This window comes from Panthera uncia, chromosome A2 (genome assembly GCF_023721935.1).
Source record: "Panthera uncia isolate 11264 chromosome A2, Puncia_PCG_1.0, whole genome shotgun sequence".
Lineage (NCBI taxonomy): Eukaryota > Metazoa > Chordata > Mammalia > Carnivora > Felidae > Panthera > Panthera uncia.
In genome coordinates, this window is record NC_064816.1 from 48972100 (window position 1) to 49236301 (window position 264202).

General features: G+C 40.9%; 3 protein-coding genes and 2 long non-coding RNA genes across 27 annotated transcripts; 2 read left to right on the forward strand and 3 right to left on the reverse strand.

Annotated features, from left to right (window-relative positions):
• Window positions 1-1954: 1954 nt before the first annotated feature.
• On the reverse strand, window positions 1955-56287 carry LOC125929603 (uncharacterized). 3 transcript variants are annotated; one of them, XR_007459917.1, is made up of 9 exons: window positions 56189-56283; window positions 53107-53159; window positions 48198-48340; window positions 47057-47190; window positions 32771-33637; window positions 31829-32026; window positions 27466-27519; window positions 26513-26587; window positions 1955-3299 (listed from the first exon to the last, which is right to left on the reverse strand). It is a non-coding gene; the product is annotated as an uncharacterized LOC125929603 (long non-coding RNA). The 3 variants fall into 3 exon arrangements; XR_007459918.1 differs by lacking the exon at window positions 32771-33637 and having other exon boundaries at window positions 56189-56271; XR_007459919.1 differs by lacking the exons at window positions 48198-48340; window positions 53107-53159 and having other exon boundaries at window positions 56189-56287.
• A 31-nt stretch (window positions 56288-56318) lies between these two features.
• On the forward strand, window positions 56319-80210 carry THUMPD3 (THUMP domain containing 3). 3 transcript variants are annotated; one of them, XM_049640929.1, is made up of 10 exons: window positions 56319-56392; window positions 57669-57957; window positions 59532-59609; window positions 67800-68273; window positions 71090-71220; window positions 72047-72116; window positions 74634-74749; window positions 78017-78127; window positions 78703-78826; window positions 79011-80210. In XM_049640929.1, the coding sequence occupies exons 2-10, from the start codon at window positions 57703-57705 to the stop codon at window positions 79158-79160; spliced, it is 1509 nt and encodes a 502-aa protein (XP_049496886.1). In that variant the 5' UTR covers window positions 56319-56392; window positions 57669-57702; the 3' UTR covers window positions 79161-80210. The 3 variants fall into 3 exon arrangements, with proteins under 3 accessions (XP_049496886.1, XP_049496888.1, XP_049496887.1); XM_049640930.1 differs by having other exon boundaries at window positions 56335-56375; XM_049640931.1 differs by lacking the exon at window positions 78017-78127 and having other exon boundaries at window positions 56320-56392; window positions 79011-80209.
• Window positions 80211-81899: 1689 nt separating this feature from the next.
• Window positions 81900-88925, reverse strand: LOC125929604 (uncharacterized). The gene is made up of 2 exons (XR_007459920.1): window positions 85781-88925; window positions 81900-83928 (listed from the first exon to the last, which is right to left on the reverse strand). It is a non-coding gene; the product is annotated as an uncharacterized LOC125929604 (long non-coding RNA).
• A 1835-nt stretch (window positions 88926-90760) lies between these two features.
• On the forward strand, window positions 90761-170845 carry SETD5 (SET domain containing 5). 19 transcript variants are annotated; one of them, XM_049640910.1, is made up of 29 exons: window positions 90761-91123; window positions 122283-122564; window positions 123138-123176; window positions 125361-126060; window positions 126626-126723; window positions 126881-127105; window positions 130474-130666; window positions 130947-131052; window positions 131379-131587; window positions 131926-131984; window positions 132497-132675; window positions 133609-133647; window positions 136794-137036; window positions 137601-137749; window positions 138173-138290; window positions 138975-139084; window positions 140018-140267; window positions 140666-140749; window positions 142015-142272; window positions 142953-143273; window positions 143683-143925; window positions 149129-149258; window positions 159007-159251; window positions 162443-162499; window positions 164402-164872; window positions 167554-167852; window positions 168711-168844; window positions 169380-169468; window positions 169850-170845. In XM_049640910.1, exons 7-29 carry the CDS (start codon window positions 130575-130577, stop codon window positions 170453-170455), a joined length of 4491 nt encoding a protein of 1496 aa, XP_049496867.1. In that variant the 5' UTR covers window positions 90761-91123; window positions 122283-122564; window positions 123138-123176; window positions 125361-126060; window positions 126626-126723; window positions 126881-127105; window positions 130474-130574; the 3' UTR covers window positions 170456-170845. The 19 variants fall into 19 exon arrangements, with proteins under 19 accessions (XP_049496867.1, XP_049496865.1, XP_049496880.1 ...); XM_049640908.1 differs by having other exon boundaries at window positions 126881-130666; XM_049640923.1 differs by having other exon boundaries at window positions 126881-130666; window positions 131436-131587.
• Window positions 170846-193522: 22677 nt separating this feature from the next.
• LHFPL4 (LHFPL tetraspan subfamily member 4) lies at window positions 193523-224209 on the reverse strand. Its single transcript, XM_049640936.1, has 3 exons — window positions 223796-224209; window positions 198590-198826; window positions 193523-196065 (listed from the first exon to the last, which is right to left on the reverse strand). The coding sequence occupies exons 1-3, from the start codon at window positions 224199-224201 to the stop codon at window positions 195965-195967; spliced, it is 744 nt and encodes a 247-aa protein (XP_049496893.1). The 5' UTR covers window positions 224202-224209; the 3' UTR covers window positions 193523-195964.
• Between the last annotated feature and the right edge of the window lie 39993 nt (window positions 224210-264202).

The window sequence follows — 264202 nt, forward strand, 5'->3', positions numbered from 1 at the left end:
ATAAAAAGGAATAAAATATTGCCATTTGCAACAACATGGGTAGACCTAAAGGGTGTTATGCTAAGTGAAATTAGACAAAGATAAATACTATATGATTTCACTTATATGTAGAATCTAAAACAAACAAACAAGACAGAAACACACTCATAAATACAGAGAACAAACTGCTGGATGCCAGAGGGGAGATGGAGAGAGGTACGGGCATAATAGGTGGAGTTTAGGAGGTACAAACTTCCAGTTATGGGATAAGTCATAGCAATACAAAATACAGCATAGTGGGGTGCCTGGCTGGTTCAGTCAGTAGCACATGCAACTCTTGATCTCCGAGTTGTAGGTTCCAGTGCCACATTTAGTATAGAGATTACTTAAAAATAAAATCTTTAGGAGCACCTGCTTGGCTCAGTTGGAAGACCATGCGACTCTTGATCCTGGGGTCACGAGTTCGAGCCCCATGATAGGTGTAGAGATTACTTACTTATTTACTTACAAAGATATATACATACATACATACATACATACATAAGAAAAATTGAAAAATAAATAAAACTGAGGAGCCTGGGTGGCTCAGTCGGTTAACCATCTGATCTTAGGTTCAAGTCATGATCTTAGGTTCATGACATCGAGTCCTGCTTGGGGCTCCACACTTGGAGCCTGCTTGAGATTCTATTTCCTCCTCTCTCTCTGTCCCTCCTCCACTTGCTCACGTGCACATGCTCTCTCATAAATAAATAAATGTGTAAGAAGGAGAACCAAGTTATTACATTCAAATTCCAACATCTGCCAAGGCTCTGAACCGGAATGAAACCTGTTCTCTTATTCTGAAAAGAGACTTCAGTGTTTCTTTTTAAAGACCTACTGGGGGGGGGGGTGCCTGGTTCGTTTGGTACAGCATGCAACTCTTGATCTCAAAGTCATGAGCTCAAGCCCCACACTGGGCATAGAGCTTACTTAAAAAAAAAAATTAAAGACCTACTAGGATCAGAATGAATATTTTTCTGTGATGTTATCAAAAGGCACAAGAGATTAGAAATAGTGATTTCCAATAGTGATTCATTTTGTTTTAAGGCTGAATACGTATCTCTTAGAATCATCTTCTATTCTAGGGGTGCCTGGGTGGCTCAGTCGGTTAAGCGTCTGACTTTGGTTCAGGTCATGATCTCACAGTTTGTGGGTTCGAGCCCCACATCGGGCTCTGTGCTGATAACTTGGAGCCTGGAGACTGCTTCGGATTCTCTGTGTGTGTGTGTCTCTCTCTGCTCCTCCCCCACTTGTACTCTGTCTCTCTCTCTCTCTCAAAAATAAATAAACATTAAAAATTAAAAAAAAAAGTTTTAATAAAAAAAAATTAAAAAGAATCATCTCCTACTCCACTGATCCTTTAACTTTGGGAAAGGATGTTATAGATCTGTGGTTCTCAAACTGCAGCATATGTCAGAATCATCTGAAGGACCTGTGAGACCAGATGACTGGGACTCATCCCCAGTTTCTGAGTCAGCAGGTGAAGCCCAAGAAGTTTCCAGGTGGTGCTGATGCTGTGAGTGCAGACCAACTTTGGGAGCCACTATGCAGACGAATCCTACAATCTTCTACAGCCCTGTTCAAGTGACCCTCCTTTCCTGCCCTCTCTATCCACATTAAACTTCCCCTAGTCACTTCTTGTCTATCTCACCAATTCTCAGTCTTTTCACCCAAAGCAAACATTTATCCTCCCTTCACAAGTCCTATGCTTTGAAATACTTTTTGTCTATCAATCAGAACACACTTACCAAATAATAATTTGTTTTCTCGTGTTTTGTTAAAGCAAGTTAACTGTCAGTCAGAGCTTCCAGTCAGCATGGGGTAACTGGTGTTTCTATACTGAGTTGATACAATTCTAGCCCAGAGCAAAGAAACCTGATGTTTTAGTTTAATTAGCCTTTGCATCTAATCTCTGGTAAATATGAGCTTTTTTGGTTAGTCTTTTTGAAGTACTGAAAATAGCTCACAGACACCCCTCCCTCATTGTCCCCACATTGTCCCCACAAATGTCCCCCTCATTACTTTGTGGGGCTGAGAAGCTCAGGTTAGGACCACCTGGTATCTATCACTCATTTGGTAATTAATCACTGATTGTCTTCTGTCATTTCTCCTATTGTTGTCCCTTAAGAGCATGAAGGGGCTACATTTGGCCCTTCTTGTAAACCATACAGTACCTTGCTCAGAGATTTAGAATGGGCCAACTGCCCTCCTTCCCACCCAAAACAAAACAAAACAAAACAAAACAAAAACAGAAAAAAGCTATTTATTTCATTTACATGTTTGACTATACCACAATTACAATTGTATCCAGGGCAGAACAACACAATGAAAGAATATTTGCAGAGTCAACAAAACAATTGATTTCCAGCATTGGTAAAAAGTCTTGAAAATAACTTGCCTGAGTAAGTTCACTAGGATATGATTCCAATGGATTGCTCTCTCTGGTGCCTCCTGGAAGGCTGGTAAGGGGGAAATGTTTGAAATGAGTCTGACTGAATCACAAGCAGACAAACTGAGTATTTGCAGTGATGGTAAGATCTTAATGAATCAGAAAGTCCTCGAGAGTGATTCTTTTCCCGGGGCACCTGGGTGGCTTAGTTGGTTAAGCGTCCGACTTTGGCTCAGGTCACCATCTCTCGGTATGTGAGTCCGAGCCCCGCGTCGGGCTCTGTGCTGACTGCTCAGAGCCTGGAGCCTGTCTCAGATTCTGTGTCTCCCTCTCTCTCTGACCCTCCCCCGTTCATGCTCTGTCTCTCTCTGTCTCAAAAATAAAATAAACGTTAAAAAAATTTTTTTTGAAAAAAAGAGTGATTCTTTTTCCAAAACTCTACTTAAAGCTTTTGTCCTCCTGGAGTCCATTCGTGGTAGTAATTACCACCACTCCACCCCTACCTGATTCTGATCACATTTTATTCTGAATTCTCTTAGCAATATGGACTCACTACTTGTTGCACTGAAATTGCTATTGAAGCTTTTCCAAGTGTGTGTGCTGTGTGTGTGTGTAAGAATGTGCCCTTCTTCCCTCCAAGAAATAGCTCCCTATTCACCTGTGACAAAGACCTAAAACTTGACTATTATAATTTCTTTATTTTTATGGCCTTGCTTATGTCAGGCTTCTTCTTTCAAAATGCCAGTAACAGTAAGCTGCTACCCATCATTAATCTTTTGGGGTCCTTTCCTGCCATTTGCTGATGAATGAGATGCTCAAATATTATTGCTAGCAATGCTTTGGATAATTCCACCAAAGAAATTCCAAGGACATCTTTTGACTACTGATGACTCTAGAAAAGACGCAAAAAGCAAGGTTTTAGGTTGTTGTTTTACTTGTTCCAAAGACTTATTAGATTTAGCTAATTATGCACCTTATCAAAGTAAAAGATCTTATGGGTGCCATGTGATGGTCTACCTCATCATTCATGCCTGATTGAATAACATGGTTAAAATCCAAGGAGTTCCTCCTCTAATGAAGTTCCTGCTCTGGTCTGTTGCTATGGCAACTTAGGGCTATAGTCCAAAATGACAGCAAATATATTAAATATTGCTGCAAATCCATTTTCTTCCTCCTCTAGTGACCTCAGAGCCCAAACTGTATTTGATAGCATACAAGTCTAAAAGGAGTATTGTGCCAGCTACTTTTTCCTTTTTTGACATGGAAACCAATCATTTATACTCTCTAGCACAGTGTTATCCATATACCAAACTGAAAAAAATACTTGAGGGAAATTAGTTATACATGGTGGATTGACCACCCACATTTATTGTCTCTTTTTCCTGAGACTCCACTAAAATGACAGTAAAGAAATTGAAAAAGAGGGGCTCCTGGGTAGCTCAGTTGGTTAAGAGTCCAACTCTCGGTTTTGGCTCAGGTCATGGTCTCACGGTTTTGTGGATTCAAGCCCCATGTGAGGCTCTGCACGAAGAGTCTTAGTGCACTCTTAGTGCAGAGCCTGCTTAGGGTTCTCTCTCTCTCTCTCTCTCTCTCTCTCTCTCTCTGCCCCTCCCCTACTCACGCTGTCTCTGTCTCTGTCAAAATAAATAAATAAATAAAGTTTAAAAAAGAAATTAAAAAGGAATATATCCTGTTAAACAACAAAAATTCAACTGAGTAATTAAAAAGATCAAATCGGCTTTCTTGAATGATTCATGAATCAGGCAGCAGCCCATCTAGCAAACAGAAAGAAACTCTACTGAGCTACAGAAAAGGAAAGGAAAAGGAAAGGTTTTTTTTTTTTAAGGCATAGAGGGAGAAGAAAAAAATTATTAGCAAAGAATGTATTGTTTTAGGCAAGGTCATCCTCCTAAGGGGAATGGAAGGAGCTTATCAGTAAATCTTCTAGTGCTGATCAGGAGATTCCACGTTGACTCGTTAAAGGCAACATTTCTGGAGGGGTTTAAATTGCAGTTAGGTTAGGTATTAAGTCTGGTTTGCTGACATGGGAAGTTAACATAAGTGACTCCATTTTGGGCCTGTTGTTTTCTTTTAAACAGTTCACACAGACCAAAAAAAAAAGGAAATGAAACCAAAGTAGGCAAGTGATTTCCATTTTTTTTTTATTATGGTAAAATATATATAACATAAAACTTACCATTTTAATCATATTTAAACATAAAGTTCAATGACGGTAAGTACATTCACTTTGTTATGCAACCATCCCCACTATCTATCTCCAGAACATTTTCATCTTCTCAAACCGAAACTCTGTACCAATTAAACAACTCGCTATTCCCTCCTCCCCTCTGCCATGGTTAACACTATTCTATTTTTTGTCTCTTATGAATCTGACTAGTCTAGATACATAATATAAATGAAACCAATATTTGTCTTGTTGTGTCTGAATTATTGTACTTAACATAATGTCTTTAAGGTTCATCCATGTTGTAGCATGAATCAGAATTTTATTCCCTTCCCCCCACACTAACTCAGATTATATTTTATTTTCAGCTTTATTGAGGTATAATTGACAGAATTTCATTCTTTTTTGAGGCTGACTAATACTCTGTCATATGGATATACCACACTTTGTTTATCCATTCGTCAGTAGATGATTTGATTGTTTCCACCTTTTGGCTGTTGTGAACGACATTGCCATGAATATTGGCATATAAATATTTATTTGAGTCCCTGCTTCCAAAACTTTTGTGTATATACCCAGAAGTGGGATCGCTGAACCAAATGTTGATTCTATGTTTAACTTTTCGAGGAACCGTTGGACTGTTTTCTATAGCAGCTGCACCATTGTACATCCAGCAGTGTGGAAGTGTTCCAACTTCTCCACATCCACCCCAAACTTGTTGTTTTTGTTTTTGTTTTGTTTTGATAAATAGCCATCCTTCTTGGTGTGAAGTGGTATCTCATTGTGGTTTTTATTTGCATTTCCCTAATGATTAGTGATGTGGAGCAGCTTCGCATGTGCTTATTGGCGTGTGTTCTATTCATTTTTAAAAGATGGAAAGCAGATGGAAGGATGGTAACTGTCTTAGTGGGGGGGGGGGGGGGGGGGTCACAGATGAAAAGGAAACTGATTTGCCCCACAAAAGCTCTGAACAATTCAGGCTGAGATGGAGGGATGGGCCGGGGTAGAGATGAGGGCTGGAAACCTCCCCTGTCCCAACAGCCAAGCAGCGACCCCTCACCCAGGCAGAAAAAGGGAAGCTTAATCCCTGGGAAATCTGCCCTGGGGAGGTGCTAGCTTCCTGTACAAGTGGCAGAGTAGCTAGCAGGAGTGAGGTAGGGTCTGAAAATGGGGAGACTCAGTAAGAGTGCATCCTGAGCAATGGGACCCCCAATCTTGTTCCTTGACTGCTCCCAAAATACAGGCAAAGCATGTAACCCCTAGGCAGAAGATGAAGGATTCTTCTCATAAAAAAAAACTGAACTGTGTCAGGAAAAGACAACCATAGGTAGTGACATCTGGGACGCCCCTAACAAAACAGAAAGATTCCCACCAAAAACCCAACAATGATAAGCTCTACCTGTGTACACAGGGCTAGGTTTTTTGCCTTACCCTAAAATATCAAGTGATAACTAAGCATTACCAAACATTTGAGGAAAGCCTCCATCATGAAATACAGAGAACAAGACAAATGAAGAAAAAAAATTGAACCAGGAAGAAATAGATGATGCCAGGAACAGAAGAAAGGTTCATATAAAAATTATAATACACCAAGAAAGATAAGTGAAGATATTGCATTCATCAATTTAAAAAAAAAAAGGTATTACGAAAAACAAAAAGAGCCCTTGAAAACAGAAATGATGGTTAATATTAAAAAGGTAATAGGTTAGAAGTAGTAAAAAGGCAAAATTATGAAAAATAATTGGGATAATGTAAGGATAAAAGACTCAGAGACTCAAGTGAATTCAATGCCCAAATAAGAAAGCAGAGGAAGAAAAGATTATAGAAGAAATAATTTAAGAAGAATTTCCTGGAACTGAAGGACATGAGTCTCCAGTTGAAAGCACAATGAATGAAAAAAGACCAATGCCATGTTTTAGCATACCAGGGACACACAGAAGAACTAGGAGTGTCCAGATACATAAGTCACATACAAAGGAACAGGATTTTAAATGGTATTGGACTTCTCAAAAATGACCTTGGAAGCTAAGAACACAGTGGAGTATGCCTTCGAGGGAAAATGATTTGCAACCTAAGTTCTATATAGCCAAGCTGCAAATCCAGAGTAAGATTAGGAAAAAAGATATTTTCAGATTAGCAAGGACTTTAAAAAAATGTATCTCCATGTACCCTCTCTTAGAACGCAACAGAAACCAGGGGTGCCTGGGTGGCTCAGTCATTTGAGCATCCGACTCTTGATTTTGGCTCAGGTCATGATCCCAGAGTTATAGGATAGAGCCCCCATGTCAGGCTCTGCACTGGGCATGAAGCCTGCTTAAGAGTCTCTCTCTCAGGACACCTGGGTGGCTCAGCTGGTAAGCATCTGACTCTTGGTTTCAGATCAGGTCATCATCTCATGGTTCATGGGATTGAGCCCCGTGTCAGGCTCTGTGCTGACAAGCTCTGTGCTTGGGACTCTCTCTCTCTCTGCCCCTCCCCTGCTTGTTCTCTCTCTCAAAATAAATAAATAAACTTAAAAAAAATATTCTCTCTCTCTCTCCCTCTGCCCTTCTATCCCACTCATACATGTGCTCTCTCACTCTCTCTCTCTTTCTCTCTCTCTCAAATAAAAATAAAAGAAGAAGTTGGGGCGCCTGGGTGGCGCAGTCGGTTAAGCGTCCGACTTCAGCCAGGTCACGATCTCGCGGTCTGTGAGTTCGAGCCCCGCGTCAGGCTCTGGGCTGATGGCTCGGAGCCTGGAGCCTGTTTCCGATTCTGTGTCTCCCTCTCTCTCTGCCCCTCCCCCGTTCATGCTCTGTCTCTCTCTGTCCCAAAAATAAATAAAAAACGTTGAAAAAAAAAATTTAAAAAAAATAAAAAATAAATAAAATAAAAGAAGAAGAAAGCAACAGAAACTAGAACAAGGAAGTAAAATAAGATATGAAAGCCAGGAAACAGAGTTTCCAATATAAAAAAGAAGCAAAAAGGGGCACCTGGGTGGCTCAGTCAGTTAAGCATCCAACTTTGGCTCAGGTCATGATCTCAGAGTTCGCAGGTTCGAGCCCTACACTGGGCTCTGTGCTAACAGCTCAGAGCCTGGAGCCTGCTTTGGATTCTGTGTCTCCCTTACTCTCAACAACTCCTCCACTCATGCACTGTCTGTCTCTCTCTCAAAAATAAACATTAAAAAAAAGAAGAAGAAGAAGCAAAGGGAATTCCCAGAATAACAACTAGGTGTAAGGCCTAATGAAAAACTTGTCTATACTAGAGGTATAGACAAAAATCCTACATTTCAGGAGGTCTCCAGAAAGCTCTAGAAAGTATATCCATTTGAGTATGAAAAACTACTCATAGGCCATGAATGCTCTGACAGCAAAGAAAAGGACAGATACATTGGAAATAATGCAAATAAAATGAACAAAAAAACATCAACTCCAGGAAAAACAAAAAGTTATACAAAGAAGGAAATATAATCACAACACACGTTTTGGCTTTGCAGTGGACAACAATTATATAACATAATAATCAATAAATATTGTTTTAACAAAAATTATCCTTTGACTATAGAAGTTTATAGGAAAGGATACGGAGGAAGTAACAGACATTTTTATCTCATCACAGCAACTTACAAGGTGATTTCTAAAATTAATAAATCAAGAAGCAGTAGTATCAGTATTTTATTTTGATACATAGCAATAAGTATCTTGATAGTTGCAACTGAAAACTTTTAGAAAAATTATGGCCTAAGGAGTCTTCTCTGACTTAGATTATTTTTGTGGGAATGGTTTAGATTTATTCTTCACCAGGTTCTCAGAGTCAATATGGAAACATAATAGCTAAAAGTGCAGGTTCTAGATTCAGATTTCCTGAGTGCTCAGCCTGACCTGTCACTTTCTATTAGTAGGGTAGATTTAGACAGGTTAACTCACTACTCTCCTAACTTCCCCATATGGAAAATAGGAAACATAACAATAGTACCTTTCTAATAGGATCGCTGTGAGAATTAAATAATGAATGTAAAGCACTTAGCATTCTATCTGGCACACATTCATCAAGTATTAGTGATCACTATTATCACTCTCATTTATGATTCTGTCAGGATATGTCACCCTTCAATGTCCTTCCAAAAAGATCACTATGATAGAGCTATAGGTGAAGGAAACAGAACACGTAACTGGAATTCAATGTCTGCTCACGTTACAAACAGATAGATCCTAAATGCAAAGCTAAGCAGGTTTGGTATCTTCCTCCACCTTGCTGTTTTTCTCTTGAGACAAGAACTGAACACAGTTGTGGGTAACAGTATAAGGAGTAGTTAATAAAGAAGCACAAAATCAGACTCAGGTCAAACTCGGCTTTCCACCTATTAACTACATGAGTATATGCTAATTTATTGATTCTATGGGCTAAATTGTGTTCTCTCAAAATGTGTACCTCAGAATGTGACTGTATTTTGAGATGGGGTTCTTTAAAGAGGTAATTAAGGTAAAAGGTCATAAGGGTGGGCCCTAATCCAATATGACTGATGTTCTTATAAGAACAGGAGATTAGGACACAGGTACCCACAGAAGAAAGACCTTGCGAGGACAAAGGAAGAAGATGGTCATCTGCAAGCCAAAGAGGGAGGCCTTAAAAGAAAACAACCCTGTCAACACCTTATCTTAGACTTCCAGCCTCCAGAACTATAAGAAAATAAATTGTTTATGCTATCCAGTATAGGAATAGGTAGGGATATATATACCTCATGAGATCATTGTGAGGATTAAATCATCTAGAAAGGTACTATCATAGTGCTTGGCATATAGTAGGTACTCAATAAATGTATGCTGGCATGATTATTATATTATTATTATTAAAGACAATCGGGGCACCTGGGTGGCTCAGTTGGTTAAGCGTGACTTTGGCTCAGGTCATGATCCCATGGCTTGTGAGTTTGAGCCTCGCGTCGGGCTCTGTGCTGACAGCTCGGAGTCTGGAGCCTGCTTTGGATTCTGTGTCTCCCTCTCTCTCTGCCCCTCCCCTGTTCATATTCTGTCTCTCTCACTCTCAAAAAATATATAAACATAAAAAAAAAAAGACAATTACTCTGGTCTTTCCACAGTACAGAAGCAAAGACAGATGCTAAGTGACCGACTAAACCAAAATTATCAAAGCTATTATAATGACTTAATAATTCATCTTCAAATCTTTAGTTTTGCCCTCTTCAATTCATGTCCACAATGCTACCAGAATATCCCTTCTGGAATAAAAATGTGGCTGTGATATCTAGTATCCAAAAATGGCCTCACAACCCTCCCTATACACACAGGCCGATCATCCCACCAGAGATGAACCCCCTGTTCCCTCCCCATGAATCTGGGCTGTGCCTGTGATGAGTTTGACCAGTTCAATACAAAGGAAGTGACATCCTGAGTACAGACATTAAGAGGGCTTGACAGCTCCTGAGCCACCAAGAACAGGCTACTCTGTTGGAGAGAGGTCACGAGGAAAGGCCCACAAGGACAAAGAGTAATAGAGAAGCCACATGAAGAAATACCAATGTGCCAGACATCCAGTCCCAAACTTCAGCCCCGGCCACTGTCTCACTGCTACTGATGAGAGACCCAGAGCCAGATCCATAGAAGAACCACCCACGTGAACCCCAACCAGCTCACAGGATCATGAGATGTAATAAAATGGTGTTGGTTAAACCAGAAAGTTTGGAGTGGTTTGTTATGAAGCAAAAGGTAACTGAGACACGGACAACGATATTGCTCTACTTAAAACCCTTGGTATAAGCATAACCAAACTTCCATAACCTTCCCAAGCTGTGTGACTTGCGCAAATTACCTAATCTCTCTGTGCATCATTTTCCCCATCTGTACAAGTAATAATAGTAGCTTCTTAAAGGATTGTTGTGAAGATTAAGACACAATACATGTAAGACACTTGGAGCAGTATCTGGCATATAGTAAGTGCTTAATATGTGTGAACTGTCGTCATTATCATCATCCCTACTGCCTCTCTCCAGCCTCCTCCCCCACTACTTCCCAGATGCACTCTAGAGGACAGTCACACTAAAATACTTTTTCCCGCAGCATGTCACACCTCACAACTCTTTACCTTCGTACATTCCATTCTTTCTGCCTGGAATGTCCCTCACTTGCTCTGTCTGCCTAGAAAATCCCCACGTCCTTACCTGAAGCTTTCTTGGATCTCCCCAGTCAGTGTGGTCTGCCCCTGTGCTCCTCAGAGTACCTACTTCTTGTCTCTGTGGAGGGGCTTCCCAAACTTTGCCACCTGTGCGGCCTTGTCTTCACAGCTAGTCTCTACGTTCTTTAAGGACAGAGCCCCTGCTTGAATCATGTGCCAGCACAGCATAGCTCACAGCAGGCTCTTGATACATCTTTCTGGAAGGGAAGAGCTGGCTTTTAGAGCACTGGTTTTCAACAGGAGTGGAGAGCAGGAAGGGGAACAATTTTGGTCCTCAGGGGACATTTGGCAATGCCTGGAGACATTTTTGGTTGTCACAAAATGGGGGTCTGCTACTGGCATCTAGTGGGTAGAGACTGAAGATGCTGCTAAACATCGGACAATGCACAGAACAGCTCCCACAACAAGGAATTAGCCAGCCCTAAATGCCAATAGTGCTGGGGCTTAGAAACTTATAGAGGATCATCACATACGCTCTCAAGAGAAAGTCAACTGGCTGAATGCACATATGCTCAGTAGACGGAATGCACATTGCCACCACCCTCATCCCAACTCAGGCCTCTTCTCAGTATTCCTGGATGCTGAGGGTCATGGGAAGGGTACTAAAGGACAAGTAAAAGCTTAAATCTGGCCACTGCCCTTCCTGCTTGATGTGATCCAAAGCAAAACCCCTCCCTCCTCAGGATCCTTATTTCCACATCCAATGGTCCCTTCCAGCCCTGACATTCTATGATTCTGCAATTGTAGGTTGGTGCCTGCTGTTTCTTTCTTGGCTAAAAGATGTCAACACTGTACAGACTCTCTCACATGCCAAGAGAGGAAAAATCCCAGATAGGTTGGCCTGAGTCACTGAGAGCTTGTGTTACATCCTGGACCGCCTAGAACTCAAGTGAACTCAGGTGCCTGAGACTAAGGCTCCCCACCTGCCCAAGTAAGAGCCAAGCCTGCAAGCTTCAGAATAAACAGGATGGGGGAAGATGGCCCTTGAAGGCTGCGTGGCTAACTCACCTCTAATCTAAAGAGGCCTCTTTGTCAGTCAAAGCATGTTGTGTCTTTGCAGGGGAGTAGGGAGGCATCTATGAAATCTGCCCCTTTGTCTCCCAGGATAAGAGTGATAAGAAACCTCACCCCAGAGAAGGATGACTTCTGCACTGTGAGCATAGCTGATGCCTGGGGCTCCTCTGGGGGCTAGTTTTGGTGTTTGTAAATGACTTGAATAGAAGGTACAATGGTGTAGTGGTAAAAAGCTTCATCAGACAGGTCTGAGCTTGAGTCCCAGGTCTGTTGCTTTCTGTGTGATCCTAGGTAAACGACTTAGTCCTATCAAAGCCTCAACCCTGCGCTGGGAATAGTAACATAGGGTTGTTCTGTGGATTAACTGAGATATTGAAATCCTAGGTTTAGCCTACTGCACAGCATAACTGCAAGTAGATGGCAGTCATTATTATGAAAAGCATATTATAGGATGACTGAATAGGTGAGGAGTATGATGACATTTATTGGCATTCTTGCGTAAACTCTTAAATCCCTGTAGGATGCTAGTGAATTATAATACTGAGACCAAACACTTCTATAGCTCTTACCACATGCTTATAGCTATTTTAAGTGCTTTCCATATATTAACTCAATCCTCACAAAGACCCTATATGATAGGTATTCTATTATTCCCATTTTATAGATGGGAAAATGAGACAGAGAGATTCACCAGTTGCCCAAGGCACACAGCTGGTAAAAGGAGGATGAGGATGAGAGTTTGGACAAAGGGTGATATGGTTCCAGGGTCTCTGCCCTGAGCAGTACACATACTGCCCCTGAAGGACTCTAGAAAAGGATAAGAAATGGCCAGGGGGCGGGGTCCACCAGCCTGCCTCAAACCCCTGCCCAGTTTCTAAATACCTTCTCCACACCCAGATAGCAGAGCATAGCAACTGCCCAACAGGGAAGCACCTAGCTCTGTAAGAAAGGGTCCAGAAGCAGCTATAGGGATGTGGGCAAGGGATGCCACATGGGAAACAAAGGAGATTTGGAATTGAGCCAACTAGGACACTGCCCCAGTACCACCCTGTGACCGTGGATGACTCTGGGCACAGAGACATACTTTCAGACCTTTATTCCTCTGTCTCTCTAAATCCCTGTTTGCTCTAGAGTGCTAGGTTCTAATGAGAAAAGGCTAGTCTATGGCTGGGGCCTTGGTCAGTTCCTCTCCCGGGGGAAGAGCGCCACCTAGTGAGCCACTCTGAGAATGTCCCAGAGCAGTAGGCTGGAACTCCAGAGACGTGGTTGCTAGTAACTAAGACGCCCATACTCAGCTGTGTGATCCCAGGCAAGGGGCTTCACCTTTCAGAACCTCAGAATTCTGGTCGGTAAAAGACAGTAAACAACAATCAAGGATGGTAACCTTTATAATAGCTGAGGGGCGCCTGGTTGGCTCAGTCAGTGTATCTTCTGACTTCGGCTCAGGTCATGATCTCACAGTTCATGGGTTCAAGCACATCGGGCTCCCTGCTGTCAGCACAGAGGCTGCTTCGGATCCTCTGTTCCCCCCCCTCTCTCTCTGCCCCTCCCCTGCTTGTGCTCTCCCTCTTTCAAAAATAAATAAATAAACTTTCAAAAAATATATTTGCAATAGCTGACACTTTCTTTCTCCCACAGTTTTTCACTTTGAAATGCAGTGAATAGTACATGATAAATTTTAGAAGTCATATATTTGTTCTGGGCACTCATGAGCTGTAGCATATCCTCTATTTTTTCCTTCACTTTTTTTTTGTTTTGATTTGGTTTGGTTTGGTTTTGTTTTTAATGTAACAACACTTAAAATAAGATCTATTCTCTTGGGGCACCTGGGTGGCTCAGTTGGTTAAACATCTGACTCAATTTCGGCTCAGGTCATGATCCCTGGGTCCTGGGATCGAGCCCTGCAACCGGGGAGCCTGCTTAGGATTCTCTCTCTCATCCTCTGTCCCTCTCCCCAGCTTGTGCACTCTCTCTCTCCCTCTCTCAAACTTAAAAAAAAAAAATCTACTCTCTTAACAGATGTTTAAGTGCACAATACAGTGCCATATTGTCAACTATAAGCATTATGTTGTAGGGCAGACCTCTAGAACTTACTCATAGTGCATAATTGAAGCTTTATGCCCATTAATTTAACACTTTTTGAGGATTTTTTTACATGATAGGCCCTGTTCTAATATTATGCATATTAATTAAGAGTGAATACCAACAGTATGCCTGTACGCTATAAAAAAATCTAGGAGCCATGGAAGTGTCACCCACTCTGGGAGGGGAGAAATGTCAAAAACAGTTATACCCATGGTCACATGCTCCCAAACTCTGTGTGTCTGCCTTGTCATGGGACCCAGTGCACTATTTACATACCCGTTTGTCTGCTTCCAAGTTGGTATCTGAACTCCTTAGGAATGGTGTCTGGGTCCTAATCACCTTCATAAACCCAGCACCCAGGAGAGGGGCCGGCACATGGTGCCCCCTCAATAAATACTAGTCCAGGGAAAAAGCCCTATTCCTCTTCCGTGCCCAAAGGCCCTCCCTCCTTTCTTTTGTGAGACTTTCCTCTTCTTCCCAATAATCCACAGAGAATCAGGACAGGGACTCAGCCCAGGCACCAGCCATAATTTGCCAACCCAAACAAGTTACACTCACATTAACTATTCCAAGGATAATGGAATGAAAACGTTGTGGGAGAAAGGAAGGAGACTAACTGTGTTCAGACACTTTATGCTGACCATTCTATCTTTATTACCTTAAATTACATAACAAGCATGGGAGATAGGGAGTAAGTGGCAGGTCTGGGATTTGAATCTGGGCAGCCTGACTCCATACTCTTATCCTCATGTTCACCATGTTCTGCCCCATGGCTCTCCCTCCAAGCTTCAGTGAGTGGCAACTGCTACTGTAAGTGAGGAACAGAGCTCAAAGCCTACTGTTTAGGCTTCTCTCCCTCCACACACGGACCTTCCTAGAATCAGAAGATTCTTCTGGAATCTCCATGCTCAGTCCTTGAAGGCTGCAAAGCATCTTTCTGGGGCTTGCCATTTCTATTTGTAGCCTCTTATTCCTGAAGAAACTCTGAAGAATTCCCTGGGGTCAGGTGCAGTCCACTGGGTTAAACCAACTCACGAAACTGATACCTGAAAGATACCATTTTCCACCTGCTCACCTCGGCAACAAAATCAATGAAGATAACAATAACAGCAACAACAATGCACATCTTTGAGCTCTTATTGGGTGCCGGCCTATTGCTAAGCCATTCTCAAACATCATCTCCTTCATCCTCACAACAACATTCAGAGATATGTTTTATTTGACTTCTGTTGGGTAAGGTTCTTGAGAACAAAGCTATTGGTTTGGGCCTTCCAGGTAGCAGATGCCAAAACAGAATTAGACATGCAGGGGAATTCTTGGGAGAAACATATGAGAAGGATAAAGGGGGAAGGAGCAGGAATAGGCAGGTGTGCCTCCAACCCTGATGCAGGTGTGACACCTATGGAGAGACAGAGGGAAGGAAGGATTGGTTGAGAAAAGCCCGGCTGCAGTGCCCTACGACCCTCACCACAGCCTCAGCATGAACACAGTGGAGCAGGGGAGGGAGGCTGAAGCTAACTACACCCCTCACAGGTGCTAACTGCACCCCTTTCTTAAAGTTGCTCCGAGCAGCGTGATTCTATGGCTGCCACAAAAGACTGTGCTCCCTGCTGGTTCCCCAACACCTAGAATAGTGTCTAGCACATTGTACTCAATAAATATTTATTGAATCAATCTGTTACTTGAAATAATCCTTTTATAATATATAAGGAAAGTTAAGTGCAGAAAAGTTGAGTGACCTGCCCAAGGTTATACAACTGGTAGGTAGCCCGGCCCAGATTTGAGCCCTGGCTTTCTCACTCCAAAGCCCACATACTTAAGGCTGTGTTCCTCCATGCCTTGACCTTCCCCACCTCCCTCTTCTTTCCCCATACTGAGCACCCAAAAATGGTCTGGCTGTAATATCAGGATTTGTCTTGCATTTTTTTCACTCACTCACTCAGACAATCACTCAATTTGTTCATTCATTTAACAAATATTTCCCAGGTACTGCACAGGATACTTGGGTGACACACACCAATAGGAAAGGTCTCTCTCCTTGGGAAGCTCGTAGCCACAGGCAGGGAGGCAGTCACATAACAAAAGATTAGTACGCAATGTGACAAGTGTTACAATGGTAGTGCACTGCTCACAATTAAGTCTCAGGGGTGAAGAGGGCCAAGAAGTGGGGCAGAAGCCCACACAGTCCCAGCTAGCTTCTATCACTGCCCACCTCACTCTTCCCACACACATACCCTCACCACCCACAGCCAGGGCACCAAACTTCTGGAGGTAGTTTAACCTCTGAACACACAGGCAAGCCAGGGGTCACGGGGGCTGGAAAAGCACTTTAAGGACGTAATGGTAGCAAGCTTGGTAACCATGGTTACACACAATTCAACTCAACAGTGTGGAAGGAGATGGCCAGCCCAGGAACCCTCCACACAACTATTCAGGAGGTGTTTTAGTTAGCCAAATATAGGCTACATGTAAGGAAAAGATGGAAAAAGGCCTTTATTATGTTTTTAAGTAGGCTCTACACCCAACATGGGCTTGAACTCACAACCCCAAGACCAAGGGTTGCATGCTCTACTAAATGAAACAGCCAGATGCCCCAAAGGAGGCCTTTAAAACTTATCATACATTACCTGAAAACCATTCAGAAGCTCCTATTTGAGGTCCTCAACAAAATGTTCATCAATGATCAAAACTGCCAAGACACACACACACACACACACACACACACACACACACAAACACAGCCTACATAGACGGTATCTTTGGCAAAGTAGAAGTATCTTCCAAACAAAGAAAACAGAAAAACTGCAGGGGCAGGTGTGAAGTCAGAGAATCAAAAAAATTACTAATCTTAGTTGCAAAACTGGAAAACTTAAATATCCTTCAATGTGGGATTGAACAAATTTGCACGTTCACAAAATGGGATTTTTAAAAACTCAGGTTACAGCATGATCCTATTTATTGCATCATGCATGTGTATTCACTGAAGGATGCCTGAAGGCAGATCACAAAAATGTTAACAGTAGTGTCTTCTGAATAGAATTTCAAAAAAAAATTTATCTTTTCTTTCACTTGTCTATGTGTTTGGATATTTTTCAACAAGCTTATATCATTTATAAAATCAAGAAAAAAGTTTATAAAGTAATTTTTAATTTGAAAAACAAAATGGGGCACCTGGGTGGCTCAGACAGTTAAGCGTCCGACTTTGGCTCAGGTCATGATCTCACAGCTCATGAGTTCAAGCCCCACGTCGGGCTCTGTGCTGACAGCTCAGAGCCTGGAACCTGCTTCGGATTCTTTGTCTCCCTCTCTCTCTGCCCCTCCCCTGCTCACATTCTGTTTGTCTCTCTCTCTGTCTCTCAAAAATAAATAAACTTAAAAAAAATTTTTTAAAGAAAAAAACAATCAGGGGCGCTTGGGTGGCTCAGCCGGTTAAGCATCTGACTCTTGATTTTGGCTCAGATCATGATCTGACGGTTGGTGGGTTCCAGCCCATGATGGAACCCTGTGCTGAGAGTGCGAAGCCTGCTTAGAATTCTCTCTCTGCCCCTCCCCTACTTGCTCTCTCTCTCCCAAAATAAATAAATTTTTTAAAACTTAAAAAAATAATAATAATCAAAAAAAGCACTGAAATGATTCCAAAGGCTATGGACAGTAAGGAGATAAAAGGAAACTACAATTCAGGGAAGACTGTCTAAAAGATTTTTCATGGGGGCGCCTGGGAGGCTCAGTCGCTTAAGCGTCTGACTTCAGCTCAGGTCATGATCTCACAGTTCAGTTCATGAGTTCAAGCCCCATGTAGGGCCCACTACTGTCAGCGCAGAGCCCACTTCTGATCCTCTGTCCCTCCCTCTGCCCCTCCCCTGTTCATGCTCCCTCTCTCAAAAATAAACATTTAAAAAAATTAAAAAATAAAAGATTTTCTATGAATACCTGACAAAGGTATCACTGAGAGCCAATTATTAAATGAGACTCAAGGCATAGATTTCAGGGTCCCCTCTACAAGTCCTCTCTGCAGTCTTTTTTAAATGATGGTAACAGCATATGCCTAACACACAGTAGGTACTCTCCAAATATTTGCTGTATGAATCAGTAAACAATCATGTTGGCAAACTACCATTTCCTTGTAGTTTCATCTCTCTTCCTTTCAAATTCAGGTGAATGGCATTTGTTCACCTGATGCATTCACCAGTTCTCATTTCCTTTTATTTATAGGGTCAGTTAGACCCAAAATTCCTACCTAGGTGCAGCTTAAAGGCAGCAGTCTAGTTGGAAATCGAGTTTGGGGACTTGATATGAAACTGTGTTTGCAAAGTACCTTAAATACAACTGAGATGATACCAATTGTTTATATCAATGGAAGTGGAGGCTGATGGAAACAGTGGGGAACTACAGTCTTCTCCAGTGATTCCCTGGCTCTACCAAAGGACAAAGCTAGTCAACTAGATCACAGGAATGTGGTCAACATTCTTGACCTGGGCTCTGTCCTCTATTCAAGTCCAACCTCAGAGCCCATCAATCATGTACACCCTTGTCCCACTCTTCCAACAGATTTAGAAACAAGGATCCCTGAACCTCCATGGGTGGCCCCACTGAATCTTGCACCCTGGTATTCATGTGGTCCCTTTCTAAACTGACTCTGGTCTTGGCTATATGGGTCCTCTGGCCAATACTAGATGAGCAAATGTGATGAAAGTGGGGCTAGATAAGCACTTGCACACCGGGGCTTGTCCCCTTGGAATGCTCCCTTTTGGTACCCTGTTGCCACATAAGAAGGTTCAGCAAGACACATGAATGATGAGGAACCACATCAGGAGAGAGGCCCAGCCATCCTAGCATTCTGCCTAGCAGGCACAAAAGGGCCCTCAGATGAGACCAAGAGAATAATTACCTAATCAAACCACAAAATCATGAGAAATAATAAATTATGTTAAACCACTAAGGTTTTTTTTTAATTTTTTTAATTTTTTAAATTTTTTTTAATGTTTATTTATTTTTGAGAGAGAGACAGAGCATAAGCAGGGTAGGGGCAGAGAGAGAGACAAAGAATCTGAAGCAGGCTCCAGGCTCTGTCAACACAGAGCCTGACGTGGGGTTCAAACTCATGGACCATGAGATCATGACCTGAGCTGAAGTCCGACGCTTAACCAACTGAGCCACCCAGGCACCCCTAAATCACTAAGTTTTAAAGTGGTTCCTTATGCAGCAGTAAAGAACTGAAATAGCTCTGATCCTTATTTTCCTGCAATTCCATGCTGACCTCAACTGCTATTCCTCTCCTTGGTGCTTACTCCACTCCACCCACAATGGCTGCCTTGCTGTTCCTCAGTCACACCAAGCCCCCACCTCAGGGCCTTTGCACTTGCTGTTCCATTCACCTGGAAAGTATTTCCCCCAGATATCCACATGGCTTGTTCACTCAACTCCTTCAATTCTACTTAAATGCCACCTTCCCATGAAGACTTCCCTCATCAGTCCATTAAAAATTGTCACCACTGGGGCAACTGTCATCACTGAGCCTGGGTGGCTCAGTTGGTTACGCAGGCAGCTCTTGGTCATGATCTCATGGTCATGGGATCAAGCCCCACACTGAGTGTAGTAAAGCCTGCTTGGGATTCTCTCTCTTCTCTCTCTGTCCCTCCCCACACTCATGCTCACTCGCTTTCATTCTCTCTCTCTCAAAACAGATAAACAAAAATTGTCACCTGGGTGCCTGGGTGGCTCAGTCAGTTAAGTATCCGACTTCAGCTCAGGTCATGATCTCACAGTTCATGAGTTCAAGCCCCACATTGGGCTTTGTGCTGACAACTAAGAGCCTGGAGCCTGCTCCAGATTCTATGTCCCCCTCTCTCTGCCCCTCCCCTGCTCGCACTCTGTCTCTCTTTATCTCAAAAATAAATAAACATTAAAAAATAAAAAATAAAAAAATAAAAGCCATACCTCCAAATATGGTCACATTTCTAAAAAATACAGGATGATAAATGTGATGCCCATTACATAAAAGAGCCTACAAGAACACTGAGGGGAGTTGTCTAACCCAGTTGTAGAAGTTCAGCAGACCACAAGAGGGTGGGAAGATGTTTGCGGCAGAGATCCAAAGTAAAGACACATTCCCTGGAGAGAATAAAGGGTCCATGAAATGAAGAGATGTAACACAGCATGAAGTTTCTGTTTTACTATAGCCTTTGACAATATGTGCCCAACCTCCCTCTTCTCTCAAAACAACTGAAGGGTTGTGGTCTGCCACCTCCAAGTCCAGTCCTGCTCCTAGTTCCCAGGACAGACTTGACCTGAGACGGCAAGGACATAGCCTCCCTCTACAGAAACCAACACTGAGTCACCCCTCCCCCTCCACCAGGCGGGGTGGGGTTGGGAAGGGGGCCTGGCATTGGGGCCCAGTTCTGATGACCAAATTCAAGCCTCATCCTCAACACCTGGAGCTGTGTCTTGGCAAATTCCTAGCACCTTTGGACTCCAGACCTGTCTGGGAAAAACCACTAAAAAAACAACTAAAAACCACTAAAAAAGCAACCAATAGAAAATCCGTCCTGATCTGCTTAAGCAACTAAGGAGGTTTGTTGAAGAACTAAACATTCTAATGGTAGGGGGCTGGACTCAGGCACAGGACTCAAATTATGTCACTGGGACTGAATTTTTCTCCATTGCTTAGCTCTATCTTCAGCTGGGTTGGTTTCATTCATCCTTGGGCTCTTCAAAGGTCCCCAGCCTCTGCCCCAGCTTCAGGCTTTCCCTTCAGGGTATCAAACTGGCTGCTGCACCTCCAGTCCCACCTTTTCCCAGATGTAAGAACCAATGGAAGGAGGGCACCTGCCTCTCTCCAGCCAATCCCAGAAAAGCCTTGGCTGTATTTCATTGGTTATGACTGCATTATGTGGCCCATCCCTAAAGAAATCACTGTGGTTTTCACCTAACCTCATGCTGGGGGGTGGGACAAAGGATTTGATAATTTGATTGGCCAGATGGAGATCAAGAGTTGGGAGTGGTGCTCACAGACAACACCTGCTGAGAGGAGAAAACACAAATATGGGCTAGAACCTGAAGAAAGGAAAATGGCTGTTGGAGGGGCAGATAATAACCTCTTACTCCAAGTTTAGCTCCAGAGCCTGGCCTCCAGTACCCCAGCCAAAGAGATAAATAATAGTCCTTGATTAAAGAATATCAAACCTCCTGCCACATTCCATAAAATTCAAAAACATAAATGGTGAAATCATATCTTTTATAATAAAATGAAAATCAAAGATGTTCAAATATACTTAAACCACTGAAACACATGTGGGTCTAAATGATGGTAATGATTTTTCAACATAATTTGTTTTCAGGATAAAAAAAAAAGGATGGAATGCTATTATTAACATACACCTTTGAAACAGAAGGATAAAATTAGTGAAAGGAAAACAGTGTCACCAGCTAGACCCCGAGACCTGACCTTTGCTGCCCACCTGCTTGTACTCGTCGACCTTTGTCCCACATTTTTTCCTTAAGCTCTTCTTTCTAGCTTATCTCTTAACTCAGGCAAATGGAACCCAAAACCACCCCTCAAATAATAGTGGCAATCCTGACAAGACCTCCAGCTGGCCCAGACCACCCAGACCCGTTTCAGAGTAACCCTAGACTCTTGCCTATGCAGACGGACCACCAAGTGACCTCTAGAATGACTGACAACTACCTTTACCTCATTGTAATACTAAAATCTCCATCCAAGAAGGACCACAGCTTTATTTACATAACACAATGTATGTATGTATAGGCATGTTTCCTGAAGGCGCAGGTGCCTCCTTATGACTGCATCTACATACCATGACAAGTCTCCCTTATGTAAATATTCATCTTAAGCCTAAATAAGGAACCCATTCACCCTTGCTCAAGGAGTCACTGCTTTGGAAGTCATTCGCCAACCCCCCCACCCCCCACCGTGATCTCCTTATTTGATGCAAATAAAGTTTACTTTGGGTGACAATTCCACCTAGTGTATCTGTGACTCACCAAGGAGCAAACTCACGTTGGTTCATTGGCTCAGTTATAAGATGGAATGATCTGAATCATGCCTAGGCTGGTAGGAGGAAGGCAGGAGAACGGGGACAAAAAAATTAAAAATTAAAAATTTGGGAATGCAAACTGGTGCAGCCACTCTGGAAAACAGGGTGGAGGTTCCTCAAAAAATTAAAAATAGTTCTACCCTATGACCCAGCAATAGCACTGCTAGGAATTTACCTAAGGGATACAGGAGTACTGATGCACAGGGGCACTTGTACCCCAATGTTTATAGCAGCACTCTCAACAATAGCCAAAGTATGGAAAGAGCCTAAATGTCCATCAACTGATGAATGGATAAAGAAATTGTGGTTTATATACACAATGGAATACTACATGGCAATGAGAAAGAATGAAATATGGCCTTTTGTAGTAACGCGGATGGAACTAGAGAGTGTTATGCTAAGTGAAATAAGTCATACAGAGAAAGACAGATACCAAATGTTTTCACTCTTATGTGGATTCTGAGAAACTTAATAGAAGACCATGGGGGAGGGGAAGGAAAAAAAAAAGAGAGAGAGAGGGAGGGAGCCAAACCATAAGAGACTCTTAAAAACTGAGAATAGGGGCGCCTGGGTGGCGCAGTCGGTTAAGCGTCCCACTTCAGCCAGGTCACGATCTCACGGTCCGTGAGTTCGAGCCCCGCGTCAGGCTCTGGGCTGATGGCTCGGAGCCTGGAGCCTGTTTCTGATTCTGTGTCTCCCTCTCTCTCTGCCTCTCCCCCGTTCATGCTCTGTCTCTCTCTGTCCCAAAAATAAATAAAAAACGTTGAAAAAAAAAATTAAAAAAAAAAAAAAAAACTGAGAATAAACTGAGGGTTGATGGGGGGTGGGAGGGAGGGGAAAGTGGGTGATGGGCATTGAGGAGGGCACCTGTTGGGATGAGCACTGGGTGTTGTATGGAAACCAATTTGACAATAAATTTCATATTTAAAAAATAATAAAAAAATAAAAATTAAAAAATAAAAATTAAAAATTAAAATAAGTCACGCCTATTATCAAAAACCCATTTCAACAGACTCCAAAGGCTGTCTGAATTCCTCTCTGGTAATACAATTTTGCTTTGTCAAATATTTCATAAAAGTGGGTCACTGGCTAGAGCCAAAAATACTTTTTCGGGCTTTTTTTTTTTAATGTAGAGATTTGTTTCATATGATTTTTTTTAAGCTGGATTTTTAAGTTGAGCCAATATTTTTGTCCATCTGAAGGAACGCACAGAATATATTTGTTTAGAAATCAGCTATCCTAACAATTTCTAAAACTATTAAAGAAACATTTGATTTAATAACTGTTCTGCCCCTTAACTACTCCCTGCTAAGCATCTTAAGGCAGGAGAAGAGGTTTTAGGAAGGTTTGCTTTTTTTTTTTAAAGCCTGAGAAACTGGGACTTCCCTACATTTCAAAGCACAAAGGCCTATTATTCAAGGAAAGGGGCCAGGGAGGCAGAGCAATTCAATTTTGTAGGCCACCGTGTACTTCTTCCTTTCTCCTGCCAAATCAAGGCTCACCCCAGTCCCAAGTGGACCACAAGCGGGGCAGTCCTCTGTGAAAAAGTGAAAGCAATCGAGGAAAAAGAAAAAGCAGTCAGCCAGGAGAGCCTGGGGAGCACTCATTATATTTGAATAGAGCCAGTAAAAGGGGCCTTTGCTGGGCTGCCTGGGTGGGGCCACTCCATTCACACTCCCATTGTAAATTCCATCCGTGTGCTATCATTTCCTGACCCAGAAATGGGGAAATGTTTCTGCCATAAATTTCCCTAGGACCTTGCCTGGCCACAAAATCATTCCCTATGAAGTTCACCGGCTCCTTGGAGATTTGGTAAAGGTTTAAGATCATGTTTGCCTGTGAGCCCCTCTCCCCATTTAAAGGGTCTCTTTCCAGCCTCCCTTGTTTTCCTCTCAGGAGCTGGATCCTCAATGAAGTGAAATAAAAGGGGTATGGTTATGAGGAAAGCTTTGGGGGAAATCAGAAGCTCTCCTGTCCTCATGTGGAACATTTAACATATCTGGCTAGCCTAAAGCCGACGCTAGTCAAGTATCAAATTGTAAACTGAGTGTTTGAGTCTGAGAAACTTGGCTCTTAAACTCTAGCATGCATCAGAATGTCCTCAAAGAGTTTCTGATTCAGTAGTTCTGGGGGAAAGGGGGACAGAGAATGTGCATTTCTCACAAATGCCCAGTGGTGCTGATGCTGCTGGTCCTGGGACCAGACCCTGAGAACCCCTGATGTAGGGAATGGCTGCACCAGACCCCAAACATCAAGCAGGATGTTACATACATTCTGAGGCTCAATAACATCTGAATTCATACTTGGTAAACACTCTGGTGCCTACCTACAGACAAAGGCTAAGTGCTTTCTGTGGTAGTGGGTATGGGTCTCAATCTACCACACAGATAGAAAATATTTTTAAACTCAACTTCATGTTTAGCCCCTATTCGACCAGAGTGGCAGAACATAACCTCAGTTAATCTGAAGACTTCCTCCCACCTTCAGGGAATGCCTCTAGGTTCTAGGTGCTTATGGAGAATCATGGTACAGGGAGGGGGTAGGACAGAAGTGCCCTCTGGTCCTTGCTGTCATCTATCTGTGTGGCTGTCAAGTGAAATCACCATCACCTTTGTCAGGCCTACAGGCTTCAATCCTCAGTGATCAGCACTGATGTGTCCTTCATCCCCAGGATGCATGACCCCTTCCAACCCAGAACTATTTGTGGGTCACCTTGGGAACCCAGAATCTGCCAGCTATGTCCTTTCTGCTCCCCAGGGCTCTATCAAGAAAGGAGGGCACGGGCCCCTCTCATTCTGCTGCACCTGTGCTTTCATTACACCCCCCTGCGCCTGCCTTGGTCTCTCCTCCTTCCACCCACCCCGCACCTCTGCCCAAACAGTGGACTTTTACCAGTCTGAAGAAGCTCTCGCCCTCTCTTCAAATCCCTTGCTTCCACTCATTTTGACCAGTCCAGGGCTTTCAATGTTCTCCTGAGGGCATTAGGCTTTTGAAAGCCAAAGCCAGAGAGATTCCTATTTGTTTTTTTCTGCTCTGACATTTCCTTTCCTGAGTTAATGAGCACAGAATAGCCTAGCTGCTTGAATGGAGAAAATGCATAAAAGAAAGATGCTTAGAAGGGAGAAAACATAGGGGCACCTGGACGGCTCAGTCAGTTGAGCATCCGACTTCAGCTCAGGTCATGAACCTACCAGTCGTGGCCTCGAGCTCCATGTCAGGCTCTGTGCTGACAGCGCCGAGTCTGCTTCAGATTTTCTGTCTCCCTCTCTCTGCCCTTCCCCTGCTGGCATCCTCCCTCCCTCTTCCTCTCTCTCAAAAATAAATAAACATTAAAAATAAATAAATAAATATATACAAAAGAAGGGAGAAAAAATAAACTTGCTTTAAACATACACATATAAACATTAGCATTTTACAATTTTTACCCACTATTATCGCAATATCTACATTCTCCTGTTTAATCTTCAAGGCACTGCTGTGAGGTAGATAGTATTCTTCCATTTTATAGATGAGAAAATTAGGGCTTAGAAAGATTAAGAAGCCTTCCCTAAAGCCACATATATCAGGTTTTGAACTCAGGGCTTCTGCTTCCTAATCAAAGGCTAAATATACCATACCTCAGCTTAACCTCAAAATGAAGAAAGGGAGAGAGAGAGAAGCCTGCTGATGGAAGGCAAAGGCCAGCAAACCGGTCAGCAGATGTCTGTTAGGAAATAATTTGACCCAAGGGATACTATGAAACCAAGAGGTAGATGGTAACAAGGGACAGTGAAAAAATAAAGCAAAATGCAAGGGGTTAAGGGGTTTATAGACAGCACAGACTAAGGAGTCAAGAGGCCCAGAGTCAAGACCACAGATTAGGGAGTAACCATTTCCTAATTATGAGAGACAGGTTAGGTGTCCAGAAAATGAAGACTCAAGCCAAAGTGCTCTGTGATCTTCAAATCCTGAGCAGACTAGGAATCAGGAATACAGGGAGTCATGGAAGTAAATCAAGGTATCAGGAATCAAGAACTAGACCTTCAACTATGAAAGGGTACATCTGCCTTTAAATGGTCCTCCAGGGAAACTAAAAGCCTACAAGTAGAGTAGGAACATGAGCGTGACAGGACGCAGCTGAGTGAAAAGCCATGACAGGAACAGGGGAGCAGAGATGAGAAAATGTCCTCAGGGTCAAAAGGTACCTCGCTGTGCACAGGGAACATCTACTGTCATTGCCTAGCATGCCCTCTTCTGATAACAAAGCCCATCTCATCCGTTTGAGGAACAAATTTCCCCAACACGGCTCATGGGTTCAAGAGGGATTGGCTGCCTACTGGCCAGGCCTGGATTCCATGTCACAGTGACTGGCTCAGAGGTGAGTCTGTGACCAAAGGTAGGCCAGTCAGCATTGCTATGGTCTGAATATTTGTGTCCTCAGGCCCCACCAAGTTTATATGTTGAAATCTTAACCCTTAAAGATGGTATTTGCACGTAGGGCATTTGGGAGGTGCTTAGGTCATGAATGTAACTAGGGTTCCTATAAAAGAGATTCACATCTCACCCCCCAGAGATCCCTTACCCCTTCTACCAGGTGAATATACACCAAAAAAGTACCTTCTACCAATCAGGAAGTGGGTCCTCACCAGCCACACCAAATCTGCTGGCATCATGATCTTGGACTTCCAGCCTCTAGAATGGTAATAAATAAATTTCATTTGTTTATAAACTACCCAGTCTGTGGTATTTTGTTAAAACAGCTGAAAAGGACTAAGACAAGTGTCAACCTTGTAACTATTCTGGAGCCATAGGCAAAGAGATAATTGGTCTATTGAGCTTGCTAAGCCAGTAGAAGATAAGCTTGGAGCTGATACTGTCCACCTAGACTGTCTTTAGGGAAAGCATGCCTGAGAATAAAGCCAACAGCACAGAAGGTAGGGCCAAAATCAGAGGCAGACCAGAAGAGAAAGAAAATTTACCCTGAGAACATACTCTGGGGCCCTGCATCCAATCACTACATATTCATCCCCATGAATTTCTCAGGTGAACTGATAAATTCCCATTTTTGGTTAAATGTCACTTTCTCAAAGAGTCCTTGCTAATTCACTGTGCCCCCAGCCATAGCAGGATAGGGACAGCCATTCTGAAGTGCCCTATCTGATTTCTTGACCCATAGATATTATGAGAGATCATAAATGATATTGACTATTTTTAAGCCACAATGTTTTGAGATTGTTTCACAGCAATAGATAACTAATACAAAGTCCAAGAACAAAACAGCAAATGGTTATTAGCTCAAGGGCTAACTAACTCCAATCAACAGACAGTGGTCTAGAGAAAGTTGCATCAGCGCTGAGCAAGAAAGAGGTGAAATTAAATTAGTGGTGTCTGTCATGAAATGGGAAGTGATAGCGACTGTGTTTTTTATTTGCCAACCCTGGTCTAAGACAATTGATTATAGACCCTGATAACAATGTCCAAAGAGGGAAAGGAAGAAAAAGACAGGTACAGGGGGTAGCAAAAGAAGCACTTGACTTTAAGACACAAAGATTCCAATCTCAGCTACTTACCAGCCATGGGAGCTAGGGGAGGTTGTGAGCTTCTTTGGGGCTCAGTTTCCTCGCCTGCAAAATCATGAGAGGGTTAAATTAAATGAGATTGTAACACAGATGTCTGGCGGTAGGTCCTCAATAAGTGAGAGTGTGGTGGGAGTCCTGGCTGAGCCTAAACAAACTTTGGGTGTGTGGAATGGATGTGAGGTTCATTTGACTTTCAAAAACAGCAACAAGTCACAGCATTCAAGGCCTTCCTAAAGCTCTTCTCCCCAAAGTGCATCCTATGAAATGCATTCTGTCAAATACTAGTCATGTTGGATCTTAATAGGTATTACACAAATGAAGAGAGTTTGCTTACATATATTTATCAAATGACCCAGAAATCCCATTCCTGGTATTCACCTTGGAGACGTGAAAATTTATGCTTACACAAAAACCTGTACATGAATGTTTATGGCAGATCTATTCATAATTACCAAAAGACAGGAAACAACCCAGATATATTTCAACAGTATAAATAAACATCCATACCATGGAATATTATTCAACAACAACAAAGACCTAAACACACACACACACATACAGACCTAATAATTGATATATGAAACAACATGGGTGAGTCTCAAAAGGCATTACCTGAATAAAAAAAGCCAGTCTCAAAGGCTACATAGTATATAATTCCATCTATATGACATTCTTATAAAAGAGAAATGTCAAAAAGAAAACTATATTGGTAGAGAAAAGTCAGTGGTTGCCAGGGGTTAGAGAAGTAGGGGATGTGATTATAAAAGGGTAACACAAGGGAGTTTGGGGGTGTAATAACACTATTCTCTGAATGTGGTCATGGTTACACAAATCCACATATGTGTAAAATTTCGAAGAAGTATACACCAAAAAAAATGTTAATTTTACTGTATATTATTTTTCAAAATGAAATTAAAGGAAAAATACATGTAAATGTGGAAATTTGGGGACAGAAAACAGGATGCTTTACAATAGGAGTTCTCAGAGCCTTTAACATGCTTTACTCACATATTTAATAGGTATTAATTAACTGTATATTTATTAAATCACAAATGAGTATCTAATGGGGATGCCCGGCTGGCTCAGTTGGTGCATCATGTGACTCTTGATCTCAGGGTTGTGAAGTTTGGGCCCAACATTGGGTGTAGAGATTACTAAAAAATAAAAAATAAATCTTTTAAAAGAATGAGCATCTATGATGCTCAAAAACTAGAAGAGAAAATATGTAGCATTTCCCTATTTGACCACAGAATTTTTTTTCTCACAGCATCTGAGGATTCTGGTGTTTCCTGGATTCACTCTGGGAAATTCACATTTGGTAACAGGTATGAGCTCTTGCCTTGATATCTGGGATCCAGAGAAGACTAAAATGATAGGTTGTGAGTCAGGTACTATTTAACACCGAGTAACGGAGGGGCGCCTGGTTGGCTATATTAGTGGAATATGCAACTTTTTAAATCAGTTTTTATTTATTTATCTTGAGAGACAGAACGCGTGAGCACATGGCAGAGGGCCAGAGAGAAAGGGAGAGAGAGAGAATCCCAAGCATGTGGGGCTCGAACTGACGAACTGTAAGATCATGACCTGAACTGAAATCAAGAGTCAGATGCTTAAATGACGGAGACACCCAGGCACCCCTTGCATACAACTCTTGATCTTGAGGTTGTGAGTTCAAGCCCTACACTGGGTGTAGAGATTACTTTAAAAATAAAATCTTAAAAAAAAAACAACAACAAAAAACACTGGGTAATTGAGACTGCCCTATACAAATGCCAGGGTGAGGAGGTTACAAGTAATAAAAAGTAATAAATACTCTTCTGGTTTTTAAAACTTTTATGTATACATCTAAAAATACACACCAATATTTCTCTGTGTGTATGTGTGTGTGTCTCTCTCTGTTTCTCTACCACTCATTCATATGTGTGTGTGCACTGAAAAAAAGTCTAGAATCTAAAGGAATTCACCAAAAGACTGTTAGTGGCTAAATCTGTGGTAAAATATTGGGTAATCTGAAATATATTTTCTCTTCTTGCTTTTCTATTTTTCATGATTTTTCATGCTAGAAATGTGAATTACTTGTAAAACAAACAAACAAAAATAGCTAAGGATTTTTTAAAAAGAAAATTTAAAAGTAAAATTAGCTACAATTTATTTGAGCACCTACCATGTGCTGGGAACTATACAAATCACTTTCTATACATTATCTCTCATTTAGTCCTCACAATTTTTGTGAGAGGCATTACTACTATTCCCATTTTAAAGATGAAGAAATGAGACTCGAAGCAATTTGCCCAATTACTATGATGTGGATTGAATTTGGAATACAATTATAGAGGCGTACACATACACACCAGCTGTTTTCATATGCACTACACTTTTTTTTTTTTAATGTTTATTTTTGAGAGAGAGAGAAAGACAGAGCATGAGCAAGGGAGGGGCAGAGAGAGAGGGAGACACAGAATCTGAAGCAGGTTCCAGGCTGTGAACTGTCAGCACAGAGCCCGACACAGGGCTCAAACTCACAATCCTTGAGATCATGACCTGAGCCAAAGTTGGAAGCCCAACCAACTGAGCCACCCAGGTGCCCCATCATACGCACTACGCTTTAGAGAGAGCTGGCTCAGTTGTCTGAGACTCAAAACCCAGATACGACCACCTTTCCAACCCCAAATATCCCATAAATTCTCTCCTAGATAACTAGCCATGTGGTAGAGTAAAAAACTTGGCCACAATATTTTGAGGCTCCTCAAAATATTGCAAGAGGAGAGGTAGATTCCCCATTCCTCAAAATTGAGCTGATCTTGAGACTTGCAAATTTGTATCTGTATTTATAATTCAGAATTTCTGAATTCTGAATTGACAGAATATGGTAGAAGTGATGCTGTGTAAGTTCCAAAGGTGTTGCAGCTTCCACCTTCATACTCTTGGAACCCCAAAACCACCGTGGTATGAAGCCAAAAATGAAATACCACACAATGAGGCCCAGCCATTCCTGCTATTCCAAATGAGCCCATCCCCCAGCTAACCTTACAAATGAATATAGCCATATAAGTGAGCCCAGGCAAACCAACAGCAGAAAATAGTTCAGAGTAATATATTATTGTTGGTTTAAACCATTAAGTTGTGGGGTGATTTGTTATGCAGCAATAGCTAACTGATACAACTTGAATTGCTCTCTCTCAAGTTGTTGAGGAGCCTGTGCTGGGTCACTACTACAGAAAAATACTAATCTAACACAGTATGGTAAAAGCCCTTTTAGTGAGGTTCTCTTGCACCTCTTTCCTAATACAGAGATCAAGCCCACACTCCATGCCCAAGAAGTGACTACAGACAGGTCTCAGACTCCCTTTCATATAGACCAAAGGTTTATTCTTCTCAAAACAGAACTATACAACTGAACAGATACTGGTAAGAAAGTGAGGAAGATTACATAATAAAGAATATCAAAAGAGCTCCTTTTGAAAAACAACAGAATATAATCATAGAAGCATACATGCCCACAGCCAGCTACTCATATGCACTCTACTTTAGAGACAGCTGGCTCCATCGCATAGGAAAAATGTGTGCTGAAATCAATTAATTTTGTTTCCTTTGCTTTTATAGCACATTAGGTTTTCCTTCCAAGATTTAGTGAGTAATGAAACATATTAACTGTAGCAGGCTGAGTTTCAATTAAAGACAGAAGGCAAGGGTCATTTACCTACAACTAAATGCTTCTTCAATAATAACAGGCTCATGAGCAAAAGGAACTTGCTGCAAAGAGAGTATGACAAATTGTTACTACAACCATCATTTTCAGACACAAATGGCTCTAGACCAGAAGACCATACTAGCTCAAAACATGATATGAACCCACTGCTAACACCAAGGAATATTCCTTGCACGTTGGGTAACTCCCTGTCAAAATCGGCAACCATGATGATACGGAAAAAAATACCCTAGCTTCTTGAAGGTTATCCTCTCTCTTGACAGGATGACTCGGCATATTTTCATTTTACAAAATACTGGAATGTTGTCGCAGATTAATTGAACTCTTAAAATAACATCATAGTCTACATTTTAAAAGCAACATCACCAACAAAATAGTGCAGCGCTGTTCGGGGCTTGAGGATGACAATTCTTTTCAGAAGAGAGGGTCTCACAGGGAAAAGAACACAGATGGTATCTTGTAGCTCCCTCACAGCGGGTCACTTTACATTCCTTACTCTCTTTTAAATGCTATTGACAGAACGCCCTCTCAGTCTTTCCTTCCTCTTCGTTTCTCATATTTCTTGGCCGTCCTTTTGATTTCAATCACTTGGCCGCTTCTAATTCTCCCTTTCCTTGAACCTTAGTCTTCTCTTTTCTGCCTTACCTGATACACAAAGAGTAAGACTGCTCCTCATATGACAGCCCCGCATTTCTCCACTGTTAGCACAAAGAAAGAATTCTCTCTCAGACAGGGTCTGGTTACCCTGCAATTTTCTGTGTCCTTCTTTTCTCAAAGATACAAGTCAGTCAGTCTCTGTGTATGTCTTCTGTCTGTCTCGGTCTCTCTCTCCAGGCATCCAATCTGTGATAAAAGAGCGAGACTATGTTTGGTTAATGTTCTGACAAGTGAAAGTAGGACTTAATCATAAGCAAATTTTAAATAGCTCTTTCAAACATTTCCTTACAGTGGTACTGATGTGGTTTGAAGTGTTGGGGTTTGGAGCTGGGGGCCAAGAAAGAATTCTTGAGATATCTTCAGTGCAAAAGGTGATTTTATTAAAGCACGGGGGCAGGACCTGTGGGCAGAAAGAGCTGCACTGGGGTTGTGAAGAGTGACTCTTCAGGTTGGGAGGGGGTTAAGGATAGCATAAGTCTCTAAGGTACTTTGGAAACAAGGTTTCCTTCCAGGACCTTGAAGGGCTAGCTGCTGTTAGGAAAAGGTCATTTATTTCTGTTCAGTAAAAGCTCAGTCATGAGACCCTTCAGATGTGTATCAGTGGGCCATATGCTTGGAGTACCAGTGCCAACATATATCTTGGGGGTAGAGATAAAGGAAGTTTCCAAAGGAATTTTTATATGTTAAAGTACGTACAGGATCCTGGGGAGTTGGGATAACATTAAGCTAAGATTCCCTTTTTGCCTTCAGCAAAGTGTCATCACGGAGGCAGCTGAGCTCCTAGAGAAATATCACTGCCTGTTTCAAGGACTTGTCAATGGGCTGTAGGCAGTAAGGGAATTTAATTTTTCATTTGCCTTTGTTTCCCACATCAGTAACCAGACATAGCTTCTAACACAGAAGTGGAATTAAATTCAAGTCAACACTTACTTAGTGTCTACCACTTGCCACACCTCATGCTGGGCATAGAGATCTAAGTAAGGCTTAGGGTCCGCCATCAAGGAGAAAACTTATAAAGAAAAATTATAAAGAAAAGCAAAGAATAACAGTCAACTACTTGATGGAAAGCCTAACAAATATCACCTAAGTATCACCAATTGGAAAGAAGTTCTTAGTAGAGTGAGGTTCTGTTTTATTTTATGAATATAATTTATTGTCAAATTGGCTTACATACAACACCCAGTGCTCATCCCAACAAGTGCCCTCCTCAATGCCCATCACCCATTTTTCCTCTCCCCCATCACCCCATCCACCCTTAGTTTGTTCTCTGTATTTAATAGTCTCTCGTGGTTTGCCTCCCTCCCTCTGTGTATCTATTTTCTTTCCCCTTCCCTTCCCCCATGGTCTTCTGTCCACTTTCTCAAGATCCACATATGAGTGAAAACATATGATATCTGTCCTTCTGTTTTCTTTATTTAAAAAAAATATATTTATTTATTTTGAGAGACAGAGCATGCGCATGGGCGGGCACACACATGTGTGTGGAGGTGAGGGACAGAGACAGAGGGAGGGAGAGAATACCCAGAAGGCTCTGTGCTAACAACTAGCTCAATATGAGATCATGAGATCATGTCCTGAGCTGAAATCAAGAGCCAGACACTTAACTGACTGAGTCACCCAAGCACCCCTCTGTTTCTTTATTTTTAATATGGGTAAATGATATAACAAAACTTGCTTTTGCAGGATGATTATTATAGGAGTCAAACTAGACTATGACTGAATGTATCTTGCAACTCTGCAATTCAATTTCATTTCCATTTGATCATCACTGATTCAGCATCCATTTTGGTCCAGGTCCTGTGGAAATAAAAAGGAAATCTATAACCCCTAAAATGAAAGCACCCAGCATCTGAGGGAGTAGAGGGATACATCAAAAATATAATAAAGGGGGTGCCTGGCTAGCTCAGTCAGTAGAGCATGCTACTCTTGATCTCAGGGTTGTGAGTTCAAGCCCCATGGTGGGCGTGAAGCCCACTTAAAGAAAAAAAAATCTGAACATCTAAGGGTGCCTAGATGGCTCAGTTGGTACAGCATGCAATTCTTGATCTTGGAGCTGTGAGTTTGAACCCTACATTGGATGTAGAGATTACTTGAAAATAAAAACATTTTTAATAAAAATAAAAACTTATTAAATATATAATACAGTATAATTATGTGCTGTAATAGAGATACAGAAAATGTACCAGATCTTAGAAGACAGATGAAATTCTCCAGGTGGCAGTCTGGTGAGTAGGGAAAGACAGAAGAGGATATCAAAGGATGTTATAGAAGGGGGAGTATATAATAACAAGTAGCTCTCATTAAGGCCCTTCTATGTAGTGGTCACTATATTAAGGCCCTTCACAGTCAGTATTCTCAATAAATAAAGACTAGGGCTGCTTTGGTGGCTCAGTCAGTCAAGCATCTGACTTCAGCTCAAGTCATGATCTCATGGTCCATGGGTTAGAGCCCCACATCAGGCTCTGTGCTGATAGCTCAGAGCCTGGAGCCTGCTTCAGATTCTGTGTCTCCTTCTCTCTCTGCCCCTCCCCCACTCCCTCTCTCTCTCTCTCTCTCTCTCTCTCTCTCTCTCTCTCTCTCTCCCCCCTTCCCCCCTCTCCCCCCCCAAAAAATAAACATTTAAAAAATTAATAAATAAAGACTAGCTAGAGGGCTCCCCTTCTTGAAAACATCATACCCTGTTACCTTACACAGTTTGGTTTTAGTGGCTGTCAAGTCTATTGGCCTTGAGAGACTAACAGCTGATTGCCCAGGAGGGAAGGGGGCAAGCACTGAAACAGAAGCGCAAAGTGATGGATTCTCACCCTGTTGTTCCTATGTCGCTCTAGGGATATCCTTTAGCTTGCTAGTCCTCAGTTTCCTCATCAGCAAAATGGATTTATTACCAGCTGACCTTGTGAGGTTGTTGGGATAATGGATGTGGAAAAGGTTTTCAAGTCTATCTTAGTGCTCTGTAGGGAAAGGCCCAGGCTGGAAACTCACTTGCCTACAGGGGCCTGGAAGGTAACCTAATTGAGTGAAGCAGGCCTGTGGGAATTCTGCCAATTGTTATATCAGTTAGCTATTGCTATGTAACAAATCATCCTACAACTTAGTGGCTTAAGCCAACAATAGTATATTACTTTTCACTATTTTATGGCTTTGCTCTGTAGTTTTTCTGCTTCTATTTTGCCTGGGCTCACTCATATGGTATATTCATTTGTAAGGCTGGCTGGGGGCTGGGTTGATTTGGAGAGCAAAGCAGCTACTCCTTGTTGATTAAAGTTGAATGCACATACAAAATTGGGCCCCTTGCTGCCAACCTATTGTTCTTAAAATTTTTAAATATTTGTGTGTGTGTGTGTGTGTATGTGTGTGTGTGTGTGTGTGTGTGTGTGTAAATCCCTGATTTTTAAGTATGAACTATTTTCATTAACAGAAAACATTGTGTGACCCTACAAAACCCATCTATGGACTGGATTTAGGGTTTGGGCCACCAATTGGTAACCTCCATGTTAAGTAGTATTTTTAGCCAGCCTTTACTTTTGTGTGCAATCTCTTAGGCTTTCCTCAGGCACAAGCGGCCATATTAGGCCCACTTGGGCTCCCTCTCCTCGTCCTTTTGGCCAATGGTTCTCAAGATGTGGTCCACAGATCAAGAGAGTCAGCATCACCAGCATCATTCGAAATGCAGATTCTTGGAGCGCTTGGGTAGCTCAGTTGGTTAAGTGTTCGTCTTCGGCTCAGTTCATGACCTCACGGTTTGTGGGTTCAAGCCCTGTGTCGGGCTCTGCACTCACAACTTGGAGCCTGGAACCTACTTCAGATTCTGTGTCTCCCTCTCTCTGCCCCTCCCTTGCTCACTCACTCTCTCTCTCAAAAATAAGTAAATATTAAAAAAAAAAAATTTTTTAAAGAAATGCAAATTCTTGCCCCCACCACACCTATTGATTCAGACACTCTAGGAGTAGGGACTCTAGGTGAATCTCATGCTTGCCAGAGAGAACCACTGCTCTCCATACCTGAGAGGAAAATGGGTGGGAGGGATATTCAAACTGACTTTCAGAACTAGAGAAATTCTCTTCCTTGAGCACCACCAGGTAAGCCACAGGCTCCCATTTTTAATAAGATGAGATCACCACAAGCCAGACTGTATGGCACATACCAAAAGGGCCATGGACTCAGTACCTTCTGATCAAGACTTCACACTAGTTCTCAGTCCTTGCTATGCACTGGAATCAAATGGAGAACTTTACAAAATACTGATGCCTGGGTTTCCCCCGCCCTGAGAATCTGATGTACATGGTCTAAGGTTGCAGCCTGGCCCTCAAGAATCTTAACTGCTCTGCAAGTGACTCTAATTTTCAATCATGAGAATTAACTTGGATCTTGAAACAAGAGAAAAAAGAAATCGGTAACTGTAGATGTCTCTGGGGGAAAGCACTAAGGAATTAGAAGACTGAAAAAGAGTCTCACTTTTTTAATCTATTCTTATAATGGGAACTTCCTCTAGGTTTTTCTTCCTTGAATTTCTAGTGGATTAGCATTCTAGCCACTTCCCACAGAGCACAGTGCTTAGCAATGAATGCAAGTCAATGCTGTGCACGACTTGTCTTTGGGAAATTTATTTTCTTAAAAGAAAATGTTAGAAAGAAAGGGAAGAAAGGAGGGGGAGAGAGAAAGAGAGAGAGATGGGTAGAATGTGAACAAACAGGAAAAGGAAGAGCCATAGATAAGCAAAAGAAACAGTTTGGACAAAGTTTGGAGGTGAATTCTGCAAAGAGCGTGTAGAAATAATGAGACCAGCTTACCTAGAGCAGAGGTATGTGCTGGGAAAGAGATAAATAGGTATTACAGGAGTCTGATCTTAAACTGCCTGGGAGAAAAAGATGGGAGTGTATTAGGGTTCTCCAGAGAATTAGAACAAATAGTGTGTGTGTGTGCGTGCGTGCGTGTGTGGAGATATACAGAATTGGCTCATGTGATTTGGAAGCTGAGAATTCCCAAGATCTGCAGGATAAGTTAGAACCTGGAAACCCAGGAGAATTGACAGTGTAGTTCCTGTCTGAAGGCTGGCAGGCTTCAGACCCAAGAAAAACTAATATTCCAGTTTGAGTCTGAAGAGAGGAAAAAGTTGATGTCCCAGTTTGAAGGCAGTTCAGGCAGGAGAAATTCTCTCTTACTCATAGAAGGATGTGAATTTTTGGTCTATTTAGACCTTCAACTGATTGAATGATGCCCATCCGCATTAAGGAGGGCAATCTGCTTTACTCAATCTATGGACTTAAATGTTAAACTCATCTAAAAACACCCTCACAGGGGTGCCTGGGTGGCTCAGTCCATTAAGCATCCGACTCTTGATTTCAGCTCAAGTCATGATCTCACGGTTCGTGAGTTTGAGCCCTGCATGGAGCTCTGTGCTGACAGTGCAGAGCCTGCTCAGGACTCTCTCTCTCTCCCTCTCTCTCTGCCCCTCCCCTCCTTGCTCTCTCAAAATAAATAAATAAACTTAAAAAAAAATAGGGGTGCCTGGGTGGCTCAGTCGGATAAGTGCCCAACTTTGGCTCAGGTCATGATCTCATGGCTCGTGAGTTCGAACCCTGAGTCGGGCTCTGTGCTGACAGCTCAGAGCCTGGAGCCTGCTTCACATTCTGTGTCTCCCTCTCTCTCTGCCCCCCGCCCCCCCCCCCCCGCTTGCACTCTGACTCTGTCTCTCTCTCAAGAATAAACATTAAAAAAAATGAAAATAAAAAAATAAAAATAAAAACAACCTCAAAGAAACATAGTTAATGGATAGTGTACCAAATATCTGGGCATCTTGTGAAATTTAATAAAGGGAAATCTCACTAGAATGGAATAGAAGGCCAGCAGGGGGAGCTCTCATGCCCTACCACTCCTCATCAGTTGCAGATACCAACAGGGAGAGGGACCTTGCAGATGGACACTACTTTACCATCCCAGAAGGGGGGAAAAAAGGGTTTCCTCCTCCTGCTGCCCCCCAACAACAGCCCAGCCAATGAGAGACAGTCATAACTCAGAGCTCCCAACTTCCCGGATTTCCTGAACAAAAGAGGCTTTCTCTCCTTTGTTCAGCAGAACAAAGCCTATGACGCTGCTGTAGTTTGCTTGTCCCTGATTGCAATTCTCTGCTATTTATTTGTTGGTAAAATAATTGGCCGTTTGATTTTTAGGGTTAACAATTCCATGGCCCAGTCAAATTAACACATAAAATTAACCATCACAGGGAGTATGGATTTGAATCTGTGGACCAATGTTTCCAAAGTGTGGTGCATGAAGACCTAGACCAATGAAATACTCTGCCAAAAAAGGTTCTGTGAAAATATCAATCTCAGAAAACACTGTATACTAACACATATTGACATATGAAAGCTATGAGTTATCCTGCAGGAAAGAAATGGTTCATAACTTTGTCAACCTAGCATTTCCCTGACATTTGATCACAGAATCTGTTTTTTACTTAAAGCCTATTAATTTCTGATGGAATGAAATCTTCACAGAACAACTGGAAAAGCCAGTCCAAGCCATAAGAATATAGATTTGGAACCTGAAAAGGGACATGAAAACCGGATTTTAGTAAGATAAATTTGGCTGTAGTATGCAGGGATATAAAAGGAAAGTGAGCCTGAAAGCAGAGAGAAGCTACTTCAGCAAGGAAGCTACTTTAGCATTCAAGATCTGAGGATAGATAGAGGCTTGCACTTGGGAAAGGGGGAGGGGGAGGAGGAAGGAAATTTATGGAAAAGTGTCAGCATATATGAATTATAAGAGTATAAGAAAACTCCAGTTTGGAGCTTAGTAAGTGAAAGAATAAAGAGCCACTGATGGAGAAAGCCAGAAGGAAAGACTGGTTCATGGGCACAAATGTGGTGTGTTCTGTTTTCAATATGTTAGGTTTAGCGTCATGGTAGACAGAGGTCTGTGGGAAATATCTAGCAGTTTTTGGAATGATGAGACTTGTGTGAGAGATATAAAAATTATAAATCAATTTGGAAAAAATTATAAATCAATTTGGAAATCATAAACACAGAGCTAGAACCTAAGCCACAAGAGTGGCTCTTACTCACTTCCCCATTTCCCTCAGCCAGGCCAACCCATTCTCTTTGTAAAGGGCTTCGTTTTGAACAGTATGCTTCCTAAACCAGTTTCAGGTCCTCCTAATAATAGCCTCACAAAGGAGCATTGAATTATATTCATTTCTGAGAACAGCTCTGGGCTCTACGGTGGTAACCAAGCACCATCAGCAGGTAGTTTAAGGAAATAAGCCCAGAGGAAGCTCTTTAGATGTGTAAGGAGGATTAGCTTTGGAAATTCACATTTAAGTAGCACAAGTCAACTGTGAACAGAAACATTCTGTCCTCCTTGCTACATGTCAATAGTACCCTCTACTACAAGGCCTCACTATTAAGAAATCCCAAAGCTCAATCCCAGGCACCAGTAGATTTTTTAAATTTTTTTAATGTTTATTTACTTTTGAGAGAGAGAGAGAGAAAGAAAGAAAGAGAGAGGGTGGGGGAAGGGCAAAGAGAGAAGGAAACACAGAATCTGAAGCAGGCTCCAGGCTCCGAGCTGTCAGCACACAGCCCGATATGGGGCTCGGATTTACAAACAACGAGATTATGACCTGACCCGAAGTCAGATGCTTAACCAACTGAGCCACCCAGGCACCCCAGGACACCAGTAGATTTTAAACAAATTTCATAAACTAAAACCACGCTTGTAATCTTCTGGTTGCTTGTACTCATGAAAATACATTTAAACATTATCAACCAATTCAGTAAGTGCTTACAACATGCCTACTGTGCACTTGGCCCTGAAATGACCCCATGGCCTTTACCCTTTTCCTTCACACTGGACTTCTGGAGTCCCATAGTTTCATATGTGAATCCCAACTGTAACCTCTACTGGTTATATGATTCTGAGCAAGTTACTTAAATGCCCAGGGCCTTGATTTTCTCATCTACAAAAAAATGGGATAAAAATAACTCATTCATTTATTTATGTGTTCATGTGTACATTCGTTCATCCAATAAATGCTTTTGAGTTCCTACCTTAGCTTTGACTATACTAAATGCTGGGACTGGCACAGTAGTAAAAGAAATAGGTGTAGGAGAGGAAAATATTTTTCTTGACTCTTTTATGTTACCTGGCTGGGTCTGAAAATTAAACTGACAAAAATGTATTAATGGGGAAAAAAAGGCATACAAATTTATGTAATATAAGTTTTACACGACACAGGAGCCTCCATAGGGAAATGCAGATGCAGTGGAACAGAACTGAGTGTTTACGTTAGGTCTGATGAAGAGTGGACAGAGGTGGAAGAATATGATATATTCAAGAGTGTGAGAAGAAAGGGAGACGATTCATTTAAGTTCCAAATAAAAGCTGTGTTGTCTAATTAACAATAGGTTTACAACCTATTGGAAAATGTATGAAACCCCCCCACCCCCCCAAATGGATTCCCAAACCCTTAGACGCTTCACTTCACTGGCTTTACAATGAGCATGCACCCAAGAACTTTAGTCTCTATGCCACCTCAAGGAATGTACATTTGTTCCAATCAGACTACTTTTTTACCTTACATGGGCATAGGTGACTTCCAGGTAAGACTGTAACCTCTGTAAGTATCAGCCAGTGAGGAATCAGGGGAGTGACTTGCGTGCTAGCAGATAAATTGTCTAATGTAAGTGACCCAAGGGTGCCTGTCCATCACACACTGCTCTTGCAAGAATGTTCTTGCAAGAATGTTGATTAAAGCCTGGCTTCACTGTGCTCGGAGTCTCTGTGTCACTCCTTTGATTGCGTCAGTGGGCTTATTTCTCACAAGAAACTTAGAAATGCTTGTTGGTTAGCATTCTTCTCAGGCCCCTTTTGTCTTTAGAGATAAGGATGCTCCTTTCCTCCCAGAATAGGGAGGGTACCTCTCACACAAAGATTTTATGACTTATTTTAGAGAAGAAGGGTAGGCAGAAGGTCAGCGTGACCTTCCTCCTTCTGCTGTGTTCTGAAACTCCTTCATTTTAAAATATTCAATATGCCAGGGATGCCTGGCTGGCTCAGTGGGAGGAGCATGTGACTCTTGATCTCAGGGTCATGGGTTTGAGCCCCACATTGGGTATAGCAATTACTAAAAAATAAATTTAAAGACACACATTTAAAAAAATAATTTAGGGGCACCTGGGTGGCTCAGTCAGTTGAGCATCCGACTCTTCAGGTCATGATCTCACAGTTTGTGGGATTGAGCCCATGTCGGGCTCTGCACTGATAGCATGGGACCTGCTTGGGATTCTCTATCCCCTCCCTCTCTGCCTCTCTCTTGCATGCACTTTCTCTGTCTTTCTCTCTCTCTCTTTCTCTGCCTCTCAAAATAAATAAATACACCTTAAAAAAATAATAATTTAACAAATAAAATACTGAATATACCAAAATGCCATATTTGGGGTGGCATGTCACAGGCATGGTCCCTGTAGCACTGGAGCCCAAAACCTTACTGATTTTGAGGATAATCAAATGAAATCATATGTGGAAATTACAAGATACAGTGGTTCATACAAAAAGGTAACTCAATAAATGCTAGTTTCCTTCTCAAGGGTACCAGGATACATCATCCCAAAATACACCTCTTTGGCATAAGGATTATTTTGAGCTAAAGGCACTTGAGAACCAGCAGTGGCAGGAAAGGCTCTTTACCTCCAACTGCTTAAAAATAGAGTATAAATTTCCCCTTTTGTAATGGAAATTTACGTTTAGAAAGGAAACTTCCATTTGTAAAGTTATCTCTGTGCCAGGAAGAAAGACAACTTTTATCACCTGAGAGACTTTTATCTACATAACAAGACAACCCATCTTTATCTTATGCTTCCTCCCCTTGCTTTCCCAGAACTTGCCTCCCCACCCAGAAGCCCCCAAACCTCTTTTTGTTTGTCTAACCTAAGACGGTATATATAAGCCTCTATTACGTGGCTGCCTCCTTGAATCTCTGTTCTTTGTGAAACTCCCTTGTGTAACTGTGTAATTAAAACTGGTTTTTTGGGGACACCTGGGTGGCTCAGTCAGTTAAGCGTCTGACTTCGGCCCAGGTCATGATCTCACAGTTCGTGGGTTTGAGCCCCTCTTTGGGCTCTGTGCTGACAGCTTAGAGCCTGGAGCCTGCTTCGGATTCTGTGTCTCCCTCTCTCTCTGCCCCTCCCCACCAGCTCATGCTCTCACACTCTGTCTCTGTCAAAAATAAGTAAACTTAATTAAAAAAAAAAAAAAAAAACTGGTTTTTTGTTGTTGTTAATCTGTCTATGATCAGTTTGATTCCTGGGCCCGAACAGTGACCCTAGGGGAGAAAAAAGGGTTTTTCTCCCCTATACATCGTTCCTATGTGGATGGATATACATGGAATACAAACTTAAGTGCCTATGGTGGCCAATATAAATGTGTGCAGCAGTGGAGACTATGGAAATCTAAAGCTCTCCTGTCCCCACTAAAGGGCAGTGTTCCACTCTGCATTAACCAATGATTTTCAGGAGGGGATACAGGTCCAACATTCTAGATCTTCCTGTTAAAGAGGAATGGGAAACCTGGCTATGAAATATGCCTATTTTTAAATGTTGGCAACTGACTCCAAATCCTGGGTGGACCAAATAAAATACATCTGACCCAGGGGCTGCCCACATTTGCAACTTCCATTACAGCCTAACTCTGAGAAGGCAGAGCCCTCAGATAACTCTGAGTTCCAAGTACTCTCTGAGCATATTGTACAGGAAGACTAAGGGATCCTCCAGTCAAATCTTCACTCCAGCTTGGTCCCTATCAATCAGCACAACTCTCTTCACACTCCAGTGAAACAGGAACCTGGTGTGACAGGATCATTATCACCAGAGGAAAGGACAATCTCACCATGGGTCATCAGCTTGTATTACATAAATGAATTTAAGGGCTTGAAATGAGGAAACAATGAAAATGCACGCAATAGGGCAGTGAGGCACACGCAGTTCAGGAACCAAATTGTGCTGATCGGACTTAAAGGGCCAATCACAAATATGCCAGGAACATTCGGTCAGCACTTTCAGGTGACATTTTCCCAGTGTGATATTGCTTTCATGCTTCCTTCATCTCTGACTCATTCTCTCCGGTTCAATCTATTTTGTTTATAGATTTAATATCTGGCACTATTCCTCTAAAGAGCTCACGATTTCCCTCTGCCATCTCTTCCCCCTCCTACTTCAGAGCAGGGCAGATGGAAAACCAAATAAGAAATGACAGACGTAAAAAGATATGGATATTTATATTGCTTTGGTTTGGGGGACCAAATGAAGCTAGCCCAACAGACACAAGTTTGAAGCTGCTTCATCCCTTCCAGAAGAGTCTAAGTGTTGAGTCCCAACATACACCTTGCTCTAGAAAACCCAAATATTAGAATTCTGTGCTAAAGACCAATACTCCCCCAGCCGGCAGTTAAAGTGTTTCTTTAATTCTGCCACTTACGGGTATCTGAGCATTCCATGAATCAGCAATGACCCTGATAGACCTCAGTCATCTAGAAGTCCATCACATGCTTTGGGCAGACCAACATCTAATAATCTTCTCACCTATTGGGAAGGTCTGGGGACAATGAAACTGGTACCCAGCCACATTCCTTGATGTGCCTGGGACATAAGAGGCTTATGTAAGAGACACTGAACACAGCCCACAATGTGATGGACAGGGAGTTCCTTAAAAAGGGATGGAATGTTAGAAACAACAATAGTGCCACTAAGAATAAATCACCATGAATGAAGGAGTCTGGCAGAGTGAACGTCTTAGCTCAGGTTGCCATAACAAAATACCACGACTAAAATAAATACCTTTTTAAAAAAATGTTTATTTCTTTATTTTGAGAGAGAAAGAGAAAGAATGTGAGTGGGGTAGTGGCAGAAACAGAAGGAGAGAGAGATTTCCAAGCAGGCTCCACACTATCAGCACAGAGCCCAACATGGGGCTGTATCTCACAAACCCTGAGATCATTACCTGAGCCGAAATCAAGAGTAGGGTGCTTAACTGACTAAGCCACCCAGGTGCTCCTAAAATAAGTATCTTGATTATATTTTGTGAGAATGGAAATGACTTTCGTGGGAATCTGAGCTTGGTGGTGCCTTATGTCTATGGTTACAAATAGCCTTTGAATCGCCAAATGGGAACCCTTCAACACTTATGTTACCTGAACTCTGGCATCTGATATTGCTGACAACTCCTCCCTAAACTTGAAATTCTCTCCTCCCTAAACTTCCTTTCCCCTCCGAACCCCTCTGGCTACTGTGGGTATTCCATGGCCAAGCCTGGTGCAGGTGAGGAGGCACTGAGAAGAAAAGAACATACAAGGACATGCCTATGGCACAGCAAGGAATTGCCTGACGTGGAAGTACCTAGACCCTTGAGGGTTGGCAGGCCCTTTCCCCAGCCTACAGAGCAAGGAGTGGCAGATCAGACTTGAGAGGGGCCGTGCTGACCCCTAAATTCTGGTCACAACTCCATGAAAGCAGAAGAAACCCCAGAGTCTCCTCACTCACTTTCAGTCTCATTTCCTTTGCCTGTTGCAATGCTTGCTTGCAGACTTGGTAGTAAACTGAAATGAAAGCAACCCTGAACTTGTGTAACTGGTCATTCTTGCCTAGCTTTGAATCTGGATTAGCCTATTATGGGCTGGCCTACCTCATCACTCCTCAGTCTTCTCAGTGAATTCCTCTCCTTCATCCTGCCCCGAACTGTGGAGGTTCCACAGGGATCCCTGCTCAGCCCTTTTCTCACTCTCCAGGCAAGCTTAACAACCACCCAGTATTAACAATCACATGTATACTGATGATCTCTAATTCTGCATCAACTGATCAGACGTGAGCTTCTGACTCAGGTACCAGAGTTTAGTACACATTTCACAAACCCCTCAAATTCTGCAAGTCCAAAATTGAATTTATTCTCTCCCTCCACTATCTAGTCCTCCTCTTACACTCTCTTTCTTTGTCTGTCAACTAGATCCTCATTAACTTAGCTGAACAAGCCAGGAAACTAAATCAGAGTTGGTTCTGAGTTTCTTTAGATGCATGTGTAAAGGTACTAAAGGCGATGGATGAATCATGTTGGCTCTTTTAAAAGATCAATTTGGGGGCACCTGGGTGGCTCAGTCTTGGTTAAGCATCTGACTCTTGATCTTGGCTCAGGTCATCATCTCATGGTTTGTGAGATTCAGCCCTGCGTTGGGCTCTGCACTGACAATGTGGAGCCTGAACCCTGTAATAACCTCTCATCCAGTCATCCCCATTCATGTTCTTCTAACCAGTGCTGCCAAAAACATCTATTCTTTCAGGCATATTTAAATACCTTTATACCTTTTCTTCTTATTACAGAAGTACTACAGGTTTACTGTAGACATTTGAGAAAAGTCAGTAATAATACAAAAAGATCATCACTATTAACATTGTATTATATACACTTCCAGCCATTTTCTATGAATAGACCTACATCTTTAGGAGAAAAGGATTATATCATACACAGTTATATGCCCTACTTTTAAAAATTAGCGTTGTGAACAATTTCCTAATATAAAAGATAGTTTAAAATATACCATAGTAATTACCCTCATACATCCCTCTTTGCTCATATTCATAATTATTTCTTTAGGAGTGGAATTGCTGGGTGAATAGGTAATGCATACTTTTAAGACTTTGAACCTATTGCCAAATACTCCCTGGAAAAGTTTTATGCATTTATTATATTTCTGCCAGTAGAGTGATCATCTTAATGTAGAAATCAGATTCTTACTCAAAGATGTGGAAGAACTTCTAGGCTCAAGTGCACTATACGAGGGAAGGCCCAGAAATAAGGCTGTCACAGGCATTTAAGCCAGCATGTTTCCAAGACTCCGTGGCCCCCATGGAGTCTTTCTGATGAACCATGAAAGGAGATCAAAGTATACAAGTTCTTTCCACAGCTCTTAGAGTAAATGCCATGCAAGGACAGGGACTTTCATTTTTACATATGACTAAGTACCTAATAGCTTCCTTTGTTAATTATTAAAAGTGATTAAATTTTTATATTCACCAAAAGAAAAAAAACCTGCAAAAAACCATGTGGTACTGCCAATTGTTGAAAACTTTTGCTGCCACAGAAAAGCTGGCAATGATATAAATTTCCTGCTGTACATGTAACAACCTAGATTGCTGGGAATGCTTGTTGTTGGTGAGGAGGGCTTCTTAGTGTCTTGAGTTTCCAATACAGCCCTTCTTGTTTTGTTTTGTTTTGTTTATGATGCTTATTTATTTATTTTGAGAGAGAGAGAGAGAAAGAGAGAGCATGAGGAGGGGAGAAGCAGAGAGAGAGAAGGAGACAGAGGTTCCAAAGTGGGCTCCGCACTGACAGCAGAGAGCCCAATGAGGGGCTCGAACCCACGAACCCTGAGATCACAACCTGAGGCGAAGTCAGATGCCCAACCAACTGAGCCACCCAGGCGCCCCATAAATACAGCCCTTCTTGTATGTGTTATTTCACATTTCAAATGTTGTTTTTCTGTTTTTGATCGTTTTGTTCATGCATACACATTATGATGCTGCTGTTTTGGGTTGCCATTTTGCTCCTCTCTAATTCTTTATCATCAAATTCGTTTCCCACCAGAAGTGGAATGGATGGGTTAGGTGTATTGTGGGGTCTTGTGTGCCAATTAAGTTAGCATGTTTGAGAACTGATGGTCTGAATGCCTCAAAATCTCTCTACCCTAACTCTAGATTGGCTTACTAGGCTGGTTCACTAGTAAAGAGGCCTGGTAAGTTATTGTCTATATAATGATCAAATGTTTGAAGGAAGGAAAGAAAAACAGAGTAGTTTAAGGTAGTTTTGAGAGGTGACAGGAGGCTCGCAGACTCATCCATTCTCCTCCCAACTCTCAGTTTTCAAACATTAGCAGGGCTAAGAAGTCTGAGCTGCCTATTAGCATAGTTGAAACATAAACAAGGCTGTGTTAAGAACAGCATCAATACTGTTTTGTACTTGGCCCAAGCTACCCAGCCCACTGGACTGCACATCTGTGAAACTCCTGATTTGAATCTAAAAGACCAGCAGGAAAGATGAGAGAGCTCTTCCTACAAGAGTGACCATCCGAGGTAATGGAGACATCTGCATAATCAGTTCTGGTTACAGGCCCAAAGCTTTTTATTTTCCCATCTAGCCCTGGGAAGTCAGGGTTTTAATATGTATGGGATTTACCTTGACAAACAGCCTTTGAGAAGATATGGGAAATCTGATTTCCGCCAGTCCAGCTTGCACTTCAACAGGGATTCCGTAATGTTACGAGCCTGAGAAAGAATCGACACACTATGTGCTGGTTCATTTCCATTCCCCTGTGGGGAAAAAGGGAAAGAAAAAAAATAGCAAAACCAGTTCTATTTGATTCTCCTCACATTTCTATTGCCAAGAGCAGCACAGTTACTCACCATCAGGCACCAGAAACACCCACACGCTCAGAGACATGTACAGTCAGGTATTTGTTAGCCTACTACTTAATAAGCTTGCTCTTTTCCATAAGCTAGGCCCCTGGTTAAAATATTAACACCAAAATTAGGCTCACCTCAATAGCAGAATCTTATGTGTAATCCTAGGTCAGCTATGAATCACAAATTTTTCTATTTCACCCAAGACAAATTTCCAAAACCTTTTCTTGCACATCCTCTGAGTTAAGATATAACATCTATGAGGGTCTCAGGCCACAAGTAAGGGTTGCACAGAAGATGCAGTGATGGAAAAAGAAAGAAAAGAAAGGGACAAAGTAGAAAGAAAAGAGACGAAGACTAAAAGTAATAAAACATTTTTTAGTTTACTTTTAAGTTTATTTAAGTTTTAAGGGAGACAGAACACGAGTTGGGGGGGGGGGGAGGCAGAACAAGAAAGAAAGAAAGAGAGAGAGACAGAGAGAGAGAGAGAGAGAGAAAAAGGGATCCCAAGCAGGCTCCACACTGCTAGCATGGAGCCCAACATGGGGCTCGAGCCTACAAACCATGAGATCATGACCTGGGTGGAAGTCAGATGCTTAACCAACTGAGCCACAAAGGCGCCCCAAAGTAATAAAACATTCTTAAAAATGAATGTGAATGATCACATTTATAACAGTACTGACCTGGGGCGCCTGGGTGGCTCAGTCGGTTAAGCGTCCGACTTCGGCTCAGGTCATGATCTCACGGTTCGTGGGTTCGAGCCCCGCGTCGGGCTCTGTGCTGACAGCTCAGAGCCTGGAGCCTGTTTCAGATTCTGTGTCTCCTTCTCTCTGTGACCCTCCCCCGTTCATGCTCTGTCTCTCTCTGTCTCAAAAATAAATAAACATTAAAAAAAAAAAAAATTTAACAGTACTGACCTGTCAAAGTTGTATTTATTGAGCATCATCGACTCTATGCCAGACACTGTTCTCAATGCTTTCACGTGAATTATTTAATTCATTCAAAACATAGTCATTGCACACCTTCTGTGTGCCAGGCATTGTTCTAAGTAAAGAATATTCTGTAGAGAGAAAAAGGATAAAAATCTCCTCCATATCAGAGCCTACATTTTGGTAGAGAATGTCTCATTTAATTGTCACAATAAGGAAAAGAGACAAGAAAGGCATGTTAAGAAGGCAAAGGACATGTACGGACAGAAAAAGAGGACTTTAGAGAAGGAAATATAAAGGAGATGAAAGTTAAAGAATCATTGTCAGGGCTCTGAGATGCTGGATTAAAGGGATAAGTCTCTGTTCATGCTGTTCATGCCTCAAATCCTCCAACACAAAAGCTTTGGGAGGTTCCACCATAACCAATTTAGTGAATAGTCTGGATTGTAAATGTGTGAAAAAATATGCTTCTATATTATCTCAAATGTATATAGCAATTTGAAATGCTAACAGTCTTTCTGAGTAGATATCTAGCAATATTGTTTTAATAAAAAGATAAGACATATTTATAATAAGCAGTGTTCATCTGCACATATACCTCTCATTTCTCCCAGCCTATAACAGAGAAAGGGGAGAAAAGTCAGTGATCTAAAAAAAAGATGGATCAGATATTTGTTTGAATCCCTCATCAGCACCAATTATAATACTAATAGATGTTATTTATTGAGGACTTTCTATTTGCTGCTGTGAGAAGTAAGAGAGAAGATTCATTTTCAGAAGTACCAAATAAAAGCTGTGCTGTCTAATTAACAATAGGTTTACAACCTATTGGAAACTGTACCAGCCACCCAGCCCCACCCCTGCCCCCACCCTTAGTGGGGGAGTCCCAAACCCTTACACACTTCACTTCCTCGTTCTTCCCCTCTCTATTTCACGGGCTTATTTTTACAGGCTTTGCAATGAGCATGTGCCAAAGAACTGAAGTCTCTGCATCACTTCAAGGAATGTACATTTGTTCCAATCAGACTACTTTTTGCCTTATATGAGCATAGGCAACATGGGGGTAAGGCTGTAACCTCTGTAGTATCAGCTAATGAGGAATCAGGGGAGGGACTTGCGTGCTAGGAGATAAATTGTCTGCTGTAACTGCCCTGAGTATGCTTGTCCATTAGACACCCACTCTTGTAAGAATGTTGATTAAAGCCTCACTTCACTGTGCTCTGAGTCTCCAAGTCCCTCCTTTGATTGGGTCAGTGGGCTTATTTCTCACAGCTGCATAACAAACTATCCCAAAACTTGGTAGTTTAACGATTTATTTCTCATAATTCTGTGGGTTGGCAGGTCAGTTCTGATCTCATGTGGTACACTCATGTGGCCACATCCACAAGGTGAGCTCAGGTAGGATCTTGGCTCCCTAGTGCCTCTTTCTCCATGTGGTTTTTACCATACAAGAATCTAGGCTGGGCTTCCTTATCTAGTGGCACAGATGGTCCAAGGAAGCAAGACTTAAGTTTTAAGACTTAGGCTTGGAGCTAGCCAACAATACACCTGACACATTCCACTGGTCAAAGCAAGCCAAAAGCTCAGCCCAGATTCTAGGAGAAGGGAAACAGACTCCACCCCTTGCTGAGAGTAGTAGTACTTACAATCATGAGACTCATTGGCAATTGTCTTTGTAGGCAAGCTATCTTACCTGCCATATGACAGAAACTGTGTATTATCTCAACAAATCTTTGAAGCAACGTATTGGCCTCCTTTATATCCCTATTTTACAAGTAAGGAAACTTAATTCCTTAAAGGTTAAATACCTCCTGCAAGTAGGTGCCAGACCTACTAGGGACCTAGTAGATCTAGGTCCAAATCTTAACCACCTTCAGAGTTCTAATTCACAACCATCCCTCAATACAACAGTCAAAAGAGTTAGAGGAGTGAAATCCCAGGTTCCCTCTCCCTCAGGGAAGCAGAAAAGCATAGTAGTTAAGAGCTCTGACTCTGGGGTCAAACTGCTTTGGTTCAAATTTTGGCTCTAAACCTCATTAGTTCTGTGACTTTGGGTTAGTGATTTAGCCTCAAATTAATTCATCATCTGTAGAACAGGGCTGATTAACAACATCTACTCCATAGGAATATTAGGAGATAGGGTCAATTTAATTACATTTTGTTCCCTGACTGCCCTGTTCTTCAGAACTGTTGCTGACTAGTGATCCTGAGTCTATGTGACTTGATCGTCATCATCCCTGCTGACCTTGCTTCTGATTCTGCTTTGCCTCTGGACCCATGCTGCTATTGCAGTGACCACTACTGAGCGTCCTGCCTTACTGTGGTCCCTCTCTGTTCATTTGTTGCACCTTCTGCTTCCTTTTGGAACTGCCACTTCATGCTAGAGATTTGGTCGCTGTCCATGTTGACCTACAGCAGTTTGCCTTTGTCAGTGCTCTGTTAATTCTTCTGATTACACAAAAGAAGAGCAGCTCTCACAGGCTAATCCCATTAATACCTTGTTTTGCCTTTGACCATTTACAAAAGGTTGTCTAACATCTTTCTCTAACAAAAGAGGAGGAAATGGAAGTTTCTCTGGTTTGGGACTGTACTAATTCAGCTGCCTGTGGTTTGAAAGAATTGTAGTATTTCAGAATGAGCAACCACTAGGTGGCAGCAGTGTTTTGCTTCCCAGCTCATTACCATCCTTCTGCCTCCCCAACCCTTACAATCTCAGTTACAGCCAAGATGCAGTTCCTTTCAAAGTGAATGACTTGCTTTTAAATCAATTTATCCATATGAAGTTCAAGGTGAACAATAAATTTCATGTACATTCTCTTGAAAATTCACTGTGATGTCACTAATTCCATCGGAGAGTTCTCACAGGAATTATATCACTAAGGCAGTTTTATAGCCTTTGGTTCGGAAGGGCATGAGAAAAGTAAATAAACCTCAGCATGTTTAGGGCATGGCCAAGTTGGTTGTTTCCGCCTCTGGTTGTTAACACCCAACAGGCCAAAGGTCTGTTGGGTTAAGAGTTCATGGACTCCTAGGCTATCATTTTGTTAATGGGATTATAGACACATGACTCATTTTCCCAATGAGGTCCCAAAAGGTTTTCTCGGGGAAGATGGCATTTCAGTAGTTTATTGAGCGAGAAGCAGGTGTAGGGACCTGCATCTTTCAATTATATCCCCACAGGGATCCAATGGAATTGGATCCAATGGAATTGGAATTCCAAATGGAAGGTACAAAGAAGGAAGAATAGGTAGAGGAAAGGCCAGGAGTGCTGACAAAACCCTTGTCATACAGTATGAGGGATCAAGAGATGCTGTCTATAGTTGACAGAACAAAAAGATGTTTAATATATCACTTAAATTTACTTTGTAAATTTAACATCCGGGAACAAACTATATCAGATTGTAACTTTATCTACTTAAAATAATCTTTGGGGCGCCTGGATGTCTCAGTTGGTTAAGCATCCAACTTCAGCTCAGGTCATGATCTTGCTGTTCGTGGGTTTGAGACCTGTCTCGGGCTCTATGCTGACAGCTCAGAGCCTGGAGCCTGCCTTGGATCCTGTGTCTCCTTCTCTCTCTGCTCCTCCCCCACTTGTACTCTGTCTCTCAAAAATAAATAAATGTTTAAAAAATTTTTAAATAATCTCTACATTTGGGGTGCTTGGGTGGCTCAGTCAGTTAAGCATCTGACTCTTGATTTTGGCTCAGGTCACAATCTTATGGTTTGTGAAATCAAGTCCCAGATAGGGCTCTCTCTCTCCCTCTCTCCCTGCCCTTCCCCTGCTTGTGCACTCTCTCTCTCTCAAAATAAATACATATTTTTAAAAATAAAATAAAATAAATAAAATAAAAATAAAAATCTCTACACTCAACATGGGGTTTGAACTCATGACACCAAGATCAAGCATCACATACTCTTCTGACTGAGCTAGACAGGCACCCCATATATGGGTTGTATCATTTTTTTTACGTTTATTTATTTAATTTTGAGAGACAGAGTGAGTCGGGGAGAGGTCGAGATAGAGAAAGGGAGAGAGAGAATGCTAAGCAGGCTCTGCGCTGTCAACGCAGAGTCAGACATGGGGCTGAAACTCAAACTGTGAGATCATGACCTGAGTGAAATCAGAGTCATATGCTTAACCAACTGAGCCACCCAAGCACCCCTGGGTTGTAACTTTAATGGGAAGAGAAAGAAAGGCAAAATAGGATGGTGGGGATATTAATAGGCTACCTCAAGTATTGTAACAGAGTCTGTAGACAATGCCCCAAACTGAAAACATAAGAAACAGCACTATAAGCAGGTTATTTAGAGACATGGAGGAAGTCACCATGTGAACTGAAGGAAGAAATAGTTAATAGTTCTTGCTTCTGTAAAAGAGCAAAGGAAGGGGCTGGGCTGGGCTGGGGAGTAGCTGTACTATTTGACTTTCTAACTGTGACTCTGTCTTAGCCTTAAAAATAGGCAAGAATAGACAGCTATTAGGGTGAAACACATATCAGAGTTCATGGGAACAACTATTGCCGAATTCTTAATTTGTGTCACTATATCTGAATGGGAATTACCAAATTTAATCATGTGCTTAATAACATAGAGGTCACTTCAGTTTAACATAACACTACGGCCAGTTAGAAATTAGAGGCTTCTATTCCCACTCATATACGCCACTTATCCAAACTGGCATCTTGGAGCAAGGATCCACTTTAGTCAATACTTTTACAGTAGATATCAGGGTTTTTCTGATATAAGCTAAAATTCTTTGCAATAAATCAGAATCAGAACTTTAAAGAGCAAAGTTGTCCATGTTTACTTCCTTCACAGTGTTTCAGCAGTTCTTCAGCAGGCATCCCCCAAGAGTAGGGCACTTTAGACCAGCAAATTGACCAGGTCTGACGCTTACCTTTTACCTTCTTTTCAAAACCACATCCAATCCACCAGCAATGATAGGTCATCCTTTAAAATACAACAGAATTTGACAATTCTCACCACAGCCACTAATACTCTAATTTGAGCCATTATTATTATTTTCCATTTGGACCACTGAAATAGTCTGGTAACTGTTTCCATCCTTGCCCATGCAGCAGCCAGAGTGATCCTTTTTGAATGCTTGATAATTCGTAAAACAGTGGCCTATATGATGTATCCACCCCACCTAATCCTCTATTTCTGTCCCTTTCATCCACTCCTCCCCAGCCGCACTGATCTCCTGGATCTTCCCAGACCCTTTTGAACATCCTCTTGACCTCTGCTTGAAATGCTCTTCTCCCAGATATTCAAGTAGCTTGCTCTCTCATTTCCTTCAGGCTCTACTTCGTTACCTTATCAAAGAAGCTTTTCCTAACCACCTGATATATAAAGTAAGCATTCCCCTCCATCTCTCCAGCACTCTCCATTCCCCAAACTTGCTTAATTTTTCTCCATTATTCTCATCATGTCAGGAATGTTATGCGTTTCCTGTATTGTCTGTATTTTCCATTAGAATATAAGCTCTAGAAGAATTTTTCACTGCTGTATCCCTAGTGCCTAAAAGAATTCCGGACACGTAATAGCTGCTCAATAAATGCTGTCACTTAAATGACACCTAACATGATTCCACAGGCAAATAATATGCCTTAGAGCAATGCTTCCCTAAGTGTGAAATCTGTTTATAAATGATTTTACATAGTATAAAGGTATGCATTAAATAACACTGAATCAGGTAAAATAATCTTTTCAATATTTTAATGCTTCTCATGTCAAGAAAGCCTCATTTAGTGCTAGTTTATCTCTGATACTTGATAATTTATCCTTTTAGAGAATAGAGAACGGCCTCATATTTAGAGTCTATTCAGAGCCTTTTGCAGCGAACAGTATCTGGCCAGAATTTTAATAACCTTGTTTTCATTGTACTATTTTTAGGGGCATTGTCTACTTCAATTAGGAGACTAGTAACATGTTAATCTCATTTAAATCCTGCAATAACTCTTAAGAAAGAAGTATCATTTTGCATTAGAGGAAACTCCAGATGAGTTTCCCATGAGACCAAAGTTTCCTTTGAGATAAAATTCACATAACATAAAATTCACTATTTTAAATATTTTAAACTGTACAGTTTCTTAGTATATTCACAATGCTGTACAACCATCATTACTATCCAATTTCAGAACATTCTCATCACCCCACCCCCACCCCCAGAAAAACCTCATACCCTTTAGCTACCACCCCCAATATCCTCACTCTTTCCAGCCCTAAACTACCACTCATCTTTCTGTGTCTATATATTTGCTTAGTCTGGACATTTCACACTAAGAGAATCTTAGTCTTTTCACACTTAGCATAATGTCAAGGTTTATCCATTTTGTAGCATGAATCAGTACAGTACTTCATTTCTCTTTATGACTGAATAATATTTTACTGTATGGATATTTAAACCACGTTTCTTTACCTGTTCATCAGCTGATGGACAAACATTTGACTTGTTTCCACTTTGGGGCTACTACAAACAATGCTTTAGCCACATAATGTACTAGTTTTTGTTTGAACATCTGTTTTTCAGTTTTCTTGGGTATACATCTAGGAGTATAATTGCTGAGTCATGTGGTAATTCTGTTTAACTTTTTTTTAAGTTTATTTATTTATTGGGCGCGGGGTGCGAGGAGCATGGAAGGAGCAGGAGTGAGGGAGAGAGAGAATCCCAAGCAGGCTCTGCACTGTCAGTGCAGAGCTTGACACGGGGCTTGAACCCAAAAAGTGTGACCTGAGCTGAAAACCAAGAGTCAGATGCTTAACCAACTGGGCCACAGAGGCACCCCAATTCTGTTTAATTAAAAAAAAAATTTTTTTTTTTTACATTTACTTATTTTTGATAGACAGAGACAGAGCACAAGCGGGGGAGGGGCAGAGAGAGAAGGAGACACAGAATCCAATGCAGGCTCCAGGCTCCGAGGTGTCAGCACAGCGCCCAATGCGGGGCTAGAACTCACAAACTGCGAGATCATGACCTGAGCCGAAGTCAGACGCTTAACCGAGCCACCCAGGTGCCCCAATTCTGCTTAATTTTTTGAGGAAAAGCTAAACTGTTTTACAAAGTGGCTGTATCATCTTGCGCTGCCACCAGCAACACATGCTCCATTGTTCTACATACTTACTGGAACTTGCAACTGTCCATTGTTTAAAAAATTTAGCCACTAAAATAGGTATTTCACTTTGGCTTTAATTTGCATTTTCTTCATGATGTTGAGCATCATTTCATGTGACTATTGGCCATATGTGTATTTATTTGGAGAAATATTGAAGCCTTTGTCCATTTTTATTTTTTCTAATTTTTTTTAAACTTTTATTCATTTTTGAGAGACAGAGACAGAGTATGAGCAGGGAGGGGGCAGAGAGAGAGGGAGACACAGAATCTGAAGCAGGCTCCAGGCTCTCAGCACAGAGCCCCACACGGAGCTCGAACTCACAAACTGAAAGATCATGACCTGAGCGGAAGTCGGATGCTCAACCGACTGAGCCACCCAGGGGCCCCCGGCCTTTGCCCATTTTTAAATTGGGTTATTTTTGTTTAGTTGCACACGTTTCCTTCTAAAATAAGTTAAAAATATATATCTAAAGAAAAATATTAAGTAAACAAAAGTGCAATTAGACAAAAGTAGTGAAGGCAATATATAACGCAGGGACTAGTTTGAACAACACTGACTCAGATCTGATGAGGACCATCAGGTTCAAAACCCAGTTCTGCTTCTAACGTGCTGTGCCTGGAACTTTCAGCAAGGTATGTAACCTCTTTCAGACTCTGATTTTCTGATTTTAAACCTGGGATTTTCCGTGCCACTTCAAAAAGCTGTTGGAACAATGAAATGACGAGGTGAAGCCCTACGCAGTGTTTGGCATGGCTAAGCACGCTATAAATGTTAGCTACTATGATGACAGGCCACGAAGTCTGGGGCTCTCCAAGTTCGGTTTGTAGAGGATTCTGCCCCCAACTGCAACAGCTACTAACCCACCTGCCCGGCGTCAGCGCGCACAGACCTTCAGGCGCGTGTTGCTCTCTCCACGACTGTCACCAGGGCCCGTCCCTAGCTCAGAGCTTCTGGGAGGGCGCCCCCTGACTTCCGTTTCCGGGGGAGTCCAGGCGGCTTCCGGCGGCGTGACCTGGGCGCGCTGGGCTGGCGGGTTGCCGCATCAGGAAGGGTCTGCGCTGGCTACCGGTAACCGGGCGGCTGGTGGGAGCGGCCGGGTGTGGCGCTGGAGACCTTCGGGAGGGAGGGGTGACCTTTGTCTTGCGACCCGAGCCGGCACCGAGCTGGACTTCAGCCCGATCCTATTGTGGATCCCTTTTTGTCCTCTGCTAGGCCTTCACCCGCACGCGTGGGAGTCCGGAGACGTGGGTTTTATTCCAGCCAGCGTCACTGATCGGCTCTCTCTGACCTTGGGCGGGATATGTCCTTTCGTGGGCTTCAGCTGCTTTAATTAGAAGATGGAAGTTGTATTCACAGGGATTATGAGCTCCTTAAGGGCTGGAACTGACTTTTATTAGTGTATATACATTGTTGCTTGTCCCGGCACAGAACTGTACAGTGTGGGTACTCTGTGCCTACTTAAGTTGTTTTGGGTCACGAAGCCTTTGAGAATCTGATGAGAGCTCTTGATCCCCACCTCCCACCTCTCTAAATCCCGCCCCCCAGCCCCCCCCCTCTTTGCTCAGATACAGGACATTGGCTTACTGTTTCAGATATTTCATATACTGTTTCTGCCCGTGGATCCCAGAGCTTGGCCTGTGGTAGGCATTCAAACATTTGCAGTTCATTAGGTCCTAGATGTTCAGTTAATCATTTTTAAACGCATGAGACCCTGTCCACTTCATAGGAGAAAGATAGATATCCTAATAGCAAGTTTTAGTCATGGGTCTGGCAGTATGTTCTTGTCCCTTACATCTCCCAACAACTCTAGGAGAGAGGTATTATTTAATTCCCATTTTGCAGATGAGGAAATTGAAGCATAGAAGAGTAAACTTGTTTTAGGCCATTCACCCTGTGAATGGTGAGAGCGTGAATTCAGACCCATGTCTACAGTTCCACAGGCGCATATTCTGAACTGCCAGCTGAAAATGGACTAGATTTGGAACTATATTTGAATGTGCTCTAGCAGCCTTTGTTTGGGAATTGAGCTGGCTGTTAATACAGATGATCGCAAACCAAACATTGCATGCTATGGAAATACTCCTATTCCTCTGTCTCCTTTTCTTCCTCAGCATATTGCTTGTTTAGTAATATCACAGTTTACATCTTACCCTCTGTGCCCATGTTCTTCAATCCTTTTATCTTCAGTGAATATTGATTCAGGCCTGTTGAATGAATATGGCGGTAACAATTGTGTGGCCTTGTTCTTCCAGCCCTCCAAAGCAGGTGTTTTTATTTATAGATGAGCTATGAGGTGATACTGTTTAGGCGCTATCTTTTTTTCTTTTCTGTACTGCTTTTAAAGGGACCGTATTAGGAATCTTGGAAGCACTGCCAACATGTCTGATGTTCAAGAAGCCACTAACCAACTTCTGGATGTGAACCTTCATGGGAACCAGAGGTCTATACAAGTGACAGAAAGTGGTCCCAGAAGTGAGTCTGAGCACCTCCAAGTCACTATTGGAGCCACTGTACCTACCGGTTTTGAGCAAACAGCTGCAGATGAAGTGAGAGAGAAATTGGGGTCATCGTGCAAAATCAGCAAAGACCGGGGCAAGATATATTTTGACATTTCAGTGGAAAGTCTGGCTCAGGTTTGAATGAAGCAATATTAAAAATAGTTTTCTGAAAGGGTCATTTTATGATTACTTTCTGATTTACAGACCCCTCTTGAATCTTTTTTGCTTTTCTTTACTCTGCCTCAAATCTGGTTATTTTAAAGTATTACTGCATTTTCTATTTGGTACTGATTTGTGAATTTGACTAGTAGATTTGCTATATTTTTAGAAGTGATCTTAATATTTCCTGAGGATGAATTTCACCAGAAAGAATCCTTTGTGACTTTTGAAGAAATTCTGAATATCTGCCAAACATCTTTGAATTTATTTACTTCAGCATTTAGCTGAAGTGTAGACTTTGGTGGTGAAGTGTATAAGGAGAGATTTTTCTTTTAATCTTTGTGAAAGAAATACTTGCTCAAAAGTAATTAGGAATCATTGAAATGGAGAAGTGAAGGTCAGCAAACTGCCATTCCACTAGAAGAAAAGCTAACCAGTATTTCATAACCATATAAGCATCATGAGAGCAGGAATTTTCTGAGTTTTTGTTTTGGCTAAAATCTCCCACGTTCTTAGTGTCTGGCATGTAGTAGAAATCCAGTAAAGGGGCGCCTGGGTGGCTCAGTCGGTTAAGCGGCCGACTTCGGCTCAGGTCATGATCTCGCGGTCCGTGAGTTCGAGCCCCGCGTCAGGCTCTGTGCTGACAGCTCAGAGCCTGGAGCCTGTTTCCGATTCTGTGTCTCCCTCTCTCTGACCCTCCCCCGTTCATGCTCTGTCTCTCTCTGTCTCAAAAATAAATAAATGTTAAAAAAAAATTAAAAAAAAAAAAAAGAAATCCAGTAAATATTTGTGGGATAGATGGGAAGCAGATATTTTCCACCCAGTATCTTAGTACATAACCTTAGCAGCTTTGAGAAGATAGGTGCTATTATTATCCTCATTAATCGTTAGGCTTAGGGATAAGTAATTGGCCCAGGGTCACTCAGTTAGTAATCACAGCTGGAGCTCAAGCCCTGTGCTCTTAACCACTGCACAGGATACAGTGTACTGTAGGGAGCCATGAGAGAAATATACAGTAAAGCCCCACTTGACTGTCTTCATCTTTCCTTTCTCCCCCAAACCTGTGTTTCCCAGGTAACATTTTAAAGCTATCCTTCCATCTTCCTTTTTCCTTTTCTGTAAGAGTATAGAAGCTAATGGGGAACCCAAAACATGGGAGACTGGGGAGATGAGAAAAGTTAAAATACAAATTATAGGTATTACCTATTTTAAAATCTTTGTATTTAATTTTTGTATTTAAATTTGTAAAATGTTTATTTTTTAGAGAGAGAGAGAGCGCATGTGCACGTGAGCACGAGTGGGGGAGGAGCAGAGAGAGAGGGAGACACAGAATCTGAAGTAGGCTGTAGGCACTGAGCTTCAGCACAGATCCCCTTGCATGGCTTGAATCCACAAACCGCGAGATCTTGACCAGAGCCTAAGTTGGATGCTTAACTGACTGAGCAACCAAGGCGCTCCCCTTCCCCATTTTTTTATTTAAATATTGATAGTTTGTGTGATTCAAAAGCTTTCTCATAAATTTGTTTCTAACATTTTTTTCCCTCCCCCAGGTTCATTGTCTGAGATCAGTTGATAACTTATTTGTGGTTGTTAAGGAGTTTAAAGATTACCAGTTCAAAGAAACAAAGGTGAGTTTCCCCATAGTAGCTGACTTTCAGTCTCTCCCCAAAGAGATTATTTCCACTTTTTGCATTCTAACATTTAGCATTACTACTGCTTTTATAATCTAGAATCCTGGGAGGCTTTTATAATAAAATTCAGAGATTGGTGGACAGTCCATCTCAAAAGTTGTTTTGAAAAAATCAATATTGTAGGTAGTGGACACAATGGGTGGAAAGGGTCAAAAGGTACAAATTTATACCATGTAAAATTACATGGAGATGTAATGTAGAGCATTGACTATATATTATATATATAGCATGTATAGCAATGACTATAGCTAAAGATACTGTGTTGCATTTTGTAAGTTGCTAAGAGAGTAGATCTTAAAAGTTCTCATCACAAAAACCATTTTAGAACTATATGTGGTTACAGATATGAACTAGACATTGGTTGGTGATCCTTTCACAATATATACAAATATTGAATCATGTTGTATACCTGAAACTAAAATAATGTTATATGTTATTCTTCTTTTTAAAAAGATGAGAGAATAACAAAAAAACAAGTAAGTGAAAGTCACTATAGAAAAACATCAAAGTGTATAAGAAATAAAATAAGTTGTGTGACTTTCTTACCAAAAGATACATACCTTAGATTAGCTTTACTGACATACATGGTTTTAGAGTAGAATTGCTTCCAGGCTATGAATCAAAGATTAAGTGACTGAGTCATCTACAAATAACACTTTCTCTCACAGTTCTTTTGTACAACTGTTACCTTCTCTAACATCATTTTTTGAAATATAGCTAATATGTAAATACTCCTTTACTTGTTAAGGCAACAGCTTTGTCTCCAACTTGTATTTAGCATCTGATTTCTAAATATTGATATGCTGCCTAAATTGAAGTTTGAAAAAGAGATTTCAGTAAGGTCTTAGTATTTTTCCACATTGTTTTTTAGTCAGGTTTCCAGAGTCAGATGCTTGAAAACTTTTCTATCAGTTTTATTGCTTATATTAGAAACACTGTGTCTTTTAAATCCATGATATACTGCCTGATTCTCTGATTTTTATTTATTGGCAACAGATTGATTTCCGAAGCATTGTTCAATAACCAAAGTGATGTGAACCCACAGCCTAGAAAAAATAAAACCAGACCTAAAAGAATTCCAACTGAAAATAGATTAAAATTTTATTAAGAATATAACTTTCAGCACTAGTAGTATAATCTTGCAGACTTCTGATAATCATTGTCAACTGAATCATGTCTATGAAACTAGACATAACAGGCAGCTGCTGAAAATTTTTGCTGCTTAGTATTTGGAAATTTTAATAGCTAATTCTATACATGAGTAAATGCTAACAGGCATTTTTAAAAACTATTAAAAAAATATTAAAAACCCTGTAAAGTTTCACTTTAAATTCTTGCATTTACAGCATTATTAATATTTTTGTATTACTTTGTGCAGTTTGATCTCTAATTGGAGGTGAATTTGATACTATGTAATGGTTCTATATGAGCCAGCTTTGCAGAGTAGCCTTGTAAGTTAACTGCCAGAAGAGGTTGCTGATAAAGTCCCAAAAGAAGAGCAGCAAGGATTAAAGTAGATTTTCAGAACTATGCAAGGGCATATGTGTGACCATGAAAAATTATTTAGCCTTTCACTTTGAGGACTTATTTGCACCATGCCCCAGTAAAAGCTTGTTTTTAAATATTTGCTTCTTGGGACGCCTGGGTGCCAGCATCCCACCCTGGTCATGATCCCAGGGTCGTGGGATCGAGCCCTACTTCGGGCTCTGTGCTGAGTGTAAAGCCTGGTTGGGATTCTCTCTCTCCCTCTGCCCCTCTCCCCTACTTTTTCTCTTTCTCTTTCTCTAAAAAAACAAAGCCAAAAGACTTTAAAAAGTAAGTAAATAAAGATTTGCTTCTTGCTTTTTGTTGACTGTCATTTTCACTGTAGCATTATACTTTCCCATGTCTTATAAAAAGGCTTGATTAGCATCCTGATAGGTCCTTTCCTTTTTAAGTATTCAGATAGTATCATGAATTGATTAACCTGTTTAAAAAAAACAAAAAGCTAACATTTGTGCTTTATATGTTTTTTTTTAAGCTAGGTAATTTAGGGGAAATTGTAAAGACCAAAAAGGATACGCAGTGGAAATGTTTGTTCCTATATCTCCATACAATGCAGTTCCCTCCCTGGAGGCAAGAATCATTCCCAATTTCTTGGATATTCTTCTAGAGATATTTTATAAATATGTGCATTTTATTTACTAACACAAATGAAAACATACCATACATACTGTTCTGTGCTGTGCTTTTTCTCCTATATCTTGAAGAGCATGCCAATATCATCACTGGATTTCACTGCATCTTAATTTAATCACCCCTATTTAGGACATCAGGTTTTTTCAGACTGTTGCTACTATGGTGGTTGAACAAATATCTTCTGTACATCCTTGCGTGTATTTAATCTGAGGGTCATTTTTCTTTCTTTAAGTTCCATTTATTTAATCTCTGCACAGGTGGGGCTTGAACTCATGACCCCAAACCAAGAGTTGCACACTCTTCTGACTAAGCCAGCCAGGCACTACCTGTAGGGTCATTTTTCTCATTAATAAGATAGTTTAACCCTCCCCTCCTTCCTTTTCCCCCTGAAGTTTTATTATTCATCTTAGTGTTGATCTGTATGCTTTAATTTCTATCCTTTAATCTCTTTTAATTTTTTTTTTTTATCTTTATTTTTGAGACAGAGAGACAGAACGTGAGCAGAGAGGGGCAGAGAGAGAGGGAGACAGAATCTGAAGCAGGCTCCAGACTCCGAGCTGACGGCACAGAGCCCGATGCAGGGCTTGAACTCATGAACAGTGAGATCATGACCTGAGCCAAAGTCAGACACTTATCTGACTGAGCCACCCAGGCACCCCATACCCTTTAATCTCTTGGTGGAGGAGGATATCAGCATCTCCTCTTTCCTTTCACCTCCAGCTACCTTCCAGTTTGTAATATTTAAGTGTTGTCTGTAGTCATAATCCCAGTTTTCTTTTTATCACTTGATTGGCAGTAGTTCAGAAATGATTGTTTTTCACCTTTATGTTTGATGAATAGTTTAAGTATAAAATTTGGAGTCATGCTTTTCTTCCTGAAAAATACCATAGGCTGTGTTCATTTTCTTCTAGTGTTAAATGTTGCCATGAAAAATTTTTGAAGCTATCTTGATATTTTTCCCCCTTACTTGTTGCTTTTTTGATACTTTTGCTTCATGCCCAGATTTTACTTTTAATCTCTGAAGTCTCATAAATTCACCAGGATATGTCTCATGATAATTCCTTGTCAAGACATGTCAGTCTATAGAGAAGTTCACATCCACATACATTTCTTGAAAGTTTTCTTGAGTTACTATTTTTTTTATTAAGCTCTACACTCAATATAGAGCTGGAACTCGTGATCCTGAGATCAAGAGTCACATGCTCCACCCACTGAGCCAGACAGGTGACCCTAAAATATTTTTTGTTTCATTATGTCAGATCCTTTTCAGAGATAAACCAGTTGTACATATGCAGGGTCTCCTGACTTTGTTTCGTATTTTATCATTTTCTTTGTATACTTTTTGCTTATTTCCATTGTATTTGCTTTACTTTTCTCTACATTACTTACTGTGTTTTCATCAGTGTCTTTTATATGTGGTGCTTTCTATATGGTCTTCATTTTGCGGTGTTTTTTTTTTTTTTTTTTATTCCACTTATTCTTTGACATCTGTGAGCTCCTGTTTCATCTTTTTATGGTGGCTGACCTCATCTCCTTTCCACTCTTATATCTCCGCTTGGAGCTCTTATTTTACAAAGGTATTTCCTCATTACATTTTTTATTTTGTTTTATCACAGTTTTTGAGGTTTTTTTGTTACTTATTTTTGAGAGAGAGGGAGAGAACAAGCGTGGGTGGGGGAGGGGCAGAGGGAGTAAATCCCAAGCAGGCTCTGCACTGACTGCCTGCGCTCAAACCCACAAACTGTGAGATCATGACCCAAGCTGAAATCAGGAGTCGGAGGCTTAACCGACTGAGCCACCCAGATGCCCCATTGGTCAAAGTTTTCAACTGCTCTGTGGCAGTGTCTTTCTGGTCCCTGTTTTTGTCTGCTCCCTTTGTTTTTCTGTTTCTTTCCTCCTTTGTCCTTTCTTATGTTCATATAAGTGCTGTGCTGATAACTTTTGATGATTGGTCATCTGTGAATGAGGAAGTTCCTCTTGGACCTGCTATTGTTAGGAGGTTCTTCTGGGAGAAGCCAGGAACTGTTCCAGGCCAGCAAGAAATTCCCCTGCTTCACTGTGAAGTTCCTTCTTGGTTGTAGATGAATGAGTTCTCTCTTCCTTCCTTATTTAAATTTTTTTCCCACCCCTGCCGTCTCCCCCTCCTTCTTTTTTTTTTAACAGCATTATTGAGGTATAATTTCCATACTATTGCATAAGTTCTTTTAACCATTATGTCTCTCTAGCCTGAAGGGATCAGCAGCTTCAGGGTTATTTACAGTGTAGAACATCTCTCCCCAGCTCTACCTCATCGACACTCTTTCCAGCAAATAGACCGTGTCTGTAAGATTCCTTGTTCAGCTTCCATTTCTCTCCCCTGTTTATTCTTGTTACAGATGAAGTTCAAGGAAGCTCCTTCTGTCAGTATATATACTTGCCCTGCTATTCCAAAGGAGAGTTTATTTTGCTACTTCTTTGTAGACTTCTCTGACCTTTGTCTGAGACCTTTGTCTGGTGTCTTCCTATACCTCTGTTTGGCCTTTACTGCACTTGGGAATCTTATGTTAGAATTGTTATATTATGGTTCAAAGTTATAGGTATCATATAGATTCTACTTTATCTATAGATAAAGTTGGTGGGGCACCCCAGTGGCTCAGTTGGTTGAGTGTCTGACTTCGAGTCAGGACATGATCTCAGCGTTCCTGAGTTTGAGCCCCGCATAGGGCTCTCTGCTGTTAGCACAGAGACTGCTTCGGATCCTCTGTCCCCCTCGCTCTCTGCCCCTCCCCCACTCATGTTTTCTCTCCCTCTCTCTCTCTCAAAAATAAACATGAAAAAAACTTAAAAAGATAAAGTTGGTATTTCTGTTGTTGTTGGTGTTTAGAATGGTGTTTAGAGAAAGAAAGGGGCTATACTAGTGTTCTCCATTATATTAAATCTCCAAGACCTGTAGATGCCTTTTATGGGGAAATAATTTGTATATAGAATTGAATTTGCCAAACGTGAAATTTACCATTATTTCATCAGGTTTCAAGTAGTATGAAAGCCTTCACTCACCTCATCCCCATTTCAAGTCTCAGTTCCATCAGTGAACACTGACCTCTTTCTAACTTGATGTTCAGTACCATATATTGTATATACCAGCACTCTGCAATAGAACTTTCTGATGGGAATGTTTTAGGTCTACTGTCCAACACTAACCACTAGCCATTAGTGTGTGAAATGTGGCTAATGTGATTGAGAAACTGAGTTGGTTTTTTTTTTTTTTTAAGTAACCTCTAAGCTCAACGTACAGCTTGAACTCATGACTCTCATGATTCATGTGATTGTCACATGCCCTACCAACTGAGCCAGCCAGGTGCCCCTGAGCTTTTAATTTTTTTTTTTTTTTTAACATTTTATTTATTTTTGAGACAGAGAGAGACAGAGCATGAATGGGGGAGGGGCAGAGAGAGAGGGAGACACAGAATTGGAAGCAGGCTCCAGGCTCCGAGCCAGCAGCCCAGAGCCCGACGCGGGGCTCGAACTCACGGACCGCGAGATCGTGACCTGAGCCGAAGTCGGCCGCTTAACCGACTGAGCCACCCAGGCGCCCCCCTTTTTTTTTTTTTTTTAATTTTTTTTAATGTTTATTTATTTTTGAGACAGAGAGAGACAGAGCATGAACGGGGGAGGGGCAGAGAGAGAGGGAGACACAGAATCGGAAGCAGGCTCCAGGCTCTGAGCCATCAGCCCAGAGCCCGATGTGGGGATCGAACTCACGGACCGTGAGATCGTGACCCGGGCTGAAGTCAGACGCTTAACCGACTGAGCCACCCAGGCGCCCCCGCCCCTGAGCTTTTAATTTTAAATCATTTTAATTTCAATAGCTACATGTGGCTAATGGCTGCTGTATTGGATGGCATGGCTCTGCACCACACATTTTAACATTTTATCACATATTATCCAGCAGCTGTTTATTGAAAACCATTTGTATGCCATGCGCTGTTGTAGGCATGTGGCTTATAGAAGTAGTCAAGACAGGTAAGGTCCTTTCCACCCTCTTCTGGGAGAAGCTTTCATAGCAAACAAAACATAAATCTGGTAACTTCAGATAATGCTTAGCTCTGTAAAGAGAATGGGAAGAGAATGACTTGAGAGGACTGCTTTATGAAGAGCAGGTCTCTCAGAAGATATGCCTTTTAAATTACTATTAATAATGACTAGGCGAGGGGCGCCTGGGTGGCTTAGTCGGTTAACCATCTGACTTCAGTTCAGGTCATGATCTCACAGTTTGTGGGTTCGAGCCCCATGTTGGGTTCTGTGCTGACAGTTTGGAGCCTGAAGCCTGCTTCGGATTCTATGTCTCTCTCTCTCTCTCTGCCTCCCCTGCTTATCCTCTATCTTTCTCAAAAAGAAATAAACGTTACACAAAATAATGACAAGGGAGCCAGCAGTACAGAGACCATGTGAAGCAATTATCTTCTAAGTAGAGGTAAAAAGAACAGTCCTGAGGTGATGTAAGAGAAATAGGCAGAGGTCAGATTATATTGGGCTTTTTTTTTTAATTTTTTTTAACATTTATTTATTTTTGAGACAGAGACAGAGCATGAACGGGGGAGGGTCAGAGAGAGAGAGACACAGAATCCAAAACAGGCCCCAGGCTCTGAGCTGTCAGCACAGAGCCCCTATGTTGGGCTTTTTAAGGAATTTAGATTTTTTTATGTGCAGTGAGAAGCTGTTGAGGGACTTTAAGGAAGGGAGGGGCATAATCAGATTTACATTTTAAAAAGATGATTCTAGGGGTGCCTGGATGGCTCACTTAAGTGTCCAACTTCGGCTCAGGTCATGATCTCATGGTTCATGAGTTCGAGCCCCATGTCGGACCCTGGGCTGACAGCTCGGAACTCAGAACCTGAAGCCTGCTTTGGATTCTGTGACTGTCCTTCTCTCTGCCCCTCCCCTGCTCACGCTCTCTTTCTCTTTCTCTCTCAAAAATAATATAAACGTTAAAACAATATATAAAAAGATGATTCTAGATGTTATTTAGAAATTGGATAGATAGGTTTTTAACTGCTTAAGGTTGTTTTTACTTTTTTTTGTGGTTTTTTTTTTTTTTTTTTTTTTGCTTTGTTGTCCCTTTTAAAAACTATTGCTCTTTAAAAGAGTATTACTTTTGGGGCGCCTGGGTGGCGCAGTCGGTTAAACGTCCGACTTCAGCCAGGTCACGATCTCGCGGTCCGTGAGTTCGAGCCCCGCGTCAGGCTCTGGGCTGATGGCTCGGAGCCTGGAGCCTGTTTCCGATTCTGTGTCTCCCTCTCTCTCTCTGCCCCTCCCCCGTTCATGCTCTGTCTCTCTCTGTCCCAAAAATAAATAAAAACGTTGAAAAAAAAAAAATTTAAAAGAGTATTACTTTTAAAAGTAGTGTGGGGGCGCCTGGGTGGCTCAGTCAGTTGAGTGTCCGACTTCGGCTCAGGTCGTGATCTCGCAATTTGTGAGTTGGAGCCCCGCATTGGGCTCTGTGCTGACAGCTCGGAGCCTGGAGCCTGCATTGGATTCTGTGTCTCCTTCTCTCTCTGCCCCTCCCCCACTTGTGCTCTCTCTCTGTCTATCAAAAAAAAAAAAAAATGTGTTTACACAGCACAAAATTCAGAAGGAGGTCAGTCAGTGAGAGGTAAGTTGCCCTCCTTCCCCTGTCTTTACCCACCCACTTCTCCTATCCAGAGGTAATCGTTAACACTTTCTGACTGCTTACATTTTAATCTTGAAGCCCAACTTCTCATCTCCTATTCTATCTTGTATTATGTATTAGTGGCTTAATTTGTGTATCTTAATTTTCAATGGGATTTTACTTTCCTTAATTGTAGGCATTACCTATTTCCTCTTTTGTTCTGCACTCCTACCACCTCCAGCATCTATAGGCTGAGTAGAGATTTGTTCAATGAAAGTGGTGAGAGGTGCATGGATTTCATCATTCTCTGTCTTTCACAGGAAGAAGTTTTAAAGGATTTTGAAGAGTTGGCTGGGAAGCTTCCATGGTCAGAACCTTTAAAAGTATGGAATGTTAACACCAGTTTCAAGAAAAAAAAAACAAAGCGCAAAAAGATAAATCAGAATTCAAGTAAAGAGAAGATTGATAATGGACAAGGAGATAAAGCAGAAGAGAGGGATGATAAAAAAGGATTCACCAACAAAACCTTAGATTCCCGTATCTTAGACTATTACGAAAATCCAGCCATTAAAGAAGAGATATCAACATTAGTAGAGGATGATTTGGCATCTTGCAAAGATGAGACTGATGAAGGCTCAAAAGAAGAAACTCCTGAGGTGCTGAAGTTTAGAGTCACGTGCAACAGGGCAGGAGAAAAACACTGCTTTTCCTCAAATGAGGCTGCAAGAGATTTTGGGGGTGGTGTTCAAGATTATTTTAAGTGGAAGGCTGACATGACCAACTTTGATGTGGAGGTATGTGCCCCTGATTGTGATGATTCGAGAAGGCCATCACAGACGCATAGCATTTTCAGACTAAGCACTTTTATGGGCAGTTAAATTGCGACCACATAGCTAACAGGGTGTGGTTAATAAGAGCATGGGCAGACATCTTGATTCAGATTTAGAATCTACAACTGCATAACTTTGGACAAGATATTGTTTCTGAGCCTCTGTTTCAAAGGGAGCCAGTAATAGTATATACCTGTAAGTGTGTCCTGAAAGTTAAATGAGATAATACATTTTAGGTATTTGGTGCGATACCTGGTATATAGTAAGTGCTCAGTAGATAGATGGGAGTTATTAAGACTTGAGTTTTCTCATCTAGTACTTTTTACATTATATGGACTTTCAGATTGTAAAATCCAACCAGAATTAAAACAGTTACTTTGTTTTTATGTGTCTTGGTTGTAGAGTTTTACTACTGAAAAGAAGTGGAGTACGTTTTTAAAGCAAACCCCAGCCTCTTACAAGGAGGTTGAGCGTCATTGCTCATTCTCATCCACAGCCAGCTCTTTATTAAATACTGCTAGACTGATACACTCACATGCCTCTTTTAGCATACTTACTCTTGATTCATATGTGGGCCATGCTTAGTAGCCTTTACAATTTCTGACAGCTCAAAAGGCCTCTAGCAGCCAACACTTTTTCCAAGAAGTCATTTTCTGTTACTTTTGGGAAACTTGAATCTAGGCAAGTAACTTACTCTCTCTGTATGCTTTCCTTGCATATCAAATGAGAAGAATAATTCCCCATTCCTTTTTATCGTGTAATAGGTGTTATGAGAATGACTAGGCTATTAGGACAGTAATGTTGAAAAGTTAGCAGCAGGGATGGGGGGTGCAGTGCTCAGAGCACAGATTCTGAAGCTGCACTGCCTGGGTTCAAATCCCAACTTAAATGCTGTAAGACTTGGGGCAAGTAAGAGGACCTCTTTGTGCCTCAATTTCCTCATCTTTAAAAGGAAGATAATAATAATACCTGGCTCACGTGAAACTAATGTCACATTGTGTGTAAACTATACTTCAATATAGTTTACAATATAGTTTACAATGTCAATAAAAAAATAAATTAAATAAATTAAAAAATTAATTTAAATAAAATAATTTAAATAAATTTATTAATTTTAATTTAAATTAATTAAAATAAATTAAAAAAATAAATTAAAAAAAATTACCTAGCATGGGGGAGCCCTAGGTGGTTCAGTCAGTTGAGCGTTTGACTCTTGATCTCAGCTCAGGTCATAATCTCACAGTTCATGGGTTTGAGCCCCACATTGGGCTCCACGCTTGCAGTGCAGAGACTCCTTAGCATTCTCTCTCTCTGGCGCTCCCCTGTTCGCTCACTCTCTCTTCTGTCTCCAAATAAATCAATAAAAACTTACGGGCGCCTGGGTGGCTCAGTTGGTTAAACGACCAACTTCGGCTCAGGTCACGATCTCACTGTTTGTGAGTTCGAGCCCCACGTCGGGCTCTGTGCTGACAGCTCAGAGCCTGGAACCTACTTCAGATTCTGTGTCTCCCCCTCTCTCTCCCCTCCCCTGCTCACACTATGTCTCTCTGTCTCTCAATAATAAATAAATGTTAAAGGAAAAAAAAACTAAAAAAAATAAAAACTTAAAAAATACGTATTAAAAAAATATATGGTTTGGAGAGTGTGAATCTGAAATGAGGTAATGCATGTAAAGTGTATAGAACAGTGTATTGCACATAGGAAGTGATAGATAAGTGCCTATGCTGCTGCTATTGTTAAGATCATGTTGGGGCGCCTGGGTGGCTCAGTTGGTTAAGCGTCCGACTTCGTCTCAGGTCATGATCTCATGGTTTGTGAGTTCAAGCCCCGCGTTGGGCTCTGTGCTGACAGTTCGGAGCCTGGAGCCTGCTTCAGATTCTGTGTCTCCCTCTCACTCTGCCCCTCCCCTGCTCATGCTCTGTCTCTCTCTCTCAATAATAAACGTTAAAAAAAAATTAAGAGAAAAGATCATGTTACGTGGAAGACTGGAGAACATTTTATTGTTACTTGAATATATTTCACTGTGTGTTAGAAAAACAATAGGATAAAATAGTCACAGGCATGATTAAGTCATTTAAAAAAACAAAACAATAGGTGATAAAGCAAATGTGACACATTGTTAACAGTTGGTTAATCTAAGTGAAGGGTACATTTTATTTAAGCGTTCGTTGTGCAAGTATTCTAGTAGTATTTCTGTATGTTTGAACTTTTCAAAAAGTTAAAATGGATGTTAAGCCATAAACCTTCAAAATATGTTGGTATTGTAAAAATTCAGGGACTATCTGGTTATAGCTAACTTATAACGAATGAAAAAAGATATTATTTCTTTTTAATATGTATTTATTTATTTTGGAGAGAGAGCGTGCGCAAGCAGGGGAGGGCAGAGAGACAGAGAGAGAGACACAGAATCTGAAGCAGGCTCCAGGCTCTAAGCTGTCAGCACAGAACCCAATGCAGGGCTCAAACTCACAAACTGTGAGATCATGATCTGAGCCAAAGTTGGACGCTTAACCGACTAAGCCAAGTAGGTGCCCCCAAAATTAACATAGATTTAAAAATTTGAAAGTGGTATAGACTAGATTATTTCATTTATATGAAGTTCAAAAAGAAGAAAACTAATTTGTGGTGGTAGTAGATTTTTATTTTTCTTAAAGGTTTTATTTTTAAGCAATCTCTACACCCAGTGTGGAGTTCAAACTCACAACCCTACGATTAAGAGTTGCATGCTGTAGCAACTGAACCTGTCAGGCGCCCCTATTTTATTCTGTCTTTTATTATAGGTTCTTTTGAACATCCATGATAATGAAATTGTTGTGGGCATTGCATTGACAGAAGAGAGTCTCCATCGAAGAAATATCACACATTTTGGACCTACAACTCTGAGATCTACTCTTGCCTACGGGATGCTCAGGTAAGAGAATGGGTTTGCCATCTAGATTAAAGTGACACCTTGGTTTGAATTTTCCCTTTAAAACACTTTAATTTTTTGTGAAGTACTGTGTTGGATTTTGGTGGGTAAACAACAGGATAAAAAGGTAATAGTTTCTTTCTTTCTCTTATATCCCATGTTGATTCCTTATGGTCCTGAAAATATCATTTAACTACTGTCTCAGCTTTGTTTTTAAATGTTTATTTTGAGAGAGTAAGAATGTGCGACCCACACATGCATGTGGGGAAGGGAGGGGCAGAGAGAAAGGGAGAGACAGAATCCCAAGCAAGCTCCATAGTCAATATGTGGAGCCCTACTATGTGGGGCTCAGTCTCACCACCATGAGATCATGACTTGAGTTGAAATCAAGAGTCGGACACTCAACCAACCAAGCCACCCAGGCCCTCTTAATTTTCTTGTTTTTGTTTTGTTTTGTTTTGTTTTGAAGTTTATTTACTCACAGAAAATGTGAGCAGGGGAGGGGCAGAGAGAGAGCAGGAGAGAAAATCACAAGCAGGCTCAGAGCCTGGACAAGAGCTGTGATTCAAGAGCTGTGAAATCATGACCTGAGCCGAAGTCAGACACTCAACCGACTGAGCCACGCAGGCACCCCTATATGTAATTTTTTTTAAGCTCTAGGATATAGAGTCAGCCTATAATTACAAATTGATTTTTAAAATGAATATTGATTGGTGTTACTTTATGCTAACATAATAGGTCCTTGATCTTACAGCTTCAGGAGTAGGCTGTGTGAAAGTCTCAGCTATTGATTGAAGTATTTTTATATAAGCTATTTTCTTTCCTATAGGCTCTGTGCTCCTCAACCTACTGATATAATAGTTGATCCGATGTGTGGAACAGGGGCAATCCCAATAGAGGTAATAACTTTTCTTTACCTTTTAGATAAGCACGTGATATATCAAGTGTTCTGGAACTAATGGGCAAATTATGAAATCACCAGCATGGGGTCAGTGGACCTAAAAGTGTTAAAAGAAAATTAAAAAAAATAAAAAATAATTACAGTAGTAAAGCTCGAATTTTTGTGTGAAGGATATAACCACCTATTACAACTAGCTAAGGACTGATAGATTATAAGTGATGGTTACTCCGTGGATTGCAGCAGAGGCTGATAATTACAAACTGGTGAGTCCCTTTTCTATAAAAGACAAGTTGGTAGACTTGAACAGAAAAGATATTGAAGGCATAAGCAAAAAACTGGAGGAAGGTGTTTCATCTCTATAAAGTGAGATTATGCTTCTTAACCCACTTAGGTTCTTAGAGGGAGTAAATATAGTTGTAAAACAGAAACCTATGCATGTTATTTAGATTTTTTACGAAGTCTAACAAGGTCACACATCAAATGCTCTTAAATAGTTTTCAAAATTACTGATACTGAGAGGATTCAAAAACTGCTTAAAGCAAGGGATAGAAAGGCATTTTCTAAGTGGAGAACATTTAACAAGAGACTGAGTCTCCTTGAATCAGTATTATCTATACTTTTACAAATAATTTGGAAGAGGGTACTTCTGTTTAAAATTACTTAAAGTTATGAATCATGGTATGTTCTTAACATACAGTATACCTAAAGCCAGCGGGAATATACTGAAGAAGATACACACATTCTGTGAGTGGGCAGAATCTGGACAGTCCAAAGCAGCCACAAAGGGAAAAATAATCTAAACTACAGTTAGAAAATGACATGTTTCATCTGGGAGTTGAAATCCCAGAAGGAGGGGTGCCTGGGTGGCTCAGTCGGTTGAGCGTCCGACTTCGGCTCAGGTCACGATCTCGCGGTCTGTGAGTTCGAGCCCCGCGTCGGGCTCTGGGCTGACAGCTCAGAGCCTGGAGCCTGCTTCCGATTCTGTGTCTCCCTCTCTCTCTGCCCCTCCCCTGCTCATGCTCTGTCTCTCTCTGTCTCAAAAATAAATAAAAACGTTAAAAAAAAATTAAAAAAAAAAAAAAAAAAGAAATCCCAGAAGGAAATCTTTAATAGTCTAAAAGACTACTATTTTCTGTGAGCTAGAGAAATTGACTCTCGCTAAAGAAATGCACACAGAGAAAACTCAGTTGCTGTGAAGAAAAATTCTGGGAACAAAGCAAAGTGTTATTCTCTAGCATTAAACCATGACCTGTCTATGTCTGAAATAGCATGGAAAGTCACAAAATGTCAAGAAATATACCACAGAGCTAGAGAGTCCAGAAGAGCCCCCCCTCCAGCTGAAAAAGATTAAAAAAAGATTGAGGCATTTCTACCTAAGAGTAGACATGAGGATGTCAATATTGAAAAAACGAAGCTGATATATAATCAGAATGAATGAAGTATGAAAGGAAATGACAGGGTATGTATACCGAATTGTTCACCATAGTGTAAAATACCTGATCTAGAGTACTCTTTAAAACTTTGCAAGTTCTATAAAATTCATCTCTTTCAAAAGAAGCTGAAAATCTAAACACATTTAGACCAAAAAAATGAGTGTTGGGGAATCACAATCATCTGAAAGGCTTTCATCAAATTCTGAGGGTCCTTTCTACATCACCCTCAAGTGTGTGGGCAAAAGAAAAGGTGATGAAGTCTTGTGTCCGTGGATATGGGTTATTACTCTTTACAAAAGAGTCCTAAATAGAGGGCAGAACTTTCATGTCAGACACCTTCTGTTAATCTACCTAGAACATTGTTCAGCCTAGGGTAGTGTGTCACCTCCTTCCACAGATGAGATGTAAGATTGGTATTTATGATCTGTTCACATGTTTTTGACTTAACATTACAAAATCCTTTCAGGGATGTGGTGGTTGTCATTCAGAGGTCTGTGCCGTGGTTATTACATTTTATTTTGAAATTTTCAAATATTCTAATATATCAGATTCTATAAAATTCTGTGATCACAAAGGGTATAGGTTGGTCACTTTAATTTGGGTACATTTTCAAATCGTGTTTGTATTTTAGGTCTGTAATGCCTACTATGTGCCAGACATTGCTGGCTGAGGGATTGAATAAAATACGAGACTTGTCCTTAGATTCCTTGAGAAGCAGACAAGTACAGAAATAATTAAAAAGAAGTACAGTGGCAGAGTATGTACAAAATGCTTTGGGGTGGGGAGGCAAATGAGAGGCAGCTTGGAGAGTTCGGGTTGATGTGAGAGGGCATGACATTTGAACTAGGTCTTGAAAGATAGGTAGGAATTCAGCAAGTGAGAAAGAACAGAAGGCCTTTTTAAGCAAGGGGAATAGCAAAGTTCACAACATGCAGTGTTGTCACTTAAGAAAAGCATTGGATTATTGGTTTGATTGTCTAGTTTATTGACATTCAGTTGAAATTATTTTCCCTTTAATCATTTTTGGGGTTTTTTTTTTACAGTTTACTACTTTGGTTTTAATATATACTATTGTCTTTTAGGGGGCTACTGAATGGTCTAACTGTTATCATATTGCTGGTGATAATAATCCGTTGGCTGTGAATAGAGCAGCAAATAACATCTCATCTTTATTGACCAAGAGCCAAATTAAAGAAGGGTAAAAATTTAATTTAAAAGATTTTGTACCATTTCTTAGGCTTACATAATCACTTTTCTTACCGACTTTATGAATTAATATCCCCAGTGCATGGTCATGGTGACATCCTCATAACCAAAATGCATACTGTGAGACTCCATTAAATTTTAAAACCGTTTATTGAGGGGCGCCTGGGTGGCTCAGTCGGTTAAGCATCCGACTTCGGCTCAGGTCATGATCTCACGGTCCGTGAGTTCGAGCCCAGCGTCGGGCTCTGTGCTGACAGCTTGGAGCCTGGAGCCTGTTTCGGATTCTGTGTCTCCCTCTCTCTCTGACCCTCCTCCATTCATACTCTGTCTCTCTCTGTCTCAAAAATAAATAAACGTTAAAATTAAAAAAAAAACGTTTATTGAAAATAACTTAGAACATGTTTTTTTTATTTAACTATAATTTCCCCACCCTAATGCAACTATGTTTATTTCTGTCTTCTCTTTCCTTATTCATGTATCTTTTTTCCCAAATAGTGGAAGAATATTGTGTTGACTTATTTCAGTTTTTACAAATTTTCAAACACTTTGAATATCTTTATATAGTCTGTTTTTAATAACTGCATAGTATTTCATTGTGTAGAAATACTACAGTCCATTTAGCCTTTCCTCTATTATTTGGCACTTTAAAGCAGTCTCAGAATTAGAAGAAACCTGAAAGCCATTTCCACAGTACCTGAGTGTTCTGTAGGAGATCCTGCCAGTGGCCTTCCAGTCCGTGTAACCATCTGTAATGACTTTCTCTGGAGGCTGTCAATTTGGTCTTTGCACAGCTTTGAGTGCTAGTCGTATCTTTTAGTGAACTGAATTTCTTTCTGTACCTTCTATAGAGTTTTTGTAGTTCCACTGGGATCCATAAAGAAAAATCTTATCTCTGGGTCACACGGTGATTGACATCAGACATTTGAAGAGTTACCAAAACTCCCCTTCTTCCTGTCCCACTCCAAATCCACTCTTCTGCAAGCAAAATAGTCCAAGGTCCTTCTCCAACTGTGTCCTTTTGATATCTGTGCACTGGAAGTCCATTGGCCTCTGGGAAATTTTGGTTTTTATCTGAGCTGTATGTTGTTACTGTATCTTAAGCCCTGGCTCACTACTCCAGATTATATTCAGTGCCACCACCTGTGCCAGCCTCTCACTATCCTTTTAGTTTGGGCCATCTATGGGAAGAATTGGTTGAAATGCCACTTGGTTTTCTATTTCTTATCAGAGGCCTCATCATAAAATTGTTTCTCTGGTCTCCTCTGCTGGTGCCCTTCACTTTCTTATAAAGTGGCAAGAATAGGTAGTGAGTGATCAGCATATTTGTTCAAACATACAGATGCTCCACATTCTGAATACACGGCCCAGGGACATCATTATACCAAACCTAAAAACAGCTGCCTCCTTAATGTGAGGTTTCTGTTTGTAAGTGAAATCAGGGGTTTTAAAATACATATAGTCATTTGATGCAGATATTACTTACACATATTTATTCATGTATTATACCATGTATTTATTATACATGGTATGCCTCATATTGTTTTATGTCTGTATGTCGGTTATCCTCTTCTTTGTTATTTTTTTCCCCCTATTAGAATCATCAGTGCTTCGTTTAGTTCTTTCATATACTGTTCTGTGAGTTTATGCCTAATGCTTTTCATTCCTATTTCCTGTTGAGGTTTTTTAAATTTGTTACCTAAAAGCTTAAGTTACAGGCTATCAATGTTGTTGACCATATCCTATAGATTTTGACAATTCTGTATTTTTCTTTTTAAATTCCTGGTTGTGTACTTGTCTCTCTGATCTAGTTGTTTAGGGCAGTGCTTTTCAAACTTGAATGTTGCACATGAGTCACCTGGGGATCCTGTTAACTACAGGTCCTGATTTAGTAGGTTTTGCATGGGACCTGGGAGTTTGCGGTTCCTAGCAAGCTTATGGGTAATACTGATGCTGCTGGGCTGTGGTCCTACTTTAAATAGCAAGGGTTTAGATCATTTTTTTGTACATAAGTAGTTGAAAGGTTTTAATTCATTTTTACATTTGTTTTATTGTGATGAGTTTCTATGGTACATTTTGTTTCATGTTTATCGAAATTTTCTTAGGGCTTAGTAGTCACCAGTTTTTTTTGAAATGTGATAAATATTTTTAAGCAAATTATTTCTTTTGTGTTTTTTGAATGTTTTATCTTAATTGCTTTTCAGGCCCTCTGTACCTTTTTTGTCTATTCTACCTGTACTATTTGTATCAGTCTATCTAGATTTTTAATATTGTTTTCCTCATTTCTTATTTTGTTGCAGTTATTCGTGCCTGTGATTATAAGACTCATTTTTTAAAAATTCATTCATTTATGAGACAGCAAGCAAGTGGGGGAGGGGCAGGGAGAGAAAATCCCAAACATGGCTCAGATTCACAAACCTTGAGATCATCATGACTTGAGCTGAAATCAAGAGTCAGACGCTTAACTGACTGAACCATCCAGGCACCCCAATACTGATATTTTCGTTATCTGTGCTTTTTTTTCTCCCCATTATGGCATGAGTGCCTTTATTGCACATTTTAAGTTCTTCACTAACTCTGAATATAATAATTCATTTCTACTCATAATCCTTGAGTTGCTTTTAATTCTTAGCCTGTGCATTACTGTCTTTTGTGTTTTTTCATACCAATGGCTTTGACTTAATGAGAATTTATTTCATTTACTATAGTCCTTATCTTCTGTCATCTGTTTTTTCAGCCTTTTTCTTTGCCTTATTTTTTATAGTAGAATACATGTTTTTTAATTTTCAAACAAGTATCTCTATATCTACTAATTTTACATATCTGTTTCTTTAGGTCTCCTGTTATTACTACCGAGACTTACCAAACTATAGAGGTGTCATCTCATAATCTTATTCCTGTGTGCATCGATGTTTTTTACATTCTCAGTTATATAATTTACTGCCTCATTACTGTTGCCACCTTTACAGTTCTTTGTGTTGCAATCTTGTTTACCCCTTTAGTTTTTCTTAAATTGTAGATGAAACCAGACATCTTTTGAAAACCAATCTTAACTGCTTTTTAAATCATCATTAGATTTTGTCATCATAAAAGTTTTATCACATGACCGTATGCGTTCTTCCGACATTCTGCTTTGAAATTTTTGCTTAAGTTAATGTTTGTCACTATCATTTTAGTAGCATTTTCTACTTTATATCAGTCTCTTCAGAAATGTTTTTAGATTTCATACTTCAGAGTAAGCATCTTTCCTTTGTCCCCTTAGCAAAGTGTCCTGGGGCTTGCCCATAGATGCTGTTCAGTGGGATATCTGCAATCTGCCATTGAGAACTGGTTCTGTGGACATTATTGTAACAGACATGCCATTTGGAAAAAGGTGGGACTTGGCTTTTAAAAGATTAGTTTTACCTTCACTTGTTAAACTAGTACTGAATTTGTCTTCTAAATCTGTTCATTTCTTTGAACTTATTCTATTCACTTAAGAATTATGAAATGATAAAACAAATTATATGATAGATTCACCCAATTTGTTTCTTCTGAGAACTCATGAAGTAACTACATTTTGATCTGACTGTCACAGGTTAATCCACTTCCTGGCCCATTGTTGAATTACAGGATACTATACAAAGGTTGAGGGAAACTTGGTTCTATTTCTCAGGATAAATATTTTCTCATCATTGGTTTGGTTTAGATGTTTATTTTACTCATTAAGAGAACTACTAGAGGTGTCAAAAAAATTCTGTAGCCAGTTCATCTGATTCATTATTTCTAAGCAGTTTACTAAATCTGATCACTCATTTCATTGGCATATACAAGTGAAGCTGTGGCTTCTAAAGGACAACTGTTTTGGCTTGAGAATTTTCTTACTGTAATGAGTTTTTCACTTCTCATTTCATGTAGTCCTAGTTGTTTATCTGTTAAGTGTTTGATTCACTGGACCTTCTTTTATAGGATGGGCTCCAAAAAGAGAAACTGGAACCTTTATCCAGCTTGCCTACGGGAGATGAGCCGCGTCTGTAGACCAGGGACAGGCCGAGCTGTGCTACTTACTCAGGACAAGAAATGCTTTACCAAGGTGCTGTAAATTAGCCCCGGAACTCACCCTGTGGCAGCTGTAGGATCTTTTAATTTAAACTTAGGGATATTAGTTTGAGTAGGATTTGTTTGCTCTTCCCCCCCAGTTTCTTGCAACAAGACCTCTGGTTGGTCTATAAGCAGATTTTCCGCTAATTACTTCTGTGCTTTTTGTGTATACACAGGCATTATCCGGAATGGGACATGTTTGGCGGAAGGTGCATACTGTCTGGGTGAACATAGGGGGTCTTCATGCAGCAGTTTATCTTCTGAAACGTACACCTCAAGCTTTTGTTCATCCTGTAGAACAACATGGGGAAAGAACTCCTTGGTGATGCAAAGAATAGAGATGGTTCATGGTATTTGTGCCTCTTGACACTGGGAATGTCAGCATGTAGTATTTGGTTTGAGAGAAAAATAGCGTTAATAAAATTGCAGATTAAATTGGTCGAAAGCTCTTCACCTTCATTAGCAAAAGGAATTGAAAGTCTTAAGCAGAGCTTTGGAGCTTTTTTGAAGGAGTAGCTAGGCAATTACTACTGAAAATGCTTTCAAGATCCAAAGGCTACTGGGGCGCCTGGGTGGCTCAGTCGGTTGAGCGTCCGACTTCGGCTCAGGTCACAATCTCGCGGTTCGTGAGTTCGAGCCCTGCATTGGGCTCTGGGCTGATGGCTTGGAGCCTGGAGCCTGCTTCCGATTCTGTGTCTCCCTCTCTCTCTGCCCCTCCCCCGTTCATGCTCTGTCTCTCTCTGTCCCAAAAATAAATAAATGTTAAAAAAAAAAAAAAAAGATCCAAAGGCTACTAAAATGCTCCGGGATTTGAGTTTCGAGTATTTCTTTTCAGGCTTCATAGCAGTTCCTATTTTCCATTGTAGCAGGTAAAAAGCTACCCTGGCTTAATGGAAAAGAAAAGAACATAATCAGAACATTTTGGGCCCCACTGCATTGCCTATGCAGCTTTGCTCTTTAGTTTTTTGAGTTGGCTTTACCTCACCTTTAAAAAAATGAAGCATTTACATTTTGTGAAATAGTGTTGGCCCCATGACAAGATGAAATCTCACAAGACCAACTGAAAAGTTTACCATCTGCCTTACAAATTAAAATATGCATGTTATTGAAATCAATACATGAAAATAGAGGACTAGGACTGATTAAAGGAATGGCAGATACTTTACTGTTAGCAGTATAGGACATTGCTGTTGTAAACAGCAAATACACTGATGAGACCAACAAGCCAAACTTAATTTTTCTATCAGCACAGAAAGTCACACATTAACCTGCCAAAAGTATTTTTGTTTTTAAAATGATTGCAGACACACTGATGTATCTTTGAATTAAAAACTTTATGAGAATTCTATTTTCTCTTGGATCTGTATTCATATTTAGCTGTTTTTCCAGTTGCAGAAAACTAAGACAGTAGAAAATAAAAAGAACATTAAGTCCTTGTGACAGTGGTGCTTGCCTGGGACAAAGAGTGGTTGGGTACGTGTGGGATTCTTTATAGTATTCAGAGTTTATTTGGGAGTTTCTGGCTGCATTCAGCCTAGATTTTCAGTGTCATGTTAGTAATATATTAGTACTACTCATTCCCTTCTTAAATAGCTCATGTTCAGACACAGCACTTCTTTCTTTTGAAAGAGTTCACACTAGCAGCATAGCCAACAGCCCTAGTAGTCTGGTTTCTCTCTGATCTACTACCCCATACTTCAGAATGAATTAGAAATGAGACATTTATAAGGGGTGTGTATCCTAGACTGGAGTTTTTACTATCAGAATGCACCGTTACACTATTTTGGGTTCAACATAAAACAATCTTTCACATCTAATACACCATTTTAACGTCTGTTGGTCAGTAATCTGTAGAACTGGGAAAGTACAAGGGCCCTATCTCTTGTCACCACTGTTTACCATGTGCCTGACAGTACCTACCAGCGTGGGCATAGTTGCTAATAAACAAGTATTTTTGCATGTTGGCCTAATTTTTAATTGTAACAAACTTGGGTTTGAGCCATCATAGCTTTAGTTCTATGAAATACCACTGTAGAAACATGTCAAGACTAATTTTAAGATGATGTACATATGCAGTGTACACTCTCTACCACTTTGCTATCTTCCTCCCATTAGGTTTTTTAATATGGTGACAACAGGAAATGGGCTGAAGACTGAAGAACTGGGATGGGGCTATACATGATGCAATCACCAAGTAGTTATGTGACCTTGAACCCGGCCTCCTGTACCATGGGAATGTGAAAAGGGAAGGGAATCTGAACACAAAATGACTTATGAACCAGACATTCTGTTATTGTAAGAGTCCATAAACTTGAGGGAAACAAAAAAAAGATTTCATAAGTTTAATGGAAGTATGACGGTTATCTCCTAAGGACTGACAATGTCTAGGGCTAGAAAGAGAAACATTTGTTGAAATGTTCCTTTTAAAATAGTAGGAAGACTTTCAGGAAACTGCCAAAACTGTACATTCTGGTATATCCATGTTAGATATGGCTCAGGTCTCCACTGCATGGGCCCAAAGCTGAAGATTGAAAAAACAGGAAGTATTTTTAAAAGGTCTGTAAAATACCAACAAGTCCAGTAAAGCTTATGAGTGTTTAATATTAGTGAGTTAAGCATAAATATAGATATCCTTATTTTCAACACAGCTTTTCCCAAGTTTAGGTGAGGTGTTTTGTGGGAATTTCAGGGGATATGGTGAAAGTTTTGTACCTTGGTACATTTTTTTTTAAAGCTCAGAGGAAACAGGTCTCTCCTGCACCAAATTTTAAGAATGTACATACAGGGCACCTAGGTGGCTCAGTCGGTTGAACGTCCGACTTGAATTCAGCTCAGGTCATGATCCTACGGTCATGGGATCCAACCTCCACACAAGCATAGAGCTGGGTTAAGATTCTCTCTAGTGTCCAACTTCAGCTCAAATCATGATCTCATGGTTTATGCTGAGCCCTGCATTGGGCTCCTTGTCAGTACAGAACCAGCTTTGCATCTTCTGTCTCCTTCCCCCTGCCCCTCTGCTGGTGATGGTTCTTTCCCAAAAATAAACATATAAAAAAGAAAAAAGATGCACTCACAGAAGGAACTTTATTTTCGACAGTGATGCTGTTTTATATTATTCCAACTCATTTACATGTCTGCCTTAATAGAAGGCACTGGATTTTTATCTTCACATTCCATTGGTTGAGATATGTTAACTTATTTGCAACTTTTTTTTGTCATTTCATGTATTGGTCATTTGGAAATTCCGGTTTACTGAGTTACATAAACCTCCCGAGCCCTGGTCCAGTTTATAATATCTACAAATCATATTTATATCACTACTTAGCTCATTAAAAAAAAAAAAAAAAACCCAAAGTTCCTTTAATCATTAGGAAGAGAAGCTCCTGATAGTGGGTATAAGTTTTCCCAAATTCTAATTTTCACTTCAGAGTTTATCACTGACAAGTGCTGTCAACTGTTTTCTTTGAAAGGTACTTCTTTACACTTAAAAAAAAAAAAAAAAGTCTGCCAGGGGCGCCTGGGTGGCTCAGTCGGTTAGGCCTCTTGACTTTGGCTCAGGCCACCATCTCGCGCTCTGAGTTCGAGCCCCGCATCAGGCTCTGCGCTGACAGCTCAGAGCCTGGAGCCTGTTTCAGATTCTGTGTCTCCCTCTCTCTCTGACCCTCCCCCGTTCATGCTCTGTCTCTCTGTGTCTCAAAAATAAATAAATGTTAAAAAAATTTTTTAAAATGTCAGCCAGATAGCCAACTCTGACAGTCATTGAAGTAAAAATGCTGTGAAAAGAAAATCACTAATTCAGCCTGCAAGTCAATCACATGACCGCTTTTTCGTAAGACAACCACTGTACTTTAAACAAGAAGCTGAAGTCCTATATGCAAACTTTGTATTTCAGTACTCATACTAAGACAGGGAAGGAGGCAAACCATAAGAGACTCTTAAATACTGAGAACAAACAGGGTTGATGGGTGGTGTGGGAGAGGGGAAAGTGGGTGATGTGCATTGAGGAGGGCACCTATTGGGATGAGCACTGGGTGTTGTATGGAAACCAATTTGACAATAAATTACACATTAAAAAAATAATAAAGTTCCATACTCCAGGTCCAGGTTTCATAAAATAATTTTACTGTTTTCACAGGAAAACTGAAACTCCTACCACCCCTTCCCCTTCCAATGCATGGCAGTCAATACTATAGTTTGATGCCACTGCCTTGATTAATGCCGAGATGCAGGCAGCTTGACCAACTTTTGCTTTTTCACTGTTAGTGAAAATATCAGGATAAACCAGAGGATTTTAAAGAGTTGTTAAAGGGATGCCTGGCTGGCTCAGTCAACAGAGGATACAAATTTTCATCTCAGGGTTTGTGAGCTCAAGCCCCACACTGGTGTAGAGATTACTAAATAAAATAAAATAATTAAATTACTCAACACTTCAGCTGGTTCAGGACATGTTGGGTTTGTTGCAAGCTTTGACAGAATAGTCTCTGACTAGCTAATGCAAGACAAATACATGCAAAATAACAAGCCCAGCCATGTTTCTCAGGCTTAAATATACTTCTACAGGCGAGGTATTAACCCAGACTTCAAGTCTGCAACACAGTGTTTAACATGACCATGTACTGTTGAAAAAAATGGCACTGCCGTGATTTTTACTTTTCAACCAGCAGACAATCAGGAATGTCAACTGTGTATATGGCTCTTTGTAAAGTTTCTCAGCTATTGTGCAATGTTTCTCCAGCCCATGTAATATAGTAACTCATCCTTTAAGATATTTCTGTCACTTTTTCTTAGTTTCTTTGCAGTTGATTCTTCCTATGAGAACTGTGCAATATATTACTGTTTAATCTTTTTTCCATTTTTAGACATAGATAGTGGGTGTGGGTTGAACAAGTAGTCTTACAATTTTTTAAACCCAGTGACCCATTCTTTAAAAAATACAGGGGTGCCTGAGTGACTCAGTCGGTTAAGCGTCTGACTCTTGATCTTGGCTCAGGTCATCATCTTGCAGTTCATGTAGGGCTCTGTGCTGACAGTGTGGAGCCTGCTTGGGATTCTCTTTCCCTCTGTGACACTCCCACACTTGCACACGTGCTCTCTCTCAAAAAAAAAAAAAAAATATATATATATATATACATATAATTAGTTTTAGAATAAAGTTACTCTTAAAAAGTTGTATTTAGATTTAAAAATTTAGAAGTTTTAAGGAAATATTTAAAACATTGCAGCAACAGAAAGTACTTACATTTATGCTTAGGCAAAACGAAAATTACAGGATTTCAAAATAACAATTGCACAATACTGGGGGTTGCTGGGATTGTAGAAGGTATAACCTAAAAACTAATTTCTAGAAATGTAAATATTCACACCCTAAATACACCGCCTTAAGAAATTCTAGATAATTCAATATATACAGCACCCTTTGATTAGTATCAGTGAGGTCATCACACATTGTATAACCCCTGCACACTTGTGAGAATGAGCTGAAAAGGTAAATAACATCATCTCAGTATTAGGAAAGTTTTGACCCTGAAGGCCTCTTTACGCAACAAGGACACAGCCAGAAAAAAGCACTGTCCTGTCCTCAAGGAGCAATCTAAAAAGGTGGGGGAAAACTTGAATCACACAATTAGTAACTTAATTATAATGGTCAGAAGTGCTGTGACAACATTCAAGTGAGAGACCCAATGTAGCAGAGCTGAGGGCACCAAGGTAGGCTTCCTTAAGAAGTGTGCTGAGAGTGGGGCGCCTGGGTGGCGCAGTCGGTTAAGCGTCCGACTTCAGCCAGGTCACGATCTCGCGGTCCGTGAGTTCAAGCCCCGCGTCGGGCTCTGGGCTGATGGCTCGGAGCCTGGAGCCTGTTTCCGATTCTGTGTCTCCCTCTCTCTCTGCCCCTCCCCCGTTCATGCTCTGTCTCTCTCTGTCCCAAAAATAAATAAAAAATGTTGAAAAAAAAATTAAAAAAAAAAAGAAGTGTGCTGAGACAGTTCTCAGCAATTGACATGGTCAGTTATTGAGTCCTTTCGCTTCTTTCCATTTTGACTGCCATCACTCTACACCAAATCACCCCATACCTCATGTCTGAACTACTGTAAAAGAACTTCAAATTTCTCCATCCCTGGAACCCATCTGGTATCCTGTAGTCAGATTAATTTCCTAAAAGACTGTTTCCAATAGAGAAAGGTAGTACCATACACCGATAAGGAATACTGACTAAGCAAATCAGACCAGTTTGAATCTAGAATCCCTGGCCCTTAACAGATTAAGGTTTTTCAACCTCAAGGAGTTCTAGTTTTCTACTCTGGAAGATGGGGTTTTATGTATGAGGACCACACTAACTACACTGGCAGTTTAGCACACTATGTGTTACAGAAGTGGCATTCCATGATTATTCATTTCTTCTAACCCAACTATTTACGTTAGCCTTTGCCTATAGCAGGCACTAGAACCATGTTGTCATTATTTATTATAGTAAATAGTTTGGGAAGAGATTTTTAACCAAAGGTCAGGAAAAAGAGGAAAGGTTATGAAGAATGTTGACTGACTTGACCAGAATCCATACCCTAGAGGTGGGGTTAGGTTAGTTGGCTAGTAAAATAATCAATTCTATAAACATAATCTGAAAATATGTTATTGCTGTCAACAGGAAGATCCAATATTAAACATGTTTAAAAAAAACACAAAAACTAAAAAATAGGATGACTAAGTGCCAGGGCAAATTGGTAAAAATCGGTGTTAACTGTGAACTCAAGGCAAAAACCTGGAAAGCAAGATTATTAAATGTAATCATGACTATGAGATGCAATCAAAGAGGCAGAAATAGCCTCTGTAATCACCAAGAAGGTATATACCATGATATCAGGATACTCAGGTTCAACCCTGGCTTAGATAAAATAAACCTCAATGTTTAATTCCATGCTACTAACAGCTCTCTAATAATCCAGTTTCTTACCCACTCCATCAAGAATGGGGAGTCATGGATAAGGAAAAAAAAGTCTTCTGAAATATGTCCTCCAGCATATAGTAGTATGCCAGTAGGTAAAATAACAAAAAATTCCCAGCCTGCCAAAGTGCTCTACATAAGATTGGCCTAAAAATAGTCAAAGTAGTCTTATCCTTGTGATGCTGATCCCTATCAAATTCTGGATTAACAGTTGCAAAGCATAATGATACCAAACCTCTTTGCATAAAAAATACATGGCAGGAACATTATGTGGCTCAAATTTTGCCAATCTAAAAAAACGTAAAAAGCCTTTACAAAACCTTCAACTTTCTCAAAGTAAGAAGTGTTCAATATACTTTTGTCCTAGAAGCATAAGAAACAATATGGCTTGGGGTCATATAGGGTGGCTCAGTCAGTTGAGCATCCAACTCTTGATTTTGGCTCAGGTGGTGATCCCAGGGTTGTGGGATAAAGCCCCAAGCACTGCATCAGGCTTCGTGCTGAAAGTGGACCCTAAGATTCTCTCTCTTCCTCTGCCCCTCTCTCCTGCTCACATGCTCTGTAAAAAAACAAAAACAAAAAACAAACACAGAACATGGCTCTATTACAAAAGGAGATAGATAGCTGGTTTATTAAAAAATAAAGCCAAAGGAAGTGAAGCACAGGAAGAGGATAAGTGCAATGGTTTATACAGGAAACCCAAGGAAGAGCTCAACAGTGGACAGATGCATTCAGAGACCATGATGCAGTAGTCTCTTCTATAAATAGAATGAGACTTGGGTTAAGTATGACCCTAAAATTTCTCCATAAAAGGAGACATGTGTCTGTGTTTTGTAGACTTTGCTATTATTTGAAAACCAATTTCACATATAAATTAATAAAACCAACATTTATTAAGTACCCAGCTCTGTGTCCAGGCATTGGGTAATCAAAAATAAGTCCCTGAGGAATGCATTTATTGGGAAAACAGACAAGAAAGGCAATACTATGGTTTTTTAAAAATGTATTTGGAATATTTAGTATCTGTTTTACAAAAAAAAAACAATCTGACCTGCAGGTTTCCAAAATTTATTAAACATCAGTACTCATTGTCTCAACATGTTTTTCCATTCATTCAGTTTTTTGAAAGGGAAAAAAAAAAGTTGAGGGAAAAAATTACAAAGTAAAGAACACACAAAATATTAGAGGTCTCTCTGAAACTGTAACCATTTTTGTCAGATATATAGGTGTACTATAGCCCAGGGGCTGTATATCCAGTGTGGTCCCTGAGTCCCCAATATCAGAAGCAAATAAGGAACTTGATACGGAATTCCAGTGCCTCCCACCCCTCTGCCTTAACTGGATTCAGAATCTTTGGGTATGGGACTGGAAGTCTGCAGTAAACAGTAACTGGTGTGCACTGACCGGTTTTAAGATTCCCATCCTAAGGGTCTTATAAGTGTAAGACATTTTAAGTAAAAAAATTGTCATTTACAACATGTTATATTAGCAGATAAATCAAATATTTTGGTGTTAGGATATATCTATTAATTTACACTTTATCAGGATGAAACTTCCATGTGACAGGCATATGACACTTAGGCCCTGGCCTCCTCTGATGAAGTTTCTCCAAAAACGAAACCTTATAGGACTGAAATTTAGGCCTGGTTTCATTGGCATCAGATATAGTCCCTATTCCTAGCTAAACTTCTGTCACTATTATGGTTTAATGAAATCCCACTTTCCTAAAATTCATTACGCATTGGTTTTTGAAATCCAAACTAGTCAACGCCTGCTTTGCTTTCTCAACATACTGTTGTCCAAGGCAGGTTTAAAGTAACGGCTTGTTGAATTTGGCTCTCAGCTAAGTACAGCTAAAGTATACAGATAAAGGTAAAACAAGCAGGGAAGATAAAAATAAACTAAATAGGCCAACTTTTGCTTCCTTAGTGCTCAGCATGAAGAGAAAGTTATCAACATTCACATTAAGTATTCAGCAACCCACAACACAAGTTTGTGGCTACAGCTACAATTTATACTGTGGCAATTTAAATTACATAAAGTTGAAAATTCAGTTCTTTAGTCACACTAGCCACATTTCCAGTGCAACAGTAATATAGGGTTAGTGGCTACTACATTGGTTGGCAAAAGGCAGAACATTCCCATCCCTGCAGATTCTATTGGACAGTACTAATCTAGAGCACAAGCTTACAAAACTATTCAGAGATCAATAACCTATCAAACCTTATAAAGACATCTACATGTCACCCATTCCATTTTTCTTAGGATTGGCAAGGCATCAAGGCACATTCTAGCAGCTTAGTGGTACAAGACTCAACAAGAACCTGTGCCCTCAAGAAGCTCTGAATAGTTAAGAGAATTTAAACAAGCAATAACAACCTGAGAAATGCTGATTCAACCTGCTGAGATCAGGAGAAAGCACTGCTAACCTTTCTTTAGAGGTGTTTGGCTTATAGGATGATAGATCACAGAAGTCAAGATCATAGGGGAGAGGGTATTTGAAAAGTAAGGAGCGCCGAGGGCACTGTTCCAGAAGGAACCAGCCTACAAAGAGGTATGACAACGTCACTATGATTTGGGTAAACGATCAGTCCAGAATGACTCGAGAGGTCTATGTAGAAAACTGTAGCAAATGAAAAAGTTGTTGAGAAAAGCCAATTGAGGGACCTTGTACATCGCCTTCATGTTGATGAATTCAGAATTCATCCTGTGAGTAGTTAGAAGCCAGTTAAGAGTTGCATCAGTCATTATTGGCTCTACCTCTATGTTAGGACAACTGTCCCAACAACACAGAAGATGCTACCAGGAGGCAGAGACACCAGTTTGGAAGCTATCAACATTAAGGCAATCAAGCCCAGTTACTAACTGATGAGAAAATAAATAAAGATGGATTAAGAGACATTCAAAGGAGGTAAAAGGGAGATATTGCTGAACCTCATATCCAATTCTCAGTAAGGCAGTACTCAAGGTCATCTGGACTGTGAAGAGGATCAAGGAATAGAATCCTAGTTGAGGACAAAGATAAAATGTAAAACAAGGTAAACATTCCAGAAAATCCATAAAGGAGGAATAAATGATTTGCTGAGTAAGGGTGAGGCCTCTGCTCAAACTGTGTAGCCTTAATTGGTGGTACATCCAATCTGTCTGGTTTCACAACTCACCTGGCTGCAAAAAACAGGACAGGAGAAAGCCAATGTTATGTCTGGGGGCTGAAAGAGCAAGTACAACAAATACAAAATAGTCTCAAAGTAGGAGTGTGAATTGCTAAAATCCTTAACCCTAGGGATGCAAGGGAAGGGGTCTTAAATATTTAAGATTACTATTTAATCTGAAATGCTCTATTTCGGTGGTGTAAGCAAGGTCTTCAAAGGGGGTAAAAACCTCTGATAGTCATGCCTTTAATCTATTTCCTTTTATCTACAGGAAAAATACTACAAAAAGGATCTTGAAGTTGTAATAACACGCAGTTTTGCTGCATAAAATCAGCCCAAGGTGAACGCCTGGACTCTCATTTCCCTCCTCCACCCCTATTATAATTACTTTGTGACACAAACTCAAGTCTGTGGGAAGAGAGAAATCTTACACCTGCTCAATCTCCCTGCAGGACAACGCCCAGGCACCAGGTTAAGCCTGGGCAAGAGTCCCGCCCACAATCGAGAAGCAGCGACTTGACATGGAGGCTATGACGAGATCGCGGGGGAGGGAGGGATTCTTCTAGGCCCAGGGCGGTCCTTAGGAGACAGGAGGCAGCAAAGAACTCCCATAAAGGTATTGCAGCACTCCCCTCCCCCTACCGAGAAGGGTGCGGCCTTCACTCCGCCTCCTCCACTGCAGATCCCTCAGGATTGCAGCTCGCGCCGATTTTTGGAGAACACGCACCTCCCTCCCACAAACCAGCAAGACTGACCCCCGCTCCTTTCCCCCACCCCCGCGAGTCCGAGAGCAGATCCGGCTTGTCTCGTCCTTAAGGTGGCGGGCGCCCGGGGCGGAGCCGCCGTCGCCGCCACCCAGAAGCCTCAACCCAGCAGCCCGCCTCCGCCTCCAGCGCGCGCTTCCTGCCACGTTGCGCAGGGGCGCAGGGCCAGACACTGCGGCGCTGGGCCTTGGGAAGGACTGTACCAACGACCTCCTCCCCGCCACCCCTACCGAACCGCTTAGTGGTTTCGCTCATTTGGGACCCGAGCCAATGGCAAGGGGCCGTTCCCCGGGCTTCAGTAACCAATCAGACGCCGAAGCCTAGCAGGCGGCGGGTAAACCGACTCCTTCCAAGGAAGGGGCGGGTGGCCAGACGCCCGCGCGGGAGGCACTTTCCCTGACACCCCCCCCCCACCCCCCACCGCGGGAGGTCGACCGCGCCCGCTCCTCCAGCCCTCTCCCCACCCCAACTACCTACCCATCCCACCCAGGGAGCAACGCGAGAGTCCCCAAGCGGCTGCGCACTCTCGAGGCTGTAACTGACAGGCGCTTTACTCCAACCAAAACACGCCATTTGTGTTTTCACACACGGCGGGAGGAAAAGCGGCCAATCAGTGACAAGAGGTGAGCCGGAAGCGCTCCTCCCTCTGCAGGAGCAATGGCTCCATCCGGATTCGAGCCTTTTCCGCTCTTCTCCCTCCCCCTCCGGTTGCCGCAGGGCGGGCCGCACTCCTGCCTGCCTCTGACCACCTCTTTCCCTTCCAGCTTAACAAACGTTATATTCCCGACTTCCCGAGGGGGAAGGCAAACCCCATCTATCGGCCAGACCGCCTCAACCACCCATCTCCCCCAATCCACCGGACCCCCCCCCTCCCACCAGAGTCCCGCTCCCCTACCTAGCCGAGGCTCTCTGAGGAGCCGGAGCCCCAGAGCACAGCCTCTTCTCTAGGCGGCCCCGGCGGCTTCCGCTGATTGGCGGCGAGCTGGCCAATGGATGTGGGGCGGTGGGCGGAGAGGCCAATGGCGCGGCGGGAGGGGGCGTGTCCCGGGTGCCCCTGGCGCCGGCGCTGGGAATCCCCGTGCGGTCAGTGGCGTTTCCGCTCGGGCAGCGGGCTGAGTGAGCTGCCGCCGCCGCCGCCGCCGCCGCCGCCGGGGGAGGGGCGGCCGCCGCCCGCCTGCGCTGAGAGACTCACGCAGCCCCAGTCCCGCCAGTCCGCCAACACTGTAGTGCCGGCCCCCCCTCCTTCCCTGGCCCTTCCCCCTCCCCGCCTTTGGCTCGCTCCGCCTTTCTGCCCCCCACCCCCACTTCACGGGCACGGGCCATTCCCGGCCAGGAAACGCCGTGGCGCCGCGTTGGGCCTAACTCGAGTCCTGCTGCCTCCCGGGAGTGCTGTGCGCCGCAGCCCGGGCCCAGGCCCCGGCAGCGCCTGGGACAAGGTAAGGGTCCGACAGAAAAGAGAGACCTACCCTCACGACCGGGCCCTGGGGGAGGGAAGGGTCACCTCCTCCGTCTCCCCGCGCTCGCTCTCGGGACGTGGGCCTGGCCCTCCCCAGGCTCTTAGTAGGAGGATGCTGCCCCTTCTCATCCCTCTCGCCGCCCCACACACACCGTTGCACCCTTCTTTCTCAGAGGTAGAGTCCCCCTCCGTAATCTAGTCGACCCCACTACCCTTTTCGTGCCTTTCCTGGGTCAGGACGCTTCCCCTCCCCCACGCCTCTTCACCCCTTTTCCTGGGAACTGCCTACTCCACGTTTACCTTTTACTTAAGGATAGGCCTCTCCCTGCCCTCTTCTAAAAATGCACAGGCATACTTTTTTTTCTCTCTCCCCTAACCCCCGCCCCCACCCCCTTTCGCGCGGCCTTGTGACAACTCTGATCTCTGGGGGAGGGGGAGCCTTAATCCCCCCCTCCGTAATGTTCCTGGACGCCTTCACTATCGTTCTCGTGTCCCCATCTCAGATGATTGCTTCTTTTCCCACACTAAAGACGTTACCTTCGCCACCCCCACTTCACATTCTTGGGCTCTCAGTGGCGTATGCCCCAGTATCTGAGATAGCCTCGTTGAATTTGTAGGGTTCAGGCTTGGAGTTGAGCCAGATTGTGTCGTTTTTCCTGCCTTGGGCGTGGAGAGCGATCATTTGAGAACGTCTTGAAAAGCAGAAAAATTCCCCTTTATGAATTCCCTTTACCTTTGCGTGGAAGCCAGTGATGTGAGGTGAATGGTGGTGAGAAAAAGCCCTGGTTTTTTAAGTAGGTGAATTGCATGAGAGGGAAAGTTGAACTGTTGGGAAAGCCCCTTCTATGCTAATTTATTCTATAGGGCGCCTTTGCTCGTCTCACTTCTTAGGAATAACTGGTCTTTCCCTTGGATACTGATGCTGCAGCCAGCTCTGCTGGTCTGGGTCAGGGGTGCGTGTATGACCTGCGTTTTCTGCTTTCTCATGTTACTTGTGCAATGTGTTCACCAGTAACTCATTTCTTACCCAGAGCTCAGGGTTCCATTGGGCTTTGTCTGTACTTTAGTTCATTTCTCCAATTTACCCCGTGGTCATGGTGCTGAAAGAATCCCCAGGTTCCCTGCTAATTTCCTTTATAACTTGACTAGGCAAGTTGCTTTTAAATGACATATTTGTGATCAAGGTCATATTTACATTATTTTGTTGGGCAGATGTTGCAAGGCTATACTTTTGATGTGGGAGGATCCACTTGAGTGTTGAGAGATTTTTCAGGAGAATGTGTATCTCCAATTTGGGAAAATTTCTTGGTGGTTAATTTTATGTTATTGATGTTTTTAGGTCACTCAGAGAAAAGTTGTAAGTGGTAATTTTAGATGTGTGGAATCTGAGCTAGACTAAAGCAATATTCACATAACCAGAGGTTTCTGGGCCTCTTGGAAGACACAGGACAATTTTTTTTATATTAGATTTCTTCCAGTTTTCTCAAGAGGATCATTAGTTTTCTTCTGTAGCCCAAAATTCTGGCCCGTTATGGGATTAGAGTCTTTAAGGGTTACTCTGTCATTATGTATAGAAAAATGAATTATGCCCTTCGATAGTACAAGACACAAGGCTCTACCTCTAGCTGCAAATTTAAATTTGACTATAAAGAGTGAAAATTGACCTTTTAAAGATGAAAAGTTAATCTTCATTCCTAGATTGCTGGCTTAATTTAAAAATAGATATTTAGAATTTATTTGGTAAATTTTGATTTTTTTAAATAAAAAGGTCTTAGTTTAAAAGGGTGACTTTAGGACTGTTTGTTTCTAAAAGCATAATTCCAGCCCTTCTGGCATGGAGCACTGGTCCAAAAAGAAAAAAGAGTGTGTAAGGAGTGGGGGTGGGGTGAGGAGAAGGTTGTTCCTTTGGGTTGGATCACAGGGGTGAGTATACAAGGCAGCAGCAGCTGCTGGCTCTGGAGCTCTGGTTGCTACGTGAGAAGCTTGAGTAGTGCTGGCTGCTGTCTCCAGGGAAGGACAGCAGTGCAGCGTCCATTAATGCTGTTGGCTGCAGGGAGCTGCACTTAGGCGATGGCTGCTTCAGGACTAAGAAGAAACCTTGCTTTCCTGGGAATTTTCACTGCTGAGCTGGTTTGCATTTTATTGGTGGGGAGATGAGAGCAATTCATAACCTTTTACCCATTTATGGATATCAGCATCTGGAAACTGGATCATAGTTAAAGATCCTTCTTATTTTTGTTTTTTGTGGGGTTTTTTTGTTGTTGTTGTTGTTTGTCAGATTTTTGGTGTTCATCTGGGGATTTGTGCTTGCATAGGTCTGAAAGTTCCATTAGTTTTAATTTTTGAATCCCTTTATAACCAAAGTTAATAAGAATTTAAGGATCTTTCTGAGAACCAGAATGGGAAAAATCAGTTCTTTTTTCTGCAACTGACATGTTTCCTCCATCTCTTTAATTACTGAATTTTGACATTTTATTGTTTGTGTGTTTCCTTCCTTCCCTCAAGTTGTTAGGCCACATTTACCTCATTAAATAGATGTTTTGCTAAACATATTACTACATTTGGAATTGTAAACTCTAAGAAGAACTACTCTTTTTGGAATGATTTCTAAATATAAATTTCAGAAGTATTTTCTTAATTTCTGTATTAGTATAGACTTCTCCAGATTAGATTATTTCTTTGGCGTTTGACCTAAAATATTGATTCATTATATATATGTTGGATATAGTCTTCTAAGATCACAAGGATGTTTGTTTGGCCATGATCCATCTGAAATAAAGGATGTACCAGAAGGAATATTTAGAAATCGAGTAAGTCTAGAGTACAGGATACCTGAGAAGATAGCCTCTGAGCCCCCTTATGTGGTCTCTCCCTCCACAGCTCCTGCACATTAGGCAGATCTCTGATTAGGCAGAACAGTTTGTTGAGTATGGAAGTACTTGAAGGAGAACCATCACTCAGATATACCACCACTCATACAGTATTTAACAGATACCCATTTTCTTCCCCCACACCCCCAAGACTCTTGCCTCCTATTTTTTTTTCCCTTAGAATTTTCATATTTTCAGTCTCGTGTTCATGTACTTAAATCCCACAGTCATCTATAATGTGTAATATGATTCTGGCATTTGTGGCAGGGAATTAAAAAGAATGGAAATGAATTTTGTCATTCACAAATGTGGCTTGCATTGTCGTCTCTCAATGATACAAACAGACTAATGAAACAGAACCTTAATGAATAATATTTTAGGTGGTTCTATTTTTATTAGTATCACATATAAAAGATCCCATATCAAATAAAGATGGTTTCACTTATACTGGTTGTTTAACATAGCTTAGATATAAATATGTCTTTTAGTTTACATAGTATGAAAGTTACCTTGTAAAATAATTGCTTTTTCAGTTGTATATCCTATTGTTTAGAACCCTTTGTGGTCTTGATGTAATCATTTTCTGAAAGATCATAGAAACCCTTTTCATAGGATTTATTTAACCAGTATGCTTGAGAATTTTTATATCTTCTACTCTTTTGTGTCTGGGATCTTACATCCTTTCTGAACTTATTCTGGCCTTTCTGGGGGAGAGTTGCCATTTCATTTTTTTATTTTCGATGGGAAAATAATATAGTGCAAAATGGAGATATGTAGACAACCACTTTCACTTTATCCTCTTTGTATTGAAATAACTTATGAAACGAGACAGTAGTTAACAAGTCGTAAATTGGATGCATCTTATTATTGAAAATTGGATAATGATCTAGAATAAAATTTTCTTCTAACTTCTGGTTCAGCTCTGGTGATTTGTCAATTTAATTTGAAACTAGAAGGCCTAGTAGTGAATTTGATTTATAAAAATTGTTTCAGGTGTTGGAAACTAAAACTTCTTGATAGGAATATTTTCTTTATGACAAACAAAACTTACTCTGAACTCTGTAAAATCTGTGAGATAATGTATATTTAGTAATACAGCTGGTGGTTATTTGTAATTTGGTTAAAAACATCTTTTCAGAGGCACTCCGTAGAAAGTAAGTGTAATGCATCTGTGATAGACAAGGATTGTTACCATTCCTTACTGTGAAAAATTCCAAAATATGTAGTGAAATGACATTTTTAACCTTTCACTTGCTTCAGTGATTGATTTCTCTTCTGGTGAAGGTTCAGAGAAATTGATGAAAGATGGAATACCATTTCTTTCAGTTATCAATACATATTTTGTTAAGTCATTTAGTCTTATGAAAAGTGTCCTATTTTATATTCAGTTCTATAAATGTTACCCAGGAATGGTGTGTGTGTGTTGGGGGGTTGCTGTTAGAAAGCATCACCTTAGAAAAAGCTTTTAACACTTTATAAAGGAAACCATGAGAGATAATAAAGAAACAATGACGCTAAATCTCAGCCTACTGTATAGGAGCCTTCACTGAACAAGGAATTTGTAATCCTATCCTGTCTCACTCAGTTTTTCCATCATATTGATTTTGTTTGTTGAATACCGCAGGGAAAGATGTAAGGGTCACATTAAGTATATTTGGTATAAATACAGGAAAAAAGGAATTTTCTGCTTATTGGAATAATATCTTTGTATTTTTAAACACTAAGCTTATTGGTCAGTTTTGCCTTATGTATATGAGTGTTGGTTTGGTCTGACTGCTTTCTCTTCTGAGCTTTTCTGTCTTCCTTGTAGTCTGAGAATTCTCAGAGTTTTGATGGCAAATTGAAGTAGTAAGAATTATTTCCTTACCTATGTTAGTTATGTACACCCAGAGCAGGGGATACACCTTGGCCTATGTTATGAATCATAAAATAAGCAGTGGATATGGGAATTTGTAAGAATTTGTTTCTATCTGGGGGTTCAAGTTTTTGATGTGCTACGTAATTGAGGGAAAATGCCGTATTCCTTGCTGCTCTGTTTGAAAAATAGATGGAAGCATGGGAGGAGCCTCAGACTTCTGCAGCAGGATTTGGTCTGAGTAGAAAAGGAAGATTTTTGTTTCAAATTGCCAGCTGCTTATGTCAGACTGACTCCCTTATTATGCTTTTAGCTGGCCTGTCAATATGGCCAAACAGCTAGATAAGTGCGGGGCAGGACAAAGGGCTCTTTGCACAGCGGGGAGGCAGTGTTGGTGGGGGAGGGGCAGGAGGTAGGAAAGGCAGGAGGAGGAGGAGGTTCTTTTCCCGGGGAGATTATTCAGTTTGGCATACAGTTAAAGAAATCATTTATAGTTTCCACTCGAGCATTGAATTTGTGCCAACTATATACTCTTAACCCCAAATTTAGTTTATCCCTGAATATCAGGTAGCGATTCATCCCCTCCTCCTAGGAAAAATTAAAAAACTAAAGCTTTGTGTAGGTTAAAAGAAAATAAATCCCATGCCCACCACCCTTCTAAATACAAGTCACCTCCTGAGGAGACTGGTTCTAGAGCATCTGACAGCAGAATTTTCATTAAGAAATGGAAAAGAATATTTTATCTGTATGAAACTTCTTTATTTCAGTACACATACTGTCCTTATTTAGATTGGGATTAGGCCACAATAGGTAGAATAATTTGTTGTGCTTTGTGAAATAGTTGCATAGTGTTAGCTCCAATTTCATTTCATTTAAGATTTTTTTTTTTTTAAGTAATCTCTACATCCAGCGCCTGACCCAGTATGGGACTCGAACTCACAACCCTGAGATCAGGAGTCCCATGTTCTACCTACTAAGCCAACCAGGTCCCCCTGTTAGCTCCATTTTTAGATCAGTAATATGGAGCCCCTCCAGCCTTCATGTGTTGGATTGCCATCATGTAAAGTGCAAACTGAAGAAAGGCTACTTGTCTCATCCCTACTTCCTGGAGAACCAGATATTACCTGGAAATTACTTCCTCCCCACCCACCCTCTTTTAGGTTAGGCACAACCTAGTTTGATACATTTGTGCTCAGCTCCCAGCACAATGTGGGGTGGTTGCATTCAGCTTATTAAAATCAGTATGAATCACGGAGTTGGAAGAAATCTGTCATCTGGCCCTTTAAGCAAAATCACAATGAAATATTTCAAAGTTTGGGCCCCTTTGAAGTTTTCATTAAAATATTAAACCAGTCAGTATCCTGAGAAGTATTTTTAGTTACTTTTAAAATAAATGTCAAACAAACAATACATCTAGTTCTTTAAAAAAATATATATATATTAAAGAATTGCATTCATATACAAATTAGATAAGCAATTATTTGGATTACAAAAGGATTCTTCTTTTATAAAGAGTATATGCTGAGATTCTTTTAAATGCTTAATATAATTTAAGAGAATTTGATTTTTGGAAATAATTGGTTGGAACCCAGTTTTCCAAGGGTACATCTGTTAACTTGAATTGAGATACTACCTGTTTTGCAGTATTACTAAACTAGCTAATTTTTGCTCATGGTTTTTAGACCTTGTGGCTATTAGCAAAGAAGAAACATTTTTTTTTTTTTAATTTATTTTTTGGGACAGAGAGAGACAGAGCATGAACGGGGGAGGGGCAGAGAGAGAGGGAGACACAGAATCGGAAACAGGCTCCAGGCTCCGAGCCATCAGCCCAGAACCTGATGCGGGGCTCGAACTCACAGACCGCGAGATGGTGACCTGGCTGAAGTCGGACGCTTAACCGACTGCGCCACCCAGGCGCCCCAGAAGAAACATTTTAACTTAATCGAATAAGTAGAAAAAATGGCCTTTAGTGCACATTCTAATATTAAGCAAATCTGACCAAGTTTTGTGTCATTTTCCTCTGTAAAAAAAAAAAAAAGTGTTAACTTAATTTTATATTTTTATGTGCAATGGGTTTTTACAGTAATGATATAATATTTTGATCTGAAAAGGGAAATTTGAGTGACTATCATTTCCTTTAGGTTTTTTTATTAGTGAAGTAGCAACATTAATATGAAGTTTAGTAAGCTATGTTTTACGTATTATAAAAATTTAGGGTAGTCATTTCTTCTCTTTGTAATTCACTCACATGGATTATTTCTATAGATTTGTGCGACTAAAATAGAAGCCATCTAGTTCAAACACTGGCCTCCACTCAGACCATTTTCTCCTCAGGTGCCATATTGCTAGCACTAGAGTAAACATCTTTTCACACACATGTGCATATACACACATACTACTCTTTCCAAATAATTAGAAATTGCTTCATCTTGGCTTCATCTGCTACTGTTACCTGAATCTTGCCAGGGACCTTAAAACGTTCAGGACGGGGCAAATTTTGACTCCAGAGGTTTTGAAAACTGCCTTGGTTACCCAGACAGCTAATCTGATTTTCAGTGAGACCTAGCCAGCAGTAGACAAGAATGGAGGTGAAACAGCAATGTACCTCATCTTGACTATGTAGCTGCTCCACCTTATTTCCTGCTATTGTTATCCTACAGCGCCTCTCCCTAACAAAAAAGAAACTAGGACAAAGGGGGAAAACTGGGTGGGCTCTTAAGATTTTTTTTTATTATGGTTAGGTTTGTTTTTATGTTTTTGTTTTAAATTTTTTTAATGTTTATTTATCTCTGAGACAGAGAGAGACAGAGCATGAGTGGGGGAGGGGCAGAGAGAGAGGGAGACACCGAATCTGAAGCAGGCTCCAGGCTCTGAGCTGTCAGCACAGAGCCTGACACGGGGCTTGAGCTCACAGACCGCGAGATCATGACCTGCGCTGAAGTTAGATGCTCAAACGACTGAGCCAGCCAGGCGCCCCTATGTATTTTGTTTTTAAAGAAATTTTTAAAGTTTATTTATTTGAGAGAGAGAGAGAATGTGAGCAGGGCAGGGGCAGAGAGAGGAGACAGAGAATCCCAAGCAGGCTTCAAGTGGTCAGCACCCAGAGCCGGATGTGGGGCTCGCTCACAAAACCATGAGATCATGACCTGAGCTTAAATCAAGAGTCTGGCGCTTAACTGACTGAGGCACCCACATGCCCCTGCTTATATGTATCGAAATGCAAAGTTAATTTGTCCTTTTCCTAAAAGTCAGTAGTGAAAGAGATTTCCTAACTTCAGTATCTTCTACTTTATTTCTTAATAAACCATTTCATTTCAGATCCTTTGCCTTACCAAAAAAAAAAAAAAAAAAAAATGTTTTTAAGCATACTTAATTTTCATTGGCTGTTCACACAATCATTATTACCACCAGATGCCACCTAAAGTAATAACTTGACGAAAAGGAGAAATCTCTTCTGTGGATAATATTTGAAGTTTTATTGGGAATTACTTATTTATGTAACATAGACTTATGACAAAGGTTAAAAACTTAAACCTTGTTATATATGTTTGTCCCTCTACCTTAGTGGAAGTGAAATTGTTTGCAATACAGATTTTTTATTCTTTGGAGTTCTTTCTTCAAGCTGCATAATTTATATTCTTCAAGCCGCATTTTTCCCACACCATCACCCAAAACAAGAGATTTTTATCATTTTTATTGTGTTCTGATACTGAGATTTTCTCCCCCCCACCCCTTGAATATGAAGAATCAAATAAAACTCAGTAATCTAATAAATGTGTGTACTACTGAGTATAGTAAGAGGATTATTTCATAACTCTTAGAGATTATGATCTGGCTAGGATGTTCTAATATCATTTTAGCATATTTTATAATGTTGACATGTTAATCTTAATGTACGTGCATATGAATCTCATTGTTTGAAATTTGTACCCATTGTTTGTCATTTTATATGAGGTTGTTGTGATGTGTTACCCCTTCTCCACCTCTGGACTCCTTGGTTTTTTATTCCTGTCCTGTTCCGATCTTTGGCTTATGTTGGAAAATTCTATTTCTTTCTGCCAACCTCCGTGCATGCCACAACACATACAATTTGTACTCTCACATCTCTGTGAAGGAGGATGATCTCCAGTTAATAAGCAACTGTTTGGGCATTCTCTGTATCCATGGAAGGTTTTATTTAAGTGGAAGGACCTGTTGGCACTTAGATTGCCTCTGCATTTATGTTACCTTTTCCTTTATTAATGTAGCCTTGTTGAAAGTTGACTTGTTTTATAAGAGAAACCAGACAGAAAGGAAAGAGACATAGATATGTTTAAAAAACACTTGTTTTTTAAAATAAATGTTTATTATGATAACATTTGAGTTAGAATCTAAAGGTCACTTTTAAAACTTTATTTTAGTTCTAAAGACAAAAGAGTTTAACCTCCTAAAATAGAACAAAGAATAGTGTTTTTGAGGCAATATGATTGATTGCATGCTGAATGTAGCATGAGATTCTTGTATGAATGTGTAAATTTTTTTTCAAATTCTGTGGTGCAAATTAGTGTAACCACACAAATTGTCTTTATGCCTGAAAAATATTAGATGGAATGACTTTTTAAAAATAAAGTAACAGGTTTGAGGAAAATGTGGAAGCAAGTCCAAAATTTTTGAAGTCCCTTTTTATTGATTTTTGTTCTTACTAGACACATTTAGTTTTATTTATGGCAATTAGAACTTAATTGTGATAGCCTAGTAATAGAACAAAATAAGGGTAGGTTGACATGGTGTAGGATGTGTCTCATTTTAGGATGAGGCTAAAATCATTCCGCATTGTTCTGTATTTTCATATTTAGGCTACTTTTATTGAAAAAGTTTACATAGTATTTTAAAACCTATGAAGTGGCATAAAATATTCACAGATTAAATAGGTAGTCACTTTATTGGTGACTCGTTATATAAGCAATACTAAAACCAGATATTTACTAAAAATCCCCAAAAGAAAATTATACTAGCATCATATATGGAGCTCTGAACTTCCTGTAGGCAAACTACTTAGAACAGAACAAGTAGGTAACAATGCCAATACTAAGGCTCTTACTTTGGAGCCTCAGCTGGTTGACCTGACCCAGATGTTTTTACCTCACACTTCCTAACTTAACTCCTAGGTCACTAAGATTTGAAGTGTTGCTGGGAATAAAGTATCCGTTCATAAATTGAATAGGAGTCTTACTAGGCCATGTGTGGAGGCCCATGGGAAGACATGTTATTTTTAGAGAAGCAAGGCTCTTGAGTAAGTATAACTTTCCCTTCATAGTTTATCATGAACAGTTGGTATGAAAAGGAATGACTGGAAGTTTGCAGAACACACTGAGCAACGAGAAGAGACACAGACATATCCCCCTTAATAAAGTATGTGCTAGGCAAGAGACAAAACATTTTTTTTAATAGAATACATTAGTTTTTCTGAACTTCATAATATTAGGAATGCGTTTCTATGGAAAATCATTATTCAAAAGATTGAGTTGAATATCTTTTGTGAAAATAGTAAAAAAAAAAAAAAAGTTTTATAAATAGAGGAACAGTCCTGGTTTGTGCCTACCACATAATTAGTAATAGCACCCCTTTCACTCTCAAAAATGTCCCAGTTCAGGGGCTCCTGGGTGGCCCTGAGCCACCATCTGGTTGGTTGAGCATCTCAATTCAGCTCAGGTCATGATCATGTGGTTCCTGAGTTCCAGTGAGTTCACTGTTATCGGCATGGAGCCTACTTAGTATCCTTTGTCCCCTTCTCTCTCTGCATCTCCCCCACTTGTTCTCTCGCTCTCTCTTTCTCTGTCTCTCTCAAAAATAAAGATTTAAAAAATAGTAATAAAGTAAAAACAACAGTGTCCCAGTTTGGACCATAAATTATATGCTCACCCTACTTACAGAGGATCATGGAACTTTTCTTGACTACAAAGCAACCCACTTTTCTTTTATATAGCTCTCTGATTCTCCTCTCTGCTAGGATTTGTCTGTTGGCCTGTCTGAGCCCCTTTCCACATGGGTAGTTCTTGGAATATCTATTTCTTTTCCTTTTAGTTGTTGGTAAGGGAGGCGATATATACAGATATGGTTGATTTTTGTTATAGAAATTACAAATACAGTAAAATAGAGGGAATAGAAAAAGAGATTCCCTTTGGATTTTATTTAAACCATTCCATTTGATTGAGGTACGGTTGAATCTTCTTAGTTTATAGATTCTGTGTCTCTTATATGTAATATACTTGTTAAATTTACCGTTGTGTAGAGTTCCTACTCTTTGGATGTTGGAGATTGCACCTCCATGGTGTCATTTAACACATTCTGTTAGATGACCTCTCCTGCCCATATTTCATGTAAATGAGTTATTAGGTGGGTTGCAAATATATTTTATAATAGTATAGTATGCTTCCACTAAGAATTACATAATACCTACCTGTCTTTGTGGTGTTAAGCAGCTGTTGGTATTCATCACCTAAAACAGCCCTTTTTTATTTGTGTGTGTGTGTGGTATATTTTTATTTCATTTTATTTTTAAGTGTTTATTTTTGAGAGAGAGACAGAGAGAGCAAGCAGGGGAGAGGCAGAGAGAGGAGGACCGAGGGTCCATAGCTGGCTCCACCCTCAAAGCAGTGAGTCCGATGTGGGGCTTGAACTCATGAACTGTGAGATCATGACCTGACCCGAAGTTGGACGCTTAACTGACTGAGCTACCCAGATACCCCTAGATCAGCCATTCTTAAACTTTACACTTGTAAAAAGTGAAAGCCCCAAAGAGAGTTCAAGGATTGTATCAAGATTTACCAGATTAGAAACTGAAACAAAAAATTTATTTTTTTAGTGTTCGTTCGTTTGTTTGTTTGTTTTTATTTGAAGGGGGTGGGGGCATTGAGAAAATCCCAAGCAGGTTGCAGGCTGTCAGCCTAGAGCCTGATGTGGGGCTTGAACCCAGGAACTGTGAAATCATAACCAGAGCCAAAATCAAGAGTTGGACGCTTAACTGAGCCACCCAGACACCCCAAAACAAAACTTTTAAATTATTTATCAGCTGATTTTAAAATAATGTAACAAATCGTGCTAACATAAACGACATGGTTTTTGTGAAGAGTAACTGTATTTCCAAAGTTTTTAAAAAGTGGCCTTGTTTTACATTTTTGCAAATCTCACAGTGTCTGACTTAATAGAAGACAGCTGCTTTCTCACAGCTGCTTCTGCATTTAATTTGTTGTGATAAGTTGTTTTGGTTGAAGACTGGAGAAAATCTGGCCTAACACTGATAATGTAGTTGAAAAGAGAAAGACCTCACATACCCCTTGAAAGAATCTTGGGGACTTCAGGAGTTCTCAGACTGCACATTAAGAACAGTGGGCCTAGATTCATTATTTCCTTTATGATTGCAAAGTGGTGATATTTTATCATTAACTTACTTATTTTCTGTAATACTCCCTCTCATTTATTTGGTTACCTAAGGTACAGTTTGAATGGGAAAGGCAAGATCTGTGTTTGTTTGTTTTTTTCTCCCTTACCAGTTTTCAAAATGTAATGGGTTGGTAACCTAGCAGGCTCCATAGGTGATTAGTGAAATGTTATTATTGCATATTTATGATTTTAAATATGTTTGATGTGTTTCAGTCCCTTGCAGTTGTTATTTTTAACATTCAAATTGTCCCACATTTGGCTGTTGGCTTCTGTGCCCTTTTTACTCATTATCGCTTGTTTCCTGGCTTTTTTTTTTCGTGCTTTCTAGTATGACAAGATGTTCCAAGATCATTTTGTACATTTCCTGCCCCAAACTTGAAATTACCAATTTCTACAACACACAGTTTTCTTTCAGTGGGAAATGGTACTTAGAGAACACAGTCTGGGTGCTAGGAGTGTTCATGGCTCTTGGGTTGGTCCTTGTTCCTAGAACTTTTTCAATGGACAGAACTGAAAACTGATTTCTTTTCTTTCCTTTTTTTTTTTTTTTTGTTTGTTTCTTTTAAAAATATCACTTGTTCATATTTGATAACTTTTTTTTTAATTCAGTAGTATGTAATTTTTTGTGTAAACCTAATCTTTACCTCATTCTCCAGATTCCAGTTTCCACTAACACTAGTGCAATTACTGTTTGCTTTGTCCCACATTGCACACACAACAGTTTTAGAATGTCAGAAAAATATGATCACTGGAAAGTGAGTTTGTGCTCTTAGGTTATATCCTCTAAGGGTGTATAGTCAAATTACAGTGTTTTATAGTCTCTTGAATTAACTCTTCTCTATGTGGTTATGCTACCAACTTGATACACAGTGAAGTTAATTTGTTTCAATTCAATTCAGATTTTTCAGGGATTACTTTTTGTTTTGTAATATATAAAATAGCAGTACTAAATGAAATGTAAAAATCTGCCTGTAGTCAGGGAAATCTACCTTATAGTCTTTTCTATTCCTGTTCTCCCTGTCCCTATATGTAAGACTTGACAGAGTCATCTTGAATACTTAAGGTGATTTTCTCATAGTATTTCTTTAGTAACACAAAAAGCATTTAAGTTAATTTACTAAAATTATCTGCCTTTAGGGGCGCCTGGGTGGCTCAGTCGGGTGAGCATCTGACATTGGCTCAGGTCATGTTATCGTGTTTGTGAGTTCAAGCCCCACATCAGGCTCGCTGCTGTCAGTGTGGAGCCCACTTCGAATCCTCTGTTCCCCTCTCTCTGTGCACCTTCCCTGCTCATGCTCTCTCAAAAATAAATAAACGCTTAAAAAAAATTACCTGCTTCTAGATTTTCCAGTAACTAATAATTATTTTTTTAATTCATGGAAGAAAATCATAGACTTTTCTGCTCTTCTAGGAGCCAGAATTTCTTGCCTTAATATATACAATTCAACCTTTCTCTAGTAAAAGTGATGTCTCTTGAAATGTTAGATTATTTTCCATTTGTCTTCGATGATTTCAAGGACTTAAGCCTGACTACCACTTGGGACACTGGTGCTTCTTGTAGTAGAAAGCTCATCAGTTAACATTCCTTGAATGGTTCACTCTTAGACCTGAAAATAAATTATCTTAGAAAGGATGTCATCTACTCTTTATTTTTGTTTATTTTAAGTTTATTTATTTTGAGAGAGAAGAGCATGCATGTGCCTGCATGAGCAGAGGAGGGGCACAGAGAGAGGGAGAGAGAATCCCAAGCAGGACTCAGTTTCACAAATGCTGAGATCATGCCCTGGGCGAAAATCAAGAGTTGGATGCTTAACTGACTGAGCCACCCAGGTACCCCTGCCATCTACTCTTTAGCATTGGTATTAAAAATGCAAATTAGTTGATTATATAAGTCTTAAATACTAAATCTTTTAAAATCTTAAACCTGTTAGGGGCATCTGGGTGGCTCTGTTGGTTGGGTGTCCGACTTCAGCTCATGTCATGATCTCACAGTTTGAGTTTGAGCCCTACATTGGGCTCTGTGCTGACAGCTCAGAGTCTGGAGCCTGCTTCAGATTCTGTGTCTCCCCCCTCTCTACTCCCCCCCCCCCCCCGCCAATGCTCTGTCTCTCCTTCAAAAATAAACATTAAAAAAAATTTTTAATAATAAAATTGTTAATAAAAAAATAAAATCTTAAACCTGTTAAATATGATATCTGTTTTTCCTTTTGAAATATAAGTATCTAAAAGAAGTTACATTATCATATTTCAGCAATATATGTCATATTCTAATATATACTTATAGGCTAAAAATATTATTAAATCAGGATACGTCATGGTGAAGCAATAATGATTAAAAGTGTAAAGGTTCTGAAATTGGATAGACCTTGTTCATTCAGATTCTAGTTTGCTGTTTCCTTGCTTATAGCCTTGGACAAGATTCTTGGTGGGTTTAATTCTTTGGCTAAATAGGAGTAAGTAGTTTACTCATAAAGTTGGTGGCATTACATGAGCTAATGTATGTAAAGTGATTGAAGACACACCATGGTTTGTATAAAATACACATCCAATAAATGTTAGCTTTTATTTTGGGAGTTGTAATGAATATTTGATCAATTCTGTAAACTTTGTCTGCATCTTACTTGGGGTAGGTAACGCTTTCATGTTGTAAATAGAGCACCTGATTTTCATGATTCTGTTCCATGTGAAAAAGAATCATCTGTTTAACAAAGGAATAATTGGTGTGTAACTGAAATTTGTTTGAGGCTTCTGACTTTACAAATGTACTGGTGCTTATAATATAAATATCACATTAAGAAATTTAATAGAGAAAGGAGCTTTAAGGAAACAAAGCTGCTTTTCAGGATCCAAGGTCCTTTTCAGACATTAGTAGAAATTGTTTTATTTGAAGTGGCTTTAGGACATTGTGTTTGCTGACCAGAGATAAAGGAATTTTTTACCTTTAGAATTTCAAGATACATTTACCTTTTGAGATAAAGCTGTATACCACCAGACTTCATAAATTCTGGTGTTTAGGGTTGTCGTTTCTTTTTTTAATCTTTAAAAAAAAATTTTTTTTTAACATTTATTTATTTTTGAGAGAAAGAGCGTGAGGGGGAGAGGGACAGAGAGAGAGGGAGACACAGAATCCACGAAGCAGGTTCCAGGCTCTGAGCTGTCAGCACAGAGCCTGATGCAGGGCTCGATCTCACAAAACGTGAGATCATGACCCGAGCTGAAGTCAGACGCTCAACTGACTGAGCCACCCAGGTGCCTCCTTTTTAAATCTTTATTCAGGTATAGTTGACAAAATTATGGTACATTGTATCTAACATGATGATTTGATATACATTGTGAAAGGATTCCAACAATTGTTAGGACAACTAACTTTTTTGAGGTGGTGGTGAGAAACTTTTAAGTTCTAATCTCTTAACCAATTTCAAATCTGCAATACAGTATTATCAACTCTAGTCACTGTATTATATATAAATCAGATCCTCAGACCTTATTAATCTTTATAATTAAAGGTTTGTATCCTTTTACCAACCTTGCTGTTTCTCCTACACTCCAGCCCCTGATAGCCACCATTCTGTTCTGTTCAGTGAGTTCAAAAAAAAAATTTTTTTTAATAACTCCACATATAAGTGATGCCATGTAGTATTTATCTTTGTCTGGCTTATTTCACATAGCATAATGCCATCCAGTTTTTTTCATGTCACAAATGGCAGGATTCCCTTCTTTTTTATGGCTGAGTAATATTCCACTGTACGTAAATAGCACATCTTTTAATCCATTCATCCTTTGACACTTAGATTGTTTCCATACATTGGCTGTTGTGAATAATGCTGCTACAAACATGGGAGTACAGATAACTTTTCAAAGCGATTTTGTTTTCTTTGGCTGTATACCCAGAAGTTTGATTGCTGGGTCATATGGTAGTTCTATTTTTAATTTCTTGAGGAACCTCCATACTGTTTTCTGTAATGACTGTACCAGTTTACATTCTCACCAACAATGTACACGGTTCTTTTTTTTTTTTTTTTCCCCTGCATCCTCACTAGCATTTGTTCTCTTGTTATTTGAGAATAGCCATCCTAACAGGTGTGAGGTGATCTCTCATTGTGGTTTTGATTTGCATTTCCCTGATGATAAGTGATGTTGAACACCTCCCTATTCAAGGACCTGTTGGCTCTTTTTAGGTCTTATTTGGGATAATGTCTTTTTGGGTGCTTTGCCCATTTTTCAGTTGAATTTAGTTGATTGGTTGTGTGTGTGTGTGTGTGTGTGTGTGTGTGTGCGCACGCGCGCACGCACTGTTGAGTTGTATCAGTTTCATATACATGCACACACACACGTATATGTCTCACATGTTTGTTTTTGAGAAAGAGAGAGTGTGTGCACATGCAACCGGGGGAAGGGCAGAGAGAGAGGGAGACAGTATCCAAAGTGGTTTCTGTGCTGATAGCAGAGAGCCCGATGTAGGGCTCAAACTCACAAACCGTGAGATCATGACCTGAATGAAGTCAGACACTTAACTGAGTGAGCCACCTAGGTGCCCCTCTTACATATTTTTCACATCAACCCCCTTATCAGATATGTGGTTTGCAAATATTTTCTCCCATTCCATAGGTTGCCTTCTCATTTTGTGATGGTTACTTTGCTGTGCAGAAGGTTTTAGTTTGATATCCCGCTTGTTTATTTTTTTATTTTGTTGCTTTTGTTTTCTGTGTCAGATCCCAAAATCACTAACAAGATCAATGACAAGGAGTTTTCTTCTAGGAGTTGTACAGTTTCAGGTCTTACATTCAAGTCTTTAATCCATTTTGAGTTGATTTCTGTGTATGGTATAGGGATAGGAGTCTAGTTTTATCCTTTTTTTTTTTTTTCCTTTTTTACTGTTTATTTTGAGAGAGAGTAAACCAGGGGAGAGGTAGAGAGAGAGGCCGAGAGAAACTCCCTCTGTCAGTGCAGAGTCTGCCGTGGGGCTCCATCTCACAAACCGTGAGATCATGACCTGAGCAGAAACCAAGAGTCTGAAACTTAACCAACTGAGCCACCCAGGTGCCCCTAGTTTCATTCTTTTGTAAATGGATTTTCACTTTTCCCAGCATTATTTATGGAAGAGCCTGTCCTTGCCCCATTGTATATTCTTGGTGCCTTTGTTGAAAATTTATTGAATGTACATACACACACACACTTATTCCTGGGCTTTCTAGTCTGTTCCATTGGTCAGTGTGTCTGCTTTTATGCCAATACCATACTTTTTCATAACCACAGCTTTGTAGTTTGAAATCAGGGATTGTGATGCTTCCAGCTTTGTTGTTCTTTCTCAAGATTGCCAAACTACTCAAGATCTTTTGTGGTTCTATAAAAGGAATTTTGGGATTTTTTTTCTACTTCTGTGAAAAATGCCATTGGAACTTTGAAGGGATTACATGAATCTATAAGTCACTTTGGATTGTATGGACATTTTAAAAGTATTAATTCTTCCAATCCATGAACATGGACTACCTTTCCATTCAATTGTGTTTTCATTTCATTTATCAATGTGTTAACAGTTTTTGTTATACAGATCTTTTACTTCTCTGGTTAAATTTATTGCTAAGTACTTAATTCTCTTTGATGCTGTTGTAATTGGGATTGTTTGCCTAATTTCTCTCTCCTGTAGTTGTTAGTATGTAAAATAACTATTTTGTGTATTGATTTTGTATCCTGCAACTTTATCTAATTTGTTTATCTACAGCTTTTTGGTGGAATAATTAGGGTTTTCTAGATAGGATACCATGTCATCTGCAAACAGACAATTTTCCTTCTTTTCTGATTTGGATGCCCTTTATTTCTTTTTCTTGTCTAGTTGCCCTGGTTAGGACTTCCAGTGTTATTTTGAATAAAAGTGATAAGAATGGACATTTTTGTCTTGTTCCTGATCTTAAAGGAAAAGCTTTTCACCACTGAATATGATGTTAGCTAAGGTTTGTCATATATGGCTTTATGTTGAGGTGTGTTTCACCTGTACCTAATTTGTTGACAGTTCTTCTTATCATGAAAGGATATTGAATTTTGTCAAGTGCATCTATAGAAATGATCATATTATTTTTGTTCTTCATTTTGTTAGTGTGGTGTATCTCATTTATTGATTTGGATAGTTGAACCATCCTTCTATCCCAGAAATAAATCTTACTTGATCGTGGTGTATAATCCTTTTAATTTAGTGTTGAATTCAGTTTGTGAATATTCTCTTGAGGATTTTTTCATCAGTGTTCATCAGGGCTGGGGCTCGTCGGTGGCTTAGTTGATTGAGCATCCGGCTCTTGATTTTGGCTTGAGTCATGATCGCAGGATCGTGGGATTGAACCCTGCGTCAGGCTCCATGATGAGTGAGGAGCTGGCTGAAGATTCTTTCTCTCCCTCTTCCCCTCTCCCCCTCTCACATACCTGCTCTTTCCCTCTCACCCTCTTTTTCTCTCTCTCTCAAGTAAAAATAAAATGTTCCTCAGGGCTATTGGCTTGTGGTGTTCTTGTCTGACTTTGGTATCAGGGTAATGGTAGCCCTGCAAAATGAGTTTGAAAGTGTTCCTTTTTCTTAAATGTTTTGAAAGGGTTTTTTGTTTTGTTTGTTTTTTTTTTTTTTTTAAGTCAGGATTAGTTTGAGATTGAGGAATGCCAAAATGAATTCAGATCGGCTGATAATATTTTAAGACACAGGAATGGAGGTTCTAGGAAAGGACAAAATGGTGGGCTAAAGTTATTTTTCTCCCTTCCCCCCAGAACAAAACAGGAACTAAGTAAGATGCATGCATGTTTTCTTTTTTAAAAGAATCTACTTTTTAGAGGTACATGCTGCAATATGGATGAAATGATACGTTGCTGGTGTTTGTTTTAGAGTGGAGGAGGGGTAATAGATGAAACAAGATTGACTTATAAAGAGTTGGTAATTGTTGAAATAATGATGAGTAAATGATGTTATTTATAAAGCTTTACTTTTATACTTGTTTGAAATTTTTTTGCGATAAAATCTTTTAAAGTTTAAAATAAAAGTACAGAGGCGCCTGGGTAGCTCAGTCGCTTAAGCATCTGACTTCGGCCCAGGTCATGATCTCACTGTGAGTTTGAGCCCCGCGTCGGGCTCTGTGCTAACAGCTCAGCCTGGAGCCTGCTTCAAATTCTGGGTCGGTCTCTCTCTCTCTCTCTCTCTCTCTCTCTGCCCCTTCCCAGCTTGCACTTTGTCTCTCTCTCTCTCTCTCTCAAAAATAAATAAACATTTAAAAAAAAATTTTTTTAAATAAAAGTACAGACTTGGGGGTTGCGGGTCTTGGTAAAGCCAACATAGTAAACACACTCAGTTGTTTCAGGTCTCCCCAGTAGTATTTATTACTAGCCTTCTGAGCCCAATTTCTCTTATGACTGTCATATGATAGTTTCAGTCAACAGAAAAATGGAATAGCTACATAGATATATAATGACTTTGTACTAAAAAGAGATTTTAGTGTTTTAAAGGAATCTATAGATTCTGGAAATCATTCCTGACAGGATGACTGAGGAAACATTTGGGTAAATTAACAGTATATTCTGTATACAACAGATTTCATTTTATGAGATATTTGAATTTCTGAAAAGATAACCTGTGTGTATCAGACTGATGTCAAACAGTAAAGATTTCTCTAAGAAAATTGATAGGGTATTTTGACTAAGGGTGTAGTTTACTCAGTTGACTGTTAGCAAATCATAGTGTTAGAGGACTTGGCAAGTTACTAGTAAGATTCAAACTGTTGCTTCCTCTCTGTCACTTTATACTATTGCCTTGAAAGCCAGAAAATGGTTCCAGTTTACTTCTTTATTTTTTTTTTTTTTTTTTTTAAATTTTTTTTCAACGTTTTTTATTTATTTTTGGGACAGAGAGAGACAGAGCATGAACGGGGGAGGGGCAGAGAGAGAGGGAGACACAGAATCGGAAACAGGCTCCAGGCTCCGAGCCATCAGCCCAGAGCCTGACGCGGGGCTCGAACTCACAGACCGCGAGATCGTGACCTGGCTGAAGTCGGACGCTTAACCGACTGCGCCACCCAGGCGCCCCTCCAGTTTACTTCTTTAATAGTTTAACCCTACATACCAAAAGTGGGTACTTGGCACATTGGCAGGTATCTTGCTAGATTCTCTTCTGAATGCTATCTCACTTAATTCTCACAATAGTGCAGTGGAGTGGTTTACAAATGAACAAATTGAACCAGAGTGATCACACAACTAGTAACAGGTTGAATTGAGTCCTTATGATTCTAGGATCTTTTCATTGTACTGTATTACCTATCTTATTTAAGGAGCCTTCTGTCTCCACCAGTGCTTTACATTACACACCCATGACCTATTTATATTGTAAACTGGAAGGTTGTTGTTTTTTTTTTTAAGTTTATTTATTTATTTATTTAGTGAGATGGAGCATGTGTGTGCGCGCGCACACACACGAGTGGGGAGGGACAGAGAGAGGGAGAGAGAAAATCCCAAGCAGACTCCTTGCTGTCTGCAGACAGCCTGATGCAGGGCTCACTCTCAGGAACTGTGAGACCATGACCTGACCTGAAATCAAGAGTTGGATGCTCAACCAACTAAGCCACGTAGACGCCCCTAAACTGGAAGTTTTTCTCTTCTAACCCCTTCACCTGTTCTCCCATCCACCCTATATCTTTATACTTTAAAAATACTATTTTGCCCAAAAAGATTGGGAACCACTCATATAAAGTGGTTGTCTACAAGAGATTTGTCAAATCTGGGTACTAATTTTTTTTTTTTAATCTTAGTCTTTATATTGGTCACCAAGTACTGAAAAGGAAAGGCAGCATTCAAAAACAGTAATGTTCAGCATTTAGAAATATTTTACATGGGGGAAAAATAAGTTTATAAATAGATGTTTTAACCAAAAGGGAAAATAGCTTGTGAACCTAAGATACTTTGTTGTTTTACTGTACTTACTCAGTGCTAGAATTCAGGGCTTTGCTTAGGGTCAGATTATGATATGACAGGAAAACCAACAGAGGTGATTAAAGGAGACAATAAAATGACTGGTAAAACTTAGCATGGTATATTGTGATTATATTTTGCATAAGAATTTGGAGCTGCTTACTGTGCCAGTTGTATTCATTAATTAACTAAAAAGTGCTATTTTGTCCGTGTCCTGGGGCTAATTTATTATAAGAATTAATTAACAAATGAGAATTTTGGCCTAAATACAGCTGAAATGTTTACTGAAATTGGATCAAAGATGAGCATTTGTGTCAAGGTTTTAAAATCATTTTTCATATTAAGATGTCTAGAGAAAATGTTTACAATCCATAAGTTAAATATTTTTGTTTTGCATGATGGGAATTTTTTAAGTTCCTTTGTCTAATAACACACCACTGGCTATTTGGTCCAGAGATGTTCCTCCTCTTCGGCTTCTAGGGCAACAATGTATTCATCATTTCAAAGATTTCATTTTACTCAGGGACCTGCTGTATGAGTAAATGGAGGCTTGTTTTGGCTTAGGCAAAACAATGTATATCACTGTTCCTTTGAGTTGATCATTATCTTCCATCACTGTCACTTTTTACTTATTTATTTAAAAAAGTTTTTTAGTGTTTATTTTTGAGGGAGAGAGAGAGAGAGAGAGAGCGAGCGAGCAGGGGAGGGACAGAGAGAGGGAGACACAGAATCTGAAGCAGGCTCCAGGCTCCGAGCTGTCAGCACAGAGCCCGACCCAGAACTCCAGCCCACCAACAGTGAGATTATGACGTGAGCTGAGGTCGAACACTTAACAGACTGAAGCCACCTAGGCACCCTGTCAACTTTTTAAATTATTTAATTTTATTGCTATTGATATATAGCTTATGGTGAGTAGTTTGGTGATAAAATGTGTACTGGTATATATTTGCATTGACAGTGATTTGAACTTACTTTCCACCACAGGGACCTTTAGATATGATTTGTGGTTAAAATAGGAATCATTCATACACATCCCAAATGCTTTTATTCTGCGACACCATTATTACTGAATTCTTTTTTTGACTGGAGAGTGCTCCCCAGTTGAGTATTCTAAGTTTGTCATCACTAAGACTCTCCTGGTACTCTAAGAAACTGCTTGCTAAAAAAATTAAGAACACCTTGGTCACTACCTCACATATGAGCTATTGCTTGTATGATGTAATCATTTCTTATCTCTAATGCACAAGTTTATGAAATATCACACTTTACCTACTTTTGGGGTGTTTCTTCTGTGTTTTATCCACTTTTCTTCACTGGCATATAGCATATTTAGAAATGCTGTGTTAACAGCTGTGGATCATGTGTATACTTGTAGTTAGCTTTGCTATAAGGAGAGATTTGCATTCCTAAGAATACGAGAAATTTTATCAACAAACTCAGGTCAAAAAAAAATTGCTTATAATGTTTTTTCTTTAGAAAAAGTTATTAAGACTTTTTATAGCCATAAGTATATAATTGCAAAACCTAAACATTACTCAGCAAATCTGTCAACTGATGAATTATATTAAGCTGTTTATCCATCTTAACTTTTGCCAAAAAATGATACCGTTCTCTATCACAACCACCTACCATTATAGGCAGACCCTCTTACCCATTTTTATGATAAACGAGGGATAGCTTCACTCAGCAGATGTGATATGTAAAACTATTTCTGGGATTTGCTGTAAAATAATTCTATGGAAGGGGTTACAGATAAAGTAAGGTTAGCCATCAGTTGATTGTTTAAAACTGGGTAAGGTTTATGAATTCATTACAGAGTTTGCTTTGCTTTTGCATTTGTTTGGAATTTTTCATAATAAGATCTTTTTCAAAGATGTTAAAAATACGGGCGCCTGAGTGGTTCAGTCAGTTAAGCATCTGACTCTTGATCTCAGCTCAGGTCATGACCTCACGATTTGTGAGTTTGAGGTTCCGGTGTTCCAGCGCAGAGCCTGCTTGGGATTCTCTCTCCCTCTGTCTCTGCCCCTCCCGTGCTCATGCTCTCTTGGCTCCCTCTCAAAATAAATAAACTTTTCTTTTTTTTAAAGAACCATTTAAAAAGATGCAAAAAATAACATCAGGATAAGTAAGTCTGAACAAAATTTTGAAGAACAGATTAATAGGTATTAACAAAGGAGGTCTTGTTCCATTCAGGCAAAGGAGTTTGAACTAACCCAATAGGTAATAGGGAACCATTATAGATTTCTAATAGTGGAATGATAATGATCAAAGTTATGCTCTAGAAGGGTTAAAGTAAGGAAAGAACGAAGAGTAAATTGGAGGGCTGAGAGCCCAGAGGTAGTGAGATCAGTTCATTGCTATAATGCAGCCTTAAAATTGTAAAGAGGTGATTAATGTTGGTGAATGGATGGGTAAAATATAGTGTATGAAACATTTCAAAGGAGAAGGAATAGCTCTGCATTTAGGCTCTCAGGTGCTAATGCCAGTGCAGCAAAAAGGAGAGAGGGTTGTTTTTTTGTTTTTTGTTTTGTTTTGTTTTTGTTTTTCAGTTTTTCCCCTCATTTGTCTAGGGCTTAAAGGACCATTTGGGTGTCTTGAATTTGGAGGCATGGTAAAAATGTAGTCAGTATTTTGGCTCTTTTAGTAAATCAGTATCAACAAGCCTCTTAAGTTTTAAAGTTTTTTCTCTTTCCAAATGGAATTTAAAATGAAGGACATCCCATTTTATACTATTAGATAAAGCTGCCAGAACAGAGTTTTTTGGCATTTGTGTGTGTGTGTGTGTGTGTGTGTGTTTATTTAAGTAATCTCTACACCCAACCTGGGACTTGAAATCACGACCCTGAGATCAAGAGTCACATGCTCCTACCACAGAGCTAGCCAAGCACCCCTAGAATAGTTTTGATAAGTTGTTTGAAACCAGAGAGCTCAAGTCTTCCAAATTACTTGAATTTTTTCCATCAGAACCCTGCAAATGCCATGCCAGCCAGGTTATAGGTGGCTAGCATAATTTATTTCATTATTGGAAAAAGAAATTGAGATCTTGGTGCAAGTTAAAAGTTATCTCATGGGACAACCATAAGAAAATACTTTGGTTCTGAAATAATACTTTATCTATACTTTATCTTGAAGTTTCCCGCCCAAGTTTAGTGAAAAAGCAACTGAGAGCTCTTACTTAGTATATAAGAATTTCACAGGACAATAACACTCCAATCAGCAGTCTTAAAAGTGCATCAGAATTGTTGAGAATTGCAGTTAACTTTCAGTTTAGAGTTTTCTTCTAGACTATAGAGCCTTCTCTAATGTAGAGTCTTTGAAAGAGAAAACTGACTTTATGAGCAGAGTTAGAATTGAAATTATTTAAAACCTTATGAGAAAATTGACCAGCCTTCACACTATGTGGGACTGTGTAAAATGGTTTTGACTTTGGATGGTGGTTTGACATCTCTGATACATGCTTCATGACATTTTAGTAGTTCCACATCTAGGAAAGTATCCTAAGAAAATGTGTATGTTAAAGAAAGGCATATGTACGTGACTGTTCAATTGTTTATATTATGGAAAATTAGCAACACTCTAAGCGTGCACCTGCACAGGATTGACTTAAATTATAGTAGATCCATAGGCTAGAATACTGTGCCAGCTTTTAAGAGGAAGAAGTAGATATGTACATAATGTATATAGAAAGATGTCTAAAACCTGCTAAATGAACAAAGCAGATTACAGAACAGTAGAGTTATCGCTTTTATTTTTGGAGTATCTTTGGGAAGTGGAATTATGTGAGAATTTCACTTCTACTTTTTATGCTTCTGTAATGTTTGCGTATTTTTACAAGCATTTGTTATCTTTGTAATATGTTAAGAATTAAGATACAGCTGTTGGTTAGGGAGGGGACTCTAGTTTGCATATCAGAATTGTTAAGCTTTAAATTCCTTTATTGCTATATACTTAGCCACCTGGTCTGCCTATTAATCACAAAACATGTATGGTCAGGTTCTGTTTGTCTGTTTTGAGGGTGCTTGCTGCCTATTGTCCTTCATTGTTAATAGAATTTTCCATGAGACTAGTCAGTGATAAGTCTTGTCTAAACAATTCAAGAGATTTATAAAAGTCTTTATAAGAGATTCCTCTGTGTCACTGGTAAACTGCGGAGTGGTTTGGGGTTGCTTTCTTTGAGGGGAAGGTGTTGTTTTCTCTTCAGAATGACTCATTAATTGTAGAGGCACACTTCAGGATTTTTTTCCCCCTTCATGGTTGTGAAAATGCAATACTTGGCACATAGGCAAGCCTAAAGAGTTTGCAAATTGCCTACCCTCTCCTACTTTGGATAAGAGAAACATCTTAAAATAGCACTTAACATAGTTTTTATAGATAGTAGTTGCTCACTTCATGTTTGTTGAATGAATGAATGAAGAAAAAACTGGCAAATCTAGATACTATAAATCCCAAAAGAGCCAGGAAATTTAATCTGGACTTGTGTGGGTAGCATAGCACCAATAATAATTGATGCTTAAGTTTTAAAAATTTGTTTTAATTCAGATGTTGCTATCTAAAGTAAACAGTAATTACTTTAGGGGTGCCTGGGTGGCTCAGTCAGTTAAGCATCTGACTCTTGATTTCAGCTCAGGTCACAATCTCACGGTTCGTGAGTTGGGTTCGTTGAGTTCGTTGAGGTGGAGTTGGAGCCCCGAGTCAGGCCCTGCACTGGCAATGAAGAGATTCTCTCTCTCCCTCCCTCCCTCCCCCTCCGCCCCTTTCTCTCTCTCTCTCTCTCTCTCTCTCTCTCTCTCTCTCAAATAAACTTTGAAAAAAATATACAATTACTTTAATAAATAGATGCAATGCTTTAAAATCTTAATTTTGTTTCTTTTGAGTGCCACAACTTTGTGTATCTGGCTTCTTACAAGTTAATTTTATTATTATTTTGAGAGAGAGAGACTGCATGCTCAAGTGAGCAGGGGAGGGGTAGAGAAGGAGAGAGAGAATCCCAAGCAGACTCCATGCTGTCTCACAAACTGTGAGATCATGACCTAAGCCAACATGAAGAGTCGGACACTCAAAACAACTGAGCCACCCAGGGCCGCCCCCCCCCTCCAAAGTTAATATTTTTGTAGCTCTGTTTCTTCACCTGTAAAATAATAAATTAGATTCTAAACTTTAAATTCCTAGATTTTTTATGAACTGTAGGAATTTTGCCCAAATACTGAAAGTATAACAGATATTAATGCTTCATAAATGTGTACAACCCACTTCGTCTGGAGTAAGGAAATATGGTTCCCATTTCAGGGCTTGAAAATGAAAAGGGTTTGTACAGAGGAGGCAAACGTAGAGGAGTGAGATGTTCTTTTCTTGTGGTACATGGCTCTAAAGCATGCTCTGAGGCTTCCAACACAGTAGGACAGAACCTTCAGAAAGTCTTGACAATCTCTCTTTAAAGGGCTCTTGAAAGTTCTTTGAGGGTGTCATCTTTATTTAATACTTAGAAGCCTAAAGTGTTCTTGGTTCTTCTTAAGGATAGAGACTGTGCATCTTTGGTTAGTTTTGCAGTAAATATCAGTTTATCATTGTTAAATGAGGTGTAAATAAAATACTTCTTTTTTTTTTTCAGTGTTAACCTAAAATAATTTAAGATCGTAGTATTTAGTTTCATTATTTATGGTGTATTCTTATCCTAACACTACTCCCCCTTCCTCCAAGAACAACTAAGTATATCTTATCCTCTGTAATACTGCCATTAATGAAATTTTTCATGGGGAAAGAAATTCTTCCTGTGTGCTAAAATAGGATTTTTAAAAAACTCGGTTTTAATTACCTCCTGTTCAAGTAAACTTAGAGCTTTTATAGACATCTGTTTATTATGCCATGCCTAATAGCCCCTAAAGGGAGTATGAATTTAGGCAGAGGAGCCAAGGGATAAACAAATGCTGCAGGAGAAGAGGTGAGAGAAAAAGAAACTTTATCTTGACTCTAAATTACTTAAAGTTTCTTTAAAAACACTTTTTTTTTTTTTTGATGTTTGGTTTTTTTTGAGAGAGAGAGACAGACAGACAGACAGACAGTGCAAGCAGGCATGGGGCAAAGAGAGAGGGAGACACAGCATCTGAAGCAGGTACCAGGCTCTGAGCTGTCAGCATAGAGCCCGATGCAGGGCTCAAACTCCTGAACCTTGAGATCATGACCTGAGCCAAAGGTCAGCCGCTTAACTGACTGAGCCATCCAGGCGCCCATAAATTTCTTTAGTCTTCATTGTTTACCCCCAGTTTTTTTCTTTTCTTCTTTATCTTCAGACCTGAACTTCTTCTAGATTCTTAGCCTGCATTAAGTTGCTTCAAATCCTAATTTATAGTTTATACCATCCCAGTTATATGAACTTTTTGCCACATCTCTTAGCACTTTGTCTTAGAGTTCATCTCTTATTTTCCAATAATTCTTCTGTGTTTATCACTTATCTCTGCTACATTGTTTGTTTTTTTTTTCTCATTTACTGGCGTATCCTTTTCTCAGGTTACTTTAGCAAAATTAAAATACACAACACACCCTTTGGAAAATAGTGAAAATAATTGTTAGCCACATTCAGGTTATAGTAGCAGCTCCTCTTCACATCTATTTAAAGGCTGTAGAGAGCCATTTAAACTCTTTATTTGCTACAAATGCTAGTCTATATGTACCTGTGAGTGAGCAGGACAAGTATTATTCTTTCTTTTGTACAGATGAGAAAACTGAGACTTTGAGACCCTACATGCATGAATTGCCTAAGCCAATGCCAGGATTCATAGATACCTGGAGCAGAAAAAAACCCAATGAGATTTTACTTTGAGGAATTTAAAGATTGTGTATAAAAAGTGACTTTTCTGAGATCACCAAATTATTTAAGTTGTAGGCTAGAACTCAGATTTCCTACATCTTAATATAATACTTTTTCATAACATTTTCTTTTCTCAAGGTCACAAGCTTATATGTTACAGTACAATGGCAGTGTTGTACTTTGATACTTGTTTGGGTTGAAGATGGAAGATAAAACATATAAGTGGCAACTGCCACATTAGTTCTCAGACAAGTTGGTCCTGTAGATAAAATGCATTTGTGTATTAATTGCACTTTGAAGTACTCTCTGATTTAAACATTGAGGGTAATAGTCATATTAAAAACCTTCCAATATTCTTTTCCCATCACTCCTTTTTTACTATTTTGTAAAGTTCTAAAGAGGAAACTGAAGTGTAGAAATACTTAGGAATAAATTCAACTTAAGTGTGTAAGAAAATTTTGAGTAATCAGTAGGTTCAGAAATTAAATCTTAAGTAATGGCAGTTTTGTTTTAATTAATGGCTATTTTGAAAATATTTTCATTAATTAATGGCCTTATTTAAAATTTTTCTGAAAAAATGTTTTTCTCTTAACTGAGTTAAGTATATTCACTTCTTGGACTGCTGTAGCTCTTTTATTGCTTTAGAGTTAGTCTCGACAGACTAGTACACTGGGCTAAATATATTGATTTCAGGAGACATCTTAGATGCTTGTGTTTTAGTGAATCCCAGTTTAAGAGATTGCTTTCAAAAGGAAGAAATTTGGTTGATTGTAGCTTATGGCTAGTTGGAATTCAGAGAACTGAGAGCTTTTATATGCAGGGTCCTTTATGTAGTAAATGAGGGGCAGAAATCCTAATAATTTTATGAAAGTATTCTATGTACAACTTAATGCTAAAACTCTGGAAAGAAACCAGACCTAGGAGGTAAGGAATCTAGGGAGGATTTTTAAATTTAGGATGTTTATAATTTTAATTCCAAAATAGGAAGTTGTGGCTAATAGGATAAAAATAATCATTAACCCTCTTAAAAGATCTGAAGTAATATTGTTGCCCTTGAGAAAAGTAAGCATTGCAGATTGTGATATCATTCAACCTGTTTACGCCAGCCTAAACAAGAAGAGATGTTCTCCTTTTCTGTAATACATACCTATCTTTAACATATTGGGTCTCACATAATTTGAAAAATAACTGTAAGATATACTTTTCTGGCCCTGAATTAGTGAGTGTGCATACTTGTCCTTACTTTGAAATCTCATAATTGGGCCCTAGATTCCAGAGTGATTTTCATACATAGGGAAGCCACTACTACTTTTCAAAACGTTTTCTGATGAGAGTAAGGAAAATCTCAACCGTTTTGTTAACACCTTGCCTTTAAAACCTTGTTGTTAATATGCTTGGACAATTATATTCATTAAAATAGAAATGCTTTCAGTGATGTATTTAAATTTTAGTTACGGATGATTGAGATTGGAAAACCAAAGCAATTAAAAGAAAAGGGACGTTTTGGGAAGATGGCTTGTTTGTATATATTTAATATGTATTCACTTATATGTTTTGTCAGAGACCAAAATTGAGGAAGAGATGTGGCTTCTGGGGGTTTGTGAAGAGAGTTGATCAGAGATTGCTCCTTGGCTGAGTTGCTGTCTGCATAGGCTGTTAACAATTGTTTCTCTGGCAGCAGATCTTGTTCATCAGGATTGCATCATTTCTGGGAGAATGGCCAAGGTCCACAGCCTCAGTACAAAGACTGTCTGAAGCATATGAGGCCTGTTCTCTTTCTAAAGCGGCACTCCTCTTCCTGCCAGTCCTCTTCACAGGATTACTGAAGCAGACTTGTTCTGAATTTCTTTCATTGGATTGGCTGTTTATTGGACTCTTGTCTCCCAGCTGCTTCCGGCTCACCTGGCTGATGCAATTTCTTTTTCTGAAATCTCTGTTGGAATTGTTCTGAAAACACTTTTTGTGTGTCTGTTCTGAGAGTGACCAGATAGATCACACGGGTCTTGTGCTTTCAGCAAGTCATATAGAGAAGAGACTGTCAGAATGACACAGAGACTATTGACCATTTCTGAACCCAGTTAAAAAGATGGGTAATTATAAAACATTTCTGGCATCTTCTAATTAACAGTATTTTCTCCAGAAACTGTGTATGTATGTAAATGGTGACTTCTCAAAAAAGTACTTAGTACTGGGAGAGTGGTTGGTTCTGCTTCTGAATCCAAGAACTTACTACTGTTCCTGTGGATTCTGGTGACTTGTTCTGGAAATAGTCAAATTGATGTGAAATTGAAATTCTGGTGCATTCATTTTCCCCTTACTGTATATTCATATATTTAGTTCCCTTTTTCCTCCTGTCGTTTCTTATCCTCTTTCTTTGTTTTTGCTAAAGGAGTCCACTTCTTTATTTTTTCTTTCTTTTACTATTACCTTCATACCTTTTATGTGTGCTCTTTTAAAATTGTTTTTAAAGAATAGTTAATTTTCCAATTTTTTATAAATAAAATATTGATATAAAAGTATATCCTGTCTTGCTTGGTAACTGGAATCCCACAAACAGCTCTTTTCACGTACATAGTTACATTAACATTTTAGGTATATATTAACACATACATAGAGAGATTAACATTATTTTGGCTAATGTTAAATTTGACTTTGCTGCCTAAAATTACCCATTGTCCTTTACTTGTTGGAGGGTAGAAAGTTATTTAAGGCCCTATTTTTCCCCATGTTTTCATTATGAAGTTTACCACACATAGAATTGACTCCCTTTTGTCAGTCTTTTTTTATAGCAGGAAAGAGGATAGGTGGGATGGAGAGGATGGGCGTAATATGAACTTTAATAGGTGATAGTAGAGAGTAAATTTGACATTTGATTAAAGAAAGCCCCTGGATTTTGGGAGGGGGTCAGTACAGAAGAAGCATCTCCTAGGAAAGAGAAAAAAGAATCTCTTGGGAAATGGGAGAGAATTCTCATTTGAAGAAAAGAGGATTACTGAATGACATCATATTTTCCACTTCTTAAGTCTTTAATAAAGATAATTTCCTTTTCCATTATTTAGGTTCTGGCTTTACAGGGAAATAGGATATATCGGTTAAAGGACAAAAATATAGTAGTAAATGAAACAAAGGATGGTTAACAAGCCAGTGTGTAGAAATGAAACACAAAATTACCGTTAAAATATTCTATATAATTCTGTTCTTTGTGTCTATCAATGTTACTTCTTTCTGTACTAATCTGTGTCCCAACTTTTTCTAGGTCTTCAGAGTTACTGGCAGATAATTTTGGGGGACTTCATATTCGGAGGTCTATAAAAAGGTGACTGAGTCAAATAAATCCTTTAAATTTGTTTTAATTTTTATATTGTAATGAATGCTACAATTATATGTTGATCATTGTGATTATAATTCATTCAGCAAACATTCTCAGAACACTTTCTGTGTGCCAGGCACCTTTGAGAACATTGAAAGTACAACAGAGGATAAAACACAAAAATCTTGTCCTCATAGAGTTTATAGGAAGAGACAGAAAAATTAACAGGTAAAAGATATCTTGAAATTGTTCTACCTAGAGACAGATTTAACTTTTCACTCTAAGACACCTCTCCAAATCGTGTGATAGGTTAATGACTGTTATACTGCTAAGCTTTGTAAACTATACTGAGAGTCTGTTGTCTTGGCTTATAAAACTAGAGTAATTAAAATAAGAAAATATTGCATATAGATGATCTGTTAAAATGACTTTAGTTAATATTTTAAGAGCTACATTTCACAGAGTATTATTTAGGGAAGGAACGACTGTCAGGGTTGTATGAGCAATTTGGTTTTGTTAACATGTTTTGAATTAGGAAGGCTGGTATTGTTAAAGCATTATTTAGAACACGATGGACATGCTATATAATGGTTGTCTTTATCAGGATGGGTCATGTAAAAGTAGACAAGAGGAAGATGGAGGAATTCATGAAAGAGAAGTTCATAGTTAACTAGTTGATATTTCTTAAATTTATCAAGTATACAAATTAACTAGGTTGAGATTTCAATAAGGAATATGTTAATTATTTACTCATTCATTAAGGAAATATTATCAAGTAATTTTCCCATTGTTTCCTTTTAGCATATCTTTTAAAAATGACTTGCAAAGATAACTGTCAGCGTAAGTTTTATAAGTTGTCTTTCTTCTAGCAGCCTACTTTTTTTTTATGAGCATATAATAGTAATGGCTATGACAAAGGCTTTTTAATGGTATTGAATAACTTTTTCTGTCCTTTACTGAAATTGTAACACATGATTGAGATTCCTATATTGGTTAGGGGAGGCATGATCATTATAAGATTCTGCTCTGATTATCAAGCCATGCAGCTTCTGGGCTTTTTGGTTTTGTTTGTTTGTGTTTTTCTCTTTGGTTCAAGTTATAGAGTGACACTGAAATTAGGGGAAGAGTTGTGACCAACAATCCCCAATATTTAACTATATTTTGAGCTTATTAAGTTATAAATATTCTCTCTTTTGTTATTTGTAGATTTTATTTCAATTTCCCAGAGGCTTGGAGGATGTACTGCCTAAATCTGTTTTGATATACTGTTAGGGAAAGGAAACATTTATGTGTACGACAGGCCTAAGGAGTTAGGTTAGTCACTTCTCTTTTATAAACTGAAAAGAAACAACAGGAAAATTTGCCTTTTTCATTTCAGTCCCAAGTCTAGCAATATGTCCCCTTCACTTGTATAGGAACCGGTGTCTGGCCTTCCCTCAGATTTGGAGAGTCCTAGATCTTGATGAGATCCAGCTCTTTAAAAATGTAGGTGCCAGGGAGGACTGCTTAGCATATAGCTGTTTATAGTATTCTAAAATAACAACACAAAAGATTAATATTATCTTAATGTGTTCTTAAAAATCTTGGCCTGATTCACTGCTCACAATTTGTTTTCTTATCCATATTAATTTGCTTCATATATCAAAAAAGATTCAGGTATCTCAGATGGTCTACCATTTAAATTTTGCCATTATTCCCTGGATTGAGTTAGTATCATATACTTTTCATTGCATTAAATTTTCTTTAATATAAATGTTTGATTTTTCTTCCTATTTGTCTTACCATGAATCAGTAGATCAGTCATGAGATATTTTTGTAGTCTCTTTGCAAAAGTCTTTATTAACCTGGGCCTTTAACATTCACACTGACTTTCTTCCCTCCCACATAAAACGCTTCTTGTCTTATTCTTTTAATGGTTTAATATAAAACCACTAATGTGAAATCAGAGTACACTTTTTACCCCCTTTGTACCATACCTCCAAATTTCTTAATGTGCTTTTTTTTTTTTTTTTTAAAGATTTTATTTTTCAAGTAATCTCTACACCCAGCATGGGGCTCAGAACCAACTGAGCTAGCCAGCCAGGAGCACCTCAGTCTTAATGTACTTTTGATGTTTTACAGTTTAGTAGTTTGTGAGTCTTTTGTGTTCCCAAATTCCACTGGTTATGGTCAGCAACTCAAGGTATCCTGTCTCCTTTTCCATAGAAAATTTTCTCATCTTTATCATGAAACTATACTCTTTATGGTGTATGTTTTTGTTTTTTTCATTTTATTTTTTTTAATTTATTTATTTTGAGAGAGAGAGAGAGTGAGCAAGCAGGGGAAGCACAGAGAGAGAGAGGGAGAGTATCCCAAGAGGCTCTGGTAGCGCAGAGCCCGACGTAGGGCTTGAAGTCATGAGTGGTGAGATCATGACTTGAGCCAAAGCCAAGAGTCAGATGTTTAATCGACTGAACCACCCAGGCGTCCATTTTTATTTAAACCTAGTAGTGAAAGCCTAACAAATACAGTTAAGGTAGTTGCATCTTCTCCCAAAATTACAGTTAAAATAAAATGGTTTCAAAGAAGAAAAAGAAGGGCACGTGAGTGGCTCAGGTAAGTGTCCAGTTCTTGGTTTCTGCTCAGGTCATGATCTCATGGTTTATGAGTTTGAGCCCTGCAGCGGACTTCATGCTGACAGTGCAGAGCCTGCTTGAGATTCTCTCCTCTCTCCCTCTCTCTCTGCCCCTCGCCCACTCACTGTCTGTGTCTGTCTCTGTCTCTCTCTCTCTCTCTCTCTCTCTCTCTCTCAAATAAACTTTAAAAAAAAAAAAGGAAAAGAATGTAATGTGACACAAGAAAGCAATAAGAACAGCTGTATCCAATCAAATAAAAACAGATCTCTTTTATCATCACACTTACTCTGGAATAAATAACATTGTTGGCTGCTGGTAAAACTGCGTTTATTTGTGGCCCGGGGTGGGGGAAAAACTTTAATTTTAAATATTAAAAATATTTAATTTTTCTTTCTTTCTTTTTTTTAAGTAATCTCTACACCCAGTATGGGACTTGAACTCATGACCCTGAGATCAAGAGTAGCATGCTATACCAGCTGAGCCGGCCAAGCACCCCTAAATGAAGATCTTTAATTGTTAAAGAATTTAGTTAAACTTTGATATTTCTATTTACCTACATTAGAACTTAATATGTAATAGGTGTTAGGCTGCCAGAAAATTTTGTTGGATGAGCAGTTGTAGAATGGTGGAAATGTACTTATACTAGTAAGCAAGGCAGACCATTACTTTCCCTTTTGCTAAAAAGCAAAGAAAAATAATAATAAAGATATGAAAAGTTAGCATAACTTTGGCTACCTCATTTTGTAGAACATTAATGTAGTACACAATAAAATAGGACAATGTATAGACCCTTTGCTGTACTTGTTTTATTTATATTTGCCCCTTAAAAGACTTACTTTAAAAATGGAAAAATATTCTGTAGCATTTAGAATACATTTAAAGAACTATCAGGTTACTAGATATTTTCCTTTTCTCTGGCAGGATTCCTCATGTCCATAACATGTTGGTTAAGGCTGTGCAGCTCACCCCCACTCTCAGAGTGGCCAGTCTCCATTAATTGGACCCCGTGATTTCCTCTCTCTTGCTGTATTGGACGTCATGAGCATTGCAATCCCTCTGGGAGTCACCACACCAGATACATCCTACTCAGATATGGCTGCTGGATCAGAGTAAGTGCTACTTTCTAGGTAGTAGGTGCATTACCAATTTGTGTGGAGATAACTTTCTTATGGGCATTTAATAATAAGCAATATTTTCTAAACCCAAGCCTAGCCCACTGTAAATGACATTGGACCTTTCCCTTTTCGCCCATAGAAGCTGGAGGAAAAAAAAAAAAGAGTTAGAAAGGGGAGGAAAAGAATGGGGTGGGGGTGGATTTCTTAGTAAATAATATCATTGAATTAAATTTGCAAGTAGTGATTACATTTTCATTGGTTTTGACGGGTTGGGAAGATTGAAAAATAAAGTAGGTGTCACTGCCTGCTTCTGTAGAATTAATGATTATTCTGATGGAGATAAGGAGTTCTCTCCAACTGATTTTCCTTGAAGGCCTCTTCCTATGTACTTCTCACTGTTCTAGAGTAAAGGGGCTAAAACTTTATATGGGCAGGTTACTTAGAACTTCTGATATTTGGGGTAGAAAACGTGGAAAGCAGTGTCATCTGTTTTTTTATATAATATTCATTGCCTAGAAAGAGGACCTTCAAAATCAGTGGTACCAAACTTTTTTTTCAGCTAAGAGCAGCTTTAGGAATTCAGAATTTGTCGAAAAGCCCAATCCCTAAAATAGACTCTCAATTCTTGAAGAATTTAAATACCAAATGGCAATGAAGGTAGGCCTTCATTATAAAACTTTATATATTATTCACAGTTTAAAAATTTTTAGCTTTTTGTATCCCTTCTCTTTTAAGTTGTCCAAGATTCCCCCTGCTCACAGATTCCCCCTCTTGTCCTTTTACCTCCCTTGTACCCAATCTTCCTTGCTTACAGAAAGGAAGTGGAAGCCCCCTACCTTTCAAGACGAAGTGGCACTACACCAGGATGTGAAAGTCCAGCGAAAGAGACCCAAGGGGCCTAGGGGGCAGCACACCCCCAGAAGCCAAGTCTATTCCAGGCAGTACCAGGGATTAGGGTCTGGGCTGGAAAAATCCTGGTGTTTTGAATATGTTCAGGTCCAGTTCAGACTCTTGATCCCACAGCCACTTCTTGAGTGAGGTGGGTGTTGCTCTAATTCCCCTGTTTCTCTTGCCATTTTCATAGTCCCTGGGGATTCTTCCCCCTTCAGCAAAGCAAAGCAACTGTACCAGAGCTCTGGGTTCAACTGCATCCCTGATTAATAGTGGTTTTCTTCCTTAAAACTGAGAATATAGTAAAGAGCATGTACATTTCTTCACAAAGCCACCTAGGATTACTTAACTGTTTATTGTCTTCCTTAAAGAGGAAGACTTAACATGAACCTACCCTAAGAAGCAATATATTATATTCTGGGGTAGTCTAGAACTGAAAAATTTTGGCCTTGTTCCCATATAAAAAGGAAGGTGGAGGAGGGTGGGGGGTGGGAAGGGTGGAATTGTGTTCCCTCCAGGGCTTTTTTTCCTGTTTCGTTTTGTTTTTATCTTTTTGCATGCAAAGAGATTCAGTTATGCCAGTAGCTAGACTTCCAAGTTTACAAGTACTATTTCCCAAATCAAGTACTGAAAAATCTTGCTGCATTAGGAACCATAACTGTATAGTGTTCATGAATTTTTGTAAAGTCATTTACTACCTCCTATATGGATTGACTAACAAACCACACAGGTAGACAGCATTAACATTGGTGAGAAATTTCAAGAGAGATTAAATCAAATTAATGTGATCAACCCCAAATTAAATTAATTTGGGATTCATAGAAAAAGACCTAAAGCAATTATTCTTAAAACTGGTGTTTTTCCCAAAGTACAGAGATGACCACCCATAAATGCTGCTGGGTAGTCCAGAAGTAATTGCAGACTTAGGGCCTAAAAATTTGACTGCAAGGTTTCTATTTCCTGAAGCATTTTCATTGTAATTTCTTGACAGATTTCTGATACTGTTGTCATGACTTATTACACAGTTACTCATTTAGTATTTCTACAAAGCAAGATAATGTCAACAATTTGCTTATGTACCATTCTGTTACATTTTAGATGATATTTCTTAATGTTTTACCATGCATGTTCCACTTTTCCTGCATATTTCATTGTTCTGGGCACTCTAAGATTAAAATTAAACTTGGTATGAAAGGCAACATCACTAAGTAAAAGACGTAGATCTTACCTCATGGGATTTTAAATCTGATAACAACAGTATACATCATGCATTTTTCATGTATTTGTAGGAGAACCTCTAGATGTAACAATAGAAGCAAGGATTTTTCTGAATTTACAATTATGCCATAAATGGATTTCAGACATTTTCCAAGAGGTAGCATTATAGCAGCAGGTGGCACGTTGTACTTAAAACACAGTCGACTCAGTATCTGTTGTAAACATGGCTTCTGTGTATGTGCCCAACTCTCATAGCAATTCAAACATAGAGGAAGAAAGGCAGTAATACATTTGCATAAAATGGTTGGCTAATAAGGAAACGCAATCCTAACACTACAGATTTTTACTCCATATTTTAAAACATAGATAAGAGCTGGTATATATATATATATACATACATACATATATATATATATATATATATGTGTGTGTATATATATGTATCAAGGAATATCCTAGGAAATCGCATAGTTACCTGTCAACATGTAACTGATTAATAACCACTATGGAAATTGTAGTTTCCTCATCAAAAGATGAGCTTAAATTTTAATATTTTGCACACATAACAACAGATTAAATGCTGTGCTTTACTAGGAAGTATTGTCCAGTGGGATGGCCTTTTAACCTCCACAATATACATTTTATTTTTATTCCCTAGACTTGCACATGAAGTGCATATGTTCATATTTACCCAGTTGGGAGATGGGTAAGATACAACCAACATAGCTCCATCTCCATGGCCATCTTTTATTTCATGCCACATTCCTTTTTCCCGTCCAGAAAAACTCCATTTCTAATAAACGGCTGCCATGTTTCACCCCATGTGTTCAGTGGTACAAAATCTCTTCTACAAAATATGTACAGTTCTTTGGAATACTTGTTTATCTAGTGAATTAACAATGTTGTAGAAAGTTATTACTTTCTCTTAACTATCCATCATAGAAACTAAATTCTACCTTCATTTTATTAATGCTTGTTTGCCTTCAGTTTCATTTAGGAAACCCCACCTGTTTCCTAATACTCAGAGCTGATTGCCTCTCAGTGAGCCATGTCAGATCATCTTTTCTCAAGAATACTGACCTGCATTCTTGATGTACCCCCCACCCCAGTTCCCATCTTGCAGACACTCTTAAAGAATAAAATGCATGCACTTCACTAACAGAATACTTTCCTATGTCTAAAGTTCTTCTTCACCTAGAAATTACCTTTGCTGTTATTAATAAGATCCCTTCTCACAGTTTTGGAGCATATAACTGGGTGAGTTGGATATATCTCAGAATTTTCTTTTATCCCTCACTTCTCAGCTGACATTGCACCACATTGAACTGCGCACACTTTATTCCTGCCAAGTACGGTGTATTGTATACTTCCAAGCAGGATAAATGTATGTTCCTTAAAGCAAACTATGCATTATTTGATTCCTTAAAAGACCCTTTGATCTCTAAGGCTGAGTTACTACGTGTCCTTGGAGTTTCTGATTTGTGAATCTCTGTTCTAGTTAACTTAAATGACAGATAATCCATTATTGAGTTCAAAGTTATATGATCATATTCCTTAATTATCTTTCTCAAGATTCCCTAAAATCTAACCAGGTAACAATCAGAGTTACAAGTTCTTTTTTTACCAAAACTTGTATTTTGTCCTTTGTTACCTATGCCTTTTTATTATCAAGTAAAGGCTTACATTAAATTTCTAAATTTGAACACATTTATAATTGTATATTAATAAGTTATACTTGAGCACTTTGCTTTTGACTCATTGAGGATACAAAAAGATTCTAAGCCAAGTTTTTCAATAAGCCTGGTTACTTAAGTTTTTAAAAATAGAATGTTATCCTGGTTTACCACACCAGTTAAACATAGTGGAAAGAGTACAGGATTTGGAGTTAGACATTGTTTCAAATTCTGGCTCTGTCAGTGTGTGACCTTGGTGAAGTCACATAATCTCACCGCCTCAACTTCTGTAAAAATGGGGTGCTATTTACCATGTTTACTAGTTGCAGAGTAAATGAATTAATGTACATCAAAGCACCTAGAAAATAACGGGTGATTCAGAATGGTAGCCACTACTACTCTTACTGTTTGTCAGTAGACAATAACTTCTGAGTACAGTTCTGATTATTTTGAAGTTCTGTGGTATTACCATGCAGCTGTTAAGTAATTGTGTCCTTGATATGCTTGCATGTCATTGGTGGATGAGAAATTATTACTCTAATATTTGAAAGGTGTTTGGGGGTTCATCAAGATGAGAGGTATGATAAATATAAGATGCCGTTGTTTTTACCTGTACTTTCTTCAGGGTATCCTGTCTTGGTAGTGAATGGAAGAGGGCCTGGTCCCTGGGGCAGTGCAGAAGGCACTTTCATCATCTCACTCACTGCAAATGTCATGTGAGGTTTCATGGAAGTATTAAGAGATCCAATTAAGAAGAATAGTTCTGAGTCTAAACCAGCCCAGAGTGGCTTCTCTAGGGGAAACTCCCTGCTCAGCTGGTACGTTTGTGTTTGTCATTAGGGACACCTTGTATTCCAGGTGCCTGCCTTGAGACATCTGCCTGTACTGGCTTCATGTTACACACAAATCCACATTTAATAACACTCCTGTTATTTATAGGCTTAGTTATGTTAATCAGATTGTTTCACTGAGTTCCTTCTCTTGTTCTAGTGGCTGGTGGTTGTGGAAAGTGGAGGGGTTAGAATGGGAAGTTAAAGTCTTAGTTTAAGGGAAGATTAGGTGTTATGCTATCATGCGTTGCTTTTCGCCTTTGTGCAGCCCTGAATCTGTGGAGGCTAGTCCAGCAGTTAATGAGAAGAGCGTGTATTCCACTCATAATTATGGGACCACTCAGAGGCATGGGTGTCGAGGACTGCCTTATGCTGTGAGTATGCATTTGTTTCTCTCCAGAGCAGTGATCTTCCTGGAGTGTAATCCATTCTTATACATTGTGACTTTCTTGAAATGTTTATATGCAGCATGACGAAGTTGCCCCTTTTGCACTTCCCTGCCTCCAGCGGACGTCTAGCCCTGCATCATTGTTCTTGTTTTTATGTCCCAGTTGACCTTGGCATTTTGTTTTATCACTTTCCTGGTTGAAGCCAAAAAACAAAGGGTACTACTTTCTTCTTTCTTTCCATATGTACCATACTTTAGGGGAGAGAGGGGCCAGTGTTTGGACACTGTTGATTTAAAAAATCTTATTTTCAGGATCATAATTACGGAGCCCCTCCTCCTCCGACACCTCCTGCTTCTCCCCCTGTCCAGACGATCATCCCTCGTTCTGACCTGAATGGCCTGCCGTCGCCCGTAGAGGAACGCTGTGGAGACAGCCCGAACTCTGAAGGAGAGACTGTTCCTACCTGGTGTCCTTGTGGTCTTTCTCAGGATGGCTTCCTTCTCAACTGTGACAAGTGCAGGTAAGATCATGCTCCATCTCAATTCAAGCCTGGGTTGCTGGGATTAGGGTTTCTTATTAGTAGGGAAAAGCTCAAAGTATTCTTTCTTGTGTTTGTTAATGTAGATGATTCCTTAATGCTCCTTGGCTCGAATTCTCTGCACTAGGTGAGAATTGCTGACAACAAGGAATGAGAGATTGATGTTAAAGCTATTGAATTTGATATGAAATTTAATGTCCTGGAAACATTTGGTAGGTGGGAGGAAGGGGGTAGTATACACAGAGACACGTCTCCCATGTGTGCAATGATGTGCGGCATGCTGTTGGAAGGACTACTTTAAGTTTATTTTCCCTCTTTAGGGGAATGAGCAGGGGGAAGGTTATTAGACTTCATCGGCGGAAGCAGGACAACATATCAGGTGAGCTGAAAATGGGTTGGGCCCGCATTTTGACAGATAAATATTTTGCAATTTACATAATCATCTCAACTCCTGTAAGTTCCCATGGTCCCAACTCTTCATGAAAAGAGAAAGCTGTTCTCTCACAAACACTGTGTACTTCTCTTGTGAATTAATATATCCAAAAACAACATTTTAGCCCCGAAGCAATCAAAATATGTCATGTGAGCACACATACCAAATAAAATAACGAGATCCTTTTCGTGTTTACATATTGAGGCGATGAAGCTTGGGGACTCAGTACAAGGGAGAAAGTGTATGTGATGTAGAACAGGGTTTCTATGCTTGATGCCAGCGGTATAGAAAGAATCTTGATTTCATAAGGAAGGTGGGTATTTATGTTCTAAAGATGACACAGTTAATAGAAGTTATGACTTCCTGGATATGGGGTAGAGATAAAAGAATAAGCTGCTTTTAATGCACTTTTGAGTTTGTTTGCGCAACGTATAAACTATGAAATAACTTTTTTTCAGGTGGGGATAGCAGTGCAACAGAAAGCTGGGATGAGGAGCTTTCTCCTTCCACTGTGTTGTACACAGCAACACAGCACACACCTACAAGCATCACCTTAACTGTTAGAAGAACCAAACCCAAGAAGCGGAAGAAGAGTCCAGAAAAGGGTCGTGCAGCAGCAAAGACGAAGAAAATCAAGGTATGGAGAGTAAAAGTATCTTAAATAGAAATATGTCTGATATAGTTCAAATTCTGGACCAAGAAGGCACCAAAATTCTTTTAAGAAGTTTGATCCAGATGTTTGAAGGGCCACTTTTGCTCTACTTGGCAAAAATCAGCTAATCTGTGTTGTGAATATGTAGACCAACCTCTCTTCTGCCACTCCATACCATCACAACTGGCACAAAGTTTCTTCTCCAAACCCCATCCCAGGTATGAAATCCCAGCCCCGCCTGGCCAAACCCATAGGTACCGTAACCTCCAGTCTAGGCTTCGCTGTCCTTCAGTATCTCCCCACCTCCTCAGTCCCAAAATACAGTCTGAAATTCTTGTCCTGGTACATGCCCACCTCATGTCATTGGGTTGATTGTTTTTTCCTTGTTTCAAAAAAGTGAGGAAACTTCTCTTGAATGGTTTAGGCTTCCTCAGTGTTGTGGTCACTTTCATGTATTCTCAACTAAAAAGTCTCCAGGAGAAACCTCTTCTGTTTGGTGTTCTTTCTTCCCCATCATGGCAACTCTGTTGCTCTTAGGTGACTTGCCCACCCCTTGTTAAGGGGATTGGTCTTTGTTTCCTTCTTAATTTCAAAACTGGTAAATCTGCAACCTTATGAAATGTTTTTATTTTTCTTTTAGTGACAGGAGTGCATATAGGATTTAAGTGATGCATGCTCTTCCCTGTTAATTACTTAGTTTCACAATGGAAAGTGTCAGAATTAGCCTCAAAGGTCACTGGCCTAGAGCTGCCCCTGTTCTTGATAACAGTGTGGGGAATTCCACTGTGTTTATTACCTAGGGAAAAGGGGACAGACTAAAACACTAGTTCTTGCCTTAGTTTTAGTCTCAGATAGGTATAACTGTCATTCTTGGTACCAAGTTTTGTTTTGTTCTACTTGTTTTCCTCTTTGGGATAGGCATTTCGAGAGGGATCCCGGAAGTCCTTGCGGATGAAGGTAAGGGGTATTCTTCCCTGATGCTGTGTTTTACTTCACTGTGATCTTGAATTTTGGTCAGCTTCTTTCCTGACATTGATGGTCTGGGAATCTTGGACTCTGCTTTTTGTTAGTTTGTAATTGTTGCCATTCAGTTTTCATAGAGCCTTTCTCCAAAGTAGGTTTTCTTGTTTCTGAAATATTTTCCCTTTCTATAATGAGCCTTCATTTACTGGTTTTTCATTAGCTGCTTTCCTGGTGGGCGGGGGGTGGGGGGAAGTGACATTTTATCAAACAAAATGAGGCTGATGTGTTCTGTCGTTGTAATTGGCCTCAACCTCCAAACTGAGGTTTTTCTGGTGATACAGGGTCTCTTGTACACCCACCCTAGCACCATTTGGACTTTAAGCAACGGTTGGAAGGATAAATTTCATCAGTTAAGAAAGTAGTATTATTGATAGGAATTACTCTTACTGGAATTACTTTTGAACTGTTTTGTCCCGGGCATACCTCCTTGATATAGAAGATGCAGGTTATGCTAGTGTGTTTCTTTTCTTCTTATCAAATGAAAGAGCTTATTAGGTGATACTGGATAGTGGTTGGAGATTTGAGAAATTACATGCAGTGGTACTGGGTAATAACAGTTTCCCCAAAGGATATTTGATTATACTGGTATTTTTCTTTACCTATGTATATGTAAGAGGATAGCATAGCTCCCACCCAGTTCATTACTTATGGCTTCATAACATTTACTTAGAATTAATATCTAATTTAATTCTATAAGCATTTCTATCCCTAAATGTGTAAATGGTTAGAAGCAGAATCTTTCCTGTTGACAGTTATATGGCATAAATATTAAAATCTTTTAGTAAGGAAAATCTTTATTAGGATTAATACACATAAGTATCCATGGAGTACCAATATGATTGATGTTAATGAAGATCACAGGTGACACTTTATCTAAAATATGAAAGCTTCACCTTGCATATGCCCATAAACAGACTTGTACATACCTGTAAAAGCACTGGGAAAGGACTTAGAGCCCACGAGCATCAAGAGTCCTAGGATGTTTTGGAACACAACTTCCTCTTTTTTTTTTTTTTTGCTAGATCTGTCTCCTGTAAGAGGTCACATTTGCCTTCACTGCCCCTTTATTTTTGTCTCATTTGCTTAGAGGGGACCTTAAATAGACTTATGGGGCAGACATAGCCCTGATTCCAGCTGTTAAGCCCGTTTCTCTTTTATCAGCCAACTGCTGTAACTTGCCTCCAGATGTTCAAAACCTTTTGAAAGGTATTGACTGGCTGCCCGTGAAAACTACATATAAACCTCTACGTGTAAATTGCTTGTATTTTCAAGATGTTGACAGTTCCATAGGCATTTTAAAATTAAAGTAATAAAAAAAATACTAGTTTATTTTGATTCTCATATCAGAATTCTAAGTTGGGTTACAAATTTGTACACAGAATTAATTATTAGTAAGAGCACCACCAAAGATGTGCATGAGACACATAAGAATGGGAAGTATTCATCATATGGATTTCTAATCCCAAAATCAAGAGCTTGCCTACTGGAGACTACTCATAGCCACTAGGTGCCAGTAATACATACACCCAAGTGTGGTAATCAAAAATGACTTCAGATATTACCAGATGTCTCCTAGGGGAAAAATCACCTCTGCTCAAGAACTATGCTCTAAATCCACTGAGTTGGGGTTTCTAGTACCTAGAAGAATGGAACAGCAGAGTAGTCAGTGTTCTGTTAGTGAACAACAGCTAATAATGTGACAAAGGCTTCTAGTATAAATTAAGCGTAGTAAGTCATCAGTTGAGTGATCACGACTGAATGTTTAAACCTGGGAATACTGTTTGGGCCCCCCTAATCCCCAGTCTGATAAGCACCCTTACATCTCAGGTTTTGTACTTTTCTTTGGCTTAACTGCTCCTGATACTTCAGGTGATACTGTGTTCTCAGTGTGTTGGCCTCAGGTGTTTCTTAGATCCCTTTGTTTATTGTTCATTCTTTTGGACTGTGGTGAGAAGGGTAGTGAAAGTGTTAATTTTTTCTTTTCATTCCCCTGTTCCTTGGGAAAAGGACAATAGACAATAGTTCATCAAAAAGTGACACAAAAGTGAAAGAAAGCAATTGTTAAAATAGATATAAATGTTTTCTGTGTCATTCATGGAAAGTATATTTAATTTTCTTATGCCCATATTTGCAACTTTAGTTTGGACATGGATTTGCAAGTAGCTTTGGCACTATGGTATCTTTTCCTTCTAGTCATCACTGGTATGACATCATCACTATCAGTGTGTGTTTGTTTTCTGATGACACCATGGAGGAGAATATGTGTCATACTTAAGCTGTGTCTCTGTATCTCAAATGTAAAAACTGTTTAGGATAATGTTGTAGATAAATAATTTTTTCTCAGAATTGTCACCATAGAGAGCAGCGTTTTTCCTAGAGAAGTATCCCACAGTACCTCTCAGCATTTTCTACACTCTGTCTACCCACTCCCCTGCCCCCACCTCTGTTCTTCAGACTGCAGCTGTTGAAACTGTCAGAGTTTGAGTGCTAGAAAGATACATTCCAAAATGATAACTTTGTCTCTGGGAAGTGAGATTATGGCTTATTTATTTGGGTCACAGGTATTTTTAGACCTATCGTGTATTTAATTGTATAATGAAAATAATAAGTCACAAAAAACAAACATTCTACTGGAGAGAAGTGAAATACCAGTTTAGGCTGGTACACTAACACAGATGTTCAGTTCAGTATGGAAATTTAAACAGCGTGATCTTTTCAGGTATCTCTGTTGTTCGTGTTTATGAAGATTTTCTTGTGAACTTGATGTCATTCTTCTGATAAGAACAAAATTTATTTCTGTGATTTAAAAATGGTCATAAAATCACAGTGATGTGATGGAACTGTGATCCAAATTTCTCACTTTATAAATGAGGAAACTTCTTGTCTAAGAAGTTCAAGGTCTCACATCTCATTGGTAACAAAACCATGATAGAAGTCAGATCCCCTAACTCCCAGGCCATTGCTCTTTTATGCCACACCAACTGCCAAGTGAAAATTAATTTTCTCTGGAAATACAGCCTGTTTTCCCCCCATTTTTATGCATGGATTCTCCTAACCTTCCTGACCTTTGTTCTCTACAGAATTCTCCTTCTGAAGCACAGAATTTAGATGAGAATACAACTGAGGGATGGGAAAATCGGATAAGACTATGGACTGATCAGTATGAAGAAGCTTTCACTAATCAGTACAGTGCAGATGTACAGAACGCCCTTGAACAACATCTACATTCTAGCAAGGAATTTGTGGGCAAACCTGCTATTTTAGACACTATTAATAAGACTGAATTGGCCTGTAATAATACAGTTATTGGTTCCCAAATGCAGGTAAGGATCAAAGGGTAAAAGACTCCCTATAAGTAAGTAGTTGAGACCTTCTGAACCCAGAAAGAGGGCCTATAATGGGATTACCATTTCTTTCAAATGTATAATCCTTAGAATAACAAATTAGCCAGCTGATGAGCATCTTGAACCAAAAGCAAGTTGTAGTGACTGGAAACTGTCTGGATACATATTTTTAAAGTATTCATTAAAAACAGATAAATTAGGATAGGAAATGATATATAGCCTCAGTAGGAATTTTTAAGATTAATAGAAAGCTAAGGTTGTTCTTTCTCATTCTTACATTAGACATAGAGCCACTAAAATCTTAATTGTGTATTTCTCTTTGATCTTTTCTTGCTTTTTTGTGAGGGAAGAGGTGACTGGTTCATTGGGTGGAGCCTGTTTTCCTAGAAGCTTTTATCATTGAAGAATTTCTGATTATTGAGCTAAATTGCATACAAATAAAACCTGAAAATATTGGTGCCTTTTCCTCAATTAGGAAATATATTAACTGTCTACCGTACTGGTGTTGCTGTTGTCTAATGTTAATACTCTGGTTTTATTTAGCTACAGTTGGGAAGAGTCACTCGTGTTCAAAAGCACCGGAAGATCCTGAGGGCTGCAAGAGATTTGGCTTTGGACACTCTTATAATAGAGTATCGAGGGAAAGTCATGTTACGACAGCAATTTGAGGTCAATGGGCATTTCTTCAAAAAGTAAGAACATCATTCACTGAGCAGTGAGGGCTAAAGTGGGCCTGGCAGAGTGGTATGGCTGGAAAGAAAGAAAAAGAGAGAAAGAAAGAAGAAAAAACATTCTGGTTGATAGAATGGTCTTAGGGAAAAGATTACAGCTCAGATAAGCTCAAGTCTGTCTGCTATTTGCAGGAAAAATGTGCAGATAAATCTACAAATTGTTTAATGTATAAAGCAGTAATGACTCCTTTGCAAGCCAAGCATTTCTTGCTTTGTGCTTGTTGTTTAATCAAAAGCAGACAGGCATGTGATGTTTTTCAAGTTTAGGAATTGCAAAGGACTGCTGCTGCTTCTGTCAGCATATGCTTCATATTTGAAGTGAAGTCATGGGGTGGCCTTTTTATTTGTGTTGAGAATTACAGGAGTTTCACTTATATCCCTTAGACCATACCCCTTTGTGCTCTTCTACTCAAAATTCAATGGTGTAGAGATGTGTGTGGATGCACGTACTTTCGGTAATGATGCTCGGTTCATCAGAAGATCGTGTACACCAAATGCAGAGGTAAGATTTCTGTAGCAACTTCTCTTTGAATGGAATCACCAAAGGACAAGTCTTCTGAAGATGCAGTCTGAAAACTTCACCCAGATTAATATAAGGTCTGTAGATAATGATTATGATCTGTTATCATAAGATACAAAAAAAACAAAAGTAATGATGCTTTTATTCTATCTGACAGGATGGGAGCAGGTGGAGGATTTCTTAGAGAAGGCAGAAATGGGAGAAAGCAAGTTAGCATTTGCTAAAGAGAAATGTCTTATTAAAGAAATTACTATATGAAAGAAGATGTCATTTTTTTAGATTTTCGGTAATAGTGTTATAAGGGAGATGCTAGACATTTCTAGAATTCATTACTCTGCATAATCCATGCAACTGCCATCAAATTCAGCAAGAAAATCCACAGAGCTTTTTTTTTATAGGCTAAGGAATTTTAATTCTCTGGTACAACTGACAACAGCTTTAAGTGTAGAGCAGAGATCTTATGCTCATTTCTGACATCTCAGGGTTTCTCTATTTATTTCAAAAGTATGAATTTTCAAACAATTACTGTGTAAGAGTTTCATATGAAATGATGGAGTTAAGTAACAGACTACCATAACTCTTAAGTGGAGAGATACTATTTTTCTCTCTTATGGAGAGTTCCTGGTCTTTATGGTAAATTGTAAACCATAAGCCATGTTCACACAGGTGCGACACATGATTGCAGATGGGATGATTCACCTATGTATCTATGCGGTGTCTGCCATCACCAAGGATGCTGAAGTCACGATAGCATTTGATTATGAGTATAGTAACTGGTAAGACCTCCAAAACCTTTCCTAAATGAATGACCTTGTCTTACTTTTTACACATTAAGCTCTTCTATCAGTCTGCTTTTGTTCCTTGTTATTTCCTTTTTTTTTTAACCTCCTCTTTCCATGAGTGATTCATTTTTTGTCTGGAAAATGTGGAGGGAGAGACAGATTTAGGGTTAATGTTTTTTTTCCTAGAGACACAGATACATACTATGACAATGTTCACTGGTCTCCTAACCAACAGTGTTTTGTCTTTATGTCTCTATAGCAAGAACAGTAAAAGGGTAGGTATGAGACACTCCCAAGAAATTGCAGTAGCATCTGTTATGCACACAGCACTTGTGCCAGGGATCATATAGAATGAAAATTTTAAAGTTCCCCCACCCATTCAAACCATGTAATCTCTCTGAATGAGACAAAGCAGAAAAACTGAGATGGCAAGTCACAGATAAATACGTGGTGGATTTTGCAAAATTCATGATCTTTCTCTCTTGGTCCTTTTAGGCCAAAAAGATTATATGTTAACTTGATGTTCATCACAGGTATGAGATGGAAAGGTATTAGGAATAAGTAGGGAATCATTAGGTTAAAAGTGAGGTGAAGGAAGGCACAAGAGAAGTATGGCCTCTTTAGCCCCTGTTATTGATTCACTGCCCAGTAAATAGCATAAAGACATTTGGGAGAATTGAACTTAGTGGAGGCTTTCTTTCCTTTCCACTGACCATATATAAGGGAAAAATTGGAGGTAATATAGCAAATATTGAGTAGCAAATACTGAGAAGTATTCATAGGAGTCTAATGTATCTGTTTAATGTATTCAGAGATATTATACTAGAGGAAATTCCTATACTGTTATTCCAAGAGGATGAATAGAACAGTAGGACTGATTTTTCATGGGTACTAAGACAAGCACTCTTGGTTGTTTCTTTGGAGCAGTAATTATAAAGTGGACTGTGCATGTCACAAGGGGAACCGGAATTGCCCTATACAGAAAAGGAATCCCAATGCTGCAGAACCACCACTCCCACCTCCTCCAAGCTTACCAACCATAGGAGCAGAGACAAGACGTAGAAAAGCACGACGGAAAGAGCTAGAGATGGAACAGCAGAATGAGGCTCCAGAAGAGGATAACAATCAGCAATCAGAACAAGTTCCTGAGAAAGTAACTGTGTCCAGTGACCATGAGGTAATCTTCCCCTGGTCAGAGGATGTTGCCATGGTATTGTTTCTCTGCAAATAAAGAGGATCCCAGCTTGCCACATGTTGTTATAAGTAGGGAGTCCATAATAACACTTAATGCCCTTCATATCAAGGTGGGTGTGCATTCATTCATTGTCTTTCTCCCTCTCTTTTCTTTTTTCTTTTTTTTTTTTTATAATGTCAAGCACATCCTTTCAGCTGCTTTCCATGTTTCAGTCCAGAGAATGATGCTTATCGTTTGCATTTACCATGTGATCTCACATGAATAACACTGTAGGAAGTATTAGAAAATGTTTCTAGAGGATTTTAAGCTACCAGAAAAAAAAAAGATTGCTTTTTTTTTAGAGCTTAAGAGTACAGCTGAATATCGCCTCTGTTTTAAAGGAAACAGACAATCCAGAAGAAAAAGCAGAAGAAGAGAAAGAAGAGGTTACAGATGACCAGGAGAACCCAGCTCATAGCAGAAGGGTGGGTACTTTCTAATATCCTTTTGTTCCTGCTACCCACAGCATGTGAACCCTTTCTCTTCTCAGTTTGTATCATCTCTTTCTTTGACAAAGATACCATACCGTCACCTGCACATTACAATTTGGGCTACTTTTTATTTCATTATGATTTATTTATTTTTATCTCAGAGACACACATAGTAGTGGTCTAGTGGTTATTATCTGAGGACGGTCTTAAGAGGGTTCTTACTAACAATCTGGTTTCCAAAGAACTGCCTGGTTGGAACAAAATATGTATGTTAGGGCTTCTTGTTATGGAATTGGGTGAGGGTTTTTTTATTTTGGGGGTTGTTTTTTTTTTAATGTTTATTTATTTTGAGAGAGAGTGAGGGAGGGGCAGAGAGAGAGGGAATCCCAAGCAAGCTCTGTGCTATCAGTGCAGAGCCCAATGTGAGGCTCAATCTCAGGAACTGAGACCTGAGCTGAAATCAAGAGTCAGTCACTTAATGACTGAGCCACCCAGGTGCCCCTGGAATTGTGTGAGTTTTGACATAAAAATAAAACTTTTGTTGGTCACATGTTTTCAAAAATTCTACTCTATTGCTGAAGCCAGCCATGTGTAGTTCTGGTCCTGAGAAGTTAAAATCTACTTCATTATTTTTGAATTCTGAAAACCATGAGAAAAATTGATTTTGATGACTTTTTTTCTTTTCTTCTTGTTTTTTTTAAAGTTATTTATGTTGAGAGACAGTTGCATGAGCAGGAGAGGAGCAGAGAGAGAGGGATAGAGAGAATCCTAATAGGCTCCACGCTGTCAGCACAGAGCCCAAGGTAGGGCTTGATCCCACGAACTGTGATACCATGACCTGAGCCGAAATCAAGAGTCGAACCCTTAACCGACTGAGCCACCCAGGCACCCTGGCTATTTTTGGGAGGCACCTGGGTGGCTCAGTCAGTTGAGCTTCTGACTCTTGATTTCAGCTTGGGTCATGATCCCAGGGTTGTGAGATTGAGCCCCACATCAGGCCTCACGCTGAGTGTGGAGGCACTTTAGGATTCTTTTCTCTTTCCCTCTTCCCTCTCCCCCGCTTGCTCACTTACCTCCCTGAAATAAAAATTTTTTTAAAGTTATTTTTAGTTTTCACTTATGTTCTCTAAGATATATGTATCATTTTACTGGCAAATGTCTTTAAATGTCTACGAATTTCCATTAATAATAACATTTCCTGAAAAATATCTCTACCTTTTATTGAAGTTTCCTTCTGTGTTAATGCTATTTCTTTCTAGACCCGGGAAGACAGGAAGGTCGAGGCCATCATGCATGCTTTTGAAAACTTAGAGAAAAGAAAGAAGCGGCGGGATCAGCCCTTAGAACAAAGCAATTCTGACATAGAGATTACTACCACCACCTCAGAGACCCCTGGAGGAGAAGAGGCAAAAACTGAAGCCCCTGAACCTGAAGTTAGCAACCCGGCTTCAAACATGACCATCCCAAGCACCCCACAGACTGTTGGAGTGAACACCCGGAGGTCTTCCCAAGCAGGGGTAAGAGATGGAAAGACTCCACGCCTTAGACATCCTTGCTTTTACTAATATCCGCTATCTATCTTTTGAAATAGTTAAAATCAGCATTTTCAGCTTCACCTCATATTACAATAAAAAAGGCCATTTTCATCAGCTGATTTGTGGGAATCAGGGAAACAATTTGAATGACTAGACACTTTCAGACTAGAATGTAACTTCATACTGTTTCTGCCAGATAAAACTGTTGATGGTGAGTTCATAAAAATCATTTTGTTTCTCTTTCCGTTCTTCTGTATAGCACAGTTAGGCACCTGACCTTTCCTAAGATTCACAGGATGAACGAATCTTTTCATTCCCTACTCTGGCCATGAATTCTAAGCCTTAAGCCTAACCTCAGTACCTGGGAAAGAAAGGAAAGAATTACTTTAGGGTTCTTAGAACCCTAAAATTAGGTAGCTACCTTCAGCTGACTTTGACCTATCTTATAAATACTTATTAGTAAAGAAATAGGCATCTGCCTACAACCTCTGACTGACTTGTGTAAGTTTTTTTTAAGGATTATGTTTGAGATTAGCATTTCTAAATACTCATTTTTTTTTTCACCACTAAATATTCAGAATGCTTCAAGTGAATAGGAGGCTGGATAGAATGTTTGCTGATAAGAAGTTTGTGGTAAGCATTTCACTCTGCTGTTGTCACAGGATGTTGCTCCAGAAAAGCCAGTCCCCAAGCCGCCTCCAGCAAAGCCTTCTAGGCCCCGACCGAAGAGTCGCATTTCTCGGTACCGGACCAGTTCAGCCCAAAGACTAAAGCGTCAGAAGCAGGCCATTGCACAACAGGCAGAGTTGTCACAAGCTGCCTTGGAAGAGGGCGGAAATAACAGCTCTGTGACTCCTACTGAAGCTGGAAATACAGACAGTTCAGGAGAAAACAGGCAATTAATAGGGTCTGACCCAACTGTGGTATCAGTTACTGGATCCCATGTCAACCGTGCGGCACCTAAGTACCCCAAAACCAAAAAAGTAAGTCACAAATCTTCGTAAGTCTAATCTGGCAAGAGCGGTGTCTTAGTAAAGTGAGAGGATCTGTAATGTCCAGAAAATAATGACTCGTCCAAGTTTTACTAGAGAGAAAGTTTTAGATAAAAAGTTTTGTTTGAGGCAGCAAGCTGAAACCATCCTACTACTTTTTTTTGTTCCCTTAACTTTAGGCAGAGCTTAAATTGCTTTTAGCTGGAATTATTTCTCCCTTAATGGTCATGGAAAGGGTGGAGGAAGATACCTTGCATTCTGAATGCCCAGTTCATATTCTTTGCAGCTGCTATATCTGCCTCTGTCCTAGTTTCTAGCTGAGGTTTGTCTTTGTGAGCTACACTGCTGCTTCTGGCTTTTACATCTCCAGCACTGACTAATGATCTCTTTTTTACCTTAGTATCTAGTTACAGAATGGTTGAATGACAAAGCCGAGAAGCAAGAATGCCCTGTTGAGTGCCCTTTACGTATCACCACGGACCCAACCGTACTGGCAACAACCCTGAACATGTTACCCGGTCTTATCCATTCCCCATTAATTTGCACCACCCCCAAACACTACATTCGCTTTGGCTCACCCTTTATCCCTGAGAGACGTCGAAGGCCCCTTCTGCCTGATGGCACCTTCAGCTCCTGTAAAAAGGTATGTCTGTGTTTATGTGGGTTTTTTTTTTAACCTAGAATGCCTGTAATTGTGGCATACCTAACATATTTTCTAGGCAGCCACTCTGTGCCCATGTAAGTTTTTAATGAGTTAATTCTTCAGCCATGAATAGTGATGCATCACGAGTCAGTAGGACTAAAATGGGATATATACTGCATTTTTGGTACTCAATTTGTGAATGTTGACTGTTGTCTTTTCCGAGAGCCCTTGAAGTTACTGAGTTGAGAGCACACAGCACTTGATGACTGAGTAGGGAGGGATGTTCAGGGTGTGCTCTTGTGGTATTAGTTAATGTGTCCATTTGTGATTACTGTGTGAGATTGGGCCCCAGGTACTCTAGAGCACTATTGCATAAGTAAAAAATGATCGAATTGTGTTTTGAATTTATTTAATTACTATTCTTATTTGAGTGAGAGTAGAGGAGAAATCCTGTTATAATTGGCATAATTCCTGTTCCTTGATCAAATAACAAACAAGTTGGACTGTTTATTCCCTAGTAAATATGGAACCTACTATAAATTTTCTCTCTCTTTCTCTCTCTCTCTTTTTCTCTCCCCCTCTCCCCACTGTCTCTCTAGTTACATACTGTTTTTGGGTCTAGTGGCAGTAGAGTTTGATGGTTGTTTTTGGAATGCTCTTTCAGAATTCCCAGAAGCCCTGCATATTTTCCAAAGGTGTCTCTTGAGAATAGATCACTCCCTCAGACCTATAATGTCGTTTTTGTGTTTCTAGAAGTTTAGGACACCCTTTCATTTGGTCTTCCTTTGAGGTAGAGTCTGTTCCCTGGAACACCCTTTTCTCTTATCCTCAGATCTGGATTCAGGCTGCCTTCCTCAGTGTCTGCCATTGCCCTCCTCCACTGGCATCACGTACATGAGGATGCTGCATATAGATTATTTGATGTGATGAAGTCTCCAACTCCAGGCAGGTCTTCCCTGACTCCTCCAAACTTAAAGCTTTTCTCTTCCCCAAAGAGCAGAAATTATTTCTTGGGGGTGGGGGGCATAAAAGATGAGATAAAGTGGTGTGGGATATGGAGGGGAGGAGGGCAACAGGGTTCTGTGCACAAAGGAAGGGCACTACCACTGAATGGGTAGCATACACTGAAGAAAGTCTTCCTCATTGCACATCTTACCTAAGCATTTGAGTCATCTAATGGTTTACTTAAATAACCTTAATAAATAGAATAACCCCTAAGGAGAAATTTGACCATGAGATCTTTGCCAAAAGGGAGGCTTTTAGATAATACAATCACATGGATAACTTACACATGTCAAGAATAAAAACAATGACATCTTTCTTGAGGGGGAAAAAAAAAACAATAGAAATTTGTCTAAGTGATAAAGGAGGGTTGGGTCTCTGGGGATACATTTTTACACTAAGTCACTTACCTTGGATCTTACAGATCATCTGAGAGGGAGAAAAAATTGCTTGCATGTAATGAGCATTATGATTAACCTTATTCTGTAATAATTGGAGAGTTGTGTTAATTCTGGTATGGCATGCAAATCTAATCTTCTATTAAATTTAGTTCAGTCCCTCATGAAGAGTAACAGCTCAAAATATTAACTACATTTTTAGAATGCTATTGAACAATTAGAGAAGGTGTGACAATTAGATATGGTCTTTAGTTTGGAGGAGCAAGTCAGGTGATGACTTAATATATATGAGAGAGGTTTTTCCTTTTGTTCTGTTTTTGACTGGACATAACACTAGACTTCTAAGAATGTTAACTGTTGAAGCATCTTATCAAGCCAGATAGTGGTATCTCCTATATTGGTCCTTTGGGAAGGGCAGGCAATCATTTACTACAGATTAATAATGAAGTCTGAATTGTAAATAGTATAAACAGGCCTCTTGAAATGCCCCCTTAATCATTCTGATGCAATCAGTCTTGCTTTTCCAACTAACAGTGTCCTGTAAAAACCAGAAACATGGAGAATATGATTTCAAATCTGATAGAAAATCCATTTCTTAGAACTCTTTTTACCTCATTATAGTTTAAGACATATCTGTAGATCATCTTTGTATCTCTACTGGCAGCAGATAAAAAAACCCCTTTAACTCATGCCCATTTTATATTCTCCAAATGTGTCTGACCATCCTTAGTCTTGTTTTCTGCAGGCTCTGCTCAGGCACTTTTATGTATATACGTCATATTAGTCCTCAGGAAGAGTTCAGGCTGTGTATGCTTAGATATCTGATAAAATTATTTTACTTAAATTGGGTCTTTAAAATTATTTAAGCTTAGATCTGAATTGAGTTGAAGTCACAGGTTTAATGTTTACTATTAACATGAAGATTATATTACAAACTAAAAATTTCACTTTTAAAGGGCAGAATTAATGAAATTGGGTCTTTTATCTAGAAATTGAACCCAGCTTTATCCTAGGTGGGAATGGAAAAGAGTTATTTTTAGATTGGCTAGAGAGAACACTTAGGTCCTAGTGTAGGACCTATGAAGATCTACATTATTCAACAAAATTGGATAAATTTCTGAAAGTCTCAGAGGAGAATGTAAACAGATGAGAAAAACCATCGTCCATGGGATTAGTTAGTACAGTGTGTGCATTGCTGATAGGCCTGTTGTTTCTTACCTGATTAAATGACATAAAAGCCTCATAAATTAAAAGCCATGTAAAGTTGCGTGTGTATATTTTGCATCCAGATTCTTAGAATGTTTGACAGAACATTTTTTGATGTCCCTGGAATTTCTAAATTATATTGAATCATAGCTCTTAAATAGCACACTATGGCATATCTTTTGTGTGTTCACTTATTTTAAAATGCGAGCATTGATTTGATGAATAGCTAATCAGTCTTTCACTAATGTCCTTCCTTATTCTTTCTAAATCTTCTTTAAACGTACTTGTAGGTATAATATGAGTGGGGTGTGAGGGATTTGGTCTTCCAGATTTCTTAGAAAACTATCCTGACTGAAAATGAAGCACTTCACTTTGCATTGGTATTTTATTGTATGCGCTGGGGAGGTTATTAATCTGTGTACCTTTATACAGAGCATTGAAATACAGTTGAACAAATCTTCACTAAATATATGTGCCTTGTAATATGTTATAAGCTTTCTTCACATGCATTTTCTCACTAAGCCTTCATGACAACCCTGTGAAGTTGGTATTATGGGCCTTGATTTATAGGTCCAGAAGCTTTGTCTTAGATGGGTTGCCCAGAGTTAGGCAGCTAGTAGAGGCATGGCCAAGTTTTAGTTCAGATCTTTGTGGACTCCAAAACCCAGATTACTTCCTTGCTTCTTCCCCATAGTAATGAAACTCTTTAAAACATTTCTCTCACCTATCTCTAAGCTTCTAAAAACTTTCATATAGAGTTTTGGAGAAGGAGGAAGTATTCTTTTTAGCTAATAACTATAGCTAGAACTGAGGGGCTGGGGATATCTAAAGTTGTTATTAAAGAACTTTGTTAGTTACAAACAAATGTTCACGTTCTTTTTTTATTGGCTCTTATATTGTGTACACATACAGTAGGACAGGAGGAATGGGTTTGATCGTGTTTCTGTGTTTGACCTTAGAGCTAACCATAGCAGCATCTTATTCTTTAGAATGCCCCTGTCCTGGTTTTATTTTCCCTTTTTGTAGTCATCAGATCCAGAATGTAAATTCTTTTATGAGTGCATCTACTTGACACTGGAAATATAAGAACTTATCTTCTCTTGGAGGAAAGCACAGTGACCCCAAGTGAGTCCTGTCATCTGCTCTGAAAAGAAAAACTTGTACTAAAGGTATCTGTAACAAAGGATTTTTCACTCATTTTGTCCTCCAGGGCCTAATTTTCCCCCTCTATACAATGAGTGCTTTGGACAAGGTGACCTCTAAGGTCTCTTCTAAACTGTAAGGCGCTATGTTTCTGACAGTTCATCTTTACATCAGTATTCTGTGTATAAGAGTTCATTCTTGGTCTTGTTTTGCCTTTTCAGAGACCTAGTCATATCATAAAATGTTGGTGCAATTCATTTGACTGTTCAGATCTCTTTTTTATATGCTTATTCACTCTTAACTGCCTTGTGTTTAGTTTTATTTTTGCTTTCATTTGGTAGACCACAAAGCCATTTATTTACACGATGTAAAATTTTCCTTGGTAAAATATTCCTCGCATTATTTCCTAAGAAATGATTATTTCCTAAGTTTCTAAGAGGGTGAATCTATTTGCCCTCTTTGGTGAAGAGAATATTTACTTACCTGTAATACTTGTTCTCTGAAGGTGTAAAATTATAATCACCTTTGCTCTTCCTATTTGGGGGAGGGTCTAATTCAGAAATTGATGTTTATCAAAATTCGATCTGTCTTATGTCAGGGCAGGAGAGCCACAGAGTGGTGAGCAACCTACAACTGTGTATCTTAAGAGAACACAATTACAGGTAAGAAATTTTCTCTCTTCCCCAGGATGAATAATCTTATTATCCTAATCTTTGCAGGCTCACTTTTCTGACCTGAATTTATATCTCATCATTGTAGTTCCAGTATTTGCTACAAAAAATGTGACTGATTAGGAGCTCTTTTTGACTTTTTCCCCTTTTTGGTTTCTACAGAAGTTCATTTGTTCTGGTGATTTGCATTATTCTTCCATAAGTTAACCAAAATACTTGATAGGGAAAAAAAAAACTCACAGGTTATTCCGTCTAAGAGTAGATCTTTTGGAAGTATTTTGTACCTATACAGAAGAGCTGTTTATTCTCATCAAGTCTTCCTGTGAAGCTTTTCTATTACCTCTTCAGACATCCCCAGCACAGGGTAGACAACTCTTAAAAGATCTTTTATCTTCTTTCTAGGCACTTATTTTATGTACAGGTTTTATAATATATGATCAGAGTCTCTCTTAAATGAAAGCTAAGATTTCTTGATGTCTTCCCATTTACCCCATCCTAAGCAATATGAAAAGTTGAATAATCATTTTTTATTGGTTTTTGGTGTTTTGATGGGATCTCATTATGTGTAATCCAGATTTTCTCACTTTTGCCCCATAAAAGGATTGTTGGGGCAATATTCTAATATGCTGAAACACAAAAAATACTTGACTCTGGAATTGAATGTGTGTTGGAGTGCATCTCTCACCAGTTGATGTGGAATGATCTGGTTAATGTATTTAAAATAGCTTTACTAAATAGTTCTGAATGATTATTGATAATTCCCTGGTTCTTCTCCTATTACAGCGCTGGATAAAGCAAGCCTTGGAAGAAGGGATGACTCAAACGTCATCTGTACCCCAAGAGACTAGAACTCAGCACCTATACCAAAGTAACGAGAATAGTAACTCTTCTAGTATCTGCAAAGACAATGCAGGTACGTATCTCAAACCTTCCTGAATATGTAAGCAATGATTATTTCTGGTCCACATAAAAAAATTCAGTTTGATTACTTGAAAAGTCTGATACCCAAAAAAAAAAAAAAAAAAAAAAAAAGGCATTGTTATCTAAATAGTTACTTTACATCTGTCTTTACAGAGGAAGAGAGAGATCTCAAGTCAGGGAACAGTTTTCCCGTGCCGACAAGGAACTAGACAGTGTACAGATAACAGCAGAAATGGTTATAAAAAGGTTAGATACATTTAAAGTAGTAAGTTTAGGAAATCTATATCCATATTTATAAGAGGAGAAATAAGCAAGAAAGATGTGGGACGCTGTTCAGGAAAAGAATAAAAATACAGATGGGTTGAAGGAGATGAATGAAGTAAATGAGAAATTGTTACAACTTTATTGTTTTCAAAAGGGCTTCCACAGTTAGTGTAAAATTTTTGAGGAGACATGGCTTTGAATCAAATGTAAAGTCCTTGTGAGTTTTTAAATTAGAAGGTCTTAAAAAATCATCAGGTCCATTGGTTTTCAAAGTAACTCTTGCAGGGTAATTTTAATTGAATTGCAACTGAAATCACTGGTGCCTGAACTTGTGATACTAACTTATTTTGGGACAGTCTTTACCAAAGTTTCTCCTGCCAGTTTCAGCCCAGTTGAAAAGTTCTCTGTGATTTCCGTAAGTTTATCTCTAAATCAATTTTGTGAATATTATGTAATAAAAAAAAAAAACAAGATAAATTATATGCTAAAGGTCATGTAAGACTACAGTTAATGTGACACAATGTTTCAGATTTTCATAAAAACTACTTCACTGATTCTCTTCATTGACTTGCTGAATAAATATGAACTTGAATTAAATAGGTTTATACTAGTAGTATCGGCTTTATGTTAAAATTCTGCATAATATTTGGGGAAAAAGTAGGCTACTAAAAAATACTTTTTCAAATTATTAATTTAGTTAATTGTTCTCTCTAGATTGGCTTATACTTTACAAGTTTTCACATGTGTGACCCCAGGATAATGAAATCCCAGTGTAAACCATGTGCAAGATAAATGATACTATGTTCTTAAAGTATTTTACTCTTATCCTACGTGGTAGACTAGGGAGATTTACTCAAACCAGATTAATATAAAGAAATGGTGAGGGGTGCCTGGGTGGCCCAGTTGGTTAAGCATCCGACTCTGGCTCAGGTCGTGATCTCATAGTTCGTGGGTTTGAGCCCCATGTCAGGCTCTGCTGACCCCTCAGCCTGGAACCTGCTTCAGATCCTGTGTTTCTCTCTCTCTCTCTCTCTCTCTCTCCCTCCCTCTCCCTCTCCCTCTCCCTCTCCCTCTCCCTCTCCCTCTCCCTCTCCCTCTCTCCCTCCCTCCCTCTCTCCCTCCCCCGCTCACACTCTGTCTCTTTCTCTCTCAAAAATAAACATTAAAAAAAAAATTTTTAATGCTAATATGAGCTTTCCATCAATCTTATCAACTTATTGGCAGTTTATACAGTACAGTGAAAGTACAACTTAAATCTTGTATTTAGTATACATACATATGCACATTTGCGTTTGTGTGTCTGTATCTGAGGTTGGGAAAGGGACATTGTATAGCAGCCTGTGTCCTGACTAGCAAAGACTCATAGGCAGAGTGTCTTTGTTACTCTGTGTCCTTGTTGGAATGGAATTAGGACTGTTAGTCACCAACCTTTATTGAATTTTTGCTCTCATCTTTAGCAGTAAGAAACATTCAGAGGACACACCTTGCCCTTAAGGAACAATATAACCAAAAGGAGAATTTTTTTTTTTTTAATTTTTTTTTTTCAACGTTTTTTATTTATTTTTGGGACAGAGAGAGACAGAGCATGAACGGGGGAGGGGCAGAGAGAGAGGGAGACACAGAATCGGAAACAGGCTCCAGGCTCCGAGCCATCAGCCCAGAGCCTGACGCGGGGCTCGAACTCACGGACCGCGAGATCGTGACCTGGCTGAAGTCGGACGCTTAACCGACTGCGCCACCCAGGCGCCCCAAGAATTTTTAATTAAAACCAAATAATAGTCAAATGAACGACTTGGTATATTGCTGCAAGATAATGTAAATCCTAAGGGATTGTTTTGTTTTGTTTTGTTTTAAAGACCAAGGAGATGTTAAGAAAGGGAAGTAGACTGGTAGAGTAAAAAGAATTCAACTGAATTTGAGGACCAGCTGTACCCTTTACATGATGTTGAGCAAGTTACTAAGCATCTCTGAGCCTCCTCTGTGAAATGGGAATAGTAATACCTGCTTTATAGAGGTTATATGAGATTAATAAGTTAAATAATGTGTGCACAGTGTTTGGTGTGGTATCATACCCATAGTAGGAGTTATTACTAACATTGTTTTACACAAAATGCTCTTTCTTGTTGAGTATTTATGGAGTATTTGCAGAAATTAGTTATGAAGATATATCAAAGATTCTAAGTTCCTAAAAAGCTAAAGGTATATAGAAATAAAAAATAAAACTGCTCTTCGGGAAAGAGAGGGCATAATGTTCATTGTTTGCAAGTAATGTAGATATGTACCTAGGAAAGTCTAACCAGTGGAAAAACCTAGAATTGAGTTTCTTAAAACCACTGGATAGAAGGTACATAGGCAAAAATTAATAGCATTTATATACTAAGGAAATGAAGAAGATTTTTTCATTCTCAAACTTAACTAAGAACCTGCTTAGGGATAACCTTACCGGGACATGTAAAGTAAACCATTACTGAGAAATATGTTTAAAGTCTTCAGGAAATGAAGATAAAGTCTTTTATTCCTTCATGGAAAGAATAAATAAAATTAATACCTCCTCCCTCCCATCGCCCCCCCCCCCCCCCAGCTTTGTATAGTTCCTGTCAAACTAGCTTGGTTTTAGAATTTGGTGAAATGAAGTTTATCTAAACATGAAAAGAAGAAAAACATTGAAAAAGAATAATGACAATGCAGTGCTGTCCCTAGAAATACAAAACTAGTTTGTTATATGAAGCTGGAAGCTAGTAATTAAATTAGTACAATGCTGGTGCCCAAATGATGGGGGTGTGTGTATGTGTAGGGAATAGCCAGAAACAAAATTTGGTAAATTATTCTGGAATTTTTACTTACTTGGAGTATTGAAAAGAATTAAATCATTGCCAAAGCAAATTCTTGGCACATTCAAGTACTTTTTGTGAAGGTCAAACTTGAATAAAGTTTCTGGGTCTATATTGTCTCTGAGATAATAGAGGGCAGTATATTGAGAGAAAGGATTTGCAATAAAAATGACAGGAGAGTGGCACCTGGGTGGCTCAGTCAGTTGAGCATCCAACTTTGACTCAGGCCATGATCTTGTGGTTCATGAGTTCGGGCCCCATGTTGTCCATGCTGCTTTCAGTGCAGAGCCCACTTCTGATCGTCTGTCTGTTCCCCTCTCTGTCCCTCCCCTGCTTGTACTCTCTCTCTCAAAAGTAAACAAACATTAAAAAAAAAAGACAGGAGAGTAGTATCCCTACCAGCAATTTGGTAAGGTTTAGCATATGCATAAAAATACCAATACTCCGGGGCACCTGGCTGGGTCAGTCGCTGGAGCATGCAACTCTTGATCTTGGGGTCATGAGTTCCGGCCCCATGTTGGGGGTAGAGATGACTGAAGTAAACTTAAAAAAATAATAATAATAGGGCGCCTCAGTGGCTCAGTCATTTAAGTGACTCAGTTTCACCTCAGGTCATGATCTCACGGTTTCATGAGTTTGAGCCCCACATTGGGCTCTGTGCTCACAGTGGGAAACTTGCTTGGGATTCTCTGTCTCCCTCTCTCTCTGCCCCTCCCCTACTCACACGGTCTCTGTGTCTATCAAAATAAATAAATAAAATACTAATACTTCTTAACCTACTAGTTCTTCTGGGTATCTGTTCTACAGAAATAAACATAGGCCCAAAGTTTTATACAAAGGTACTAGTCATAGAATTAGTAATAACTGCAAAAATATAGAGGATGAAAACAAGCTGGATTTCAAGCAGTAAAGGAGTGGTATAATTTATTTGCTATGTGTACATACTTTTGGTAGAAACACTATACAGTATTATTAAATTTTTCACCCTTGATTCATTTTCTCAAACTAAGCCCCCCAAAACAGCATCTTACTACTTTTGTGAATTAGATTTCAGTGATCTGAATCTTCGATCTGTAAGAATGTCAAAAGAAAAGGGGTGCTTAGGTGGCTAAGTCAGTTGAGCATCCGACTCTTGATTTCAGATCAGGTCATAGTCTCAGGGTTTTGGGATTGAGCCCTGTGTCGGACTCCATGCTGAGTGTGGAGCCTGCTTGTGATTCTCTCCCTCTACCCTTCTCTCTCGCTCGCTCTCAAATTAAAAAAAACAGAAGAAGAAGAAGGGGTGCCTGGGTGGCTCAGTTGATTAAGCATCTGACTTCGGCTCAGGTCATGATCTCACAGTTCATGAGTTCTAGCCCCATGTTGGACTCTCTGATGACAGCTTGGAGGCTGGAGCCCGCTTCCAGTTCTGGGTCTCCCTCTCTTTCTGCCTCTTCCCCACTTGTGTTCTCTCTCTCTCCAGAATAAACATTTTTTAAAAATTAAAAAAAATATATCAAAAGAAAAGTATATTATGACCAAGTGAAATTTCTTCTAGGAATGTAAGGATGGTTCAGTATTTGAAAAATTATTCATATAATTAATTTATTAGCAGGCTAAATGGAAGACGGGGAGTAATAGCACAGTAAATATGAATTTAATGATAAATCTAATAAAATACCTATGATTTTTTTTACATCTATCTGAAAAACAGTTGCCATTTATGCTTCATGTAAAAACGACATTAAACCTTAAAAAATGCATTATCAAGTACACCAAAACTAATATAACACTGTATACTAAATGAAACTTCAATTAAAAATAAATTTTAAAAATGGGTTTTCAAATTATTCCACTTGCCATTATTATTTAACAGTGTCTAGAACTATTAGCCAATGTGATTACCAAAAACAAAAAAATCTGAAATAAAAGCATGGGTAAAGAGGATGTGTGTGTTACCAATGTGTGCAAATAATACGCTTTATCTCCCTAGAAAAGCCAAATGAGGTAACTGAAACACTGGTAGAGATCAGTAGGGTAGCTGGGTACAAAAGTATATAGACATTTTTAAGAATAACGTGTAGATAATAACATACAGGGAGACGTGTAATGCACAGTTGTAGCAAAAAAATAGAGAACATTGGAGAGTAACATTAATTAGAAATGTGACAGATCTATATATGAAGAGGGATAAATGAAGGCATGAGTAACTGAAGGATGGTGCCATGGTGTTGAGTGAGAATTCTTCCTTAGTTACTCATGAGTTTAATACAATACCAATCAAAATTTTGGCTTTTTGGCGGCAGGGGGAATGTAGTGTTAGCATGATGGATGATTTCAACAGTTCACTGGCAAAAACAAGTATGCTAGAAAAGCCAAAGTATTTTGGAGAGGTAGAGCAGAATAACTAGAATTGCCCAAGCAGTTTTACTAAAACAGATGTCAGTATTGATGCCATTTAGACAGCAGGTATACAGAACTAAACTGAGGGGCGCCTGGGTGGCTCAGTTAAGCATCTGACTTTGACTCAGGTCATGATCTCACAGTCATGGGGAGTTCAACCCCACATCAAGCTCTCTGCTGTCAGCACAGAACCCGCTTCAAATCCTCTGTCTCCCTCTCTCTCTCTGCTCCTCCCCCACTAGCCCGAGCTCGCGCTGTCACTCTGTCAACAAAAACTTTAAAAAAATATTTAAAAGAACAGAACTCGGACGTCTGGGTGGCTCATTTGGTTAAGCGTCAAACTTCAGCTTAAGTCATAATCTCAGGGCTATGTTAGTTCAAGCCCTGCATCCAGTTCTGTGCTGACAGCTCAAAGCCTGGAGCCTGCTTCAGGTTCTGTCTGTCTGTCTCTCTCTCTCTCTCTCTCTCTGCCCCACTCCATTCACACTCTGTCTCTCTCTCTCTCAAAAATAAATAAGCATTAAAAAAAGTTTTTTGGGGGGGCACCTGGGTGGTTCAGTTGGTTAGGCGACTGACTTCAGCTCAGGTCGTGATCTCACAGTCTGTGAGTTTGAACCCTGCGTCAGGCTCTGTGCTGACAGCTCGGAGCCTGGAGCCTGCTTCGGATTCTGTGTCTCCCTCCCTCTCTGCCCCTTCCCTGCTCATGCTCTGTCTCTCTCTCTCTCAAAAATAAATAAAAACATTAAAAAAAAAAAGTTTAAAAAAAAGATTTTTTTTTAAAAAAGAACTAAACCCAGTTTATGTAAAAATCTAATAAGATGTCATATTTCAAATCAGTGGAGAAATTATAATTCTATAATTATTAAAGATTTTGGAAGAATGTGCTGTTTTGACATGTGAAAAGGATAATCACTACCTTCTGAAGTACGTTTTATTTGAGTTAAATTTAAAAATTAAGTAAGGAGATAAAGGGAAAATAGGCCAGTATTCTTTATAGTCTTGAGGTAGTGGGCAGAAGAAACATTCATGATGTCAGAGGCAGAAAATAAAGGAAATGATTTATACATTTGAATTAAAATGTAGCACATTGTATAACCAGAAAAAACTTAGTAAAATTAAAAGACAGATAGCAAACTGGGAAAATACAACATTTTTGACAAAGGATCAACATTCTTTTTTTTTTTTTTTTTTTTTTTTAATTTTTTTTTTCAACGTTTTTTATTTATTTTTGGGACAGAGAGAGACAGAGCATGAACGGGGGAGGGGCAGAGAGAGAGGGAGACACAGAATCGGAAACAGGCTCCAGGCTCCGAGCCATCAGTCCAGAGCCTGACGCGGGGCTCGAACTCACGGACCGCGAGATCGTGACCTGGCTGAAGTCGGACGCTTAACCGACTGCGCCACCCAGGCGCCCCTGATCAACATTCTTTTTTATGAAGCCCTTAGAAATGAACAAGGGGCGTCTTCAGTGGCTTAGTCTGTTGAGCACCTGACTGGGTAAGGTCATGCTCTCATAGTTCTTAATTTCGAGCCCTGCATCAGGCTCATTGCTGTCAGCTCTGAGCCCACTTCGAATCCTCGTTTCCCACCCCCCCCCGACTCCTCTCTTCCAAATAAAAAAATAATAAATTTAAAAAATACATTAATGAAGAACAAGATCAACACCCCGTAGAAAACAGGATACAGGACATGAGTAGACAATTCACACCGGAATAAATATAAAGCTGTTGAGCCTATGGAAAGATGCTTTTGGTTTAACAATCCTGCATCTAGCCATTCACCCTAAATACTAGACAGGTGCATAAATATCTAAGAGAAAGATTACTGGTCACTGAGGCATATTTATAATAGCAAAAAAGTGCACATACTTCACATTGGTTAATTTTGATGATATGAATGCCATACAGCCACTAAAAACTAAATTGTAGATTTCCGTTGTCATGGAAAGAGTTTTACCGTGTGTTCCTGAGTGAGCACTGATATGTAGACAAGAGTTTAAGGCCATGCCAAGAAAAAGGTCTAGCTGAACATGCACCAGGATATTAGTGCATTCATTTGTGGGTATGATTTCAATTTGTGTGTGTTTAAATATGTGGTGGTTTTTTTTATATAATTTTGCAAAGTATTTGAGTAAAGATAAAAACTATACAAGGTGGATAGGTTTAACCACATAAAATTTAAAAGCTATGTATGTATAGAAAAAACAGTAAAACTTGAAAAAAATTGTAAATATAGTATTGGTAGAAAAAAGACAAACGACTGCTGGCAGATACCAGGTCTATTTTGAATATGATACCATTATAAGAACTCAGTTTTATATGAAGGGCCTGTAAGTTGATTTGGAAGGGAAAGGGAAGGGTTCAGCTGTACTTTCTAACTCTTCTAGAGTGAGCTTCATTACTTACGTAATTCCCTTTAGTAGTTAATATTGGACTTAGCAGTATAGCAGTCTTTTTATAGCAATCTTTAAAAAAATTCACTGTTTGACTCTTAAAGTGCATTAAAAAGTGTTCTAAACATGTCATGAATCACATGTTTGTTTGTTTTTTATACCTAGGCACTTTTCAGAGGAGAAAAATAAGAAAGAAAACTTACAGTTTCTGGAACACAAGAAAAATACGAATATACTTCCAATCTAGGAAAATAAAAAAATTTCACATATCAGGAGAAAAAGCATCTCCAGTATATTTTGCATTTATTCTTCCTTCTCCATTTCCACATCTGTTACCCTAGTTCAGTACCTCATAACCCTGTCAACTTCTCCATTAACTCCAAATAGTTTCCCAGTGTCCAGTCTCATCCTAACCATTGCTGCCAGAGTAATCTTCCTGAAGCATAGCTCTGTATCATGACCTACTGTCCCAAAACTTGTCCTTGAAGGTCTGGGATAAATGCTACTCTTTCCACTAAGCCCTGGGGATATAATTTAACCTAGTCATTAAGAATGTAAATGGAACTAAATTACCTAGTCTTTATCTCTCTGCACATCAGATTCCTCATCTTTAAAATGAGAGTGATGATAATAGTGCTGGATTTAGAGTTGTTCAAATTAAATGTTAGAATTCACATAAAGCACATAGTATAGTACCTGGTATTTAATATTTAACATGTAATAAGCACTTAAAAGCATAATTATTTTTTACAAACACAAAGCAGTATGATTAAATCTGTCAAGATTCTTAAAATATTAAACGTGTTTTATGTATGTTTTCCCATCCTTACAAATTTGTAAATTCTTTTAAATGGAATATATGATGACCTCCCCTCACATACCTAATTCAGTGGTTTCCATATAGTAGGTATTAAGTAAATAGATATTTTTTTATTGTAAATTTAAAAGGTAGATATTTTTCTCTGAGAAGGTGAGATAGGTGCTTTGACCCTTGTGGTCATTAAAATACATAGTGTAGTAGATCCAAGAAGTATAGGAAGTGTAGGGTGTTCAGTCAGAAAATGGATCAGCCTTGTATTTGAAAATGATTGGGGAGAAGCTTTTGTGAAAATAATTTCCTATTTTGAAGCACTCTAAAACTAGGGGCTAGATACAGGCCAGGCAATCATAGGTGACTAGCTTTTCCTGCTAAAGCAGAACATTGTAGAAAGAGTTGCTGAAGGGCACCTGGGTGGCTCAGTCAGTTGAGCATCTGACTTCGGCTCAGGTCATGATCTCGCAGTCTGTGAGTTCGAGCCCCGCGTCGGGCTCTGTGCTGGCAGCTCAGAGCCTGGAGCCTACTTCAGATTCTGTGTCTCCCTCTCTCTCTGTCCCTCTCCCGCTCATGCTCTGTCTCTCTCTGTGTGTCAAAAATAAATAAAACAAAAAATTTAAAAAAAAAAAAGTTGCTGAAAATGGCAAAAATACACAAGAGAAGATAAAAGGAGCATGGAATTAACATTCTAGAAGCTTGTGCTGGTGACATGGCAATTAAGTAGAGGGTGATTTTAACAAAGTGACATCAATTTGAGATTTCTGGAAACTCAAAGTAAAATATTAAAGTTTATATTTTCCACTGTAAGAGATTAAATTTGTTCTAGGGCCCAGTCATTAGATTCATCTGGTGATTGGGAGATAGAGAATTTTGAGAATTACTTTAATTGTGGCAATTAAAGAGTTCTTTGGGCTTTTGGTTTGATTGCAGGAGGTGACAGTGGGATGAGGCAGAAGAGGAGTTAAGAGCCATTGTGGGCTAGAGATTAATGGCTTTACTACAGAGCCTCCCTTTAAGCTGTGGTTGCAATCTCTCATCCAAGCTTTGTATTTCACAGACTTGTTGAGCCCATTAAAGAAATGGAAGTCTCGCTATCTGATGGAACAGAATGTCACCAAGTTACTGCAGCCTCTTTCTCCAGTCACACCACCCCCTCCCAATTCAGGCTCAAAGAGCCCCCAGCTGACCACACCTGGCCCATCTCACCCAGAAGAGGAGTGTCGAAATGGATACAGCCTCATGTTCTCACCAATCACGTCTCTTACTACTGCTAGTCGCTGCAATACTCCTCTGCAGTTTGAGGTGATTTGGGTTTGGTTGTTGGGAGTGCCGAATATGAAAATTACCATTTGCCCCTCCTCATTTCAAGTATAATATTCCAAATGTGTCTTGATCGTGTTCCTGCCAGTCTTGGCAAGAGAACAGGAACCCTCAGGGTCAATGTGACCTGTTACCTGGTAGCCTCTCATCTTGGCAGTCCTCATACTTCGCTCAAAAGGAATAGTTCTACCATGGATGACATTCATCTGTTTTTGCATGCAATCAATCTATCATTCTCCGTAACTGCAGGTAGTAAGCATGCTACATCTCCATCTTTGTCTTTGGTCTGTACTTTGGTTTTAAAATAGGTCTCTAGCTGCATAATAACCACTAAGGATACCAGCCTGAGAGCCCAGATTATACTGATTGATTGTGTCTTTCTTTCTAGGCCTTTAAATCAGTGAGCTGTTTTTCCCTATTGTTTTGTATTCTTGTTGTGGCCTCTGTGAACAGAGATATGAAAAGCTTTGAGATATGGTTTGTGGCAAATGAGTTTTTTTCCTACTCTAAGTTACTTTCCCTTCTTGTTACAGTGTGTTAGGAATGAAAAGTAGAAAGAGGCTAACAACATACGTTCATAATGAGACAGATTTGTTACATTCACCCTCTGGTTTAAGTTAGAAATATATATCTTAGCTGTTTGAAAAAGTTAATTGTCAATCACATTCATGTTCAAGTGTGGGTGACAGCAGGTCTACTGAGTAGAAAGAATCCTTGTGTATTAAAAAACTTCATCTATTGCATGTTGCTTTCCTTTGAAATTAACTAAACAGACACTGTCTCTTCCTTTTTCTTAGAAAACACTGTTGTCATCACTAAACACTCAGCTCTGCCCCTAGCTTGTAACTTCTCCAGATGTGTTCTTTGATGAATGTGTTCTTTGATGAAGGTGAATGCTCTAACCAATCCCTTCTTCCCTATTCAGCCTTTATGAGAGCATGGAGATTAAAAATACCTGGACTTCTGAATAGCTAACTCAGAAAGAGTTAGCTAGCAACCTTGAAAGCAAGAGGAACCTATTTCTATACCTGAAGTAGACTGTATCACTTGGGAGCAGACCTCTTTGGCAGGAGTGGGGGGGAGGGGAAGAGGCAGGGAGAACCTTCTTGGTTACATTTGGTTTCTAGAGAAGTTACTCTACCAAATTTCCTGTGGCATTCTTTTCTGCCATACATTAAAGCAGCTGATTTAGGCCTTACTAACTTTACTTGGTCTAATTGTGATTGATTTTTCAGTTAACAAATCGAGTTTGATAGTAAAATTTCATAGGAGGCTGTTCACCCTGGAGGGCAGCAAATTATAGGCTAGGATTTCTTACTTTATCAGTGCAGGTTTTATTATAATTTAAAAGGTGAAATTACAGAAATTAGAAGGTACATTGCCTTCTAGGACAGTTAAATTTAGCTCTCAGTACATTTCCCCTGATCCCTTGTGTTTTGGATAACTGAAACAATATGGAAATGTAAGGTGTTTTTATTTTATAAAAAAAATCAAACATCAAAGATTTTTATGAGGGGCACCTGGGTGGCTCAGTCGGTTAAGTGTCCAACTCTTGGTTTCAGCTCAGGTCATGATCTCACAGTTAGTGAGATCAAGCCCCACATCAGGCTCTGTGCTGGTAGCACAGAGCCTGCTTGGTTTTCTCTCTCTCCCTTTTTCTGCCCCTGCCCCACTTACACTCACGTGCGTGCGCTCACTCTCGCTCTCAAAATAAAAAAATAAATTTATTTTTAAAAAGTCCAGTGCCTGTTTTCACTGTTTTAATCTTGTGATTTAACTAACGAAATTCAGCCTTTCTTGTCAATAAAACAAACTACCATCCTGACCATTCTTATCATCATTCTAACTGCCATGCCCTTTCCTATATTCTAGTATAGGAAGCCTTATTTCCATGCAAGACTGTGACACAGAGGAAATACCAATAAGGTGTCACAGGTAAAGATCAGCTTGGTTGGGGAAGAATATTTTTGAAAGGAAAAATAAAAATCATTCCAGTGAGAAATGTCTCCAGTGCTAAGGGAAGGAGTTGAGGAGACATGTAAGAGGAGAACAAGATCATGAGGGAGGGAGAACCATTAAGGAAAAGCAGTAAAAGCAGCTTTGGCAAGACAGGCTTAATTAGCCCCCACTTTCCACCAGCCCCTCCTTTTCCTTCCTGGCTTAGTGTCCACCTCACACATAGTACCCAGCCCACCAAATAAAATCAACAGCCTCTTTTCACCTCCCATGGGATAGGTCTGCTACCCAGGACATAGTTGTCCAGAGTCTACAGCATTAGGAACCTTCCCCTTCCCTTCCCTTACCCCTGGCACTCTGAATCCTTGTCACAACTACCACCATCATTCTGTCTGCATTTTACCGTTCAGATCTGCCATCAGAGTTCACTGTCCAGTTCCTGTTTGATACGGGAGTGCTGCCTCAGGTGAAAGCTCTCAGGGGAACCCTGTTTAGGATGCAGGAACTTGAAATGTACACCTCTGCTTTTTATTCCCTCTCTGTTGCCAAAAGTACCAGGGATTTTAACATCAGAGAACATCGTTAGGGGTGTTCAGATCAAATTAGATTATGCCAAGAACCATCTAGCCTATCAGCTAAATTGCATTCTATCTCCTGTAACTCATTCAAGAGGAGCTGGCCATCTCCCTAGCCCTGTCAGCCCAGCATGCTAAGCAGTTTCCCTGGACAGTGGTGGGCAAGCACGAACCACAAGGAGAATGAAGAAATGTGACTTTTTCATAAAGGGGTGTGAGGTAAAGGAAAAAGGTTCCCTTGAGGCATAATAAGTGGTAGGGTGCCCATCAGTAATAAATACTGTAGGTTGCTCAACTCTAATCCAATGTAGGACGAAATTTCAAATGAAATTGTAGGGTACAGTTTCACCAATCTAAATTTTTTCTGTTAACCTGCTTAAGATGTTTACTTCTAGCATGAAATATTATAACCAATTTAAATGCTTTCGAAGATCCCAGGAAGCATTTTTAATGAGTCATTCTGTTCATTGCAATGAATTCTACAGTTAAACCTTTCCCCTGTGCATTCTTTTCCCTCCCCCTGCCCCCCGCAAAAAGTTGTGGCTAACCATCTATGCTTGCTTTTACTTTATTTTTTGGTTTGTTTTGTTTTGCTTCTTGACTTCGAGTAGATGAATAACAAGATGCTTTTCCCTCCTCTAGAACATATCCTCCCCTGAGAGTTCCCCTGCGAATAGGCCCGAGTCCCTGTCACCCGAGGTAGTTATCACACCATCTCAATCACACTTGGAGGCTGAGAGTGAGTGTGCATGAGTGTGTGGGAGGGCTGGGGGGGAGGTCCTAGTGAATGGGGTGATAGGCTGAAGGGCGACCAGCCAGTTGATGTAAGTTGAATGAACTTCCATGTGTGACTGTGATCACTCAGAACTTTCAATGTAGATGGAGGAAAATGAAGGGGTGTGTGTGTGTGTGTGTGTGTGTCTGTGTGTGTGTGTGTGTGTGGTGGGATTTGCTCTTGTTTGGGGGAGGGGTGACTGAAGAGTTCTTTTAAAGTATAGACTCTAGAAGTCAAGTTTAAAGCAAGCTGAAGATATGGTATGAGCCTTGGCAAAGATAGCAACAAGTAAGGTGTGTTTGTTAAATAAGGAAAGTTGAAATCGAAAGTTGGTAGGAGCTATCTTTTGATATTTATTATCTTGGGCTGTTGAAGGAGCTATTTATACTGGAAAAGTTAGACAGTGATTTATGTCTTATTCCAGGATTAATCTTACAGCTCTGTTTAACTGGATGTTTTGGGCTTGGGTTGATAGATTGAGCAGCTTCTTTCGAAAGGGAGTCCTGCTCCCGGCTTTCTACATTTTCTTTATAGCTCCTTACTGGGTATACAAGGAAACTAAGTCAGCCCATGGCTTCTGTGACACAGGCCTTCCTTCTGTAGTAGTTGAGATGTGGTTGCCATAAAAAGTGGTATCTCAGGATATCCAATTGAGTGCTTTTCTCAGAAACCCTACTGCTATGGAGTTGTTAAATTTAGGTTTTAGTGCTGGAGATTTTTAACTATTCTAAGATTTGGACAACTGTAGGAATGATTAGCTCTGTTAATCTACATAGAGTCAATTTCCTCTTGAAGAGAAAACTGTAGTCTCTCATAACCTTTCAGAAATTAACTGTTAACTCTGGCCCCTTCCCACTTAAAAAATTGTGCTAAATTTAGTGATAGTTGATAAAATTCTGAATCAGGATTTTACAGACCAATATGAAACTGAAAAATGTTGTATTCTAGTGTACTAGAGGTTTTCTGGATGTTTTTTACACTGTTTTGTGAGGAAATCCTGGTGTGACATTTGAATTTCTGGTACCATTCTTTCTAGAGAGAATTAGTAAGAGTTGACCTAGAGGTGGGAAATCTTGGTATTGGGAAGTAATGATAACCAAATAGTAGATACAGCTTATTTTTTATAAAATTCAGCATTTTGGATGCTCTGCAGTGGTGGGCATTAGTGATCTTGTGGTATGTGGACATATATTAGAGGATAAAGAATTGAGTAGCCAGAACATTTTATGAGAAGCATACATGCTTAATAGTGAAAGTGAGCAAAGAACTGGTTGGTTGATGTCTTTAACTAGTTCCATTCTCCTTTACTGAACCAGTAACTTAAAATCCTTGACTTTCTGTCTACTTACTACTTTCTTTCCCTTTTTCCCTCCTCCCACCTTCCATCAATATTAAATACAAATGAATAACACCAAAAGCCAGTTATCTTTAAGACCCCAGTCTCACCTCTGGAGCATACATGGGGCTCAGGTAAATCCGTGATTATACTTCCAGCACCTTAATGTAGTACACGGTGACTCAGCAGACCTGATGAAAGGCTAAACAGGCAAAATAGTCACATTTGGCCAATTATTTAATTCTGATTTTCCCAGGATTCTCATCCAGAAAGACTTTAAGGCAATTTGTGAAAGGCCGGCATTCTGTAGTAATCTGGCCTGGGTATACTGTTGATTCCTGGAACTTTTACAGATGTTAATGGCTTTCTCCCTTGTACTTCCATCCCTCTTACCTCTCACCTGTGCCCTTCTCGCTTCCCTTCTTTTCTGCCCTTTGACTTTTTCCTTCCCCCTCCTCCTCCATGTCTCTGTTGATTTTTATTCTTTCAGCTTTGTCACCGAAAAGATGTGGACTTGACAAAAGTAGGCTACCTTGACTCCAACACTAACAGCTGTGCTGACAGACCTTCCCTGATCAACTCAGGTCCTTCTGACCTGGCTCCTCATCCCTCTGTCGGGCCCCCCTCTGAGACTGGCTTTCCAAGCAGGAGTGGAGATGGACATCAGACCCTTGTGAGGAACTCGGACCAGGCATTTCGGACAGAGTTTAATTTAATGTATGCCTACTCCCCATTGAACGCTATGCCTCGAGCAGATGGATTATATCGAGGATCTCCCCTAGTAGGGGATAGGAAGCCTTTACATTTGGATGGGGGATATTGTTCCCCTGCAGAAGGGTTTCCCAACAGATACGAACATGGCTTTATGAAAGACCTCTCTCGTGGATCCATGTCACCTGGTGGTGAAAGGGCTTGCGAAGGAGTCCCATCTGCCCCCCAGAACCCACCGCAGAGGAAAAAGGTAAGTGTTCCACCTTATATAGGCCCTTTTGAAGAACATTAACTGAGTGATTCAGTAGATGTTAACTGAGTTGACACTGTTAAGCACCATTCTTAGTGTGAGGAAAACGGAGACATAAGATGTGATCTCTGCCATGTTCAGTGAAAGACAGGATCGGGGTGTGTGTGTGTAAGACAAGACTGTTTCAATATGATTTGATCATTGTTGCAAATATTCAGCAGATTTTAAATGTCTGCCATGTATGTACTGTTATACATGCTGTGCAATCAAAGGATAGAGCAGTGAGGAGCGCCTGGGTGCCTCAGTTGGTTAAGTGTCCGACTTCAGCTCAGGTCGTGATCTCACGGTTCGTGGGTTCGAGCCCCTCATTGGGCTCTGTGCTGACAGTTTAGAACCTGGAGCCTGCTTCAGATTCTGTGTTTCTCTCTCTACCCCTCCCCTGCTTGTGCTCTGTCTCTCTCTCAAAAATAAATAAACATTAAAAATTCTAAAAAGAAAAAAAAAAAAAACAGTGAAAAAGAATAATGCTAATTTCTTGTATTATTTAGCACTTACCATGTTTTAGGCACTGTTAAGTTCTTTTATGCATTAAATCTTCACAGTAATCCTGTAAGTTGGGTAATTTCCCATTTTGCAGATGAGGAAACTAAGGCAAATTCAGTGACTTGCCCATGGTCACATAGGTAGTGAATGAAAGAGCCAGGACACTGCCCAGGTCTGTCTGATTCCAGATTGCATGCTCTTATTGCCACTGTGCTATATTTCCTCCTAAGTTCTGCCCTAATGGAGCTTAAAGCAAGTGAGACTGAGGTTGGCAGATAATTATGTTAATAAGTAATTCATTACAGTGGCAGTGGATGCTCCAAAAGAGTTGTTCAGATGTGATGAGAACATCTTAGCCATGACATGGCCTAGTGAGAACAAACAAGAGGCTCCTAGCCATTTTGAGAGGTGGAGTGAGAGGTGACAGGTCACACGCTGATTTAGCTGATCTCAGTAAGTAGGAAGCAATCTGCCAACAAATGTGGGTGAGGATGTTATGGAAGAGAGAGCAGAATACGTAGCTGTGGGACACTCCGTTGTGTGGGCAGCAGGCATACAATGTGGTTGTAACAATTACATGCTGCTGTAGTATCTGGTGAAAGGTGGGCAGGGTCAGGAGTGGAGAATGAGAGACTGTGGAACAGGGCCAGGCCATAGATTGCTGGCTAACAGGTTGAGACTTGACTTATAAGTAATGCCTGTTCAAGAAATTACAAAGCCCCAAATGTGGTTTTTGTCAGTGGATTTCATCTAGGGGCATTTGGAAATGCATGGGAGTATTTTGGGTTGTCAAGGCAACTTCCATTTATTGTGCAGCGCTAGAGATGTTAAATGTTCTGTGTGTGACAGTCTCACACAGTTGCAGAATATCTTTAGTAGTCTTGTTGAAATGTAGCCTAGTGGCTTCTTACATTTGCATTTCCATGAAATACATTACCAGAATTTATAATTATTAGTTACTTTCCAAGATTGTGTATAGAAAATCCATGCGCAAGATGGTACTGCTTTGCATTTTTGTTACATTTTACATTTAAACAGAAAATGAGAGCCTTGAGGGACTAGAAGGCAGAAATACTGGCAGATAATTTGGGAAAAGAATAGCAGTGGGTTTTAGAAGACTGTTGCTTGAAGAGCATTGACCATCAGGAGCAAAAGTTTGCAGTATCTTTGTGTTTCTGGTTTCTTGATTGAAACCATGATTTATTTGAGAAATGTTGAGCACCTACTATCAGTCAGGTTCTGTGCCAGACAGAACCTGGCACAGGTTTTGTTTAAAGACAAAACGCCAGAAAAGTTTGGTCTTTGCCCTCTTAGAACTTAGAATTTAGTGAAGGAACTGTCAGGACACTGTAATAGGTTGACACCTGGTGTAGGCAATGTGATGTAACAGTAAAAAGGAGAGGTATAGTGGGCAGGCCAGGGAGGAAGGCTCTGTATTGGCAATCAAGAGAATGAGGCAGAGTTAGGGAGAAGTTTCCAAGTGTACGTTTCCTAGACTAGCTTGCTAAAATATAAACTGCAAATCATTCTTTGTCTTTTAACACTAATTTCCCTATGTGTAAGAGAGAAACAGTAATAAATCCCTGCGTGTATCCTGAAAATTTGAACACATCTTAGAACCCTGAAACATTGGCTTTTTCTTCTGTTGTTTTTCTTTTCTCTTCTCTCTTTTTTTTTTTTTTTTTAAAACAACTGACTCTAGGAATTCCTAGGGGTTAGGGAAGAGCTGTCAGATGACCTGGAAGGCTTTTTCAAACTTCACAAGCTCCCAACTCCTTTTTCCCTTTTCTAGGTGTTATCATTGTTGCAAACAGCTGATCCCATACTTCTGCTACTAGATAACTGTGATCTCACAGTTCTCTGAAGGCAGAAGAAAGGTTGAGGTCTGCTGGCGAACACCATTCTTCAAAAATGTCATCTCCTAGTGTATTTTCTTCTCCTTACCAGTTTCTGACTGATTTAAATATGTATGTAGTTGTGTTCAGACACCTCACACCTGAAAAAAGTGTTGCTAGTGTTAGTGCCTGATTTGTTTGCAAGGCTGGCTAGTGGTTTATGAGGTTTCCATCTTCTTCCCCCATTGCTGCTGATCCACTAATGATGTCTAGCTAGAGTCCTCTTCCTTCTTTCCCTCCCAGGTATCCCTGTTGGAGTACCGCAAACGGAAACAAGAAGCCAAGGAGAATTCTGCCAGTGGGGGAGGTGACTCTGCACAGAGCAAAAATAAGTCTGCAGGAGCTGGGCAAGGCAGCAGTAACTCACTTTCTGATACTGGTGCCCATGGTGTGCAGGGATCCTCATCCCGAACCCCATCTTCCCCTCACAAAAAATTCTCCCCATCTCATTCCTCTATGTCCCATATGGAGGCGGTAAGCCCATCAGATTCCAGAGGCACTTCATCTCACTGCAGACCTCAAGAGAATATCAGCAGTAGGTGGTAAGTTTATGTTTGATGATGAAATAATTAAATTCAAGAAGGAAGTATACATCCAGAGTTATTCCCAGTTTTACCTAAAATATATGGGAACACTTATCTGAGAAAGGCGGCCAGCAGTGCCATCTGTGCTGTTTCAGCTGATTTAATAGTATCAGCCACAACCCCATCCCCACCCCCAGCCCCATCCCCCTCAGCTTTACAGAAGAAAAGAATTGCCACCGAACCTGCAGAACGACACTTTGGACGGCATATAGTTATGGACACAGATGAGTTATTTTATTTGCTGGGCACTAACACTGCCTCTTGTATTTTTTCATTTCATATGAAAGGTAAGTCAGGAGTTCAGCTCAGTTCCACTTAAATTAACAACACAAGTCTCAGTTGCACCCAGCCCGCATATACATAAAGATCAGACCTATTCTGAAAGGACTAGTCTGGTTTAGGGGAGACCACAAATAGATAAGTAACACTATAAGTAAGTGAAGAATAAACAGCATGTACCTAGAATAGAGAATGAGGCTGTTCTCAGGGATCTTGAACTGAAGCATGGAAGTCTGGGAAAGAAGAGACCTGGCTCAAATGAGTAATGTTTAAAAATCTATGGAGCACTTATTAAACTATGTGCCGGTCATGACTTCACAGAAAAAATTTAGCATTTCAAAATGGCGGTTAAAAGAAGCAGACATCTTTAAATCCACTTTTTCCATAGTATAAGACAGAAAAACACCTTGTTTTAAATTGGTCCTGAAGAAAATAATATCTAAAAGGCATTAGACAGCCTTTATGAAAGCTTCATTTGTTCCATACTCTTGACTCTGAAGTTCTGTGGCACTAACTTGCACCTGGTTTCCTTCACAGGATGGTTCCCACGTCAGTGGAACGACTCCGAGAAGGAGGGAGCATCCCCAAGGTCCTCCGAAGCAGTGTGAGGGTGGCCCAAAAAGGAGAGCCTTCTCCCACATGGGAGAGTAACATCACAGAGAAAGACTCAGGTGAGCCCATGGCCTTCTGCTGCCAGCCAAGTTTAGGGACACGTGAGACAGGTTCTACACAGTTCTCACCAAATGCTGGGATGAGGTGAGTCTGTTTCTTACACAGTTGGGCTCCACTGTATGGAAGGTGCCAGGTCAGTCTTGATTCTATTCTTCTGGGCTGTAGTATTATTAAGATCTAGCACTGCATGTGCACTCTTACTCTCTCTAGACTCTCTCTCTCTCTCTCTCTCTCTCTCTGTCTTTCTGTTTCTGCCGTATTTTTTCCCAAGGGATACCTTTCTGTAACTCTTCTCTCCAAAGGCCTGAAAATCCACTGTGATGAAGGATGAAGAGAAAGGAGACAGGAATCCAATCAGACATTTAAAACATAGCCCATAATTAACCACTTCTTTTGCCCTTCTGGCCTGATGCACTCACCTGATTTGTCAGAAAGAAAGCAGCATGGGTTGGTGATGACATTGGTGATTTGAATGAACAATGACTATTTCTCACTTATTCTAGGAACCCAAGTTGATTTTGTATTATCTTCCAGACCCTGCAGATGGAGAAGGCCCAGAGACACTGAGCTCAGCACTCTCTAAAGGAGCAGCCGTTTACAGCCCTTCCAGATACAGCTACCAGGTGAGACGAGAAATTGCTCATCTCTGGGCATAGGAGTGTGTTCTGGGTTCCAAATATTTTGTGATCCTGGCCATCCTTTGCAGTTGAGATGCCGTCTTTGCATATAGTTTCAGCAGCCTTGGAAATAAGTCATCATCTGCTCACCTTCAGGTAATAAATCATGCCAGAAAAATAAATAAAGTGATCAGAGACAGCCATTTTACTGTCTTTGGTATCCTAAAAAGAACAAATGGTTAAGAAGATGAAGAAGATGAAGAAGGAGAAGTAGAAGAAGAAGAAGAAGAAGAAGAAAAAGTAGGGTATTTTAAATATTCACAAGCCTAAATGGCTTAAATAGGGACTTTTTCACCTCCTTATGCTTTTCCTCCCGACTCTTTCTAGCTCCTGCAGTGTGATAGTCCACGGACAGAATCACAAAGCCTCCTTCAGCAGAGTTCCTCCCCCTTTAGAGGACATCCCACCCAATCTCCAGGATACAGTTATCGAACTACTGCACTGAGACCTGGAAACCCCCCCTCTCACGGTTCTTCAGAATCCTCCCTCTCTTCTACGTCCTATTCCAGCCCCGCCCACCCTGTATCCACAGACTCGTTGGCCCCATTTACGGGGACACCAGGGTATTATAGCAGCCAGCCACATTCTGGAAACAGCACTGGCAGCACTCTTCCAAGGAGGAGCTGCCCTTCTAGTGCTGCTAGCCCTACCCCACAGGGCCCCTCAGACTCGCCGACCTCAGACTCGGTCTCCCAGTCCAGCACAGGAACTCTGAGTTCCACCTCCTTCCCTCAGAACTCTAGGTCGTCATTGCCATCAGACTTACGGACTATCAGTCTGCCCAGTGGGCAGTCCGCTGCCTACCAGGCCTCCAGGGTATCTGCGGTTTCCAATTCACAGCACTACCCACACCGTGGGAGTGGGGGTGTGCACCAGTACCGACTCCAGCCACTGCAAGGCTCAGGAGTCAAGACTCAGACAGGACTTTCCTAGGGCTTCTGGATTTGGGCAAACAGAACTGAATGAGCCCATAGCTGCTTCCTTCCAGCTGCCTCTGGAACCTAGGCCGAGCATATTGCTGGGGAAGAGGGTACAAGGTGCCAGAGGACTGGGTCTGGTCGACAAGAAACGAGACTTGTGGTCGCGACTGGCTCTGGCCTTGGAGAAAGATGTAAATCTTGTCTGAAGCAGAGACTATAAAGAAGTTTCTCCCTGCTGTTAAGGGTACATTGTTGACAAGCAAATGGTGTTCCGGTTAGTAACGGTTCTAAGTGCAATGAGTCGTGTTGAAGCCTCTGTCTCCCGTCCTTGCCTGTAGCCTGTAGTCACTTGTGCAGTGGGGACATCTTTTTACACACACACACACACACACACACACACACACACCCAAAAAAGTTTTCTTTTCAGAGGAAAAAAATGAAAAGAGCCAATCTCTAAGCCCCAAGCCATCTGAGTAATAGTAGGGTTTTTATGCACTTAAGAAGAAAGGTAGGTATGTAAATTTTCACCCTGTGACAGACAACCATTCCAAAAGCAGGTATCTGGCCAAGATGTGTCCACCAAGAATACTCCCTACCTTTGTCTTAAAATCACCAAGAAATATAGGCAGGGATAGCAAAGCTTGGAATGTGCTCTGGCTGAGGGGTGCCTGGCTCTCTGAAGAAGAGCTCCTGGTCAACTCGATTCAGGAGCAGGTGATTGTCTGAGCCCCCAGCTGTTCCCATACCACTCCCCTCCCCAAGCTGTCTCACAGCTCAGTAACCCAGAAAGTAAGTAGACAAAAGAGGAATAAGTGAGATGGGCCAATTGCATTGCTACTTATCAGCTGTTGGCAATAAATTTGATTAGTAAGGATCCCAAGTGCTTTGGGACTTCTTTGAATTTTATTTTTTCTACTCCCTGTTAATCAGGAGTTGACGATCCCACGAGTAGGACCGCCTCCATGATTAGGGAGCACGCACTTGTGACTGCAGGGTAAGAGTGGAAAGAGATGTTTGTGGAGTGGCACCGACAGGACTGTGATTGTGTGGGGCATGTCCCACATTTCTTTGGGGGATGCTTATTTGAGAGTGGCCCAGGTGAGAGAGTTATAAAGCCACCCACACACCTAACACTGTTCTGGATGAGAGACGCGAGCAGACTGGCTTCTCCCCATCAGTGCATTGTGCCTGCTGTACACCCCTGGAGGAGCCCTGGAGCCTGCCCAGGTGGGGTACACAATCTTTTTAAAATTCCATACGGTTGCCAGCTTATTTCTTTCACTTGTTTACTGTAATATCCGACGTGTTTTTATTTATCTAATTTTGTATTCAGTTATAACCATGGTAGGGGTAGCAAATATATGACAGGTGTAATCCCTGGTGCTGCAGTGGACCTTACTTCTTTTCTTTTGGACAAGATAATACTGTGAGTCTCCTTCCTTCCAGTTTGTTTTCTCCTCCTTTCTTCCCCCAGCCTCTTGCATCCCCTTCTTTTCTACCCTCTCTTACAACTATCATATGCACAGTCTTCTCTCTTTGTGTGTGACTGTTACAAAATTTCACTTTTTCAAAATTGAAATCAGGTGTTTGCTCAAATGAGGGGAGATTTCTTTTTTTTAATGCTGAGACCTCAGCAGAATACTTTTCTTTTTGTTGTTTCCCCCACAAACCCATCAGTCTGGGAGAGCGTTGGGAGTGGAAATCATGTTGCCTGGGATGCTGGTTTCTTTGTATATTATATAAAACGTATGTAAATGTCTCTCCATTTGGGCTGGGGTTTGCATTCTCCCCTTGGCTGTTAACCAAGGGGAGAGGCCAGCGGGCAGGCGGCCCTCACCCTGCCTGGCACGTGCAGAGACCCCAGCCACTCTGTGTGGGCAGGGTGCTGTCAAGACCAGACCTCTGGGGGGGGGCGGGGGCGGGGGGGGGGGGGAACTCTTGGAAGGGAAGAAGTATCACTTCTTTCTCAAGTGGAGTGTTTACACCTTGCTGTAACATTTGAACTTTCACAAGAGATGTAATAATTTTGATAATAAAATTCTTAACCATAATAATCATCAAGTTGAGAACTTCTTTGTCCAATTCTGTGACCTTGCCTTACCTGGTTTTCCTAATGCTACCCTTACCTGAAGAGGCAAGATGGACCCATGTTCAGGAGAATGTGCTCTTGGTGGAGTTGTTTTGCACATAATGGACTAGGAATGTGGATTGATCTTCTACACCCTTTTTTTAAAAATGTTTATTTATTTATTTTTTAGAGAGCACAAGCAGGGTAGGGGCAGAGAGAGGAAACAGAGAATCCCAAGCAGTCTCAATGCCATCAGCTCAGAGCCTTATGCGGGGCTCAAACCCATCAACCTGAGCCAAAATCGAGAGTCAGAGGCTTCACCAACTAAGACACCCAGGTGCCCCTCCTTTTATGATTAAAGTCAGGCCATCATCAAGGCCATTCAGCAACAGCAAAGCTAAACATTGTGGACTGGGTTGAGCCAGACTGGAGTTCTTGACCTTGGCCTCATTCATTCAGCAAGTATTTATTGGCCCTCTGCTTTCCCATTCAAAAATAATACCAGGCATTGTTTTTGTTGGTGGGTTTATGCTGGTTAAATGGGGGATGGGGATAGGCAAATACAGTCATGGAGCTTCTATTCTAGAGCAGGGTGAGAACTAAACAAGTCCGTAATTTCAAATGGTCATTACCACGTTATTATTTCATAGCAGGTATGTAATGAGGAGGTTGAGGTGCCATTCTAGATTGGTTGGTATGGAAAGGTCTCTGAGTTTACATTTAAGCTGAGACCTCAGATGTTAAGGAGGCAGTCCTGTGTCAATATGAATAGAGATCATTCCAAGGGAATTAGAACAGCAGGTGCAAAGCCTCTGAGGTGGAATAGACTTGATATAGTGAATGACCAGGACAGGGATAGTGGGTAGCAAATATCCAGGAAGATAGGGGATTAGATCATAAAGAGTCAGCAAAAGTGTTTTCTGTAAAGGGCCAGATAGTAAATATTTAGGCTTTGCAAAGCATGTGGTTTCTGTCAGAATCATTCAACTCTGTGTTACAATATAAAAACAGCAATAGGCCATGCTTGGGTGTACTCCAATAAAATTATTTTCACAGAAACATATAGCATGTCAGATTTGGCCTATAGGCTATGTAATTTGCTGGTTCCTGATAAAGAGCCTTTAGGTTTAAAGAATGTGGGTTGTTGTTTTTTTTTTTAATTTTTTATTTTTTTAATGTTTATTTTTGAGAAAGAGACAGAATGTGAGTGGGTTAGGGGCAGAGAGAAAGGGAGACACAGAATCCAAAGCAGGTTCCAGGCTCCGAGCTGTCAGCACAGAGCCTAACGCGGGACTCGAACCCACGGACTGTGAGATCATAGCCTGAGCTGAAGTCGGACACTCAACTGACTGAGCCACCCAGGCGCCCCAAGAATGTGGGTTTTAAATACAGTGAGAAAGTCATTGCAGGATTGACATAGTGACATATTGACATAAAGTGACATATTTTAGTTTATGATTTGTTGCTTGGTTTTTAAAAATTATTCTGATTGTTTTGAATTTGGGAGAGATGAATAAAAACCAAGAAACCAGTTCAGAATTTATAGCAATTATTTAGGTAGGCAGCAGTACAATGGTGGCTTACATTAAGATGGTAATAAATGAGGATAAGGTAAAGTAGTTAGAATAGGTTTTACAAGTAAACAGCAGTGCTTGCTGATGGTTTCATGTGGCAGTATTTTGCCCTAACATTTGTTTGACAAGATATTTACAGAAGGCTCTGATAGATTGCATTTTGCAAATAAGCACTGGAAGGATTCACAGATAGAGGAGATGCTCTCCATTTCTTTAAGGAACTTAGAAAGTAACCAGTTGAAGGGGCGCCTGGGTGACTCAGTCAGTTAAGCATCCATCTCTGGATTTCGGCTCAGGTCATGATCTCACGATGTGTGAGATTGAGCCCTACATTGGGCTCTGGGCTGACAGCTTGGGATGATCCCAAGAGCCTTGGGATTCTTTCTCTCTCCCTCTCTCTGCCCCTCCCCGGATCATGCTCTCTCTCTCTCGTGAAATAAATAAAAAATAACTTTAAAGGTTTTTAAAAAGAAAATAACCAGTTGGAGACATAATAAAAGTTATTTTCTTCTTAGAAGACCCTCTTTAAATGTCCGTTGGAATACCTAGTTAACTTCCCACCAGCCACAGCCAAATTCTGCCTAGAGTCAGTAGGTGCCTGGTCCTTGTTAAAAAACATTTTCAGGGGCGCCTGGGTGGCGCAGTCGGTTAAGCGTCCGACTTCAGCCAGGTCACGATCTCGCGGTCCGTGAGTTCGAGCCCCGCGTCAGGCTCTGGGCTGATGGCTCGGAGCCTGGAGCCTGTTTCCGATTCTGTGTCTCCCTCTCTCTCTGCCCCTCCCCCGTTCATGCTCTGTCTCTCTCTGTCCCAAAATAAATTAAAAATGTTGAAAAAAAAAATTAAAAAAAAAAACATTTTCATATGCAGTGCCTTTTTTGTCTTACAATTCTGTGATAAAAGCAAGCCACATGCTTTCTAAAACATACTTTAAAGATGAGAAATTGAGGCCTAGTGCAGTGTTTCAGCTGTACTGAAGACCTTCGGATAATGAATAAGCCCATATGATTTCTGTCAGAATTGGAAGGTTTTATTCATAGTTTACTAAACATGTACTGTGTGCTAGGCTACAGAGGTACAAGGAATATGAAGGTGAATAAGGCAGCCAACTACCTATATTATCAAGTACTTACTCTGTATTACTAGGTATTATGCTTTTGATACAGTATTAAAATAGGAAGCTGAACAGTACTATAGAAATAAGCTACTGCAACTGTCCTCCTTATTATATATGACTTTGCAGTTTACCAGGCTCTTCTGTTTATGTCATTCTATCTCATTTATGCTTAACAATGCATAATGTAGGTATTACTCCCATTTTACAGGGTTTTTTGAATGAATTTCAGAGGATACGACTTGTCCAAGATTTCTCTCTCCTAAATGATAGACTAAAGCAGATAGCCATGGAAATTGTGCAGTTTTCACAGGAAACAAATAGAGACAACTAGAGAGTCTATGAAATGGACTAGAAATAATCACTTAACTAGCTGAAAGTATATTATACCTTTTCCTATGTTAAAAACAGTAGTTTGGCCTTTTTTGGCATCAGTTTGATGGTGCAGAGTTCTGTTTAACAAAGATCACCCTACCCTGAAGGAATAAAATGCACAGTTGTCCAATTGGAGTAGGCCATTTGCTTTGAAACTACACTGATTATCAATTCATCGAACAGCTGGGACAGCCTTCATAACTTGCTGTGAAGCTCAAGAGAGAGAAAGTTATTTGCCAAGGTTTTTGGTGTTTTGTTTAATGAATTAGGTAATTTTTATTTTACGTTTGTTTATTTTTGAGAAAATGTAGGGGAGAGGCAGAGAGGGGTAGAGAGAATCCCAAATAGGCTCCACACTGTCCATGTAGAGCCCGACAAAGGGGGCACAAAACCTGAGATCGTGACCCGAGCTGAAATCAAGAGTCTGTGCTTAACCAACAGAGCCACCCAGGTGCCCCACCAAGATTCTTAATATACTCTGTGCTAAAGATTGATAAAGAGAGTAGCTGGGAGAAAAGCATAGTTTTTGAAGGAGATGATGTCTCCTATAACTTCTACCTACTCCTATATTCAAAACTTAACCTGGCAAGGATTCTGAAATAGTAGTATTGAATATTTCTCAAATTCCCCATAAAAGCACACAGAGCAGTCATGATAGCAAAACAAAACATTGGGCAACTTAAAAACAGACTGGCTGGCTCAGTCCGTGAAGCATGTGAATCTGAATCTTGGGGTCATGAGGTCACCTCCACATTGAGCATAGAGCTTTAAAAAAAACAAAAACAAAAAACCTTGGGCAACTTCACAAAAAAATTAGGTGTCCCTGTGAGCCTTGAAACAAAAGGTGGGTAGAAATAAACCGCCAATGGCCACAATACCTGCATGGTGTCCCCTTCTGTTTCATTGGAAACAATGGAGCATCTGATGCGGGCTGGAGCTGTTCAAGAAAATTCATATCAACAGAGTACCCAGGACAAAGGTGCGTACTGGAAGGGAACTCTTGATACAGTCCAAATCAAGCAAGACGATTAAAATAGAGATGCGGGGGGGGGGGGGGGGCAGGGGAGGAGGTCACCTTAAAGGATGTGTTTGGAATAAGAGTGAAACTAGGATTCTCCCATTAAATCCAGGATATATTTATTTTCCTTCAGGGAACAATGTAATGGTTATTAAATAACTTCCTTTGGGGGGTGCCTGGGTGGTTCAGTTGGCTGAATGGCTGACTTCAGCTCAGGTTATGGTCTCGTGGTTTGTGGGTTCAAGCCTTGTGTTGGGCTCTGTGCTGACAGCTCAGAGCATGGAGCTTGCTTTGGATTCTGTGTCTCCCTCTCCGCCCCTCCCCTCGTTCTCTCTCTCTCTCTCTGTCTCTCTCAAAAACAAACATTAGGGGAAAAAAGTTAAATAACTTTCTTTGGTCTTTAACTCCTGAAATAAACAACTGGTCATAAAGTTCTAAGCATGTTCAGTGCTAAATTTAAACAGCTCTTGTTTGCACAGTCCACACTTTAATATTTACGGACAAATTAAAGACTCATAAATCACGCTTCCCCTCTAAAAATGCAGAAAAACTAACTCATGTAAATATGGTAACAAAATGGATCAAAGTCAAGTCCCAGTTATGAGAAAGTAAAGAGCAGAATAATATTCCCATGAACAATAGAAGCCTACTAAACACATGTAAATAATTTTTTAGAAGTGAGAAATACCTCCCAAAAAGAGGACTTTCTCAGCTTGGTAAAGAACAACTACAAGAATCCTTCACCTAACATCGTACCTAGTGGCGAGAAACTAGAAGCTTTCCCATTAAGGTTGAGAATAGGGATGGGTAGGGAGTTTAAAACAAAAAGGTGTGACTCAGTTGGTTAAGCTTTCAACTCTTGATTTCGGCTCAGGTCATGGTCTCCTGCAGAGTTTGAACCCTGCATCAGACTCTGCTGACAATGCAGACCCTGCTTGGGATTCTCTCTCTCCCCCTCTCTGCCCCTCTCCCACTTGGTCTGTCTCTCCCAAAATGAATAATAAAAAAAATTTTTTTAATAAATATCTTTAAAAAGGAATAAGGTAAGGAAAGGAGGAAGTCAACTCCTGTAAAACATTGTACTGGAAATCATAGATAATGCTATAGGACAAGAAAAGAAAATAAAAGGCACACAGATTGGGAAGGAAGAATTTCACAGATGACACAATCGTAGCAAATCTGAAAGAATTAACAAAACCTCATAGGACTACTGAGCATTTATAGCAAGGTTGCAGAATATAAGATTAATATACAAATGTCACTTGCTTTCCTGTACACCACTAACAATTGGAATTTGAAAACTAAAACATTTACATTAGCACCAGTAAAAGTGAAATAGGTATAAGTCTTAACAAAATATGTACAAGACTTATATGGAGAGAACTACAAAACCAGTGACAGAAATCAAAAGAAAACTAAACAGATATTACACGGGCGTGGAAAGGAGGAGTCCATATTAAAATGTCCATTCTTAACTGGTCTATAGATTCAGAATCCCAGCAAGTTATTTTGTGGATATCAACAAATAGGCAAAGGACCCAGAATAGCCAACACAATATTGAACAGAAGAACAAAGAAGAATAACACTACCTGACTTCAAGACTTAAAGCTACAATAATCAAGATTGTGGTATTGGAGGGGTGCTTGGGTGGCTCAGTCAGTTAAGTGTCTGACTCTTGATTCTAGCTCAGGGCATGATCTGTCAGTTCATGAGATTGAGCCCCAAGTCAGGTTCTGTGCTGATAGCATAGAGCCTGCTGAGATTCTCTCCCTCTCTCTTCCTCTGTTTCTCTGCTCCTCCCCTGCTCACATGTTCTCTCATGCTCTCAAAATAAACTAAAAAAAAAAAAAAAAATGTGGTATTGGAATAAGAATAGGCAAATAGACTAGAGTACCCAGAAATAGACCTACACAAAGATAGTCAACTGATACTTGACAAATGAGCACAGGCAATACAGTGAAGAAAAGATAGTCTTTTCAACAAAGGTGTTATAACAACTGGATATCCACAAAAATTAACTCAAAATGGATTATGACCTAAATGTAAAAATGAAAACTATTAAACAACTGGAAGGTAGGAGAAAGTCCAGAAAACTTTGGGTTTGGCAATGGCATTTTAGATAAAAACCCCAAAGCCTCCATCCATTAACGAAATAATTGGTAAGCTGGACTTGATTAAAGTTGACTTCTGTTATGCAACAGGCATTGTCAAGAGAAGGGGAAGACAAACCAGACTGGAAGAAAATATTTGCTAAAGATACATCTGATAAGACTGTTAATCAAAAATATACAAAGAACTCCTAAAATGAAACAATAAGAAAACAAACTAAAGCAATCTACAAATTCAGTGGTGTCCTTACCAAATTCCAATGGCATGTTTCCCTGAAATGAATAATCTTGAAACTTAAATGGAGACACAAAGAGCCTGAACAGGGGCGCCTGGATGGCGCAGTCGGTTAAGCGTCCGACTTCAGCCAGGTCACGATCTCGCGGTCCGTGAGTTCGAGCCCCGCGTCAGGCTCTGGGCTGATGGCTCGGAGCCTGGAGCCTGTTTCCGATTCTGTGTTTCCCTCTCTCTCTGCCCCTCCCCCGTTCATGCTCTGTCTCTCTCTGTCCCAAAAATAAATAAAAAACATTGAAAAAAAAAATTCAAAGAGCCTGAACAGCCAAAGCAATCTTGAGAAGAACAAAGATGAGACATAATGCTTTCTGATTTCAAACTATACTGCAAAGTTATAGTAATCAAAACGGTATGGTACTGGCATCAAAACAGACACATAGATCAGTAGAACAGAATAGAGAGCCCAGAAATAAACCCACACATACAGGGTCAATGTATTTACAACAAAGTACCCAAAAATATATAATGGGGAAGACAGTGTCTTCAATAAATGATATTGGGAAAACTGGATGGTTACATGTAAAAGAATAAAATTGGACCACTATCTTACACCATACACAAAAAATGAACTTTAAATGGATTAAAGACTTGAATGTAAGACCTGAAACCATAAAATTGGAAGAAAACATAGGCAGTGAGCTCTTTGACATCAGTCTTGGTTGTGAGTTTTTGAATATGACACCAAAGCAAAGGCAACAAAAGGGAAAACAAACAAGTGAGACTACCTCAAACTAAAAAGTTTCTGCATAGCAAGGGAAACTGTCAACGAAATGAGAAGGCAACCTATGGAATAGGAGGAAATGTTTGCAAATCACATACCTGATAAGGGATTAATATCCAAAATCTAAAAAGAACTCACACAATTCACTAACTCAAATATTTAAAGATAGAATCAGAATAGACATTTTTCCAAAGAAAAAATAAGGGTGGACAACAGGTATGTGAAAAGGTGCTCAACATCAATAATCAGGTAAGTCCAAATCAAAACCACAATAAGATGTCATTTCAGGGCACCTGGGTGGCTCAGTTGGTTAAGCATCCTACTCTTGATTTAATTTCAGATCATGTTTTCACAGTTTGTCAGTTTGAGCCCCACATCAGGCCCTGCGCTGACAGCCTGCAGCCTGCTTGGGATTCTCTCTTCTGCTCTCTCTGCACCTCCCCTGCTTGCACACTCTTTCAAAATAAATAAACTTTAAAAAATTTTAAAAAGATGTCATCTCACACCTATTAGGATATCTTCCCCTCCCACCTCCCCCCCACCCCCAGTTTGGAAGCCAGTTGAATTTCTGATGGAATTTACTTACAATAGGGTGGCCAGGCCCTTCCATGCTGCCCAGGGCTCCAGGGGTAGGAGCAGAAACACAGTTTAAGGCTGAGGCTGCTGCTGTGTCCTGGATGCAACAACATCCTGTTAATCATGTTAATCAAGGAAACAAAAAACCCTCTAAACTCTATGGCAAATGGCTATTCTTAAAAAGACAAGAAGTAAACAGTGTCTGTAAGGATATGGAGAAAAGGGAACCTTTATACACTATTGGTGGAAATGTAAACTGGTACAGCCAATGTGGGGAACAGTATGGAGATTCTTCAAAAAATTAAAAATTGAACTATATGATCCACCATTCCACTTCTGGGTATTTACCCAAAGGAAGTGAAAAAACTAACTTAAATGTGTGCACCAAGTATTCGTAGCATTATTGACAGTAGCCAAAATGTGGAAGCAACGTAAATGTCCATTCATGCATGGATGGATGAAGACTCTGTGTGTGTGTGAATATTATTCAGCCATAAAGAATGAAATGTGTTGGCTCAGTTGGTTAAGCATCTGACTCTTGATTTTGGCTAAAGTCATGATTTTGTTGTCCATGAGATTGAGCCCCACATCGGGCTCTGCACTGACAGCATGGAGCCTGCTTGGGATTCTCTTTCTCTCTGCCTCTCTCCCCCTCACATGCCTGCGCATGCACATGCACACATACATGCTCACCCAAAACTTAAAATTATTAAAAAAAAATTGTTTTAAGTTGCCATTAAAAAAAAAAAAGAATGAAATCTTGCTATTTGTGACAACATGGATGGACCTGGAGGGCATGTTGCTACATCAATTAAAGTCAGAGAAAGACAAATACCATGTAATCTCACTTATATGTGGACTCTTAAAAAAAAAAAGAAAGAAACTAAAGTCATGAATACAGAGAACAGATTGGTGATTGCAAGGGAATGATGAAAGGTTAAATAGGTGAAAGTGATCAAAAGGTCAAATACGCAGTTAAAAAATATACATCCTATAAGTGTTGTGTATAGCATGGTGACTATATAATTAATATTGTGTATATTCACATGTTCCTGAAGGAGTAGGTCTTCAATGTCCTCATCACAAAAGTTTGTTTTAACTGGTGATGGATGTTAACTAGACATTGTGATCATTTTACAGTGAGTTGCCTGTTGAACAATGTGAGATTGAACTTTGCAGACCTACTTCTATGTGGATTTTTTTCAGTAAACATATTGGAAAAATGTTTGGAGATTTGCAGCAATTTGAAACAAATTACAGACAAACCACATAGGTAGAAATACCAGGGGGATAGTTAGGTATTATTGTCAGAATACACTATATAACCTATAAAATATGCTTTTATTGACTGTTCATGTTGTTGGTATGGCTTATGTGCTCAACAGTAGGCTATTACTAGTTAAGTTTTTGGGAAGTCAGAAGTTATACATGGATTTTGAGCTATGCAAGGGTCAACTATATATACATACATTTAACCCTTATGTTCTACACCTGACTGTAACTAATGTTATATGTTAAATCTCAATTTTAAAAATCAACAATAAGACTTAACAGGGAGAATGTAACATCAGACATACATAGCCTTCATGTTTTAGGTCCAGCCAACACTGTTAGCCTTGTTTCCTCTGTTTAAACCTTTTATGTCTACCAATATAACTATAATTTCCTTAAGATCAGGATTTCACTCTGTTTATTCTCCACAGGGCTAGCATACAAGATGTGCTTTAATTCTTTTTTTTTCTTCTTTTTTTTTTTTTAATTAATCTTTATTTATTTTTGAGAGAGAGAGGGAGGCACAGAATCAGAAGCAGGCTCCAGGCTCTGAGCTGTCAGCACAGAGCCTGATGTGGGGCTCGAACTCACAGACCTCGAGATCATGACCTGAGCCAAAGTCGGACGCTCAACCGACTGAGCCACCCAGGCACCCCATGAATGTGCTTTAATTATTTAAGAAATTGACAGAAGGGACATGAGGAAAGGAGAGGGAAAAACCTTTTTGGAAAAATTAATGTGGATTTAACTAATTTCCTAGAAGATCCAACAAAGTTGAGGATTTTAATAAGGAGTTAATATCCAAAATATGTAAGAAGCTCATACAACTCAAGAGCCAACAAACAGTAACATATAAGTGATATCATATGTTATTTGTCTTTCTCTATCTTATTTCACTTAGCACAATACCCTCAAGTTTCATGTATATTGTTGCAAATGGCAATATTTCTTTTTTTTTTTTTTTTTTAAGTACAAGGAAATTTTCTGCCTAAAGGACCTTATAAAACAGAAATGGTAGTGAGGAGAAGAAGTAGTGTTTAGTTTACTCAATAAAGATTTAACATATTATTTAGACACATTGGTTTTTAAAGTCTCTACTTAATGTGTGCATGCATTTTAAGGTCCATTGTTACTGATACCCACCAGTAGGTATAAAGCCTTCTAGAGCTCTTAAATAAAGCTTTATTTGTAGTTATCTGCAGATTGCTTCCCTCTCATATCCTTGGCAAAGAAAAAAAGAACCTGATTAAAAAACGGGCCAAAGATCTGAACAGAATAGACGCTTCATGTACAGATGGCAAATAAGTATGTGAAAAGATGCTCAACATCATATGTCATTAGGGAATGGCACGTTAAAACAATAATGAGATGTCTCTAGTTACCTATTAGAATGGCCAAAATCCAAAACACTGACAACACCAAATGCTGATGGGGATACAAAGTGATAAATACCTTCATTCATTGCTCGTGGGAATGCAAAATGGTAAAACTACTTTTGGAAGATATTTTGGCAGTTTCTTACAAACTAAACATACTCTTTTTTTAATGTTTATTTACTTAGAGAGCACAAGCAGGAGAGGGGCAGAGAGAGAGGGAGACACAGAATCCAAAGCAGACTCCAGGCTCTGAGCTGTCAGCATAGAGCCCAGTGGGGGGCTCAAACTCAAGAGCTGTGAAATCATGACCTGAGCCAAAGTTAGACGCTTAACTGACTGAGACACCCAGGCACCCCAAAATAAATGTACTCTTAACTATACAGTCCAGCAGTCACACTCCTTGGTATTTACCCAAAGGAGTTAAAAACTTATGTCCACACAAAAACCTGCACATGGATGTTTACAGCAGCTTTATTGATAATTGCCAAAATTTGGAAGCAACCAAGACGTACCTCAGTAGGTGAATATCTGGATAAATAAACTGATGTATCCAGAAAATTAAATATTATTCAGCACTAATGACATGAGCTGTTAAAACCATGAAAAAAAAAAACATGGAAGAACTTTTAATGTATATTACTAATGGTGAAAGAAACTAGTTTGAATAAGCTACATAGTGTATGATTCTAATCCTCTGACATCCTAGAAAATGCATAAGTATGGAGACAGTTAAAGATCAGGGGTTGTAGGGAGGGAAGAATAAGTGGGTGGGATACAGGATTTTTAGCATGGAGAAATTATTTTCTATGATACTGCAGCAGTAGAGATCTGCCATTACACATTTGTCCAAACCCACAGAATGTATAACACTAAGAGTGAACCCTAATGTAAACTGTGGGCTTTGGGTGATAATCATGTGTCATTATAGATCCATCAATTTTGACGAATGTACTGTTCTCATGGGGGATGTTGAGAAGGTGGGAGGATATGCATGTGTAAGTGGTGGGGGAAAATGTGGCAATCACTATACCTTCTCAGTTTTGCTGCGAACCTAAAACTGCAAAAGAAGTTTTGTTTAAAAGGTGACAAGTATAGAAGACAGGTCAAAAAAGACACAAAATGTGTATAATAGGAGTTCCCAAAGACAAATAAGGAAACAAAACAAATACCAAAAGTTATAATTTAAGAAAACTTTCCTGAAATATTTTAAACTACCAATTGAAAGAGGATACTGCATATCTGGAACCCAGAATGACCAATATCAAGACATCCTAGTAAAACTGTTGGAGTTTAAAGAAAAGAAAAAAATTTGGGTATCCAGGCTTCCCAGAAAGTTACTTAAATGGGAAGAAAATTTAGCTATATCATTATATCAGGTTTTTTTTTCACAGCAACACTTTATTCATGAAAAAAGATGAAATATTTAAAATACTCGGACTGTTGGGGCTCCTGAATGGCTCAGTTGGTTAAGCATCTGACTTCTAATCAGGTCATGATCTCCCGATTCATAAGTCCGACCCCGCATCAGGCTCTCTCTGCTGTCAGGGCAGAGCCCGTCAGCATGGAGCCCACTTCAGATCTCTGACTCCCTCTTTCTCTGTCCCTCCCCTGCTTTCTCTCTCTCTCTCTCTCTCTCTCTCTCTCTCTCTCTCTCGCTGTCTCTCTCTCTCAAAAATATTTAGGGGCTCCTGGGTAGCTCAATCAGTTAAGCATCCGGCTCTTGATTTCAGCTCAGGTCATTATTTCATTGTTCATGGGTTCAAGATTCAGGTGAGCTCTGTGCTGGCCGTGCAGAACCTGCTTGGGTTTTTCTCCCTCCCTTTCTCTCTCTCTCTCTCTCTCTCTCTCTCTCTGTCTCTCTCTCTCTCTCAAAAATAAGTAAATAAACTTTAAAAAGTTAAAGAAAATAATAATAAATATTAAAATAAAATACTCAAGATAGTGATAGTTAAGCATCTCTTGATTTCAGCTTAGGTCCTAACCTCATGGTTTTGAGTTCAAGCCCCGTGTCAGGCTCTGCTGACAGCATGGAGCCTACTTGGGATTCTACCCATCCCCCAGTCAATAAATTAATTAATTAAATAAATAATAGGGATGCCTGGGTAGCTCAGTTGGTTGATCATCTGACTCTTGATTTTAGTTCAGGTCACAATCTCACAGTTCTTGGGTTTGAGCTATATTGGACTCTGCACTGACATCGCAGAGCCTGGTTGGAGTTCTCTCTCTCTCCATTCTCTCTGCCCCTCCCCTGCTTGATTGCTCTCTCTCTAAAAATAAACATTTTTAAAAAGTTTTTTAGGGGCACCTGGGTGGCTTAGTTGGTTGGGCGACTGACTTTCGCTCAGGTCATGATCTCACAGTTTGTGAGTTCGAGACCCGCATCGGGCTGTGCTGACAGCTCAGAGCTGGAACCAATTTCAGATTCTGTGTCTCCCCCTCTCTCTGCCCCTCCCCTGCTCACACTCTGTGAGCATAATAAATGAACGTTAAAAAATTTTTTTAAGTTTTTTAAAAATAATAAAATATTCAGACTGAGCCAAGTGTTTCATACCAACCAAACTGACTTTCAAGTATATGACAGCAGCAATCTATCCTCAGTGTGCAAGAACTTGGACATTTTTCATTTTTGTTAGCTCTTAAGTATCTATTAAAGGGGCACCTGGGTGGCTCAACCGGTTAAGCATCCAACTTCGGCTCAGGTCATGATCTCATGGTTTGTAAGTTAGAGCCCCACATCAGGCTCTGTGCTGACAGCCTGGAGCCTGCTTCAGATTCTGTGTCTCCCTTTCTTTGCCTCTCCCTCTCTCTCACTCTGTCTCTGTCTCTCGAGGGTAAATAAACATTAAAAATTTTTAAAAAATCTATTAAAAACTGGGGCGCATGGGTGGCTCAATCAGTTAAGCATCCAACTTCAGCTCAGGTCATGATGTTGCAGTTGGTGGGTTTGAGCCCTGCATCAGGCTCTGTGCTGACAGCTCAGAGCCTGGAGCCTGCATCGGATTCTGTCTCCTTTCTCTATCTGCCCCCATCCCACTTGCACTGTCTCTCTCTCTCTCAAAAATAAATAAACATTTAGGGGCGCCTGGGTGGCTCAGTCGGTTGAGCGTCCGACTTCAGCTCAGGTCACGATCTCACGTTCGTGAGTTCGAGCCCCGCGTCAGGCTCTGGGCTGATGGCTCAGAGCCTGGAGCCTGCTTCCGATTCTGTATCTCCCTCTCTCTCTGCCCCTCCCCCGTTCATGCTCTGTCTCTCTCTGTCTCAAAAATAAATAAACATTAAAAAAAAATAATAATAAATAAATAAATAAATAAACATTAAAAAAAAAAAAAAGGAGAAGAATCCATTAAAAACTGAGCTTCAGGGGCACCTGGGTGTCTCAGTCGGTTGAGCATTCCAACTCCTGGTTTCAGCTCAGGTCATGATCCCAGGGCCGTGGGATCGAGCTCCACGTCAGCTCTGTGCTGAGTGTGGAGCCTGCTTGGGATTCTCTCTCTCTCTCTCTCTCTCTCTCTCTCTCTCTCTCTCTCCCTGTCCTTCTCCCCCACTTGTGCTCTCTCTCTCTAAAATATTTTTGTTTAATTAGGAAAAAAAAGAAAAAGCTTCAGACAAACTGTCTTGAGAAACATCAACAGAAAATCTGGTAGTGAGTTAATTATATACAGTTAGCTATATGTAGAACTAAGAGTAAATGAGGGATGTAAAGAGAGGTTGTACTATAAAATAGTTTATGTGGGGCTCCTGGCAGACTCAAGTCAGTGGAGCATGTGGTCTGATCTCAGGGTTATAGTTTGAGCCCCATGTTTGGTGTAGAGATTACTTAAAATCTTTAAAAATAAATGATTTATGTGACCTAGGCAAGATCGATATAGTACAACTAAAAAATATAAGCTGAAAAGAGTATATTTTTAGTGATCATATTGGTGGCAGTGTATCTGAAGCCTTTAATGTGGGACAAAGCAAATGAATCCAATGTCTTTGACAGGATTCTCAATATAGAAGGGGAAAGGAATTATAGTTCGATGTTAAACCAAAGCCTTTCATGTATCAGTATCAACTCATGAGGATTTTATCACGGATGGATGGATGGATGGATGGATGGTTGGATGGAGGGAGGGCAGGATGGATGGATGGACAGACAGAGAGATATAAACAGATCTGTTGGATGGATCCTATATACATACAAGTTTTGTGTGTCCCTGTCTTAGCTCTATCAATAGGAAAATCTTGGAAATAGGGCTTCTTGGAGAAATTGCTGACTTTGATCTAAGGAAGGAAATGTACAAGATCAGTCTAGAACATCTTGTCATACCTGAGAGGAAGGATACCATCAAAGATAATTAGGGTTAGGTGTAAAAGATTCTCTTTAAAGAGGCCTCTGCTGACCAGTGATGGGACATTTTAACCATTAATGAGGCTAAGAAATGTAATGGAACAAAATACACCAAATATGTTTAAATTCATGAGTTCATAATGGTACCAAAACATAATAATTGTTCATCTATGGAAGATGTTAGGGAACAAACTCTATTTTTGAAAACTTAAATAAAGGAGAACATCAGTATTTTCCTTGTCTTTCCTACATACATTGTGTGACTGGCCAAGTAGGTTGTAAATACGGGTGTTTCTAGAAGTGTTTCCACAAATACCTGAAGACAGAATGATAGAATTGGAACATCACTGTTTTGTAACTTCTAATGACACAAAAACAGTTGGACATTATGTATCTGATGATGAAAAAAACCCAAAAACTATGAAGCATTTATTAAAATGCAACACACACACACCTGAATCTGAATAAGCATCTAGATCCAAATACCAATTTGCTGTAAATATAGAGAACAGAGAAATTGCTCAACTACACCCCAAGCATGAAGCCAGCAAAATTCCATCTGTGGAACACTGCATAACAAATTTCGTCAACAAATTACAAGGAGGGATAAAAAGAAATTAGGTGGGAAAAGACGTAAAAATAAAGTCAAAGCTAAACTATTTTGTTTAAAGTTGTTCACTTGGGTGAAAAACATAAATAAAAGTTGGGAACTGTTTACCATAAAAGTCAAGGTGGTGGTTACTCTGAGAGAAGAAAGGGGATCGTGATTATGGGCAAGTGAAAGATTTCTGGGGTGAATAGCAAGAATCTGTCACTTTGGTAATAGTAGGGTATTTTATAATATTCCATCTACCTGTACATTTGTTTTATGCTGCAACATGTTTAACAAAACAAAAACCAGAGTCTTACCTAGCGCTTCTAAATAGGCAAACGACCCTGCCACTAACCAGCCTGTGATCTTTTGAGCCCAGGGCCTATGTCTGATTTATTTCTGTATTTCCAGAGCTTAGCAGTACCTGACCAGAGCAGACATTCGATTAATGTTTTGTTGAATGCGTAAATGAATTTGAAGAAGCCTCCAGGCCACTCAGGTTGGATTTCTGTACCTGCTTTGGCACCTAAAGGAGCCTTCCAGCACCTCCAGATCTGTTCAGGTGCCAGCAGCTGGCATTACCAGTCCTTTTGCTGTGCCTAAGTGGACTTGAAAGGGATTTCAAACTGGAGCTCCATTTGAAGCTTTGAGTCTCGTGAGTTCTACCAACTTCATGCTTTTGTTACCCTTAGTCATTTCCCAAAACAAGAGTCCTCTGTGTCATCTGGTTCTTGGTGCTCTTGACCCCTTACAATGTGGTTCTTTCTCTGTTCTATCCTTCTCTCCCAACTTTTCTGTTGTGCTCTCTGGACACCTCTTTGAGAGACAAATTTTTTATGTGATATGGAAATATGGTTCTCTCCTTAGGACACCACCTCCTTTGCAGCTCTTTTAAGTGGAGGCTCCTCGGGTGCCTGGGTGGCTCAGTTGGTTAAGTGTTTGACTTCAGCTAGGTCGTGATTTCATAGCTCACAAGTTAGAGCCCCACATCGGGCTCTGTGCTAACAGCTCAGAGCCTGGAGCCTGCTTCAGATTCTGTGGTCTCCCTCTCTCTCTGCCCCCACCCCCACTTGTGCGCTCTCTCTCTCTCTTTCTCTCAAAAATAAATAAAAACATTTAAAAAGTTTTTTTAATAAGTGGAGACTCCTCTTTCATACATCTTTTTGCCTGAAGGTTCTCTCCAAATGTTCCCAAATACATCTTGTCCTTCAGGTAAAAATTCTTGCTCCACTGATGCACACAACACCTGGTTATTGTGCTTGGAGTTTCTTTCTATTTTAGCCTTCACCACTCCCTTTGGTTCTTGGACAGACAACTTTGGCTCATCTGCACCCCAATTTCTGCCACTATTCCCACCATTTGGGTAGACCTCCTACCCAGTGCCTCACATCTCAAAGCTGTCTTTAAGAATTAGAATATTCAGGTCAAGCATCCAGGTTTCTAACCACAATTTCCTCTCCTTCCAGCTCTTTCACATAAACTTTAGTCCCTTATTTTCTCCGTCTATCTGTCCCATCACAGGCTGTCTTTCTGTAAGCAACCTGGATCTCATGGTAGGAGTGAAACACTCTTTTAGGACACTCTGCTTACCTGGCACCTACCTACGAATCTACAGTCAGCCTTCTCTGTGCCTGCCCTCCTGTTGGTTGATGTCTCCATAAATTCATGGTCATCCATCAGTTTTGTGGTCCTTTGGCAGCTCCTGTAGAAACTGTTCCAAACTTTCACCATTTCTTCAACCCCACTGCTCATTCCCTCCTCTCAGTGGACAGTCTTGCCTCCTGCTTCATTGAGAAAATGGATACTATCAGACAAGAGCTCCCTAAATCTTGTACTTCCCTCTACCCCAAAAAAGGCTTTCTTGCCTCTTCTCAGTCGTTCTCTCTTTACCGTTAAACTCTTACTGGCCATGGGGCACGTGGGTGGCTTAGTCTTAAGTGACCAGCTCTTGATTTCAGCTCAGGTCATGATCTCACAGTTCGTGAGTACAATCCCCACATCAGGCTCTATGCTGACAGTGTGAAGCCTGCGTGGGATTCTCTCTCTTTGCCCCTCCCCTGTTCTCTCTCTCTCCCTCTCTCTCCAAATAAACTTAAAACAAACAAACAAACAAACAAACAACCTCTTACTGGCCATGATCTAGGAACATTCAGAACTGTTTCATATAAAGAAAGATTCCACATCCTGAAATTCAACAATGGTGTCCTTGCTTCCAAATCCAGTAGGCACATTTTTCAGTCCCTAATTCTGAACTTCTTGGCTCCAGTTGACCTTTCCCTTGAACTTGAAACCCTTGGTTTCCATAACACACTTTCATGATTTTCCTCACAGCTCTGATTCTTCCTTTGTTCTCTCCTTTTGGACATCCATTCCTCTGACCTTTATGTGTTGGTGTTTCCAGCATTCACTTCATAGCCCTGTGCTCTTCACACAACACAGTCGCCCTGAGCAAAGGCATCTCTGCTTTACATTTCAACCATTATCTGTATGCTCATGCTTCTGGCCCAGATCTGTCTCTTGAGCTCCCAAATCCACCCCAGTCAACTGACTATTGGACAACTCCACTGTGATGTCCTGCATGCTTTTTTTTTTTTTAATTTTATTTTTCTATGTATTTCTTTAAGTAATCTCTACAACCAACATGGGTCTCGAACTTACAACCCTGAGATCAACAGTCACACACTCCACCAACTGAGCCAACAAGGCACCCCCCACATGCTTATTAAGCTTAGCAAGTCTCTAACTGAATTGGTCATCTTGTTCTGGTGTTATACTGACAATTCTTTCTTGTCCCCCAAGCAAAAAATGTATCCATTATCCTTGGTGCCACTCTCTTACCCAATGTCAATCAATGAGCTACCAAGTGTCTGTTCTACTTCCTAAATAGCAAAATTCTCACCTCTCAGCAGACTCACTGCCACCACCTTGTTCACCTTGTTTTAAGCCAGACTTTTTCTTTCTTTTTCTTTTCTTTTCTTTTCTTTTCTTTTCTTTTTTTTACTTAGAGAGGACACATGAGCAGGAGAGGGGCAGAGGAAAAGAGAGAGAGAGAGAGAGAGAGAATCCCAAGCAAGCTCCATCCTGTCAGTGTGGAGCCCAACACAGGCTCAGTCCCACAAACTGTGAGATCATGACCTGAGCTGAAATCAAGAATTGGACACTTAACTGACTGAGCCACCCAGGCACCCAGGCAAGATTTCTGATTTCCCTTTCATTAAAATTGTCTTCCTCTAACTTGGCTCCCTAACAGGGCAACGAGAGTGATCCTCCTGAAATGCAAAATTAATCATGCCCCTCTCTGGCTGAAATCCTCCCTGGTTCCCCATTGCTCTGAACCTGTCTCCAGACTAATCTCTGACCCTCCCTGCTTGCACTTTATAGTTCAGCATTGCCAACTGCTTTTAGTGCTCTGCACATACCATTCTGTTTCTTACCCAGCTCTTTCCTCAAGCTGCCTTCTCTCTCATGAATGGCTTTCCTGACCCTTGCCTGCCTAACTCCTATTCATCCTCCTGTGAAACGGTCTCCTGCTCTACCCACCCCACCAAATGCCATTTAAGGTGTCTCTACCCAGGGCACCCACAATACCCTGCACCTGCCACATTTTACATCATTTTTACATGTTCATCTCCCCAATCAGATTGACACTTAACGTAGGGTCTCTCTTTTGTTCTTTAAGTGCTTAGACTATACTAAGTGCCCAAAATGTATTGAAGATTCAGTTTCCAAGGGCACAAATTATAAATAAATGTAGCTGCCACATGGGACATGTTACAATGTGCCAGATGCTGTGAAGCAACTCACGTTCCCTCATTTGTTCCTTACAATCCCCTGAGATCACTGTCATCAATTCCATTTATGTAGCGGGGATTTAGAAAGAGGCAAAGGGACCCGTCCAGGGCACACAGGCAGAAAAGGGTGGAGTCATGTTTGCCCTCGTCAGAGTCCTAAGTCCAAAATCAAACCTATGCAGTCAACCAGCACTGTGTAGAGACTTCTAACTGCCTGCTCCATCTATGTCTCCTTTCTCCTTGGAAAGAGAACCACAGTTTTATTTGGCGTGGCATGTGCCCATTAAAGGATTACATTTCAGCTAGGTACATCCCATCCTATGGGATTTCTAGAAGTCTCCGTCAAATGAAATGTGGCCAAATGACTAGAGCTCCAGCAGCCATATTGGGCCATGAGGTGTCCTTGAAACTGGAAGCCAGGATTGAAAATGGCAGCACAGAAAGGTAAGGAGCCTGGGTTCCTGATAATGCTGCAGGCCATATTGGTCATGGTCTGGCTATCTCCAGACTTAATGTGAAAGGAAAATAAGCTCTTGTTAAGCCACAGTGTAGCTCCATTAATATGCAGCCAACTGGTACAAAGGGTAGAATCTCACCCGTCTTGATCCCCTGGGGGCCAACTCAGAGAAGAAGAAACCAGCATGGGTGATATAAAGTGTTTCTTTATTTGAACATCATTCCACCTGCACTGAAGCTCAAATCCAGCAGCAGCAGAAGGGGTCAGGACTGAAATAAATGTTACCAAACTGGACGATGAACAGCGAGGACACATTCAGACAGAACTTACTAATGGGGTGTAGACAACACCAAGCTATCCTAATGACACACAGCACAGGCCCCTGAGATCTGCTGGTCAGAGCTCTGGGAAGGACTATCCCCCTCATTCCCTTCTCAGGAAACTCCATGCCCACCCGAAGGCTAGCCCTCAGCCAGGCAGGGACCTGCGCAAGTTTCTTGTGCTGGGAAGGTCCCAGCTTCTCCGAAGAGAGGGTTCCCCTGTCTCAATCACACTGGAAGCTGGAGAAGGCTGACTTCCCTGTGCCCAAGCAGGAATCTCAAGAAGGCCAAGGAATTTCCCTACAGCCTTGTCTAAAAGTTCTCAGCTTGGATAGTCCAGGCCTGAAAAGAATCAATCCTACCCATGGTCCTCAACCCCTCAGGAAAACCATGTTTTCCTGAGGGGGTACTGGTTCCCAAACAGGAAAGTTTTCACATCCTAGAGATTCAGAAGGACTTGACCAACCAGTGCTCTCAACCACCTCCATGTTGTGGCTGCTTCGGCCTCTTCTGAAAGTCCCCAGACAACATAGCAAAGACAACCTATTAGTGCCAGACCCCTCTCATCCAGTCACAACTCGGGGGAGGAGTGCCTCCATGGGCCACTCAAAGGTCAACTTCTTTAAAGAAGCAAGAGTCCCAGGGGCCACACTGAGGTGGGATCTCTGTATTCATCTCCTCCCAAAGGGAAAAGTCAATTTGCCTGCCTTGGCTGAGGGCAAACCACAAACCTCCCCGTGTCCATGATGGCTTCCTTGCCCCTAGAGAGCCATCTGGGCCACAGGGTGATGGTACTTCAGCCTCACGTGGGGCCCCTGCCTGAAGCATTTTCCTCACTCTGCTCCCACCTGTGCTGAAGCCTGAGGGATGGGGCTATGGTTTGGTGCCCACTCCAACCTCTTTCCCTTCCCTGTGTTCCCCTGACACTCCTTCACCTGCCCAACCCTGCTTTCCTAACCCCACCCACACTCCTAGGTGCATCTCTGGGCAGCCCCTTCCTCAGCAAGGTGGCAGCTGGCTGGATGCATGGTGACTTGGAGGCACTCAGACCCCACCTCAAAGGGATTGACATCCCTCTTCCCTCCCACTAACCCACTCCAGTCATGACCCTGCCCCAAAGAGGTGGGCAGTAGCCTCAGCCTCTGAGGGGCGGTTCTAACATCCCCCCCTCCCACAACAGGGCTCCATTGCCCCCACACTCCCCCAGCAGTCCCCTTGGGGGAACAGGGGCCCTGCACACAGTGCACACACAGCAGCCACTCCTGTTCCTCATTGTCCTGCCCCCATTACCCTCCTCTCCTCCTCATGCCATCCCCCTGCACTCCAGTCTGCTGTCCACACCTCACCTCTCCATTTGCCTCCTTCCCTGTCCCTATTCCTTCTCCATCTTCCCGGCCACCTCCCCACTACCTCCAGGCTCTCTGCATCAGGGTCCCCTCTCCCCTACACTCTTCATCTCTCCTTTCCCCATTTCTCTGCCTCTCCACCCCTTCTCTCCCCTTTCTCATTCTGGCTCTCTCCCATCTCTCCCCCTTCCCAGATACTGGCTCCTGCCCACCCACCCTGTAGCCTGCCAACACTGGGCTTTGGTTTGGATCTTTAAGGAACTCACTTCTGCCCCCCACTGCCTCCCATGAGGCTCCCCAGACCCTCCCATTTAGCACAGGCCCCAGGTGTAGAGCCCCACACTGCAGGTAGAGCCCTGGGGGAGCGGGAGAGGGGAGCATGGGGCTGGAGCCAGAGCACCAGACGAAAGGTGTTTGCCCAGGATGGGGGAGTCGGTGGAGAGGGTGGAAGGTCAAGACTTGGTAAGTTCCAGGTTTCAGGAATCCTACCAGGACCCAGCATCTGACTCCAATTAGGGTCCAGATGGGGGTCTCAGGCAGAGGATTTCTAGGGTCTGTCTTGGAAACCCTCTCAGGTCCAAGTCCTATGGAAATGAACACAAGATTGGCAAATACATGGCACTCGCTGCTTTTCTCCCCTCCTTTGGATGAGACCCGGATAGGAAGTGATGACAAGCTTCCCCACTGAACCTGCAGAGGCCTCGTGCTCCTGCTACACAGTGGACCAGTACTTCCTCCCAGTACCTGAAGACAGTAGTAGGCACACTAGATGAAACCAACCTGCCACCTGAACTGGGAGCTGAAAGGGGCTGTCCATGTCCCAGGCCAGATGGCTCTACTGCCTGCCAGGTCCACCAGGCAGCGAGGGGAGTTTAGAAACACCTGGAGTCTCCCTCACTTGCTCCCGGCCAAAGGGAAAGGAGACGCCCCCCCATTAGGAGGGGAAAGAGAGAGAAGACTCCCCATCTGCCCCCCGCCACACACACTTACACACACACATACGCGCGTGCACACATACACTCACTCTGTCACACACATGCACGCGCGCACACATACACACACACACACACACACACACTCATGCCTCAGCTCCAAGCACTGCCCATTGGGCTGCAGACCCTGGGCATACCGCAAGGCGAGAGGTGGGCAAGGGGAGGAAGTGGAGGTAGGGATAGGGTTACAAGGCCTGGGGATGGGGACAGGGGGTACCCTGTTCAGAGGTGACCTGCAAGTTCAAGTTATGCAGAAAAAGTATCAAAGAGGCAAGACAGTCTCTGCCCTTGGCAGATGCCTGGGCTGGGGGCATGAGAAGGGGCAGAGGGGTGATGTATCCCCTAATTCCCCACTCTCGGGCCCCCCTCCCAAACCCCCAGCCCTGACAACAGGGCCAAGAAGTCTGTGCTGTACAAAACAGGCTGGGGTCAAGGGTCCAGTCACTGGTGAGACACCCCAGCAGAGAGGAGGCCGGGCCAGCCCCAGGTTGAGCCCCTTCCAGCCCCAGCTGCCATGATCAGATGCCATCAAGACAGGAGTCCGAGCACCCCCTCCTACTGCCTCCAGAGCCTGTCTGTCCTCAGTCTCTGGGCTGCCCAGGGCCCCAGTCAGCCGTTGACAGGGAGGCCCTGTGCTTTCTCCCTCAGTGCAGCTCAGACTCCTTTGGGAGAGGTGAGAACAGGCTGGAGCGGGTGGCAGAGAGGCCCCAGGGAGGCTGGTGGCGCCTGGAGCTCTGTAATGATATGATGGAACCATCATCGGAGGAGAAAAAAATAGGAAAAAGTCCGGTCCACCCTAGGCCAATGTCTTGAATAAGTTTCTGCAGGAGGCAGGGACCAGAGGAGGCAAGGATACAGCCAGGCAGCAGCCCTCCAGACTGAGGGGGCCTGGGGAACTGGAACCATGGCGTCTCTTCCCCTGGAGACTTTGCAGGGTCCCCAGGCCAGGCTAGGGAGAAAAGGAGAAGCCCAAGGGCCCGGGGCTCCAGCTCCCTTAGGTCAGTTGAGGGAAGAGCAGAATCAGGCCCTCCCCCACACTGCATCCCAGCCCCGATCTCTTCAAAGCCTGGAGCTACAGGCAGGTAGCAGATGAGAAGTCAGTCCTCGATGGGGTCTTCCCCTGGAGCTTGAATGAAGGGATGAGAGGGCAGGCAACGGGAGAAGCTGAGGACAGGTCAATTCCTGGGCTGTGATCCTGGCCCTCAGGGTCCCTGTGAGTGAGCGACGGGACAGGGGAGGACTCCCCATCCGGAGACATCACCCCCTGGCCGCAACACAGAGCTTACTGTAGAGCCCACAAAATCTATGAGAGAGAGAGAGAGAGAGAGAATTGGAGAAAGTCAGAGACTGCCAGGGCATTGGGGCTCCCCTCAGCCACTTCTCAGGTGGGGTGGGCAAAGCTGGGCAGGGAAGTGACCTGCACAGGCTGTGAAATCCCAGCCAGGCCTCTGCCTAGCTGGATGATCTTGAGCCATTTGACCCCTCTGAGTCTCAATTTCCTCATCTATACAATGGTCATAATAGCCTCCTTCACAGAGTGATTCTGAGGGGTGAAAAAGACATAAATAATTATAGCTAAGGGCTTTTTCACAATGTTTAGTGCCTAGTAAATGCTGGAAATGATGGTAATTTATTTTATTTTTTACTTTTGTCCCAGAGGTCTGGCTCAGAACTGAACTGGAGGGATGGAGACCCACAGAGGCTGAGGGAAGGCAAACTGGGGCTCCTTCACATCGCTCTTAGCACTGAGAATAGGGCACTTTGGGGAAGGAGGAGAGGACGCTGGCTGGGCCCATCTCACCCATTTGCACCCCCAGACCCCTTCTTCAGAAAGGCGGTGGCTCTTAGTAATGCACTTCTGGAAGCTGCCACCAGAGGGCAGGCCCTGACCTCACACCAAGAGCACAGAAACCACCAGGTGTCAGGGTCTCCAGGGACAGGAGGCTCACAGACAGGTTTTAGCAGCCCAGCAGCCCAGGAGGGCCCCCGAAAAGGAAGCAGGCAGCAGGGAAGAGTCTGGCCTTTGAATTTGGACCTGGGTTCAAATCCTGGCTGCACTGCTTCGGTGACCTTGGGCAAGTTAACTGCACCTCCCTGGGGACTCACCTTTCGCATTTGTAAAATGGTGGCCATGATGTCTGCTTGATGGGGAGTCTTGAGCAGTGACAGTTTTTTCTGAGTATTCATCAAGTGCCCCTTAATAGACATAATCTTTCTTCTTCACAAGACAGCCCTGTAAGGTGGTACTATTTCCACCACCCTCATTTTATGAAGTGCAGGAAACTAAGGCTCAAGGACATGAAGCCATTTCTTTGATCAACCTGCTTCCCACACAGACGGTCTGCCTTCAGTCCAAGGGTTCCACCACCAAACTAACCTGCCTCCTGCCAGATGAGATAATAAGCCTCACTGCCATTATTCCCATTTTATAGGTGAGAGACTCCAAGAGAGGAATATAATTAATGGAGAGTGCTAAATATACACCCAGCACATGCTAATGTAACATGCAGGGTGCGACTGTGAAAACCACTACTCCTATTTCTCACTGCAGGGAACGCACACGCAGACAGACGGGTGTCTGTCCACTGGTGCCATCCCTGCCCACCCCCCACCCCCCCGCCCCCCGGCCCCTTGCTCCAGGGGCAGGGTAGGCTCCTGGCTCAGAAGACCAACCCTTCTTTGGAGAGTAATCTGGCACTGCCATTACAATTGTAAGTGTGCAACTCCACTTCTGAAAAAGCACCCAGAAAACATTGTATATAACAAGGCACAAAGATGTCTAGCCTAGCATTGTCAGTGATGGTAAAATCCTGGAAACCTCCCTACCAGTCCCTAAAAGGAGAATGGTTAAGAAATTACAGTTCCTCCATCTGATGTAATGCTAAGCACTGGATATAAAGGGTTCTCCATAAAAGGATAAAGAAAGATCTTTCAGATATGCTCTAGGGTTGGGCACAAGAAGCAAGGGATTTGTTTAGGATGATGCCTATCCTGTGTTATATTAGCACATAACACTACTATATATTTTATAAAGGGACATATAACATATGTTATGTACATATATGCATAAATATCTGATAACAGTGGTTAGCACTGAGCCTCTGGCCTCATGTGTCAATTTTTTCTTTGCTGTATTTCAGTGTTACTTGATACATACAAAAGTTGATATGTAATATACTACGTATACAAACACCTGTGTGGGCTCACCATGAAAGAACTGTGATCGCCAATAATTTGTACATGCCTACACACCCACATCTCATGCTCCTGGCCTCCCCTCTTCTATCCCAACCACAGATAACCATCATCCTATCTTCTGTATTTATTGTTTCTTTGCTTAAAAAAATATATACAGTACTACCATAAACATATTTATTATTAAGCCACACATTATTTCATGTCTCTTGGTTTTTTATTGAGCTCCATAAAAATATCATTCTGTCATCTTCTGGAACTCTATTTTTTTCCCTCTCTTTCTCAATATTATGTTTCCAGGATGTGTCCATTCTGTTACTTATAACTAAAGTGTATTCATTCATTATGCACTATTCCATAATATGAATATATCGCCATTTATTTATCCATCCTCCTGTCAATGGCCATTGTTTTCAGTAGTTTGCTATTTGAAACTGCTGCTAAGACCGTCCAAGCACATTTCTCATGGGTTTATACTCCTGGTTGGGTCTGCTGGGTCACAGGCATGCAAATGTTGGGATTTGAGGAATAACGTCAAATGGCTTTCACTGCCTGCACCCTTTCCAGCTCTGGTTTTGTCTGAGTACTCTGTGACACCTCTGGGCCCCACCCCCGGCCCCAAGCGCACTCGCCTTTGTTCTCCTGCTTGAGCTCCTCCTGCAGCAGGTCTGTTTGCCGGTTGCCCAGCACAAAGGCGAGGAAGGAGAGGATGAGGGCGTTGAGGATGCCGATGATGGCCAGGATGTACGCCCAGCGCACTGAACAGTCCCCCAGGGAGTACTTCCCGGTCTTGGCCCCACACATGTCCCGGATCGTCTCGGCGTCCCAGCCGTCGGGGAAGATCATGCAGCCCAGCACAAGGCACAGAGCTGAGGGGACGCGAGGCCGGGCACACCGCCATGGTCAGGGAGGAAGAGAGAAGGGGTTGAGTACTCCCCAGAGCCAGAGGACCACCACAGCCCTCCAGGCTGGGCTGCGCAGCCCCCCCACCCCCGCCTGCCACCCCCTACCCCACCTCCATCCCCCCCCCTCTGCCCCCGCACCCCCCCTCCCCCCCCCCACCCGTCAACCCAAGAGCCTGTTAACCGCTTCTGTGGGTTCCAGAAACTTTAGGGTCTGAGATGGCCTCCTGCCTCGGGGAGCAGCTTTCTGGGACCCATAATGCCCCCATCAAATCAACTCCTCCAGGAAGCCTTGGTGCAAATACAAGAAAATAGTAACTCACGCTCAGCTGCTTCAGCTCCCTTTAGCATCCTGACCATGCTTACCCCCTCCCATCCTCCTCGTTCTTTATTTTTGTCATTCATTCAACAAACATTTATTGAGCGCCATTCCCTTTCCTTCAAGATGCTGGACCTACGTTCTCATTCACGCAGTTGAGTGCTGCTCTCAAAGAAAAGACTGGGGTAAGTTCTTTCACTTACTGGGTGTACAACCTTGGGGATGCCACCTGTCTGTGTCTGTGTCATGGAAATAACAGCACTACCGCACAGGGTGGTGGTGAGGATTAAAGGAAGTCAGGTGTGTAAGGCACTCAGTCCCGGGCATTTTCTCACTGAGGGCCCCGCGTGTGCAGGCACTAGACTGGGCAGGGGATGGGGGCATTGCTTGCACTCCAGCCTCACAGAGTTTGCAGTTAGGTGGGGGAAAGGTCCGTGAGAGCAAAGACATTACAGGGCTGGGGCTCAAATCCTTACTCACGTCTTTTCTAGATGTGGGAACTTAGGCCAGTTCCTTCACCCGTGAGCCTATTTTCTCATCTGTAAAATGGGGCTAATGATGGCATCCAAGTCATTGCAAAGATTACAGGAGGCAGCAAATGTAAATGCTTGACATAGTAAATCCCAGATAAATGTTAAATGTTATTATTACTATCATCAAAGCTAGTCATAATGATAAAAAGAATAGCCACATAAATAAGGAAATTATTGGGGAGCAGGGAGCTTAGTTTCAGGCGGTGGAGGAGGGGAAACAGGGAGAGGCCAAGAAGAGGCTTCTACAGAAATAGGCCCCTGCTGGTTCCCCACCTTGGCATCCACTCACCAGTGTTTAGTGACCCACCTCTGCCAATCCAAACCCAAATAGTCTGTCTGGGTAGGCTCTTTGCAGTGCCCAGCCTAGTTGGTGGGACCTAAGTCTGAGCCAAACAGCACAAGCCCCACACAGCCAAAGAGAGCCAACCAGGCTCAGTAAGCAACCGGGGGCTGTGACCTTCCACTCCTGCCATGCGGTGTGAGCAGCTAGCCTTGTGACTTGTGACTGTGTCTGCGGCTTGATGTTGCCCTCTCGGTGTTCGACAGTCCCACCAGCAACAAGGTTACTGTGTCTGAGACCTGAAGTTTCCACACCAGGCCCATGGGGTGCTTAACCTGGGTTTTAGAAGACAGTGATGACAAAGAGAGGGTGGTGGTCAGTGCTGCCCACTGTCTCAGAGGCCCATCTAGTCCCCAGGGTGGGGAGGACGCCCTCAGCCTTGTCACGTGTCTCCCTCACCTATCGTTCAAGCAAGTGCTCCCTAGGCTCCAGACTCCCGTCTACCAGTGCGCCGGGGCCCCTCGCTCTAAGGTTTTGCCTCCTGTAGCCTTCCTCCGTCCTCCTGTGACACGACAGTATTCCCCACATCCCTAGGTTGTGCTCCTCGTCCTGATGCAGGGCTCCCCCTGCAGGGCTCCCCCTGCTGCATCAGGTCACAGCACCGTGACCACACACACATTTAGGGCTGTGTCCCCTCTCCCCGTGCTTGCCTGCTGCGAAAAGGGTTCTTGGCAAACGGAGACGGCAAATGCAAGAAGCCCTGGGGTGAGAATGAGCTTGGGGGAGCTAAAGAATCCCACAAGTTCGAAGATGCACTTTCGCTACCCAAATGGAGAGGTAAGCTCAGGGGGAAATCGGTGCTGGAGATGTAAATTTGGGAGCTGTGGGAAGGTTAATCCCTGGGACTGGAGTTCTGGATACAGAGAAGGCCTAGGACTGAGCGCTTGGGAGGGAGGAGAGGAGGAGCCTACGGAGAAGGTCCATCCGCCCACCTCCCCAAATATCCCAGATATTTTGCAAGGCCCTCCAGGCCCCTGTCGGAGACGAGAGGAGGTTCCAACGCCGGGGTCGGGGAAGGGGAGCGAAGGAGCGCCCTGGGTATCTGAGGGCTCCGGCCCAGGAGGCGCGCTCCCGCCTCCTCAGCGAAAGGCTGGGGGTGACGAAAAGAGCCTGGGCATGGGCCAAGTCCACCCAGCCCCTCCGTTTCCCCTCCCCACAGGCCCATTTCCTCTCCAGCCCAGAGCGTCGCCGTTTCCATGGAGACGGCGCCCGCACCCAGAGCTCCCGGCGGCACAGCCGGGCTCGCAGGGCGGGCCTCTCCCTTTGGCAGCTCCGCGCTCAGCCCTCAAGGACTTTTCTTCCCGTGGCCCTGCGCCCGCACGCTCTCGCTCTCACCGCCCACGTGCCTCTCTCAGTCGCGTGCCTCCCCATTCCTTTCTCTTGTCCACCCTTTCATCTTTCTTGTTCTGCATTTGTCTCTTGTTCTGCTACTGTCTCTCGGGCATGTCTGCATCGCGCTCAAGGGTTGGCCTCGACCCTCCCTCTCCCCTTGTCTGGTTAGATCTCTCTGCATTTAACATTCTTTCATCAGCCCTCCTCTTCTCTCATCCTTTTCTCGCTTCTCTTCCTTCTCTGGATCTAGCACCTGGCCCTTTCCTCTCTCCGGCTCTCCCTTCGAACACTGCACACGTAAATCCCGAGGGCCAGTAATGTGCCGGACATTGTGCAGGATGCTGGGGCCCCTGGAGGCGTGGTCTTCAGAAGAGGTGTGTGGAAGAAATAAAATCAAGTCAGTACACAAACAGAATGCTTATGCATGTCAAGGAGTGCTTGCAAGGAAGCACACTCGGGGTGGAGACCCAGAATAACAGGATGCTGGGAGAGGGAGGGGGTGGACCTCTCCATCTCTAACCCACTCTCTCTGCCTTCTCTGTTCTGCAGCGTTGTAGGTGGTGGCTATGGGGCGCCCAAGGCTGCTCAGGGAATGGGAAACACCCAGAAGTCAAGCAAATGGAGAAAAACCAATCAGATGGCTTCCCTGGGCCTGGGAGAAGAGAGGAAAAGACCACTAGGGACAGCCTAAAACAAGGAAGTGACAAAGAGTTTCAACCATCAGGAGATAGAATGACTCCAGGTAAGGCAGGTTTCATCCCCACGTGCTGAATGAGGAAACTGAGGCTGAAGTCTTTGGAGTCTGAGTTCGAGTCTCTTTTGGAAATAATGAGCCGGCTGCTTTGAATCACACACACAGGTGTGGGGTGCCATGTGGGGTAGGGCTTCTCAAAGGAAGCATTTTTTTTTAAATTTTTTTTTTTCAACGTTTTTTATTTATTTTTGGGACAGAGAGAGACAGAGCATGAACGGGGGAGGGGCAGAGAGAGAGGGAGACACAGAATCGGAAACAGGCTCCAGGCTCCGAGCCATCAGCCCAGAGCCCGACGCGGGGCTCGAACTCACAGACCGCGAGATCGTGACCTGGCTGAAGTCGGACGTCAAAGGAAGCATTTTTGACATTTGACCTGATAATATTTCATGATGGGGGGCTGTCCTGTGCCTTGTGGGATGTGGCACATCTCCCCCCGCCCCACACCCCACCCCTGCCGTCATCATAAAAAACATCTCCAGATATTGCCAAATGTCCCCTGGGTGGGGGGTAGGGGGGGTGGGGGGGAGGGGGGCCAACCTGTCCCTGGCTGAGAACCACTAGTATGGGGAAGGGGCCCTCTGATGGGGCATCTCTATCCATTACCCTTCAGTCCACTGACTTCCCCTGCTCCAAGCAGCCAGAAAGTGTTGTGACAAAATTAATAATATGAATATTCATAATATGATAATAATGTTAACAAAGAGCATTGAGTGCTTAACTACATGCCAGGGTGCAGAGCTCCTGACACCATGATCTTGTTTAATGCTATTACAAATCTATAAGGTAGGGAAAATCATGATCCTCATTTTATAGATGAGAAAACAGGTTCAGAGGAAACACGTATCATATCTCATGACACAGAGCTAGTCAGTGGTGGGATCTGTATTTAAACCCAGACAGGTCTTTACTTAACATTTTTCTTTTAATAGCCTCACTTTTTAACTTAGAGGCATTTACTTAAAAAGTAAGCTTTATATCACTATCATAGAAAAGGAAACCAGGATCATTTGCCACAAATAGAAGGAAACTATAAATATAATGAAACCAAAACAATGTTCTTAGATCCTAGCTGGATACTTTTGCCTGCCAAATGCTCTGAGCATTCTCTCTCTGTTTAAGAGGTTTAATAGTGTGTGAGGAATTAAGGAAATACTAGCACCAAACTGAGCCTTTCTCCTTGAAGCCATGAGACACTGCCCACCTTGCATGGCCTCAAAAGGAAGCTGAACTCCATTCTTCACTATGTTGCTTTAGGCAAAGTTGGTTTACCACTCTGGGCCTTGGTTTCTTCATCTGTAAAATGGGATCATGACATCCACCCCACTTATTTCATAGCACTTTTGTGAGAATCAACTGGCAGGTGAGAAGAGGTATGCAAATTATTCCTGGTGAAGTGGGGACAGGTCATGGCAACTCTTGGGGAAGTGGAAAAAAAATTTGGACAAAAGAAATAAGTCTTTTTCCAGATAGTCAAGAACGGTGAACAGTCACTGCCTGTGGAAGGTGATTAGCTTAATTTTTACACATAATCATGACAGAGACCAGTACTTTGCTACTATATCTGTTCATCCCTCTTCCTTACTATTATAGCCCCCAGTTTTTGCTGAGAACTTGACCATCAAAAATAAAGCTTCCAGCTACCTTTGCAGCTACATGACTAGGCCACATGAGTAGGTAAAAATGCATGCAGATGTGCTATGAGTCTTCACGGAAAATAACTTTATATAAACAGATTTGTAAGGTTGCTAGAATGTGCTCTTTGCCCCTTTTTTGTCACCCATTCCTCCATCCTGCTGCCTGGAATGCAGAGGTGATGGCTAGGGCTCTAGCAACCATCTTCAACTATGAGGACAAGGGCCTTACCCAAGAGTGGTGAAGCAGAGCTCTAAAAAGAGCTCTAGGGGCGCCTGGGTGGCGCAGTCGGTTAAGCGTCCGACTTCAGCCAGGTCACGATCTCGCGGTCCGTGAGTTCGAGCCCCGCGTCAGGCTCTGGGCTGATGGCTCGGAGCCTGGAGCCTGTTTCAGATTCTGTGTCTCCCTCTCTCTCTGCCCCTCCCCCGTTCATGCTCTGTCTCTCTCTGTCCCAAAAATAAATAAAAACGTTGAAAAAAAAAATTTTTAATAAAAAAAAAAAAAAAAGAGCTCTTGACTTCAGGGGCTACAATACCAGCTCTGGACTGTCTAACTCTTGGGCATTTGTTTTATATAAGAGACTGAACCTTGGGTCATTAGACCACAATTATTTGGGGTTTTCCTATCACATGCAGCCAAATCTAGTCCTAACTGTTATAGTAATGTGTTATTCCTTTTAAAGTTTGTATCACATATATGTATTGGGAGAACAGTTTTTTAATTGTGTGTCCTTGGGCAAGTCACTGCACCTCTCTGAACCTCCGTTGTGTCATCATAGGGATGGTGATATTTACTTCTTAAGGCCACAACGTATATTGGGTGGTCACCATCATCACTGTAATGGGGGTATGTCTCATTGTTTGTAGCGTGTGAAGGTGGGACATCTACTCTGCTTGGAGAACAACATGGCAGTATCTATAAGAATCGTACATGCACTTATCCCTGACTCAAAAATGTACCCTATGGCTAAACTTGTGCGTGTACACAGAGGGTGTGTATGGAGTATATTCACTGCACCGCCATCTTTATAACAAAGGACTGCAATGTCTATTAAGAGGGAACTGATTAAATAAAGGCTGGTCTATCCATGCCATGGAATACTGCAAAGCTATTAAAATAAGTGGAGAACAATTGTATACACTGTCATGGAAAACCTTCTAAGATACATTAAGAAATTTTAAAAATCAAGGTTCACATTACAATGTATAGTATAATCCCATCTATGGCTTTAAGAAGGATGTACCTTTTTTTTTTTTTTTTTTTTTTTTTTTAGTGTTTATTTATTTTTGAGAGAGAGACAGAGTGTGGGCAGTGGAGGGGCAGAGAGAGGGAGACACAGAACTGGAAGCAGGCTTCAGGTTCTGGGCTGTTAGCACAGAGCCCAACGTGGGGCTCAAACTCATGAACTATGAGATTGTGACCTGAGCCAAAGTCGGAGGCTGAACCAACTAACCCACCCAGGTGCCCCAAGAAGGATGTATGTACCTTCTTACAAGGTAGAACAGGTAGAAGGAATGAGCATCTGTGAGGACTGACACAGGAAGCTTTCTGACACGTGATGTCTGCTGCAACAAACAGCTGAAACGTAATTTTAAGTAGGCTCCATGCCCCACATGGGGCTGGAACTCACAGCCCTGAGATCAAGAGTCACATGTTCTACCCACTGAGCCAGCCAGGCACCCTAGCAATTGTCATTTTAAAAAGTCAAGCAATGGGGCGCCTGGGTGGCTCAGTCGGTTAAGAAACCGACTTCAGCTCAGGTCACGATCTCGCGGTCCGTGAGTTCGAGCCCCGCATCGGGCTCTGGGCTGATGGCTCAGAGCCTGGAGCCTGCTTCCGATTCTGTGTCTCCCTCTCTCTCTGCCCCTCCCCTGTTCATGCTCTGTCTCTCTCTGTCCCAAAAATAAATAAACGTTAAAAAAAATTAAAAATAAAATAAAATAAAATAAAAAGTCAAGCATATAGTGTTTCAGGCACTGTTCTAACTGCTCTATGTTTATGAATGAATTGTTATCCCCATTTGTATAGATGAAGAAACAGGCCCCAAAAGGTTAAGTGATGTGCCCAAGGTCACACAGCTAGAGAGAGTAGAGCTGGGGTGCATACTCTGAACCACCTCTCCTCTCCAATACATTAGCAGGTAGACAGCCACACATAGGCATGTTCTCTCTTGTTTCAAAAAGGCAGGGGGCAGTCCCTACACACAGTGGGATGTTATTCAGCCTTAAAAAGGAAGGAAATTCTGACACACACTACAACATGGAGGAACCGTGAGGACATTATGTTCAGTGAAATGTACTAGTCACAGAAAGACAAATACTGTGTAGGCTTCCACTTATATGCTGTCCCTAGAGGAGTCAAATTAACAGAGACAGAAAGTAGGAAGGTGGTTGCCAGGGGCTGGGGGAGGGGTGTGGGGGGTTAGTGTTTAAAGGGAACAGAGATTCAGTTTTGCAAGATGAAAAAGAGTTCTGGAAGAGAGAGATGGATGTGGTTCACGACATGGTGAATGTCCTTAACACCAAGGAATTGTGCAGTTAAAAAATGGTTAAAATGGTACATTTTATGTTATGTGTATTTTACCATGAGAGAGTGAGAGGGAGAGAGAGGAAGAAAGTAAGTAGGGGCAACACAAAAATGACATGATATATTTACCTCATGGACATGTATGTGCACAGAAAAAGATCTAGGGGAAATGGAAATTAAATTTATAAGAGTGGTGGCCTCTGGGCAGGGAGGGCGTGAGGACTTTAGCCTTTATGTAATGTTTCAGCTTTTCACGGAGTGAACATATTCATGTATTACTCGTGAAATTTAAAAACATCATCTGGGCACCTCAGTGGCTCAGTCAGTTAAGCATCCGGCTCAATTACAGCTCAGGTCATGATCTGGAGGTTCATGGGCTCGAGCCCCACGTCAGGCTCTACACTGACAGTGTGGAGCCTGCTGCTTGGGATTCTCTCTCCCTCTCCCCTTCTCTGTCCCACCCCACCCCCAACTTTCTCAAAATAAACAAACTTTAAAAGATTAAATGAATGAATAAAAATATTGATTTTTCAAAGAATACACATATAAACTTGCATATCTATAAACATTTCTAGAAGTATACAGAAGTAATTTAATGATGGATGCCTCAGAGATGTGGCCTAGGGGGGTGGAGAGGGGGACACTCTTCATTCTGTGCCTTCCTATACTGGTGAAAGTGTCTAACATCTGCACATAACAAAAACTATATTATTACGGACAATCCTTATCCATCTATGCCAGACCATGAAATCCTCTTAAGTTTTTAAAAAATAATTAAGAAACTAAAAGAGAGTTAAAGGAAAGAATGATACTTGAGTTTGGGAATTAAACTTGGGTGAGACCAAAAGTAGTGAAGAATTAATGAGAGAAAATATACGATACACTCAGGTGTTTATTTTCTTTAAAGCTTGTGCTGTAAATGTGCCTTTATGTAAAGCTTTTTAATGATGCATTTTATGCTTAGCTATTTTAATAGCATTTCATTATAACACTGTTACACCATCCTCAAGGGACATTCGCTGAGCTGGGCACTCCCGAGAGGCCTCTGTTTTTGCTCAGCTGCCTGCGCCATGCCTGACATGCCACAGCTGTTACCCTTTACTGAGGGGTCAGACAGGATGTCCCCAGGGCTTTTTGTCCCTAGGCAGACTCCACAGAGGCTTGCTATAGACTGAATTATGTCCCTACAAAATTCATACGTTGAAGCCCTAACCCCCAGTGGGATGGTATTTGGAGGTGATTAGGGTTTGGTGAGGTCTCATGATGGGATTAGCACCCCTATAGGAGGAGACACCGGAGAGCTTGCCCCCCCCCCCCACCTCGTCAGCTCACAGCCAGAGGGCGCCTCTGCAAGGCAGGGGGGGGGGGGACTCTCACCAGAGCAAGACCTTGCCCGAGGAGGAACAAATGCTGTGAGCATCAAGTTGCTACATCTGAGAGCCATACGGCTGAGAAAAAGTGTGATTCCATTCATATACAGTTCAAAAACAGGCAAAACTAACCTCCAGGATGAAAACTCAGGATAGTGATTACCTTTGGGTAGTGACTGAAGGGGGCATCAGGTTCCTGGTCTGTATGCTATTTCCACAGGCACGTTCACTTTGTGCAAATTCTCTGAGCCGCAGAGGTAATGATTTTTGTGCTTTTCTCTAAATATGTTATACTTCAATAAAAGCCAACTTTAAAAAAGGCTACATATGTAATGTGTCATAAGTAAACAGAAGAAAGAACCTAAATGCCCACCGATAAACCACAGGTTAGACAGAGCACATCTGTGCAATGGCACACCACGTAGTCCTGAAAGGGACAAAGGAAGCCTTGGTGTGCTGATGTGGGATGGCATGTGGGTGTGCTAAGTGAAAGACAAAGTCCAGAGCAATGTATGTGGCACGATGCTAGCATTCTCTAAGGAGTGGGGAAAGAGTGTGTATGTGTGTGTGTGTGTGTGTGTTCTTCCATGGACATAAATATTTCTGGAAGAGTTTACAAGACACTGATAACCTTGATTACTTTTTTTTAAGTTTATTTATTTTGAGAGAGAGAGAGAGAGAGAAAGCATGAGTCTAGGAGGGGCAGAGAGAGGGAGGGGGAGAGAGAGAATCCCTAGTAGGCTCCACGCTGTCAGCACAGAGCTGGATGCGGAGCTCGATCTCACGAACTGTGAAAACTCACGCCCCAGACTTGGTTACTTCTAGGGAGGGGAACTGAGTGTCTGGAGGACAGGAGGGGAGGGAGACATTGTACTGACAACCTGCTGCACATTTTGGATTCAGAGCCATGTGAAAGAGTGACCCACTGAAGCCATAAGGTGGGCAGGAGCTGTCTACTAGTAGGTGACTATTGCCAGAGATTCTCACTCACTTGCAATGAAATAATGAAAGCAACAAAAACGGCAATGCACAGCCCAAATGTAACTCTCAGAAATAATGGGTTAGTCACAAAAACATAAAAATGAAAATCTCTAAACCCCTTTTGACTGAGCTTGCCAATTTCTGGGAATTTATCCTAAGAAAACCCTCATGGATATGCTCTAAGTTTTAGCTACAAGGATGTCCATCATGTGGTTACCTATAAGAGAGAGAAGAGGAGGAGAGGGAGAAATAATAAAGGAAGAACAGAAAGAAAGAAGCAACTTATTTTCCAGCAATATGGGAATATAGCTCTTTCATAACTTGGAATACCACTTAGCTATGAAACTTTAATATAAATTTGCTCAGGCAGCTATTGAAGAAGACTTAATGATACAGAAAATACTTATGATATGTTAGGTTTCCAGAGGCTGTAGAAATTAATGCACTATAATTTCACTTTGGGAAAAAATAGTTACATAGCTACAGCAAATAGTTATATAGAATTTACCGTGGCAGACACTATAGTACTTTACACACCTTAGATCATTTAATCTGCACAACAATCTGCATTATTATTTTCTTTTCCTAGAGGAGGACACTGAGACACAGAGAGGTTATCTAAGTTATCCAAAGTCACAAAACTGGTAAGTTGCAAAACCAGCCAGCAAAAGGCTGAACCCAGAGAGTCTGGCTCCAGAGCCTGCTCATAATGAGTACTCTATATAGTCTTATGAGTGTAGGCCAAGCAGTTAAGAATGACTGCTTCTAAACAATCAGCAAAACTAAAAGGCAACCAATGGAATGGGAGAAGATGTTTGCAAACGACATATCAGAGAAAGGGTTAATATCCAAAATCTATAGAGAACTTATCCAACTCAACACCCAAAACACAAATAATCAAGTGAAGAAATGGGCAAAAGACATGAATAGACACTTCTCCAAAGAAGACATCCAGACGGCCAACTGACACATGAAAAAATGCTCAACATCACTCATCATCTGGGAAACACAAATCAAAACTACACTGAGATACCACCTCACACCTGTCAGAATGTCTAACATTAACAACTCAGGCAACAACAGATGTTGGCGAGGATGCGGAGAAAGAGGGTCTCTTTTGCATCGTTGGTGGGAATGCAAACTGGTGCAGCCACTCTGGGAAACAGTATGGAGGTTCCTCAAAAAATTAAAAATAGAACTACCCTATGACCCCGGAATTGCACTACTAGGTATTTATCCAAGGGATACAGGTATGCTGTTTCGAAGGGACCCCCCAATGTTTATAGCAGCACTATCAACAATAGCCAAAATATGGAAAGAGCCCAAATGTCCATCGATGGATGAATGGATAAAGAAGATGTGATATATATATATATATATATATATATATATACACACACACACAATGGAGTATTACTTGGCAATCAAAAGAATGAAATCTTGCCATTTGCAACTACGTGAATGGAACTAGAGGGTATTATGCTAAGCGAAATTAGAGAAAGACAAATATCCTATGACTTCACTCATACGAGGACTTTAAGATACAAAACAGATAAACATAAGGGAAGGGAAGCAAAAAGAATATAAAAACAGGGAGGGGGGACAAAACATAAGAGACTCTTAAATATAGAGAACAAACAGAGGGCTGCTGGAGGGGTTGTGGGAGGGGGGATGGGCTAAATGGGTAAGGGGCTTAAGGAATCTACTTCTGAAATCATTATTGCACCATGTGCTAACTAACTTGGATGTAAGTTATAAAAAATAAATAAATTATAGAAAGTAAAAAAAAAAAAAAAAGAATGCTTCTGGGAGCGTGAGATTACAGATGTAGTTTTGTTCATCTATAGTCCCCAGTTTTTCTACAAAGAACAGTGATGACTTTACAAAGCAGTAAAGGTCTTAGGAAAGGGGAGGAACACAGAGCAGCAATCCAGCATAGAACACACGGCCAGCTGCTTGCATTGCCTGTGAGTCCCTCCTTCAGGTTTAGAAAAGGATCAGGCTGCATTTGGAGCTGAGAGGAGCCCAGTGAAGAGTTTGCATCCGCATTGAGATCCCAGCACTCCAATGAATTGCTTCCCCAGTCCCCGGTGCAGTCATGACCAGTGGCAACAACCTCTGACAGGCTGACCCTCCAAGGGAAGGAGGGTGTCTACAGGCCCCTGCTCCTAAGTCTGAGCACTGGTTCTGCTCCCCCAAGACAAGCGAGACTGTAACAGTCAGTTCCTACAGGTCAGCTCCAACCCACTGGATTTGTGTAGATCGAGGCCCAACCTTAGTGCCTCTATCAGCCCGATATGCTGGGGCTCGGGACTGCTGTAACTGGGCTCACCATCTCCCATCCAACACCCAGATGCTAGGAGGCACCTGACCCCACCCTTCCCCTCACCCCCACATGCAACCCATTCCCAAGGTCGACTGCCTTGATCTCCAAAACTATCCAGGATCTGACTTCTCTCCACCTCTACTACAACCATCTGTCCAACCTGCCATGACCCCCTCCTAACTAGATGACCACTGGGGCCTCCTAACTAAGTTCTCAGCTCCCATACTTATCTCATCAGCAGCTGCTCTCCACTCAGCATCCACAGTGAACTTTCAGAAACAGAAGGTGCCACTCCCCTGCTCAGTGCCCTCTGCAAGCTCCCCAGAAGCACTCAGAAGAAAGCACTGAGGTAGGCTCACCCACCTTCCTTGGAGCCATTAAGCTTCCATGCCCTAAAATTCTAGCCTCACTGGCCTCCTTTCTGTCCCTTAAAACAAGTCAGGTTCAGCCCCACATAGAGGCCTTTGTACTGACCATTCCCTCTTCCTGGGACACTCTCTTCCTCTGAAATTCAGTCCCCAGCTCCTGGTTCCTGATCTTGAGGACACTACAGGGTAGTAGGGGAACTAGTAAGAAGACAAATAATAGTGGGTGGGGGGATGGGTGAAATAGGTGAAAGGGATTAAGAGCACACTTGTCTTGATGAGCACAGAGTAATGTATGCAACGGCTGAATCACTATATTGTACCCCTGAAACTAGTATTGTACTGTATGTTAACTACACTCGAATTAAAATAAAAATTTTTCTAAATGAGAAGACCAATAATTGTATCTGGTGTCACAGAAACTGTTACAGAGAGATGGACCCCCATCACTTTGTGGGGTAATCATTTGGGAAGAGTATTTACTTCACCACCCACACCAGGCCCAGACTGCACCAAGCACATGGCCTTTTAATAACCTTTGAACCCACCCACCCATGCATCCCCCATTGCCCTGGCTCAGCTCCGCCACATCTTCTCTTGGGTTTGGTCCAAAGTCTCCTCTCCCTCTAGTTCGGACCAGGCCCTCCCAGGTGGTTCCATCCCTTCTCCGTCCCCCTCTGGCTCCTCCAGGCAGGCATCCTTTCTCGAGGCCATCCTTCTCAGTGTCTCAGTTGCTAATCTCAGCAGCTGCTCTGGCTCTTCTCTCCAAGCCTCCATTTCTGGCTTCTTTTCAACCTGCTGCTAGGCTCTCCTCTTCTCCCTGCACATTCTTCCCGGGGTAATTTCACCCACCCTCAGACTCATTTGAGGATGCCTCACATCTCAGTCTCCACCTGAGATCTCTCCCCTAGGCTCCAGACCCAAATATCCAATTGCTTGTGAGACTTTTCCTCTTGAACATCCCATAGGGTCTGTAAATTCAACATTTCCCAAACTGATGCGATCTTCTTCCTGCATGTTTGGGAATGTCAGTCCAGAGATCCAATCACCCAAGAAGGAAACCTGGAATCATCTGTACCACCTGCTTTGTCCTCACTCCAGCACAGCCACTGATCTCCTAAATAGGTCTCCTGTCCTCTTCCTCCTGTCTCCCTGCTGCCTCAGCACCTTTCACCAGGACCATGGGCTCCTTGCCCCCATCAAGCCTCCATCTGGTCCATCCTTGCAGCAGCCACCCCAGTCATCTTTCTACACCCACATGTGGCGCTGGTGACTCTCAGGCCTAAAAGTGAATGCCCATCACATAAGGATAGGACCCAAAGTCCTAGCCCAACTTGGGAAGCTCTCCATAGCCAGCCCTACCTGCTTCTTCAGGCTTATATTCTAATTCTTCCCACTTTTCAATCTTTCCCCCTGTGTTCTAGCACAGACAATGGAATGTTGGAGCCAAAGTGTTTTGACTGAAATCACACACCAGCTAATAACAATTGCTAACAGTTCCTGAGGGTCTCCTTTGTGCCCAGGTCCATACAGTATTCACAGTCAACCCTTCAACAGCCCCTTGAGATAGTTACTATTATTATCCCTATTTTATAGATGAGGAAAACTAAGACTCAGAAATTGTGTAACCTTCCTAAAGACACTTAGTTGGTAATGCCATATTTAGCATTCAAATTCAGGTTGTCCAATCACTGAATATGCTGCCTCCAAAGGAGTGGATGGTGGAATAGGACTTCAATCAGACGTCATCATTCATTCATTTACAGGCACTTGTTAAGCACCTACTATGTGTCAGGCACAGACTCCTGGTCCAGGGCTCTCATTATACCATTAAACTTCTCTGGGATTAAAGTAAGGTTGGCAATGATGAATAACATAAAATGGGAATGAAAAGAAAATGACACAAATAGGAGGCTTTCAGGAAAAGAATAGTTCAGCTCTTGTCCTCTGGACCCCTCCAAATGGTCTTCAGTCCCTCTACCCACAGCTGGATGTGATATGTTTCTCCCCTGCTCAAAACACTTCAAGGCTGTCTAGGTATCACACTAAACCCAGGATGGAACCAACAGTATGATTATGTTGAAAAAAAAAAAAAAAACAACAAATCTCACGGTAAAGAAAACATTCATAGACAAAGTAAAAAGATCAACTGGGAACAATATTTGTAACTCTTATCACGAAGAGCTAACTTTCTTAATATACAAAAGTTCTCTTTTTTTGACATTTTATTTTTAAGTGATCTCTACATGCAACATGGAGCTTGAACTTAGGACCCTAAGATCAAGAGTTGCACACTCTACTGACTGAGTCAACCAGGCACCCCCAAAAAAGTTCTTACATATCAAAGAGAGAAAATACCATTCATTTCTAACTTGATAGAAATATATATATATATATATATATATATATATACACATACATATATATATAGTGTATATATAGTGTATATATAGTGAATATATATATATATATATATATATATATATATAGTGTGTGTGTATATATATATATATACTACCTGGGTGTCTCAGTGGGTTAAGCCTCCGACTCATGATTTAGGCTCAGGTCATGATCTCTTGGGCTCTGCATTGACACCGCGAATTCTGCTTAGGATTCTCTCTCTCCCTCTCTCTCTGCCCCTCCGCTGCTTGCATGTGCTCTCTCTCTCAAAATAAAAAGACAAACTTTAAATAAAGTTTTAAAAAAGAAATATATATATAAGCTGATAGTTTACAGAAAAGATATATATAAAAAGTGTTTACTTCATTCATAATAAGAGAAAGGCAAATTACTACTATAAGAGAGTATTTTGGGGGTACCTGGGTGGCTCAGTCAGTTGAATGTCTGACTCTTGGTTTTGGCTCAAGTCATGATTTCATGGCTCATGAGACCAAGTCCTGCATCAGGCTCTACGCTGAGCATGGAGCCTGCTTGGGATTCTCTCTCCCTCTTTTTGCCCCTCCCCTGCTTGCGCTCTCTCTCTCTCTCTCTCAAAAATAAAATAAGTAAACATTAAAAAAAATTTTAAGAGTATTTTTTTACCCATCAGGTTGGCAAAAAATAAAATATATGATAACACAATCAGTTGGCAATGATGTGGGGTAACAGGTACTTTTATACACTACTGCTGGGATTGTAACTCTGTACAACTTCTACAGAGGGCATTATGGCTGGATCTGTCAAAATTATAAATATACAGACCATTTAATCCAGCAATTCTGCTCTAGGTCTTTATTTTATCCTTATATGTATGTATCAAATTGTTTATATATAACATTATCCACCGAAATATTGTTATATCAAGATATCATAAACAACTTAAATATTGATTAAATAACTGATGGCACATCTATACAAGAGTATATTATGCAGCTCTTAAGAAAAAGTAGCTTTTTAGGGGTGCCTGGGTGACTTAGTCAGTTAAGCATCTGACTTGATTTTGGCTCAGGTCATGACCTCGTAGTTTGTGAGATTGAGCCCCGTATCAGGCTCTGCACTGACAGAGTGGAGCCTGCTTGGGATTCTCTCTCTCCGTCTTTCTCTGCCCTCCCAACCCCGTCTCTCAAAATAAATAAATAAACATTTTTCTAAAAGTAGCTCTTTATACACTAAAATGGAAAAATCTTAACAGTCAGGTGTGGTAAAAGCGGTGGAATGTGATATCTGAGATTAGGACATAAAAGGCAGTGTGATGCAGTGCCTGGGTGGCTTAGTCAGTTAAGTGTCCCACTCTTGATTTCAGCTCAGGTCTTGACCTCAGGGCCGTGAGTTCAAGCTCTGCATTGGGCTCTGCACTGGACATGAAGCTTATTTAAAAAAAAATTTTTTTTTAATTTAAAAAGGCAATGTGATGGGCAAAACAATCTTAAAAAAGAACATGGTTGGAGGAATCACACTCCCTGATTTGAAAAGTCACTACAAAACAACAGTCATCAGGACAGTCTGCTACTGGCAGAAGAACAGACATATAGATCAATGGACTAGAATAGAGTCCAGAAATGAACCCATGTATCTATGGTTAATTGATTTTTGACAAGGGTGCCAAGAGCATTCGAGAAAAAATAATCTTTTCAATAAATGGTGCTGGGACAACAGGATTGCTACATGCAAAAGGATGCTGGATCCTTCCTTACCTTACCTCATATATAAAAATTAACTCAAATGGATCAGAGATCTAAATGGGAGAATGAAACCATAAAACTCCTAGGTAAAAACACAGAGGTAAGTTTTTTGTACCTTGGATTTGCAAAGGATTCTTAGCTATGACACCAAAAGCACAAGAACCACAAGAAAAAAAGATAAGATAAGCTGGATTTTATACAAATTAAAAACTTTTGTGTTTCAAAGGAAACTATCAAGAGAGACAAAAGACAGCCATGGAATGGAAGAAAACATTTGCAAATCATATACCTGATAAGGGACTTATATCTAAACTATACAAAGAACTCTTTCCACCCAATAATAAAAAAAGAAAAATAACCCAACTAAGAAATGGACAGTGGATCTGAATAGATAGTTCTCCAAAAAAGATAATACAAGTGGTCGATAAGCACAGGAAACCATGAATAATTAGAGAAACACAAATCGAAACCACAATGAGATACCAGTTCACACCTGGTAGGATGGCTATAACTTAAACAGTCAGATAATAAGTGTTGATGAGAATATGAAGAAATAAGAACCCTCATACAGTGCTGGTGGGAATACACAATAGTACTGCCACTTTGGAAAACAATCTGGCAGTTCATCAAAATGTTAAATATAGAGTTGCCATTTGAGCCAGCAATTCCACTCCTAAGTATATACCCAAGAGAAATGAAAACGTGCATCCATGCAAAAAAGTTGTACACAAATGTTCATAGCAGCATTCTTCATAATAGCCCCAAAGTCACAACAACCCAAATGTCAATCAACTAATGAATGAATAAACAAAATGTGGTCTATCCATACAATGCAACATTATGGCCATAAAAAGGAATGAAGTACTGATATATGCTATAACATGAATGAACATTGAAAACATGCTAAGTGAAAGAAGCCAGATGCCAAAACCACATAATGTAAGATCCCATTGATATGAAGAACAGGCCAATACAGAGAGACAGAAAGTCAATTAGTGGTTGTTCAAAGGCTGGGGAGGTTGGATAGGCGCTTTGTGGGGTGATACCTAAAGGGTATAAGGCTTCTTCTTGAGGTACTGACAGTACCCTGAAGTTGATTGTGGTAATGGTTATACAACTCTATGAATATGCTAAAAACCACTGAATTATACATTTCCTATGGATGAACTGTATGACGTATCAGTTATATCACAATAAAACTGTTGCCAAAAAGAAAGGTTAAGCGATACAGCTTCTTCCTTTCTCCCGCTTTCTCGGATCACTCATTCTGGGGGCTTCTGCCAACACATGAGGGTACTTAGAAGTGGATCCTCCAGCCCCAGTCAACCTGAGATGACCACAGCCCCCACTGAGGTCTTGGTTGTAACATCAGGAGCAACCTTGAACCAGAACTGCCCATCTAAGCTGCTCCACATTCCTGTGACTCACAGAAACTGAGATAATACTGGTTACTTTAAGCAACTAAGTTTTGGAGTAATTTGTTATACATCTATAGATAACTAATAAGCCATTTTTGTAAAAAAAAAATTGTTTGCATTTGCTTGTATTTTGTGAGATTTCTTGGAAAGGATACTCAAGAAAATGGTGATAGGGGTTATCCCAGAGAACTCTGAGAGGATCTTTGGGGAATGAGGGCAGGAAGGAAGATTGATGTCTGATTATATACCTTTTTTACCTTTGAATTTTGTATCATGTGCATGTATTAATTATTCTCCAAAAAACTTTCAACAACTATATGCCAACAGATAGTCTGCAAACTCCCTACCATGGCTTAGAAGCCTCTATGATCTAGCTTCCCTTTCTGAACACTCACTACTCCTTGCCCTAATTGCTGGTAGTTCCCAAAACACACCAGGCCATTACCCATCCTCATGCCTAGGATCATACTGTTTCTTCTGCCTGGATGCCCTTCTCCCTCCTCCCTATTCTCTATCAAATGCTGCGACTTTTTTGGAAGACTTCCCTGGCTGTCCTTAACTGTGTCAGAAGTCCCCTTTGTGCTCCTAGAATACCCTGTGCTTGACTCAGTCATTTCATGTGTCATGCACAAAGTGATGATCTGTCTTCTTTCCTGCCTCTCCCATTACTCTGTGAGCAGCCTGGCAGCAAACCCTCATACAGATCCCCAGAGCCTAGCATGGGGCTTAACACACAGGGGAGGCTGTCAGTAAAGGACTGTTGTGAGAAAGAAAGGAAAGGTGTAGGGAGAGAGGGTGGAAAAAAGGAAAGAAAGAAGGAAGGGACAGTTGGGGGAGGAAGAAAGACAATGGAGTGGGGGAAGAAAGAAATCCCCCTAATGTGCTCAGCGGGACATACACATACAACAAAGATGTACTGGGGGTGCTTGGGTGGCTCAGTTGGTTAAGTATCCGACTTCAGCTCAGGTCATGATCTCTTGGTTCATGAGTTCGAGCCTCGCATCGGGCTCTGTGCTGACAGCTCAGAGCCTGGAACCTGCTTCAGATTCTGTGTCTCCCTCTCTCTCTGCCCCTCCCCTGCTCTCACTCTGTCTCTGTCTCTGTCTCTCTCTCTCTCTTTCAAAAATAAATAAACATTAAAAAAATTAAAACAAAGGTATATGGGATGAATAAAATCCCAAACCAAATCTGAAACAAACCCCAAAGTAATAGGGAGGAGTGTGGATACACACTCTAAGGCTGGGAAGGCTGGAAGGTGCTCACCTCAGGATCACCAACCCCCTGCTGCCATCCCCACCTTCAGTCTCCCCAGCACCCACACCACCTCCCACATCCTATTCCCTGCGGTGACTCCAGCACCCAGGCAGTGCCTGACACTGAGTACTGAATGAATTGTGGTCAGAATCATCTCCCTTCTGTGGAAAGAAGAGCCTCACTCTGTGATATGAACTTGTCTCTTCTCTCTGTGACTAGGTTTTTTCATCTGTAAAATGAGGCAGTTGGGACAGCTGATTTGTAAGACCTTTTTCAGCTGACTGTTAATGACTTCTCGTGGCCTTTGATCATCCCAACAATCCAAACTCTCCCACCTGAGCAGCAAGAGCTCCTCCCAAGCTGCTCTTCACTCAGACTATGTCACAGGAATGACATAACCATTTATTGAGTGCCTGTTGTACACTAGGAACACATTCAGTGATTTACACCCAACATTGTGTTTATTTCTTTCTACCACTTCTGAGATAAGTACAATAATAATCTCCCCAAGGCACCTGGCTGGCTCAGTCAGTGGAACATTCAACTCTTGATCCCCGGGTTGAGTTCTAGCCCCATGCTGGGTATAGAGATTACTTAAAAATAAAATCTTAAAAAATAATAATAATCTCTTTTTTACAGAAAAGAAAACTGAGACAGAGAGGAAACCCACTTATACAGGGCCACACGTCTGGGAAGGAACAAAGAGAGAATTCTAAGTCCTCTGCTCTAAACCACTACCCTACTCTGCCCCCTCGGACTCTCAACCAGGCTTCCAGCCTGCGTCTCTACTCCAGCCAGCAACCCCCACTTGGCTAACCTCACCCAGCCCACAGGTAAACACTGAGTAGAGAGAGCTGACAGCTGACAGCCGTACCTTGTAATTTCTGTATTCCTCCCCCAGGTTCCAATTTGGTGGTAAGAAGAGGTACTAGATCCATTTAGATTTGCGTTAAGTTTCAGCTCCACCTTTTGACATAAGTGTGACCTTTGGGCAAGTCGCTTCAACAGATGAAGAGTAAATGACATAATGGATATGAAAATGTCTAGCCCGGAAGCTGGCACATTATGTGTTCTCTCTAAGTGGGAAAGACCAGGTAAAGAGTAGCAGAGATACCATGAGAAGTGACCACTAACTCCATGAAGAGCCACGTGGGTCTTACAGCCTCTCCACTTAACATTCGAGTCTTATGCCAAAAACCTCCCACCATTGCTCCCATCATTAATGCTCCTTTATAAATCCTTCATAAATCCTTGGGCTTTAGAGTCAGACAGACCAAGTTACAATCCTAGTTCTGCCACTTATCATCTTGGACAAATGAATCCTCTTTGAGGCGCAGTGTTCTCATCTACAAAATAGTAATAATAGTACCTACTGCATAGACTGTTGTGAGGATTAAATAATAGTATGCATGTAAATGTTTATTTATTTTTATTTTATTATTTTTTAAGTCAGCTCCACGCCCAGTGCAGAGCTCAATGCAGGGCTTGAACTCATGACCCCGAGCTCAAGACCTGAGCTGAGATCAAGAGTTGGACACTTAACCGACTGAGCCACCTAGGCATCCCCTGCATGTAAATGTTTACATGGCCGAGCATACAATGAAGGCTCAGAAATGTTAACTATTTTTCCAAAATAATAATAATAGCTGTAGTAGCTTTGAACTGCTTACTGATTAAAGTCCAAATATCCGACACAGTATTCAGAGATTGGCACACTGTAACCCCATCATTTCTTCCTCACCTCTCCTCCCACTGCTCCCCTATGTGGATGTCACACTCAAGCCTGATGTGGCTTTCTCACTTCTGTGTCTCTGCCCATGGTCTCCCTCTCCATTCAGAATGTTCTCCCATAGGGGCGCCTGGGTGGCTCAGTCGGTTGAGCGTCCGACTTCAGCTCAGGTCATGATCTCACGGTTCGTGAGTTCGAGCCCCGCGTCGGGCTCTGGGCTGATGGCTCAGAGCCTGGAGCCTGCTTCCGATTCTGTGTCTCCCTCTCTCTCTGCCCCTCCCCCATTCATGCTCTGTCTCTCTCTGTCTCAAAAATAAATAAACATTTAAAAAAATTTTTTTTTTAAAAAAAGAATGTTCTCCCACACCTCACACCCGTCCACACCCTCACTTTCCACTCAAGCCTCACCTGCCAACTAAAGGGCCACCTCCTCAAGTGCCCTGGGTTTCCACAGCATTTATGATCCAGCATATATTAGTGCTCAGACCCTCCAGAGTGAGGCTTCTTTCTGCACCTGTCTTATCAGAGGTCACACTTTATTTCCCTTTTTAGGAAGTGACCTGTCTCCACTATCCGTCCATGTGGGCATGTGACTGAGGCCTTAGACAAAGTCATATTGGTTAACTAAGTGATGAACCTGTGGCCAAAGCCTGAGCCAATGAGAATCAGCCCTGAAATTTTGCTGGAACCACTAACAGATGTCCTTTTCCCACAGGCATTGCTAGGCTAAAGCAGTATAAACTCAGAGCTGCTAGTAGCCTTATTTATCACCTTCAAGAGAGAAGTGGACTTTAAAATGATGGAGCCAAGAAATGGAGACAGACCTATTCTAAATGGCATTATTTGAGTGTCTGGATCCATCTCTGCTTGAAGCAAGATAGTATTTTTTTTTTTTAGGATTTTATTTTTAAGTAATCTTTATAACCCAACATGGGGCTTGAAGTCACAACCCTGAGATCAAGAATCACACAGTCTACCAGCTGAGCCAGCCAGGCACCCCTGAGGCAAGATACTCTTGACTTTTAAGTTATGTGAGCCAAAACCCCACCCTCTTTATTTTATTTTATTTTTATTTATTTAAGCCATCTTGAGTTGGGTTTCTGTCACTTGTCATTGAACGAATACTGCCCAGTATAGTGACCCAACTAGATGGTAAGCTTCCTGAGAGCGAGAATTGCACTGTATAGCCTAAATCCCTGGAGACCAGGATGATCTCGGTATTGCAGCAGCTAGCACAGGGATGATCACAGAATAAGTAAAGAATAAATAAAGGAATAGGTATCTTTACATCTTCCCAATAGTTCAGTGTTCTGCACTTAGAAGAGTCTAAATAGGGGTGCCTGTGCGGCTCAGGTGGCTAAGCATCTGACTTCAGCCCAGGTATGATCTCACAGTTCATGAGTCTGAGCTTCACAGTGCTGAGCCTGCTTAGGATTCTCTCTCTCTCTCTCTCTCTCTCTCTCTCTCTCCCTCCCTCTTTCTCTCTGCCTTTTCCCCACTTGTTCTCTCTCTCTCAAAAATAAAGAAATAAACTTTTAAAAAAGAGCCTAAAATACTTGAATAAAAGTTCACTTGAACAAGAATTCTAATTCTTACCTGATATAAACAAGGCCCTTTGCTGCTCTGTGGTTCCTCTGAGAGTGACCGATTTCTTACTTTCTGAATAAAATGATCTTGGTGAAAGAGTTGTTTTAGGAGACCCACAGGCCTGAAAGAGATACTTTCAATCCACTAATGTAACTGGTTAGTCTCCCACTGTAAGGGTGACAAAACTTAGATTTAAGCTAAAAACAAGTGCTTAATATTGCAGGGTGAATCACCCAGACAAAGTCAGACAAGACCCTATCCCATGACTCATAGTCCAGTGCTCTGGCTTCTGTCCTGTTGTCACTTTATTAAACAAAGTGGATCAGCCACTTACCCAGAGAACTCAGAAATCTCTAAGCAAAATGGAATAAACTGTTCACCTCTGCTAACTGGCCTCCTCAGCCCTCAGGTGGGGCAACAACACAAGGGAAAGAGCACTGGGCCGGGAGTCAAGACCTAGTTTACTCCACTACTGGCTGTGTGACTTTGGGTAAGACCTTTTCTCTAGTTTTAATCTCCTCTCTTTAAAATGGAGGGGTTGGGAGGGTGGGGTTTGAAGGAGCTTATCTCTATGATCCCTGAAATTCTATAATTACACAGGGTTATTGGACACTTCATCAAATCCCAAAGATTAAACCCACATAAATTACAGAGACTTGGAAGGTCAAGAGGTCAGCAACCCATCTGCAGACTCCAAATTAAGGCTGAGGAACTGAGAATTCCAGATGAGAATATATTCTTTCCAGCTTGCTTTTGGAGGAAATAGAATGAAAATAGATAAAATCACCTTCTGGGTACCATGGAGAAATATGGAGAGATATCTCCCACACACTAAAATTCTTCTTCCTCAACTTCAAAGGTCCTAAAAGACCCACATCTAAGTAGATGGAGTGAGACAGATTTGAAACAAGCTCATTAGGATGTCTTCCTCTGAATTAACACAGCTTTCTTCAAAGTAGTCCTTTTGAGAGTAGAGAAAACCCTTCCAATGGGACAGTAATTCCTCCCTCTACTTGTAAAAGTCCTCTTGGGGAAGCAAACCAGCCTCATGATTTTGCCTTCATACCTTGGCTCTCATCACAGGTGACAACTCCCAATTTGATCACCTATTGTATTTTCTATACTTGGCCCTAAGTGACTTTCAGCCATTTCCAAAAGTCATATTCTTCCTTTAAAAGATGGAGGTTTCCGTCAATGATGATGTTCAAGAGAACACATCTCACACTCCAAAGAGAATTCCCTCCAATGTTTTGAGCAGTGGAATTATCAGCGAGTGATATAACACCTCCTGTAGGGAGTCTCTTTTGAAGAGGCTCACACTTGTTGAGCGCCCTGAGGTACTTATTTTGAAAGACCATCTCTGCTGCACCTCATCACATTTTCCCTTCTCTTTCTCATCCCTGGAGAGCTCCAAACTTTTCCTAGCCCTCCTCCCCCATTCCTGTTATATCTTGGCCTTTCCCCAGCCCAACTTTCTTCCCTGCCTGCAATTAGGCAAATACCCAAGTTGCTGAATCTTCAAAATCTGCCTTCGATCAAAAGATAGGTGGGGATGGGGACACTAATGGATCCTGGAATACAGTCTCAGCAGTTCCTATTTCCAAAAGTCCCTTCTCTGGTTCTTAGGGTAAGATGTCTGTCCTAGCTAAACATTTCAAAGGGTCCCAGGGACTCATTCCCATTGGGCATAGTACCAGAACCTTTCCTGCATTGGGTGGGGGTAGGAGGTGGAGATCTGCCCTCCCAAGACCCCCATGTTGCCAAATTCTGTCAACCACCCACATTTCAAACACTAGATAGACACTACAGACAACCTCCTATTACCTTCCTTTATCTTAATATAGAACTTTAAAATTTACAAGATACTATTTCATTTGTTCTTGGAATCTTCTCCATTGTTTTACAGATGAGGAAACCCAGCCTCAGAGAAATAAAGTGAAACACCCAAGTTGATAATGTCACCAAGATAAAGGTCAAAGTTACATCTCTTGATTTCCCTCATCTCATGCTTTTCTTGATACAACAGAAATTGCTCACTCCTAGAGTAACTCCTCGTTCAGATAATTATCTCCCTTAAGACAGCCAAAAGAGACTCTCAGAGACTCTAACATAACACTAACCCATCACTAAATGCAGTCTGCCCATATCCAAGCACACACATTCAAAGACCCAGTTCTAAGGCTCTACCTACTGCTCCAAGGTGTCTCTCTCTCATAAATCCCCTCCCCAGTGGCTGCCAAGGAGGTGTGTCTTTGGATAGAAGAGCAGAATCTATCTCTGACCCCTCCAAGAAGAGGTCCTGGAAGGGGTCAGAGGGTTCTAGGGGTCCCATCCCCACCTTTCCCCTACCTGCCAAGAGCTGCATCCAGGCGCAGATCTTGTAGACCGTGGCCGTGTTGCAGAAGAAGAAAAGCGCAAAGCAGGTGATACAGCCGAGGATCAGCACCATGGAGAGCAGCACGAAGAAGGCGGCTGCCTTGAAGGCGCCGGACGGGATGGTGCTGAAGTCGGTGAACGAGCCGCGGCAGGTAAGCTCGCGGCCCGCCAGCCCGCTGCCCACACAGTAGTGGAAGAGGCCGAAGTAGCCAGGCTTGGGGGTGCTCACGCTGTCGCCCACCCAGTAGGGCTGGATGAAGACCACCACGTTGATGATGGCGAAGCAGATGGTGAAGATGGCCCATAGCACGCCGATGGCCCGCGAGTTCCGCATGTAGTGCTCATGGTAGAGCTTGGAGGCCTCCTGCGAGGGCAGCATGGTGCCCGGGGGCGGGGCCGGCGGCGGCGACGGCGGCTGGCGGGGGCCGCCGGCCCGGGACCGACCGCCGGGCTGCCGGGCTGACGGGCGGGCGGGAGCTGGGGACGCACGCGAGAAGCTGCCCTGAGCCAAAGAACTCTCGAGGGCGGAGCCTGGGGCGGAGCTGGGGGGAATCAGGGGGTAGTATGGAAGAGCTAGGAGAGGGTCCTGAGTGTTGGGGCGGTGTCTAGAGGGGGCAAAGATCTCCGATTGGACCTAGGAAGAGGCCATGTGAAAGTTGGGGGGTTGGGATGGGGGGGATGGGATGTGGATATGGGAGATGGAAGTGGGGGCTGACTAGAAAGTGGTCATGGGGGTGTTGGGAAGGGGGTTTGGGGACCAGAATTGAGGGAGTAGGAGGGGACCATGGAGAGATAGAATGGAAGCTGAGGACCGGTATTGGGGTATATTAACAGAGGCGCTGTAAATAGGGAGCTTGGAAGGGAATTTGGGGACAGGTATTAGGGGTAAAAGGTTTGGTATTGGGTGTCTAGAAAAGCGCTGTGGAGAGGGGGGTTGGTGCTTCTATGAGGGGATAAGAAGGGGATACACAGGGGCCTGGGAAGGTGATAATGGGGGCTGGGACAGGGAGGGTGAAGTGCAGGAATCAGGATGAGGCTAGTGGGGAGTCGGGCGCTGGGACTGCAGAGTCTGAACACGGGGCAGGGGTTTTGGGGGGGTCCCCTAGAAGACAGGACTGGATGTAGGCTGGGGGGGGAGCCTAGGATTGGCGGGCCAGGGCTAAGGAGAGAGGTTTTCCAGGCCAAGGGGACGAGGGACCAGGGCCGGCAGACAGCTCGGGCCTCGAGGGGCGGGCAGTGGGCAGGGGCTATCCCTGGGGCGCTGGGGAGCTACCGGGCCAGGGTAGGGCCGGAGGTGGGGGTGGGGGGCGGCTGCCCGGCTCCCAGGCCGGACGCGCGCGGAGGCTGCGGCCGCAGGAACGGGGTGCAGGGAGACCAACCTGGGCCCGGTCCAGAGCAGTGGGTCCGGGACTGGCACGGCCTAGGCGCCCCGGCTCGGCGCTCCCAGCAGCGGCTGCCTCGGCCCAGGAGGCGGCCTCCGCGCGGCCTCCATCTTGCTCGGGTTCTCCCCGGGGCGCGTTCCCGCGCCGAGGCGCGCGCTCTCGTGCACCGGCGCGGCTTGGCGGAGGCGCGCTCCCGCCGCCAGCGTGCGGGGCGGGGCGGAACGGGGGAGGGGCTCTCCAGGTACTGGCAGTCAGTGTGAGGGGTGGGCACGGACCTAGGGGTCCCCCAGCTTGAGCAATAATCCCTTTATACAGTAGGTTCTCTGACTTGGGGGACCCCCTTCTTCCAACCGGAGCTGCGTGGCTGTGGATCCCCGCAGAGCGCGTGGGAATGGGGGAGGGGCGAACGGAGTATTATTTGATAAGGTTTGAACTGCTCTCTTGCTCCCAGTACACCTTCCCTACAACCTAACACAGTGCCTCAGGTTGCGCCATTACATTTCCAGCCCTTTGGGCCTTAGAGGCATTGAAGGTTCCCAGAGTCTCCTTGGAAACTGCCAACATCCCTGGAAGAGGGAACCCCCTAAAGTGTTAGCATCCCACGTCCGCGATAGGGATTCGTTGGCCACCAGCGGAAGGAGTTGGGCCTGGAGAACAAGATCCAGGGTGAGTATGGGGGACAAGAGGGAAGGAGGCTGGGAACATGTCGGTTTCCCTCCCTACACTCTTCCGAGTACCTGCCATGAAGTGAGCACATCAATAAGATGTGTTAAAGAGCGAAGCGTCCTATTCCAAGCTCATGGTCAGGCCCAAGAACACCCTGGGGGCATTCCAAGGAAGCCAGTGAGGGTCATTTCTTTCCCTGAAGGGGAATAATTTTTGGCTTAAGATCTGCCAAGATGATATGGGTTGGCACCCAGACAAACCCTGACTACTTATTTACTACCCCTGTGACCTTGCACTTGGGCTCTCTGAACCTGTTTCCCCACATCTAAAGTGGGCAGACTAAGCCCCACTTCCCAAGCATGTAAGGGAAAGGGGTGGGGTTGAAAAGAATCTCTGTCAGTGGGTTCCAAACACAACACCCTACACAGGGGCCAGTCTGATGAAATTTGCATCTATCTTCAGAAAAAAGTAATCATGTAACGTTGCCAACTGTTTTTTCCAGGAGAGACACTGTTGTTGTTCTTCTTCTTTCTTTTTTTCCCTGAGATTATGTACTTCCTGCTTTCTTGGTGTAAAAATTCCTTTTTAAAGAAATGTTGATGATAGTTAATTTGTTCTTAAGTTTGTTTCATGATAGTTTTTTCTTAATGTCCTCATTTTGGCAAAATAAAAAATGGGTAGTGTTATTTTTCATCCCAAATTTTATTGTTTTTAGAAAAAAAAGTTTATTAAGAAGGCTTTGAAATAAAAAAAAAAAACTCTTAAGGGTCACCTAGGTTAAGCATCCAATTCTTGATTTTGGCTTGGGTCATGATCTAGCCTGCATAGGGCTCCATGCTGATAGCGGGGAGCCTGCTTGGAATTCTCTCTTCCTTTTTCTCTGCCCACCACCCCCCACACGTGCGTGCTCTCTCTCTCTTTCTCAAAATAAGTAAATAAACTCTAAGTAAATAAATAAAACACGATACAATTTTCTAAACCTTTCAGTCAGTTCAGCAAATATGTAATCAGCAATTTAGCTGTGTAAGATTAAAGATCTGTTACTTTATTTAAAATAAAATATATTTCAGTTCTTTAAATTTATTCCATAAAGTACATATTTCCCTATAAATTATCTTTCTCAATGTGGCCTCTTCTCTCCCTCTAGTTGTGTGGAGTTTATCCTCTCAGTTCTCAGGTTGATTTCTTGGTTATTCAGAATGATTTGATAGTTATCTGGCTGTGTTGGAAGAATGAGTTGAGCCTAGGGTCCTCCTACCAGGCTGCCATCTCTCTATCCCAAATTTTAAAACAAAATGATGAGGCCCATGAAATGGGCTCCACAATTTGGGCAACTCAGACTCATATGAAGTCATGTCATCTGAGCACAGGGTGCTCGGTAAATTTGGTTTCCCCTCCATTGGTTCCTTGTAGAGGGCATCCTGACTGTTTCCTGAGAATCCTAAGATCCTAGAATCAAGGGGTTGTATAGAGAGTCTAATTCTACACCTTCTCCCACTGGGCAGACAGAGAACAGAAGCCAAAGAGGGGACTGACTTGAACAAAGAGGTGGGTTGATCCTGCCAACTGACTGATCAGCCTGAATCATTTATTCACCCATGCAGTAAATAAGTGAATGTCTTCTGTAATGTGCTGCACAGCACTGTGCTAGCCTTGGGATGAGATGGTAGGTAAAACAGATGTGATCCTTGCCCTCCTGGGCCTCACAACTTCATGGGGAGATAGAAAGTGTTGGGAGGAGGAGAACATCATTCTCAAAGTCTCTTTTTGTGGGTGCTCCTGGTTTGGTTACTATTCTGAACATAAGTTACTAGAGCCAGAAGCTCCATCTTTTCTCCTTACTCTTGAATTATTGCCTTTTTTTTTCCCTCCTTTACTGCTGAGCCAAACTAGTCAGTTCCGAGTAAAAACCAAAAAAGTCCACTCACCACTCTTTTTTTAATGTCTGGTTTTTATTTAATTTATTTTTTTATTTTACATCCAAGTTAGTTAGCATATAGTGCAACAATGATTTCAGGACTAGATTCCTTAATGCCACTCACCCATTTAGCCCATCCCCCCTCCCACAACCCCTCCAGTAACCCTCAGTTTGTTCTCCATATTTAAGTCTCTTATGTTTTTGTCCCCCCCGCCCCATTTTTATTTTATTTTTGCTTCCCTTCCCTTATGTTCTTCTGTTTTGTATTTTAAAGTCCTCATATGAGTGAAGTCATAGGATATTTGTCTTTCTCTGACTGATTTCGCTTAGCATAATACCCTCTAGTTCCATCCACATAGTTGGAAATGGCAAGATTTCATTCTTTTTGATTGCCGAGGAATACTCCATTATATATATATACCACATCTTCTTTATCCATTCATCCATGGATGGACATTTGGGCTCTTTCCATACTTTGTCTATTGTCAATAGTGCTGCTATAAACATTGGGGTGAATGTGCCCCTTTGAATCAGCACACCTGTATCCCTTGGATAAATGCCTAGTCGTGCAATTGCTGGGTCATAGGGTAGTTCTATTTTTAATTTTTTGAGGAACCTCCATACTGTTTCCCAGAGTGGCTGCACCAGTTTGCATTCCCACCAGCGCAAAAGAGATCCTCTCTCTCTGCATCCTTGCCAACATCTGTTGTTGCCTGAGTTGTTAATGTTAGCCATTCTGACAGGTGTGAAGTGGTATCTCATTGTGGTTTTAATTTGTATGTCTCTGATGATGAGTGATGTCAAGTATTTTTCCATGTGTCTGTTACCCATCTGGATGTCTTCTTTGGAGAAGTGTCTATTCATGTCTTTTGACCATTTCTTCACTGGATTATTTGTTTTTTGGGTGTTGAGTTTGATAAGTTCTTTATAGGTTTTGGATACTAACCCTTTATCTGATATGTCTTTGCAAATATCTTCTCCCATTCCATCGGTTGCCTTTTAGTTTTGCTGATTGTTTCCTTTGCTGTGCAGAAGTTTTTATTTTGATGAGGTCCCAATAGTTCATTTTTGCTTTGGTTTCCCTTGCCTCCGGAGACGTGTTGAATGAGAAGTTGCTGCGGCTGAGGTCAAAGAGGTTTTGCCTGCTTTCTCCTCAAGGATTTTGATGGCTTCCTGTCTTACATTGAGGTCTTTCATCCATTTTGAGTTTATTTTTGTGTATGGTGTAAGAAAGTGGTCCAGGTTCATTTTTCTGCATGTCGTTCGTTGTCCAGGTTTCCCAGCACCACTTGCTGAAGAGACTGTCTTTATTCCATTGGATATTCTTTCCTACTTTGTCAAAGATTAGTTGGCTATACGTTTGTGGGTCCATTTCTGGGTTCTCTATTCTGTTTCATTGATCTGAATGTCTGTTCTTGTGCCAGTACCATACTATCTTGATGATTACAGCTTTGTAATACAGCTTGAAGCACGGGATTGTGATTCCTCCAGGTTTGGTTTTCTTTTTCAGGATTGCTTTGGCTCTTCAGGGTATTTTCTGGTTCCATACAAATTTTAGGATTGTTTGTTCTAGCTCTGTGAGGAATGCTGGTGTTATTTTGATAAGGATTGCATTGAATATGTAGATTGATTTGGGTAGTATTGACATTTTAACAATATTTGTTCTTCCTATCCAGGAGCATGGAATCTTTTTCCATTTTTTTGTGTCTTCTTCAATTTCTTTCATAAGTTTTCCGTAGTTTTCAGTGTATAGATTTTTAACCTCTTTGGTTAGATTTATTCCTAGGTATTTTATGATTTTTGGTGCAATTGTAAATGGGATTGATTCCTTGATTTCTCTTTCTGTTGCTTCATTGTTGGTGTATAGGAATGCAACCAATTTCTGTGCATTGATTTTATATTCTGCAACTTTGCTGAATTCATGGATCAGTTCTAGCAGTTTTTTGGTGGAATCTTTTGGGTTTTCCATATAGAGTATCATGTCATCTGTGAAGAGTAAAAGTTTAACCTCCTCCTGGCCTATTGGATGCCTTTTATTTCTTTGTGTTGTCTGATGGCTGAGGCTAAGACTTCCAATACTGTGTTGAATAACAGTGGTGAGAGTGGACATCCCTGTCTTGTCCCTAACCTTAAGGGGAAAGCTCTCAGCTTTTCCCCATTGAGGATGATATTAGCATTGGGTCTTTCATATATGGCTTTTATAATCTTGTGGTATGATCCTTCTATCCCTACTTTCTTATGAGTTTTTATCAAGAAAGGATGCTGTATTTTGTCAAATGCTTTCTCTGCATCTATTGAGAGGATCGTGTGGTTCTTGTCCTTTATTTGATTGATGTGAAGAATCATATTGACTGTTTTGTGGATATTGAACCAGCCCTGCATCCCAGGTATAAATCCCACTTGGTCATGGTGAATAACTTTTAAAATGTATTGTTGGATCCAGTTGGCTAATATCTTTTTAAGGATTTTTGCATCCATGTTCATCAGGGAAATTGGACTATAGTTCTCCTTTTTAGTGGGATCTTTGGTTTTAGAATCAAGGTAATTCTGGCTTCACAGAAAGAGTTTGGAAGTTTTGCTTCCATTTCTATTTTTTGGAACAGCTTCAAGAGAATAGGTGTTAACTCTTCCTTAAATGTTTGATAGAATTCCCCTGGAAAGCCATCTGGCCCTAGACTCTTGTTTTTTGGGAGATTTTTGATTACTAATTCGATTTCTTTACTGGTTATGGGTGTGTTCAAATTTTCTATTTCTTCCTGTTGCAGTTTTGGTAGTGTATATGTTTCTAGGAATTTTGCCATTTCTTCCAGATTGCCCTTTTTATTGCCATATAGTTGTTCATAATATTCTCTTATAATTATTTTATTTCTGCTATGTTCATTGTGATCTCTCCTCTTCTTGATTTTATTTATTTGGGTCCTTTCCTTTTTCTTTTTCATCAAACTGGCTAGTGGTTTATCAATTTTGTTAATTCTTTCAACGAACCAGCTTCTGGTTTCATTGATCTGTTCTACTGTTTTTTTGTTTTGTTTTGTTTTGTTTTGTTTGTTTTTGTTTTCAATAGCATTGATTTATTAGAGCATTGATAAAGCTCTAATCTTTATTATTTCCTGTCTTCTGCTGTTTTGGGGTTTTCTTTGCTTTTCTTTTTCCAGCTCTTTAGGATGTAAGGTTAGGTTGTGTATCTAAAACCTTTCTTCCTCCGTTAGGAAGGCCTGGATTGCTATATACTTCCGTCTTATGACTGCCTTTGCTGTGTCGCAGAGGTTTGGGGCTGTGGTGTTATCATTTTCCTTGCCTTCTATGTATTTTTTAATTTCCTCTTTAACTTCTTGATTAGCCCATTCATTCGTTAGTAGGATGTTCTTTAGTCTCCAAGTATTTGCTATCTTTCCAAATTTTTTCTTGTGGTTGATTTCGAGTTTCATAGCGTTGTGGTCTGAAAATCTGCATGGTATGATCTCAATCTTTTTGTACTTGTTGGGGGCTGATTTGTATCCCAGTATGTGATCTATTCTGGAGAAAGTTCCATGTGCACTGGAGAAGAATGTATATTCCGCTGCTTTAGGATGAAATGTTCTGAATATATCTGTTAAGTCCATCTGGTCCAGTGTGACAGTCAAAGCCATTGTTTCCTTCTTGATTTTCTGTTTAGATGATCTGTTCATTGTTGTACATGGGGTGTTGAAGTCCCCTACTATTATGATATTATTATCAATGAGTTTCTTTATGTTTGTGATTAATTGATTTATATATTTTGGTGCCTCCACATTTGGAGCATAAATGTTTATAATTGTTAGGTCTTGGGGGATAGACTCCTTAATTATGATATAATGCCCTTTTTCATCTCTTGTTACAGTCTTTATTTTAAAATCTAGATTTTCTGATATAAGTATGGCTACTCTGGCTTTCTTTTGTCGACCATTAGCAAGATAGATGTTTCTCCATCCCCTTACTTTCAATTTGAAGGTGTCTTTAGGTCTCAAGTGGGTCTCTTGTGAATAGCATATAGATGGATCTTGTTTTCTTATCCATTCTGTTACCCTATGTCTTTTGATTGAAGCATTTAGTCCATTGATGTGTAGAGTGAGTACTGAAAGATATAAGTTTATTGCCATTATGTTTCTTGTAGAGTTGGAGTTTCAGGTCCTTTCTAGTCTTTGTTGTTTTTGGTCTTTTTTTTTTTTTTTTTTTTTTTTTTGTCTTTTCTCCCCTCAGAGAGTCCCCCTTAAAATTTCTTGCAGGGCTGGTTTGGTGGGAAACTTTTTATCTCTTCTTCTATTTTGAATGACAGCGTTGCTGGATAAAGAATTTCTGGCTGCATATTTTTCCAATTCAGCACATTGAATATATCCTGCCACTCCTCTCTGGTCTGCCAAGTTTCTGTGGATAGGTCTGCTGCAAACCTGATCTTTCTTCCCTTGTAGGTTAAGGACTTTTTTCCCTTGCTGCTTTCATGATTCTTTCCTTGCCTGAGTATTTCATGAATTTGACTATGATGTGTCTTGTTGACATATGGGAGTCCTCTGTGCTGCCTGGGTTTTGATTTGTGTGTCTTTCCCCAGCTTAGGAAAGTTTTTGGCTATGATTTGCTCACATAACCCTTCTACCCCTTTTTCTCTCTCTTCATCTCTGGGACCCCTGTGATTCTGATGTTGTTCCTTTTTAAGGAGTCACTGATTTCTCTAATTCTTAAATCGTGCTCTTTGCATTAGTCTCCCTCTTTTTTTCTGCTTCATTATTCTCCATGAGTTTGTCCTCTGTATCACTGATTCGCCGTTCTGCCTCATCCATCCTTACCGCTGTGGCATCTACTCGAGATTGCTCTCAGTTATAACATTTTTTATTTCCTCCTGACTAGCTTTTAACGCCACAGAAAGGTATTCTAATCTGTTTTCAACCCTAGCTAGTATTCTTATTATCATGATTCTAAATTCTGGTTTGGACATTTTGCTTGTATCTGTGTTGATTAAGTCCCTAGCTGTTGTTTCTTCCTGCTATTTCTTTTGGGGTCAATTCCTTTGTTTTGTTATTTTGAAGGAAGAAAAGAAATTGATAAGGTAAAAAATTAAAATTAAAAAATTAAAACAACACACACACAAAAATCAAATAAATGATGCTAGATTCTAGGTGTGTTTGTGTCTGGTTATTGAAAGGAGCTTGATAGATTAGAGAAAAAAAAATTGAAAATTTGAGAAAATGAACACAATGAAATAGAATAAAATGAAATGATGAAAGTAAAATAGAATTTGAAAAATTTACCAAAAAAGTAAAAAATATAGTAGAAAAAATAAAGAAAATATTTTAATAACAATGGAAAATAAGAGTAAGTTTTTTCTCTTTATTCAAGAAAAAGAAAAGAAAAAAAAAGAAAATTGAATAGATGGACCAGTGAACAGTTTAAAATACAATTGAAATTACATCGGTTTCCCCTAGAAGTTGAACTATGAAGCACTTTATACTCCATAAACTAAGCAGGTGGAGAGATTTGTGGTGTTGCTGAAGAGCGAGGTTGGCCCAGTTGGCGGGGCTTAGTGTAACAGCTCCATTCTCCACTAGATGGCGCTGCTAAGTTACTGGGGTGGATTGTTGTGGCGCTTGTAGGTGTGTATGGGCATGCGTGGGAGGGGTGAAAATGGCGTCATCCAGCTACCCAGTCTCTAGTATCTGAACTCTGTGCTCTCCCCAACCAACAATCATGCATCCATCCTTTGTCTCTCGCTTTTGTCCACTCCCCGCCTTTACACTGTCTGTGATTAAGCTGTCAGGTTGCCAGACGGCACCTCCCTCCTGAGTTTTATCTCACATGCGGCTGTTTCCTGACCCCTCACTTCTGAAGGACTGCAGCTTTGACCCACTCAGATCCTCTGGGGGAGGGTTTCACTGAGCAATGGCCGGGTGCTGGCCACTCCCAGGAATGTTCTCAGGACCATGCTGCTGTAGAATGCCCAGAGACTGCGGCTGGGTGCCAGGCCCCCCCAGAAAAAGTTCATGCGATCATGTAGCAGCAGCGTTTCAGGGATTATGGAAAATCACAAATACACATCTGGCTCCAGGCTTCACCCTTAATGACCTTGTTCCAGCACCAGCAAATGTGGTTGTTCACTGGGGTCTGCTGGGACCGGGTGGCCACACAGCCTCTACCAGATTTCCTCCCAACAGAGGAACTGCTTCTCCACATGTGGCCCGAAAACTTCCTCTACCCCACTCTGCTGCTGGGGATTCGCCCTTCCCACCAGAGCACCACCAGGTATTGAGCTGTGGAGTTTGATACTCTGTGCTCCCCCTGTTTATAGAGTCTTAATGGAATTTAAACCCTCCCCTTTCTCCCTTTTTAGTTCAGTCCCTGAGGCTGCTTTCACTTTTCCACTTTCTCTCCAGCTGTTTTTGGGGGAGGGGTGCTTTTCCTGAACTCTCCCCCCCCCCATCTCTGTCCTCTCTCCACAAACAAAAACAGCTCCCTGCCCTCTGCGGCTTCTTTCTCCCCCAGTTCACCTCTCTGCGCCATATACTTGCTGACTTCTGTGGCTCAGGTTGTGCAGATTGTTGTGTTAACCCTCAAATCAGTTTTCTAGGTTCAGGATGGTTTAGTGTTGATCTGACAATATTTCATGGACACGAGACACAAAAAAAACTTCCATGCTGTTCTGCCATCTTGTCCCCTCCACTTACACTCTCTTTCTTACATTTTTTTAATGTTTATTTGTTTTTGAGAAAGAGTGAGAGAGACAGAGTGTGAGGGGGAGAGGGGCAGAGAGAGAGGGAGACACAGAATCCGAAGCAGGCTCCAGGCTCCAAGCTGTCAGCACAGAGACCAATGTGGGGCCTGAACTCAGAAGTGTGAGATCATGACCCAAGCCTAAGTCAGACACTCAACCGATTGAGCTACCCAGACACCCCTGGTATTTTTTCCTTAAGGAAATTCCTTTCTCCCTCACTCACTCCCTATGTTTGGTGAGATTCACCCACCACCACCACCATTATATTCTTCTCCAGACAGGGGCAAATGGTTAGTCCTGGACAATGAGAATACTGCATTGTTCTAAACACAATGATTGCTTCAAGCATGGGCACATAAGCCAATTCAAATAGTTGAGATTGATATCCAGGTCATATGTTGCAGTTTGCAAGAAAGAGGTGTTGTCTAGGATTTCTGTTGAGTTTGTTGAGCTGAGGGAATGGTAAGCTTCAGCTACTGGGGGCCATCTTTGACACCCTAAGCAGGGAAATTGTCTAAAAATAAGGTGAGTACACAGGAACATAAGAAATGGAGAGAGACTGTTCTGATGATGTAGTTTGACCACCTGGATCCATCCATGCCCTAAGACCTACTTCTGGAGTGTTCTGTGAGCCAATACATTCAGGTTTTGCTTAAGGCAGTTTGAATCCAGGTTTTTTCATTCCAACCCAAATAGTCCCAAATAACTACATCTCCCAAAAGAGAGCAATGTTGGGATAATGGATTGTTTATATTGTAGAAGAATAGGTGTGCTACTTCTGTCATAATGGAACGTTTTTTTTTGTTTTGTTTTGTTTTTTTTAATTTATTTTTGAGACAGAGACAGAACATGAACGGGGGAAGGGCAGAGAGAGAGGGAGACACAGAATCGGAAGCAGGCTCCAGGCTCTGAGCCATCAGCCCAGAGCCCGACGCGGGGCTCGAACTCATGGACCATGAGATCGTGACCTGAGCTGAAGTCGGCCGCTTAACCGACTGAGCCACCCAGGCGCCCCTGTCATAATGGAACGAAAACACCAGAATTTGAGGCCCATATCTGCCACTGGACAGTGATGCAACTCCTCGGAGCCTTATTTTCTTCCTTTGCAAAATGGAGAAAAACATCCTTCCTACCTGCAGATGCTGTGAGAATCAGAAGAGATAATGGATGGAAAGGAGTTTGTAAACTGAAAATGGCTTTATAAATGTAAGTGATTGTCATTAAATTTTAATAAGTGGCTTGCCCAAGGATTAGAAATAGCAGCAGTATTGGAAAAGCACTTGCCAAGCTGTGAGTAGGTGGCACAGAATGTATCCTTGTTTTTAAAACTAACCTTAGAGCAGTGACAGCAAGAAAGTTGGAGAATTCTATACATAAAGAACTTCTCTTTGACCTTAGGGAGGGGCCAGAGCAGAATGGAACAGTTGTGGGAATGAGATGGGGACTAGAGACCACAAGGCAAGGATGATGCTGCACTGAACACCTGGATGAGAAGAGAAGCCCCCAAGGCACTTCCAGCCAATATCATAGTGAAGAAAGATCTGTAACTTGCTGGATACCCTTATGCCTAAATTAAGTGTCCGATTACGTCAAACATTTGATAAGCTCTTACAACATTCTAAGTCCCCTGATCTTTGTTTTACGTGTATTATCTCATTCAATCTTCACAGTAGCCCTTTGAGATAGTGTTATGAGCTGAATTGTATCCCCCACCCCCCACCCCCAATTCATATGTTGAAGTCCTAACCTCCAGTAGCTCAGAATGTGACTGTATTTGGAGACAGAGACTTTAAAGAGGTGATTAAGGAGGCACTTGGGTGGCTCAGTCGGTTAAGTGTCTGCCCCTTGATTTTGGCGTAGGTCATGATCTCAAGGTTCATGAAATCCAGCCCCACGTCAGACTCTGTACTGACAGCACAGAGCTTGCTTGGGATTCTCTGTCTCCCTTTCTCTCTGCCCCTCACCCACTTGTGCTCTCCTCTTCTCTCCCTCTCTCTCCTGCTCTCTGAAAAATAAATAAATAAACATTTTTAAAAAAAAAAGAGGTGATTAAGGCAAAATGAGGTCATATGGTGTGCCCTAATCCATCATCACTGGTGTCCTTATAAGAGGAAATTAGGACACAGACAACACAGAGACCACAGGATGACCATGGAAGACACAGCAAGAAAGCAGCCATATACACCAGAAGAGGGGCTTCAGAAGAACCCAAACTTTCTGACATCTTGATCTTGGTCTTCTGGCTTCCAGAATTGTGAGAAAATTACCTTCTTTTGTATTTTGTACCTTCTTCTGTAGTATTTTGTTATGGCAGCTCTAGCAAACTCATACCAGTAGGTACTCTTATATCCTTATTTTATAGAGGAGGACACTGAGGATGAATAACTTGCCCAAAGTCACATATCTAGCAAGGGGAAGAACTGTGATTTAGCCTCAGGAAGCCTGCTCCAGAGCCCATATTCTTGATTACTGTGCCTTATGGATCATTCTAAAGAGTAGATGCAATTCTTCTGAACTAACTTTGTTTTCTTTTTAAATCCATATTATTTGGTTATGAATATATGCACTCACATCACCATCTGGAGTCAAGTCTCATTTCTGCAAATTACCAACTGATGTCAAGCCTCAGCATCCTCATCTGTAAAGTGAGGATGATGATAGTAGTATCTCCTTCTGAGAGTTTTTAGGAAAGTTGAATGAGATATTGTGCACATAAAGTGCTAATCACTTGGAAAACATTCAAAAGCTATTTGCTATTATTATCAGATAGCTTGAAAGTAGGAGTTCCAAGATTCAAACACGGAACTAGCTTGGTCAAAGCCAGTGCATATAACCATTACATAGAACTGTCCAAGGTTCCTGAGCCCTTGCTGAAAGACACCAGGGCTATGGAGTTAGACAATGGATAGTTGTATTCTAACCCTGATACACAGAGTTGTGTGGGTTTGAGTAAGTTATTTAAATTCTCTGAACCCCATCTTCCTATTCTGTAATATTGAACAACTTAAGCTCATATGGTTTAAATGAGGTAAAATATGTAAGTTGTTGGTCATGCAATAGATGCTCAGCAAACATTAGTAGAGAGGATTTCATCTTTTGTAGGAGGTTAGGTTCTAAATGTATACCACCCCATCCTATAGTTCTTAGGTACTAAAATTTCAGACAACTGAGATAGACTGAAGAAAACAAACAAAAAGTCTATTTTCAGATGCAGAGACATTCTGCCTTTAGAATATTATTAATCCTTTAAAAATCAGTAGTATGTGGAAAATTGTAAAGAATTAATATTTACCTATAGAATTTACTCTTTACTTATCTAAAGTCTCCAGCCAGTCATACTGTCTTTCCTAGTCAGCTCAGGCTAATATTACAGAATATCATAGACTGTGCAGCTTAAACATCAAACATTTCTTTGTCACAGTTCTGGAGGATGGAGATCAGTGTACTAGCATGGTTGGGTTCTGGTGAGGACTCTTCCTCACTTACAGATAGTCACCTTCTTTCTGTTTCCACATATGGCAGAGAGAGCTCTAGTCTCTTCCTTTTAGAAGGACACTAATCCTATCACAAGGGCTCAACTCTCAAAGTCCCTACCTCCTAATATCACATTGGGGGGTAGGGTTTCAACATATGAATTTGGGTGGGAAAACAAACATGCAGTCCATAATACTGCCCCACCTACTGACTTTAATGATTTGGCCTCAGGATGAGCAACTCACCCTATCCTAATCAAAGGCATTCCTTGGGGAAATAGGGGTGGAGATGAGGCAGAGAAACAGAGAAAACAAGAGAGATGTTCAGTTCTCCATTTCTTGGATCATAAGCTGTAAAGATGCTACTTTTAGGTTGTAGATGGTCACATTCACCATCCCATTGGAGAGCCTAGAAAGTAAGGCCAACATGTGTGCAGAAGATGGGTTGAAAGATGGATAGATTCTTTTTTTTTTTTAAGATTTTACTTTTAAGCAATCTCCATACCCAAGGTGGCCCTTGAACTCTCAACCCCAAGATTTAGAATCACATGCTTCACTGAATTGAGCCTGCCAGGTGCCCCTGAAAAATGGAGAGATTCTTAATACTGTTTGAGACCTTATGTTTGAAATATGTTTACATCATTCTTTCACATCCCCCCTTTTTTGTTTACAATAGTTTCAATTGTCTATCTCTCTAATGTTCCTATAAGAATCCCAATAAAAACCATCTTTCTCTTTCTCCCTCAATCTCACACATTATCTCTTTTTGACATGAGGCTTGTCATTCATTCCTTCAACCATTCAACCAATAAATATCAGTGGCATCTCATATTTATAGGTCCTATGCCAGGCAATGGGGACACAAAGATTAAGACCCTATCCCTTCCCTTTAGAAGCTCACTGTCTAGAGGAGGAACAAGGGAACAGATGCAGTGTAATTAGTATGACAGAGGGTCACTGAGATTTTGAAAACTATGTGAAGGGTTTCCTGGACTATGATCTTGAGTGAGTCACCTAAACTTTCTGAATGTCAGTTGCTTCATCTATAAAGAGGCCATCATAAAAAATATTATTTCACAGATGATTAAATAAAATAATGTGTTTTATACTGGAAGCAAACTGAAAATGTTAAGAATTGTTCATATAATCACAAAATGCCTAAATAACCGTACCATACCTTTCCTTGTAAGCATCTGTATTATTCAGAACTCTTGGGTTGCAAATGACAAAGATGCAACAAAAAGCTGACATAAGCAGCAATAGAAACCAGCTGCTCACATGATAGGGTTGGGAATCAGTCTCTTCCCTGCTTTCCTTTCCTTTTCTTTTTTAAAAAATTTATGTCTTGAGTAAACATTTTATTTTATTTTTTAAATTTTTTTAGTGTTTATTTATTTTTGAGCGAGAGAGAGACAGACAGAGTGCAAGCAGGGGAGGAGCAGAGAGGGAGACACAGGCTCGGAAGCAGGCTCCAGGCTCCGAGCTGTCAGCACAGAGCCCGATGCGGGGCTCAAACCCACAGACCGCGAGATCATGACCCGGGCTGAAGTCGGACACTTAACCGACTGAGCCACCCAGGTGCCCCTCTCCCCTACTTTTCTATCCATGGTTGGCTCCATGCCCCAGCAAAATCTTCCCAAGTTATAGCAAGATGGCGTTGCTGGCTTTGTGGTAAAAAAATATATATGGTCTGTGTGATACTCCCATTTTGAAATTTGTGGAAAATCCCTTTGAGGCTTAGTACATGGTCAATTTTCATAAATGTTCTCTGTGTTCTTGCAAAGAATGTGCATTCTTTATTAATGGAAAGCTCTTTGTGTGTTTATTAGCTCAAGCCTGTTAATTGTGTTGCTCACATTTTATAGATCATTGCTATTTTTTTTTTCTGAAAAGTGTATTAAAATCTCCCATTATGATTGACTGTGAAAGGACCTGAGAGAACTTTATGGAGTGATGGTAACATTCTATATCTTGCTGGGAATTTAGGTTACAAGGTGTATGCATCTGTCAAAACTCAGCAAACATACACTCAAGATTTGTGTATTTCATTGCATGCAAAATTTTTTTCAAAAGAAAAACTTGCAACTAGGTAGTCAACTTCAGATAATAAGGTCTTTAAGGGAAAGGAAACTGACTACAACTTACTTTGGAATGCATAAAAAATAAGATGGGTTAATAAATGGATAGAAAGAGAGATGGACAGTTGTGTGTAAAAGCAAATTTAGAGTAAAATGGTAGAATTTAGGTAGTAAGTATAGGCATGCCTTGTTTTATTGTACTTTGCTTTATTGTGCCTTGCAGCTACTGTGTTTCTTACAAACTGCAAATGTGTGGCAACCCTGCTTTGAGCAACTCTATTGGCACCAATAGTATTTGCTTACTTCATGTCTCTGTGTCACGTTTTGGTAATTCTCACAATATTTCAAACTTCTTCATTACCATTATATTTGTTATGGTGATCTGTGATATTCAGTGTTACTATTGTAATTGTTTTGGGGCTCCGTGAACCAAGAACATATAAGATAATGAAATTAATCAGTAGATGTTGTATGTGTTTTAATTGCTTCACCAACTGGCCATTCCCCTTCACTCTTCCTCTACTTGGGCTTCCATGTTCCCAGAGACACACAATATTGAAATTAGGCCAATTAATAATCCTACAGTGGCCTGTAAGTGTTGAGTGAAAGAAAGAGTCACACACCTCTCACTTTAAATCAAAAGCTACAAAGGATTCATCTTAGTGAGGAAAGCATGTCAAAAGCCAAGGCAAGCCAAAAGCGAGGCCTTTTGTGCCAAACAGTTAGGCAAGTTGAGGATGCACAGGAAAAATTCTTGAAGGAAATTAGAAGTACTACTCCAGTGAACACATGAATGATAAGAAAGGGAAACAGCCTTCTTGCTGATGTGAAGAAAGCTTTTAGTGGTCTGGAGAGAAGATCAAACGGGCCACAACATTCCTTAAACCAAGGCTTAATCTAGAACAAGACCCCAACTATCTTCAATTCTTTGAAGGCTGCGAGAAGTGAAGAAGCTGCAGAAGAAAAGTGTGACACTAGCAGAGGTTGGTTCATGACGTTTAAGGAAAGAAGCCTTCTCCATGGTGTAGAAGTGCAAGGTGATATAGCAAGTGCTAGTGTAGAAGCTGCAGTAAGTTATCTAGAAGATCTAGCTAAGATCATTAATGAAGGTGGCTTCAATAAACAACAAATTTTCAATGTAGACGAAACAGGCTTATATTGGAAGAAGATGCCATCTAGGACTTGCATAGCTAGAGAAAAGTCAAAGCCCAGCTTCAAAGCTTCAAAAGGACAGGTGACTCTCCTGTGAGGGGATAATGTAAATGGTGACTTGAAGTTGAAACCAGTGCTCATTTACCATTATGAAAATCCTAGGTCTTTTAAGAATTATGCTAAATCTACTCTGCCTGTGTTCTATAAATGGAATAACGGAACATGGATGACAACATACCTGTTTATAACATGGTCTACCGAATATTTGAAGCTCACTGATAAGATCTACTGCTCAGAAAAGAAAGATTTCAAAATATTACCACTCATTGACAATTCACTTTGGACACCCAAGAGTTCTGATGATAATATACAATGAGAGTAATGTTTTTATGCCTTTGAACACAACATCCATTCTGCATTCCATGGATCAAAGGGTAATTAAATTTTTCAAGTGATATTACTTAAGAAATACATTTCACAAGGCTCCAGCTGCCATACATAGTGATTCCTCTGATGGATCTGGGCAAAGTAAACTGAAAACCTTCTGGAAACCATTCTAGATGCCATTAAGAACATTTATGATTCACGGGGAAAGGTCAAAACATCAACATTAACAGGAGTTTAGAATAATTTGATTTCAGCCCTCATGGATGACTTTAAGGGTTCAAGACTTCAGGGAAGGAAGTCACTGCAGATGTGGTGAAAACAGAAAGAGAACTAGAATTAGAAGTGGAGCCTGAAGATGAGACTGAATTGCAGCAATTTCATGATAGAACCTAAACAGATGAGCAGTTGCTTCTTATGGATGAGCAAAGAAAGTGGTTTCTTGTGTTGGAATCTAGCCCTATTGAAGTTGCTGTGAAGATTATTGAAATAACAACAAATAATTCAGAATATTACATAAACTTAGTTGATAAAGCAGCAGGAGCGTTTGAGAGTATTGATTCCTATTTTGTTAGAAGTTCCACTGTGAGTAAAATGCTATAAAACAGCATCACAAGCTACAGAGAAATCATTTGTGAAAGGAAGTGTCAGTAGATGTGGTGAACTTCATGGTCTTATTTTAAGAAATTGCCATAGCCATCTCAGACTTCAACAAACACCCTGATCAGTCAGTAGCCATCAACAGGAAGGCAAGACTCTCTACCAGCAAAAAGATTACAACTTGCTGAAAGCTCAATGATGGTTAGAATTTTCCAGCAACAAAGAAATTTTTAATTGAAGTATGTACATTGATTTTAGAACTAATGCTACTTCACACTTAACAATCTACAGTAGAGTGTAAACATAATTTTTATATGTACTGGGAAACCCAAATTATTCGACTGTCTTGTAATATTTGTTTTACTGCAGTGGTCTAGAACTGAACCTGCAATATCTCCAAGGTATGCCTGTATTTGAGTATACACTCTACGAGTCTTTCAACTTGCAGTACATTTGAAATTTTTCATTAAAAAATGTTGGAGAGGGGTCCCTGGGTGGCTCAGTTGGTTAAGCATCCAACTCTTGATTTCAGCTCAGGTTATGATCTCACGGTCGTGAGATTGAGCTCCACATAGGGGTGGATCCTGTTTGAGATTCTGTCTCTCCCTCTGCCCCTCCATCACTTGTGCTTCTCTCTCTCTCTCTAAAATAAAAATAAATAAATAAATAAATAAATAAATAAATAAATTTTTTAAATGTTTTAGAAAAGTTTTAGAAAACTTTCTAAAATGTTTTAGAAAAGTTTCTAAATAGTTTTTAGAAAAAACTTTTCTATTATGAGTGCTGATTTGCTAATTTCTCCTTGTGATTCTATTGATTTTTGCTATACATATATTGAGATTAAGTTATTAGATCAATACTAGCATTCCTTTTGCTATTATTTCCCTAGTGTATAGTCTTTTACCTTTAGTCTTTCTGTTTCATTATGTTTTTAGAGTGTCCTTTGTAAAAATCAAAATCATAGAAGATATCCATTATGACGGGTGCCTGGTGGCTCAGTTGGTTAAGCATCTGACTTGGTTTCAGCTCAGGTCATGATGTTATAGTTTCATGAGTTTGAGCCCTGCATCAGGCTCTCCACTAGCAGAGTTAAAATTAAAAACAAACAAACAAAAACACAAGAACTCATTCCTTTGTAAGACTAATACTCCATTTATGTATATACCTACTGAGCCACCCAGGCGCCCCTGATTTCTCCAATTCTTAAATCATGCTCTTTGCATTAGTCTCCCTCTTTTTTTCTGCTTCATTATTCTCCATGAGTTTGTCCTCTGTATCACTGATTCACCGCTCTGCCTCATCCATCCTTACCGCTGTGGCATCTACTCGAGATTGCGGCTCAGTTATAGCATTTTTTATTTCATCCTGACTAGCTTTTATCTCCACAGAAAGGTATTCTAATCTGTTTTCAACCCTAGCTATTATTCTTATTGTTATGATTCTAAATTCTGGTTTGGACATTTTGCTTGTATCTGTGTTGATTAAGTCCCTGGCTGTTGTTTCTTCCTGCTATTTCTTTTGGGGTCAATTCCTTTGTTTCGTCATTTTGAAGGAAGAAAAGAAACCAATAAGGTAAAAAAAAATTAAAATTAAAAAATTTAAAACAACACAAAAAAATCAAGTAAAAGGATGCTACATGCTAGGTGTGCTCTGGCCTTGTTGTTGAAAGGAGCTTGATAGATTAGGGATAAAAGGGAAAGATAAGAAAAGAAAAAAAAGGAAAATGTTTGAAAATTTGAAAACATTAATACAATGAAAAAGAATAAAATGAAATGATGGAAGTAAAAAAATAGAATTTGAAAAAGTTACAAAAAAGTAAAAAATATAGTAGAAAATTTTATTTTTAAAAAAAAATTTTTTTCAACGTTTTTTATTTATTTTTGGGACAGAGAGAGACAGAGCATGAACGGGGGAGGGGCAGAGAGAGAGGGAGACACAGAATCGGAAACAGGCTCCAGGCTCCGAGCCATCAGCCCAGAGCCTGACGCGGGGCTCGAACTCACGGACCGCGAGATCGTGACCTGGCTGAAGTCGGACGCTTAACCGACTGCGCCACCCAGGCGCCCCTGAAAATTTTAAAGAAAAATAATTTTAATAGAAATGGAAAATAAAAATAATTTTTTTGCTTTCTGTGTTCAAGAATAAGAAAAGAAAAAAATTGAATAGATGGACCAGCAAACAGATTGAAGTACAATGGAAATTACATCAGTTTACCCTAGAAGTTGAACTATGAAGCACTTTATAGTCCGTAAAGCAGGCAGAGAGATTTGTGGTGTTCCTGAAAAGCGAGGTTGGCCCAGTTGGGCGGGGCTTAGTGTAACAGCTCCATTCTCCACTAGATTGCACTACTTAGCTTACTGGCGTGGATTGTTGTGGCCCTTGTAATTGTGTATGTGTATACATGGGAGGGGTGAAAATGGCATCACCCAGCTACCCAGTTTCTAGTATCAGAACTCTGTGCTCTCCCTGACCTGCAATTGCGCACACGTCTTTGCCTCCAGATTCTGTTTTCTAGGTGTGCAGGATGGTTTACTGTTGATCTGGTTGTATTTCAAGGATGAGAGATGCAAAAAAAAATGTGCATGCTGTTCCGCCATCTTGGCCCCTCCCTGTTCAATTATCTTTAGAGAAATGTCTTCACATTTTTTTCTCACTTTTTTTTTTGGGTTGTTTGTTGTTGAGTTGTAAGAGTTCTTTATATTTTCAGAATATTAACCCCTTATCAGATATATGATTTTCAAATATTTTCTCCCATTCCCTTTACTCTCTTGACAGTGTCTTTTGATACACAAATGTTTCAAATTTTGATGAAGTCCAATTTATCAATTTTTTCTTTTGTTGCCTGTGCTTTTGGTGTCATATCCAAGAAACCATTGCCAAATCTACTGTCATAAGAATTTTCCCTGTGCTTTCTTCTAATAGTTGTATAGTTTTAGCTCTTACACTTATGTCATTGATCCATTTAAGTTAATTTTTTGTTTATAGTATGAGGTAACGATCCAATTTCATTGTTTTGCACATGACTATCCACTTATCCCAGTACCATTTATTGAAATGACTATCCTCTTCCCATTGAATGGTTTTGGCTTCCTTGTTGAAAATCAATTGGCCATATGTGTGAGGGTTTATTACTGGGCTCTCTATTCTATCGGTCTTTATGTCTGTCCTTATGCCAGCAATACATGGAAACAATGGTTTTAATCATATTAAATCTTAACATGATGGGGATGTCTGGGTGGCTCAGTTAGTTAAGCATCTGACTCTTGATCTCAGCTCAGGTATTAATCTCAGGGTCTTGAGTTCAAACCCCACCTTGGGCTCTATGCTGGGCATGAAGCCTACTTTAAAAAAATTAGAGATTTTATTTTTAAGTTATCACTATACCCAACACAGGGCTTGAACTCACAACCCTGAGATCAAGAGTAGCATTCTCTTCTGACTGAGCCAGCCAAATGCCCCCAAACATCTTATTCTAACATAGATTGCTGATGTAAGGCAAGAGATGCCTGTATTTTCTTTCTACACTCTATTGGTCATTGCTACATTTTAAAATATGCACACATGACATCATATCTAAAGTAAATCAAGATCTCTATAATCTTCTAGGCATAAATGTATATTATATATTTTAACTTAGAATCATATTCTTCCATCTTTGTTGTTATCACTGTCCATGCATTTTTATTTAGTATTATTTTTATTAAAAATTTTTTAATGTTTATTTATTTTGAGAGAGAGACAAGTGCAAGCCAGGGAGGGGCAGAGAGAGAGGGAGACACAGGATCCAAAGCAGGCTCTGAGTTGTCAGCACAGACCCCGACATGGGGCTTGAACTCATGAACCATAAGATTATGACCTGAGCTAAAGTCCGATACTCAACTGACTGAGCCACCCAGGCACCCCTATTATTTTTATTAAAATTTTTGAGAAAGAGGTGGGGGGGAGGGACAGAGGGAGAGGGAGAGAGAATCATAAGCAGGCTCTATGCCCAGTGCAGGGTGGGGAGTAGCTGACTGAGGGGCTCGATCCCATGACTGTGAAATCATGAGTTGAGCTGAAATCTAGAGTCAGATGCTTAACCAACTGAGCCACTCAGGTAGGTACCTCACTGTCTGTGTATTTTTAGTTCCATCATCTAGCTAAAGCCCCCCAAAGTGTTATTTTTTAAATATTTACTGAGGTATAATTTATATACAATAAAATTCACTCTTTTCAGTTTTAACAAACACATACAGGTTTGCAACCTCTGCCACGATTAAAATACAGAACAGTTCTAGTGTGCCTGGGTGGTCCAGTTGATGGAGCATCTGCCTCTTCACCTCAGTTCAGGTCATGATCTCATGATTCATGAGATCAAGCCCAGGGTCAGACTCTGTGCTAACAGCACAGAGCCTGTTTGGGATTCTCTCTCTCTCCCATTTCTCTGCCCCTCCCCCACTCTATCTCTATCAAAATAAATAACTTAAAAAAAAACACAGAATGGTTCCATCATCACCCAAAATCTCCTACTATTCCTTTGATATTGGCTCCTCACCACACACTAAATCTTGGGCAGTCAGTTGTTTGTTTTCTATCCCCATTGGTTTTGCCTTTTCATCAATGTCACATAAACAGAATCATACCCTTTTGCATATGACTTCTTTAACATGGCATAATGCAGTTTGCCATTCAAACATGCTGTTGGGTGTATCAGTAATTGGTTCCTTTTAATTGTTGAGTTGTGATCCACTGCAGAGATGAACCATAATTTATTTATTTACCCAGTTGAGGACCATCTGGATTGTTTCCACATTTTGACAATTATAAATAAGGCTATTATAAACATAGGTGTACAGATTTTTCTATGAATGTAAGTTGTCATTTCTCTAGGGTGAAATACCTAGAAGTGATATTGCGGAGTCATATAGTAACTATATATTCAACTTTATAAGAAACTGCCAATTTTCCAGAGTGTACCATATTGCATTCACACTGGTAAGGTATAAGTGATCCAGTTGCTCCATATCTTCACTAGGACTTGGTATTTTTTGCTTAATTTGAGCCATTTGAGTGGGTATCTCATTATGGTTTTAATTTACATTTCCCTAATAACTATGATGTTGAACATCTTTTCATGTACTTATTTTCTTCATTGGTAAAGTGTTCAAATTTTTTCCTATTTTCTATTGAGCTATTGGCTATCTCATTATAAAACTTTGAGAGTTCCTTGTATATTATGGATACAAGTCCTTTATTAGATATGTGTTTTGAAAATATTTCCTTCTAATTTGTGGCTCATCCTTTATTCTTTTAACAATATCTTTTGAAGAGCAAAGGTTCTTTTTTTAAATATGTTTTTTAACTTTAAATTTTATTTTATTTCATTTTATTTTTTGAGAGAGAGAGAGCAGGGACCAGGGGCAAAGGGGGAGAGATAGAGAGAGACAGAGAAAATGAATCTCAATCAGGCTCCATGCTCAGCACAAAGTCCAATGTGAGGCTCAATCCCACGACCCTTGGATCATGACCTGAGCCAAAATCAAGAGATGGACACTTAACTGACTGAGCCACCCAGGTGCCCCAAATGGTCTTAATTTTGAAGAAGGCTAATTTATCTTTTTTTTTAATTTTATGGATTATATTTTTATATAATATGTAGGAAATTTTTTCCTGATCTAGGTAACAAAAATATTCCTCTTTGTTTCCTCCCAGAATTTTTACAGTCTTAGCATTTAATGTAAGTCTATAATCCCATTTGAGTTAATTTTTGTTTATGATGAGAGGTTAGGATTGAGGTTCATCTTTTGCAGATGGATATTCAATTGTCCTGGCAGTATTTGTTGAAAAGACCATCTTTTCCCCTCTGAATAATCTTTGCACTTTTGTCAGAAATAAATTGAACCACATTGAGATACCTCCTCACACTCACTAGGGTGACTAAAATTAAAAAGACAGATAATAACAAGTGTTGGTAAGAATGTGGAGAAATTAGCTCATGGATTGGAAGAACAAATATTGTTAAAATGTCAGTACTTCCCAAGGAATCTACATATTCAATGCAATCCTTATCAAAATAACACCAGCATTCTTCACAGAGCTAGAACAAACAATCCTAAAATTTGTATGGAACCAGAAAATACCCTGAAGAGCCAAAGCAATCCTGAAAAAGAAAACCAAACCTGGAGGAATCACAATCCCGTGCTTCAAGCTGTATTACAATGCTGTAATCATCAAGACAGTATGGTACTGGCACAAGAACAGACATTCAGATCAATGAAACAGAATAGAGAACCCAGAAATGGATCCACAAACGTATAGCCAACTAATCTTTGACAAAGCAGGAAAGAATATCCAATGGAAAAAAGACAGTCTCTTTAACAAATGGTGCTGGGAGAACTGGACAGCAAGATGCAGAAGATTGAAACTAGACCACTTTCTCACACCATTCACAAAAATAAACTCAAAATGGATAAAGGACCTGAATGTGAGACAGGAAACCATCAAAACCCTAGAGGAGAAAGCAGGAAAAGACCTCTCTGACCTCAGCCACAGCAATTTCTTACTTGACACATCCCCAAAGGCAAGGGAATTAAAAGCAAAAATGAACTATTGGGACCTTATGAAGATAAAAAGCTTCTGCACAGCAAAGGAAACACCAACAAAACTAAAAGGCAACCAACGGAATGGGAAAAGATATTTGCAAATGACATATCCAAAGGGCTAGTATCCAAAATCTATAAATAGCTCACCAAACTCCACACCCGAAAAAACAATCCAGTGAAGAAATGGGCAGAAAACATGAATAGACACTTCTCTAAAGAAGACATCCGGATGGCCAACAGGCCCATGAAAAGATGCTCAACGTCGCTCCTCATCAGGGAAATACAAATCAAAACCACACTCAGATATCACCTCACGCCAGTCCGAGTGGCCAAAATGAACAAATCAGGAGATTATAGATGCTGGCGAGGATATGGAGAAATGGGAACCCTCTTGCACTGTTGGTGGGAATGCAAATTGGTGCAGCCACTCTGGAAAGCAGTGTGGAGGTTCCTCAAAAAATTAAAAATAGACCTACCCTATGACCCAGGAATAGCACTGCTAGGAATTTACCCAAGGGATACAGGAGTACTGATGCATAGGGGCACTTGTACCCCAATGTTTATAGCAGCACTCTCAACAATAGCCAAATTATGGAAAGAGCCTAAATGTCCATCAACTGATGAATGGATAAAAAAATTGTGGTTTATATACACAATGGAGTACCACGTGGCAATGAGAAAGAATGAAATATGGCCCTTTGTAGCAACATGGATGGAACTGGAGAGTGTTATGCTAAGTGAAATAAGCCATACAGAGAAAGACAGATACCATATGGTTTCACTCTTATGTGGATCCTGAGAAACTTAACAGAAACCCATGGGGGAGGGGAAGGAAAAAAAAAAAAGAGGTTAGAGTGGAAGAGAGCCAAAGCATAAGAGACTCTTAAAAACTGAGAACAAACTGAGGGTTGATGGTGGGTGGGAGGGAAGGGAGGGTGGGTGATGGGTATTGAGGAGGGCACCTTTTGGGATGAGCACTGGGTGTTGTATGGAAACCAATTTGACAATAAACTTCATATATTGAAAAAAATAAATAAAATGGCTTGTATTGAATCCATAAATCTATTCAGGAAGAATTGACATCTTAATGATATTCAGTCCTCTAATCAGGAAACAAGGCATATCTTACCATTTGCCTCAGTTTTCTTTGGTTTCTTTCATCAGTGGTTTTGTAGTGTTTAGCATACAAATTTTATACTGCTTTTGTTATATTTATATCCATTTCATGCTTCTTTGGGTGTTATTATAAATGGTACTGTTTTTTACCTTCCATTTCTGATTGCTCATTGCTACTATATAGAAATACAATTGATTTTTTTATGCAACCAGGTATTTAATGACCTCCTGAATGGCCTATTGGTTCTAGTAGCTTTTTCTGTTGTTTTGCTGCGATTTCAACAACCAGTGGGTCAAAGATGAAATCGGAAGGGGACAAAAAAATTTTTTTTGAACACGTGAATATGGAAGTATAACATACCAAGACTTATGGGATGCAGCAAAAGCAATCCTAAGGGGGAGATTGTAGTGATAAATACCTGCATTAAAAATAAAGACGGGGCACCTCGGTGGCTCAGTTGGTTAAACGTCCGACTTCGGCTCAGGTCATGATCTCACAGTTTGTGAGTTCGAGCACTGCATCTGCTGTCAGCCCTGAGCCTGCTTCGTATCCTCCGTCTTCCTCCCTCTCTGCCTCTCCCCAGAACATGAGCTCTCTCTCTTTCTTTCTCAAACATAAATAAACGTTAAAAAAAATAAAAAATTAAAATAAAGACAGATCTCAAATAAGCAACCTAACTTTACACCTCAAGGAACTAGGAAAACAAGAACAAAGTAAGCCCAAATCTGATAGAAGAAAGGGGATAACAAAGATCAGAGCAGAAATAAATGAAGCAGAGAATTAAAAAGCAACAGAAAATATCAACAAAGCTGAAAGGTTTTTTTTTTTGAAAAGATAAATGTATTTGAAAAACCTTTAGCTAGACTTACCAAGAAAAAAAGAGAGGACTCAAATAAATAAAACTAGAAATGAAAGAGGAGACATTATAACTAATACCACAGAAATACAAAGGATCATAAGAGATTACTGTAAACAATTAAGTGCCAACAAATTGTACAGTCTTAAAAAATGGATAAATTCATAGAAACATACAACCTGCCAAGACTGCCTCATGAAGAAATAGAAACTCTGAAGAGGGGGCGCCTGGGTGGCGCAGTCGGTTAAGCGTCCGACTTCGGCTCAGGTCATGATCTCACAGCTTGTGGGTTCGAGCCCCGCGTCGGGCTCTGTGCTGACTGCTCAGAGCCTGGAGCCTGTTTCAGATTCTGTGTCTCCCTCTCTCTGTGACCCTCCCCCGTTCATGCTCTGTCTCTCTCTGTCTCAAAAATAAATAAACGTTAAAAAAAAAAAAAAAGAAACTCTGAAGAGACCAATAATGAGTAAGGATGTCGAACCAGTAATTAAGAATGTCCCAATAAAGAAAAGTCCAGGACCAGATGGCTGCGTGGTTAAATTCTACCAAACATTTAAAGAAGAATTAGTGTCAATTCTTCTTAAATTCATCTAAGAAGCTGAAGAGTAGGGAATGCTACCAAACTTATTTTATGAGACTAGCATTACCCTGATATCAAAGCCAGCTAAGGATAATACTTGAAAAGTAAACCGTAGGTTAATATCCCTGGTGAATATAGATGCAAAAATCATCCACAAAATATCAGCAAACTGAATTCAACAACACAATTAAAAGGATCATGCACAATCATCACGTGGGGTTTATCCATGGGATGAAAGGATAACTCTACATATGCAAATCAATAAATATGACACACCACATTAATAGAATGAAAGATAAAAATCATACAATCATCTCAATAGATGCAGAAAAAGCATTTGACAAATTCAACATCTGTTCATGATAAAACCTCTCAACAAATTGGGTATAGGAGGAACATATCTCAACATAATAAAGTCCATATATGACTAACCCACAGCTAACATTATACTCAGTGGTATAAAGGCTGAAAGCTTTCCCTATAAGATCAAGAACAAGACAGTTGTCCCCACTCTCAATACTCCTATTCACCATACTACTGGCAGTCCTAGTCAGAGCAATTAGGCAAGAAAAGCAAATAAAAGGCATCCAAATCAGGGGCGTCTGGGTGGCTCAGTCAGTTAAGCATCTGACTCCTGATTTCAGCTCAGGTCTTGATCTTGGGTCATGAATTCAAGTCTTGCACTGGGCTCCACACTGGGCATGAAGCCTACTTTAACAACAACAACAACAACAAAAAGCAAAAGGCATCCAAATCAGAAAGAAAGTAGTAAAATTATCTGTTTGCTGATGTCATGATCTTCTATATATAAAAATCCTAAATAAATAAACTTAAAAAAATACCAAAGACTCCAAAAATTGAGGCACCTGTCTGGGTCAGTCTGCAGAGCATGCAACTCTTGATCTCAAGGCCATGAGTTCGAGACCCACACTCAGGACAGAGTTTACTAAAAACAAGCAAACAAACAAAGAGCCTCTAAAACTCTTAGAACTCATAAGCAAATTCAGTAAATTTTCAAGATACAAAATCAACATATGAAATTCAGTCGCATTTCTATACACTAACAATGAACTATCTGAAAAAGAAACATGCAATTCCATTTAACATTAAAAACAATAAAATACTGAAAAACAAATTTAACCAAGGAAGTGAAAGATATATACACCAGAACCACAAGACATTGATTAAAAAAAAAAAAAATAGAAGAAGACACAAATAAATGGAAAGCTATCTCGTGTTCACGGATTGGAAGAGTTAATATTATTAAAATGTTCATGCTACCCAAAGCCATCTGTAGACCTGTTGGTCCAATGTAGATGTAGATGCATCCTTATCAAGTTTCTGGTGAAGATGTGGAAAAGCAGGAACTCTCATTCATTGCTGGTGGGAATGCAAATTGTACTGCCACTTTGGAAGACAGTTTGGCAGACTCACATAAACATAAATACTCTAGGGGTACCTGGGTGGCTCAGTCAGTTAAGCATCCGACTCTTGATTTCATCAGGCTCTGTGCTGTCAGCACAGAACCTGCTTGGGATTCTCTCCTCTCTCTGCCCCTCCCCTCCCTGGCTCATGCTCTCTCTCAAAATAAATAAACACTTAAAAAAATAAATAATCCAGCAATCACACACTTTGGTATTTACCCAAAGGAGTTGAAAACATGTCCACACAAAAACCTGCACATGGATGTTTATAGCAGTTTTATTCATAATTTCCCAAACTTGGAAACAACCAAAAATGTCCTTCAGCAGAGAACTGTATATATAAATTGGTAAGTCCAGACAATGGAGTATTATTCAGTGCTAAAAAAAGAAATGAGCTGCCAAGCCACGAAGAGACATGGAGGAACCCTAAATGGACAGTACTGGGAGTGAAAGAAGCCAATCTGAAAAGACTACATACAGTATGATTCCAACTATATGACATTTGGAAAAGGCAAACTATGGATTCAGGGATTACAGAAATGTTCTACAGAGATATGTTACACTTTGTCCTGCAGGGCCTGTGGGTATCATCAATCCTAGACCAATTTTTTAAATCATTTCTGGGGCACCTGGGTGACTCAATCAGTTAAGCATCCAACTTTGGCTCAGGTCATGATCTCAGGGCTTGTGAGTTTGAGCCCTGCATCGGGCTCTGTACTGACCGTTCAGAGCCTGGAGCCACTTCAGATTCTGTGTCTTTCTTTCTCTCTCTCTGCCCCTCCCCTGCTCACACTCTGTCTCTCTCTGTCTCTCAAAAGTAAATAAACATTAAAAAAAATTAAATCAATCAATCAATTGATCAATCAATCATTTCTTTGCTTGGGATGCTAATCCCAAGGAGGTAGAATGGAATTCTGACCCTCTTCTCATCTTTACATGTATATCAGAGATTAAGTATTCTTAAGTTAACTTTGTGACTCAACGATGACATCAAGGACCCAAAAATTTCCATCTTTCCACTCTGCTGTCCATCTATAATATTCTTCACCATGGTCGTAAGATGGCTGAAGCAGACATAGCGCTGCCTAGAGAAGAGGAAGGGGGAGTTTCTTTCCATGCATCCCTTGCTATTAGGGAAGAGGACTTTTCTCAGAGTCCCTTTGCAGTCTTTCCCCCAGGTCCCATTGGCCAGGAATGAGTAACCTGCCTATATCCTATCCATGAGAGAGACAGGAAGAGTGAATCTGAGCATTTTCCAGTCTCTGTACTGGGAGGTAAGCTCAGTTGTGATGAAAGAACAAGTAAGAGGAGGAAATGGCTTTTTGGTAGGCCACACATCCAAACATTTCTGTGAATGTGAACTTGGAGAAAAGATATTTTGTCACTAATTCAATTCACCATATTGGTTGAATTCAGTATTACTTTTTCTTTTTTTTTTAATATTTATTTTTGAGAGAGAGAGAGAGAGAGAGAGCACACAGGGGATGGGCAGAAAGAGAGGGGGACAGAGGACTGAAGAGGCTCCCTGCTGAAAGCAGACAGCCCAGGGCTCAACCTCACAAACCATGGGATCATGACCTGAGCGGAAGTCAGCCATTTAACCAACTGAGCCACCCAGGCACCCCAAATTCAGTATTACTTTTATAAAGAGAATGAAATATGGCTAATTAAAAAAAAATCTTTCCCAGGAATCCAAACCATTTTAACTAACCTCCTAGCAATAACCTCTAGCAAGAAACCAAATCTATTTAGAAAGCCAAACTTATTTGTGCAATAAGGAAAAAGCAAAATGTGAGGCTTTTAAAACATTTTTACCTTTAATCCCTTCTATGACCCAATGAGATAAATGCCAGTACCCTCATTTTACAGATAAGGAAACTGAAGCTAGAGAATGGAGTTGACTCACTCAAAGTCACACAGCCTGGAAACCCAGCCGAGCAGGTCTGCCTGGCTCTAAAGTCCATCCGTACACTCTTCTTTGGGCCATTCTTCCTCTTGCCTCCCCATCCCAGTTATTTGTTAAGGATCAGATCTGAAGATCAGGAAAGCAATTTCCTTGACTTCAACTGGGCCTAAGACATTCATCTTGAAGTCAGAAACAATCAGAGTCGGACATGCTATTAAGTAATCCACCAGACAGGTCCTTGATTAACAACAGAAGTGAAATTCTGCCAGACTATCTCTGGGGATACCACTTAGTAATACTAATTTGAGGGTAAAAATTAATCTGGCTGGAGAGTTAATTCCCTCCTTGATTTGAGCAGCTGTCCTAAGAGAGATGTCCACCGAGGTATTCAGCTTCCTGGTCCAGATTTTCTGCAGATGAGATTCCAGAAGAGCCAAACTTTCCCACAGCACCTAAACTGCTCTTCACTGGCACTCCAGTCACTGATGTACTGTTTACCCTCTGCCTTCCCTGCAAGGTTGCGAACAGCAAAGTTCAAGGATCTCCCCCAACTTGCCCACCACTAACTTCCAGGCCCTGCACAATTCCTGGTACACAGTAGCACTCTGTACAAGCTTATGCAATTAGTTGATTAAAAAATCATGGAAAACACGAGCATTCAGTTATCTCCAAATTAAGTTGAACTGTTTGTACTCAGGGTTTGCAAAACTCCTAATGGTAAGGTTAGAGCCTTTGAGGGAACCTGCCTCTGTGGTACCTGCTAGTCTTTAAGGATTTTCTGGGAGCAGTCACTGCTGCTCCCTGTCTTTCCTATGCCCCAGGTCTGAGGTTGTGGCCCAGGCACTGTTCCCTTGTGCTAGACTTCAGGCTTCCTTCCTCGTAGCCCTCTCCCGGGTGACCACAAAAGCCTCCTAGACAGCAGTATTTCCTTAAAACCAGGAAAAAGGGACCCTTGCTCTTGGTCCATGTTTTATGGATATGATATATGGAGCATATATATCACAAACATACATTAAACTTGGGTAAAGAACACACAGACCCTTCTGTTATTGATGATCTGGTGCTTAGTCCTAGAACTGTTCAGCCTATAATCCTACACACCCACTCTCATGACTCAGGGCAAGTTCATCCATAACTCTAAAGAAAAAAAAATACCACATTCAGATGGTTTTCAGTAGCTTGTGCCACTGCTTACATTCAAGACAGACAGTTTCAGGTCGTAGGGAGGATTTGAGTGGTGGAATCATTTGGATAAGAGAGAAGACAAATCAATTAGTTTGTCAGATTCTTCCCCTTGTCTGAGCATGAATGTAATAGATTCTCGCATGGCAAAACACTGTACCGCCCAGTCGACCATAACTTGCTGCTTTCTGTGTTCCTTTCTCTGGTTCGAAAGCGCTCAGAAATTACTTCTATATTCACAAGAGTTGCACATGGTATCTGAGAAACATTTTGCAGTACTGACAGTTTTACTACTCTTAATTTTACATGCATGTTTGTCTAGATGTAACGTGAACGACATGTGATACCGATTCTCCACACGGGCAATGAGACGGACCCTGGTATTGCAACCAGGGTCGCAAATTATGTTACTTTAACAAATTTTCAAACAGTAATTTCAGATTTCTTTAAATGATTTTGATTAAAGGTTTTTTTAATGCTTATTTATTTTGAGAGAGAGAGAGAGAGAGAGAGCAAGGTGGGGCAGAGAGAGAGGGAGACAGAGAATTCCAAGCAGGCTCCGCGCTGACAGCACAGAGCCCAAAGCGGGATTCAAACTCAAGGAAGCGTGAGATCATGACATGATTGGAGCCGAAATCGAGACGTGGATGCTTAAACAACTGAACCACCCAGGTGCCCCTTGATTTTAAAATTTAGCTTTCACTTAGTATAATTATATTTTGCCTTATAATTTTAACAATTTTGCATATTTTAGGAGAAAAAGAACTTTTGAGAAAACATACATGAACAATTAAAATTTTTAATTATAATATTTTACATTTGCCTAAATTATATTTTGGATGAAAATAACTCAAATTTCATGTATTTTGAATAAATCTTTAACCCTATAATTGGGCTCCTGTCAATAGGACACATTACGTGAAAAACCTGACAGAATTATTAGTGATATTTCTGAATGGACAGAAAGAAAAAAAATTACTAGAATCGATACAAAATTATTTATCTTTTTTATTTAAAAAGTTTTTAATGTTTATTTATTTTTGAGAGAGAGAGAGACAGACAGAGCACAAGCAGGGAAAGGGCAGAGAAAGAGGGAGACACAGAATCCAAAGCAGGCTCCAGCTTCTGAGCTGTCAGCACAGAGCACAACATGGGGCTTGAACTCATGAACTCTGAGCTCACAACCTGAGCCAAAGTCAGACGCTAAACCGACTGAGCCACCCAGGTGCCCCCCAGAATTATTTATAAATTATGTATCATTTTATTATTCTATGAACAAAACACTTATACAATTCACAATAATTAAATCCAGCCATCTTCAATATTGTGCTGACTTTCAGTCATATAAATTGGCTTTATACACATTTTTCAATTTTGACATTACGAAGGTATAGTGTCAAGGTAGGAGGACAGAACATGTTTTATTAAACAGTTTCCCTACCTGATATAACTGTTAAGTATTTATACACATGGTACAGGGTCCTCCATTGGTACTCTTGTCCCAGGTTCTGCACATGTTCTGGGTAAAGCTTCTAGCGGGTTTTTCTGCTTTCACCCTCACTCCAAATCTATTCTCCACATGGAAGCCAGACCATAATTGTTCCAAACAGGTAGAGTCCATGTCACCCCCCGAACCACCCCCCTCCCCCCGCTGGAACCTCTCCAGCAGCTCCTCCTTGTCATTTAAATAAATTCTGAATTCCCAGCTTAAGCCTCCAAGCCCACCCTTTCATGAGCTGACTGTTCCCATCTCTCCTACCACTGATCAGCCCTTCTCACCCTCAGCCTTGCCTCTCCAGCTCCCAAAAGCATCCCTTCTCCTTCTCAAACACAGTAAGTTCACTCCTGCCTCAGGATCTTTTCTCTGGCTGTTTCTCCACCCAGAAGGATCTTCACAGATCTTCATGCAGCTCATTCTTTCTCATTATTTAGGTCTCAGTTCAAAAGTTGCCTCCCTCCTGGGGGGTCTGGCTGGCTCAGTGGTACAGCGTGCAGACTCTTGATCTCAGAGGCCTCAGAGTTAAGCCCCATGTTGGGCGTGGAGCCTACAATAAACAAACAAGCAAACAAACAATAAAGTAAAATAAAATAAAATAAAATAAAATAATAAAAAGTTGCCCCCTTAGAAAGGCTTTGATTTTTTTTCTTCCCACGTGTACTGAGCAATTACTGTGTGCCTGGCACTGTACCAGGTGCTCTATAGGTAAGCCATTTAAATCTTCCAACAACGTAATGAGGCAGGTGCTTTATTAGCTCAGAGAGATCAAGTGACTTGCTCAAGGTCACACAGCTGAGAATTGGTGGTGCTGGGATTTGAACCCAGGCTGCTGAGCCCCATTTTTTTTTTTTTTAAACGTTTTATTTTATTTTTGAGAGAGACAGAGTGTGAGTCGGGGAGGGGCAGAGAGAGAGGGAGGCACAGAATCAGAAGCAGGCTCCAGACTCTGAGCTGTCAGCACAGAGCCCAATGCAGAGTTTGAATTCACAAACCATGAGATCATGACCTGAAGTTGGTCGCTCAACTGACTGAGCCACCCAGGCGCCCCAAAATCTTTACTTATTTAAGTCATCTCTACAACCAATATAGGGCTCAAACTCACGATCCTGAGATCAAGAGTTGCACGCTCCTCTGATTGAGCCCCCAGGTGCCCCTAAGTAGATCATCTTTTACAAACCTCTCCCAAATAAAATTCTAAATGAAGTTGTTATAGTTGTTGTTGTTGTTGTTGTTGTTGTTTACCTTGAACTAACTTTGAGAATTTCAGAGGGTCTCTGGAACATCTCAAAAAAGATCTGTTCTCTCTCCCTATAAAAAGGGAAATGTTTATAATGCTTATTTGGTTTATTAAATTTTGTTTATTAATAATGCTTATTTGGTTTATTAAATAACAAAGTAAGCATGCCAAATAGGAAGTGATGTTTAACCTTCTTAGTTTATATTTGTATGGGTATGTTATTAACATAAGTGTTCCAGAACTTGTATAAAATTCCTAAAAATCTGATAGGCCCTGGTTTAATGTTACCAGTTATAATTTCAGGTTTCATCTTAAAATGTTTTTTGTCATAGAAACATGTGGTTTTGGAGTGCTGGTGGGGGTCTGGATCTGACGGCCAAAAAAGAATTTTTGAGATGTCTTTGGTGCAAAAAGGTGATTTTATTAAAGCAGGGGGACAGGACCCATGGACAGAAAGAACTGCACTGGGGTTGTGAGGAGTGACTGATTATATACTATGGATTTGGGGGAGGTCAAGGCAAAAGGGAAGTTTTTGAAAGGACTTCCATATGCAAGAGCTTTAGGAGCTAAAGAGGGCTCCTAAGATACTGGAGGCCTAGCTATTGTCAAGCTAAGGTTGTTTTTCCCTCTAGCAAAGCATTAAGACAGTAGGGAGTTCCTGGAGAAGTGTTACACTCAGCCTGCCTCAAGTATTTTTCAATGGGCTGCAGGTTATAAAGAAATTTAATTTTATTTACATTTCCTTTTTGCCTTTGGTACCTACATCACTATGGAGGGAAGGGTGATGTTAGGCTGATGTTAGGAGGCTGAGTCTATGGGTTTCTGGAGGTTAGGCTATTGATAAGATTGCCTTAGATGTCTCGTAATTTACTAAGACATATGTAAACTGATGGAGACTCAGGTCCTGCATGACTGTGATCTCTATGACTTAATTGTTTGTTTTTCCGTTTCCTTTGTTCTTAGGCAGACAGGAATGCCTGAGGATCATCACACATATCCCATGGCAGGGAAGAGTTACTAGCTTGTGCTTTGCCCTCAGCTTGCCTTTGGCTCCCTCACCAGAAATAACCAAATTTCCTTGTTGATTCCATCATAATAAAGAATGATCAGGGGCGCCTGGGTGGCTCAGTCGGCTAAGCGTCTGACTTCAGCTCAGGTCATGATCTCACAGTTCATGAGTTTAAGCCCCATGTCAGGCTCTGTGCTGACAGCTCAGAGCCTGGATCCTGCTTTGGATTCTGTGTCTCCCTTCTCTGACCCTCCCCTGCTCACACTCTGTCTCTCTCAAAAATGAATAAACTTAAAAAAAAAAAAGAATCTTCAGATCTTTAAGCATGGATATTTTTAAGTCTTTTGTCATTTGCACTCTAATGCTTTTGCAGAAGTGAGTTTCATGGAAAGGACCCCACCAAGTATTCTTGACCATTGACACCACTGCCAAATTATTGTTAGAAATAAGCCCATCGACCCAATCAAAGGAGGGATGCAAAGACTCGGAGCACAGTGAAGTGAGGTTTTAATCAATGTTCTTGCAAGAGCAGTGTCTGGTGGATAGGCACACTCGGGGAAGTTACAGCAATTTATTTCCTAGTATGCAAGTCCCTCCTCTGGTTCATTATTGGCTGATACTACAGAGGTTTACAGCCTTACCCAGATGTCACCTATGCCCATGTAAGGCAAAAAGCTGTATGATTGGAGTAAATGTATATTCCCTGAGGTGATGCAGAGACTCCTCCCTTTGTTCTTTCACAGATGCCCATTGCAAAGCCAACAAAAATAAGCCCATGAAACAGGGGAAAAAGGACCAGGAGGTGAAGTGTCTAAGGGCTTGGGACTTCATTGTGGTGGGTGGGGTTTATACATATTTCCAATAGGTTGTAAACCTACTAGTAACTAGACAGCACAGCTTTTATTTGGTATTTCTGAAAGCTAATCTTCTCTCTTACTTCTCACAGGTATCAAAAGTTGGGTGCATATTTCACAACTGAAGAAGGCCACATCTGACATTTGGTCCTGCGTGAATGCTGAAGACCTCAAAATCAAATTGACTAGGAGGAGAAGTAGCTGAAACCAAGGTAGACTGCTTTTTCCCAAGAAGTTAGATTGATGAGGGAGCATAAGGTAAGCTGACCTCCTTCCCCCACCCCAGGGGGGGATAGTGTGGCATTTCTCAGGCACTCCTGGCTGCCCTAAAGCTAAGAGAAGGAGAAGACAAATGATTAACTGATAAGAGATCACAGTCAAATAGGACCTGACCCTCCATCAGTCTTAGTATATTATGAGAAAAAGGCAATCTTACCAATAGCCTAACCTCCAGAAACCCATAGACTCAGTTTCCTGGAGCCCCAATATTACCCTCCCCTTCATAGTGATGTGAGGAACAAAGGCAAGAAGGAAATGGTAGGTGAAATTAAATTACTTTGTAACCTGTAGCCCATTGACAAGTACTTGAGACAGGCAGAGAATAACATTTTTCTAGGAACTCCAAGTCCATGGTATATATAATCAGTCACTCCTCACAACCCCAGTGAGGCTCTTTCTACCCATGGGTCCTGACCCCACGCTTTAATAATATCACCTTTTTGCACCAAAGACATCTCAAGAATTCTTTCTTGGCCGTCAGCTCTGGCCCCTCACCACTCCAAAACTGCATCAGGATCTAAGACATTTCTTTCCATTCCTCTTTCCCTTTCTGACCATTCTTTTCCTAATTCTTACAGTATAAAGGTCTTATAGTGTCTTTCTTGGATCAGATGGCTCCCCCAAATGTAGGGCAACAATCAGGTGGAAGTTGGTTGTACTGGTCATGAAAGGATTAACTCAAGGCAAAACAAAGGAGATAAAAGTTTATTGAATACACCACAAGGAAGCAGCAGGTAGGACATCAGAGGAGAGACTGTCTACAATGAGACAGTGGGTGGGGATTGTTTTTAAAGGAGGAAGGTGAGGAAGTCTGGTGATCTATGGAATTTTCCCATTTTTGTTTAACTGTGTCTGGTGGTAAGTAGCCCATTGCGTAGTTAGGGTCTATGGATCTTTTGAAGTGGGTCCTCTGATGGGCCAGTCTGTATTCAGCCAGAGGGTCACCGTGGGCCATTTCTACATTCCATTTTTCAAGTCTGTTTGCCTAAAAGCAGCCTCTACATTTTGATTCTTTTCTTCACCTTTTACCTTCTCCTGGCCTGTAAAGACAATGCCACTGTGCACATATCTCAGGCCATTATAAAGGAAGGTAAATCAACTGTTGGATTTGCTATGCTGCTGGTAATCCTATATAGTTCTTTCTGCTTGTGACAAACTTCTTCCTGATTTCCAACGCCTCAGTTTCTCCAGAACAATGTTGCTAGATAAACACCTCTGGGGAAGTGGAGACATGTGAAATACACAAAATACGTAAACAAGTCAACTGGCTTAAAGAAGTATCTTCAGGGGTGCCTGGGTGGCTCAGTCAGTTAAGTGTCCGACTCTTCATCTTGGCTCAGGTCATGATCTTGCAGTTCGTGGGTTCGGGCCCTGCATTGGGTCTCACATTGGGTTCTGTGCTGATGGTGTGGAGCCTGCTTGGGATTCTCTCTCTCCCTCTTCTCTGCCCCTACCCTTGTCTCTCTCAAAATAAATAAATAAATTTAAAAATTAAAAAAAAAAGAAGTATCCTCAATATTCTAGCTGCTTTAGATCATGAATATTGTTTGGCTGGTAATAATTATTGTCTCCCTACACGCTACATTCTCTCAAAGTTTTAAATGCATGTGTGCAGCCATTGGTCATCCACCAAATGATCTCTCTCCAACTGGAATGACAACAGAGAACAGAAGGATGAAACCAGTTCCAAGAATACAATCCTGACATCATCTCTTGTGTATATTATACTGAGACCTGTAGAGACAATGGTAACTAAGAGTCACACTAATACTGATTTTTTAAAAAAAAAAATCAAACCATTCAAGGGAATGATCAAAAAAGGGGAAGGGGGAATCAATTTTTAGGCCCAAGGTACAGTCATTCCTGCCTGGGGTACCAGGTTAACAAACTGAAACTCAGATAACTTTCATGTCCCTGTAAATACTCTGCTTGACCAGAAACACATTAGATTTAGCCAATCCCCAAATGCCAAGCCTGAAAGAGGACTTCAACTCTCTCCATTTTGACTTCAAACTTTCTAATTGATTAAATTCTTCTTTCCAGTTTATTACACAACTCAAGCAAAAGACCCTGCAGACAAAGTATCCACTTATGGGAACCAAAACTACCTCCTGAAGCAGTAAGGACTGCCCTGAGCCAGCCAGATCCCACCCATGACAATGCTGGACCACACCTTTACTGCCTTAGGTACCCACCGAACTTTGTCCCACATTTTCCTTATATAAACCTGGAAATACTTTCAGCACTTCGAGAGTCTTTGAGATCTTTGAGATGCTAGTCCGCTGTCTTCCCCTCAATGAAATAAATTCCTCTCTTGTTTCACTACTACTCATTGCTCTGCCTTTAGATTTTGTCAGCAGTGAGTGGATAAACCTGGTCTGTTTAGGACCCCCAGAGACAGGTGCCCTTGCATTCCTGTGCCCCGGCTACCGGCCAACTCTGGGCTCTATACTTCCTTCCTTCTTTCTTATTTATTTTCTATTTTTTCTCTTCCTTGTTACTTATTCTTTATTCTATAAAATCTTCCTGCCTCCTGCCCCATTTTGCAGTTCTCTGGACCTTGGGAACAGAGACTACAGCTTCATGAGGTACTAATTACAGTTTGTTTGTATTACCGGTTAAAAAGAAACAATAAGCCCCCAAATGGAGTCAGTTTTGCTTAGCATCAAGACTTAAAGCCTAACCTAGTTGGAGCTTCAGCTTCTCCCAGGGGTGGAATTTTGAACCAATTTTTTGGCAATTTCCTAGTCAGCACTAGTGAGGTAATCTGCACCATAAGACCCTTTGTCTTCCCCTAAGGAAAGGTAAACTTGGCTGAAATGTTCAACTCTTTTAACTTCCTTGCCCCATCTTCCTTCTGACTATAAAATCCTTCCATTTTGTACAGTTCCCCTGAGCGCCTTTCTACTTGCTACCTGGTATGCTGCCAGGTTCATGAATGGTTGAATAACGCCAAATTTACTTCGTTGAATTTTGTTTTTTTAACACACCTAAGTTGTCTTTTAAAAAAAATCATTTTTGGGGGGCGCCTGGGTGACTGGGTCGGTTGGGCTTCCGACTTCGGCTGGGGTCATGATTTCACAGTTCGTGGGTTTGGTCCCCACGTCGGGCTCTGTGCTGACAGCTCAGAGCCTGGAGCCTGCTTCGGATTCTGTGCCTCCCTCTCTCTCTGCCCCTCCCCCATTCACATTCTGTCTGTGTCTCTCAAAAATGAATAAACGTTAAAAAATTTAAAAAAAATTAAAAAATAAAAAATCAATTTTTAAAAATTTTTAAATGTTTATTTTTGAGAGAGAGACAAAGTGTGAGCAGGAGAGGGGCGGGGGGCACAGAATCTGAAGAAGGCTCCAGGCTCTGAGGTGTCAGCACAGAGCCCAATGATGCAGGGCTTGAACCTGCGAACCACGAAATCATGACCTGAGCTGAAGTCAGACACTTAACCCACTGAGCCACCCAGATGCCCCCTCAAAAAAATCATTTTGTAACAG

Excerpts from the sequence above, each read along its gene's own strand:
- THUMPD3 (XM_049640929.1), top strand. The coding sequence starts at position 57,703 with ATGTCTGATGTTCAAGAAGCCACTAACCAACTTCTGGATGTGAACCTT. Across the intron at positions 71,221-72,046 it reads CTTGCCTACGGGATGCTCAG|GCTCTGTGCTCCTCAACCTA; the intron begins GTAAGAGAATGG and ends TCTTTCCTATAG. Across the intron at positions 78,827-79,010 it reads ACAAGAAATGCTTTACCAAG|GCATTATCCGGAATGGGACA; the intron begins GTGCTGTAAATT and ends GTGTATACACAG.
- SETD5 (XM_049640908.1), top strand. The coding sequence starts at position 130,575 with ATGGAAGTATTAAGAGATCCAATTAAGAAGAATAGTTCTGAGTCTAAA. Across the intron at positions 132,676-133,608 it reads CAAAGACGAAGAAAATCAAG|GCATTTCGAGAGGGATCCCG; the intron begins GTATGGAGAGTA and ends TCTTTGGGATAG. Across the intron at positions 140,268-140,665 it reads CTGTGTCCAGTGACCATGAG|GAAACAGACAATCCAGAAGA; the intron begins GTAATCTTCCCC and ends TCTGTTTTAAAG.
- LHFPL4 (XM_049640936.1), bottom strand. The coding sequence starts at position 224,201 with ATGCTGCCCTCGCAGGAGGCCTCCAAGCTCTACCATGAGCACTACATG. Across the intron at positions 198,827-223,795 it reads CTGGATGCAGCTCTTGGCAG|CTCTGTGCCTTGTGCTGGGC; the intron begins GTAGGGGAAAGG and ends GCGTCCCCTCAG. Across the intron at positions 196,066-198,589 it reads GCTCAAGCAGGAGAACAAAG|ATTTTGTGGGCTCTACAGTA; the intron begins GCGAGTGCGCTT and ends TCTCTCTCATAG.